The sequence below is a fragment of the Notechis scutatus genome, chromosome 2, assembly GCF_049901735.1.
Source record: "Notechis scutatus isolate UNSWTSFEM ecotype Mainland chromosome 2, rNotScu1.2, whole genome shotgun sequence".
NCBI lineage: Eukaryota > Metazoa > Chordata > Lepidosauria > Squamata > Elapidae > Notechis > Notechis scutatus.
The window spans coordinates 73,888,467-74,176,824 of record NC_142010.1 but is presented as its reverse complement, the minus strand read 5'-3'; the positions used below and the strand labels follow the sequence as shown (position 1 = coordinate 74,176,824).

Here is a 288,358-nt window from a genome sequence, read left to right as displayed (position 1 = left end):
GCTCACCAAAATTTTCTCCGGGCCCACCAGTGGTCCCTGGCCCATCAGTTGGTGACCGCTGCTATATAGCTCATGCATGAAGCAATCTACTTTATGATTGGTTGCTGTGTGTGGAGGGGGAGTTTCCCCTTTTCCCACCTTTTCCTTCTATGTGTTCTGTATGCTGTTCTAATTTACCTCATATTGTTCATATGTCCCTTGTGTTCTTTCTTTCTGAATAATAGATATATTTAAAAGACAATAATATGTAAAAGACAATAATTTTGTGTCAGTGTCTCTGATTTCATTTCCACCTGTTGAACAATTCCTTGATAACTTGAATGATCTATTCTGTTTAGGTTCACACAATTGTGCCATTTCTTTGTATCCTTCTCTTATATTTTATCCTTTTCCCCTTCATTCTTTGTTCCCATTTCCTGTTAGGCAATGCTACCAGCATTTTCTCTTCTGATTTTTCTTTGACTTTAAAAAAAAAGTTCTGATACTGTACATTTCTTCAGACATCTAAGTGGCCCGATCTGGAGATACCCAAAGGTTGTCTAGAAAATTAAGATGCAAAATGTTATCCATGGCTTCTTTTTGTGAAGTAATCAAACTTGTTTAAAAGTTAAAAGGAAACTGAGAGAACGATGATAGGAAGGGGGAGGATAACAAACGGGATTGGGGGGGAAGCAAGGAGAAAATGTTTTTTGTTCACATGAATCCATTCATTCATCAAAGCCTTGTTTATTTATTATAAAATCCAGTAAAATTAGTACGCTAGAATCTCAATAGTACTTTTTTATCCAAAAGGCAACTGGGCTGTTTTTTTCCTTGAGAAAGAAGAAGAAAACATTTTGCTTCTCATCCAAGAAGCTTCATCAGGTTTGGCAGCTAAATCCATCCTACTGCCCAGAGATGGTATTCAGCAGGTTCTGACCAGTTCTGGAGAACCAGTAGCAGAAATTTTGAGTAGTTCAGAGAACCAGCAAATACCACCTCTGACTAGAGATTTTACAGTATCCTTCCCCTGCCACGCCCACTAAGCCACGCCCACAGAACCGGTAGTAAAAAAAATTTGAATCCCACCACTGCTCCTGCCATAAGAACTGATGAAACTTCTTGGATGAGAAGTGAAACATTTTCTTCTTCCTCAAGGAAAAAACAGTCCAGTTGCCTTTTGAAGAAAAAAAGCACTTTTCAAATACCTATGGCCTGGATGATTGAGAATCTCCACAGGCAGTATGCTAGCATGTTATCTTCCATTTATATTACAGAACCAAAGTGAGGCATGCTAGAATGTTCACTGACCAAGCTAATGAATCAGGGATGATATTTTCTTTCCTCCCAGCTCCTGTTCTCATACAAGAAGAACCTAGATGAATGATTGCCAGAGGATTGGAGTTCATGAACTAAAAACGGAAGCTCTTTGGCAAATGCCAACGGTGAGGAGATGAAGTATGATTGAATGAGCATCTGGAAACCTGAACTATAAACAAAAGCATTCAGAACTCAGCTAGATATTTTAAATCTGATTTATGAATAGGAACATGTGGGGGAGAAGAATGCAGCACAATTCAGTTAGGGATTATGAATGAATGACTAACTGAATGAATTGAACTGAATTGAATTGTGAATTCCAGTTCAATTGGAGTAGAAATCATATAGCAAGGCTGTGCGGCCTCTGGAGAAATTTGGAACAAACACTTTTCTCTAGGAACGGAGCAACATGAAATATTTCTGGACATCTGAATGATCGGGGAAAGGGGACAAATTAGGAAAAAATTTTTTTTTAATAAATTTGTTTATTCAAAGTTTCAAGAATTTAAAAAAGAGAAACAAGTTCTCACATTTTGCAGCATTATCATAGCAGTGTACATGTCCTTTAGTAACAATTAAATTCATTTACCACAAATATATCTGTAGCTAGTTTCCTAAATCCTAACTTATATTATTATTAAATTACAATATTTATTTGTCTACATTACTTTACATATATACACATATGTCATATATCTTGTTCTTCTTTGGAGTTTCTTTGGTCATTTTCACAAAACATCTTTACTTCCTTTTTTTTAACCATTTATACCAGCGGTCGACAACTGGTGGGCCGCGGGCCACTGGTGGTCCGTGAGAAAATTTTGGTGGTCCACAGAGAAATGTCACCCCCAGAGCACCTCCCAAAGCAATTAATCCAGGCTGTGCAGGAACACAAGGCTGCGCTGCCCACATGGCCTGTGGGAACCCCGCCCACTCATTCCTTACCTTGCAAACTTGCCTGCTAAGTTGCTTTTTTTCCTTTTTCCTGACCATCAGCTGTTCTGCTGTGCTGGGAAGTTTAGACTAGCTAAAAAGCAGGAAATCATTGGATTTCTTGCTTTCTAGCTAATCTTTAGATCTTCAGCTCTGCTTTTAAGCAGAGTCAAACTCCCTTAGGACTGAAGGTTCTATTATTCAGTTACAGACTCAGATAGCCAATGGCAGAAACACAGATCTCTCTAAGTGAATCTGTGAGTCTGTGAGCAACTCAATCTGCCTGCCTGCCTTGCCTGATTTTGGGGAAAAGTTGCTCTTTTTTAAATAAATAATTCAATATTTACATACATGGTATGTTGTGAGTTAATTTTGTGAGTTTTCTTGCTAGCAAATTTTATGGATTTGCTTGCAAGCAAATTTTATGTGACAGCCAATCTCGCAGATCTCTGAATGAATCTGTGATTCTGTGAGCAACTCGATCCGCCTGCCTACTTTGCCTGATTTTGGGTAAAAGTTGCTCTTTTTTTATAAACAATTCAATATTTATAATATTTACATACAAACCATGCCCAACCAGTCACATGACCACCAAGCCACACCCACAAATTAGGCCATGCCCACAGAACCAGTTGTTAAGAAATTTGAATCCTACCCCTGGCTCTGTGTGTTTGTGTGTGGTATGTGAGAGACCGAGAGGGATGGAGGGAGGGATGGAGGGAGGGAGGTTAGATCAGATCTCTCTCTCTCTCTCTCTCTCTCTCTCTCTCTCCCATCAATGTCAGCCAGCAAGCCACCGTCAGTCAAAATTCATATTAGTGGTCCCCGGGATTTAAAATTATGAGTTTGGTGGTCCCTGAGGTCCAAAAGGTTGGTGACCCCTGATTTATACCATACATTCCATATCATTAAAAATCTTCTTCTTCCCTGTTTTTTAATAACATAGTTAATCTAATCATTTCTGCACATTGATGTATTTTATTAATTACTGTCAGATCTGTGGATATCGTGGTCGATTTCCAGTTTTGAGAAAGAGAAATTCTTGCAGTTGTTATAATATGTAGTATTAGATGTTGGTGTTTCTTATCACATGTCGGTTCTAACATTCCTAGCAGAAAGATCTCTGGTTTAAATTTGATATTTTGTTGTGTTAGCTCTTCAAGCCATGCTTGAATTTTGAGCCAATACTATTGTGCTTGGGGACATGTCCACCACATGTGAAAATAAGTTCCCTGACTATGGTTACACTTCCAACATTTGGCTGACAAATTAGGGAACTAGGGAATTAGGGAACATTCTACCTAGTCTTGCTAGAGGGAGGTGCCACCGATAGAACATTTTTTAAATATTTGTAGGAGACTGACAACATTAGTTTATAATTAATTTGCCATATTTGTTCCCATTGGTCTAGATCTATACTATGGCCAAATTTTTTGTCCCATGTTATATTCTCTTTGACTGTCTCCTCTTTCATTTTAAATTCCAATAAGTAATTATACATTTTAGCAATCATCTTTTTTTTTACCTCCTTGTAATATTTTATCTAATTCCTGAACTGTATTGTAAAATCCAGATTGTTCCTTATCTTTTTTGTATCTTGTTTGAATTTGAATGTAAGGCCACCATCCTATTTCAATACTTTGTAGTTTTAATTGAATCTGTGTTTTTAGCTCACCTTCATCAGTTATAAGTTCTTTGTATTTTATTGTTTTATTCAAATCCATGGCATTGGGATATATTAGTGCCTCCGTTGGATATAGCCAGAGAGGTATTTTCACATAGTGATTTCTTTTTATTTTTTCCCATAAATGTAGCAAGGCATTTCTTATCCAATGTCTTTGAAAATAATTATGACACCTGTTTTTTCCATCCCAAAGGAACGCGTGCCAGCCAAGCTGTAAATCAAAGCCTTCTATCGTCAGTATTCTTTTGTCTGCCAGGTTAACCCAATCTTTAATCCAAGTACTGACTGCAGCCTGTAGTATAATTCAAAGTCTAGGAGGGCCAGTCCTCCCTTACTTCTACTATCCTGCATTAATTTGTATTTTATTCTGGCTTTTTTCTTTTATTAAGGTCTTCGAAGAATTTTTTCCCTAGTTAAATTAGGAAAATTTCTAAAGGGAAAAAATATTTCTTTAGAACACAAATATGCCCAAATATTGGTTTTAATGTTAGTCTTATCAAGACAATAAATCAATAGGTAATCCTCACTTACCAACTACAATTGGGGTTGGCAACTCCATCACTAAGCAATGGAATCATTAAACAGAAAATTATATGGCAATAATAGACTTCCAATGTCACTTCCCCTTTGGTTGTTCAGCTACTGCAGTTGTTAAATAAAACATACATGATAGTGACTTGTGACTTTACTTCTTCATTCCCCATTAACTCTCCTTCTCATAGCCAGTTGAGCAAGCAAATAGTGATCACATGACTGCAGGACACTGCAGTGATTGTAAATACACACTGCTTGGTGATTATTGTGACTGCAGGACAATCATAAACGTGAGGATTAGTCACAAAGCTAATTAGCCACAAAGCTTACATCATCATAACTTGAACCAGTTACTAAAGAAGGCAGCTGGTCAATGAGGACTAGTGATCCCAAAGGTGCTTTTTCAAGAGGCAACTGGACTTTCTGTTTTTTCTTTGAAGACGTTTTGTTTCTCATCCAAGAAGCTTCTTGGCTGTGAAGCGAAACATCTTCAAAGAAAAAAACAGAAATTCCATTCTTGAAAAGCACCTTTGGGATGATCTGGATGACTGAGAATCTCCATAGAGATTTAGCTATGAGGACTAGTGATGTTTTGTGTGAATGGGACATTTTGTTACTGTACAATGGTTGCCCTATCTAATAATTATTAATAATAATAATAATAATAATAATAATAATAATAATAATAATAATAATAATAATAATAATGTTCAAATATTTTACTATGAACAAACCTAAACAGGCACTGTATACATGTGCCCCCAAGTCAGCCTTTTCTCTTGGAGACTGCCTGGCCTATTCCCTGCAGTTTTCTAAGCTATGTTTAGGAACCATGTTGGCACAGTGATTAGAATGCAGCAGTTCAGGATAACTCTGCCCACAGCCAGGAGTTTGATCCTACCAGCTCAAGGTTCGTTCAGCCTTCCATCCTTCCAAGGTCAGTAAAATGAGGAGCCAGATTGTTGGGGCAATATGCTGCCTTTGTAAACCACTCAGAGAGTGCCGTAGAGCACTATGGAGTGTTACATATGTCTAATTGCTATTGCTAAGTTTTTGAGAAGTTGTTTGCTATTGGCTCATTCCTAGGGCTGGGACAGATTGACTGGCCCAAGGTCACATAGCTGACTTCATGCCTAAGGTGGGAATAGAATTCAAACTTCTGCATTTCTAGGTTAGTGCCTTAACTACAACATCAAACTGGTCTACTTCACATCTTTTTCCTCTCCAGCTGGTTGGGACTAAGGCCAGTGTATCACAAGGTTGCTGAGATTTTTGGGTATGGAGCATAGGAAGGTGCTTAAGCAAGACTTCTTTTTCAAAAGGCTGTATAACTCTTTGCTACATTTAATTTTTCTGATTTGATCTCCTGAAAAGGTAATACCTAGGGCTCTGTGGGTGGGGTGGTACCCACTAGAAGTTGATGATGGAAGAGAAAACTTCAATCCCGTTAGTCCTGTTTTTTTGTATAGTTCTAAATTTTTAATTTGCATGGTTTTAATATATTACTGTTCTATTTGTCTTTTTATAACGTGCAATCTGCCCAGAATCATTTTATAGGGGAGATGGACAACAACAAAAAATAAGTTATATTGGTATGAGTAAAGATAAATATTAATCTAATTCCTACATTAAAAATTTAGAACATGATAATTTTAAACTTTGAACATTCCACGTAGCAATGTTGTCCTATTCTAGAATAGCCTGTGTCAAGTCCATGTTTCTATGTTATTGTGTGTTTGACAGCTTACCAGGTTATTATCTAGTTCTGCTGTGCTATAACCAAATCACACAGTGCTTTTTTTTTACCTGCAAAGGTAAATTTTTGCATTGGCATGAACTCTTGCCTTACCCTCCTCCTGCCTCTTGGGCTGACATACTGTAGCAGTGTTTCATGGATTCTTAAAAGAGAAAGGTGGCTTGGCAGCTCCAAAGATTCCCCTCAGAGCAATCATTCAGATTTTTTTCTCCCACACAGAGCCAAATTAACTGCAAGCCAAGTGCTGATTTCCCTTTAAAACAGCTGGGATTGACCAAGGGTATATTTATCCTGCAAATCCTTGCAACTATTCCTGTGTGTACAGTAACTGAGGAGTTGGCAGCTAAAGTGAAATGAGCATCATTAAGATCATTCTCCTTACTTTCTTTTCTGAGGAGCCAAGGATGCTGTTGTTTTTTTTCCTTTTGTGTTGTAGATTGGAGGGGAGGATTAAGGGGAGGAGCGAACCCACTAGCAATTCATTTTTTCCTCTCTTTTCAATAGGGTGAGGACTTGACAGAAATTTTGTTCTGCCAGTGCCATCTCTCCCTCACCCTATCAGCCCTACACAATCAATCTGCAGCATCTTGTCTATAGTTCCTCTCTGTTTACATATATATTTTCTTGCTTCTTCCACTCCAGTCATTTTGCAGCTCCCTGCACTCACAATTACAGCTTGGGGGGAAAATACCTGGCTGAAAAAAAATGGGAGAACAGCCTGGTTACCATCACAGTTAGCAACCACCTTTCAAATGCCACAGAGGAAGGGTTGCTTGGCAGTTTCAAGCTCCCTTTTCTCAGCAACTGCTTGCTCTTATTTTGCAGAAATCAGATTTTATACAACATGTTGGAGAAATGGGAGGAGGTTGCAATTGATTTCCTTTCCTTTCTAGGGTTGAAGTGGGGGCTGGGGGAAGGGGGAAATGCAGAGGAGTTTTTTGTTGCTCAGGATTGGCCAGCTGAGAGCCAATTTGGTGTGATGGTTAAGGCACCAGAATAAAAACTGGGAGATCATGAGTTCTGGTCCTACCCTATGCAGAAAAACTGGCTTGGTGACTTTGGGTTAGCCATTCTCCCTCAGCGCAGGTACACGCGCGCAGAGATCGCAATAAACGCAAACACCACACACACACACACACACACACACACACACACACACACACACACACACTGGCCAGCTAGAGAGAGCATTGTTTCACCACTATTCAGGTTATTCTTTGGGGCTGAAGATGATCAGAAGCAGCCTGGAGAAACTGGAAAAGGTGCTTTATATATGTATGAAAAAGGGACTCGTCCCAGCCTGCTTCCTAGTATAAATGACCTAATATCATAATTCTGTCTTTGGTAGATCTTCCTGGAATGGAATATGCAACATATATTGATTTTTTTTCCTGAAAGATAAGAAGGCAAAGAAATACAGAAAGCAATTCTATCTTTCAGAATTCTGAAAAATGCACACACATGTATAGTAAATCTACAGATGGCTCCCAGGCCTGTTTTATTGCACTGTACTACTTTCCTTTTATATATGTCTTCCCTAAAGACATTTGAATATATATTATAGTTTCTTACATATTGTCTTGCATTATGGAGTGGTAAAAAAACAAAACAAAAGACTTGTAAACCATGGAAACAAATTAATCTAGACTCATTTTTTTAACACTGGTAATCCACAGCATCTACACTTTGATATAATGTGCCTGGTTTTTCTTCTTTATAGTAATTCAGAATTCAGTAATTCAGAAGCAGTCAGAATGATGAAGACTGAGATACCTGGAAAATTCAATTTTCCATTCCTCCTGCAGAGCAATATTTCCTGCACATTCAGTGGCTATTTTCCCCACAATGACCTGCAATAGAGACATATTATTTGAATATATACTTAATATTTATAGGTCTCATACATATCCATATTGCTTGGCAAAGTTATATAGAACTGTTTTGATGCAATAAATACTTTCATTAAAAATAAATAAATGCTACTAATTCATATATACACTTTTCTCTTCTAGGGGCTCCTATGATGATATTGTCTTGGTCTATGAAGCCTTAAAATCATCAGATTACAAGGGGGACCTTTTAGGCCAGCCGAGATAGGGAAAATGGGGAAATGGGGAAAATGTCACAAAATATCACATGATGGCCACGTGACATGGCATGTATAACACCTGGTTTTTTAGACCATCAGGCCTAAACTTCCACTCAATATCTTTCATTAATGATTGTATGATGTCCATCTGAGCATATCCAGAGAAAGAGAAACTACCACCTTGAGGACCTGTGTCAAACTTCTCCCATTTTTAGAAATTGTTTTTTTTCCTAATATTCAGTTGGACTCTGCCTTCCCATAACTTCAAGTATTATTCTGTGCCTTGCCCTTTGGTTGATGAAGAATTAATTTTCACCTTCTTCTGTTTTAGGCCAATGACCACAATTTGTGTTTTCAGCTACACTTCTTCATTGGATTAAATGACCTATTTCTAACAACTAATAAGAGTTTAAGAAATATCACAATTTAACAAAGATGGAGAGATTTCATTTCTCAAAATAAATGGTTTGGCTGTTGTTCTCAACTTATGATCCCAATTAGCTAAGAATTTCTGTAGCTAAGCAAGGCATGTTGCTAAGTGAGTCATATCCAACTGTGTGATCTTTTTTGCCATGGTTGTTAAGAAGGTGACTGCAGTTGTTATGCAAATCATGTGGTTGTTAAGTGACTTTAGTTGTTGGAGGCCAACTGGGAAGGTTGCAAATGGCAATCATATGACCCTTGGATTCTGAAACATGCCAGTTTCCAAGTGCCTAACTTTTGATCATGTGACCATGGAGATGTTGCATCGGTCGCTAAGCATGCAGACCAGTTGTTAAGTCATTCTTTTCAGCATTTTTGTAACTCTGAATGGTTGTTAAACAAATGGTTGTAAGTTGACTACCTGTAATTAGGTAGTGGTGATGCAGTGGTTGGAATGCAATACTGCAGGCTAACTCACTGCTCATTCCAGGAGTTTGATTCTGAATGGTACAAGTTGACTCAGCCTTCCATTCTTCCAAGATGGGTAAAATGAGGACCCAGATTGTTGCGGACAATATGCTGACTCTGTAAACTGCTTAGAGAGTGCTATAAAGCACTATGAAGTAGTATATAAATCTAAATGCTATTGCTATTGCCAGTGAAGTATGGAAAATATTTATGAATTGTATCCAGATTTAACTTCAAAAAATCTCTAAAAAAATGTCTTTAAGCAAAAGCCTCCCATGAGAGATGCTCCATATGTAGCAACTGTGAATCATTTCAGCCATTGATATAGTCTTCATTTGTGGACTACATCCATACACAAAGAATATATGAAAGACATGCATATTAACCAAGCATACCTTATCAATTCTTATTCTACAGTGGCAAGGCAAATTGGAAATGTATTTGTTATTATAGGCAATTTTGTCCACAGATGTTTTCCTAAAAATGTTTGTAACATTGTCATTTTTATGCACTAATTCAACATAAGGTGGTATGTATGTACATCTGAGGTTAAATCCCAGTTTTAACCATTTCACTATTCCAGAATTACATTTGCAAATAAAATACAATGAAGGTTATTTCAACTATTCATAAAAGTTAGAAGTAATGCTTAGTAATGAACAATCAGGGCAATAGGAGAGTTTTGTATGGCAGTACGTGAAGAGACTCTAAGCAACATGAATAGCAAAGGAAGCTTCTGATGATCTGCCAGAGTTGTGTAGCCTTTATGCTTCTGCCTAAAGAGAACCCACAGTACACTTGTACGTGTAGGATGAATGCCAATTCACTTGTATGTATAGAGTCTGGTCAATGAAAGAATAATTTTAAAATGCCTCAAGCCAACAATAAATTATTATTTATTTGGCATCTAAATGAGAGGAGCCAATGCCACAGGGCATGTAGATCTTACATAATGTCATATGAGATGTGATATGTAAGATGTCTGTAACCTGGATGTGATAAACAAGCTACTGAGATTCTTGAAACCCACCAGTAATGAATTCTTCCCAATTATTTATGAGTGGATGAATGACATTGCCAAAAAAGAACATGAATGGATGTCCAGGAAAGGAACTCAGACCTCAATTAATGCTTATATCAATCCTTCCAGCTGAGGTCACAGTGTAAGAAAAGAGAACAGGATTCTGGAAGTGAACAAGAAGCTACAGATGGTGCTGCCAAGAGTGGAATGAGGTCTTTAAGTCTGGAGTACATTACCTACATGAAGGATTCCTGGCAAGAGATGAGTTGCCTCTCAGAAACACTGGGAAGGATTTGTTTGGCATGCGCCTCACCAATCTCTTCAGAGGGTGTTAAACTAAAGCAAAAGAAAGAGGTGATAAAAGCCCTGGATGAAATATACTGCTAAGGATTGTAAGAGTGCAGGGGAGAAAGGAAGAAGATTGAGATAAGATTCATGTTTATTGATAGATACAATAAATAAGTGAAGATTAGAATTTCCTCTGCCCAACTGTCATTGGTGGCTCTTTCTGGAACATAATGCCCTGGCAACAATGACCTGATCCTCACAACTTCATGGACCAACTTTTGCCACTTATTTTATGAGAGTTTGCCTTTTAAGATGATCTGAAAACTAGTTATCTTTAGAAGACAAGATGTAGGAGATGATCAGAATGAGCCTGAGGGAGGAGTCAAATGTACCATCAGTCTTGAATCCCTTTGATCCCAAGACATCTAAGTCCAGCCCACCTTAAATTCCTTTGACTTTTATCTATCTCCAATTTGCTTTGGCTATTAGTAGTTTAGATTCTTGTAGAAAGCTTAAGCTTGCAATAAACCTTTATATTCATTTGAATTGCCTGGATTTCTACACTTCCTTGGCCCTTGACACAATAACTTGCATACTGGCAGGTAAAAGCCACTAGTGACACCGAATACCATGGTAATGGGTATTGCATTGGTTGCCAGTGAACTTCCAAGTATAGTTCAAAGGGCGGATTCCAGTTTATAAAGTTTATGATTGCTTACCATCTACATGACAGACAACACCTATCCAGGAGAATACTGACGTCCAGTACATTCAGCCCATAGGACATCTGAAAATTTCCCAAATGATATTAAGGCAAAAAGGGTAAAAACACTTTTTTTCCTCATGTAACATTCCCTTCACACATTACTTCTGGAGATCAGAAGATAGTCAAGATTGAGCTCTTCAACAGTGCCTTTGATGTTTGAGTTGTGGTATTATTACTCTGATTCCATGTTTTGGGGAAATATTTTATCCTGTTTTATAGAATTAGATGCTTGTAAACCACCATGAGCCTGTTGGGGTTAGCAAGTTATAAATATTAAAAATTAATAAGCAAACACACAAATAAACTAGATTCAGAAATTGACTCCGAAATTGGCAGGAACAACAGAAAAATAAATAGCAAATTCCCCTTTCACAATTTCAAATGTTACACCTTCAATGCAGAAGAAAACAAGAAGCTGAAATTGTAACATAAGAGGGCAAGGATGAACTGATAGACAATACTGACATTTGGTGGGTTGACACACATGATTGGAACTTATCCCTGGAAAAGTACACATTTTTCACAAGAAAAGGAGGAAGTACTGCATTCTACATAAAGGAAGCATATGTCTGAAGAGAAATTTGTGAATCAGAACTTAGAAATCCTGTTCAGAATATTTGGCAGGAATAAAAACAGATTCAGATGATATCATTGTGGCAGAGTATTATTATGGATGTCTATTTCTTGAACAGGAAAAACATACAGATGAGTCTTATCTGTGTTAGATGATCAGAAACTTCCAAGGAGGCATTTGACAGGATCAATGTGAGGTTTCAGCTACTCCTAACATCAGCTCCATCTGTGTCAAGAGTCAGAGGTTTTCCACACTGGAGACTCATTGGGTAATTTTGCAGTTTATAATTCTCTGGATAGCCTGTTTTATCTGGTTGCACTGAGCATAAAATGATTGTAAAGCATAACCCAGGTCTAAATGCTTTGTATTTATGCTGTTATTATGGGACATGACAATTTTGGCAAAGTTCCTAAGCTCTCAGCACTTTAAATTGAACTTTTCAGCAATGTACATTTAATTTTAATTTAGTGTACGGTAATTTCTCATGACAACAATTGTGGATCAACAGCTGTGTAATGGATCTGCATAAATTATATGGCTAATATTCTTCATTTAACACAGTTCCTTCCATTGCCACCATCCACTCAGTATTTAACCTAAAACAGTTGTCGTAGGCACCCAAGTTTTTCCAGCATTGCAGTTGGTAGATATATAAATTCAATAGTTTTCTGTAGCCATTAATATTACAGTCCCAAGATAATAAATAAGAACGTTTGGTTTTGAAATACTTTGTAGGTATATAATTTCAAACTTAAAAGACACACATTTTAAATGAGTAAAATAGGCCATCCCAATTAAAGTCACCCTGAAAGGCAATAGGAATAGCTTCCAATTATGCTAGGTGGAACTGAGATGGAGAAAGAAAATAACTTCTCTGTGGAATTCCATAAAATTTACTTCTAGAGTTAGAACGATTACACAGAAGAGCAACCAATATGATAGCAATAGCACTTAGACTTAAATACTGACAGACAGTATTCATACTTTATAATTATGCAGTCATTCTCTTCTCTTTTGGCTAATTTAAACTACTATTGTTGCTTTTACTTCATTTCTTCCACATCCATTACTCCCAAGTGTCTCTTTATACTTTCAAATACATATAGTAGGAATAGGCTTTATTTGTACATGGTATGCTAAAAATAAATCCTTAAAAATGAGTACCCTTAAAATCTAAGTGTGTGGAAACTTGCCAATCATTTTCCTCTTTAGTCATGTAGCGATATGCTGAGGAACGTTGTGCCCATAAAAAAAAAATACAATTTTGTAATATGTTTTTTTAATTATTTCTTAGTAGTGATTTGTATTTTGTTTCTTCTGAGTGGAAATATACAGATTCCACACCAATTGAAAGCAATTAAAATTCAATGAAACTAAGTAGACAGTCAACTATTTTTGAATTTTACATGGGAAAGAACAATCAGTTTTAAAACTAACTGTACACATTTTGACAGGAAAATAATTATAAGTTGGTAAGCCTGAATACTAAAATGTGCTGTTAATATTATAGTGCCTCTCTTTCAGCTTAATAATACTAATAATATTATAATAATAATTTGTAAAACATCTCATTCCTAAACAGTTCTGGGTTGCTTACAAAAAAACCACTGTATTAAAAAAAATACAACAGAACAGAAAGTAAATACCAAACTAAAATAAAATAAAACAGAACAAGACCTCACTCTGCTCCCAAGGTCTGGGATGACACCTAAATCTTTAACAATTTCCTGAATGACAGAAGGGTGGGAGCCACATAATTCTCTGGGTCTTAATCATTCCTGATGGCAGGGATTGCAACAGAATAGGAAAATTTTTCTGGGCCCAAAAGGTAGAGCTCACAATGCACCCTCTCTGCTGCACCAAACCAGATGGGCAGAGATAACCAGTTCATTCGATACCCCAGCCCTATGGCATAAAGAGATTTAACAATGAAAACTAGCACCCCAAAGCCAATCAATGCATTTCACAAACCAGGGTGGGGGGTGTCATTCTACTTGCTGCCATTTTCTGCTTATGGCATTGTATTCTAGGCCAGCTGCACTTTTTGGATGTCTTCCAAAATGATCTTTAAGGGAGTCCGTGTGGAACACATTGCCATAAACCAATTGTGAAATGACTAAGATGTAGTGATGGGTTGAAGAACTCACCCAGTCCAGTAAAGGGTGCAACTGATGCACAAGGTGTGTCTGTGCAAAGGCTTCTTGGCCACAGCTTCCACCTGTTCAATGAATAAGTGCTGAGAATCTTAAATGGGAAAGTGCAACCCTACTGAGAATCATGATGGAATATCTCCAGATCCCCATGATGGAATATCTCCAGATCCTGGGACCCAAACAGACTGAGCCAATGCAGTCTTCTCAAGACTAATTTTAAATATTGTCCTTCCTTTCCTTAGCTACAGAGCTTCAAGGCATTGGGTCAGGACTTTAACCACATTGCTCATCCTGTCAGAGATCCAGGCGTACTGCTGAACATCATCCACCTATGGACTTATTGACATTAAAAATTGCGAATTGTGAATTAAAATACAATAAAACAAGCTTAAGAAAAGAAAAGTTTAACATCATTCCTATCAGGCAGTTGATGGTAATGGCTATGAATCAATATTTCAACTAAACAGGGTTAGGGTTAAATGCTTGTTATGGAACATTCTGGGGTCTCCTGAAGGTTTATAATATTTACAATAATAATAATATATTTTATGGTTTATGTTAGTGCCTCCAGGAAATGGAAACCAAGATTTTTTTTATTAGTGTTATGAATATAGCAGGAAAAAAAGTTCACAGGCATGTTTTGCACACTGGAATTTCCCTGGTTGTTCTTGAAAATCCATTAAGATTGATAACATTGTATATGATCTTTGTGTACAGTTTGTTGCTTAAAAAACGCTCACATACATTGGTTATCCCCACCAAACACATCTTGAATGTGGGAGGTGGAACACCATCTTGGCTTTATTTGAAACAGAATAACATTTGGAATTAAACTGTATTTTTTTAAAAAAAAATTAAAAACATTCTCAGAGATTCATTTATATGAATCCACATGCTTTATTTGATGCTTCCTATCTTCTGTAAAAACAAGAGAGAAATAGTTTGCAACAAAATCATAAGCTGTAACTGTGTCATGGCACTCTCAGGTTTTATCAATCTACTGTACACTACAAATGTTTAAATATTTAAAGGCAGCAAATCAAACAAATGAAGAGATATCCTTAGGCCGATATAAAATGACTACTGTATATTCTCAGGATGTTTCAGTCAATTAGTACTATATTTTAAAGTGCTTATTTTAAAAATGGATGTAGCACTGTTCATCTCTTCTGGGGGAAAAACAGACTAAAACAATAAAATTCTAAAATAATGAGTGTGAACAATAAAACACAATCAAAATGCCCAATACAAAACAACTGAATAATATCAGCAGCAGTCTGAATATAATATTCCTGAACAACAGGATATTGAAACTCAAGTCATTTTAAGTATTTTTCAAGCTTGGCAACTTGAAAATATGGCCTTGAAAAAATACATATCTTAAGCTTACCAAGTTTTAAAAACACTGGTTTGGAATAGTTAAAATTTAAATTAAGTTTAATTAAATTTCTTGGGAAATTAAAATGTCAGTATCAAATTAAAAGAGTCAGTATCAAGCATACCTTGCTGGGGAGATAATTTCTGAGGCAGGGACTACCACCAAAAAGTTCTGCTTCTGGTTCTGCTTAGTACACCTCAGTAAGGCTGCTGAAGATAATCATACTTTACTCAACAGAATGTGTGGGAAGAAGACTTGGAGGGGTTTCATAATTTAATGTCAGGATCTTCAGTTGGAGCAGTAAGCAATCTGAATACTAATGAAAAATGATCTATTCATAATGTCCAATCAGAAAACTTGCTGCAATATTTAGTACTAGCCAAAGTTTCTGGACTAGCTTAAAACGTATAATTGCTTGTCTCCAAAAATCAGGAGAATGGCAGCACCTATCAGAATTGACAAATTTGATTAAGAAGATTTTGTGAGTTTTAACTTATTGAAAAAAATAGTAGTAGCACTTAGACTTATATGCCGCTTCATAGTGCTTTACATGCCTCTATAAGTGGTTTACGGGGTCAGCAACAATCTGGGGCTTCATTTTACTGACCTTGGAAGGATGGAAGGTTGAGTCAACCTTGAGCCATTTGGAATCGAATTCCTGGAGTGAGCAATGAGGTAGCCTGCAGTACTGCATTCAAACTACTGCACCATTATTACCTAATTGCAGATAGTCCTCAACTTACAACCATTTGTTTAACAACCATTCAAAATTACAAAGTCACTGAAAAGAGTGACTTAACAAGTAGTATTCACATTTAGCGACCATTACAGCATCCCCATGGTCACATGATCAAAATTCAGGCCTGCAGTACTGCCTTCTCACCACTGCGCCACCATGGCTCAATTAACATCTGATGGTCTGAGATGGCTCTCTCAAATTCCTTCTGATTTTTGGCTACCATAGATTAACATGACTCTCCTCCAAACTCATTTCTATGAGAATCTGCCACTCCTGGATTACTTCAGCAAGGCCCACTACCCAAATAGAGCCATAATTTAGGTACCAGCCTAAATTGGTAAGCAGTGATTTAAAACACAAACAGGTTTTAAAGAGTCAAAACTATAGATAGATAGATAGATAGATGATAGATAGATAGATAGATAGATAGATAGATAGATAGATAGATAGATAGATAGATAATAGATAGATAGATAGATAGATAGATAGATAGATAGATAGATAGATAGATAGATGATAGATAGAATGTAAAGATTTAGAATTAGCTACATTGATGTAGGAGATGACCACACTGAACCCGAGGGAGGGATCAAGTGCATCATTAATCTCAAGTCCCTTCACATCCACAAGAGATCTAAGTACAGCCTACCTTGAGTTCTGTTGACTCTTATCTACTACCAATTCACTTTGACCATTACTAGTTTAGATTCATGTAGAGAGTACAACATACAATAAACCTGCACTCTTTGGAACCTTCCTTGGCTCCTGATTTTCTGCACTTGACAATTGGGGAATGAAGACATTGTATGAGGAGTGATATATTAGTGTCAAAAAATCAGTAGTGTGGTAATAACTACTCTGACTGACAAATACCTATTCTGACTGACATAGTTTTCATCAGTTGCAGCTTATAGCATCAGATGCAATCTAAGATTTCAAATTTTTGACAGGGAATTGCACATTTGCATGTTTTTCTCTATAACATCTACTTTGAATGTAAGAAACTAGCACACTAGAAAATGATCTTCTCAGAAATATTTCCCCATGTGTTAGTTTACAACTGTATAATCCTATATATACACACTGGTGATTTCCAGTTCAAATTAATCAGACTGATTCCCATGCATTTTTTTCCATCACAGAGTATCATGACACAGTCCTCTCTTTTATTCCAAGGATTAAAGCATTGCACTGCATGATTATTCTCAATAGGTAAAGCCATTTCTAATATGACAAGAAATTGCAAAAATGGTATTAATAAATAATTGAAGTGGAATCCAATACTCTCATTCCGATATTCATTGGTTTCTGCTAAAAGTATCTCCATAGGTTCAATAACTCTACATATTTATGTTCTAGCTACAGTCCAGACAAATTATTTATTAATTTTGTTGTTCGAAGTGGAATGACAATAAAGTAACCTAAACTAAACTAAATCATTATTAGTAGCTGAAATAGACTTATGTGGGAAAAGAAAAAGAAAAGAAAAACCCATGATCAGACTTTAAATGTCTAGAAATAGTATACAGAAATACTATTTGAAAGAAGAATCTCTACTGAATGAAAGAAAAGTTGAGCCCAAAATTATGGAACAAATCTGTAGCTCTTCTGGAAAAAAACATTCAGAAAGCTATTAAAATTATAAGAATAGTTAACTGGTTAAATTAGTTCAGCTTTGATTGAGTTTGCAAATTTCTATAAGACAGCCAGTGGTGACAGCACTCTTAGAAACATGTAGAAAGTTCTAATTTAAGCCTCATAAACATTATTTTGCTGCTTCAATTGGAGTAGCTAGTTTATAGGGAGAACAGTATTCTCCACCTATTTTTGTTCCTAAATCTTATTTTGGACATATATGTATGTTGTAATGAAAGAACATTTTCATGCATATTTTTACCTATAGTCTGAAATAATATTATTTGAATCGCATACACACATATGCATCTACCATTTATAGGACGAGGGTCAGGTCAGGATCATGTTTTAGAAATGTTTCTCGCTTCTCTTAACTTCTTTTTCTTTGTAAAACTAATTCTAACAGCTTGTTTGCCACAGATGCCAGCAAACCCTGCCAATTGATGTAAGATGGTAAATTCTGATCCTGCCTTAAAAAAAAACAGTTCAGAAAAGAAAAGAGATGTTCTAAAAACTATTCCAGTTCTAATGCAATTCTGATGGCTTCTATTATATTTTTAGCTTATCTCAATCATTTAGTGTGCCATTGTGTTACAATGAACTAATGCATTAATGGGGAAACAGAGTGTTTTAGAATTTTCACAAATACCACAACCACCACTTCCCCAAAATTCCCTACATTATATAAAGCAGTACTATATTCTACAAACCTAATTATAGTTTCCATAGTTCAGTATTGATTCTAGATGGAAGATGTTTATCAAGTAGACTTAGAAACATAGAAAACTGAAGGTAGAAAAAAGACCTAATGGTCCATCGAATCTGATTTTTGAGGGTTTTTTGTTTTCTTTTTAATTAATAAATTAATTTTAATAATTATTGTTATATTTTATTTATTTATTTATTTTTTCCAGGTGATAAGACATGTATTTATCCCAAGCATGTTTAAACTCAGTTACTAATGATTGACCCACTAACTCTGCTGGAAGTTGGTTCCAAACTTCCACTACTCTTTCGCTTTACTCTTTCTCTTACAAAAAATAAAAAATGGAATGCTCAGAAATTTGTACCCTTTGTACCTCAAAAAAATATTGTCCAGACAGTATTTCTATCAATATAAATATTTAATAAAAGTAGAAGCAACTGTAGGTGAATCAAGCACATCTTTAAAATGTACAGTTTTCCCCCACCCAACAAACACATAGAAATTCTGTATAAATTTCAGACCAATGTGGTGCTACTTTGAGAAGAAATCTTTGTTAGTGCTTATTTCTTAATACACCATTGCATATTAATTAAATAGTTTTTTTTAAAGGAGATTGTTAATATTGACCACTTATTAAAATCCCCATACATTTACTATTGCTCAACCAAAGTTATGACCCTCTTTGAAAATTAGGTCTTAAAAGAATTAGTTGAATAATTTGGTCAATAGATTAAAACACAATAGAAAATAGGTACAGGAAGGTAGTTTTTGCTTACCAACTACCTCATTTAACTATTGTTTGAAGTTGTGATAGTATAAAACAAAAACAAAACCAGTTTTGCAGCTACTCTTCACCTTTATGACCATCAAAGCATCCCAGAGTGATGCAACTGCTGTTTACATGCTACACTACCAAATTTCAATAGGGTTAATGGAGAATGTGGAAATAAAATTGCAGGTTTTTCTCCCTTAACAACTGTGGTAAGCAACTGAATAACTGAATGAAAAGTGAGGTTGTAAGCCCATCAGAGTCATGTGATTTTCTGAAGAAGCACACATGCAATCCGTAATTGGAAAACTCAAACTATTCCACTCCTTGAATTCTCCTAGTAATCACAAAATGAATTTTGGACAACTTAATTAATTTTGATTAGGTCAACTTTCCATTTCTGCCATTTTCAATTATTTTTGTTCAATTTCTATTTCAATGTCCTGTTTTACTAAAAAACATATCAGCATAAAAATATGGGCCTTATATGTACTTTTTCATGCAATCTGCTTCTGGAATTTTTGTCTGCATTTTTCTTCAATCCACTTTTTACACACAACTTCCTCTTATTATTTACTTATCATTATTTGTATCCATTACTTGTAAGATTCTAAGCAGCTTCTGTAAATAGCTTAGATCATTTTCCTACTAAAGATTTGTAGCATCTTGGAGGGGGCGGAGCTGGAGTCACGACGATACAGTGTGCAATCTTGAAGGTCTGAGATCTCCACCGATATCTTTGATCCTGGATGATCCAAACGGATCTAAACCATCCTGAAGAGACAGTGAATGTAAAGAGATCATCCTATCAATCCCAGGGATAGCGCAAAGTCCCTGGTAGATCCAGGAGAAGCTCTTTTTGCCAGTGGCAAAGAGGCAGCCATTAAAGCTGCTGAAGTTGGGACAGCTCCAAAATGGAAGAGAATGAAAAGAGAAAGTGTGCCGGTTTGGTGAGAATTTTTTCTTTACTTTAAGACATAAGACATAAGACATAAGAATTTATTTGTCATTACACTCGCAAGTGGGTGCAACGAAATGAGGTGCTCTTCCACAAGATTTAAAAGGATGCCCTAAGGAAAAGAAAGAATCTGTAAAATCTCAGAAAGAAGTGATTAAGCGGCGATTTTAAACAGGAAGTCAAATTAAGTGAAAGCAGAGGAAACTTTGTAACACTGCCAACTAGAGGCTTAGAAATGTTGTTGTTTTTTTTCTAGACCAGACAAAGCTGAGAAAGAATTGAGACTTCTTTTCAAGGACTTTGAGCCTGTTTGATAAGATAGAGGGAAGAGCATGGGAGAGTATTATTGCAGGTGCTCTTCTGGGTTTCTATCAGTAGCTGAAGTCTGGTGTTGAAGTTTACAGAAAAAAGACAATAAGACTCTAGAGAAGAGAGTTATAAAACTTAACAAAAGCCTTGGATAATTAATTGGTGCAGTGTGTTCTTTTTCTCTTTTTTAAGCTGGGCTATTCTTTACTTTAACAAAACCCCCTCCTTATCAGCTTATTATTTGTGATAGTCATTTGGATCTTTGTCCTTTTGGAACTTGATTTTGTCTTTCTTTTTGCTTTTGGAGCCTAATTTCTACTTTTGCATCTTATTTTAAAGGACAAGTCTTAGTATTAATTTTTTCTTTTTCTTTTTAAGGGAGTAGTCTTTTTTCTTTTTTCTCTCTCCCTCTCCTGCATTTTGATTTATCTTCCATATTGGTTTTTCTTTTGTGGCTTCTTTTTTTGTATACCTTTTCATGCCTGTGACTTTTTAATTGGATTAAGGTGTTGAAGAACCTGAAGAACTTCATTTTTTCTTTTTCTCTTCTTTAGTTTTTACTCCTTTTTTCTGCCACCTACAAGATTTAACATTTTTTCCTTTTTCTGTTTATGGTTTTTTTCTTCCTTTTTGGGATTTTTTCTGCTATTTAACCAATTGATTGGATTAAGGTGTACAAGAATCTGAAGAAACTTTTCTTTTATCTTGCTTCTTCTTTTTTCACTATTTTTATTTGGAATTACAATTGGTTATTACACGTGTGGATTAAGGTCTATAAAAACCTGAGGATTTTGAATTGTCTGAAATGAGCAGGAAACTAACAGCGGCTGGTTCTTCAATTCCTACTTCTTCCTCTTCACCATCTGGAGGACAACACTCAATACAGACGATGTTACAAGAAAAAGAACAGGAAAAGGTGACACTGCAGATGATAATGCAAGGAATTCAAAACATACAAGCAAGAACAGAGAATATTGAAGAGAACAGAAAAAAACTGATGAAAAGGTGGAGAATATTCACCAAATGATGATGAAGTATGATGAGAGAATCCAAAAAATTGAAGAAGATAAACAAAGAGATAAGAAGATTGGAGATATTGACAACAGATTAACTGTGGTTGAACAAGATAAAAGTGAGATGCTGAGTTGGGAGATGGACAGATCAGAATTTTATCTCAGATTCCAAAACATAGAGGAAGAAAAGAGACAAAACTTAGCTGAGATAATGATAGAAATCTTGGCTGAAGCTCTGGAAATAACTAAAGAAAAGATGATGGATAGAATAGATGAGGTCTTTCGAGTCTTCACAAGATACGCAATAAGAAATAGCCTACCAAGAGAAGTTCACATCAGATTTACAAAGAAAGCCATTAAAATGCAAATATTGCAGGTGGCAAGAGAGAAAACATTGAAATATAAAGATAAGGAGATTGTGGTCCTGAAACAAGTACCTAGAAGAATGAGAGAGATGAGAAGAGAATACTGATTCCTGATTAAAATTCTACTTTAAAAAGAGGTGGATTATAGATGGTTGATTCCAGAAGGTTTAATGTTCACATGGCAGGAACAGAGACACAGAATTGATTCAATTGAGAAAGCAGAATTATTTTACACAGAATACTTTGGAGGGAAAGAGGAGACAGAAAAAGAAATGTCATTAATTGAATTCCAAGAGGACTGCCAAACAGCGATTGAAAAAGAAGAAGGTGCAGTAGGTGGAAAGGTGGAAGCTAAAGAACAACGAGAACCAAGATCTACAAGAGCTGCAAAACCTACTTATAAAGTATAATCATGGAAGAAAAAAAATTGATTACAATTAATATAAATGGACTTAATTCAACTGTTAAAAGAAGGAAAACCTTCCATAAATTAGAGAAATTAAAATTTGATATAATCTGCCTACAAGAAGTACATATTAAAAAGTAATATGAACAACTGTTGATACAGCCAAAGCTAGGGAAAATATTTACTTCTTTGACACAATGCAAGAAAAAAGGAGTGGTTTTATATATCAAAGATATTATCCCAGCGAAATTGATCCATACAAATGATGATGGAAGACTCTTAATGGTGGAAATAATGGACAATAATATGAAAACACTCCTGATAGCAATCTATGCTCCGAATGAAAATCAAGAAGAATTTTATAGAAAATTACATATGAAAATAATTGAACTGGACTATGTTAATGTAGTTATGATGGGAGACTTTAATGGAATAGTAGACAATAAATTGGACTACACAACACAGAAAACAACAAAACAAAGCAGAAAGACTCTCCCTAAATCCTTTTATAAAATGATAGATGAAATAAACTTAAAAGATGCATGGAGAGAAAGAAATGCTAAGACTAAAAAACACACCTTCTATTCAAACAGACATTCATCATGGTCCAGAATAGATATGATATGGATGTCAACAGAATTGATCGCTAATCTCCAAGAAGTAAACATTGAAACAATTACTTGGGCAGATCATAACCCAATGACAATTAAATGGAAAGGACAAAGAAGAAGATCTAGATGGACGTTAAATAATAATGTATTAAAAGAAAAAGACTTTATACAGAGAATGGAGAAAGAACTGGCTTTTTTTCTTTAAAGAAAATAAAAAAGAAGACACATCAATGCAGAATGTATGGGATACAATGAAGGCATATGCCAGAGGCTTGATAATATACTATACAACGAAAAGAAATATTACAAAAAGACTAGCCTCTAAGACATTAAAGGACTTGAAAAAGAGTTACAGAAAATGCCACAGAAAAAGGACATTAAGTTAAAAATGGATATAACTAAACATAAAATGGGATTAATGGAAAAAGAAGAATTAGAACAGAAAATCAGAGGTGCGAAGCAGAACTATTTTGAAGATGCAAATAAACCAGGTAGATGGTTAGCATATAAACTGAGAAAAGAGAGAGAATCAAGGAAAATATTGCAATTAATAGATGATCAAGGCCAAGTTTGCTATGGAAGTAAAGAGAAGAAGAAAATCATATGAGATTACTATGGGAAACTATACACACAAGAGAATATTGATGATGAAAGAGTTAAACAGTACTTACAGAATGCTAACCTACCCCAGATACCTAAAGAGATTGAAATAATGTTAGAAAGCAATATAACGAAGATGGAGTTAACTGAAGCACTTAAGAAGCAAAATAATGGAAAGGCACCAGGCCCAGATGGACTTCCAAAGGAATTTTACAAGACATTACAAGAATCGTTGAATATTCCATTGTTAGAAGTCATGAATGAAGTTATGTTAAAGAAGAGAATACCTAAATCATGGTCAGAAGCTTATATTACACTTGTCCCAAAAGAGGATGCCGACCCATTACAAATTAAAAATTATAGACCTACTTCCCTACTAAACTCAGATTATAAAATCTTTGTTTCAATATTGGCAGAAAGACTCAAAAAATACTTAAATAACTTTATTCACCCCGATCAAAATGGATTTCTGCCAAAGAGACAAATTAAAGATAATATAAGAGTAATTTTGGACACTTTGGAATATTACGAGGCACACCCTGAAAAACAAATAGTTTTGATATTTTTAGATGCACAGAAGGCCTTTGACAATGTGAATTGGCAATTTATGTTATTACAGCTGGAACAGATGGGCTTTGGTAAAAAAAAAATTATCCATGCAATAGAAGCTATATATCATAAGCAAACGGCAAAGGTAATGATAGAGGGAGAATTGACGGATTCTACTGATATAAGAAAAGGGACAAGACAAGGGTGCCCACTGTCACCTTTGTTGTTTGTGTCAATTTTGGAAGTGCTAAATAGAAATATCAGAGAAGAAAAGGATATAAAAGGGATGAAAATTAAAAAAGAATTTAAATTGCAAGCATTCGCAGATCATCTGGTTTTCATTTTAGAAGACCCACTAGAAACAGCATCAAAATTGATAGAAAAGATAGAGGTATATGGGAAGGTGGCTGGTTTGAAAATAAATAAAGACAAAACAAAGATTTTGACAAAGAATATGCTATCAAGACAAAAGGAAGAATTGGTGGATGTTTTGAAAATTCAGGTCACAAATAAGATCAAATACTTGGGGATACATTTGACAGCAAAATGTAGCACACTTAAAGAGAATAATTATATTAAACTCAAGCAGCAGATAGTGTTAGATTTGGCGAAATGGGAAAACTTATATTTGTCATTAATAGGGAGAATATCAACAATCAAGATGAATATATCACCCAGAATTTTATATTTATTCCAAACAATTCCAAGTAGGCTTGGAAAAGATTATTTTGAAGATTTAAATAAAATTGTGTTGAAATATATATGGCAAGGTAAGAAAGCGAGAATAAAACTAAAACTTTTGCAAGATGCTGCAATAAGAGAAGGATTTGGTTTCCCTAATTGGGAATTGTACTACCAAGATACAAATTTGATGTGGGTCAAGGAATGGATAACATTAAGAAATACTAGACTGTTGACATTAGAAGGACATGGTCTGTTGTTGGGGTGGCATGCCTTCCTATGGTACAAAGGAACTAAAACACAGGGGTACTTTAGAAGACATTATATATGGGAGGCTCTGTGGTTAAATTGGGAGAAGACTAAAACGCAATGTTATTTGAAAATTCCAGTCTGGCTATCGATTATTGAAGCTTTTTCTTATCCTATAATATATAAAAAGGAACAGTTAGATATGGTGAAATATTGAATGAAAAGGGTGAACTTAAATCTATGCAAAAACTAGAGGAACAAGGTATAAAGATGAATTGGTTTTCATATGTGCAAATACAGTCTAGGTATGATAAAGATTCTAAAACAGAAGGTTTCTATGATAAATTGACTGATTTAGATAAGATTTTGACAGGTACTGATGAAAAGGTGATTTAAAAACTGTATGGATATTTATTAGAAATTAAGCTAGAAGAAGAACAAGTCAAATAAACAATGATTGCTTGAGGGGAAAATTTTGGATATGGGATTGATTTAGAGAAATGGCAAAAATTGTGGTCTCAAAATTATAAAGTGACAATGTCAACAGCAAGAAAATTTGTATAAGATGTTTTACAGGTGGCACTTCCCCCCAACAAGAATAGCAAGAATGTTCAAGAATAAATCTGAAAAATGTTGGAAATGTCATCAGATACCTGGCTCATATTACCATATGTGGTGGACATGTGCGGATGCTAAAAAATATTGGACTAAAACAAAATAAAGTAAATCAAGTATGGAATATTTTGTAAAACATGAATGAATCATAGTATAGTCAAATGATTAATTAACAATGATATTAATGTACTTAGTAATATTTGATTGACAATATGAGAACAAATACAATGAAATTGTAAGTGACGACTATGAAGTGGATGCACAAAACAATTTGTAAACTAACCGACACACTGTATGTATATATGTGGAAGATGGCTTGATGTTCTTATGTTGTTTTTGTCTATGTTTGTCCCCCCAAAATAATAAAACTTAAAAAAAAAAGATTTGTAGCATCTTTTAAAGTCATTTATCAATCACCGTGCTAAAACTACAGTAATGAAGAAAACCTTTACATCAGTTTAAAAATGGTTAGGTGATGCTATAAAATCGTTTTAAGTTACTAGAGGGGAAATGGCATTTATACCCATGTTCTTTTTTTAAAAAAAAAAAACAAATTTTATTAAATTTTCAAAGACAATACACAAACAAACAAAACATAAAAACATAAATTCAGAAATCTGCATTATTGAGTTTTAACAAAACAAATAAAACATCTTATTTTAATACAACATAGTTCCAGATTATTACATTTCCATACAGACACAATTTAATATGCATATTCATTTTATGTATTCAACTTCATATCTTATTACTCCTTTTCCAACTTCTCACTATGTCTCCCTTTACTTCTCTTAATTTTCTTTTATGGTTATCTCGTTTTCTTCTTATTCAATTGTATTTCTTTTACCTAGATTTCTATATCTTTTTATTCATTGTACTTATACTTTCATCTGTCTTGTTTACAATTTCATATGTTCTCTTCCAACATTCTTCCAAAATTTTATTAATTTTCAATAAACAAACATAGACAAACAAAACGCAAAACATGAAAACATAAAACTTCTTTTTGGAAAGCAGCTTAGCCCCGGGTTACATCTTTTTGTACAGACATATATCAAATTCATGCTCACCTTATATATCATTTCATATCTTATTTAACATTCTATATTTTTTATATGTCTTCTCCCCTCTTTTTACTCTCTTAATTCTATTTTATTTATTACATCTCAAATTAAATCATTATACTTTTATCTTTTGTCCATTCTTTTTCAATTATCTATTTATCTTTTCTCTTTAATACAAAATTTCTCCTGTAATCACTGGTTGAAGTGTGACGCTTTTGTATCTTTCCCCTAAATTTAACACTTAAAATAATATATAATTTCCATTCTGATTCTGCTTAGTACATTCTACGTACTACATTTTAAAATAAGAAGATAATAAGTTTATAATATAGTTAAAACAATGTTCCATAGCAAATTAAACTCTATCATTAAATCTTAGACATTTTACACATTCCCTTTAATATTTTATTAACTCATATAATATTCAAATTTTCTAACTCTATTTCAAATACAAATACTACAATACAATCTTATGTACTTTTGCAGAATCTCTTTTTTAATTGTATTTTACCCTTTGTCTCTGAAAAAAAACCTGTTTTTTAACATCTTGTTAAGCCTTTATAACTTCTCTTCCCTTTTTCGCTTCCTTTCTTGTCGAATCTAGCCTTTTTACCCCCCTATCTCTTAATCTCCGCCCTTTTAGTCTCCCCTCTCTGTTGTATTCCTCTTTTCTGTTGCTTTCTGACATTGTATCGATTTTTCACCTTATTTTTCCCTTTCTTGGTTGTTTTTTTAAATCTTGAATTCTCCATTGAATTCCATTTTCAATTCTTCAACAGATAATGCCATTGTAAGATTATTATTTTTTAAACAACCCAAATGTTTTTAGTCTTTCAAAAAATAGTTTCCAAAAGTCCCAAAGTCACCAAGCAATCCAAATCAACACAAACTGTTTCATTTAGCATTTTCTTCTTTTTATACTTTCGCTTCCTGGGGTAGAATTCAAATACAAAGTTCCAAAATGTATTTTTTAGAAGTCTTATTGCAGTTTATCTCTGATCTTATAAGCTCCAAGCAGTCTCCTCCAGCAAAGTCTTAATATAAATTCTTTACCTCTCCCTTCCCACTTATAGCAAAAAAAAAATTATTTTTTTAATTCCAATGTTCAGAAATCTTTAATGTCCCCTTGGCTTCAATTTTCAAATTTAATTACCTTCTGTTGCCAAAGTGGGTTTTTCCAATTTCGATCTGCTATCTCCGTAGGGAAGAAGAGTGAGAAAAAACAAACTTTCCCTTTTCACTTTCATCCGCCACTTTTTACGATCTTCTTAGGGAACAATGTATCTTTAAAGAAGTTGAATTTCCAGGGTATGTAGATGTCACTTGTTGTCCCGGTTCAGCCAAAAATTTTCACTTTCTCAACTTCCTCCTGCACATTCTTGTCCGGCTGAAAGCTTCTTTGTGGCAGCCATTGCTGACCGCCGCTCCACCACCTTTGGAAAAGGGAGTTAAGCCGGCTGAGGAGGGGTGCGATCCCCAGACCCCTGCCCGGATCTCCCTATCTTCAGTTACCTCTACGGGGTAACTATAGCCTCCAAATCCAACTGGATCAGGGGCACTCCAGCAGAGAGCGCAGCAGGAACTGCGCACGATCACGGATTCCTGCCGCCGCCAAAGCCTTGCAAACTGGAACTCCTTTATACCCATGTTCTGAGTGGCAAACAGGGTCACAAAACTCAGAAAGCTGCAATAAGATTTGGGCAGCAGCAGGAGGGGCATGAATGTGGCAGCTATGAAGTGCATTAGAAGATATTGCTTGAACTCCCACCTGAAGGTCCTGAGCACCAGCAGCAAGGATGCTGAGAGCTGTATAACAGGCAATGAAAAGCAATTGAGAGTGCTGGCAAATTCAAACAGTCCAAGGCACTGATAAATGTTGAAATGAGGAAGCACAGGTGATAGACTAGGTCTTCTTAGGATCTGTGTTTCCAGTAAGCACATGATCAGTTACATTTCATCAATTACAATTTAATCAGCTAATATTGCACAAGTAATAATCTCAAATTACAATACATCTATGTCTTTTGTGCACTCATCCATTTTGGTACAAACAGCTTAAGAAAATCTAGTTGATCACAATTTTTGTAATATTTCAAGTAAGGGAACTGTCTTCCATCCTCCTTGGTCTGTCACCATCACCATCTCAAATCTAGGATAATTGATTTTCAAAACCAAAGTATTTGAAAATAGTTGACCTTCATGTTGGTTCTCTGTTATTGTTTTGAATTTCTCTAATACAGAACATAATATAATTTATATAATTTATAATTAGATATTTTTAGTTATACATAAAATAATCTACAATAGTATCCTTCTGGAACAACTCTGGGGATTGGGAGTTGGGAGCATCTATCTATGTCTACCTTGCCCCTAGAGTTAGGAGACAAGTAGATTGCAGGTCCCATGTATTATGGAGGTACACCTAGTGGGACCAAAAAAACTGAGTCTTCTCTGTGGTGGCTCCTTCCAGCTGGAATAACATTCCCCGAGAGAAAAAATTGGCCTCCACAATAATTTTCCAGAATGACCTGACCAGGTGTAATTGTGTGGTCGCAAAAAATGTGTGGGTAGGTGGTTTGGTTTATGGGTTCTTATATTATGAAATTTTAATGTTTTAAGTTGCCTGGAGTCACCCTGGTTGGGTTGGGCAGCCATAGAACTTTATGTAATAATTAAATAATAAACACATTAGAAAGAGTTCATATCTTTATTGGCCAGGAAAATAGTGATATCTGACAGTTAAAACAGGAGATTAAAGATAAATAAACAGAGTGTGGGCCTGGCTTAGCCCACCTATCAATCAGTGATAACAATTTATTATGTTTGAAGCAAAACCCAGCTATATTAGGAAATACATGAAAGCAATGTGCACAGAGTCAGGGGTCACAGCGCTGGGAGCAAAGCCCTGCTTCTTAGTGTATGTGTGCTTCACTACACATATTAATTGGGCAGAGCTTAGATTGCATTGCCACAATTCTCATATTTTATAAAGCATCTTCTAATCCTTTGTTCTCAAATTACCTTTTTATGGTGCCTACAATTTATGCAGTATCACGTGGGGTGATATGATGCTGCTGCTAATGATATATTTCCTTATGTATAAATAGCTTCTGGTTTTGATAGCTTTTTTTCTTTCTTTCTGGGGCTCATGATTTTTAGAAGTTGAATGTATCATATCAACTTGTAAAACCGTGTTCCTTTTGGACTTTTTTTCTTTCAGTACTGTATTTTGGGCAAAAGCAAGTGCTCACATTTGGTTCATATTTGACTAGATGTGACTTCCTTTGGGAAAAAAATTGCAAATTCTATTTACTTGGACCAAATGTTCCTGATATGAATCAGAGATATACCATTTGCATTTTATTGATTTATTGACATATATGACATTCCTCCCTCATTCTCCCCACAACAAGATCCCTATGAGGTAGGTTGGGCTGAGACAGAGTGACTGCCCAAAGTCACCCAGCCAGCTTTTATGCCTAAGGAGGAACTAGAATTCACAGTCTCCTGGCTTCAGATGCTGGCTAGGCCAGCAACTTAACTAGTACATCAAACTGGCTCTCGATTCCCATTATTGTTTTTATTTTATCTCCATAATTTGGCATACAGCCCCACAGAGCCCCTACAATATTAGCACTGAACTGAAGAAAAGAAAATGCTTTAAAACCAGGGGAGATGGCAGGATTGAATTATATAGCCCCAACCCTTTGAATCCTCTCCCCAACCCTTTGAATCCTTTCCCCAACCTTACAGCTTTATAGAACCTAGGAATGTTTTTGGTCCCAAAGGTGATTGAATATCGGTGCCTCTTAGTGATAGACTGTCATTTACAAAAAGATTGCATTTGTTTATTTATTAAATTTATATTCTGCCTAGCTTTTGATAAGGTGACTCTGGGGGCTTACATATCATAAAAAGATAAATAGAAAAGCAATTAAAAATTTAAAACTATAAAAAATTAAAATTTAAAACTAAGGGGAAAAAACCAAGAAATAAGAAATGGATGGCATGTGGATCAAGTCTTCTTACCCACAATTATTCCAGCCAGGAAAAGAAGAAAGCAAGAGAAAGAAACTCAGAATAACGCCACCATAATTTTGTTAGATATAAGTGATAGTGCTGAAATAGTCTGGCAAGCTTTCAGGATTTTGTAACAATACCCTAAAAACAATAGAGAGCATTTTTGAAATATCAGCTGTGTATTTTTTGAACTGGCCATCCTAGAAGGGCTGACATTATAATAAAATTAGTACCAATTTTATACCTTTGTTTTATGAATATGATATTTGTATTTACACATCACACAAAATTATTCAGAACCTGGGCTGGTTATTAAAATCATTATAGAAATAAATATTCAAGTTAATATTTAAAATCAGCTAGTGTAGGGCACTGGGAGACTGCCATGCTATGTTTTATAACAGCTGTTTTAATCCAGACTGACTTGTTTTGCCTAAGCCTTAATTGTTTGGACCTTTGCATTAGATTTGTCAGCTACCCAGAGTCTATTGGCATAGGCAGCAGCAGCCACCACAAAGTCAACAAAAATAAAAACAATTAAATAAATAAATATTAAATATTATGTCTTGAAAATTGACATCTGGTAAGAATCTCGCTTGTGGGTCAATAGTCCCTGCCTCTGGTATTTCAAGTCTCAGCAATCACTCCATAAAAAATAAAAAAATAAAAAACTGGGTCCCATATGAAGAAAAAAAGAAATCTATAAAAGTAGGCCATGATTTCTTACCAACTTCTTTTTCAGAGCAGAGTCTTGCAGATGAAATGGTTTATTTTTTCAAACCGGCTCATCTCCTTTGACTATCTCTTTTCCAAGAGACAGAGAAAAACATTGGAATGTTGCTGTTGTCTTTCTCAAGACATGGATGCATTTACTTAGTACAGTGTAGAAAAGACATTTCAGAAATTGCATCTCTCTGGGAACTGTTTTCAAATACGTTTGTAGGTTTGGTACATCTGGTCCTAAACAATTTGATTACTCCCTAAGGCATAAGCAAAACTCCCATAGACTTCACATATTTTTAAAAAAGACTTTTAAACGCAGAGTTTTCACTATACATTGTCTATGTCAGGCTCAGATGACAAATTGGTTGGTCAATTCATGTCGCAAACAATGGATCAACATTCCAGTGATCTAAAAAAAAAGGCAGACCTGGTGCTTATGAGATAAATGCTAAAAAGAAAAAAGTTTGCAGCCTGCATTGTCATTTATACAAATAAAAGGAGTAATACTGTCGTTCAGGCCTTGACTCAACAAAACAGCAAGAAAGGAATAAATATCACCAAACAGAATTGTTCTATCTCAGAGAGTGGGCGCAATAACGGAGACGAGACATCGAATAGTGACTCCAACTCTTTATTTGTGACTTCAGGAAACAGAGCAAAGAGAATAGCAGCAGCAGCTTCCTTTTATAGAGCTGGCTGCTGTCAAAGGCCCAATGGTTTAAGTTTGATGCGCTTGGAGCGTCCAATCGCGCAGCCCGTTAACTAGCCAATCAGATCAGTCCAGAATGACCAATCACAACTCGCTGTTAACGGACCAATCAAATGTAGGATTACGAGCCTGCTTGTGGAACAACCAGTCAGGTTTGCAGGCTTACGAGCCTGCTAGTTCGGAACAAGAATGACATTTTAGACTTTGGAAATTGCCATTCCCATTGTATTTGATGCAGGTTTTAACTGAAAGGTTAAATAGATTAGAAAAAAAATAGACTTTCTGAATCTGAGCCGTAATGCTTATTATGAAAGAATATTATGACTGAAGTGTGCATTTTACTACATTTGTCAGCATATGTTTAGATGTGATGTATAAAAATAAAAATGTGGATATAGATACATACATACATGCATACATAAACTCTGAGAATTGTATTGCTAGAAAGTCCTCTAAAGTAGCTTTCCTCTGCCTGATAGCCTTTAGATACACTGGAATGCTATCTCTGCCTTAAGTATTGGGCATTTCAACTGGTACAAAATATGATGGTTGCTCTGTTAACCAATGCAAGGTAAAGGGATGATACAGTACCAGTCCTGAAAGCAGTGGTGGGATTCTTTTTTTTTTTTTACTACCGGTTCTGTAGGCGTGGCTTGGTATGTGTGGCAGGGGAAGGATACTGTAAAATCTCCAGTCAGAGGTGGGATTTGCCGGTTCTCCAAACGAATAAAAAATTTCCGCGACCTGTTCTCCAGAACTGGTCAGAACCTGCTGAATACCACCTCTGCCTGAAAGATATACATGAACTTCCAACTGCTCACCAATGACATCTTAAGTGTTGAGGTTGAGGTTTAAAGCATGAAATGGCTTAGAGTCTTACAGTCTGAAGAACTATCTGTGGGCCTTCTATTGTGTGGCTCCTAGACTATAGAATACACTTGCAACATGAGAAATTTGGCCCCAACTTTACAGTATTTCAGAAAATAACACCAAGATTTTCATTTGTACTGAATCCATTTTAATAATACTAATTTTAATTTTACACTGATTTTTCTCATATTCTTTTCAGTATAAGCTTTATAATGTGTATTGTTAACTGTTATAAGCCACTTAAAACATTATAGAGACAAAACAATGGGATGTACATCTAATAAATGAAAATGTACAGTATAAATTCTAATTCTAATATGAATGCAGACAATTTCAAAAAAATCTGGAAGATATTAGATCACAACAGGCTATTTAGTAAGAATTTTTTTAAAAAAATTAAATTGACGATTGCTTTCATTGTTAAATTCATGAGCTACATGGCCATGTTATTAAACACAGCCATCTGGCTTTTAAAATCCATTATTATTTCAAATAACTTTTGTAGGTATGGACAAATCATTAATTTGCATATCCTCTGATCCTTAACTTTCATAACACAGCAACTCAAACAAAAGCTTACGTTTAAAAAGAACATCCTTTTTTAATGCTCATTCATTCATTCCTTTCTTCTTAGCTGCAGCAGATGTGATGAGTTCATAGAGACATGAAAAAAAAAAAGATTGGGAAATCAGTACTGCGAATTGTGCTGAAACAAATACTTTTTACTAAAATGAGTTTAACACCCTAAAATTGTTCAATATGCATTCTTCTGCAAACTCAGTTCACTGTTTTTGAAATTATACAAGCACATGAACAAAAATGCATTTTCCCTGTTTTCAAACCATTTCAGAAAAGTTCATGACAAAAGCTATAAAATAAATTTTATATGCTGTAAACTTCTCTTTAATATACCATGCCATATCAGAGAAACATGTGCACAAACATATTAGGAAATCTCTTTCTAAAAGGTGTGACTATATCAGGAGAAAAAACAAACACAAATATGTCTGCATTAGATGAATTTCTCTAAAACGTGTGTGTGAATATTCATATGAATTATCTTTGGATTTTAAATTGAATTCAATTATCTGGAAATGAGGAATTGAGCAAAGCTAAAGTCTACCAGTTTCCCCATACATATAGCTACCCAGTTATGATATTGTGTGAGAGACAGACTATAAAAGAGAGAAGGTAGTATTTGTCTTCATCAATGTCAGTTCTTCCTTTGATCTTTGCAAAAACAAAAACAAAAGCCCACACATTCAGACTTTTCAGTGCTCTTTCTATGTGCAGATGTTTCAATGATCTAATTAATTTACTGTTACTTTAAGTATTTAAATGAAAATGAAAATTTTAAAACTGACTTTGCAGTACAGTACCGTGAATGATCTGTACTTCTATTTATATTTGGTACAATTCATGAATCTCAGCATGGGTGGTTCTGCTACCCCATCTGACCTCTCTACTGACACATCTCCATGCTCATGATATTTGTAAAATTGATTTGAAGTGTTACAGTAGACATAGAGAAAATTAAGGAAACCATAATACTTTTCCTGCCTCTGTGTAACTGAAGCCATGATCTCCAAGACAACAGAGATGGGACAGGTCAATGCATTAGCTTATTCAGTCTTTTCATTGTTGGTGGAGAAAATGAATTTTAAACTCTGTCTGTTCCAATCATGCACTTCTCTTTACTTTTGCTGGCATGACAAAGAAACACCTGATCTAAGCTTTATTCCCTTGTTTTTTTCCAGCTTCCTTTTCTTTCTGGTTTTTCTTTTTCTGTCTGGCTGTATTCCCTCTTACCTCCCCACCTTTGCCTTAAATGGGAAATGGAAAATAAGTAGCACAAACTTTTTAAAAAGCTTGAATGTGGATTTAAATAAAACACCTGAGGCATTTAATTAGGAATCTTAAATGAGAAAGTCACACCACTTGGGGTTTTCTTAAAGTTGCACCTCAATGCAACTTTAATGCAAATACCTCCATGCACCTAAAGTTGCGCCTCAATGCAAATAAAACCAACCAAGAAATCAATGTATAAACATACAGTATCTCCCTAAATCAGATGAAAACATTTTCTAGAATCTGGTGGACATAATAGAAATTTAGAATTTATTAGAGCCTTTATGCAGCTCCTTCACATAGAAACAAATTATTTCTTCTCAATTCTCTTCTCCAAACTACAGCTTTTTGAAGTAACTTCAGAAATAGGCTATCCGCAAGCTTTGGGAACCATTTTTTTTTTTTAAAATACTATACTAAATACTAAATCATCTGAAACCAAAAGACTGAAAAAATGAATCTATTTAAATAAAAGGCTGCTTGTGCATCAAGATCTTCCATTGATAGATTCCATTCTGTGGAGAAACATCTCATGTCTCTACAAAGAATTTCCAAGAATCCTTTGGAGACTTAATTAAAAATATGTGGGCATTTTAACATCCATATGTTAATTATTAAACAATGCACAATGGTGAGTTAGTAGTTCAGCATTAAAGCAAAGAATAAAGACAAGGAAGTGTGATGCCTCTTTGATTGTTTAATGTAATTATGGATAATTGCCTAAGCAGTGTTTATGGAAATGACAGAAGAGAGATCCTTCAGGACATGCATGCCTATTTGCTTTTGCATGCAGGCATTGCTATGTTACTGGCTGTGCTATGATTTGCAGAGAATGTTAGACAGACAGTATGATGCATTAGGAATACGAGCTGGAAATTAATGAAGCTGAAATCAAAGCAGTTGATGAGGAAGTGAGGAAAATGATTGCAATATTGTCCACCACCCAGAGTGGGATTTTTTTGGGGGCAACCATACAAATTTAGTAAATAAATAAACCTATGAAAAGACAACATGCAAATTATAGTATTTTGTTTGAATGTTGACTAAAGATGGAAAAAAATGGATAGATACATTTTATAATGTAAAGGATGAGAACTAATTTCTGGTCTTTTATAAGAAAAGAATGTTGGTCAACAAAAACAAAATGGAGTGTACAGTATGAAAATGATTTTCCCTACAGAAGTGAAAGCTGGATTTTCAGGAGAAGCATAACAATAAGTTAAATGCAGTGAGAAAGGGTTACTTAAAAACTATGTGTGGTAAAGCAAAATGAGAGAGAATCATGAATGAATGAGGGATGAAAGGACATGGATTAACAGAAAAATGAATAATCACTACAAAATAAATACCTTGAGTCTTTAGAGAGAAGGAATTTTGGAGAGCAAATAAATATGCTGGAAGAGTGAGTGTGCTAAGAGGAAATAAACATTTTTTTAAAAGTTATAGTGGGATGGAGTGTACAACATTCCCTAAAAAGAAAGATTGTGAAGTTTAAAGAGAAAAAGGTAATATATAATTTAAGGTATAGATCTGGTGAGCATGGAATTGCTTGGAAGAGCAGAAAGTTGTAGGGAGGTATAGTGTAAGTGTGAAGCAGATGCAGTTAAATTATCACTCCTTTTTTTATCCTCTGTCTTCAATTCTTTTTGTCTCTTACTCTACTACTTCTTACTCTTTCTGAACTTCAGTGAAACTGCTTACCTTGAAAGGGAATAGAATGAATGATATGTGTGTATGGTGAAAATTACAAGAGAATGAAAGGAAGTAAAATGCATTTTAAATTAAATTCCAAAAATAATATATGAATTAAAATTCTAGGTTTGCATGTCACCTAAAATATAAATCTATCCATGAAGGTTTTCTTTAGTTTCATTTCAGGTGGTTCTGTCCATTATAAGAAATAATCTTTGTAGGCTTAGGAAAAAAATTCAAAGGTGAATTAAAGCTTCTAAATTATGCTTCTTTCATTAAAAGTTAACATTCAGTATATTGTTAAAATGAAAACAAATGAATAAGAAATGAAGACAGGATTTTTGTATGTGCTTCCCTTGTTCAGTATGATAACCTTAACTTTAGCTTCTTATGGAGGAAAAGGGATTGGTGTTTCTGAATCCATTCTAATAAAATATTCATTACTTTGAATCCATGTTTAAAGTCTGCAGTCATAATCTAAAATGAATTAGTACACAACTTATTATTAAGTTTTCTCTGCCCAAAATAACTGTCTGCATCTCAAATCTACTAAATATTTGCTATCATGTTTATTTGCTTCTTTACATATTAATGTCTCCATTTATATAAAGTATTTATTATTTTTTACTATTTATTCAGTTCTCATAAAATCCAGAGACTATAGGAGGCAAGAACATTTCCTTCCTCCACCCCCTAGAATTTAAGAAGACTCCTTGAAGATCAATAATAGCAAAATCTTTTTATAGCAATGATTAATCTATTTCCAGTCACTGGTAGTCTTGCTTGCATTGAATCATAAGTCTGTCCCTTCTGCTTTTCTGAAATGAAAGAAACAAAATTACATTTAAAACGTATACCTTTTTTTCTAATATATGTATGTTTTCATGCATGTATTTCCCACTGCATAGTAAAAGTGCATAGACTTAAGTCCAAAAATCTGATCAATTTGCTTAAACAAAGTTGTTGAACTGAATTACTTAGTCCACTTTTCTGTATTTAAGACACTATTCTATTCTAAGGAGGAACTGGGAGTTTATAAATATAAAGGCATCATATATCCAAACACATATATTTCATATAGTCATTGTTGGGAATAGTCACTACTGATATGCTTCTTCTCTTGGAGCCTTAAAAACTACTTAAACCAGGATCATCTTTCACACTGTGATAACAAATTTTATAAAGTAATTCTAAGACATTGACTGAGATGGGGGGGGGAATAGAAATTGAATGAATGAATGAATTATATAGAACGCAAAGAAATACCAATGTTAGATTATAAATATGAGATTTGGATTTTATTGCGTCTCTCTCTATCCGATGTCTTTATGGTAAAGGGCTTATTTATTTATTTATTTATTTATTTATTTATTTATTTATTTAAATTTAAATATTTCCCAACTCCCAACAAGACTGGGCAGTTCAGAAATAAAAACATTGAAAACCAAGGAAACAAGACTGAAGACTAAACTAAATAGAAACAACCACCACAATAAAAATGAACCCACGTAGTCCAAAGGGATGGGGACTTCATTCCCTCTTACCAAAAGCCTGGGGGAAGAGCCAAATCTTCAAGGGCCCTTGAACCATCAGGTGGGTATGGGAGGATATCATCCAGAACCTTCATTCCAGAGGGCACGCTTCTATAGAAAAGATGTACTTTCTGAATTCTTAATAGATGTCTTTTTTATTTTTATTCAAAGGAACCCATAGTATGCCAACCTTACCAGACTGAATAGCTGGGCAGGTACTATGGGAGGCAGATATTACCTCAAATAACCAAGCCATCTGTCAGATTATAATTATTAAATAATAATGATTACACTGTTGCCCTTTTGGGGGGTTATTAATTAATGCTAACTCTAAACAGAGAAGAAGTGTGGTTCTAGCTGTACCTCTGCATGAAATGTCCCCTCGTGTTTTATATATGGAGTATACATGGGTATCTGTGAAGGCCTTCAGTTGATTAAAATTTATTTTCTTCAGAGTCTACAACTTAAATTTAATTTTACTCAGTGAGGATATTGAACTTCTCTGGTGAATGCCAGACTTAAAGGAGGCCCACCAAGCTTGACATAATTAGTTAAGCATCATACTTTCAGTGTAATTTTTCTAAGTGTGTGTATATTTGCTTAAATCTAAAAGTGAATATGTATTACTGAAATTATCATGTGTGTAACCTTTAAATGGGTGGAATCATACATCATAGGGCAACATCTTTTGAAGCAAGGTTCTTCCAATGGGCAAACCTCTATGTAAAACCTCTAAAATGTTTCCTATGGCCAACTCCTGATGCTTACTATATTATACTATACTTTCAAGGCAGATAACTCTCTGAATATCACTTTGAATTTCTAAGAACTTTTCAAGTACATTAGAAGACTTGCCATTGTTGAAGGCATTGAGGAAAGTGTCACAGGTTGTTAGTTAGTCATGTAACTTATTTGAAATTGTGTACATATTCTCTTTTACTAAATCATCATTTTGACTGTCTATTTTCTTTAGATCCTCATGTTGACTGGGAAATTTGGAATGGTGTTATTCAATAGAGCTAAATTGGGCAAGGCTAGATTAGTGGAATTTAAAAAAAAACAACCTTGGCATTACTACCATGTTAATTGGTCAAATTGCCATAGCAACATTGGAGAAGGGACATATTAGCAACAGTAAGATAAACTAATTGAACTTATTTCACAGCTGGGGAGCATAAGAGTAGAATTTCATATTTAATTATGCTCCAAACATTAGCATTCAAATCAAGAAAATATTTTTGTAAAGCCTTTTATATAAGGAGAAACTCTTATAAAGAATCCTGAAATAGAACATATTAATGAGGAATTAACTTGAAAACTGTAACAAAACATTATTAATCAGTGATTGGGATCTGATTAATTTGCATATGTTGCTGAACTATAAATCCCAGCAGCCCTGGCAAATATAACTAATAATGAAAGAAGGTGTGAACTGTAATTCAGAATTTTGAGAATCTGAAGATCTCCAAGATATATACCTGGATGAAGATGATCATGCTACTTTCTTACTATAATAAAAAAGAGAAATAAGAACAATAAGTAGGTTTAGATTTTATTTAAACTGCCAGATTAGATTGTGAGTTCTCATCCTGTCCTAAACATGAAAGCTGGCTGCGTGAGTTTAGATCAATCACTCTCTCTCGCTGCCCTCAGCCTAATTTACCTCATAGATTTATTGTTGTGAGAAAAATAAGGGGGAAAAGAAGTATTATATCTGCTAACTGCCTAAATTGTTTATAAAAATAGTAAGGGGATATTGAATAAAATAAATATTAATGGGACACAAAAATGACTGGGGGGGTGTCTCAGAAACTGGGACACAGAACAGGACAACGGTATCACCCTCCTCCCCTATATCAATGCCATCACAGATAAAATCAGCAACATTCTCTACAAACACAATATCAGGACAGCCTTCAGCACTGACCAAAAAATAGCCAACATCCTAAGATACCCCAAAGACAAGATCCACCTAGAAAACCAAGGCGTTTATGAAATACCATGCAACAATTGCCCAGCCACATACATTGGCCAAACCAACAGGAGAATAAATGCACGCATCGCAGAACACAAGAACACAGTCAGAAAAGAAGAAAATACTTCCTCCCTTTTCCAGCACCTTAAAGCCACAGGACATGAAATTAATTTTGAGGGAACCAAATTAATCTCCAATACTGAACACTTCAACAAGAGAATAATCAGGGAAACCATCAAAATAGAGAAACACCCCCATAACATGAATAAACGGGAGAATACCTCCTGCCTACCAGGCATCTAGAAACTAGCCCTTATCAACAAACGAGTCCCAGCCACGAAAACCAACACTGGACCCAAAACAACACATGATACCACCACCAATCTCCTTCAGCAGACTCAAACCCAAACCCACCCCATAGACAAAAGGCAAACACCGTCCAGAAACCAGACCATGGCTGCATCACCAGCTGCCACACCTCCGACCCCCAAACCAAGCAAACTGACACACGCCATGAACACATATCCAGGCATCAAACTCGGAACCAAACCAAAACCCTGTCACATCACAGCCACCCACTCAGGATATCACATCACAGAACTCAGGAGGTTACACCACAAAACCTCAGGATGTTACAACACAGCCAACGACCCAGGAGATTACAGCACAAGACCCAGGATGTCACAACAATAGAACTCAGAAGGTCATCACACAGCCCATTACCCAGGTCATTACAACACAGGAGGCTGATAGACACACAGCCAATACCTTAGCCACACATGTTCTTACGAAAAAGCCAATCTGCAAACATCAACTCCATCAACCAATCAAGAAATGACAACACAGCCAACCTCCCCACCAGCATTTATAGAGAGATGGCAGCTCAGGTCATACTTTGCTCACACAAGCACGAAGCCGAAAGCACCAGCCTGAAGATGGCGAATGGGACCTTGTCAAACGTTGCCAAGATGCCCTCAATCTTACATGGGAAAAGACCTGAACACACCAAGACCTGCATAGATAGATAGATAGATAGATAGATAGATAGATAGATAGATAGATAGATAGATAGATAGATAGATAGATAGATAGATAGATAGATATTTGTAGATTTTCACGGGTACAGGTATGCAGGTCTTGGCGTGTTTGGGTCTTTTCCCATGTAAGATTGAGAGTATCTTGGTGACATTTAGACAAGGTCCCCAGGACATACCATCCACCAGAAGAAAACACACACCAACCGCTACTTAAATGCACAATCCCATCACCACCCTGCACAGCTCAACTCCGTAACCAAGACCCTCATCTCCAGAACCAAACGCCTAGCCGACAAAGACCACCTGAGAACAGAATTACACACCTCACCAACATATTAATTTCCAACAGATTCCAAAAAAACACAATTACCAACCTAATCCTAAGGGAGACACCCCCCCAGAAACCGAGACACGGAACAGGACAATGGTATCTCCCTCCTCCCCTACATCAAAGGCACCACAGATAAAATCAGCAAAATTCTCCACAAACACAATATCAGGACAGCCTTTGGCACTGACCAAAGAATTATATCTGCCCCACCCATCAGATCTGGCAGAAGGCGTATACTACAGATCCCATTGGTGAGGAATCTACATTTTGCAACTTCTTTCTCTGGGCCTATACAGATGATACATATAGCCAACATCCTAAGACAAGATCCAGCTAGAAAACCAAGGATTTTATAAAATACCATGCAACAATTGCCCAGCCACATACATTGGACAAACCAACAGGAGAATAAATGCATGCATCACGGAACACAAGAATGCAGTCAGAAAAGAAGAAAATACTTCCTTGACCTGGGTGATGTGATGTGTGATGACCTTCTGAGTTCTATTGTTGTGTCCTCCTGGGTCTTGTGCTGTAATCTCCTGGGTCATTGGCTGTGTTGTAACATCCTGAGGTTTTGTGGTGTCACCTCCTGAGTTCCATGATGTGATATCCTGAGCGATATCCTGATGTATCATTCTGGGTTTTGGTTTGGCTCCGAGTCATCACACATCCCATTACCCAGGTTGTTACAACACAGGAGGATGACAGACACACAGCCAGTACCTCAGCCAGGTTCTTATGAAAAAGCCAACCAATCTGCAAACATCAACTCCATCAACCAATCAAGAAATAACAACACAGCCAACCAGCCCACTTACAACAGAGCCAGCACACCACACCTCTCCACCAGTATTTATAGAGAGACGGCAGTTCCAATCAAGCTTTGCTCACACAAGCACAAAGCCGAAAGCACCAGCCTGAAGATGGTGAGTGGAACCTCGTCGATATGTTGCCGAGATACTCTCAATCTTACATGGGAAAAGACCTGAACACACCAAGACCTGTATACCTGTACCCGTGAAAATCTACGAATAGATAGATGATAGATAGATAGATAGATAGATAGATAGATAGATAGATAGATAGATAGATAGATAGATAGATAGATAGATAGTATTTAGGTTTGTTCGGGTATTTTCCCACATATTAATAGTTGTGCTTTTAAAGTTATAGCAATGTTTTGAGGGAGCACCAGAAAATTAAGAGGAGTGGAGCAGCCTCATTACTTTGTATCATCTGTATAGGCCCAGAGAAAGAAGTTGCAAAATGTAGATTCCTCATCAATGGGACCTGTAGTATATGCCTTCTGCCAGATCTGATGGGTGGGGCAGATATAATTGTGGAGAGGCATTCCCTCAAATAATCTGGCCCCATACCATGTACTGCTTTAAAGTCAAAACCAGCATTTTGAATCAGACCCAGAAACAGATAACCAATACATCTCCAATGGATGTGTTGTCTAATGTGTTGTCTAACGTGTTGTCCTAGAAACACACATGACGACCCACACCACTGCATTTTGCACCAGATGAAATTTCTGTTCTGTTCAGAATCAATCCCATGAAGAAATCATTACATTCGTCCACAGACTAGGAAATGAGTGACCATGAGCAGAGTCCCCTGATGTACAGGAAAAGGTACAACTGGTACATAATATGTTGTGTAAAGGCCCTCCTAGCCATGACTGTCATGTATCCTTTGAGAGGAGTTGTAAGGTCAGGAGGGACCTTACATCAGGTCTGGCAATCCCTCAAAACCTGGTTATATCATGAGACCTAGAATCCCCAGGGAACCAATGAGCTATTGAGATGGTTCCATAGTTATTAATTTCTGCTCTTGAATCCTAGCCTATATATGTAAAAATAGCACATTCAAAATTATCAAGCACCACAGATGGTATTGTCCTAGAACTGGCAGGGCCCAAAGCCACTCAGTCTTGCTATGGTTCAGCTGAAGCCTGTTGTTCTCCATCTAGACCCTGACAATGTCCAGGCACAAGACATCCATGGCATCTCATAATTGACAAGGGGCAGAGATGTATAATTAGGTATCATCAGAGTATTGAGGATACCTTACTCCATGGCTACAGATGAGCTCAACTAGTGACCTCATGTAAATATTGAATAGGAATAGAGAGACCATCAAACCCTGCAGCACCCAACATAGTAGGGACCCAAGATGGGATCTCCCCCCACCAAAACACCACCTCCTAGAACTGACCCCAGAGAATGAAGGCAAACCAGTACAATACAGTGCTGCTCACCTCCAGTCTTTTGAGTTGATCCAAAAGGATACCATGGAAACTGCATTTTAACTAGCTTATCTCAGTTACTTATTTTACTCATAGGAATTAATCCTATACAAATCAATTCAAATTTGAATGAATATAGAAAATCAGATCAGTTTCATTCAGATTTCTTAGTCAAAATGTTGAACTGAGTCTGATTTGGATCACTGAATTAATTAAAAAATGGAATTACATATGAACCAAAGCTTAATGGATTAACTCCCTTCAGAGGCATCCAATGCAATTTGATATTCCAAATTAATTATATTCCTTAATTCAGAAAGTCAATTTGATTCAGGCTGATTAAATTGCCTTCAGATAGAATATTTGCATATTCTTAACAAGAATAAGGATAACTGTATTAAATGCATAATGGTTTTGTGAGTTTTTTTGGTTTGTTTTATTTTAAACTGCTTTGAGTACTTACAGTATATAACAGTGCAAAATAAAGTTGACAATAATTTAATAATAACTACTTTAATTGTCTTCCATGAGTCATCATTTACCTTTTTCTTCAAACATTTTTCATCTAATTTTAAGACAAATTATCAGGTCAGGTCAGGTCTCTGCAAAACTATCTGTAGACCACCGCAGCCCAGTTCCTATTCTTTCCTCTTGGTGCACAAAATTTTTTACAAAGGATTTGTGTCTTAAGTATTTTTGAGTAGACATTACAAATTAATATCTTTTGTGTTTGTATTATTAGATTGTACTTTTTGTTAAATACATTTCATTTCTTTACCTTGCTGCAAAGTTCTCATATTATTACTTTTAACTTTATTTAATATTAGATGGTGCATTGCTTCAGATTCAAAGGCAAAAAATCCTTGAAGTGTATGGGGCCGAACATGTAACACCTATCTACAGCTCCTTAAATCAAATGTATCTCTTCCAGACTGCAAAACATAGCCGCATAATCTGAGAAAAGATAGAATAAATTTAAGGCAGGGCTGTCAAACTCCCAGCCCATGGGCCAGATGCATCATGCACTGGCCACGCCCATGCCCAGTTTAGTGAAGGAGAAAAAAGTCCCGATATGTCACATGATGCTGCCATGATGACATGAGTTTGACACCCCTGCTTTAAAGAATGGGAGACAAATGCTATGTGAGCACCACTGCACATTCCAAAGCATCTTTTCACCTGTGAATTTGAAGTATTGCCCATTTAATATACAGAGTTTATTGAAGTCGCTTTATATGGGGAGGGAAAACTTGTATCTCGGAGCTTTCTGCCTTAATTGTGAGGAAGGATGTAAGAGGAAAGAATATCCTTAAAGGATCAGTGTCTCAATCTTAGCAGTATTTAGCATAAAGACTGTTCAAAAGCTACATATAGAAGTATGCCTAATCTTCTCCAGATTTAGAGTCCAAAATCCAATATTAATGCCATAGTTTTGTCCCTGTTTTTTGAGACAGTAGTATGGACTAATTTCTTGTTCTACAAAAGTGAGTTGGAAGCAGATACAACTGGTTGTTATGTTTAAAGTTAGCCTACTTCCCATTCTGTTTCTTAATTTCTTACAATTTTCTTGCTTGCTGTATTTGTGGTAGTTCTTACAAAGGGACAGGGTGGTATCAAAATCTTGCAATAGGCGAAAGGAAAGAAAATAGATATCCACAGGTCTGCAAGAAATCCTGTCAACTTCCAAAAGATGATGATGTATATCTGAGTGTGCTTATGTATGTGTGTGGTATAAAATAAAATATTTTCTGTCCTTTGAAGTTTATTCCTTCAAAATCACCCCAATCTCTGAAAAATACCTAAAGAATATTCTTATCTAGTTAGCATTGGTAACCTCTTACATATGTTAAACTTCATAATTCTCATGATAAGCAGCAGGACTTTTCAACATATTGCAATTATATATTCACCAATGCACCTACAGCACCCCTAACTGCCCATTGCAGTACAAAATTCATCATTACTACTTTTAAAACTTTTTTAAAAAATACAAAATTGAAATACAGAAAAATAATATACAAAAAGAAATGAAAAAAATAGTAATATCAAAAACATTAATTTCACTACTTCTATTACAGTTATTATTTTTAAAATTGAATGATCTACCTTATGGGACATTTGCTACATATTAGAGATCAGATCACCAAAATCATACTAAATCTGAAAGCTTCTGAAAATTTCAAGTGATTTTTTTTTAGAAGGTGTACAGCCATTGTATTACATTATGAATTAGAACCTGGCTCCTTTCAAGGTTGATCCTGAAGTACAGAGTTCATTCAAAGAAATAAATTTGCACTGTTTTGGGTCATTGGGTAAAGTGTTAACATTGTCTCCCCAAATCAGAAACTAAGAATTGAGGGGGGAAATCATATAGAATCAATTTTGCTGTGTGAGCCATTATTTAGCTTGCTGTAGAAGGGATGTGAAGAATAGTTATTTAGATAGGACTTCATTCCAAGATGTAAAAAGGAAACTTCCTGACTCAAATATCAGCTTTTATACATTTTATACAAAATTTAGTGATTTGTTGCAAAAGGAATTTCAGAGGCAGTAATTGCAGGCTGAAATTTATCATGGCAGAATATTAAGATACGGGGGTATGAAATATATAAAAATAATGAGGTTGGAGTGGAAAAAACAAGACCCAAAAATCACTGGTTACTTTTTAATATGTAAATCCTTCCTATTGTTCAAGGAAAATTGCTCAGAACCATTTAGTGATTTAAATTCAACTATTTAAAACCTGCAGATTAAAATCAGCCCATTGAGACTTTAAACAAAGAAACAAGAAAAGATGGAGCAAAAAAAAAAAAAGTCTTTTTCTCTGATCACCTAATCTTGATTATTCCTAATGTCATAAAATCTGTACAGTCTGTGCTTTAACAGGTTTTTTACTGTGTGAAGATTCAAAATATTAAATGAATAAAACAGATATTACAATCTTAGATATCCAAATCCAAATTGTTCAACACCAATCTTTATGCTGATTGAAGTTTAGATGGTACCAGTATCAAAGAGGGTTATCAAATGTCCTGAAAGTTGCTTTTGTTAAATAGCAATGATCATTTTACCTGTTATCTTCACCCCACCAAGACCACCCACCATGGTAGTCACATACTGTATCTACTTGATGTAATAGTCAATTATTGTTATATAAATAACAGTAGTCAATTATTGTTATATAAATAACAATAGTCAATTATTGTTATATAAATAACAATACCTGAAAAGTTATCCAATTGTTCCTAAGAGTTCCTAAGAGTAAACAGATCATGTAACTTTTAAAACAAACCAATGATAAATTTAGAGTTTGACTCCAACACTTCCATGTTTTTTTTTAAATGTATGGGGGCAGTGGTGGGCTGCAACCAGTTTAACAACCAGTTTGGTGAGTGTGCGCCCACGCACAGCATTCAAACACCACCCATTTTAAGCTTTAAAACTTATCTTCCATGTGAGCGCTGGTGAGTAAAACAGCTGAGGTACAGCAATCCACAGTGCCACGGGAATCAGCTGAGCTAAAAATGGAAATATAGGACAGGAAAGGGCAGGGTCAAGTGGGCGGGGCCAACTGCTTATTGGAACTACCGATTCACTAGAACGCCCACTACTATGTATGGGCATAAACTGTCTTCTTGGAAAGCACTGTCCTCATAATGAAAACTAGGGAAAAAAGGAAGAAAAAGACTGATGTTGAATCCAGCCAAAATGGTCTTAATGTCACATTATTTTATCATACTGTTAGCATACATGTTTGTGTCATACTTTTATGATATAAACCACAAGGAATCATTAAGAATTGTCATGGTATAAAAATAAAATAAATGCAGTCAGTTTCCATTCAAGTTAGCGGGAAACTTTTCTGAAAATGTATGTTTTTGGTCAAAAATCTGTGTGCAGATGGTATTACCATAGTGGTAAAACAACATAATTTATTTATCATATTTATATGGCTCCCTATCTGATAAGCAAGTGACTCTGGGTAGTATACAATGAAGCAATTTATTTGTCCAATATATTTCTCCCATATTTATGTATATGCATTTGTATAAGTATAGTATTATATTTATCCAATGTAAAAAATAATAATGAGGAGGGAGAGAGAGAGAAATGCTTCTGATTACTTGTCTTCATACTTATTATTAATCAAGATATCATTTTAAAGTGGCTTTAAAAAAAAACACCTCTCTTCCTCTGGCTTTCTGTATGATACAGTTTGAGCAGACAGCTCCAGGACTGTTCCCTTCCCATAACCTTTTTATTTTTATTATTATAATTCCCTTCAAAACCTAATATATCTAATTTTAACAAAGGGCAATGGCAATGTTTATGGTTCAAACTGGAAATCTGTATTGACAATTATCTAGTTCTTCTGTGGGCCTGTCAGTTTCCTGAGGTGACCACATAGGAAACATGGCAAGACAATCTAATTCTATTTTATTGTAGTTCTACATTAACAGAATCTTGCCAGTCTGAATGTACAGATCTCCATTGTCTCTTTTTATCACCTGACAAGTAGGACAGATCCTTTCTCTTTTTCTGCCTGTTACTCAGTTGCAGGCTTCCCCTTCTTTTATCTGATTGTTCTGAAGAAAAGCATCTCTTCCCCACATTTTCCAAGATCATTCTCGTATTCCATTATAGGGTCTGAGAACCAGGAGATAAAGGGATCCACTATCATGTTCACAGTCACAGAGACTTTCAAGAAACTGAATTTATAAGCTCAATTCTAATTGCTTTTGGAAATTGCTTATTTACTACTCCAAAACTGTTAGAAATCTTCAGAGCAACTTTGAAAAGCCACCTGACAATTGTACTTTTATTCATGAACACAACAACAAAATGATTTTAAAAATTGGAAATAAACAGCAAAAAAGCTAAATAAGATTTTGATCTAACAAGTTGTAAATTAAGCATCTAGACAACTTTAAATATTGATACTTTTATTATAAGAGTTTGGAAATCATTAAATAAAATAAACTGCATTTCATGGCAATCAAAACTATCTTAAGTCAAAACAGAAATTACAAATTTTATGATTTTAGAAATTAGACACTTAGAGAGGATGAAAGATTGCAGTTAGAAAAAGAAAAGGGAAGTGTAAATGCATTTGGATTTTGGTCAGTATGGAGATTTATAAAATGACACAAAGCACTACAATGTCAGAAATATTTCAAGAGATTTTCAAAGAACAGGGCTAGACAATTGTGACTACAATACCAGAAATCTCAGCAATGATGTCTGATTCTGTGGATCGACTTTGTCCAAAATATATTAAATCTTATGCAGAAATATTAGAACCAGGCATATTCAATAATAAAATAGAGGAAGCAGTTAGACTGAAATGACAAATGATAAACCTAGAGAATGACTCTAAACCTAGAGAATGACTCTAAACCTAGAGAATGACTCTTTTTCTTTTGGATATACAAATGAAGCTGATCAAAGCTTTGAAAATCAAAGTGTAAATATAAAAGATGTGGATTATAAGATAGAGAAGGTAGTTAAAGTGGAATTATAAATAACAAGCATTAAGAATGAGTCTGATAAGAACTTTTTACTGGATATACAAAAGAAGCTGATCAAAGATTTGAAAATCATAGTGGAAATACAAATGAAGAACCAAGATAATGACCTGGATAATAACTTTTAAATGGATTTACAAAAACAGGTTTCAAATCCTATGACAACATTTGAATGAATTAAAGATCAAGATTGTTAGAAGTAAAAGGAAGGAATATAGAATTGGTTCGTTTGATCAAGGTTAAATAAGGCATGTTTTTATAAAGTTCTGGTAACTCTTTACAGACTTTCTGCTGGCATTAGCACTAAAAATTGATGATTTGTGGATTTGCATATAGATAAGGTTTGGGTTATGGAAAGAAGAGGAATGTATTTGTAACCTTATAAGTATTATAAAATTTGTTTTTACTTGTGCTGAAGATTTGAAGTCACTTCTTGATATGTTTTCTTATTCTTACTTTCTTTTTTCTTTCTTTACACTTTTTCTTCTTTCTATTTCTTTTTCTTACTTTAGTTTGTATTTATTTTTACAGCTATAATTAAAACATTTAATAAATAAATAGAACTAATAATCATAGTCATGCTTCTTCTCTGACTACTTTGAAGGGACAAATCACTCATGCAAGTTTGACGGCTACATGGAATCAAGCTAAATATTTAACATGTGATGCTGAGCCCAAATATTGTTTCCATAGTCCTATATAAATAGATACTTTATAATAGCATGAACAATAAAGAAACCTTACAGTCTTATAAAAATTATTGTAAACATGATTTATATTTTAAATTAAAAAATATACCTCTCAACTAAATAATTTATTATTATTGTTTTTTAAATAACTCATTTTTCCAGAAAACATTTCTCATGCCAGGTTACTGGTAAAAATGTTAAAAACAGAAAATCGAACTTAGAGCAAAAAAGTAAAACAAAGCAACAACAACAAAGATATGCAACAATTGTTCATAGTACACATATAAAATCTATAGATACCATGGTCCTGAAGATGTATCCTGAAGAGAAGACTTTGTTTAGGTCACAGAGGAAGAACTTGTGTTCACTCACCACTCACTTGCTATTTATTTTGGCTTAAAATCAAAGCAGGACTTCAAAACCACTTTGAAATGTCCAAGGTTTCTACAGTATATTTTCCCATTGTGATTTCTCAAAATTTTTGACAGAATCGGGGGCTTCCAGTTTGAGCTTCTTCAGCGACAGACCAAAACCTAGTCTCTGTGAGGCTTCGATCCGTGCTCGCCGCTGGAGCGCCCGTAGAGGTGGTGAAGAGGGGGAAGACTGCCTGCAGGGTTGAGGAGAGCTGCATCTCTCCTCCCCAGATGGCCATTACTCCCTTTCCTGAAGGCGGTTGCAGCGGTGGTCAGAAATGGCAACCCACAAAGAAGAACTTGACCGGAAAAGAATGTGCAGGAGGAAGATAAGAAGAGAAAGTTTGGGTTGACCAGATCAAACAGCAAAAGCAACAAATAAGGTACCCTGGAATTGAAACTATTAAAAAACAATAACATTGTTCCCTAAGAAGATTTTTAAGCTGCGAAGGAGGGAGAAAAGGGAAAAGAGTTGGTTTTCTCCTTTTCCTATACTGACAGCTAAGAGGCTTAAGCAAGAAATTGGAAAAAAAATCCACTTTGACATCAATAGGCATTTAATGCTGAAAATAAAAAGTCAAAGGGATAATAAAGATTTCTGGATGATTAAAAGCTTTTGAAAACAGGAAAGGAGAGATAAAGAATAAAAGGGCAGGATCTTCCGGTTTGTTGGCTTCGCTAGCGGCAGGGATTTGTGATACTGCGTGATCCCTGCGGCGCTAGCCGTTTTGGTGCCTCCGATCCGGACGGGTTTGGAGGCTAAGGCTGCCCTGCAGGGGCGGCTGAAGATAGGGGGATCTGGAGAGGGGTTTGGGTGTGTTGCAGACCCCTCCCCGGCCGGCAAAAACCCTTTTTCTCAAGATGCAGCAGGCGGTCCATAATGGCCGCCACAAAGAAGTCGGCAGCTGGGTAAGAATGTGCAGGAGGAAGAGGAGAAAGGTTTTTTTAAGTGAAAGTTTTCTTGGCTGACCCAGGACTTTAAGACATATTTAACATCCTGAAAATTATGGCTTTCTGAATGATACTTTCCAGAAGAGAACTATAAGCGGCAATTTTGAGGTGCTGAAAGGAAAGTTTACTCTCCTTCCCTATGGAATCAACAAATGGATATTGAGAAACCTGTCTTTTTATAGAAAGTTAAAACTTGCTTTCTGTGATAAGTGGGAAGGGAGAGGACAATATATATATATATATATATATTAATTAATATATATATATATTAAGATCTTGTTGGAGGAGATGCCTTAAGGATTTGAAGACTGAAATTTATTGCAATAAGGCTTTAAAATACAGATTTGGTCTTTTTTTATTGATATTACCCCAGGAAGAGAAAGTGAGAACTTTGTTTTGGCTTGGACTGAGTGATGACTTTGGGATTTTGGGATTGTTCTAACTTTTGAAACATCTTGGTTGTTGTAAGAAGAAAGAGGAAAAAAGAAAAGAAAAGATTTATAATGGCTTTTTCCGTTGAGGAACTGAGAAAAGAATATGAACAAACAAAAAGAGATGGCAAGGACGCTGTAAAGGAAGCTTTTCTCTTTTTAGAAATGGCACTTGCTATCTATCAACAAACACAACAACAGATGGAGGCAGAAGAAGAAGAAGAAGAAGAAGAAGAAGAAGAAGAAGAAGAAGAAGAAGAAGAAGAAGAAGAAGAAGAAGAAGAAGAAGAAGAAGAAGAAGAAGAAGAAGAAGAAGAAGAAGAAGAAGAAGCCATCTTTAATGAATCTCAAAATTTAATTAAGAAAGAAAGGAGAAAGAGAGGAAGGAAAATGAAGGACTTAAGATTTTAAAAAACACCCAAGAAAGAGAAAAATAAGATGCAAAATCAATATAATGTTAGAAAACAAAAGAAAAAAGGAACACAACAGAGAAGGGAAGCTAACAAGGCAGAGGCTAGGAGAAGTGGGGGTAGAAAGGCCTGGTGGGAGAAGAAAGAAAGGGAAAAGGTGGAGAAAAGCCACAAAGCTTTGAAACCAGATGGGAAAAGAGGAATTTTTTTTAGGGACAAAGGGTAATGTATAGTTTGTTTTAAAAAGATTCTGCAAGGTACATAAGATGGTACTGTAGCATTTGTATTAGAAATAGAAAATTAGAATGGTTTAAGAGTTAATAAGAGATTAAAATATTGAAATGTTTAGTAATGTATTTAATCATTTTGGATTTATTATTTTTCTTTTTAAAAATTAGTAGATAGAATGTACCAAGCAGAATCAGATTGGGTATTAGGTGTTATTTTAAATGTTAATTTAGGGGGATGATAAAAAGGCATCATACTCTGATTAGTGATTTCAGGAGAAACTCTTTTTTCTTTTTACTATAGGGAATGAGACAAATGGATAATAAAGTATGGACAAAAGATACAAATATAATGAGTTAAATTAAAATGAATTAAATAAGATAGAATTAAGAAGAGTGAAATGTGTGGAGAAGCTAATTTAGAAGATATAGTAAATAAAATAGGTAATGGCATGTAAGATGAGCATGAATATAATTGAAGTCCATGTAGAGAGAGGTTTCCGGGGCCAAGTTACTTTCCTAAAAGATCTTTTATATTTTTGTGTTTTGTGTGTTTATGTATGTGGGAGAATTAATAAAACCTTGCAGGAATATAGAATGAGAATAATGGTAATCAAGTCAGAGAGAAATAGATGATAATTATAAATTGGATAAATATAGAGAAAAATAATAATAGTGAAATTGGATAAGAGTAAAGAGTAATAAAGAGAAATTGGATAAGAGATATTTGTAAATGGTTTAAAATAGAATTATATTGTATAAAATAATGTTTTATTTGACTTGTAAAATTTATAATGGAAAGAGGTTCATGTATTTAATGGTTAGTGATGGTTTGTTTGTCTTTAAAATTAATAAAATTTGTTTTAAAAAAAAAAAGAATAAAAGGGCAGGATCTGGAAGGGAGGAGACTGCCTGGAATTAAAAAAGAACTTACAGCAAAATCTCAACAAGACTTCCAAAAGATGCATTCTAACTGAATTATCACAACAAAAACCCCAGGAAGAGAAAGTTGAAAAAGAAATAAGATATAACTCGGGACTATCTGGATTACTTGTTAATTTCTGGATTCTTGGTTATTGTTTTAAATGAGTAAAATCAATCGGGTAGTTGTTTATAACTGTTTAAAATGGTTCCACTTTTAGAAGAACTGAAAATGGAACTTAAAAAGTACAAAGAAGATGCACAAGAAGGGAGAGGTTCTTTTGGCTTCATATTTCAGTTTTTAGAAATGGAGATTTGGAATTATGAGAAACAACAAGAAATGCCTACAGAACAAGAAGATTGCGACAAAGAAGAAGCCATCTTTAGTGAACAAGTAATCTTAGATGGGGGGAAAAAAAGGAAAGGGGGGAAAGAGAATGGAAAGTTTAAGATTGGGAAAAACAACTCCAAAAAAAAAAAAAATAGAGTGAAAAATAAGTATAAAATCAGAAAGCAACAGAAGAGGGAAATGCAGAAGAGAGAATTAGAACTAGAGAGACAAGGGGGTAAAAAGGGGAGGGAGAAGATGAGAGGGAAGAAAGAAAGAAAAAGAAGTTATAAAGGACAGAAGCAAAATATAGAGAAACAGGGCCTATTTAGAGATAATGGGTGAAAACTTAATGGAAAAAGGGATTCTGCAAAGGTACATAAGATAGTATGGTTGTATTAGAAACAGAAATAATTTTAGAAAATATGAAACAATGTATGATTAAAATGTCCGATAAAATTGCTATCGTAATTCAGTGGAATGCTTGTCAATAAATAAATGTAACAAAAGGTATATTTAATGATTTATAAAACATATGTGAAGAGAAATAAGGGAAAAATTAATTATGGAGATTATATGTGTTTTTAAAGAAGTATGATATTTAATTGAAAAGAAGTGTTAAAGATGTTAAGATTTTAATGATTATTAATGATAGAGCTGAATTGGAATGGAATGAGGGTTTATAATTACATATATTTACAATCTTTCTTTTTTTTAAAGAATATAGTGTGTATTATAAGAACGTACCAAGCAGAATTCGATTAGAAGTTATGTATTATGTATTATATTGAAGGTCATAAACTTAAGGTATATATTGACCTTAACTCTTATTTAAGAGTTGAATGGATGTAATTAAAAGATATATAGGTGTCATACTCCAATTAGTAACTACAGGAGAAAATTTGTTTAATGAGAAAAGATAATATGAAATTGAAACAGAACAGACAAAAATATAAATATAAAGATTTGAATTGAGATGAGATAATCAAAATTAAATTGAGAAAATTAAAAGAGGGGAAAAACTATATAGAAAATGTAAAATAGTATAAGATATGGAATAGAATACAAAAAGGAACATGGAATTGAGTTTTGTGTCTGTATAAAGAAGTTCAACCCGACACCATGCTATTTTAAAAAAAGATGTTTTACTTGTATTTTGTATGTGTGAAAATCCAAATAAAACTTTATTTTAAAAAAATTATTTTTTTTGACAGAATCAGATAAAAATTTATGGCTTAGAAGTTCTCCCCAAATGGACCAGGTCTGACAAATTTCAAATAAATTGTTGAGATTTGGAAAAAAGAAGTCTTTTTAAAAAATGGGATTTTTTTTAACAGAGTTCCTGTCAGGCACAAGAAGCCAGGAACCAAGATTGTTCAAATGAACACAAGTTTACTCTTGCTCTCTACAAGAATCTGAACTACTAATTGGCCAAGGCAAACTGAAGGTAGATAAGAGTCAATGGAATTCAAGGAGGACTTCGATCTCTTGTGGGCATGAAAAGGCTTGAGACTGATGATGTGCTTGACCTCTCCCTCAGGTTGAGCATGGTCACCTACAGTTGCTTACATGTTACTTGTTATATAGCAAAGTTTGATGAAGTTTGCAAGGCATTGCTTTTCCATTCTGGAGTAAAGAAACCAGCTAATTTCAGAAAAATAAGTGCAGTGGAGGTTTGTTGTCCATGATATTTGAGAATGTAAAAAAGGGGATTTACTACTTCTAGCCACAAAGGCACATTGTGCTTTTAACCTGCAAAGGTTTAAATGAATAAAGTACACAGATATTTGATGAACAGAAATGTGTAAAATTTGAGAAAAGCATTCTGTTTCTTTCCACTTTCTTCCCACTTTACACTTACATGGCAACTGAAACAGTAGATAAAGTATAATGTTTTATGGGTGAAGTGGCAACATTCTGATATTTAGCAATACAACTATTTCCTGAGGTGGTATTTAATACTGTCAGCCATACAAGCTAAAAGGAATTTATTTAAATATGGAATATTTCTAATCATCAAAGAAAACTATCTCCATAGGTTATACTTGGAAAAGGTTACACCTGGAGAAATGTCACAGCAGGTTTTATTAACTTGGCATCCTCTAGATAGGTTACATCTCTGGAGTTGGTGGAATCCACAGGAGGCGGTGAGGAGGCAAACGAAGAAACAAATATGATGATGTAACTCTAGCCCTTACAATAATAAGATAATGCAGGCAAATATATAATGGATAAAACTTGTGTTGTGTTGTCATAGTGTACCCTTTGTCATACTGAGAAAATGTCAGCTTGCTGCTGGGTTCCCCCAATGGGAAACATTGGAGGAAATCGTTTAGCAAATCAGATACCATCTCTACTGAATAATATCCTATTATGGTTTTCAGCACCCTACGTGATTGCAGTTGTTGACTTGATTATATCAGAGAACAGAATAAAACAGAATAACAGAGTTGGAAGGGACTCTGGAGGTCTTCTAGTCCAACCCCTATTCAAGCAAGACACCCTAGACCATTTCAGACAAATGGCTGTCCAGTCTCTTCTTCTTTTTTTTTTTAAACAAGTTTTATTAAAAATTTCAACAACAAACAAATCATTACATATTTAAATCTTTTCCTGTCTTTCTACAAAAATTTCCCCAATATTCTCATAAAACACAAACAAACACAAACAAACATAAAAAAATCTTTTAGTAAAGTACCTTGGCCCCAGTTACCTCTCTTTGCATGGGCAGCGCATATCACTCTTCACAATTTTATCTTATTTAATCCATCTTAATTAAATCATTAAATTTATATCTTTTGCCCATTCATTATCCCTCTATCTCTTCTTATAATAAAAAGAATTTCTCCTGAAATCACCAATCAGAGTATGATGCCTTTCTATCCTCCCCCTAAGTTAGTAAAATTAACATTCAACATAACAAATACCCAATTCGGTTCTGCTTGGTACATTCTATCCACCAAAATTGTTTAAATACATTGTATCCTCCTTTCCTTCAATATTTTATTACATTTTAAAAATCAATCATTATTAAAAACTTCAACATTTTAATTTCTTATTAAATCTTAAACCATTCTAATTTACTATTTCAAATATAAATGTTACAATACCATCTTCTGTACCTAGCAGAATCTTTCTTACAGAAGTTTATATTTCATCCTTTGTCCCTAAAAAAATTCCTCTTCTCCCCCATCCAATTTTAAAACTTTGAGGCTTTTCTCCGCCTTTCCCCTTTCTTTTCTTCCCCCACCAAGTCTTCCTACCCCCCTTCTTCTTCTAACCTCTGCCTTGCTGGGATCCCTTCTCTGTTGTGTTCCCTTTTTCTCTTGTTTGCTATCATTATATTTACTTTGCATCATATTTTTCTCTTTCTCAAATGTTTTTTTAGATCTTAAGTCCTTCATTTTCCTTGCTCTCTTCCTTCCTTCTTCCTTAGATAAGTTTTGGGATTCAATAAAGATGGCGTCTTCGTCTTTTCCTTGTTGTTGTTCTTCTGGAACAACTTCTGTTTCCATCTGTTCCATTGTCTGTTGGTAATTAACCAGCGCCATTTCTAGAAATAGAAAAGCTTTTTCCATACCATCTTTGCAGGCTGCTTTTGTTTGCTCATATTCATCCCTCAGGTCTTCAAAAGGGAAAGCCATTATAAATAAATCTTTTCTTTTCTTTATTCCTCTTTCTTCTTACACCAACCAAATATTCCGAGAGAAAGGTAAAACAATCCCAAAATCCACAATCCTCAATAAATCCAAGCAAGCCAAAATTCCCCCTTCCTCTTCCAGGGGTGGTATCAAACAAATACAAAAAGAGTCCAAATCTATATTTTAAAGCCTTATTAAAATTATATTTCTGTCCTCAAGTCTTCAAGGCATCTCCTCCAACAAGATCCAAATTTATATATTTTCTTTATCCTCTCCCTTCCGGCTTAATTCCGTCGGGAGGGAGAGTAAACTTTCCTTTCAGCACCTCAAAATAGCCGCTTTTTTTCTCTTGTGGAAAAAATCATCAAAAAACCATCTTTTCCAGGAATTAAATTAGATAAATCTCAAAGCCCTGGGTCGACCAAGAAGAACTTTCACTTTCAATAACTTTCTCTTCTTCCTCCTGCGCATACTTGCCCGGCTGCCGACTTCTTTGTGGCGCCATTACGGACCGCCGCTGCACCGTCCTGGTAAAAGGGGTTCTGCCGGCCAGGGAGGGGTCTGCAACACCCCAGACCCTTCCTCCGGATCCCCCTTACCTTCAGCTACCCCTGCAGGGCAGCCTTGCTCCGCACCCGTCAAGGTCGGAGCCCCAAAACGGCTAGCGTGGCAGGGATCGTGCAGCTTCGCGAATCCCTACCGCTCGCGAACCCAACAAACCGGAAACTCGCTGTCCAGTCTCTTCTTAAAAGCCTCCTGTGATGGAGCACCCACAACTTCTGAAGGCAAGCTGTTCCACTGGTTAATTGTTTTGTTTAGAATTTTCTCTGTAGTTCTAGGTTGCTTCTCTCCTTAATTAATTTCCATCCATTGTTTCTTATCTTGTCTTCTGGTGCTTTCAAAAATAGGTAGATCTCCTCTTCTTTGTGGCAACCCCCAAATATTGTAACACCAAATATTGTAACACTGCTATCATGTCACCCTAGTTTTTCTTTTCCCTAGACAAGACATACCCAATTCCTGTATCTGTTCTTCATATTTTCTTTTAGCTTCCAGCCCTCTAATCATATTTGTTGCTGTTTTCTGCATTCTTTCCAGAGCCTCAACATCTTTTTTATAATATGGTGACCAAAACTGGATGCAATATTCTAAGTGTGGTCTTACTAAGACTTTATAAAGCAGTAATAGTAGTACACATGATCTTGATTCTATCCATCTGTTAATGCAACCCAGGGTTGCATTGGGTTTTGGGGGTTTTTTCAGGGGGGGGGTGCTGCTGCACACTGCTGGCTCATATTTAAGTAATTGTCCACTGGGACTCCAAGATCCCTCTCACAGTTACCTTTTCTTGTGTGTGTTCTATTCATATTCTGTTCTTCTTTTTCTGGGCTTTCACAGTATTTGGCTGTGAATTCTTGCATAGGTTTTACTTTAAAAATATGGTGACTTCTTTGGTTCAGTTATGGTTCCCCTGGACCTGATTTCATTAAGGCCCGGATGAAGACAACTTGATTCTGTTAAACCAAAATAATGTAAAGGAGCTAGAAGAAGCACAGTAAGGTTTCTGAAAACCCACATCCTGAAATCTAGCCTCCCTAAATTTAATAGGGTATATGTAAACTAAATTTGTGTAGGCATATGTGGTTACACGTGTGCATATGTCAGTCCTTAGAGGTAGTCTAGGTGAGAAGCACCAAACTAACACTACCTTTACTGTAAGGTCTAAAAGTACACCTCTCCCCACTTTGGTATTACAGTCCAGGAAACAAGGGAGAGTCTTTCTGACATGTTTGCCATACTCCATTGCTTCTGTGGGTTAAGTTGCCTCGTATTTGACAAGTTACCTAATCTGTTGCTGCTGCTCCTTTTTCTATCTCCCAAGGACATTCTCACAGATCTTTACACACCATCAATGTGCTTTTGAAGCAAGCTCAGCTCCTGGAATCTATAAGGGACATCCAGACAATTTTCTTGGCAACATTATGAAATTGGCTCGCCATTTGCTGCCCTCTGTTATGGGATTTCAACTACCCAGTCCAGCCTCCATTCCTGGCATTACCAAGTGGTTTCTCGCACAGGTACTACTCAACCCTAACCATGTTTGGCTTCTGAGCAAGATTGTCTAGGACTTCCACCTCTACATGCACATGCACACATGCATACACACAAAGTGCCCAAAACAACTCATGTATAAGTCTAAGTAAGAATTTTGTTGCTGGAGGCCCAATAATGTCACTTATGAATATCCATGAGTAAAAACAGAATAATGACTCCACAAACAATGACCTGATTAGAACAGAATCCAACCCCCCAATTTAGTTTAACTTCTGCTATCCAACTTCCTTTGAATTCCCTCTGAGATTAACAGCACTAGCCAGCCGCTGGTCACAGCCAATTATCTAAGACAATATGCTCCTGTGGAGAAGAACACATTAAGAGACCCATGTGTTTGCAATGCAACATTGAATCCACATTAATTTACTGCTTTTCATTTCCAAGAAATAACCTTTTAAGTTCATAGTACCTACTTTGCATCTCAATTTCCCTATCAATCAAACAAACATAACAATTTGAGGAAAGTATTTTAAACTCCTTTGTTGTTAAGATGTATTTGATTTAACGCTAAAATTTCCTGAACTAAGCTATTTGAGGGTTGGGTTAACTTTCTATATAATTAAAGCTAAACCAGGAATTGAAGAACAATTGAAACTTAAATCCTTGAATGGAAGAAAACAGCATGTCTAAATAATGTACAGTTCTGATTAGGAAGATTGATCAATTTAATTGCTTATTACATGTACTGTTGTACTATCTGCTTATTTATCTTACATTTCCTGCAAGCCACCACTAAGTTTCAGACCATTGAGGAGTACCCAAAGAATCTCTTTAATGTGTAAATATTTCAATATAGTGACCTAGAACTTAACCTAATTTATTTCCTGCAGTAATCGTGTTCTTCAGAAAGAGAGAGAGAGAGGGAGAGAGAGAGAGAGAGATTTCTTAATCTTTTCAAGTCTGGGACTACAGAGAAGTGATTGGAGGAAAGTCAGGTGAAGCAGGTTTTACATATTGTGAGTTCTTATGACCCAGTTAAACTCCTTATCCTGTCAGGGACATAAAATGTAAAGTGTAGCTTGCCAAATGGCATTCTCATTTATGCATATTAAGTGGGATCATTGGGATAGGCATTCAATTGTCATCCACAACATCCTGTGAAAGTCTTTACTGAAACAATCCTGTGTAAGATTTTAAATCTTACAGTATTCTTCAAAAAATTTTTTCCATCTTCTGCAAATCTTTATCATAGAACTAAAGCCCATATTGTACAGAGCCAGTGTATTTAGGTAACATTTTGAATATCCAAAGTGCCATCTGCTTCCTAAATAAGGTTTACCTTTATTTGTGTATATGGGTACACAGGTATATAGGTATGACACATACACACCTGTTTATTGAACAGGAAAATCTCCAGATTCAGTTAAAACCTGGGTTGGCAATTCAGTGTTAATAAAGTGAGGAAGCATGATTTTTGCACAGGATTTTTGTCTCTACTTACTATTTTTTTTCAGACTGTTCTTTTTTGATGTGGGGGGTTATTTTCTTAAATTATTCTGAATTGCCTCCCTTCTGTTCAATGCACACAAACACATGTACCAATGTGAATTTATAATAGTGATGAGCTTTGAGGCTAATAGGCCATGGTCTAATTATCCTAACATTTCTCCCGCAATTCTGACTCTCACGTTCAGAGGCAAAGCAATCTGCTACATAGCACATTTCTTGGCAGCTCACAGTCAACTGAGCAGGAACTGAAGTAATCTATAATTGGACCACGTCACTGGAGTTCTGATTGGTTCTTTGCCTAGATGAATTTCTTTTTTGTTTTTTTGTTGTTTTTTTTAATTAAAATTTTATTGGTTTTTAAAACAAACATAAACAAACAAAACATAAAAACATCAGGCCATCTTCCATATATGTACATACAGTGTGCCGGTTGGTTTACAAATTGTTTTGTGCTTCCATTTCGTAGTCTTCAATTACAATTACATTGTATATGATCTCATATTTTCAATCCAATATTAAATACATTGGTATCATTATTAATCAATCATTTGACTATACTTTTATTCATTCATGCTTTAGGAAATAATCATATTTTACTTAATTTGTTTTGTGACAATTCATATTATCATCCCAAATCTATCCTAAAATCATTTTGTAGATATAACAAGGAAAGAATACATCTTTATATATTTAGTATTTTCTAAAAGTCTACATATTTCGTTATTATACTTTATTGTCTAATCATTGATAGAATAGATCCCAAACTTTATAAAATTGTTTATCATCCTGTTCTCTAATTTCAAATGTCAATCTGCTCATTTCAGCACATTCCAATATTTTCTTAATGATTTCCTCCTGTGATGGTGTTTTCTCATTTTTCCAGTTTTTGGCAAATACAATCCTAGCCGCTGTTAATGCATTTACAATCAGATATTTCAAGTCTTTACTATATATTTCAGGTAAAATTCCCAATAAAAATATCTGTGGTTTCAAGTCTATATGTTTTTTTGTCATTTTTTCCAACCACATGTGGATTTTAGTCCAGTATTTTTTAGCATCCGCACAAGTCCACCACATATGGTAATATGAGCCAGGTGTCTGATGACATTTCCAACATTTTTCGGATTTATTCTTGAACATTCTTGCTATTCTTGTCGGGGGAAATGCCACCTTTAAAACATCTTATACAAATTTTCTTTATATGCTGCTGACATTGTCATTTTATAATTTTGAGACCACAATTTTTGTCATTTCTCTCGATCAATCCCATATCCAAAATTCTTCCCTCAAGCAATCATAGTTTCTTTAACATGTTCTTCTTCTAGCTTAATTTCTAATAAATATCCATACAATTTTTAAATCACTTTTTCATCAGTACCTGTCAAAATCTTATCTAAATCAGTCAGTTTATCATAGAAACCTTCTGTTTTAGAATCTTTATCATACCTTGAATGTATTTGCACATATGAAAACCAATTCATCTTTACACCTTGTTCCTCTAGTTTTTGTATAGATTTAAGGGTGAACTTAAATCATTTCATTCAATATTTCACCATATCTAACTGTTTGTTCCTTTTTGTATATTAAAGGATAAGAAAAAGCTTCAATAGTCGATAGCCAGACTGGAATTTTCAAATAACATTGTCTTTTCATCTTCTCCCAGTTTAACCACAGAGACTCCCGTATATAATGTCTTCTAAAATACCCCCATTTTTTAGTTCCTTTATACCATAAAAAAGCATGCCACCCCAACAACAGATCACGTCCTTCTAATGTCAACAATCTAGTATTTCTTAATGTTATCCATTCCTTAACCCACATCAAATTTGTAGCTTGGTAATACAACTCCCAATTAGACAAACCAAATCCTCCTCTTATTCTAGCATCTTGCAAAAGTTTTAACTTTATTCTCGCTTTCTTACCTTGCCATATATATTTCAACACAATTTTATTTAAATCTTCAAAATAGTCTTTTCCAAGCCTAATTGGAATTGTTTGAAACAAATATAAAATTCTGGGTAATATATTCATCTTGATTGTTGATATTCTCCCTATTAATGACAGTTGTAAATTTTCCCATTTCGCCAAATCTAGCACTATCTGCTGTTTAAGTTTGATATAATTATTCTCTTTTAGTGTACTGCATCTTGCTGTCAAGTATATCCCCAAGTACTTGATCTTATTTGTGACCTGAATTTTCAATAGGTCTGCCAGTTCTTCATTTTGTTTTGATAGCATATTCTTTGTCAAGATCTTTGTGTTATCTTTATTTATTTTCAAACCAGCCACCTTTCCATATGTCTCTATCTTTTCTATCAATTTTGATGCTGTTTCTAGTGGGTCTTCTAAGATAAAAACCAGATCATCTGCAAATGCTTGCAACTTAAATTCTAGATGAATTTCTAATTGGTTGGTTATTTGAAGAAGTTCCATTCAGGATTGGTCTGCTTTTGAAACACTCTACTCTGCTTATTGTTCTTTCAGGTGAGATTGCTGAAGATTTTAAATAGTGTTGCATATGTGTCAATTATCAATTACAAGATTCCAGTCCCATTTGCTAGTACAAAGTTAGGACACTATATAATTAAGCCATGGCCTATTAGCCTTGAATCTGGTTGCTTTTGAGTTTAATGTTGATCATGAAAGCCTGCATCGATATAATGAATTTTTAATCCTTTACTATTTTTAGCTAACATGTAAGGGTTTAAGTATTTTTTAAGTATTATTAAACTAATGGCTACTTTGTGATTTAGACTATCTATTATCGTACCATGCCTACTTTTATGATTCTCAGCTCATCATCTGAAGATTGCTAATATTAGATACATTCAATGTATCCAGTTCAGATATAGTGGCTTGGGTTGCTCATAAGGCCAGATCTAGTGTTAAAGACTGAAGCATTCTTTGCAGACATGTGGGAATGTAACCTAATTATGAAGCCAATTTTACAACTATAAGTGAAATTAGATCTATTTTCAGGAAATACATGATAGGGCTAAGCAAAGCCTACTTTGTACAAGAAGAAGAGTCAAATAATTTATGCTCTGTGATCTTCTGCTTAGGAAGAAAAGCAGAAGGAAGTGATCTCAGATTAACAACTTCCCACAGAAAGAGAAGGCATAGGGATAAAGAGAGGGCAGTGTAACATTTTTAACTGTTTAAGCCCTATTGCCCTCTTGTGGTCAGTAGTCATGAACTGTTAAAGAACCAATGGCATTAGATCTGGACCTCCAAAACATAGCAGAGCAAGAAACACACACCTATACCCAATTCCTTCCTCTTAGCTGCACGTAAATATAAAATTATAAAACTACTAATCCTGGGGCTGTATCATGGCTTGGCACTATGAGAATAGCTTTCTCTAACTGATATCAGTGTGTTGTTAACTGCTAGCATTTCCTAGCACAGGAATGCTGAAAGTGCAAACATACAATTCCCAGTTGCAAGTAAATATGGAAAATAGAAAGCTAGATTGCCATTATACATAGCAAAATTAGGGGGTCTGCGTCTGTATATAAAGCAGCTATACATTCTGTAAAGAGGTCAGTGACCATCAACTATATGTAATAGCTTCTGTTCTTGAGTTATTAATAATGATATAACACTAATTCTGATATCTAGAAGCTTCATCCAGATTCATGCCTGCCTTGGAGGACCTTAACAATCAGGGATCAAGATATACATTGAAATAATGAGGAAAAGCTAAAATAATAAGGAGGCAGACTCATCTTTTTTGCTGTGAGAATGATCTTCCTTTAAGCCCAAACCATGAAATGTATCTCATTAATGAATGAAGTCATCTAGGGCTGAAACTCTCATTGATTGGTTCCTCTTAAGAAGGCTTTCTAAGGACCACATTTTGCTTTGTGAATTACATCAGTGCCTTGCAGCCATTCAATACAGTTGTGTTTATTCAATATATTAACATTGTATGAATGACATCGCTTTAACTGTACTCCATGTAAGGATGGCAAATACCATCCTTACTGAGATGGCACCATCATTCAGCTCTTAGAAATTCCTAATTTATTCTTCCTATACATGCACCCAAATAAAATCATATCCAATATATCCCTTGACATATCCCCTGCCAATGGCCCTTAAAGCAGAATCACTATATATGCTATCTTGAATCCCATACAAAATGTAGATTATAAATCTAACAAATAAATCAAATTTAGCTTAAATATATGCTTGTCCCATATATTAAATAATTTTTCCTCAGTATTGTTTTTAAAGTTAAATTAAATTAATTTAATTCCAAAGAGCTCTGCATCACTCAGTGCTTTTAAGAGCTACAATGGTGCCAGTTCTGTGCAATTCTATTCCAGACATGTCATTCATAGTAAATCATCCATATATCTTTTATAACAGACTGTAAAGAAAAAATATATAAGCATCACTACAGGGGAATTCAATCAAGATATTCCAATTGTTGACTTTCCATAGGTACATTATTAGAGAGCTTCACAGCTCATGGGGTGGGGAGTACCCCATTGCAGGAACATAGCCTCCTTGTGTTTCCCTGGATATACATATGCAGCATTCTATGTATAAAAAAATATACACATACAGACAATTCATACACACACACATGCATATATATGGGGAGGGGGGGAATCCACATTGCAGAGTCACAATGAAATAAAATCATGAAAAAGGAGGTTTACGTCTGTGGTTGCCTCTGCTGAATTCCAAAAACAGAGAAGCTGTATGTGTGAGGCTTCAAAGCAAATTAGTCTTTCAGCATGCAAGGGAGACAGCTCTGACCTTTTATTGGGCTGGAAAGAAATGTGGTTAATATCATTATGAGGGTCATCTCTTATAACACAAATACATAAGGGGGAAAAAACCCCACAACTTTTCCCAACTACCCTTGGACCATGATGAAAGGTCTTGTAATGAAATTTTCTTTTCCCTAAAGTTGCAATTACAAATAAGGGTTTGTATTTTGACAGTGAAGTTTTCTTTGGACCATAGAAAGCAGCACTGGCAACGTTGAATGTGTAAATGCCTGCAGCACCTAACAGGTGTGGTTGTGATCATGATCTTCCATGGTGTTTTGAGAAGAGTTGGATCAAACTGAGAAGATTGTGTGGTAGACACAAATGATAGAAAATAGCCTTTTCTCTTCCACTGCAAAGACGTCCATTCCTATCATTTGCTATTTGTTTATGCTTTCAGAAAAGTCAGTGGTGGGAGAGTAATGGTGATAAGTGAAGAAGAGAAGGCAGGTTGGGCAGGGAAAGGAAAAGAGAAATAAATTTATTTATTTTATTTTATTTGGTTTGTCAATTGCTTACAAGATAATAGGTATAAGTAAAACCATAGTAATGAATACATGGATACATATAAGAAAAATAAAAGAAACAATAGGACAGGGACAGTAGGCACGTTGGTGCGCTTATGCACGGCCCCTACAGGCCTCTTAGGAAAGGGGTGAGGTCAATAGTAAACAGTCTAAGGATAAAGTTTTTGGGGTTTGGGGAAGAAACCACAGAGTCAGGTAGAGTATTCCAGACATTGACCACTCTTTTGCTGAATTCGTATTTCCTGCAATCAAGCTTGGTGCGATTAATCTTGAATTTGTATCTATTGTTTGCTCTTGTATTGTATTGTATTGCATTTCCTCTTCCAATTGTTACCACAGTGACATTCAATAATTGCAGCCTTTGGGAAGCAGGCTTCACTACTGTTCTGTATTCTGTACAGTGGTGGATTTGTAAGCTGTACAGATGCAGATAGATAAACTCAACAAGACGTCCATAACAAAGTACATTTATTGGTTCACCAAGTATCCTCATAACTCACATTTGCGACAAAGTTCTTCTTTAACGACCAATCCTTTGTATATCTGCCTTGTAGGTAAAAAGATGATTATCTTCTATCCTTTCTCCCTCATTTTGTAGCGGTAGAAATAGAACAGTTACCACGAGTCCGTGAGTTCAGCCAAGAGTGAGGAAAACTCCCTCAACCCTTTGAGGGTCAATTTAGTGACCAATCAGGATTATAGATGTGATCATGTGATATGGACTACATTTCCCAGGATACCTTAACTACTTTTCCCAAGATGCATTCCCTTAAGGGGACAGCTCACAACTGCTACCTAACTATCCAAATCCCATTAACTCTAAACTGTCTGGACAACACAACTACAGAAATTGGTGGAAAATGGACACAGAGAGAAGAGGCCCAACTTTGCTTAGATGGGAGTGACCTGTTTCTAGTAATAAATAGTCAATCAAATAACTTCAGTTATGGCCAATTTACCTCAGCCAACTCGCTACAACCAACTCACTTCAGTCAAATCACTATGGGACAATTTGCGATGGCCAAGTTGCCACGGAACAACTTTCCTTTTATGTGTTCTGTTTCTTCTTTTTTCCCCTATTGCCTTTTCTCTTTATCTTTTTTATTCTGTCTTTTCCCTTTTACACTTGCTATCTTTTTCTTTGAATGTACTTATTATTATATATAAAATCTGTTAATAAAAGCCATTAGAAAAAGAAAAAGAAAGAAAGCATCACCATTTTTGTGCCTCCATGCATCAAGAAGCTCTAGATTGTTCTTCATGTCCAATATTTTTTTGGGGGGAGGGAGTAATTTACCTTGTATTGTTTAAATATCTTTCTCGGAGTTTCTGTCCTTTTGTAGACAAATTGCTCTGTGAGATTTTAATTTGCTTTTTCGCATGATATTAATATACCATTCTTGGAGTGTCTGCTTTTCTAGGCGTTAACCAGGTTATTTTTTTTTAATGAATTCCTTCTTTTATTCTGATTCAGTTTTATTGTGTTAGGAGCTCCATAAGAGACTCTTTACTTTGCAGGATCAAATCTGGTAGGTCTCTACTTTCCCTAATGTAATCATTCAGCCTAAGTTTTTCTTCCACAGTTTGTTTCATTTTTAATTATCCTCTATTTTTTTCTATGTGAAAGCTATAAATAACATTTTTGAAGGGAAGTGCATGGTATACGGTTATTCGTTTTCTTGTTTTTTAATCAAACTGTCCAATTCAACTTGGTTCAATTCTGCTCAGCTATGCTTACAGTATATCTAATTATAGGGACTGCCCAGGTGCTTGTTGTTTGAACACTATCTCTGCCATTTTATTTAGTTTTTTTTAAAAGGCTTTTTGAGTTTGAACTAGTAGCCTTATAAACTCCATTAAATCAGAAGATTCCATGAATGTTTAAGCATTTGCATCTTTCTTCAAGTGCCAGACATTTAATGGAATTTTAGTCAACCTTCTCCTTTTATTTTGGCATCCTTTAATTGCCTTTTTAGTACATATCTCTAGGCCAGATTTCACTGTAATGTCTTCACTAAATATAAGGACAATGTCCAACAAGATTCACTTTCAGCTTTTAAGGTAAAGGTTCCCCTTGCACATACGTGCTAGTCATTTCTGGCTCTAGGGGGCAGCGCTCATCTCCGTTACAAAGCCAAAGAACCAGCACTGTCCAAAGACGTCTCTGTGATCATGTGGCCGGCATGACTAAACACCGAAGGTACATGGAATGCTGTTACCTTGCCACCAAAGTGGTCCCTATTTTTCTACTTGCATTTTTACATGCTTTTGAGCTGCTAGGTTGGCAGATGCTGGGATAAGTAATGGGAGCTCACTCCATTATGCGGTGCTAGGGATTTGAACCGCTGAACTACCGACCTTTCTGATTGACAAGCTTAGTGTCTTAGCCACTGAGCCACCACATCCCCTTTTAGCTTTTGGTTTATTTTATAATTTTAAATCATTCAAATAAAGCAAATGGTTTATTTTCAGGTTTTGTTTTTTGGATTCTATATAGATAATTATTTTGTTCAGAATACAGGTGAGTGGAATCATTGCCAACACAAAGAGTAATGGTGACGGTGACATCTTTGGAAATATGCCTTGTTTTATTTTTAGTTTTCCCAAGTTCTCCATTTACTACAAGGAATGCCACATTGTCACGGTGATTGGGCTTGCATTGTTCAGAGATACTAAGAATTGTGTTGGCAGGGGCTTATAACTCTTAGAAGGGTCATGCCATGTTTTCACAAGAAGATCTCAACTGAGAATCTAGGCTAAGCACATTCCACAGCCCATTTTCAGTGCTAAAAACCAGAAAGCAATTTTCTATGCCAAATTTCCAAGACAATAAGAGCCCCATATGATACGGATGCTAGGAAACTGGTGATAAGTAGATTAAAGGACCCAGATACCTGTATTAGACAGCCACAGCAGAAAATGCAAACCAGCTGAAAGGTGAACAGATATGAAAAATTTGGGCAAAGCTAGAAAACAAATAGTTTATGGAGGGTTACTATTAACCTAAATGGGATTTCAAAGGTAGATGTTGGAAACACAACTCTCAAACCCCAGTATTACTAAACAGAGGCTAATGGATTGGTGTTGTGTTATTCTGGAAAGCGTAGTTTTCTTTGACACTGAGCTGGAAGCTATTGACTGCAAACAATAACTGTGTGTTGTCAAAACATGCTGAAATTACAGATAATTTGAATATTAGACAACTAACAGTGAATAAAATGGTGGAAACTTTAAAAGAATGTAATTCTGATCTACACAGATATCAAAATTTGGAAAATAGAAGCACTACAGCTAAACAATTGCAAATTGTTTAGGGACTGCGAAAATCAAATGTCAAATGGAAGAATCAGAAAGAATATGATTATCAAGCAAATAAAAGATTTGCATGACCTTAACACAACATGACAATCAAAACAATTCCAACAGAATTTACTAAAGAAACAAAGCAACTTATGTACTCTACTGCTAATGTTGTAACAATAGAACTTGGACTTAAAATAAGAAAACTACACAGATTTAGAAGGCTAGTGTGGAATGTTTGCTTAGTACAGGATAACAACAGCAACAGCTATGGATATATCTAAGTAATAAAGTTCTATAACAAATGAAAAAAATAAACAAACCATATCATTATAAAGAAGCACATTATTGGGTTCAAGACCATTACAGAAATTTCAGAAGAAGCAATGGATGATGGTAGTGACACAGAAAATTTGACAAAATGAAAGCATTTTGGTTTAAACAAAACACCATGTTTAGAATTAAACAATAACATCTACAAATTCTGATAAGGAAAAAAATGTTGAATATTTAAAAAATGTGTGTGCAAAGAATGGAATAAAAAAAGCCCAATGGGTGAATAAAAAAGACTTTAATGGACAGCAAATCAAAGAGGAGGGCTAACAAAATATGGTTTGAATCCAAGCCAGAAAGATTAAATTTGCAGTGCCCTGGAAAAGAATGAATGACGTGGCTTTCGACTCAAATGATTTGGATTATTCCTGGAATGAGGCCCACCAGAATTTCAGGCTTCGCCCCACTCTGTCTTGCTTTCTGGCATGATCTGAATTGTGAGAAGGAAAGATTTTTTTTTTAAAGTCCTATAAAATTTGGATTAGAATATGAAGTGACTTTTGCAATCTTTTGGCAGAACTGAAAGATGTTACCCTCTGATGTGATAATTCTTTGTAAGTTCAGAAAATAGAACGTACATCTAAGGGTTGGGATTGACTGTCACCTAATGTTCTGCCGCCACTCCTTGTGAGAGTAAGAGCTATTTTTAAAATACCTTTCATACATTTCCTATCCATACTGTATTGATAATGGGGGCAGATCTGACAGCTAGTATAGGGAAAAAATGAAACTAGGAATAAGAATGAAGTTGAGCATCAAAAGAGGTAACTACCTCCTTAGTATCATCTTTGGGCAGATTCTAATCTGTATGTAGCAGAGGGAAGGTCATTAGAACCTCAGTTTTGGATGCCTTAAATTTAGAGGAACTCTCTACACCAGGGGTTCCAAACTCGCAATGACACGTCATCAGGTGATGTATCACAACTTTTTCCCCCTTCACTAAACTGAGGGTGGGAGTGGCAGGCGCATGATGCATCTGGCCCGCGAACTTCGAGTTTGACACCCCTGCTCTATATGAATTCAAAAGAATATTGGGAACAAAAAAAAAACAAAAACAACACCATCAAGGGGAAGTAAAGCTTGCATTCTTCCCATACTTGGAAGAATAATGTCCAAAGAAGGCTATGCAGTAACATTGTTAGATTGCACACAAGAACTCATATGATGTATTTCCTAGGATGTTGTATCTTGGACTAAGGGAACCCTTGCCTAAATCCCTTCTTGGTTATCTCTGACTGGGTGACTATGGGCCACTCAGAATATCTTAGTCTCACAGGCTTATTATGAAGATAACTTAGACAGTACATACATTGCAATCACAGGCAATGATCTCAATGTCTTGATAGCTGAATTATTGATCTACTCATGAAATGTCTAATATAAAAATGCTTCCCTCAGTCTGTATACTGTATACATGACAATAATCTTAATATAGGGTGGGAAAAAGAAACTTAAAACTACATGTGTGACATAATTTTATGTTCAAATTTGAGGGTAAAAAATAAACGACTTTAACGTAGGGCCAGAAAATGTTAGATGTTTCCATTTTAGGTTTTATTTTATGTATTCATTTGTAAGCTTTTATGTTCCCCTCACTTGCTTTTCCACTGATTGCTTGAAATTTTGCTGGAATTAACACTTAGCCACAAGAACTGATCTATTTTCTATATCAATAAACATAGAATACCATACTATATTACTTCTTGCTGCTGCTGCTGCTGCTGTAATATTAGAACTTGGACATGCTACTGAGCAGAAGAAGAAGGAAAGAGTTGAAGGGCAGCCCAGGGGGAAGGCAAGGACACAATCAAATGCAAACTGTACCCATCCCAATAGATCCTCAGCAATGCATAAAAATCAGGATACAGAGAATTATTATATTCTACTCCTTAAAGTGAATGAGTTGCTCTAGATTTTTGACAGGCAGAAAACTGGAATGCTTATGTGTACATAGTCTGTCTAGGTAAATATTTGTCGCACAAAACACTGGCAACTACTAGAATCAAAAGCCTACTGTATATACCACATACACTGTTGTTACAAGTAGAGTTTAAGTCCATATATGGCCAACCCAAGAAGTCCCATTCCTGATACTGTTCCCATAATACCACTATTCCTCTCCGCCTCACCCTATATCTAGCAACTATCTAACTCTACCACCCTAGTTTTGTAGTTTTGTAGGTGCAGAAGTTCCCTATAGACATTCATGCTGTGCCATGTAGAAAATGTTGCTCTTATGCAAGTAATGGAGGGATGTGAGGAGTTGAGCTTCTTATATGGAGAATTAAAACATGTTTGTTATGCTGTATGTTAAATGGTATATGATAAAATGATTTTGTGATGTAACTTTTGAAATCAATCCACAATATTCTGACTGTCTTTTGGTCTGATTCTAATCAACTATGGCACAGATTTTAAAGTACATAGGCAAGGATTTAAACAGGAAAGCTCTATTTATGTGTATGCAAGTGCTGCAAACTCTCATGTCTTCTAGTCTTTCACCAAGTCATATTGCTCAATAGGTATTAGCAGAAGCTTACCTTAGGAATGTATGGGAAGTGTCATTTATCAGGCTTGGCAACCTTTAGGAAACCCCAGATATGTTACATAGTTTATTTTAAATATGGTTTGTGCTAAAATCTACATTTATTGATTACTGTCATAACATGATTAGAGGCTGCTGAAGTCTTATCATCCAATTTACTTTCCTAAGCTATGTAGGTCATCAAATACACCCAGTCCTTTCTTTTGTCTCAAAGATGCTTTTTTCAAGAGGCAACTGGACTTTCTGGTTGGTTTGTTTGCTTGCTTGTTTGTTTGTTTGTTTGTTTTTGAAGATCTTTCACTTCTCATCCAAGAAGCTTCTTCAGCTCTGACTCTGAAGAAGCTTCTTGGATGAGAAGCGAAACGTCTTCAAAGAAAACCCAGAAAGTCCAGTTGCCTCTTGGAAAAAAAGCACCTTTGGGACAACCATGCCCTGGATGACTGAGAATCTTCATAGGCAGTTCTTTCTTTTGCACAATCCTTCATTTTACAGGCAACAGGCTTGATCCTATGGTTTGCTATTCAAAATGTAGAAAACAAAGCAAGGCAGATGCAGTGTTTTTTTCTCTTCTGAGAGGTTTTGTTACATGGTGTTGGCCTACTTTATTGAAATACGGAATAATGAAATAACACAGGACACTGCCTAAGGACCTTATCATACCAATGCATGAAAAAAAAAAATGAGAGGACGCATCTAGAATCTGTATCATAAAAATCCCAGACTAATCTGAAACTGTGTTATGACACTAAACATTAAGATTTGCTGCCCAAATACACTGGTAGTAGATGAAGAAAAGGAAACATTCCTGTTCCTGAAGGTATCAAAGGAAGCATTTCTCATCATAACATATTCTAGCTCTCTGTTTTTCAAGGGTACAAGGTCTTCCTAATAATGGTTGTATTTCCATGAAATATTATTGCCAAGGAGGCTGGCAATTTCATAACCCTCCTTATACATACATTTACAAGTTATTTTTTTTTAAGAATGGCAACCTTCAAACACTCAGTGGTTTATTACCAGTGTCTCTCAACTTCAGTAACTTTAAGATGTGTGGATTTCAGCTTTCAGAATTCCCCAGCCAGCATAGTTGGGAGTTGAAGTCCACACATCTTAAAAGTTGCTGAAAGAGAGAAACAGTGGTTTACACATATAAACCCATTCACAGCACAGCGGTAAAAACAAAAAGCCATAAAAACAGCTTTAATTTCAAATTAAAATGGACCCAATAAGAATTACTGACTTGATGGCACTGTATTATTTAATTCATTATTGGTTTAATTTAATTCATTAAAAGTACATAAGAAGTCCATTGTAACCAGCTTCTGAAAAACCAGCAGTTTCCATTTCCCCTAGAAGATTTATTCTCCAAAAAGAGGTGGGGAAGGAGGGGTCCAACGGAAGAGTATCTTCACCTCAGCCCACTTCCCCTTCTTTTAAAAGCCAATGTGGTCCCCATTTTATCATCTCAGATGAAAAGCAGTCATTAGGATAGAAGGAACAGGTGATGTTCCTTGCAAAACTCTAGTTTAGTTGTGCTTGACACCGTAAACCAAATGAAGGCACCCCACTTCTTCTGATCTTCTTGAACTATTATTAGAAGCAATGAAAGGTGGTTTGATTTTACAAAATCAGTCAACACGAAGTCCAAAAACATGTTTCAAATGGATTTCATCACTTGGGAAACCTGACAGCAGGATGGAGAGAAGGGCACCCACCAAAGGAACGGCCAGCTAAGCTGCCACTTGGATCATCTCCTAGAAAGGGTGCTGCAAAGAGAGACCTTACCCCTTTCTGGGATACAGGAGCTCCCAAAATACCAGTAATAAATTACTGCAATTGAACTGTGCCCTCCTCCTTCAGAGCAAATTTGCATTTTACAGAATAAATGCCTGAAATGTTTCACAATCCCAAAAAGAAAGAAAAAAAGAGGGGGAGAGAAAGAGAGGTATGGTAAGAAAATCTTTCATGTGTAATGCAGTCTGTACCTTTGAGCCAATCTCGGAAGAATAACTCTCACCTCCTCCACATCAATAGCACCAACACCTTCCTTCCCTCTCTCCCACATACCTGCCTCATTCCTCAGACTAGCTGGCTTATCCTCCTAGCTAGCCTTTGGGTTCCCATCAGCTGGGAGCCTTTCTCATCAGGTCCCAAACTAACAAAGATAATGAAGGGGTCAGAGACCTCCAAATGTGGAGAGAAAAAGAGAAATTGGGGTAGAGGAAGAAGAGACCAAACTCAGACAGAAGGGGAAGGGAAAGGAAAGGGTTGCATTCTCTCCTTCAGCATCTCTTTCTGACTTCTTTGAACAATGAATGTCCCACCGCCCCCTCATTCCTCTCAGAACAATTTGTGCCTGTCGTACCTCCGCGCCCGCCTTGTCTTAATCAAGTGGGCCTTTTATGGGCAACACCAGGAGTCCCAAGAGATAGCCCTGCTCCTGGAGCGAAGTGCAGGTGGAGTTGGCCACTTAGGAACCAGCAGCAGGTGGGAGGTGGGTGGGTGAAGGGGAGTCTTATAGTCTCTCCAGGACCTCTCCAAAGACTCCAGTTTGCGCTGGCGGGTGTACTGACTGTCAGACTGTTCCTTCAAAGGGGGGATCCTAAGGAAGAAGGCTGCAATAAAAAAAAAATACATGCAGGGGAGACTCTGGTCTCTCTGCTGGCGAGGTAGAACAAGGGGAGGGAAAGGAGCTTGATGGAAAAGAGAGTATTCTGTGTGTGAGCGAGAGTGTAGCTGTGTGTGCATGCCTCTGCGGGAGGGAGGCAGGGAGGGAGGGAGGGGGGGAAGGGGACTGTGGATGAAGAAAGGATTTCTCTCTCTCAGAGCTCAGTTAAACCTGCTGTCACTTGGTGTTAAGGGAGCAACCGAAGCATTCGATTCCCAGAGAAAGAGTGGCACAGCAACATAGGAGGGTAAAGAGGGAACCAAAGAGAGGGGGGGAAAAAGAGAGAAGAAAAAGAAGGAAGCAAGCAAGCAAGGAAGCAAGGAAGAAACCAGAAAGGGGGAAATACCAAAAATCTATGCTTGGACCTGGGCTTCTCTCTCGCCAATGCAAAAGGGAATATGCAGCACATTTTTGCCTTCTTCTGCACCAGTTTCCTAGGGGCAGCGTTGGGGGTCAATTTCCCCAGCAACATCCAGATCGGTGAGTGTGAAAAACGACGGCATCTTGGTGGCATCTTCCCGCGGGGAAGCGATGTTGCTGCGTGTACGAGAATGGGAGGGAGAGCGAGATACAACCCACCCCTCGACTTCGCTCGCGAGGGGGCCTCTGCGTGGACTATAACCGCGCTCAGGGGGGTGAGGAGACCCCCATACTGGACTTTGGGGGGGGGAGGGTACCTGCCTTTCAAGTGCTTCTAAAAGCATCCCCTCTTTTTGTTCCCTCTCTCTCTCTCTCTCTCTCTCACACACACACACACACACTCATTCTCTCCTGCATGTGGGACTCGGTACTTCAAGAATCGGGTACACTTCGCAATCTCTTCTCCCGCTCGGGGTGGGGGTGGGGAGGCGGAGGTTTTTCGGGGTCCGTAGAGGGGGTGAACCGCCGACGGACGTCGAGTTTGGCGTTGCTCTTTGTTATGGCTGCTAAACAAAAGCGGGGCAACGTCGCCAGGAAGCTGTTGCGGCGACCTGCAGTCGCTTTCCCTCGCCTGCCCACTCGAGATCTCGTCCCCTCCCTCGGACAAAATCCGGCGCCGGGCTGGCTTCTCTGCCTCGCGCCTTTGCCCCAGAGCTTTTATGGCAGTTTTCCCTCCATTCCCCAGGATGGAAAGTGGGGGGGGGGGGGGTATCGCGCCTCCCACGTTGCTTTCGCGTCTGGCTAAGAAACAAAAGGTGAAGCTGAAAAATGAGCAGGCTTCCTTGGCAACAACGCCGAAGTGGGCTTCGGGTTGATCTATTTATTTCGCCGGGCTCACACAATCCGGTTTCTTTGCACGCTGCTGAGTCTGTCCGGCCACCCTCTCTGGTATCCCCTCTTTCCTCCCCGCCCCTGGTGGACTTGGTGCACTTGATGCTTCGGACTTCTTAGCTTCAATTCCACCTGCGGTTCCCGCTACCGGTCGCCGTTTTTCGGTCGTTTGGTTTTAATTCGAGCCAACCATTCACGCTGGGCCATCTAACAGAGTCGAGTCCAACAGATTACAAAACAGTGCGTTCCCGAAGACAATTGGCCGAACCGAAATATTTGGGCTAATGGAATAATTGCTTGGACCCATTGGGACACTTCATAATTGCTTACAGCCCGAATCTCTTGTTCCTATGAGCAAGGATTCAATGAACAGCAGGCCTCTGGAGACCAGGGACTTGGGTGGTCTTCTTGTGACTTCCTTAGGATAAATAATATCCCATATATATAGGAGAACATGACAATTGGGGGCTCTCTTAAACTTGGCCGTTCTCTTCTCATTGTCCAAAAACAGGAGTTGCTCGAATGATGGCAAGATATGTCCTTTGTTTATTCTTTTAGTTTAGCAACAACCTGTTGAAGAAACATCTGCTCAGCGTGGGCAAATCCACGCTTGGTTGAGGGGAGGGAATTGGCTCAGTTTCCACGTTTAGAGTATTGCTAAATCCCGGTTTTCTGCAGCTTCGATCTTCGTTTATAAACCTAATTGGGGGGGATCTCGTATCTTTGGGGTTATGTAATAATCGGATGAAATGGAACATTGTACCAAAAGCTTCTACCAAAATTCTACCGTTCATCTTCAAGACTCCCTGAGGCTTGGATATGGACTTAATATGGACTTAATATGGATATGGACTTAATAACATTTGACTTAATGTTATTAAGTCAAATGGATATGGACTTAACAACATTTAAAAAGGACCTTTTGAAATTGAGGACAAGTAGATTGATTATGCCTAATTAAACCCCCTCCTCCCAATGGTTTTGGGGGACTCCATTCTATGATTTTTATTGTTTGTTTGTTCTTTGGCTACAAGAGATTAACATGGCTTCCTTTTTGCCAAAGTGTTTGGAGAAATTTTGGCCACTGTCTTTTGATACCCATTAAGTGTAACCGCTGCAGTTGTAGAATACCTTTGTCACTTAATGTTCGATTTCTGACTTAATGTCCATTTCTTTATTTTTTTCCCCTTCTTTTTTTACCTTAGGGGGATTATTTCCTACTCAACAATCCCAGGAACATGCAGCCTTTATGTTTGCATTATCTCAGTTCACAGAGCCCCCCAAGCTGGCTCCACAGATTGATATTGTGAATATTAGTGACAGTTTTGAAATGACCTACACCTGTAAGTAAAGGCCAACCTTTTGCTCTCTTGACTGCTTTTGCACCTATCTGTCTGCTTATGTTTGCATTAAAACCTCCTAGCAAGGATTTTTTTTAACGATAGGTCCTTTTTTCCTTCCCTTTTTAAAAATCATTTCAAAAATTATGTTTTTTTATTCTTACAACTGGTTTTCATCAATTCTCCCTTACAATGTAATTTACAGCTATTGATTTGTAATTGTCTAAATATATGTGAAAATGACAAGAGGTGCAATTATGTAAGTATTATTTATAGGTATACCATATTTTAAAAATACCCAACAGTCACCTAAGAACATAAAAGCCACCAATGGAAGTTTGATGATAGGTCTGAACTGAAGCAGACATACTTCGATCTTGAGCAGTTTAAATATTCCTGAGACCAAAAATGACTATTAAAGCTATTTTGAATCAATGTAGGGAAGATTTTTTTTAGTGTATCAGTAAAATGGAAATCAGTGTTATTTAGATTTTGTTTATTATATATTTTTTATCCCGTCTTTATTTATAAGTAACTGAAGGTGGCGAATATATATATATATAACACTACTTCCTCCTCCTGTTTTGCCCTCAAGAAGAGGGGCTGGCCCAAAGTCATCCATTTGCATAAAGCTAGACTAGAACTCAACAGTGTCCTGATTTCTAGGCCAGCACTTTAATCACTACACTTTACTGACTGTTATGTGTTATATGTTGTCAGTCAGGACAATCAAAATCTAAAATCTCTACTACTTGGGTTTAAAGGCTGTGTGATTGTGGTATGTTGACTACCTTGAGTTGCTTATAAAGTAATAAAAGTTGGATAAAAAATATAATTTATTAGATAATCTAATAATATTGTTTTGCTCAGAAAAACGGATTGATATGATAGTATAAGGATTCTTTGAATTATTTCTCTGTTCTGTGTTGCATGAATCAGAGACTCAAATTTTAATTGAAGAGGTCATTTTCATCTTATTTTGGAGCTCACCTGTTGATCCTTTCAATGGTCTAAAATCAAATGTCCTCAGTATTTTTTTTTTAATGAGGCTTAGACTGTTGAATTAATAATCCCTAGCCTCTCATCTTTCAGTGGTTATATATTTCTTTGTATGAGTCTTTTGTTAATAAGGAACAATGTTTGCTTATGCAGATGAAAGAAATTTATTTGCAACTTCTTGTGTGTTGTTGTTACAGTTATTTTCAAGTGGTGGATTTAGATCATATTTAAAATAGAGAGTAAAATAGAAAAAAAGACTGTGACATGAAGGTGAGAAATGAACCAGAACTGTTGACCTTGCTCTAACACATTAGTTTAATGGATAAAAAAAATTAAGGGAGTGATTTATCATATAAGGAAAGTCAAATGAATGCCATGAAAACTAGATGTATTTTAATGGGACAATGTTGATGGAATAGCTGGTAAAAGATTGAAGCATTAAACACCAATATATTTGTATATGTTGTTAGACAAGTGTCTCAGAATAAATGAGACAGCTTTATATTTATTCAATTGTTTAATTTCTGGATTTAATTAATATTGATATGTTTGGGTTCACGTGTATTATCAGTTATAGGGGGTGGGATTAATATATAATCAGTTGTAGGGGTTGGGGTTAATGTATAATTAATAAATTTGGCTTAATGTTTCAGGTCCCTAGTTGAGGCTAGATTATCAATAGAGAACTGAGATTGTGTCCCAGTGGTAAACTGTAAGCAAACTATTTTCTTCTCTCTCAATCTTAAAGAAACAATAACTCTGACCAGCTTTATATTAGAGCTCAGTTTTATGTAGAACATTTTGTCCTAGATGACCCATGAAAGGTAGTCCGCACCACCCCGTGGCACTGACTCTCATTTTTCCCTCTTAAATTAAAAGCTTCCATCATTTTGTTCTCTGTGGGTTATCAGCAATTGTTGTTTTTCACAAACATGAAGACTACAGTTTGGCTTTACCAATTCAGCTTGAAAACCATATCAGGGTAGGTCTTCATTGGCCTGATACTCGTATAGATCCATGTCCTATAAGCATTGACAACAATAGGGAATATATTGTAATTCCTTTTAAGCAGTGTTTATACAAACTCTATTTTCTTTGGATAAATGTTTCATTTCAGAATGTAACTGTGAAAGAAAGGTGAAAGAAAGCATTGTCGTCATGGAAATGTTTCACGTGTCTTGATTCGAGAGTTGTTGTTGGTTCTGTTGCTATTATTTTTTTGGTTGTTGCTCTTGTGGGCATTATTTATCACCGGATGTTTTTATAATGGTGGTTTTGTCTAGTCATAAAGTGTTTGAGTCTTTTATCGAAAATTGAAATGGAATTGAGCTTAAGGGCAAGCATGAGCCTGGGATTCTATATTTGTGGATTATTAAGATTGCTTATGGGGCTGCCCTACCAGCGTTTGCAAAAGACACTCACAATAATGGTGTGGGAAGAGAGTTATTAACCTTTTATCCACTTGTCATTTCTCCTGCAAATCCAAAATATATTATTTTCCAAGCTCACAAGTCTAGGAGAACAGTTGTGGAGGACAACCTTACTTGAGCATTTGCAGAAGACATTCATCTGGAATAAGAGGATCATGCATCTGTCTATTCAATTCTGGCTTCCACAAAGTCCTCCTTGGACCTGCAGTTGTGGGATTCAGATCACCCATTTTGGAGGATAACCTTTGAAAGTAATTATGCTGCAATCTTATGCAAAGATTTGGTCTTGCACAAATCATGAATCCTTTCATGATGTTAGCTGCTAAAGCACATAAAGTTGTAAATAAGGACTGGAGAATTTAAAGTTGTCACGGTGACCTACAGTCTAAAATAAAAAGAGTTTTCTAGTCTTTCCAAAGTGCAATGAAGCTAAGTTATAGTGTGCCTTATGAAAGGATTTGAATGTGTGAGCTTTATGCCGAAATGTAGTTATTTTGTGTGGAATAGTACAGTAAAAAAAGAGAAAACTCTGTATACCTATAGCGGTGGGTTAATCTGCAATATATCGTATTCACATGTCGAGACCTATTATATCTCAAGTTCTTTCAATGTATTTTGCTTAAAAATGGAGTATTATTAATTATTTTGATAAAAACAACCAGTCTTAATTTTTGGTTGATCTGTGCCACCTAATACAATAAACACAACTAATTCCAAACTGGAGAGGATCATGTTAGGTATTTCTTACCAGCTAGTGATAATGATGAGGACCTTGTCAAGGGAAAAAAGTGTCAGCATCACAAACACACTAATCGAGGTTCCTAACAGCTTAGCACTGAATACTTTTTACTAGATGGAAGAATCTTCCACTCATATCTTTTCCCTATATTTAGAATGTAAAGAAGTGGATAGATTTTGGTATATTCCAACCAAATTCAACCGATTTTTCACCATCGCTGTTAAAACTGTTTGTGTGTGTGTATAAACAAACAAACATGGATTGCTCAGTAATAGCAGACAGAATTGGGAATGACATATAGCAGAACAATTGTGTGTAGGCAGAACCAGAAATAGTGATAGATTATTGCACTGTTGCCATGCCACCATTGTTAGCGAAATAAAGCAATAACAGTAAGTGCGTATAAATCGTAGCTATTTATGCAATAACACTGACTATTACTTCATAGTAAATGAGCCTGGCATCCATTATAATTGATTGCAGGCATTTATCTCTCTTTTATTTTGAAAGAAGATGATTACAAGTCATATGCTATTCTGTGGCTGAAATAGCTAGTGTTTTCAGATATTACAGATTTATCCCACAAAAATATAACTTCCAGCAGTATAGTATGTACAGGAAGGAAGACATGCAAGTTACAGTAAGATTTATTTGACGGGAAAATAGATGAGAGAATCATTTTTGTTTTTTTAAGTCTAGAAATACTAGGAACTCGGCATGGGAAATTACATTGCACAGTTTCCCAGTCTTTACATAGAAGATGCCTAAGCAAATAAATATAGCAGTCATAATAGAAGGGCCACTATCCGAAATGATAAATGAAATGGATTATGGGAAAAGCTTCTTATATGAAAAATGGGACTGAGCAAAAATGTAGGGACAAAATGAGTTAGGACTACTTTGCAAGTTGCAAGAATATCAAACATTAATTTTGTCTATAAGCTACACATGAAGTATGGGATCTAGCCATTCATTCCGGTAATGCTGTCCCATTGATTATCAAACTTAATCATCTGGATCTGTGCATAAGATCAGCCTTGTTGGAACAAGCCTTTATGGGGAAAAAGACTCAACTGGGCATTTTTTCCAAGCAGTCCAAGACAGTGACACAGATTGGCTGACTTGCTGGCTCTTAATGAACAATGAGGAAGAAGAGAAATGGCAATGTATAAATTGGGATTCAAAATGGAAGTGTTCCATACTGCAGCATTTTGTTAGAATTTCCATCGGGAAGCGTGGGTTTGCAAGCAATTTTCTGCATTGGGCAGGATTTGCATTGTAAGTATGGATGCCATCCTGTGCATGAAGTTGTCCTGTAAATGTTATACAATACAGTATTGCACAGTATGGTTCGTTCACGATACTATGTAACAATATTTAATATCTTTGTGCATTCATTACTTAGCATTTTTCTGCTTTTTAGTATTTTAGGATCTCTAGTCTACCCAAAGAATATCACTTTTCAAATCAGAGTAATTGTAATAGAAGTAGTAATAGTAATAGCATGATTAATTAAGCTTTCTTACTATGGAACAATTCCAGTGATGGAGAAACATACATTTGTGAGTGTAGCTCTTCTCACAAGATACAAAGTTCTATGTCGCTACTGTAGAGTACTGTAGCAATGAATGAAATGTACTCCCAAATACTTTGTGTGCAAATTAGAGATCAATACTCTTTGTATGTATATACTGAATTCTTCAGAGCAACTGCAATCATTTCTCAGAAATATGCTTATAAAATTCCGACCATTTTTGATGTCCTATAACTGCAGGTGTTCTAGAAGACTATAAAAGCATGTGAAAAAAAAGGCATTTCTGTTATTGTTCCCTGAACAGTTTCTTTTATCAGTTAGTTAATTATTTATTCAGCAATATACTGCAGTTTGCCAATGTTTTTTGGAAGTAAAGGGGGAAAAAATAAGATAGAAATACTTGGAGAAACTTTTGTAGAGACTAAAACCAAGAAGTAATATTATAACTCTCTGTATTTTCTGTATTTCAGAGCATGATAGATTTGAATCATCACTTTTTCAAGAGATGAAAACTAAAGAAATAGATTAGTCTATTTTAAAAAAAACAAAATGGCAAAAAACAAAAAAACAAAAAAACAAAAACAGCGGGAGCTTGTTCATTATACATTCATTCATTCATGAAGCTCTCCTTCATATCACGTGTCCTGAAAGACCTAGGATCTACTGATTTCACCTGATAGCTGAGTTTGATTGTCATTATAATAATATTGCTGTTGCAAGGAATAATTAACTCAGTTTTATGACCAAGCAATTATGCTGAAGCAGTGCTTGATGGGGCCTGTAATTGGAGCACTATAAGACACATAACAGGGTAATATTTTGGACTCTTTAGTTGCTTCCTTTTCTCACTGAAAAGGTTTGCTGGCATGCTTGGCCTGAAATGCAAGAAATAATAAATCAGACTTGGGTTAAAACTTAAACAATAATCAATTCTGTAATCCAATTGCAAACTTTGGGGGTGCAAAAAGACGTCGCTTTCCCTTTATTACAACTGGCAGATATTTCCTTTCTCTCACAGGCATTCCCAATGTTTCGTACTAGAAGACCGAATAGTCAAGTTTTGCTTTTGTTTTGACCAATCTATAAACCTGAGAAATAATTAGCAACAATTAAAAACATTTTATAGGATCATGGCTAGAACCAAGTTACACTTATTTTTTAATGATTTTTTTAATAATTTTTAATGATTTTTTTATTAAAGCATTTCACAAAGAATTTAAAAAACTACACAAACAGAAAAAAGGGTAAAACTAAAAGTGAAGAAGCACAAAAAGCAAGAAAAATTTAAAAAATCTGAAGCAACAACTTTTGATCTTTTCAGCAGTTATAAACAGCAATTACCATCTTCACTCTTTCAAATTGAATATTAAAGTTTCCGTATTCCTATAAACCATTTTAATCAATAATTTGATAAAATCAATCATTCACATTTATCCATTTTCAGCAAGCAATCTACAAAGGGTTTCTAGACTTTTATAAAAGTAGTTCCCTCTTTAATCAAACAAGTCAATTTAGTGATTTCTGCAGATTTAGAGATCTTCACAATCCGTTCCTCCATTAATGATGTTTCTGTAGTCTTCCATCTTTGTGCTTATAATAACCTCACTGCAGTTACCATACTGAGTAACAATTATTAAGTAAAGATGAATCGATTTCAATCATTTAGCATCTACTTAAAAATAAATTAATCTACAGTCACAGAAATCTGTGAATCAGGCAGGTTTAGGTAAATGGAGGTATATGTGTGTGTGTGGTATTCAGCTTTGTTTGGGTATTTTCCTACATCATTATAGTTATGCTTTTAAAGTTGTAGCGATGTTTCGGCAGAATCTTATCTGCCATCATCAAGCTTGTGTATTGTGTTCGTCTGGGAGTCAGGCTTTCATCAGAATCAGGATGAAGAAAAAACCATTCTGGCACAGCAGTAGGCTAGCACCAAATTTAAAACAGAAACGGCTGTGAAAGCCTGACTCCCAGACGAACACAATACATAAGCCTGATGATGGCAGATGAGATTCTGCTGAAACATCGCTACAACTTTAAAAGCACAATTATAATGATGTGGGAAAATACCCGAACAAAGCTGAATACCACACACACACACACACACACACACACATGGTAAGTGTTATTTCTAAATATATGCTTAATCCAGGAATTTGTGATGAGTATCTGAACCAAGAATGCAACTAAGTTCTCACACAATAATCCAGTCTGATTTTCTTTCCATTAATTTTTCCCCAGCAGCCTAAGGTAGGGTATGCTAGCTTTTAAACTATTGTCAGATCAGATCTACTGAAAACCATCTAGAAATGTCCTTGGTTTTTGGTCACCTGTATGCTAATCTCCAATATTTACTACATTTGGTTTGGGGTGGAGAAGTATTGTCTAGATGCTGAATGGTTGTGCTTTATGTTATGTTCTAGACTGGCTTAGCTGCTTGTTTAGTTGGCGATTGTAACTTCCAACATGGAATTCTGTGGCATTTCTCTATCAATAATAGTAAAAGTAGTAGTAGAAGCAGTTGGAGAGGAGGAGGAAGAGGAGAAATGGTTAAGTTTGGTACTAGGCTGAGATCTTTTTCTGTAGAATACATCAGCCCCTTGCTTGGGCTCCAAAGCTGTCATGTAACTGCAAGAAGTAATCTGCATGCATATTAATATTTTCAATTGCAGTTCTAAATGTATTGCAATTAAATAATTATTATGTGTCAGATGAAAAAAGCTCTGTTGATAAGGTGTATATTGGTCGCTATTTCTCCGAATGAAACTGTTGTCATTTATTCCACAGGTAATCAATTAAAATGCAGTTTTGTAATTAAACTTCTCTTAATTCAGTCATACAATACTATGCAAATTTTGTGTGTTCTGTTTGTTTATCCCAGGAGTGCCATAAAAGCAACTGAGGTGCATGTTCCTAATGTTGGGTTGTTGCAAACGGTTAGGCTGTTAAAAGCCATTGAATGTGAGGCACTTGGAGTGTGCAGGATTGCAGCCACAGTTATCTAAGCAGCACAGACAGTCATGTAATCAGAACAATGACTGTTCACCCAAAGGCTACCAGTGGAGAAATTCATCCGCTACTGCACGATGAGGACCTGTTTATTTGGGTTTACAATATTAATATCTCAATTTAGATAATAATTTTATTGCTCCAATAATAGCAGAGTAGCAGATGACAGCACTAACCAGAGTTTGCTAGGCATGAAAGAAGCAGGTTTGGATAGGACAGAACTTGGTTGGGAGACCAGGGCTGTAAGCTAGCCTGAGAAGTTGAAAAACATGCTAGAAGAAAGCATTGACAAATCTCCTGTCTTGCTGCCAAGAAAAGTACATGGATGTATCGAGCTCCAATAGAATGAGATTTCTTACTTTTCAAACTTTTACAAAGCTGTTTTTAGACAGTGCTATGAGCTGCAAAAGGACTTTCTGTTAGGTTCTAAATCGAGTGAGTACTACAAGTGCCACATCCTGTGTGAAAGCTCTACCATCTGCCTTGGAAGAAGGCTCTGTTCTTTCCTTCCAAACATCCAGCCAGGAGATGCATTTTCTTAGGAGGAAAAAAAAAAAAGACACTGCGCAGTTTGGGAGGTTTTGCTTTCAGATCTGATTTCTGGACATGTTTCAAGCAGAATAGAGCTGGAAAGGACCCTGGAGGTCTTCTAGTCCAATCTCTTGCTAAGCAGGAAACCCTATACCATTTGAAACAAGTGGCTGGTCCAGTCTCTTCTTGAAAGCCTCCAGTGATGGAGCACCTACAACTTCTGAAGACAAAATTGTTCCACTGATTAATTGTTTTTACTGTTGGGAAGTTTCTACTTAATTCCAGGTTGCTTCTGTCCTTGATTAGTTTCCATCCATTGTTTCTTGTCCTGCCCTCTGGTGCTTTGGAGAATAATTTGATCTCCTCTTCTTTGTGGCAGCTCCTCAACTACTGGAATACTGCTATCATGTCACCTCTACTCCTTCTTTCCTCTAGACTAGCCTTACCAGTTCCTGCAACCATTCTTCATACGTTTTAGTCTCCAGGTTTTTAATCATCTCATTTGCTCTTCTCTGCAATTTTTCTAAAATCTCAACATCTATTTTGTTATGTGGTGATCATGATTGGACACAGTATTCCAGGTGTGGTCTTACTAAGGTTTTATAACAAAGAGGTCCTGCCATAGAAAAGTAGGGATTGATGCAAACAAAAGAAATCCTATACATATCACTAAAATTAACATTCCCTGGCAGCTACGATATATGTGTATCACCATCAACCAGATGTTTTTTTCTTTACAACTGTACACATCTGCCTTAACATGGCAAACCACTTAGCAAAGTCACATTACTCTTCGAAGAACAATGGAGGTGGAACATTCAAAAGTTCCATTCAGCTGATAGTGTAGATCAGAGGTGTCAAACTCAGGGTCCGCGGGCCAGATGCGTCATGCAGTGGCCACACCCATCCCCAGTTTAGCAAAGGGGAAAAAGTCATGATACATCACGTGATGATTATGTGATGATGATGCAAGTTTGACACCCCGGTGTAGATGAAGAAGACCACGGGCCAAGTGTGCCACACTTTGTTGAAGAGAAGTGGGACACTGCTTTGCTTTGATCAAAATATTAACAAAGTTCTGCAGAACTCCCAAGGTACATTCTGTTAAAATAATTAAAGTGAGGCTAGAAATGCCCATCCATGAGAACTCATATCTCATATCAACTATAAGACTCCCCATGCTGTAAAAGAAAAGCTGATCTTCTGCTTGAACATGACACTTTCTCCTCTGCCTCCTCTATTTCTCAAAATAGTTCAGTCCCAAATTATCCCATCAGCGCTTTGTTCTGACACCGGAATCTGGGTACAGCTGTGGACATATCAAGATGCTGCTAAGGACAGAAAAAGAGGACATTGTGGCATCAGATTGCCTGAGGCGATTAAATTGAGTTGAAACGGATTTTCATGATAGTATTCCAGCATCTTCTAAGCACCACCCAGTTAAAAGGAGAAACAAAGCCTTGAGCTCCAAACGAGCGTCCCTTGTTTGAGGTTGCTTCAATTTTCTCCATCTTTAAAATATTACTGGCAATCGTTTTCAAATGCAAGATATTTTTTTCTTCCTAATTTGTCCCAGTATGCATTTTATCCTGACTCATTGAAAACAATTCTGCTCCTCATAACCCAGATTGGTTGCAGGAGAAAAGGAACTGGGGTATAAATTCAATTAATCCAAATAAAGATTGATTTCTTGGCAGAAATGATGGTCAGGGGAAAAGTGAGGAAGCAATATACATACAGATTATCTGGACTGTGTTTTTGGTTCTTCCTTTTGGGTGACTGAATAAATAGGACCGAAGACATGCTAAGATTATGTATGCCCAGTGGCAGAGATCCTTAAATGAGTGGTGACAGTCCAGTTAATAAGTGAAGTCTTGGCATTGTAATAAGAGACTGTTACATAGTCTCTATGCAATAGAGAACAGGGAATAATAGGGAATATTTGCCAGGATCTGAACACATTGCACAGAAATGGAGTTAAACTGGTTTTTGGTATGCTTTGAGTCTTTTGGTCTTTCATTATCTTTTCTGTGTAAGACCTGTTAAAACCAAAAAGAAAAAAAAGATATCAAACTTTGTCAAGAGGTTATTAAAGATTGGGTCATTTCTGTTACATCATTGTAGGCTTTGTGTAGCCTCAGCAGGTGGCAGCACATCACTGACCTAACCTGGACCTGAAAAATTAAGCAGGGCTTCTCACTGGATAGGAGATTACAAGGAATCCTAAATCTGAAGTTAGACTTGAAGACATAAACACCTCTCAGAAAAAAAGCCATGGCAATCTGGTTCCGTATTGTGGCCAAGAAAACCAGACAGGCGTGTCCATGGAGTAATCATGAATCAAGCTTAGAACGAAGAAAGCAAAGATATATATATACATATAATCCTAGGACAGCCAGAGAAGTTAGTTTGGTTATTTTCCCCTTTTGGCAGAGAACCAGCCATCAACCACATTTCAGAAGTTATCTGCCAACAGCAATCAGTTTAGAACATAGCTGGGAAAACTGTGATCCTTCAGCCACCCATCATCTTTAAAAGTTGACCATAACATAGTGAGTTTGAAAGTACTGGAAGTTCAGTTTAATTTGGTAGGAAACACAGTCCTTGCAAGATCATTCTGTCTTATGTCTTAGCAACCAGTTGCTGAAGAGAAAGGAAGGAAAAACAAAGGGGAGATCAAAAAGAAAAAAGGAAGGAAGGAGGAAAGGAAGGAAGGAAGGAAGAACGGAAAGAAAGAAAGAAAGAAAGAAAGAAAGAAAGAAAGAAAGAAAGAAAGAAAGAAAGAAAGAAAGAAAGAAAGAAAGAAAAAGACACCAAAAGGCCAAGGGAAGGGAGCACAGCAAGAAAAAAGCACTTTGAATGCTAATCAACCCTCATTTCCCCCCCAAATGAAATACATGCCTGGAAAGCAAAATATAGTATAATAACTGAGGAAGAACAAGGGTTTGGGGTAACAAAGAATGCTGTCCTTTTTGTAATAAGACCCTTTCTCATATAGAATAGAATAGAATAGAATAGAATTCTGTATTGGCCAAGTATGATTGCACACACAAGGAATTTGTTTTGGTGCATATGCTCTCAGTATATTGTATGTAGTGATACAATAGTTTTGCTTAAATTTCCACTTACAGAATTAAAATTGTTTCCCCATTTATGTGAACGCCATTGCTAAATGAGGTTCGCTTTTCTCTTTCATTCTTAGTGATGCATTCTTTAACTCAATAACACAGTAGTTCAGTCAGTGCCAGTTATGAATGGTTGCTGCCTGGCATACTCTAGGCTATATAATTCGATGAATAAATTTAACACAATTTGAGCAAATAAAATGTCTGTAATGCAAAGAATGACTACTCAACCAATCAACTTCAGAAATAATAAAAAGGAAGAAAGTAATGCTTTCTAATCCATGGTAGTAGTAAGTAGTAATTTATTGTATTATAAACATTATTGTCCTGAAAGGAAAAGTTTTGGTGTGTAGTAAATGTGGATTCAAGCTTAAGTCATCCAAGAGGTGCTTTTTCAAGAGGCAACTGGACTTTCTGGTTTTTCCTTGAAGATGTTTTGCTTCTCATGCAAGAAGCTTCTTCAGCTCTGCTTCTTGGATGAGAAGCGAAATGTTTTCAAAGAAAAACCAGAAAGTCCAGTTGCCTCTTTAAAAAGCACCTTTGGGACAACCATGACCTGGATGATTGAGAAGATTTAGTCTTGCAAATACCAGTTATGGTCTAAAAGTGTTAAGTTCCAATAATTCTTGAAGTAGCTGTTATATTGCAAGACCAAACATGACATGTTCATTGTCATGTTCCTGATTATATAATTGAGTATTATTATTGTCTTATAAGTTAGTCAAATGGGTCTTTGAATTGTCACCAACCTTCCCTCCCAGCTCCCTCGCTCTCTTCTTTTTACCTTTATGTTGATGTGTTTACCTTTATGTGTTGTTGATGGTTGTCATACCTTTCTTGCTACTGTGCTGATGCTACAACAAGAGGTGCAAGCAAAAGTGGAAAATGGGAGGAAAAGCAGGGAAGAGGTGTGCGATGGATCCTAATTCTATTACCTTCAAATCTAAATCAGAGTGAAAATTGTATTATGGTGAGCATTACAAATCCTCCATATTTCAAGGAGTAGGAATTTCAATCCACAATGTCAAACCATTTCTGCCATTCTTTAGCTGTAATTCAGCATTGACATATCAGATTCATAAATTAATCATGCTCCTGTCTGTTCAAAAGGTAGTTCAATTGAGTTCAGTGGGTCTTACCCCCAGGACGATTCCAATTTACTCAAGCAAATTTAAATTTAAATGGTATTGTATGTGTGAATATTTTATTATAAAGAAAGAAGCACTATACAAGGACTAAACCTGAGATTTGTGGTGGGGTTGTGTCTGAAGGGAGATATAAAAATTCAGTCAACAATTGACAACTATCATGATGAAGAAAATAATTTCATTAGAGAAGTGAAAAGCTATCACTTTTTGTCCAGACCCAACTAATCTGTATTAATAAAAACAACACAGGGTAAATGGTTCAGCCATGTGTAATCACAAATATCTATAGGCACAAATAATGTCAGATTGGATTGCTTGTCATACGCTCCTCAGGATGCTGCATACATTTATACAAATTTCAGTTTTTCAGGCAGAGGCAGCTTCATTGAAGATAGACTGCCCTAAATGCTGAACTGAACATAATTTGCTGAAAGGCAGAATATCCATTTAAAAAAAAAATCCAAGCAATTGTCACAAATGGAAATACAGAAAAAAAAGTAGAGTTATGCTTTGTGAAAAAAAAAAAAGATGTCTAGTGTTTATAAAATTTTGTAAGTTATTTATGTGTATGTTGTACATATATTGTATGTGTTTATGTATTTATATGTCTGATATGTCTTTGTTTATGAATGTAATGTATCTTTATTGACTCTCAGCTACTCACACTTTTCCATTTAAATATATCAATGGGTTACGATAAATAACAATTAACATATTTACATAACATAACATATTATACAATATAAATATTTATATTAAATTATTAATGGTTATAAATAAGCTTTTAATCAAGTGATTATTAATACAATACCATGTAGTTAAAGGGACATTATAACAGTTCTTAAACTTATATAAACAAAATTTTAAGATAACAATGTCTAGGATTACTCTTCCTGTGCTTTGATTTTTTTCAGCCTTCCAATATCCAAGGGATACAATTTATTGGTGCATAGTTTATGCACAATTATCCACTTACCAATCTTTATATAAAAATCTAATTTTATAGTAAGCTTTATTATTAAATAAAGGTTCGTTCTTCATACCAGCACAAAGGAGCAATATTGCAAAAATGAGTTGTGTATAACAAATATGAGAAATTCTTACATTCTTGTCTTTATACATTAATAAAGACAATAATTAATAAACATTATTGAGCATATTTTTAAACTCCGCTGATCATAGGGGCGGACAGCATCCTTACCCTTTCTCAGGGTATTTCACTCAGCACAGGAAAGCTTTCTGTGTCATTTGAGCCAGGGGTGAGCTTCAAAAATTTTAGCAAGGGGTTCTCTACCCGGTTGCTGGGTGGGTGTGGCCATGGTGGGCGTGGCCTAGTTGGCCTCCTGCACCAAGGTGGGGGGGGGTGTTTTTGCCCTCCCTGGGCTCCGGAGGCTTTCCTCGAGCCTCCAGGAGGGTGAAAACTGCCTCCCTGGGCTCCGGAGGCTCTCTGGAAGCCAGAAACAGGTCCATTTCCAGCCTTCCTGAACTTCCGGGATGCCCATTTTTTACCCTCCCTGAGCTTCCGCATGCGCCCTGCACTTACCTGCATCTAAAACAGGCTGCATGGGGACTCCTGGGAGGGGCGGGGTGGGCGGTGCAAGGCCAGCCAGGAGTAGGATTTGGGGGTTCTTCAAACTGTGCAGAATCTTAGCTAGGGGCTCTCCTGAACCCCTGCAAACCCCCAGCAGCCCACCCCTGATTTGAGCACTGTTTGAGCATAGAATAATAGGGCTAGAAGGGACTTGGTGGTCTTCCAGTCCAACCCCCTGCTTGAGGCAGCTGTCCTTATACTATCCTGGATATATGGTTGTCCAATTTTTTCTTGAAAACCTCCACCAATGGCACACCCACAATTCCAGGAGGCAAGCAAGGTATAGTTGTGCAGCTTTCAGTTTAATTTTGAGGTTTACTTCTTGCTTTTTCTTTAGCTTTGCTCCTATGTTTATCTGTTCTATGGGCTTCTCGGTCTCAAAGTTTCAATTCCTAATTCATATCAACCTTAGCATGTACAAGTGAAACCAGGGGTGGGATTCAAATTTTTCACAACCAGTTCTGTGGCCATGGCTTAGTTGGTGGGCATGGCTTGGTGGTCATGTGACTGGGTGGACATGGCTTGGTGGTCATGTTATTGGCTGGGTGTGGCCAACTCAATATCACTTACATCAAGGCACGCATCTCCTCGCTTGGCCTCTCATGACAACAGTCGTAAGTGTGAAAAATGGTCATAAGTCACTTTTTTCAGTGCCATTGTAACTTTGAATGGTCACTCCACACAAGCAAAGTACCAGCAAAAGAGGGGAATAAAACTCCAGAGATGTTCCTGAGACAGGAAGTCTAGTCCTGCCAAGAATGTAATAAGGGTTAATGGAGAGGCAGATTCTGTAAGCAACACCAGAATGTTTCCTTCCTGCCTTCCTTACAGGATCAGGCCAGTAATTTCTTCTAACAACCGGTTCTCCAAACTGCTTAGAATGTTAACAACAGGTTCTAGCGAATAGGTGCAAACTGGTAGAGTCCCATCCCTGGGTGAAACTTGAAAAATTAGAATATTGTGCAAAAGTTCATTTATTTCAGTAATGCAACTTAAAAGGTCACCTAATATACAAGATAGACTCATTACATGCAAATATTGTAGATTTGGGGTTTTCATGAGCTGTAAGCCATAATCATCACAATTATGACAAATCACGGCTTGAACTATCTTGCTTTGCATGTAATGAATCTATCTCATATATTAGTTTCACCTTTTAAGTTGCGTTACTGAAATAAATGAACTTTTGCATGATATTCTAATTTTTCGAGTTTCACCTCTACATAGATACTCTACATGTCCTGCTCCTCCTTGAAAAGGAGAACACTATGAAGAAGATGAAAGTGTGTAGGTTTGGAGGTGACTCCATTAGCACCTGTGAAATCTTCAAATATAAGATGAGTTTGTAGGGTGTAACAGCAAAGTCGAATCTTCCAGATAAATGATTATTGTGAATGATTATTATTAGAAAAAATAGACGTATTGCCTTGAACCTTTACTTGTAAAAAGTCTTGAGTCATCAGCCTCTCCAGTGTTGGAATTTTTGACCTCATGATTCTTTTGCTAACTCTAGCAAATGTTTCCATATCTATAAGGCTGTAGTTTGGGGTAATACAATATTATCTTACCGTTACACTTGATTAGCCATTCATTAATTCTAGGGCTGAGATGAAGATAAGTAAATTCACAGCTTGAACATGACATAATAAACTCTAAGGAAAATCCATTATCCTGAGCAATTATGTAATGTGACTTCTGACTTTGGCAAAAGGACAAATGCTGGATTTTTTTTCTTTTGCAAGATGCTTGGGAAGCTAAATTCTAGGTGACTGGATATATCATTATATCTATTCAGATGTAGGTCAATTCTCTGTAGATGTAAAGCAGTGTTCTACATTGTGGTTTAGAGAGGGGGAGGGAGGGAGAGAAAGAGAGAGAGAGAGTGAGAGGAAGCCCTTTAAAATGTATATTAAAACAAGGTCTGTAATATACATAGCATAAATGTACAATACTTGACATTAAGAAAACACAGATAAATACTAATGTTTTGAATGAATTTATCCAGTCTGGGTCATCCCCTATTTTCTTAATGATTCTTCTGAAATATTGGCAAAATGGATTGCCTAGTAATCTTGCACCAAAACAGAAACAGATTATTTAAATGAGAGTTTAGTGAACATGAAAGATAATGGTTATTTTCCTCAAATAAGGATACCTGAAAGAGAGGTATACAGAGCTCAATCTCCTCTATACAGAAAATTCACAACTACAGCATATATGAAATATGGCATTTCAGCCCCTTTTTCAAAAATTCCCAATCTTCTAACATAGTGTTTCTCAACCTTGGTAATCTTTAAGACGTGTGAACTTCAACTCCTAGAATTCCTGGGCAGTAAGGGGAAGTGAGGATGGATGTGGAATTCTGGGAGTTGAAATGGACGGATCTTAAAGTTGCCAAGTTGAGAAACACTGATTTAACATCTGCTGCCTCTGTAGAGTGTAGATTTCACAAATAGAACACATCATTGATTCTTTAGTCTATATACTGTACTAGTATTATTGAAGCAAACACTCTCCCAAGATAGTTCAAACAGAAAACTAAATTATCATTTGTTATTATTCATTTATACACTGACTCTGTCTAATAATTGAAGCTCACTGGACAGATAACAACATTACTAAACGAACATATACACAAAGAAAAATAATAAAATGCCTTCAACACAGAAATGGTATTGTAAAACATAATATATACAGCTTAGAAATCATTTTTAATGACTGCAAAATAAAATCGATCTTAGACATTATCTGATCCAGCATAAAAAAGTCTATGAAATCATTTGTCCTAGTATTAGACTGTAGGTATGTTAATTATTACAGACATTTCAAACTGATTATATGCACGATAGAAAGTAAACAATATACAGCACAGTGTGATGAGAACAAACTACAAGGTCCAATTTCGCTGGGATGAGCTGAAAATAAGAAGCAGGTTTTGCCTGCTGGGAATTCAGGAGAAAAATCTGATATAGAGAAAGTGATTAATGTTGTTAATGAACCCCTTAAAAGGAGCAATATATGTAAAACTGCAATCAGGATCTTGAAAGAATGAGAAAAAAATTACTCCAGGCTGTTAATCCCACGATTGAATTTAGCACTACAGATAGTCCTCATTTAGCAACCCCAAATTACTAAAGACTGGCAATTCAGTCATTAAGCAAAGCAATTGCTAAGTGAAACTGCCACTGTGCTTATGACTTATTTCAGCTTCCTTTTGTTTTGCAGGCTTGCAAAGGTCATAAAGGATTGGTGATAACAGTTACATTTTCATCACCATCTGAATTGCAAACAGTCACTGAACAAGGCAGTTGCTAAAAAAGCACTATCTGTAAATGGTTGATCCATGGTTAAATTTAACCCAAAAATAAATTGAAGTTCTAAGGGATATGCATGCCTAATATAAATATGTAAATATAAATATTGCATGTTTAATATATAAAGATATAAATGTTTGTCTGATGTCTATCTAATATATTCTCTGTGTTTGTGTGTATATGCAAATCCAAGGGACATATGTGCCTAACATAAATATATGTTTAGTAAGAAATATTCTGTACTCTAAGAATTCTGTACTTTGTGCAGAAGTTTAATGAGTCATTCTTTCCAGTAAAAATTTCATCTAGGTGTGGCTTCTATTTGCAACAAATAAACTGTTCTGAGTTTCTTCTGTCTCAGAACCGATTCCCTCAGAGATCTCTCAAGTAGGATCCCTCCCTCAGCAATGATGGGATTCACTTTAAACATAGCCTGCAGCCAAATCTTCAGAGAGAGTGAGGCAGTAATCCAATAAGGAAAATATCCAAATTTGAATCCGCAGTTCTACATATATAGGAAGAAGATCACACAGGTACAAAAATAAATAAAGAATGGTAAGCTTTTCAACTTACAGAGGGTGTTTTCCTCTGAGATAACATTGTTTTGTAAAACTGTCTGAGCAGACTCCTCAACCATGAAGTGAAACATATCTCCAAAGCACTGTATGTATTTAAACAAATACACAAACTTTTCCTTTTCCTTTGTAAAATGCTGGTGGCAACAGCTGTCTCTGCAGAAGTCTTATTTAGCCTGTTTTTCTCACTCTCTTCCTAGCACTTAATTCTTTTTGCCAACCTAGCTCATGTGAATCCAGTCTATTTTTCTTCCACTTGGCTCTTCAAATCTCCATCTTCCATCCACCTGTAATCTGGTGATTTCCTCACTGATGAAATTTGCCACTCTATCTATCTTTGTGCTGGCTGAGTTACCAACTACCAACTTTAATCCTTTATTGCTTAACTGAACTACAGCTTCTGGGTTACACAGGCTTGGGTACCAATGCTATATAATATAGTGGTAGAACTTGTTCATACAGAAAATTCCTTGGATTAATTGTTGCTCTTTTTAGGTAAAGAGATTTTATAGAGCAAGGATTAGAAGAATCCCTCTTGAGATTTTCAAAAGGTATTCTGTATGGTTTTGAACTAAATCAGGGGTCCCCAACCACCGGGCCGCTGGACCGGTACCGGGCCGTGGAGCACCTCTACCGGGCCGCAAAGAAAAAAATTTAAAAAATGGCGGCTTTCTTCGCCTTCTCGGTGAATGCTGCTGGGATCGGGATCAAGGACACAAATGAAAGAAGGGGAGGGAGGAAGCAACCGAAGCCTGTCCTGCTCTCTGGCTCAGCTCTCTCAGTCGCTTTCTCGCCCTCCACCAGCCCAGGAAGAAACTGCTTCAAAGAAGCCGGGGGTGGTGGCTTTTCCTGTCGCCGCAGCTTCCGGCGCCCGTTACCCGCCGCCGCTGCTGGCATGTTCAATCCACAGTGCTCCTGTTCTGCCTGCCTGCCTGTCTGGTTGTTTGGGAGCAGCTTCGGCTGAGAATAATAACTATTCGCTCTTTTTATCAGCCGAAGCTGCTCAAACGAAGAAGGCAGGCAGGCAGGCAGGTAGAACGGAGCACTGTGGATTGAACCGCGAGCGGGCGGGCGGGCGGGGTGGGGGGTGAACGGGCGCTTTCGGGGAAGCTGTGGCGACAGGAAAAGCCACCCCACCCCCACCCCCGGCTTCTTTGAAGCAGTTTCTTCCTGGGCTGCTGTAGGAGCGATAGAGTGACTGAGAGGAACGAGGCAGACACCTGAGGGAGGGAGGAGGGAGACACCTGAGGGATGGGGCTGAGGGAGGCAGGGCCGAGGCGCTCCCTGAACTTGGAGTTTGCTGGCAGACGTTTTATTACCCGACTAGGTAACAACTAGTCAGGTAATGAAACGTCTGCAAGCAAACTACCAAACTCGGATTCTCTCCCCCCCGGTCCTTGAAAAATGTTTCTGCTTGAAACCGGTCCCTGGTACAAAAAGGTTGGGGACCACTGAACTAAATGACCAACTGACTGTATGATTTCACATTGAAATAACATTGTTCTAAGCTGCACAGCAGTTGAGTTGACCTCAGCTAGACTTAATTGGGCTTAGTATGATATCCAAGCCCAGATTAATGGCTAAAGCATAGCTAAATTACAATTAATTACAATTTTACCTCTATTTTCCTTTTAATTTAACTTAAATATGATATTGTATGTTTAAGACCTGCATTGGCGCAGTGGTTAAAATGCAGTACTGCAAACTACTTCTGCTGATCACCGGCTGCCAGCAGTTTGGCAGTTCAGGTCTCACCAGGCTCAAGGTTGACGCAGCCTCCCATCCTTCCGAGGTGGGTAAAATGAGGACCCAGATTGTTGGGGGTAATATGCTGACTCTGTAAACCACTTAGAGAGGGCTGTGAACACTATGAAGCGGTATATAAGTCTAAGTGCTATTGCTATCTCTGTTATTTCCTGATTCCAATTTCTGGTCATAGGAATAGAACTTCTTGGCATAGAGCAAAATTAACCCACAACATCTCACAGTCTTCTATGAGTAAAATAGGGACAACAGAGTGGGATGGCTCAGTCTTCCTCTACGTAATGCAGGATAGCTGCAACTCTGATCGAGCCACCATGACCACGGACCACCATGACAAATCAAACAAAAACAAACTTTTAGAAAGTTTTGAATAGTTGGTAGTATTATGCACAGTTATGCACGAAGTCCCTCTGACCATATTGCTTGAACAACCAAAGAATCAGATGGTACAGGGAGGCTCTTGATGCAACCACACAAGAACCTTCATGAGAATGTTTTTGCACAGCCCATATGGCCAACTATCAGAAATGTATCAGAGGTGTTGATTAAATGGGTAGGAGGACCTGAGTATTGTGGCTAACTATAACTTGGAATGACATCTGCTGAAATACCCATGAGTAAACTTTTACCTATGGTTTATGCTAAAACAGTGAATTATGCTAAACCAAGCAATAACTATGGAGTTTTCTATATGTCACTCTGCAGTGTAAGAGAAAAAAATCCCACAAAGCAGTCAAAAATTTGATAGGGGCACGTTTAAAAGGAAAGTCAGAATTTAATTTTAGAAGGAAACAATGCCTTTTGAATCTGCCAACTTAGATTGTCACTATTTTATTAGTAATATTTGAAAAGTTTACACAAAATCTTAGCATATTTGGCTCTCATGTAATGAAATAATTCTTCTGATGAATTAGCTTTTATCATGAGTCTCTGGAGAGGAAACTGAATATTATTGATGTGTCTTTTTAAGCATATTCTTAAATGACAGCCGGTATTGTAAGGAAATGTTCCCAATATCCCATGGTGTTAAGTGTAATTTCCTGAATTCAATGACCACTATGAATAACAATCTTTATTTTTCCCTTTTCACTCCTGCAGTGCTGATGAGATACATTTTTATTAGGAAATGGCAATCTCTAAAGAATTATATAGGCTTGCTTTATCCTAATAAGAATTCATTTAGGAACCTAAGAAACTGTTATATATTATATCATATATTATATTATCAGGTAGACCACAGGTATCTACAGCATTTTAGGCATATCTCTTATAAATTTATCCTTGAATTGGAGATCTCTTAAAATTCTACAAATCTCTGCAGTAGCATATTGACATGGGAATTCTAGATGATGAAGACTATTTATCTAGAAGGCATTTAGATTGAAGAAGTCTGTAGTAACCTTTAATGCACATTTAAGAAAGTTAAAGTATGCACATTTAAATATGCACATTTAAGAAAGTTCCATAGATGTTCCATACATACTTAACAAAGAATATTGCATTTTCCCTCAACTTCTTTTATAATGCTACCCCACTTTCTATATTCCTACCTTCCAAATTTAAGATGAAATCTAAGATTATATTAGTGTAAAACAATAGATCTGTTAATCTTCTTCCTAGTACCAGAAAACCAAAATTTTTGTTACCATGCAACATTCTTCCTAATCTGAGACAATTCTCCCTGAAATTGTGTGTGCTGCTGTCGTAAAGAATTAAAATATATGATGTCATTCTCATTCTCTCTCTCCCTCTCTCCCTTCCTCTGTGTGTGTGTGTGTGTGTGTGTGTGTGTGTGTGTGTGTGTGTTTGCACACAATATAATGTAGGCTGTGAATGTTTTATGTATCTACATGGAAAATTATTCTAGAGTTATCTTCCTAATTGGGAGGAAACCATTTTAAGGATTTATTGATATGGACTTCACTTTCTGTAAAATACACGGTTTGTTGCAGCAGAAAACAGTTCCTTCAAAGGAGTGAATTTATGTTTATTTCATAGCCTAATCAGTCTGGCTTTCTATGCAATGGATGTTCTGTTGCAGTAATAAATTTTGTGATTGTGTGTATTGAACAACAACTATAGCAGTTATCTTATGATGGTACCTACTTGTTTTTTTAAAAAAATATTGCATATAGCTAAATGGATATTCAGAGACGAAAATGCAATGACTGGCATATAATTTATGTCTGTCATGTTTATTTGTTTGTTTGTTTATGCCTTTGAGTCAGTGTTGACTCCTGATGATTGCCTGCCCTAGTCCTTGCAGCAGGGGTGGGATTCTACCAGTTCATACCTATTCGCTAGAACTGGTTGTTAACATTCTAAGCAGTTCGGAGAACCAGTTGTTAGAAGAAATTACTGGCCTAATCCTGTAAGGAAGGCAGGAAGGAAACATTCTGGTGTTGCTTACAGAAACTGCCTCTCCGTTAACCCTTATTACATTCTTGGCAGGACTAGACTTCCTGTCTCAGGAACGTCTCTGGAGTTTTTCCCCGCTCCTTTGCTGGTACTCTGCTTGTGTGGAGTGACCATTCAAAGTTACAATGGTACTGAAAAAAATGACTTATGACCATTTATCACACTTATGACTGTAGCAGCATCCCCACAGTCATGAGAGGCCAGGTGAGGAGATGCGTGCCTCGATGTGAGTGATAATTGAGTTGGCCATGCCCACCAACCAAGCCACGCCACCAGTTGTTAAAAAATTTGAATCCCACCCCTGCTTGCAGGGGTTTGGCAAGTTTTTTTCAAAAGTGGTTTGCCATTGTCTACTTTCCTAAAGCTGAGAGAAAGTGAGTGGTCCAAGGTCATCCAGCTGGTTTTGTACCTAAGGTGGGACTAGAACTCTCAGTCTCCTGGTTTCTAACCTGGTGCCTTAACCACTACACCAAACTGGCTTTCTCTTATTTATATATACAATTCTTTATCCAATCCTTTCTGTCTATTATAAACTGTGGCCTACCATGCTTTTTTAAAATCTCAAGCTATACAACATGAACATTTAAAAAAAAATTAAAAACAGCATAATGAAAGATTAAAATCAGGTCATAAAACCATCAAAGAATGTAGGGGCTGAAGAGACCTTGGAAAATCATCCATTGCAACTCCTCAGTTAAAAATGCTGTACAACATCCCATTAGATGGCAATACTGTACAATCTTTGTTTAAACATCTCCAGCAGAAAAAAAACTCCACCGCTGCCTGAAACTATGTGTTCAAGTGTAACAAAACTCTTATTGCTAGGATTTTTTTTTTACTGATATCCAAATATGCTATGCCAACGTAACTGTGAGTTCATCTCTCCTCCTTGCCCTTTTAACCTGAGTTCAAGTTTGACCAGTCAAACAGCAGTAATTCTTGGGACCAAATATTGCTTGTAAATTCTAGTTCATTCGGCAAGTAAAATCTCTTTAAAAATGAAGAGAACAATGTTATAAATGTTGCCAGTTTTGTAGGATTTATTGTGTATCAGCTGGCTTCTGCTAACCAACCAAGGAAATTGCCAGTGGTTCTCACCCATGAGCCAATGCCTGTCCCTATTATGCTAATGTGCTCTGCACAGTTTGCCATCCTATCAAGGTCAGTGATGAAGAATATTGCTCACAAGAGTCACCCAGCTTGTTAACTAGCTTTGTCAACCTTCTTGTAACACCATGAAATTCAATGATGAAAGCAAAGCTGCATTACTATATTAAGGGAAAATAATATATGGTTGTTCTAAGGCCTGCTCAAAACAGGCCTTACTTTGCCAATGGGCCCTGACAAATCTGGAATTCATCCAAAAGCAACAACGGGGAGTTTTAGTCTTGAACCTCTCATCACAAAACTCAAATTAAATGTCATCTTCAAATCTCTACTCTCCATTCAATGCACACAATTCATTGATAAATACAGTACACATAAATGTAAACAGAATCAGTTTAATTCAGTTATCCTTTTGGGATAGCCCATACACATTAAGACATGCATGCCCCATTATTTCCCACTCATTTTGAGGATTGATTTGCTTATTGATACTGTGGTCCATAATTCCATAATTAATGTTCTAGGAATTTTTTCATTGCACTGTGAATTAAATAAAACAGTAACAGATATATTATAGATATTTAAAGATTTCATTATATTCAAAAGGACAAAAACTATCTCTCACACCTTCTAAAATACCACAAGAATAAATAAGGTCAGCAAAATACCTATGTTTATGAATGTGAATGATAGCCGATCATGGATGAGATTAACTTCTCATACACAGTTTTGTTGTGGATGATTTTTGAGATTTCTTTATCCCAAGCTATAATCAGTCTCCTTTGTTGCCTTGAAAACATATATTATTGAGGATGGAAATCCATATATGTGTAGGAATGCAAATTTAGGATAAAATATCCTGCTTCTTAGTTTAGTGAAAAGCACATCATACTTCATAGAAAAAAAATAGTTTGAGAATGGAAAAGATTGTTATTAAAAAAAACCTAAAATGCATCATACAGTAACACCATTGCTCTAATTTTCTTTATACTTTCTTTCTTTCTTTCTTTTTTATTTATAAATATTTTATTAAACAAAATTATACAAATACAATCAAACTAAACATTTCACTTATTGCAACGTAGGCAAAATGGTGTTCACTCAATCTGACATCTCTCAAGCTGTTGTAGGATAATCATTTACAGTTACTACATTAATACACACACACACACATATAACACAAATTTTCATCTAGTTTTATATTACAAACATAATTACACATAGTATTACCAATTTCCATCATACCTTTTCATTTGACTTTACTTTATTCCTTTCATGTCTATCTTCCAACCAATTATACCAAAAATTCCAGATCTCGTAGTACTCTGACTCCTCTTTGTTTTTGAGTTCCCTTGACAACCTGTCCATTTCTGCACATTCCAAAATATTTTTAATTATCATAAAGTCGGGGGGAGTATTTTTGCATTTCCAGTTTTGGGCAAAGGCAAGCCTTACTGCTGTTAATATGTGGAGTATAATATATAATAATTTTTTACTATTTTTTTGTTTTAATATTCCTAATAAAAATATCCCTGGTTTCCATTCAATTTTAATTTTTGTAATTTCTTCAAGCCAATTTCTAATTTTCTATCAATATTTTTTTGCTTTGGGGCAGGTCCACCACTTATGGTAGTAGGTTCCCTGCTTGTGGCCACATTTCCAGCAGCTTGCCGAATTATTAGGAAACATTTTTGCAAGTCTCGCTGGTGGTAAATGGTAAATCTTTCTTCTTCTTTCATAAAGGTTTTCTGTTCCACTATATAGGGCTTTATGTAGCCTCTTTAGAACATATGAAGTACATGTTTATTTATTTATTTATTTGATTTGTCAATTGTTTACAAGATAATAAGTACAAGTGTATACATAGTTGTGAATATATGAAATGGGTACATATAAGAAAAATAAAAGAATAAGAGAAACAATAGGACAGGGACGGTAGGCACGTTGGTGCGCTTATGCACGCCCCTACAGACCTCTTAGGAAAGGGGTGAGGTCAATAGTAGACAGTCTAAGGTTAAAGTTTTTGGGGTTTGGGGAAGAGACTAAAGAGTCGGGTAGAGTATTCCAGACATTGACCACTCTATTGCTGAAGTCGTATTTCCTGCAATCAAGTTTGGTGCGGTTTACTTTGAGTTTGTATCTGTTGTGTGCTCTTGTGTTGTTATGGTTAAAGCTGAAGTATTCATTGACAGGTAGGACATTGCAATGTATGATTTTATATACCATGCTTAAGTCGGACCGAAGACGGCGAATTCGAGGTTTTCTAGTTTTAGAATTTCGAGTCTGGTGGCGTAAGGTATTCTATAACGGGTAGAAGAGTGGAGAACTCTTCTTGTGAAATACTTCTGGACTTTCTCAATTGTGTTAATATCACATACGTGATAAGGATTCCAGACTGATGAACTGTATTCGAGTATTGGTCTAGCAAATGTTTTGTATGCTCTGGTTAGTAGTGAGATATTACCAGAGAAAAAGCAACGTAGGATTAGGTTAACAACTCTTAATGCCTTTTTGGCTATGTAGTTGCAGTGAGCTCTAGCACTTAGATCATTAGAGGTGAGTATTCCCAGGTCCTTTACAGAGCTTGGGTCATCAACAAGATCTTGACTATTCAGTTTGAATTTTATTTTCTGATTTTTTACCAATATGTAAGACAGAGCATTTATTTGTTGAGATTTGGAGTTGCCATATGTTAGACCATTCAGATACATAGTCTAGATCTTTTGAAGGGTAGTAGTATTGTCTGTGGTATTGAACAGCTTTACATCATCAGCGAAGAGAACGCAATTGCTCTTGATATGATCACAAAGGTCGTTTATGTAGATTATGAAGAGAGTTGGTCCTAGAACACTGCCTTGGGGAACACCACTATTGACAGGTACTGGATTTGATAGGGCGTTCCCAATTTTGACCATTTGTTGTCTGTTTGACAGGAATGCTTCTATCCAGTTATTCAGTTGTCCAGAGATACCATAAGATTTTATTTTTAGGAGTAGTTTGTCGTGTACCACTGAATCAAAGGCTTTGCAGAAGTCTATGTAGATTGCGTCTATTGCTTTGCCCTGGTCGAGTTGAGTAGTCCATATGTTTTTGCAGTGTAAGAGTTGCAGATTACAGGATAGTTTTTTCTGAAACCAAATTGTTTATTGGAGAGTAGGTTGTTTGTCTCTAAATGGAGGATGATGGATTGGTTAATAATTGATTCCATGACTTTACAGGTGACGCAGCATAAGGAGATTGGTCTGTAATTTTCAACTAGGCTTGGGTCTCCCTTTTTGAAGATGGGAATGACTGTGGCTTGTAACCATAGGTTGGGCAAGGAGCTGGTTCTGAAAGATCTTTCAAAGATTATGCTTAGAGGTTTGGCTATGGCAGCGGATAGTTTTCTTAAGAAGTAGGCACATATTCCATCCGGTCCAATAGATAGAGATGGTTTTAGGTTGCGTAGTGCTTTTTCAACGTTGTCTACTGTAAAATCGATATGTATTAGATCATTATTGTTGTCTGTGGTACGGCTAGGAAACATTGGGCATGATCCATTACTGTTTACAAACACTGAGCCGAAGAATGTGTTAAAGATGTTGGCTTTAATGGTGTCGTCGCTGCAGTCTTTACCATCAGGTCCTATCAAGGGAGGGATGGACCTTGAGTCTTTTAGTTTGTTGTTTACAAAATTGTAAAAAGCACGGGTGGAATTGGTGCTTAGAAGGTTTTCCTCTTGTTTAATGTGGTAATTGGTGCATTCGGTCTTTATCTGGTGGCATAAATTTTTATATCGGTTTTTGAAATTAGCAACGTGACCAGATTTGTTTTTCCGCCAGAGTGATCTCTTTTTGGATTGAAGTTTCCTTATTGATATGGGTAATCTGCTTTTTGTTTTTTATTGGAGTTGTTGTTGGAACATATAGTTTGATGACTCTTTTGACTTCAAGTAAAAATATGTTGTAATGATCTTCAACAGTATTGCATCCAGTGAATAGAGATTGCCAATCGAGGGATGAGAGATCGTTATCTATAAGATCATAATTGCCTTTTTGAAGTTACAACTAGGGATGACATCGTTGTGGTGATTTTTGCGTGGACGTATGTTGAGGCAAAAGTCAATCATATTGTGATCACTACTGGAAAAGGGTTCTTTGGTTTGTATTCGGTAAATTAAATTCAAACTATTGCAGAAGATGAGATCGAGGCAGTTGTTCAGTCTAGTGTTGTTGGTTACTAGTTGTTCAAGACCTAGATTTGTAATAGCATTGAAGAAGGTTGTGTGTATGATTTCAGTTGTACAATTATTTAGGGTCCAGTCAATATGAGGTAGATTGAAATCTCCAAGAAAGATAAAAGGGTATGGGCAGGATGTAGCCCATGTTAGTAGTGTATTTAGCTTGTTTATATGTTCGATGTCATAATCAGGTGCTCTGTAACATAGTAAGAATCGAATTGTGATATTTAAGGATAGTTCACAGATGATGGTTTCAGGAAGGCAAGCTCCTGGGTAACTTGGATATTTTTTAGATGTAAGGATTTTTATAGAATATAGCAACACCACCTCCTTGACGATTTTCACGATCTGATCGGTAAACATGATAGTCTCTTACTGTGGTAATGGAGTCGGGGAGAGATGCATTGAGCCATGTTTCACAGACAAATATAATGTCGAAGTTAGCCATATTTAAGAGGATGAGAAATTCAGGTATTTTATTCACGAGGCTTCTTGCATTGAGTAGTTTGCATTTAAGTCCGGCAGCAGTTGGGATTGAGGTAGTTGGGGCGTGCGTGCCTAGTCTTGGGTGATGGTGGGTGGTGGGTAGTTTTGGGTGATGGTGGGTGGTGGTAGGTGGTTGAGGTAGGGTAGTGGTTGAGGGTAAAAGTTGGGTATTGGGTTGCGTGTCTTACTTTTGATGCAGTCAGCATGGTAGTCAATGTACAGGTCCTTCTCTCCATTGTCTAGACGGGTTTTGAGTTCGATGCGGAGTGCACGGGAGCGGGCACGTTGCTGTATGGTTAAGTCAGGGCGGCAACGGAGGTTTTTGTGGTTGGTGTTGGTTTTGGCGAGTGAGTTTATAGTGTAAATGAGTTTACGTTTGCTTGATTCATTTTTGCAAATGATCCTGCACAAGCGATGGGGCCACAGAGCCGTCTCTATTTTTAAGCTCTCGGTCAATGCGGAAATGTCAAGTATTTCATCGCCGGAGATGGTTGATGCTTGGTAATCTCTGATGATGTTTCGGACAGTTGTGATGTCATCATTGACAATGCTGTCTTCTAGTCCAAATAAGATGGCGTTTGGACGTTTCCGTTCACGCTCAACAGCTTCTCTGATGAGGATTGGGATATCAATATTTGTCTGGGTTGCGTTTATTTGTGGATTGGGTTTGGATTGGATTGTGGTTGTTGGGTGGAGATGTGGTTTGTGGCTATTTGATGTTCAGGTTTTTGTGTTGTGTCTTTTTTTTTCAAGGTTGGTTATTCTTTCTTTTACGGCGTCCCAGGGATGCTAATATGGTGTTGAGGGATGTTTTAATGGTTTCGATGGTTGAGGATGTTTCAATGGTTTCAATGTTTGGGGATGTTTTGATGGTTTCGGCGGTATCATCTCTTTTAGACAGATCTAGTTTGGATATGCATAATTTGCATAAATATGGAAACTCATTGGATGATTCTAGGTATCGAATCATTTGCTCAGGTAATCCCAAGCAGTCATGGTGGGTGTATTTTTACACAGAGAACATTTGATGGAGTATTTATTATCTATTAGATTTTTGCAGCATTTAAGGCATGTGCAGGAGTCTTGAGGTTCATTGGTGCAGGAGTCTTGTAGTTCATTGGTGGGGATTGTCTTCTCATTGAGTTGTGGTTTGAGGTAGGATTTTCTTTTTGGCATGGTAATATTGGTAAAATAGTACGTTGATTGAATTAATTAAATGAACAATTTAGGGTAATCTATATAGTCAATATTACATCAAACAATATCAAACAATCTATTGTAGTAATCTCTCAAATCAGATAGTATTTCTAAGCAACAATCAGCCTGGTCAATTAATTACTCTAATCACTAGTCAATTATTTACATTAATCATTACTCACACTGTTCATTTAAATCCACTAAATCAAAGATTTTGCTATTCAATTAAATTGCATGGATTTTGGTCTTTTAAACTAGTCTGTAATCATACTATTTGTACTAAACACTCTAATCACACTAATCAGTTAAAAAACAATAAATCAATTAAACCATTAATAAAATATTTTATAGAAATTGATAATCTAATCGTTGGTATATGTGATGAGGTAGAAAAGTTGTAAGTTTTGAGGTGATGAGGTAGTATTAGGAGTCTTCTTTGTCTGAGGGCTCGTCCCTAGTTAAAATGGCGTACCCCTCCACTCTTATTTAAGGGCTTTTAGATCGTGAGGAAGGGATTACTGTCCTCGGAGCTCTTCAATTTCTTCAAGGGATGGAGAACGTGGCTACCGAATCGCCCTTTCTCTAGATTCACACGGGGACTTAGAACCAGAAGGAAACCTCTCCGGAGCGACCCACAACAGGAGACCGAATGGGAGAGAAAGTTGGAGCGCTCTCACCCAGCGATCTTCCCGGCCGGCGCTTCTTGGGTTTTCTTCCTTCTCTCACCAGTCCCCGGGAGCTCACGGCAGTTGCAGCGGCGGACACAAGAGTCGGAGGCGGCAGCTTTAGTGAGGACCGGAGCGAAGCGGCAGCAGCGGCAGCGGGCGTCAGCGGCAACAGCGGCAGCGCGTCTCCTCCGTCTTTTTCCTCCCTCGCTGCCCGTCGTCATCTCCAACTGATTCCAACTATGGATTAAATGTAATAGTACTGAACTATTGAGCACTGCAGGAAAGTTGTTTTCTTGATTTGATATATGATTCCTAAAATGATGAAATCACTTTCCCTCTCCCTCCCTCTCTCCCTCCCTTCCTCCCTCTCTCTCTCTCTGTATTGTCCTGTATTTTTACTTATTTATTTACTTTATATATGGCCTTTATTATTTTATAAATAATTCAAAGTGGTGAACATACCTAATATTCCTTCCTCCTATTTTCCCACATAGCAATCCTGTAATGAGTTGAACTGAGAGAGAATGATTGGCTTGAATCACCCAGCTGACTTTCACGCCTAAGCTAATTCCTAGACCAACACTTTAACCTCCACTATACAGTAATTTAGGTGATGGGGAGAGACACAGTACTGTAGGTTTCAACAGGATATCGATGAACTTGCAGAACTAGAGAGAACTTTGTACCATACTGTCTTATAGATATTGAACAAACTTTTGTTCCAAGATAATATGCGACAGAACCCAGGAGAAACCTGGTATAGTTGTGCAATTTGTTCAATATTTAAGACATCAAAGATTAATATACGAATGGAAAAGGAACGACGCCTTAATCTGGTATTCAAATGTAGCACATAAGGGATGCAATTCTTTCTACTATCACTTTTATCTTCTTGCATAATATCTCAGTAAGCCCCATAGTTCTTTTTAGAAGAGTCCTTAGATATCATAAGTGAAAAAAAAGGAATCAAGCGTGATTTCCAGGTTTATTTTGCATTGTCTTGGGTCACTGTCAATGGATGTGCATTCTTGATTTCACTTTTGTGGTATCAGAATAGTTTTTCCTTTCTCCTTGTCTCTGTCATTCACAGCCACACATCCATGAATACTGACTATCACTGTCACATACATCTGTCTAAGTTTTTAAATGAATGATTATATCAAATGAGTACCCAATAATAGATCTTTCATTGGCATGTGGTGACTAAAATTTGGCTAGCTTGTCACTCATCGATCAAATTGGGAGGCTTTTTTCTTTCTTTTTTTTTTCAAGAGAGTTTATTTTTGTCTAATTATGAAAATGACGAACAGCTGTGAGATCTTCAACTTGCAAATCATAGAATGGGAGCTCAATAACTCTACACACCATTTGTTTATTAGCAGGTGGCAGATAATCTCCACACAGATTTTTGCTAAAGGAATGGAATTGCAAACAATTTGCTCTAAGATCCGGCTCTAAGATCTGTCAAAGTAGAGTAGATAGAGAATTGTTTTAGTACCAGTTGACCTTTTCTTAAACCAAACTTAACACATATGCACAGGTCCATAATGCCAGCCAAAAAGCTTAGTCAGAAATTGCTTCTTATGAAACACAGGACAATTGCAATTCTAAAAAAAATGAAACAAACCTCAACAATAACATTGTCGTGTGAGAGATGTTGGAAGGAAAGTAGGGAATAATCATAATGAAGAGCTTAGACATTCACCAAAACAGCATCTATAGAGCCATTGCTAATTTTCTTTTAATAACTTAATTTATAAGCTGCAATCACAATATTTTAGCCAATATTGTTTATGAAAAGAACTGACATATTCCTTCTGAACGAGGGGAGGCAAATCTGATAAGGAGAACATGGACCTGCAATAAGTCCTATATCTGAATGGACAGATCTGAGCATGCACTTGGGGTAACAATAGTTCTCATTACACGTCTCCAGAACTCCAAATCATGTATTTTCAAAACTGAAAGAAAAAAATAGACTTTTTTGAATAGTTTGTGACCCTTTGCAGCATGGTGGAACATATCATATTTCCTGTGTCAGGAAATAATAAATGTGATAGCATTGCATGCAATTATAATGCTTCTATGTTTTCTGATAGATTTTTAACATGCATTTATAAACATTAAGGCTCAATACCTCAAGTTATGTACTAATTGTATGTTTTCTGACATTATGTAAAACAATAATAAATGTTCTGGCCTCAGAACTGTCTTGTTAGATATTCAGATACACCCAAATCTCTTTCTATTACAAAGAAAAGAATAAACCAACAAGAAAAGAAGATGCCCTCATTGCCTTTATTTTCATTTTCTGATCTCAATGCCTTGATTCCTGTCAAGAGCCAGGGCAGCCAGTGGATTCCACATTTACACTCATTTAATTTGGAAGTCTTGAAGCAGAGGGAGAATGTAACAACAAAAGCCCATGAAAGCATAAAGGTGAACCATAAATAATTTTTACAGCCCTTTACAAAGATTCTGACATTGTGTTGTTTTAGAACTGCAGTCAAGTGCAAATAGCGAAGGCATGCCAAAAGAAGAAAGACATTTGGTACTTGCATGAAACTCACATTTGGAAAGAGAGAAGAGGACTGGAATGAAACCTGCACTTAGTCACTGTCTGTTGAATCCAATGTTCTGGACAGATGCTGTATCATAGACAGAGAAAAATCTCTTTGGCTGGTTAGAGAGAGATTCAATCAGTGAAGAAAGGTCAATTTGCAGATGCCAAGGATTTATGTGAGTTTGGAGAAAACTGAAAATGTGGTCTGAGCAACTCATTTCAAAGATCTGGAGATGAAAATAAATACATGCAGCATGAGTTGCCTATAATGAATCTAGACTCAGCAAGAGAGGCAAAGGCACAGATTGTGGTCTGGCTTGGGAAACAGCAGGGATGCTATCATCAGAAGGCATGGGCAAAAGATGTTCAGTATTGCACTGTGCAAGAAGCATCATACCACTCCTTCTCATTATTCTGGACTAGTCTGGTCCTACCACCTAGGGAACTGCAAAAACCAAACTTTCATGAATCATGATAAAGGATGTGTGCAGTCAAATACAACTCTGGATCTATTATTGTTTGCAAAAATCTGTGCCAAAGGAAAGAGGACAACAGAGGTTGCTTTGTTGTTTTTAAAGATGGTTTAACCATAATCTGCTCCATTGAGTTCATCTGAGAAAGTCTGTAGCCATTCTCAGTTGAAAAAGAGATAAATGCACACCCTTGGAGAAGAGGGTTATTGTTTTAATGCTGCAGGAAAAACCTTTTTAATGAACAGGGCTCTAATTTTCCAGTGCATGCTCTAAAAATATTTCTTGCTGTTGAAATGAGTTAGGTAAGCATATTTTCTTTTTTTAAAAGATAAAACCAAACTTGAAAAGTTGGACAATTAATCATGAATGATTTTTGCTATTTTCAATTTAAATTAATTAGACAAAGATTCTGGTATATAAGCTCATAGTATGTAATTAGTAAAGCTAACTTGCCTGGTTCTCCCAGTGAAGCTTAACCACTGGTGAGGGGGCTCCTATTGACCAATTGGTTACAAAGTCATCATTAAATGCCTTTTCATCTGAGTCCTGCTAGGAAGATTCCAAGGTGTGCCTGTTTTATCCATAATCTGCCCTTGTACTCTAAATTAAAGTCAGGGGAGGGTATACTTGTGGTTTGTGGGCTGTATACGGATCTGAGAAGCAGCTTTATTTCTTTTTCAACCAGTTCATTTAAACAAAATAAATATAAACTTTCTTTTATCAACTTCATCTCAGTGTGACTCTGGCAACAGCCGTATTTTTGGCTGCCAGGATTAGACATAGAAAGAAGCTATTGGCTAAATTCTTTGTTTCCCTTGAAATGTCAAAATGTATTCTGTTTTCTTTGTTGTTGTTGTTTGTTGTTTGTTGTTGTTAGGTTTGTTCTTGGGTCTTTTGACTACAATAGACTTTCATTCAAAACTTCCATTCATTCATCTAATGAATACGTATGCAATATTAAATGCAATATTAAAAAGTAGTGGAAAAACAAATCCATAGGAAAATAAAAATCTGCCTTATTCCATTGTGTACCACTGGCTCAACTAGCTCAGTTGTGTCCATATTGATAGGCATGAAACCTGTACAAATTGGTTTATTTCTTTTGAGGAAGACTTTGTAGCATGGGGATAGTCAACGCCAGTCTTTGAAGAAAAAATAGTAACATGAGAGGTGTCTTGTAGGACCAGTGCTGCTGGAGAAGGCCCTCTCATACTTCCCCACAGTGCTAACCAAAATATTTCCACCTGCAATATTTAGTGTGTGTCAAACCTACCAAGTTGGAGGTTCTTTATTTTACACCAAGAAGGCTGTAGACTGGACAGTTTCACTGCATGTTACAAGAACACCCAGAATTTGTACTGAACGCACCCAACTAGAAAATAGCCAGCACTACTAGAAATGTTTGAGAGAAGCTGCAAAGCAGAGAAAGATGAACTCACATTGATGCTTCATTCATAGAAGCAAATTGTGCCATGTTGATCCAAAACAGCTTCAAGGGGCTCCTTTTCTTATGACTTCAGCCAAGTGTCTCTTTAGAGATTTGTATAGCCATGATAGACAACAATTCTTCATTTTTTTTCACAGAATTATTCCATAGCTCTACTTAAATAAGGGAATGAACCCAAAATCTTTTACATGAAATATATATATTCTACATCCTCCTGAATGATATTAATACAATGAAGCTCTTTTATGCGCGATTTCCAAGATATTAAGCAAGTTGCAGAAGATCTACTAAATCTCTCATTGTGACATTTACTTGGGCAAAATGGTGCATCATAGGGCAACAATTTTTGAACTAAATTATCTTGAATAGGCTAACTTACAGAATGCATCCAAAATCCAGGACCCATGAATTCCAAGAGACTGATATGAAGGAAAGTTGTGACTGCTTCAGTGTTGCTGGCTGCTGCTGTGGTTCTGCTGCAGACCCATGATCTTCATTTTCAGTGTTCTCTGCAAGTTTTCTAGCCAATCTCTCACTCCCCCACCCAGCAACAGCCATTTACAAGGAAGGAAAGCAAGCAAGCAAACAAGGAAGGTTGGTTGGTTGGTTTCTGATGCTCCCTGGCAGACTCCACAAGGAAACTCAATGGGGAAGCTGGCAGGAAGTCAAAAGTCTCTCTTGCTCCTATCACTTTTTTGTCATCCTTGGTCATTCTGTTTTTTTGTGTAAGTAAGGAAATACCTTTGAAACAATAGAGTACCAGTTGTCGAGTTAGTATATAATAGCAATAGCACTTAGACTTATATATTGTGCTTTACAGTCCTCTCTAAGCGGTTTTACAGAGTCAACAATCTGGGTCCTCATTTTACTGACTTCGGAAGGATGGAAGGTTAAGTCAATCTTGAGCCTGGTGGGGTTTGAACTGCCAAATTACAGGCAGTTAGCAGAAGTAGCCTGCAGTATTGCACTCTAACCACTGTGCCACCATGGCTCATAAAATGGATTATATGACTTTGTTGGGGGAATATCCCTGTAAGTACTGAGAGCAGAACTATTACTGAGAAAGTTCCATTTTGAAGTTTTCTGTTATGATATGTACAGAACAACCATTGAGTAACAAGAATATGCACATGGAAACATTTATGAGAATAGTTATAAATAATTATTCAGCCACGCACAGATACACTAAATTGAGTTAGAGTTTACTTTAAGAAATAGCACAGTTCAATAAACAGTCCAGGTCATATACGTTTAACAGTCCAAAGAATATCCAATTACAAAGTCTTCTTACTGGTTGCCTTTGTCATTTACAGTAAACAAAGATATCAAAATATAAGCACAGCATTAATACAACAGAAAACCTTACATAGCAACAGAATGTCAGAGAGACAGAATGTCAGAGAGACAGAATGTCAGAGAGAGCAAGCTATGATCTCTAGCTCCCTCTTATGGTAATTTGCAATATAATCAACCAATTGGAATATAGTATAAATCAATACAGTGATTTTGTCTTAAAGCTACAAGCATACATTGTTGGTTTATATACTGCCAGCCCAGCTAATTGGTGTACAGATTCCTAACATTTTCCCTTAGGTGATTTAATTGAATTAAAGGAATTGAGGGAGGTTGCAAACCGCAGGAAACATGACCAAACAATAAAAGACAGGGCACATCACTTGTTCACCTTATAATTACATAAGGAGTTGAATTGAAATGGCCCTTTTCCTTGAAAGTAATGATAAAAAATCATTTGTTTGGGTTTTATCAAACTGAGTAGTAGAGAACAACATGCAGGCTAATTTCTCTGCCCTGAACTAATGGTCATTAATAACACTGCAAAGTCTTCCAGTACATGGTTCACATCTGGTACATTCTGAGGCAAATGCAGGGTGTTTGGGAGACTGTTCCATAAAATAGGAGTTGCCACTCAGAAGACCTATTAATGGCCTTCACCTCAAGAGCCTCATGACGAGAGAACCTACAACAGACCGTCTCTAGATAATCATATAGGATGGGCAGATACAACTTTAGTGAGGCACCATCTGATGTATTTCAGCAAATGAGGACAGTGTTATCTATTGTTGACTCTCGTTGAGACCTGAATTGGTTTCACCGACCTAGGACAGCAGGAAGTTATGAGTAACTGAATGTTTTTGGACTACAACTTTTTACCCTCTCACCATTCACCCTGTAGGCTGGGGCTGGTGGAAATGGAAATGCAAGAACATTTGAGAAGACTGCATGTTACTCATCTTTCTTCTAAAGTCCTGTCTACATTACAAATATTAATTATACAGTCCAATTTATCAGAGACAGATAAGTCTACTCCTTGGAATTTTATTGCTCTTATTATTGCAGACTAATATGACTTAAATCTAATAGGATTTCTGTACACAACTTTGCTATGAAATTAATTAAGTATATGTAATCCTTGAGTTACATTGGTAATTGGTACCAGAATTTTTATCCCTAAACAATGTGGTCATAAAGCACAAGGTCACATTGCTTAGTGATGGCAATACGAGCATTATGAATGAAGGCAAATATAGGTGTCCCGGGATAATGTTGCAGGATTCAATCTTGGTCAGTCCCTGGGACCTATTGATCCCGAAATACCAGCATTCCCCATTGCTGTTTTTAACCAAATTCCATCAGTCATTACCTAAGGACCCATTCCAAGCCAAACCATTCCAAACCTGATTCTTCCCAGCCCCCAACCTCAGTTGTCCCAAGGTAAGGGACTGCCTCTTCTGTTTAACTCTCCCCAACTACCCATCCTCCCATCTCTGCTCCTTTGACTGCTCTATAACCTACTATGCAGGATGAAAGAAGTTTAGTTTAATTTACTTTACTTTATTGTCATTGCACCTCGTACAACGAAATCAAACACCATCTTCAGTGCATATCATGACCATGAACATAAACACAAACACACATCCTTCACCCTTCACACATTGAACCGGAAACCCCTGACACCACACCAACACTGCACTATCCAGCAGAATTCAAAAGAGCTACTGCCCTGGGATAGAAGCTGTTTTTCAGCCTTGTTTTTATTATTCTGTACCATCTGCCAGATGGTAATAGTTCAAAAAAAGGGTTTCCAGGATGAGATGGATCTTTGAGAATGTTTTGAACTTTCTTAAGGCAGCGGGAGTTATAAAGCTCTTCCAAAGTGGGGAGAGGGCAACCAATGATCTTCTGGGCAATGACATTAACCCCTGGAGTGCTTTCCTATCTGCCACTGTGCAATTGGCAAACCATACAGAGGTGCAGTATGTTAAAATGCTCTCTATGATGCAGCGGTAGAAGGTCACAGCAGTTTCTCATTCAGTTGTTGTTTTCTGAGAAGCCTCAGGTAGTATAAGCCCCAGAACACTATTCTGCAGATCAGGGGCTTTATGGCATGTCATAGCTCTGGGACTTAAGAAGCACCTGAGCCACAGCCCAGCAAAAACCTCAGTACAGGTTCTGTTTGCCATTTGTAGAAGAAATTTCCCATATAATTAATTCAGAGATTAATAACTCTCCATTCTACTAGATTGACGTGGGAGTGATTTAATTGCTTATTTGAGTCTTCATCTTTATCCTACAACATGACTCTGGGGACCTGGCCATATGCCTTGGTAGCTTGATTGACAGGCAGCTTAACTGCCCTTGTACTGATCCACATGTGAGAATTACAAGGAAATAAGATGTTGAGAAATGCTGAGTTGGGCAAACTGTTTCCTCAGAAGTTGATCCAATTAACACTTGTTATTCCATCTGTTAAGTTCAAAAGATCTTTCGAAGACAAATTTGTAGTTGGATATAAGTACACAAAATACCTCAAAGGTTGGCATACATACTAAGCCTGACCTCATTCTCTTTGCATCACCTCAAGCTGTTTTGGACCTGTGCTGCAGAATAAGGAGTCTTTCCAGCCTTTGCAGGCAGGAATAATCAAGAACACAGAAGATAGACTCAAGATCCAAATGGATTTCAACAGACTGGAACACTGCACCCTAACTAGCAAAATGAAAAACAGCATAGAAAAAAAGTTTTACACTTAGGCAAGAAAAGCCAAATGTACAGGTATAGATTAGGTGAAAACTTGTTCAATAGCAGTAATTGTGAGAGGGATTTTGGAATCCTAGTGAACAATCACTTAAATATGAGCCAGCTGCAGTGGTGGGCTTCAAAAAAATTTACTGCCAGTTCTGTAGATGTGGCTTGGTGGGCATGGCAGGTGAAGGATACTGTAAAATCTCCATTCCCTTCCCACTCCTGGGGGAAGGTTACTGCAAATCCCCATTCCCTCCCACTCCTGGTGGAAGGTAATTGCAAAGTCCCATTCCGTCTCCACCCCACTAACCTGCTTTCCAACTCTGTTCTCCTGTGCAGGGCAACAAAAGAAATCCCAGCTGATCAGCTGGGACTCAGAAGACAGAGAATAGGAGGTGGGGCCAGTCAGAGGTGGCAATTGCCGGTTTTCCAAACTACTCAAAATTTCTGCTACTGGTTCTCTGAACTACTCAAAATTTCTGCTATCGGTGCTCCAGAACTGGTCAGAACCTGCTGAATACCACCTCTGAGCTAGCCATGTGTGGTAGCAGCCAAAAAAGACAATAGAGGGATAGAATCAAGATCACGTGAAGTATTAATATGGCTTTATAAAGCCTCAGTAAGACTACACTTAGAATAGTACATCCACTTTTGGTGATCATATTATAAAAAAAGATGTAGAGACTCTGGAAAGAGCAGAAAAGAGCAACAAAGATAATTAGGGGGCTGGAGGCTAAAACAAATGAAGAACTGTTGCAGGAATTGGATTTGTCTTGTCTAGTGAAAAGAAGGACTAGACGTGACATGATAGAACTACTCCAAAAGAGTCAACCTATTTTCCAAAGTACCAGAAGGCAAGAAAAGAAGCAGTGGATGGAAACTAATCAAGAAGAGAAGCAACCTAGAACTAAGGAGAAATTTCCTGATAGTTAGAACAATTAAACAGTGGAATGGCTTCCTTTTGGAAGATGTGGGTGCTCCTTCACTGGAAACCTTTAAGAGTCTGGACAGCCACTTATCTGGAATGGTATAGGTCTCCTGATTGAACAGGGGGTTGGACTAGAACACGGGCATCAAACTCGCAGCGTTACATTGCCATCATGTGATGTTTCATGGTGTTTTCCCATTCACAGAGCTGGGGGTGGGCGTGGCCTGCACATGACACATCCAGCCTGCGAACCGCCAGTTTGACATCCCTGGACTAGAACACCTTCAAGGTTTTATTTATTTATTTATTTATTTATTTATTTATTTATTTATTTATTTATTTGATTTGTCAATCACTTACAAAATAATAGGTATAAGTATAAACATGAGTAAGAATACAGAAAATAGGTACGTTTAAATCGGGACAATAGGACAGGGACGGGAGGCATGATAGTACACTTATCCAACTCTTGTTATTCTGTTATTCCCCAATATTGTTCAGCATGCTTACAAGTTGGACAAGGTTCACTCACACTCTAGCACTTAACTTGAAAGAGTGAGTATGTGCCAATGATGTTTCAGACTGCCATCTTCATCATGCACTCCAAGGGTTCCCATATCGATGATGATGCTACCGTTACCCAATTCTGTGAGAAAAAGGTTTTTGTCTATCTTCTCTTGCAGCACTCATCCTGGTCTTTTCTAATGCAAGCTCTTTGAAAGAAAGTTGGTCTCACAAAAAAGTAAATTGAAGTAGTTGGTCTCACAAAAAAGTAAATTGAAGTAGTAGTAGAATGTGGATAGTGTTGTCCACATTTACACAGAAAGAACAAGACCACATTAGTTTGTAAAACAGTTCATAAAAGGCAAACTTCACTTGAACTTTTGTCAAAGCATTGTAAAGTCCTATTGGCTCAACATATTTTACTTTCCTGCTTCAATTCAGATGGTTTAGCCAAATGTTTTGTGAAGATATTCAGATATTTTGTGGCTAAAATCTAGAAACATTAAAGCAGTGTTTCTCAGCTTGAAGAAGGGTGGACTTCAACTCCCTGAATTTCCCAGCCAGCTTTGCTAAATCAACCAAAACATCTTGAAAACATGTCATGCATCTATTAAGCATGCAAACAACTACAGTGTGAGCCAGCAATTCATTGGCAGTTTGCAAAAAAAAAAAAAGCTCTGAGCAAAAGCAGACTTTTAATTTACTACACGTATACTTTTAGTCTACTACATTACAAAGGGAAGTCAACAAAAATGGCACAGTGGAAATTACAGCATGATGTGGAACGTTTTTGATAAACCCATTTGAGTGGCCTTATCATTTATCTCTTTCAACTAGGTTAGCATGTTAGCCATAGTATCTTTGAGATACGGTTAGTGAATATAAACAATTCAGTTTCTTGGGCCACTAGTTCCTGTCTGAAAACTCTCCCTGTCATCTCTCAGAGTCAACTTAGCTTACTGTGAAAGTTATCTTGTAAGGGCACTTTCAAGTTCATGTATTTGGAGGGACATCTTACAAGGGTGGTGTTATCGAGGGGTATCTTTAAATGATTAGTGGACTGGAGGCTAAAACATATGAAGAAGAGTTGCAGGAATGGGTATGTCTATCTTTTCATTAAACTTGTTACTAGACTCTATTTTAATGAAAAGAAGGACTAGGGATGACATGATAGCAGTGTTCCAATATCTCAGGGGCTGCCACAAGGATTACAGGGTGAAACTATCCTGCAAAGCACTAGAAGGCAAGACAAGAAGCAAGGGATGGAAAGTAATCAAAGAGAAAAGCAAGTTAGAAATAAGGAGAAATTTCCTGACAGTTAGAACAATTAATCAATGGAACAGCTTGTCTCCTGAAATTTTGGGTGCTCCAACCCTAGAAGTTTTTAAGAAGAGATTGGACAACCACTTGCCTGAAATTGTATAGGGTTTCCTACCTGAGTAGTGGGGTTGGACTAGAAAATCTTCAAAGTCGCTTCCAACTCTGTTATTATTTTATTCTAGTAGTACATTACCAACTACCAACTAGTAGTACATTACCAACATTAAGCTTCATTTCATTCATTGTGGTTTGTTAGGCAACATTCAAGTCTCCTTCTGGAGTTAGAATGTAAGGAGTAGAGTGGCATAAGCATGCCAACCAGGGGTGGGATTCAAATTTTTAACAACCGGTTCTGTGGGCGTGGCTTAGATGGTGGGTGTGGCTTAGTGGTCATGTGACTGGGTGGACATGGCTTGGTGGTCATGTTATTGGCTGGGTGTGGCCAACTCAATATCACTTACATCAAGGCACGCATCTCCTCGCTTGGCCTCTCATGACAACAGTCGTAAGTGTGAAAAATGGTCATAAGTCACTTTTTTCAGTCCCATTGTAACTTTGAATGGTCACTCCACACAAGCAAAGTACCAGCAAAGGAGGGGAAAAAAAACTCCAAAGACCTTCCTAAAACAGGAAGTCTAGTCCTGCCAAGAATGTAATAAGGGTTAACGGAGAGGCAGTTTCTGTAAGCAACACCAGAATGTTTCTTTCCTGCCTTCCTTACAGGATTAGGCCAGTAATTTCTTCTAACAACCGGTTCTCTGAACTGCTTAGAATGTTAACAACTGGTTCTAGCGAATAGGTGGGAACTGGTAGAATCCCACCCCTGATGCCAACACTTGCTTAACCTTGAAATAAAGCTGTCCACATTCTCAAAATCTGAGAAGAAACCTTGTTCATCTGACAAGCACTTAAACCAAGATGGTCTCCCTAATTCTGGAGTCCAAAATGAGGTGTCAACTTTATCTGCCATGAATATTGAAAATTGCTCACAGCAAGCCTCCAAATGTTCTGGCTCCCCTTAATGGAGAAGAAGCCAAACAGATGGAAAAGCATCACTGCACAGATGCACTGGAGGCTGAGAATTCTGCTCTCTTCATAGCTCCTATTGCTGTGGGATAGCATTGTAAATGGGCTTGAAAAAGGGCCCCATTCTTCTCTCTTCCTGGATAATAAGGCTATCAGTTGAGGGTAATGATGGACTTTGTAATACTTGCAATATAGGCTTTGTAGTACTTTTTCACTGGCTAACTGAAATGGGTTTTTTTGCAGTTTAATTTGCCTTATTTCACTGCTTCTCTCTTTTAAATTATTGTTGTTAATTGAAACTTAGCCTTCAATGAGAATGTAAAAAGCTTTTCTTTTAAAAACCAGAACTGACTGAAGTGCTTGATAATACTGTAGATAAAACAATTTCATTTTCAGCTAATGAACAAAGCAAGTATTTGAGTCCAGGTGTGTGTGTGTATGTTTGTGTGTGTGTACACATACACACATATATCTTACCCATGCCCATGACATTTTTCCCTTGCAAAAGTTTCTTTTATTTTTATTCAGAACACAATGCTCTTTTCTATGGTTATGCTGACATATTATGGATAGTAATAGCACTTTGACTTATATACTGCTTTACAACCCTCTAAGCGGTTTACAGGGTCAGCATATTGCCCCCAACTATCCGGGTCCTCATTTTACCAATCTTGGAAGGATGGAAGGCTGAGTCAACTTTGAGCGTGATGTGACTCGAACTGCTGGTAATCAGCAATCAGCAGAATTAGCCTGAAGTACTATATTCTAACAGCTGTGCCACTACTGCTCCTACGCTTCATCCTTATGATGTAACTGGACAGATTATTTTTCTTAAACTAATCAACTCTTAGTTTGAAATTTCTTTGATGCGCAAACTATAAAGGTGAATGTAAGCTTTTATTTGAGGTTCTCTCTCCCTCTCTCTGATAAAAAGGCAATCCTTTTTATCTTAAAACATATGTACCTTGAAGGTGAAACTTATGGCTAATTATTAATACACTTAAAAGACAGAGAAACAAGGCAAATTAAAATACAAGAAAACCCATTTAGTTAACCAGTGCAACACTATCTACAGCCCCAATTGCAAGTATTACAAAAGTCCATCCTACATGGCCCTCACAATGGAATACTCAATTTTGGGAACTGTCCTGAAGGCATTTGGAGGTTCATAGTTCTCTTCCCACACATAGCTTTGATGGTTATGCTAATCTATAATCCAACATATTTACTTGTTGATCTCTTTGCTCATCTATGAAGCTAGACAAACAGCAATTGGGATATAAATCACTATTTATAATCTTAAAGGTTTTGGTTTTACTTCATTCCAACTTGGGAACTGAAGCATGAAGTATGAAAAGGGAAGCATAAGGTGTGTGTGGCTTCTTGGTTTATCGTGGGTTTGTCCTTATGCTACTGACCAGGCCTTGAAGGAACACAAGGAAACAGCAGCCTTAACAAATGGAAGGAAAACAAACCTGAACAGTTTCCTTGTCAGACAGCTAATTTTACCTTGTTTCTGGTAAACAAACAATTTCATTTTATTGTTTGTTTTTCAGTATGCCTAAAAATGGGAAATGCATAAGATTACTCAACTTCAGAAGGCTCTGCAACATTTTGGATTCAGGGGCAAAAAGGTGCTTTAGAAGCTCCCAGGCACTCATGTTGTACCTCGATCTCTTGAGCAGCTTCCTCTTTCTGGATTCACACCTGCACCACTACAAGGAGAGAAGATGCATTTGGTTTCAAGCAAGCATTTTCTTTTTTTTTTCCTAAACAAATTTTATTAATTTCAAAGACAAACAAATCATCATCAACCATTACATACTTGCACCTTTTTCCCTTATAAATTTTACAAGTCAAATAAAACCTTATTTTATACAATATAATTCTATTTTAAACCATTTCCATATGAGCATACAAATACCTCTTATCCAATTTCTCTTTACTTCTCTTTACTCTTATTCAATTTCACTACTATTATTTCATCTATTTCTTTCTGACTTGGTTACCATTATTCTCATTCTGTATTTCTACAAGGTTTTATTGATTCTCCCAAAAACATAAACACACAACACGCAAACATATAAAAAATCTTTTAGGAAAGTAACTTGGCTCCAGGCACCTCTCTCTACATGGACTTCAATTATATTCATGCTCATCTTACATATCATTACCTATTTTATTTATCATTCTATATCTTCTATATAAACTTCTGCACACATTTCACTCTTCTTAATTCTATCTTATTTAATCCATCTTAATTTAAATCATTGTATTTGTATCTTTTGCCCATTCTTTATTATCCCTCTATCTCATTCCTTATAATAAAAAAAAAAAAAGAATTTCTCCTGAAATCACTAATCAGAGTATGATGCCTTTCTATCCTCCCCTAAATTAATTAAATTAACATTTAAAATAACACCTAATACCCAATCTGATTCTGCTTGGTACATTCTATCTACTAATTTTTTAATAATAATAAAAACAAAATAATAAATCCAAAATGATTAAATACATAGTTAAATAATAAATCTAAATGTTAAATCTTATAGCATTCCCATTGCCTTTCCCAAAAACAAATGCTACTATAATAGTTTTATAATAACATCAATGCCATAGTCATATTAAACTCTTTAATTAAAACTCAATATTCTAAACATTCCCTTTAATATTTTATTAAATTTTAAAATCAATCATTATTAAACATTTCAACATTTTAATCTCTTATTAACTCTTAAACCATTCTAATTTTCTATTTCTAATACAAATGCTACAATACCATCTTATGTACCTTGCAAAATCTTTTTTAAAGAAATTGTACTTTACCCTTTGTCCCTAAAAAAATTCCTCTTTTCCCATCTAATTTCAAAACTTTGTGGCTTTTCTCCGCCTTTTCCCTTTCTTTCTTCCCCCACCAGACCTTCCTACCCCCTTCTTCTAGCCTCTGCCTTGCTGGCATCCCTTCTCTGTTGTGTTCCCTTTTTCTTTTGTTTACTATCATTATATTTATTTTGCACCTTATTTTTCTCTTTCTTGAATGTTTTTTTAAATCTTAAGTCCTTCATTTTCCTTCCTTTCTTCCTTCCTTCTTTCTTAGTTAAATTTTGAAATTCATTAAAGATGGCTTCTTCGTCTTCTTCTTCTTCTTGTTCTTCTGCCTCCATCTGTTGTATTGTTTGTTGATAGTTAAGCAGCGCCATTTCTAAAAAAAGGAAGGCTTCTTTCATACCATCTTTACTGTCTGTTTTTGTTTCCTCATATTCTTCCCTCAGTTCCTCAACAAAAACGCCATTATAAATCTTTTCTTTTCTTTTCTTTTTCCCCCTCTTTCTTCTTACACCAACCAAGATATTTTTTTAAAAAAAAAATAGAACAATCCCAAAGTCCTCAATCAATCCAAGCCAAGACAAAGTTCTCCCTTTCTCTTCCTGGGGTAGTATCAATCAAAAAAAAGAAAATCCAAATCTGTATTTAAAAGCCTTATTGGAATTATATTTCAGTCTTCAAATCCTTAAGGCATCTCCTCCAACAAAATCTTAACATTTGAATATATTTTTTGTCCTCTCCCTTCCGACTTATCACATAAAGCTAGTTTTACCTGGAAAAAAACAGGTTTCTCAATGTCCACTTATTAATTCCGTCGGGAGGAGAATAAACTTTCCTTTCAGCACCTCAAAATTGCCGCTTATCTTCTCTTGTGGAAAGAATCATTCAAAAAGCCATAATTTCCAGGAATTGTATTAAATGTATCTTAGAGTCCTGGGTCAGCCAAGAAAACTTTCACTCTCAAAGGCTTTCTCCTCTTCCTCCTGCGCATTCTTACCCAGCTGCCGGCTTCTTTGTGGCGGCCATTGCGGACCGCCGCTGCACCGTCTTGGGAAAAGGGGGTTCTGCCGGCCGGGGAGGGGTCTGCAACACCCCCAAACCCCTCTCCGGATCCCCTATCTTCAGCTACCCCTGCAGGGTAGCCTAGCTCGAACCCGTCCGGATCGGAGCACCAAAAGCGGCTAGCGCAGCAGGGATCGCGCAGAGTCGCAAATCCCTGCCGCTCGCATGCCGACAAACCGGAAGTCTCAAGCAAGCATTTTCAAATGTGTGGTCCATGATCTCCTAAAATAGGAAGCATTCAAGCAAGTTGTGTTCTCTTTCCAGTGCTGAGGAGATGCCCCTTTGTTTTTTTCCTTAGTACCAACTAGGCTGGAATGAGAGCTGCAGGATTGTTCCTCCTGCTTTCCCAACAGCCATATCTCTGCAGTCTCACCACTCACTTCTTGTTTGCCTTCAATCCTTCAGGACCCCAGAACTTGAGATGCCAGTTTCAGGCCTTGGTTGTATTTAGACAATATTCTGAGCATGTCATGTGTTTCCAATGCATTGTGTTCATTTCCCATCTCAAATTTTATTTATTTTTTTATTATTTTATTTGGTTTGTCAATTGCTTACAAGATAATAGGGATAAGTAAAAAACATAGTTATGAATACATGGATACATATAAGAAAAATAAAACAATAGGACAGGGACGGTAGGCACGTTAGTGCACTTATGCACACCCCCTATAAAATAAAATCTCCAGAGAGATGGAAGATTGGCTGCACCACGGGCTCCAGTGTTCTCTGGGGTTTTGGGCTCTGCAGATGCTACTCTGCCTCCCACCTACCTTTCAAGCCTTTTGGCTGCCTCAGATTTGTTCATCATTCCAGGGTGTCATGACCCACAAATTGAGAAAAATACAGAGACATTATGTACTTATGCCTGAACTTCTCCTTATATTTATCTCACTGTAATTGGCAAACAATCTGAACTTCATGTTTTATCAAATTATTTAAAGGACAATTTATATTATCTTTAAGAATTTTGATGTTGTTCTTATTCACCCATCTCAGAGTAATCCTCTACTTTTTTATATTTTCTTCTTCAGCACATGATGAATGGTGTATTCATTCCATTCCATAGTATCTTGCCTAGGTTGTTTCCCACATGAATGTTAAATCAAGGAGTAAATTTGTAAAAACTGTAATTTCTTTATAAAAGATTTACTAACTTATTTTACATAAAAAGACAGCCTGAAAACTATTATTCCCAGATATTTGGGGCCTGTCTATCTTTCATAAAAGAAAAAAAGGAAACCTAAATATAAAAATCAAAATTTGGAGAATGAAAAATCAATAACTTCCAAAAAGCTTGCCTTCAGTCCTGTTGCAAATTATTGTATGCATTATTTGTAATGGCCTATTCCTCTGGGAATCATAAACTTCATTAACTAGATTACTGTGGGGTTGGAAGAGCTGAAAAGAGAGGACAGGCATGAGTGACAAACTTCCAGCATGCGTTGACAGAAGGGACAGTGATTTTCTCTACTTGAGTGGTATCACTTTGATGATCCATGAAGAATTTGTGAGCATTATTTTTTGGAGCATGAACTTTGGTGAGACTAAGCAGAAGATTTCATCCAACTACTCTGTTATCACTGCAAAAACTATAGTTCTTGATCAGATCGCTCAAGGTTTCCAGAGAAAATTCACAAGGTATTTAATTTCTTCTTTTTCTTTTTTCTTTTGCCTTAAGCAGACAATTGTTAACCTAGAAATACCTTTAAGGAATGCTAGGAAAAACTGTTGTAGCATCTTAAAGATTAATAGTACTGCACTATAAGCCTATGTTAATTACATTCCTATTGCTTCGATAAAATGGGCTCCAATCTATGAAAGCTGATAAGAAGAAAGGTATGTATCTTTTTAAGGGGATTGTTGCAATATTCCTATCAGAAGAGTTACAGGAATCATAAAACATGTATCTAATCAAATAAGATTTTATGTTGTACTTCTCATTTAATGAAGGCCAAAAAAAATAAACTGGAAAAAGTTAAGAATTTTCTTGAAACATAACCACATTAAACATTGTTATAATTACTTTATTGAAATGTACAATAAAACTAAGCAGAAAACAAACTTTTATTGATGGTACATAAAGTTATTTCTTAATTAGCCTTTCACCTCTTGGTTCAACAATTAAATAGAATAGAATAGAATTCTTTATTGGCCAAGTGTGATTGGACACAAAAGGAATTTGTCTTGGTGCAAATACACTCAGTATACATAAAAGAATGATACATTCGTCAAGAGTCAAGAATCATAAGGTACAACATTTAATGATAGTCATAGCAATCAAATTTTACTAGGATAGTCAATATAAATCGTAAGGATACTAGCGACAAAGTTACAGTCATACAAGTGGGAGGGGATGGGTGATAAGGAGTGATGAGAAGATTAACAGTAATAGTAGTGCAGACTTTGTAATAGTTGATTAAATAGCAATAACAACAGCAATAAGGCTTATATACAGGTTCACTGTGTTTTTACAACCATCTCTAGGTGGTTTACAGAATCAGCATATTGCCACCAACAATCTGGGTCCTCATTTTACCCATCTCAGAAGGATGGAAGGCTGAGTCAACCTTGAGCCTGGTGAGATTCGATCTACCAAATTGCAGGCAGCTGGCAGTCAGCAGAAGTAGCCTGCAGTACTGCATTCTAAGCACTGCACCACCATGGCTCTTGTGGAATGTGGAAGTTTCTAGACAGTTATTAATCAATCTTCTACCATTTTCTCATAAAGCTTTGGTTTTCAGATCCAAGATAGCAATTTATAAAGAAGTAGTCTAAGACTTCTAGTTTGATTGATTGATTTGTTTATTCATTTATTTAAAACATTTATATAGCCACCCATCTTATAACCAACTCTGGTTGGCTCCTATTCAAAAGTTAAAACACACAAACCATATTAAAACTGTAAAAATAAACACATTAAAACATTAAAAACCAACAAAAACCTGTCACCAACTCAAACTTCTGGAGTTACTAACTTATCTCAATGTTTGGGGGAAAGCCAAGTCTTCAAAGGTTTATTGAAGGCTAGCTAGGATGGCAGAGACCTGAACAATTTCAAGGGAAAGGATGTTCCAAAGGGCAGGAGATGCTAAGGTGAAGAGATTCCCATCATATGAAAATTTTTAGGGAAAGGGACTAGAAATGTGTCCACCCTATCTGACTTGGTAGGATGATAGATGTTTGCCTTAGGGGAAGGCAGTCCCACAGACTTTACATTTTCTTAATATTATCTGTGTATAGTAGAATTCATGTGGAAAATGAATATTATCTCCCATAATATGGAAAACCCATATTATTGGGGGGCGGGGAGATCCTATCATAAATATTGCCTTACCATGATTGGCCTAGGAGTTTACAAATCTAGGATACCAACATTCCTGTCTTAAATTAAATCCAGTTTTAATAGATAAATACATATTGAATATAAACTTCTGTTTTTGTCTAACATAAGGGCTTCCAATTGAACTCCTAGTATTTTCTGAGTCTGATCATACTTACTATTGTCAATCAGGAAGCATTTATACAATCGTATTTGATGAATAGTATATGATGAAACATATGTGGGTTAGAGATGGGTTTCTAATTCATTATAGTGGAGTTTTCTGCTTTGTCTGCCACACATCTTCCCCCATGATTACATGACTTCCAAAATTCACTGTAATTTTCACACTGCATGTCTCTGTACTTGAAAAATTAGATATTTTATTTTTTGACTGTTGTGATTGTGGGATGCTTGTGCCTCCCCTTCATTCTCCCAAAATCCTGTGACAAAAATGAACTCTTGTGCAAATATGCCCCCTTACTGCTACAGTGGATATTATGTGCAATGATTAGTTATAGCGATGAATGAACAATCATATTCTTATCACAGTGTGCATCCCATTTAGAATAATCTATGCTGTGAAAAATATTTGTAATTATGGGCTTTCCAGTTCTGGTAGATATACCTGTTTTGCACCAGAATTTACATATCCAGCTATTGAGAATATAAAGATGACAGAACAGGACATTGCAAAAGATTCAACAAACCCTTGAGATATTATAACTTGGAGAATTAGAATGAAATGGCTTCCATTGTGCTAATTAGAAGGGTGTACTGTGAGAATGTGAAATACTCATACCAGTACAGCGAGCACTGTCAAGGCCCAATAGTATTACAGTTCTAAGATTTTCACTGTTTTGCATTCAGAGAGGGTATCATTTCTACAGTGTGATAATAAATTGCCTAGGTTTAGCCCTTCATGTAAAATGGGGACATCTGTAAAAGCACTGTTCCTTTTGACAAATATATTAAATCAACCTGTAAAATAAATAGTGTCTTACATAGCTGCAAGTGGGAAAAGTATGATATCTCTGCAAGATGTCATAGCAATACAAGTTGCTTAGTTGAGAAACTGCATCTGAACTGAAAGCTTGGGGGAGAAATGGGTAGATAATCAACATGGGACTAAGAAAGCCAATCAGATGCTGTATTCAAAGTCCCAAATACTCAGGGTGGGATTGAAGAAATGTAGCAGTTGTTGAACGATAAGCTATCTTGCCTCCAGGTCTTTTCTGTTCTCTAGTATAAATCTACCATGGATTGACTTAAAATTAATTCAAGAAGATGAAATTCTTGTAAAAGCAAAAAAATCCATTGTTATCCTTTTACTTCCTCCATTCAACATACTCTTAATCTTTCAGAAGAAGAAATTTTATTAACCTTTGTGTTTCTTAGAAAGCATTTATGGATTGCAAAAGGATAAAGGCGAAAAAAGACAACGTCCTCTGAGTATTTTCTGGGTTAGCAGAACAAAATTTCTGCTACAAAGCTATGTTTTGAAACATAATGTTATGGTATTTATTACTTTGATTTAATCTAATTTGTGCTTTGCCAGTTAAAAACCACCACCTGCAGACAGCGTGAATGATCACTTAACTTTTCAGAAAAGCTAAATTCTCCATTTTTTAAACCTTTATTGAAACTCAGAAAACTATATAATGGCATCCTTTTCTTAGAGGAAGGCAACTGTTAGATATAGTCCCATAATACTGGGTTATAGCAAGCCATGGCTTGCCAGAATAGAGTTTGACCACCTGGTAAGAACATTAACAGAAGCCTGTTTAGAGTCTGCCCTTCTTGGGAGCTACATGGAGTATGAATCAGGCAACGGGCCTTCTTGGGGGTAGCCCCATTCCCTGGAAATCTTATAACTGGAAGCATAGATTGCTTTTTGAAAGCAGGTTAAGATGTAACAGATGCAGCTGTTTTTTGGCCCTTGGTGTTTGCACAGCCATCATGTAGATCAGGGGTGGGATTCAAATTTTTTAACAACCAGTTCTATGGGCATGGCTTAGTTGGTGGATGTGGCTTGATGGTCATGTGACTGGGTGGGTGTGGCCAACTCGACATCACTTACATCAGGGGGTTCTTCTCCTTGCCTTCTCATGACAGTGGGGATGCTGAAACAGTTGTAAGTTTGAAAAACTGTCATAAGTCACTTTTTTCAGTGCTATTGTAACTTTGAATGGTCACTAAATGAACTGTTGTAAGTCAAGGATTACCTGTACAAAAATACAAAAAGCTTCTTTGCTTGAAAAAAGCTGCCCTAAATACCAATCATTAGATTAAAAATATCTGCAAGCTGGAGTTATTGATCAGGCAGGGTGCCAGAGCACCTTAAGGAATTAAAATAGTTAAAATGCAATGATAAGTAACAGCAGCCAAATCTTGCTCATAAAGTGAAACCCTTTAGCAGAGAGGTCATTTAAGCTCTCCAGAAAGAGCACACCCAGGAAAAGCAATCCTTAGATCCATTTGTACCACTTAAAGATACCAGCTGGTCTCACTCACCTCACAAGATATCTTAAGGAAATCATCCAGATTTAAGGAAAGGTCCCATGCCCCCCAGAAAGGCAGTAAAAAAATCAGTGCCAAGCTTGCATCCTGCCTCTTAGAAGTACACCCCAAAAGGACAGTGCCAGATACCACTACAGCAGTGAAGGAAGACCCCCTCCCCAGATAGAAAAAGAAACCATGAAGCAGGAAAAAATTACACAAAACAAATAATTAAATCACAACAGTAGCTGTTGCTTGTTAAACCAATTACCAGAACAAATAGACACAGGAACTAGCCAGATTTCTCAAACCAGTTTCTTTTCAGAAACAGAGACTGATCTTTTTCCTTCCAAACAAAGCTGAATTGGGAAAACTATCCCATCAATAAACACAGGATTAAACATCACCAAGCACAGAATTAAATTTCACCAAAAAACAGTTTTAGACCAAAACTCAGAAAGGGTATGTAAACTCACGTTTGAATGTCAATCTTTCTAGCTAGCTAAGAAGTATTTCCTGGGGAGTATTTCCTCCCAACAGCAGTGTAAAAAGCTTAAAACAACTTTTCCCCTTTAAGAAAGTATCAAGAAAAAAAAAACCCTCCTTCGGAGACAGTAAGTCTAGGCATACTGCCAAGAATGTAATAAGGGTGGGAAAAAAAACAAAGGAGATTGCTTCTAGCTATGAGTTCTCCAAACTGCTTAGAAGGTTAACAAGCGATTCTATAGAACTGGTCAGAACCGGTAGAATCCCACCCCTGATGTAGATGGTAATTGTATTTTGGAATATTCCACCAGATTCTATATGGAATTAATGAGACCTCTAAATGTGGTGAATAAACAAGCAGATGCATTTAGTCAACATTTCAAAATTGTAATCATTAATAATTTTACAAATGAGCTCTTTAATCATGTAAAATATATATTTAGTGTTTACTCCTGGCAGCTACTCATACAAATCCCTGCAGTTTTTTGTTTTTTTTTAAAACAAGTTTTATTAATTTTCAAAACACACAAGTCATCATTATCCATTACATATTTAAACCTTTTTCCATTATAAATTTAACAAGTCAGATGAACTATAATTCTGTTTTAAACCATTTCCATATAAACATACAAAAACCTCTTATCCATTTTCTCTTTATTTCTCTTTACTCTTATTCCATTTTATTATTATTATTTCATCTATTTCTTTCTGACTTAGTTACCATTATTCTCATTCTATATTTCTGCAAGGTTTCATTAATTCTCCCCCCCCAAAAAAAGACATATATACACAACACACAAAACATAAAAAAAATCTTTTTGGAAAGTAACTTGGACCCAGGTATCTCTTTCTTCATGGACTTCAACTGTATTCATGCTCATATTACATATCATTACTTATTTTATTTACCATTCTAAGTCTTCTATATTAACTTCTCCCCATATTTCACTCTTTTTAATTCTATCTTAATTAATCATCTTAATTTGAGTCATTATATTTGTATCTTTTGTCCATTCTTTATTATACCTTTGTCTCATTCCTTATAAAAAAAAAAGAAATTTCTCCTGAAATCACTAATCAGAGTATGATGCCTTTCTATCTCCCCACTAAATTAATCAAGTTAATCTTTTTTTTTTTTTGGTATGTTGTATGAAATGGTTTAAAATAGAATTATAATTTATCTGACTTGTTAAATTGACAATGAAAAAAGGTTTAAACATGTAATGAATAATGATAATTTGTGTGTTTTAAAAATTAATAAAACTTGTTTAAAAAAATTAATTAATTAATTAATTAATTAATCAAGTTAATCTTTAAAATAACACCCAATACCCAATCCGATTTTGCTTGGTACATTCTAACTGAATAATACATCCAGAATAATTAAATACATAGTTAAACAATAAATCTAAATATTAAAAACAAATACTATAATAAAATTTTTATAATAACATCAATACCATAATCTTATTAAACTCTTTAATTAAAGCTCAATATTCTAAATCTCCCCTCATATTATTAAATTTTAAAACCAATCATTATTAACATTTCAACATTTTAATCTCTTATCAACTCTTAAGCCATTTAAGTTTTCTATTTCTAATACAATACTACAATATCATCTTATGTATCTTGCAAAATCTCTTTGCAAAAATTATACTTATCCTTTATCCCTAAAAAAGATTCCTTTTTTTCCCATTTAATTTCAAAACTTTGTAGCTTTTCTCCACCTTTTCCCTTTCTTTCTTCTCCCAACAAACCTTTCTACCCCCCCTTCTTCTAGCCTCTGCCTTACTGGCTTCCCTTCTCTGTCGTTTTCCTCTTCCCTTTTGTTTACCATCATTATATTGATTTTGCATCTTATTTTTCCCTTTCTTAAATGTTTTTTTAAATCTTAAGTCCTTTATTTCTCTTCCTTTCCCTCTTCCTTCCCTCTTGGTCGAGTTCTGAGATTTATTAAAGATGGCTTCCTCTCCTTCTTCTTCTTCTGCTGTCTTCATCTGTTGCAATGTTTGTTGATAGTTAATGAGCGCCATTTCCAAAAAAAGGCAGGCTTCTTTCAAACCAGCTTTACCATTTTTTTTTTGCTTGCTCATAGTCCCTTCTCAGTTCTTCAATAGAAGGAGCCATTATAAATCTTTTCTTTTCTTTTCTCTTACAACAACCAAAATATTCCAAAGGAAAAATAAAACAATCCCAAAGTTATCAATCAGTCCAAACCAAGACAGAGTTCCCACTCTCTCCTCCTAGGGTAGTATCAATCAGAAAAAAAGAAAGTCCAAATCTATTTCTTAAAATCTTATTGCAATATATTTTAGTCTTTCAATCCTTAAGGCATCTCCTCCAACAAAGTCTTAGCATACAAATATTTTTTTTAGTCCTCTCTTTTCCCACTCATCGCTTAGAGCCAGTTTTCACCTAAAAAAAAATAGGTTTCTTAATATTCACTTTTTATTCCGTAGAAAAAGAGGGTAAGCTATCCTTTCAGCACCATCAAACTGCCGCTTTTTTCCTCTTCTCGAAGGTATCATTCAGAAAGTCATACTTTTCAGGAATTTTGTTAAATATGTCTTAGAGTCCTAGGAACCAAGAAAAACTTTCTCCTTTCAAGCACTTTCTCCACTTCCTCCTGCGCATTCTTACCCGGCTGCCAGCTTCTTTGTGGCGGCCATTACGGACCGCCGCTGCACCGTCCTGGGAAGAGGGGGTTCTGCCGGCCGGGGAGGGGGTCTGCAACACCCCCAAACCCCTCTCCAGATCCCCCCTACCTTCAGCTGCCCCTGCAGGGCAGCCTAGCTCCGTACCCGTCCAGATCGGAGCCCCAAAAACGGCTAGCGCGGCAGGGATCGCGCAGCTTCGCAAATCCCTGCTGCTCGCGAAGCCGACAAACCGGAAGTCCCACAAATCCCTGCAGTTTTATTGGCAAGATTTCAGAAGTGGTTTCCCATTACTTCTTCCCTAGGACTGAGCAAATGACTGACCCAAGGACATCACGTTTGGTTTGTACCTAAGGTAGAACTAGAACACATGGATTCTTTTCTACCCAGGTGCCAGAACCACTACACCAAACTGGCTTTCAGGTAATATTAAGGGTTTCATAATATCATAACTTTATAAACAGGCCAGCAGGAAATAAAAAAGTTATTTATTTAATCTTAAAATCGTTATCCCAAAGGTGCTTTTTCAAGAGGCAACTGGATTTTTTTGTTTTTCTTTGAAGACATCCAAGAAGCTTCTTCAGCTCTGACTGGATGGTGGGGAATGGAAGAATTTATATTCCTTGCAGACAGCTGGTCAACTGCATTCTTTTAGAGTGTCTGCAAGGAATATAAATCCTTCCATTCCCCACCATCCAGTCAGAGCTGAAGAAGCTTCTTGTATAAAAAGTGAACTGTTTTTAAAAAACAAACAAGCAAGAAAGTCCAGTTGTCTCCTGAAAATGCAGCTTTAGAACAACCATGACCTGGATGACTGGCAATCTCCATAGATAATTAAAATCCTTACATATGATGACATAATACATTGAGGCATTGTTTTTACAAAAAAAAAAAACCCATACAACATAACTACAGCTGTACCAAACAGGTAATCATTCTTTGAATAAGAGTGCTCTGCACTCTGCCAATTTTTACAATATCCATATGTATGTATGTATGTATGTATGTATGTATGTATGTATGTATGTTATTCAGCTTTGTTCGGGTATTTTCCCATGTCATTATAGTTGTGCTTTTAAAGTTGTAGCGACGTTTCGGCAGAATCTCATCTGCCATCATCAGGCTTCTGTATAGTGTTTGTCTGTGAGTCAGACTTTCACAGCCTTTTCTGTTTTAAATTTGGTGCTAGCCTACTGCTGTGCCAGAATGTTTTTTTCTTCATCCTGATTGGTTGGGACTCCCAAGACAAAAAAAATGAGATTTCGTCGAAACGTCGCCAAAATACTTCCAATTTTACGCGGGAGAAAACCCAAATAACCAAAGATCCACATACAAATACCTGCGAAAACCTCAGAAAACAAATATATGTATATATATATATATACACACACATACATATGTAGGTCTAGGTGTGTTCGGGTCTTTTCCCGTGTAAGATTAAGAGTATCTTGGTGACGTTTCGGTGAGGTCCCACTCACCATCCTCAGGCTGGTGCTTTCGGCTTCGTGCCAGTGCAAGCAGTGTGTGATCAGAGCTGCCGTCTCTCTATAAATACTGGTGGGGGGGGCTGGTGTGCTGGGCTGGTTGGCTGTGCTGCTGCCTCTTGATTGGTTGATGGAGTTGATGTTGGTATAATGGGCTGTGTGATGGCCTCGTGAGTTTTTTTGTGGAGATATACTGGATCTTGTGCTGTAATCTCCTGGGTCGTTTGTTTTGTAGTGATCTTTTTTCCATTAGCCTCTCGTGTTTTAACGGCTTGGGTAATGGGTTGTGTGATGGGCTTGCAAGTTCTTTTGATGTGGTATCCTGGGTCCTGCGTTGTAATCTCCTGGGTCGTTCATGTTTTGATCTCTTTTCCATTAGCCTCCTGTGTAGTAATGGCTTGGGCAATGGGTTGTATGATGACCTTGTGAGATTTATTGCTGTGGTATCCTTGGTCTTGCGCTGTGATATCCTGGGTCATTTGCTGTGTTGCAACTTCTTGAGTTCTTGTGGTGTAATTTCCTGAGTTTTCTGATGTGATGTCCTGAGCGGGTGGCTGTGATGTAGCATTCTGGGTTTTAGTCTGGCTTCGAGTTTGGGGTCTGGGTCTGTGTTCTTGGGGTGTGTCAGCTTGTTTGGTTTTGGGGTCAGGGGCTGCGACAGCTGGCGAGGTTTTCTGGATGGTGGTTGTCCTTTGTTTATAGGATGGGCTTGGTCCTGGGCCTGATGAGGGGGATTGGCGGTGGTGTCCTGTGTTGTTTCGGGTCTGGTGTTGGTTTTCATGGCTGGGACTCGTTTGTTGGTGAGGGCTAGCTTCCAGATGTCTGGTAGGCGGGAGGTATCATCCTGTCTATTCATGTTATGGGGGTGTTTCTCTATCTCGATGGCTTCCCTGATTATTCTCTTGCTGGAGTGTTCAGTGTTGGATATTAATTTGGTTCCTTCGAAATTAATTTCATGTCCTGTAGCTTTAGGGTGCTGGAAGAGGGAGGAAGTATTTTCTTCTCTTCTGACTGCGTTTTTGTGTTCTGCGATGCGTGCATTTATTCTCCTGTTGGTTTGTCCAATGTATGTGGCTGGGCAATTGTTGCATGGTATTTCATAAACTCCTTGGTTTTCTAGCTGGATCTTGTCTTTGGGGTTTCTTAGGATGTTGGCTATTTTTTGGTCAGTGCCGAAGGCTGTCCTGCTATTGTGTTTGTGGAGAATTTTGCTGATTTTGTCTGTGGTGTCTTTGATGTAGGGGAGGAGTGCGATACCATTGTCTTGTTCTGTGTCTTGGTTTTTTTTGGGTATCTCTTTTCGGATTAGATTGGTGATAGTGTTTCTTTGGAATCCATTGGAAATTAATACCTTAGTGACAGTGCGTAGTTCTGTTCTCAGGTGGTCTTTGTCAGCTAGGCGTTTGGTTCTGGAGATGAGGGTCTTGGCTACGGAGTTGATCTGTGCAGGGTGGTGATGGGATTGTGCATTTAGGTAGTGGCTGGTGTGTGTTTTTTTCCAGTAGATGGTGTGTCCTAGGGAGCCATTGGGTTTTTTGTAAATTAAGACGTCCAGGAAGGGAAGTTGGTTGTTGGTTTCTGTTTCCATGGTGAATTGTATTTTGGGGTGTAGGTTGTTAAGATGTGTGAGGAAGTTGTCCAGTTTTTCTTTCCCATGTGGCCAAATTATGAAAGTGTCATCTACATATCTGAGCCAGAGTTTGGATTTGGGTTTGGATTTGTCTAGAGCGTTGGTTTCAAAGTGTTCCATGTATAGGTTAGCGATGACAGGTGAGAGGGGTGATCCCATGTACTCCTTCTATCTGTTTGTATCTTTGTCCATTGTGGATGAAGTATGTGAAAAAACCACCAAATCCAAAATAAAAGCGTCTCCCATCAGTGAAGAGATCCAACAGAGAATCATCCCCAGAGAAAAATCATCCAGATGCCCTAAGCTCTATGGCTTCCCCAAGATACACAAAGAAGGAATATCACTGAGACCCATAGGCTCACCTCTACAGAATCTTGCCAAATTTCTCACCAAACAACTCCAGCCCTACACAGAATCCATCACCTCACACATACAAAACTCCTTCCACTTCATAGAAACAATAAAGAAACAAAACCTACAACCCAGCGACCTACTCATGAGCTTCGATGTCATATCCCTCTTCACCCAAGTACCCATCAAAGAAGCCTTGACAGCCATCCAAAACAAATACAACCCCCCAAACACATCCTAGATCTGACCAACCACTGCCAACACATACTTCATCCACAAGCCAGCCAAACACCTGGGCACAAACAGACTCCCCCTGATACCTCCAGCTCAAACACATCCCAACCAGGCACCCAGATGAAACCTAGCTTCCTGATAAATGATAGCCGTCCGTTTACTCAGATACAGTTAGGAAGAGCATCAGCAATGCAGAAAATATTCCAATCAATCAAACGGCTGCTTGTTGCATAAAAACGAACACAGCTTACTTTTATAAACCAGCCGTCAAAAGTAGGATTGTGTGATGCTTTCTGGTTTAAAAAAAGTCAAACAGGGAGTTAATACTTTAAAGAGTTTCAGGGCCATGTCTCTCCTGCAAGCAGGTGATGTGCAGAGATGGGAATAATTGAAATGGAGGAAGGGTGGAATTTAGACAGCACTCTGGATGATAATATGTGCTCAGCAGAGAGTTATAATGAGGGCGGGGTGACAGCAGAAAGTGTCAGCTGGGTTTTTATTTCATGATAATGAGCTGTGATTTGAGGCAACTTCCTTCTCAGCCTCAGCCCAGTATATAAGGTGCCCAGTTCACTTCCAAATGGTGTGGCACCATGCCTTACCCTAAAATTTAGGTGTCCCAAACTATAGTGACTCCTGTCAACATCAGCACCTTTTACCTTGAGGTAAGATGGGTGAACTATAAATTTTACAAATAAATAAATAAATAGATAGGCTATTTTCTTTTTAGAGAACCTAGCTTTATATGTCTGAGATGAGTATGTTTGACTGCTCTGTACTAATTCTGTGTGTTTTAGTTCAAACATTTCAACCTTTAAAAACTGAAATCTTTCTAGGCTAGGAAAGCATGATAATAAAAGACTAATAAAACCAACAACTACCAGTGATAAAAAGGATCTCTCTCCTCTCTACACAATCAAAGGAAGGCTTGTGATCATAAATTGGTCTCTTTTTAAAGATGGGTGGGAAGGGAGAACTTAAAATGGCAATCAGGTGTAAGGCCATTCCAGGCAAGGTTACATTTGTATTAATTAAAACAGTCCTCAGAAGAAAACTAGCAATGCTTTAAGATCTTAGGAGTTTAGAGCTGTTTTTTCCAAGTAATTTGGTCCTGTTTGATATGTTAAAGAGTAAAACAAGGAGACTGAATTGGGCTTAGAAAACTGTGACAAACTGTGCAGGACAGGTACTGTATCTTCTAATACAGGTGTGTCACACTTGCGCCGTCATGACATCACGTGGCATATTGGGACTTTCCCCCCCTTTGTTAAACCCAGGGATGGGATGCTACTGGTTCTGCCCAGCTCTATAGAACTGGTAGCTCTGAAGAGCAGCAGACACAGAACCGGTTCTCTGCTGCACTTTGGCCCACACGCCCACCCAGGCTCTTACTTGACCTTTATTTTTTGCTTTTTCAACCTCAGCTGCTTTGCGCAGCACAGCTGTGGTTGAAAAAGCAGGAAAAAAGTGCTTTTTCAAATGCTGCACACCTGCGCGCAGCGCTTATCAACTGTCCAGGCAGCCCAGCTTTAGGTATATTACATGTGCGCGAACCAAACCAGTAGTAACACTGGTTGAATCCCACCCCTGGTTAAACCAGGCGTGGTTTAATAGAACTTGCTCTCACCAACATGGAGATCTTGTACCAGCTAACATTTCCAAACCATTTTCAAAAGAGCCCCATGAAACAAGCCAGCACGGCAGTCAAGGTAACCACAGTAAGGCAAGGCTTCTCTCTGCATCTTGCAAGGGTCTTCAAACTTGGCAAGTTTAAAATTTGTGGACTTCAACTCCCAGGATTCCTGAGCTAACATGACTAGAGGAGGAATTCTGGGAGTTGAAGTCCACAAGTCTTAAAGCCGTAAAGTTTGAAGACCCCTGTAAATGTAGAGGCATCTGAGCTTGCCAAGTATTGAAGAAGATATTTGATCTTTAAGATTGTATAATATTGGCATAACCAACCAGCAGTTGGTTTCCCTGATTATACCTGTCTTTTCCATATTAAGTTGACTAAAGCAGCCTCTGAACTAGTTATTAACAGGCAGGATAGACTCATCCATTTTTATGTCTTCATTTGGAGGCAGATTTCTAGTGGTGTGGTGGCCTAGAGGTGGGGCTCTCACCTCACAATCAGGAGGCTGTGAGTTTGATCTAAGTAGAGGCAGATATTTCTCTCTTTGGGCACACTGAGAATATATTTGCTGAACAAAACTCCACATTGGTGACAGGAAGGGCATCCAGTCATTAACACACTCTGCTAGCTCCATTCAGTTGCCGAGACTCCACTCCTCCATCCCATAAGAGATTATGGGATCATTAAAAGAAGAAGATGATGATGATGATGATTTGGACAGATTTCTCATGCATTAAATTGCTGGGCTATTTTTTTTAAATTCAAAATTCATAGAAAAATTTATCGGACCATACCTAAGTCGTGGTAATAAATTATAAAAGGACGAAGAGAAGTCTCTTCTATCTTTTTTGGCTAGTCATCTCAAATACACATCTGCTACAACACAAATCCAAACACTAAGCTTAGTTCTAGTTGATTTCATACAACAAGGTTGGCAAAGATTTAGGCACAAGGTTTTCAAGAAGTTTGTCTGACTCCCAAGTTTGCATGACCTGGAAGGTATATGGAGCAACATGGCAAGTTGATGTACTAATTATGTTCATCTCTGTTTTATGTATTTTAAAACAAAATTGACATTTAGCAGCATAAGAGATCCATAGCATGCAAAGAAATGAGATAGATATAGATAACCAGTGAAGTATCTCAGATCAATAATAATTTATAAATTATAAATTATGAATAAATTATAATTATAACAATTATAAATTGTTAATAATGCCTAAGTATGAAAGCCTTAGATGTCAGGGTCGAAACGGATTTTTTTATAGAGATAAAAAGATGACACAAACTGTACAATTGTCTGACTTCCTTCTGGTATCACAATTAAGTTTCCCTGTGGAAGCTGGCAGGGAGCATCAGAAATATCCATTCCATTCCCTTTCTGTCAGAAATTCCATCACTGCTGCGAGGAAGCCAGGGCATGTGAGGCTGGCTTAGAAATTGCCATGGAACATTGAAAATGAAGATCATGTGACCACAGTAGCAGTAAAGTAGCATTGAAACAGCCACAACTTCTCCCAGTTTAGCATCATGGATTGCCAAGATGTGGAAATATCATGCAAATTAGCCAGAGGTGGTATTCAGCAGGTTCTGGAGAACTGGTAGTGAAAATTTTGAGTAGCTCAGAGAACTGGCAAATACCACCTCTGACTGGAGATTTTATAGTACCCTTCCCCTGCCACGCCCACCAAGCCACACCCACAGAAGCGGTAGCAAAAGAAATTGAATCCCATCACTGAAATTAGCCCATTTGAGGTACTTTGGTTCAAAAAAAAATATTTATCTATGATGCACTGTCTTGCCCAGTCATGACGACAAGTGTTTTAGTAGTATATGGATATAATGTGTGATACTTTATTGGCTCAAGATTATCACTGGTTGGGAATGAGAGATTATGATCTTCAGAGGGTTCAAAACACATAGGAAAATAAGCTTCATTAGGGCTCCACAGGGGAATTTTCTCTGTCAAACAACCTTCAATTTTGGTGCTGGTAGATACATGTGAAATTTTGAGATGTTTTATAAGGAATCTCACAAAATAACTGTCAGACTACATGCATTCTACCACAAAGTACCTATTTGCAAGAATCATTTTGACAAAGAAAAAATGACTACCATGAAGAGGATCAGCTATTACGTGATCACAACTGCTATTTTCATTTTATTTCTTCTCCCTGGTTTGAAGGGCATTTGCATCCAATGGAGATGATGGTTACTGCAATCATTGATGTTGTTGTAAGTGTTTGCTTGTTCAGAACAAAAGGAAAAAGTAAAGAATGTGCTAATAGAAAGGGAGAGACTTGAAGTTTCTTCGTCAAAATGATTCTTGCAAATAGGTACTTTGTGGTAGAATGCATGTAGTCTGGCAGTTATTTTGTGAGATTCCTTATAAAACATCTCAAAATTTCACATGTATCTATCAGCACCAAAATTGAAGGTTGTTTGACAGAGAAAATTATTTTAGCCTATAAAATGTTGATAAAAGAGGTTTGGTCCCTAATCAAGAGAAGGATGACATCAGTTCATCAAATCCATAAGTCTAAGTCATAAAACTTCAAGGTTTCCAATGCTTTGAACAGAGAATGTTTTTTTTTTAAGGCAGTCGTTGCAAATCAAGAGAAATAGGGTAATTCCAGGAGGCACATTTATAATTAAAATTACACCACTGTGACCACAGCATTTACCATTAGGAACAAGCTTAGCTGCAGAGGACTGCATGAATTCACTTTTGGCCTAAGATGTAGAAGTGTAGTGGAAAATTACTTCCCCTTGTCAAGCATCTAAAGTTCCTATATATGGCAGTGACTCCATATTTCTTTTGAGAACTGGAAATTCAAGCAGAAATTTTTGCTTAATGTTTACATCTTACAGCATATGCAGACCTTTTCTTCTCAGTTTCCTATATTCCATCAGCAGAAATTGCTGATTCAGAATTGGATTCACTTTTAATCAATTCATTGATGCAAACATTCAAATCAAATAATGGAATTGGTTCAGTTCAGGTCCCTGAACAGATTTAGAAAAGGGCATTTTTCTGTTTGGAAGACTCAATAATTTGGAAGCATTCAATGTGACGAGTCAACTTTCTTGTTCAATTCAGTGATTTAATGAAATCACTCTGTTTTTAATTTCTACATCAAAAAATTTCCATATCTCTAGTATGCATGCTCAAATTATTGGTCTCAGATGATATATTAAGTTAAGCTAGCAATCAACCCCAGGACTTAATCATTTTTTGCACTTTAATAATTTGATAAATATCTAACTTTGCAAATCATCCCGGGATCAGTTATATCTGTTTTATACTTGGCTCAATTATTTTACCGACATAATGTTCTTTGTATAGTTTTTGTTTGCTTGTTTTATTTCATGTTCTTTGTAATCATTTTTAAACACCTTATCTTGATGAGGCTTTGTTTATATTCCTCAAATAACCATTCCATCAAATTTATTTGTTCCTCAAGTGAAAATTCTGGATTGATTTGTTCGACAATCCCTTTGGTTGTTTTCTTGACTGTAATTCTCTTGTGCTATATTTCATGAAATGCTATATTTTGGTAGATTAATAACGGTTTCATTTTCAAACAGAATCATCTGGTGAGTAATACTTCAGTACATTGTATTATTCTTTGGCAATTCCACAGTTACGATAAGTTGTCAGAAAAAAATGACTGTTGCTTGTTGTACGTCTAGTGCCCTGCATTTATCAGCCAAGAACCAGAAGGATTTTAAATGCTAATCCTTGTTCCTTTGGTGATACACAGCATGTGTCACCTTGGACAAGATGCTTGGTATCTGAATTCATCAAGGCCATTCATCTGAAAAGATTCCCAGAGATTCTGGAACTAGAAATTCACTGACCGGAAGATTAGACCTTGGCTGAGAACTCTGTGGACATCAATAACAGAAAAGGGGGGCATTCATCATTGCACTAACATGAGAATTTAAAGTAGATGTTTATTAAATCCACATCTGATATCAAATCAGGATCTGCAGGTATCACGGAGGAAAGAAGGTGGAGGAATGGGAAAATAGTGCTGGGAAGAAATTTAATTTAGATATATGTACAATAATACCCAGAGGGAATATTAACACCCATTAGAAAACTGAGGACACGAATTCATAGGATGATAATGAAAAGCTGTTTGTGGAGAGTTATGGGGATTAAAATTAGTGATAAAATGATTTAGAGAAAAGGTTATGCAAGATTAAAATATTGTATAAATCAAAACATAACTTGAAAGATGAGAAATGGGATTAAAACCTATTTCAGACCTGAGTTTCATATCTGAACTTTTATTTTGCCTACGCAGATGTGTATGTCCTAACACACTCGTGTTTTCAAAATTACATAATGTAACTGTTTGGAAAATCAATTTCAGTTTTGTTTCAGATGAATTCATTCAATTTTCAGACAAATCCAAACCATTGTTTGATTACTTTGACTACATAAAAAATTAAACCTTTGAAACTGATTAGTTGGCCTTTGGAAAATTTCTTGCAAACTCATTTGATGATTTATTACCCATCATGACTAGAATCAGCAGTCCATCTGCATTTAAAAGACAAAGGCCACTATTTTGAAGATAACAAAGTCCACATTTTGGACAGAGAGAACCGCTGGTTTGAAAGAGGGGTCAAAAAGATCATCTATGTCAAAATTGAACAGCCTTCTCTCAACAGAGAGGGAGCGATACAATATTATCTATTTCCAATCTACAACATAGTTCTTTCAACAGTTCCAAGAAGGCTCCACACCCTTTTGCACCACTCAGCTGACCCTGATGACACAGATAAACGTCCAGGTGGCCTTAATTACTCACTAAAAGAATGCAAATGACCAGCTGTCTGCAATGAGTATAAATCCTTGCATTCCCCACCATCCAGTCAGAGCTGAACAAGCTTTTTGGATGAGAAGTGAAACCTCTTCAAAGAAAAACCAGACAGTCCAGTGGCCTCTGTTTAAACATCTATGAAGATAGTTTGCTAAGCGAAATGAGCAATTACTGAAGACAAAATGAAATTCTTTTACTCCCTTGTATTACAGGCAAGGAACATGTCTGACTCTCAAGATGACGAAGAGAGACCCCTGACATAAACTGTAATTTTTAAACTCTGTGAATGTTGAACATGTTTCTGGAGGTGCTTAATTCTTCCATTTAAAACAAAATTGGGTTCTTGACAACAATGAGAACTTGTACAAGTAGTCTTTGACTTAACAACAGTTCATTTAGTGACTGTTTGAAGTTATAACAGCAATGAGAGAAATGGCTTATCACCATTTCATGATCCCAATGCTCATATGATCAAAATTTTGAACCTTGGCAACTGACTCATATTTATGATGGTTGTCCTGGGGTCATGTGATCACATTTGTGACCTTCTGACAAGCAGAATCAATGGGGAAACCTTAACAATTGTGTTACTAACTTAACAACTACAATGCTTCACTTAATAAATGTGGCAGGAAAGGTGATAAAATGGGGCAAAACTAAGTGAACAAATATCTCACTTAGTGACAGAAACTTTGGGCTCAATTGTGGTCATAGGTTGAGGGCCATCTTGCGGCAGATATTTAGACATCAACCATTAGTGTGGTTTAAAATGTATCTACACAAAAGGAGAAACTCATGGAACCAGTTCAGATTTATAGAAACCTCCACTTCAGAAGGTGCTACATATAAGAGCCATTCATTGCATGAAATACTTTTGTAGTCTATTTTGTGGACAATTATTTCCCCATAATATATGCATCTATTGTACACATATAAATTAATAAGGCTGCTACGGTCAAGTACAAAATATAAATTAAGTTTCCTTTTTGCAGCCATAAAGGAGATACATTTGAAAATGTCATAAAATGACCTTCCCAAATCAAAGAGTTATTAGAAAAGCCAATAAAAGCTATGGAATTAGTGCTGTGCATGAACTGCTATTTTTCCCCTTCTAGTTCTCCTTCAGTTTCATGGAAGACAATATTCTTCTGAAATTTCCTCTAATGAAGAGAATTGCATGACATTCTCATAGGTGGAAGAGGTTGCTTTTATTTAGTGATGGTCAACATATGGATAATTGTCTTTTTCCTGCTACGGTCATCTCTCCAAGAGTTTGTGATCTCCCTAATTTTCCACACTTCAATTTAATTTCCAGAGAAGAAAAAAATCATTCCATGATGCATTTTTTTTTTAGATTGGAAAACGTTAATAGCCAGGTAGATTTCAGGGAATTGAAAGATAGTTAACAAGAAAACAACTTTTCTTTTGTGTTACATCTGAACAAGTATCTTAGGCTGAGAAGGTTGAGTATTGATTCAACACTACTTTAAGAGGGTTTCATTTTTTTTTTTCTGTTGAACAACTCTGGCAGTAGAAGTATCTAACTTTTTGTTCTTGAATCCTAATGCAAGCTACATATCTAGTCTTGCTACTTAGCATAGGTTGCTCCTGGTCAGAACTTTGATTGTCAAACAATTTGTAACTCCAGGCTCTCATTGGATTAGTGTATAAATGGAAACAGATGACTTTTGTAACACCAGTAGTGGACTGTCTAAGCCATTAAATCTGGCACAATCATTTTGTGGAGGGTTCTTTCTCTCCTGGGGCAGTTTATATTGCATTATTCATGGATGCTATTTCCATGGTAAACTCTTGTATTGTAATGATTACAGATCTCTCTTCGTTTACCTGTGCCTTATTTCCAATGCAAAACTCAGCCTTGGCATTTTAAATTCTTTAAGGAGAAAATCTTTCTGTAGCTACAAGAGAATCCACGATGCCAAAACACATTACTCTGATGAACAATCAACCCATTTTTAGTTTCAATGGCACATTGTGATGTACTTTGTTGCAATTATATACAGGGCAGATTATATACACAGAGTATAGTACTGGGAGACAAACAGTTCCATTTTTTTATCCGCTGCTAACCGCCAAGGGAAAAGAACACAATAGCTTTTAGAGCGCATGTTTTTTTCCTTCCCAATTCAGAGTAACACCGAATCATTGGGAATGGTGTGAGTTCAGAGCCCAAAAGCCCAGAAACACCCTACATTCAATGGCAAACTTTAAAAAGAGAGAGAGAGATTGTGCTTATTTCCTCCCTTGGTTCTTTTTTGAGAAGCCAACATATTGAGCATGGGATAGAAGTAGATTATTTACTTAATGGATGAGAGGGTGTATTCTCAGGTTGTAGCTGATTGTTTTAATTTTTATGATCTAGCTTGGATTGTAATGAAACATTTGTTCCTTCATTAAGCATAGATACTGCCCTCATCTCTCAGCAGTATTGCCTGGTAGGGAAGGAGAGAAAAGGATAGGATAGGATAGGATAGGATAGGATAGGATAAGGATAAGGATAGGATAAGGATAGGATAAGATAGGATAGGATAGGATAAGATAGGATAAGGATAGGATAAGGATAGGATAAGGATAGGATAGGGTAGGGCAGGGCAGGGCAGAGAAAGAGAAAGAGAAAATGCACTGGATGGGAAATGAGAAAAAGAGCACAGGGCCATGGGGATTAGGGTTAAGAACATTATAAGCCTTCTTTCATTGAGGTATGCAAACAGAGACAGGACAACCATCTGCCAGGAATGCTTTAACTTGAAATCTTACAACAGGCGTCCCCAAGCTTGGCAACTTTAAGACTTGTGGACTTCATTCTGGGAGTTGAAATCCACAACTATTAAAGTTGTCAAGTTTGGGGACCTCTATCTTACAAGGTCCAGGATGTCTGCACTAGTCCCTTCCCACACGATAGAAATGAACTAGAAAGGGAAGGTGAACCTGAGACCGAATCTTAAGTTATCCTTTCTTACCCCAAACAAACCTAACCATGTCCTAAAAGGAAAAAAAAATCTAGAAATAATGTAGCAAAGGGTTCCAGAAGTCAAGATGTAGACTTGACAGCAATATATAGGCCAAAGAATCTTTCAATGGACAATGTAGAATTGTCCATTGTACTTTGAATAAACATTGTCAGTTGCCATGATCCTCTGGTGATGTATGTATTGCACTCCAATAAAACAATTTTTATGTATGTATTGGTTATGTATTGCACTCCAATAAAACAATTTTATTAAGCATTAAGTCTCTGTGCCATAATACAATCATATAGCACACAATAGCCTTAAATATTTATCATCTGTATGGGAAAATATTAAGCATTCCTTTCTGCTATTTGTACAGCATTAATGGATATTTTATATCGATAGTAACAGGCCACAGGCTTAAAATGTGTTGTAAGCTAGCTACATTTGCAAGTGAAAACATGAAAATAAATAATGGTCTGGGGCTTAGGTTCTCATATCTTTTAGGCATTGCAAACCCTGTCTCTTTCAATGATGCTTAGAAACTAAAGAACAACTGCTTGTGCTAATGTATGCAAAGATGGAGTCCCCAGAGTGCCAAATAATAACAAACTTATGGCATGGTTAAAATAATCACATTTTGTAGTAATAACAATTGAGTGAAGGAATGCTAATATACAGTGTGCAAGGATTTTTATTTCACATTAGAGTTATTTGTTATTTAAGTATGTGTGTGCACACAAGTATGTTTCGCTTTGTATATGAGTGTGCGCACGTGCATGTGTAAAATGTACACAGTATTTAAAATGCTTTTCATTATTGCTTTTATTTTGAGCAGTTCTCCATCCATCCTTTGCTATAGTTTAGCAATAAACTATTGATTTTTTTAAAAAAAAATGTATTTCTTAACTTACTTTTTGTAGAGAAATTGGTCTACAACATTCTAGTATTTCTGCTTCAAAAAACTCTTCTAGACAAAACATAGGTAGATGTCAATTCATTCTTGTGTAGATGAGAAAGACGAAATTCAAAGTATGCAATTATTCAAAGTAGGAAAGAACGGTTTACTTTTTGATAATTCAGATGTTTAGCATTTGATTGAAAAATACCTTGCCTATCTTGTATAAATTCTGTCCGTTCAGAAAAAGAGTTGCAATAAATAATTTAAGTTGAAATTGTCTTGCTTTGAAGACAGTCATTACTTTTTGAAGATATTAACTACTTGCTGATACATCTCCTTGCTTATTATACTCATTTTCCATTTCCCACATATTCCCCTCTTAATGATTATCTCAGCCAAAAGTTCTATCCATCATCTGTGGTTTCCTAAATGGTCCTCCTGCCTTTCTTTTTCTTTCCTAATTGGAACAGTTTGTGACTGTAGTTAGTTATTTAGTTTTTAATAAATTCCTAATCTTAGTGCAGTTGTTTTGGCCTTAGGATTTCTGTCCATGGCCAAAGGACCAAGAACAACACAAGAAATTATTTCTGAGTAGTTATTTTATTGTTTACCTAGAAATAGAATTTGCCAGACTAAAGTAATTATCTGCCATAACTACCAGTGTAGATCAGGGGTGGGATTCTACCAGTTTGCACCTATTCTCTAGAACCGGTTGTTAACATTCTAAGCAGTTCGGAGAACCGATTGTTAGAAGAAATTACTTGGCCTAATCCTGTAAGGAAGGCAGGAAGGAAATATTCTGGTGTTGCTTACAGAAACTGCCTCTCCGTTAACCCTTATTACATTCTTGGCAGGACTAGACTTCCTGTCTCCGGAACTTCTCTGGAGTTTTTTTCCCCTCCTTTGCTGATACTTTGCTTGTGTGGAATGACCATTCAAAGTTACAATGGCACTGAAAAAAGTGACTTATGACCATTTTTCACACTTATGACTGTTGCAGCATCTCCACAGTCATGAGAGGCCAGGCGAGGAGATGCGTGCCTCACTGTGAGAGATATTGAGTTGGCCACACCCAGCCAATAACATGACCACCAAGCCATGTCCACCCAGTCACATGACCATCAAGCCACGCCTACCACCTAAGCCATGCCCACAGAACTGGTTTTAAAAATTTTGAATCCCACCCCTGGTATAGATATACTCTATGAATTGCTGGGGAGATTCCAACTTGCTCTCTTCCTGCCTAACAAATATCCTAAGCTTTGCTTGGGAAAGAGCCTTTCTCTCCTGTGATTTCAGGCTACATTGCATCACACTAAATAGTATTTCTCTAAAGTTGTTGGAATTGGCTCTCCTGAAATGTAGGAGTTGAATGCTTGAAGTTATAGTCAGGTTGGTTTTCTAACAGATGTCTGAAAACTTAAAATCTCCCATTATTACTATGCCTCTTTTGCTAGAAAGTTCTGCAATCCAATCCAGGATATTATCTAGGATTTTTTTTCCTGCTTTTTTGCCTTCCACAGTTGTCCTCGTTGCTTTCTCTTCTTACAGGATAGCTGAGTGTTTTGGCTTTTTTCCCATCTGAAGACTTACAATTCTTTCCCCAGGAGTCTGGACAGGAATTATATTAAGAAGTAGTTTCCAAAACCACATTTTTTTTTTATGTCTTCCTTTTCTGAATCAGAAGGCTTCTATCCCAATATGCCAATGTGTGGAAATGAGTGGACCCCATGCATATGACTTGAAAGTTATTTTGCTTTTTGAACCATTCCTGGTAGAAAAGAATTTGTTGTATGGAAAGGGGCAGAGGAAAAAAATGGGTACAAGTCTTGTGTTTATTTTTTATCATGTAACTGAGGATATGATGATGATGTTGTTGATGATGATGATGCAACAGAGAGAATATCAACCTCTGAAAAAGATGCAAATATATAGGCCCTTTGGATGGTTGTTTCAATTCATCATGACTTTAGGCCTTAGCCAATTAAAATAAAAATGAATGCCAAGAATATAATAGGCATGTCCCTTGATCCCAAGACTTCCTGCACTGTAGCAGCTTTTAGTGCCTTTCATAGCTTCCCTTAGGAATTTCAGGGAAGGGAAAGAAAAAATTCAAATGTTGCCATACAACTCCCCTGCTGTAAAAGTTTAAAGAAAATGTCCTTTCTCTTTGTTTTGATGATTAATTGTAAGTGCTATGAAGTTTACACTCCCATTCACATCAAGGCTGATTGTTGTATCAGCATTTGGAAAATGGGTCACAACGAGGAGGAGGACAACCAGCACTTTCAAAATTATTATAGGCTTCATAGTTTTCATTAGAAAGTTTCAGCTGCTGAGCCTGTAAGATTCTCAGCATTTTGTTAAGTAAGCATCTAACCTTGTTGGCTCCAGAGAAAATATTGAAGATAGATCAGGAATGGAAACTAAGCAATTTTTTTTAAATAAAATACCTTAAAAATCTTGTCAGAATAATTCAAGTAACTTCTTCACATTCTACTTTTCACCATGTAGCTAATTCACTCAGTGATAAAGTCATTGGCATTGCTGATGTCCTGAAAACCCCATTCAGCTATTTTGATGTCTTTTTAGCTTGTGTCATTGTCTTAAAGATGCCATAGGCACATGTACGACACTGAATTTCCGAGGGTAGAATTCATCCATACTTCCACTAATCTTTTTTGATGGAAAAATCATTTCTTCATCTCATTGCAATAGCCATGGTAGCTATTTTCTTTCTGTTTTAATCACCAGATCTTCTCTTCTTCTCCATATAGCCTGCAGGTTTCTTATTAATTGATGAATTGTTTTTTGAAAGCATCAAACTAAATTTTAAATAAAGCTTTAAAAACAATAATCTCAATATGTGCATTCAGACAAGAATTATTAATTGCATCAAGTGGAAAACTTTCTGGTAGACTGTATGTCTGTAAGATTTCTTCTGCATATAACCCAAATTAAAATTCAGATTTGGAGATGTATCTGAGCAGAACTAGAGGAAAAAATCTCCTGAAGTCCTGCCACAATTTCCACTAACTGTAGCAAGTCTTGATTCATGTTGGTGGACTCTCTCTCTATCTATATATATGTGTCCCCCAAGATCTTACTGAATTACAACTCCCAACATACTCCAATGTTGACTCTGAATGTTCTGGAATTATACTGTAGTTCAGTAACATATGAAAGGTCAGAAGTTACTTACCTGTTTAGAAATATAGAAATATGATTCCTAAGGGTATTTGTACTTAAAATTTGGTCTAATTTCTTGATAAATTTGCAAGCTCTGCACAATTCATAAATGTGTAAAATTCATCCCCGACCTGGAAGTAAAACTAAACCATGCAGATTCTTTGCATCAACCTGCGAACTGAATGCTGTGAACCAGTGCTCTCTATGCAATTAGCCAGCCTTTATTGGCCTAGGGAGCAGCCAGTTTAAGCTGAAAGTTACAAGCAGTAGCTCGAAATTAGTTCATTGAGTCTGCAAGCGGATAAAATTCAGCAGGGCTTTGAGGAATCCCACTGATATTTGGAACTCATTTTAGCTGTGTCAGTATCTTTGTGGATGCTGTGCTTTCCATGTCTGTAGTTGTGAACTTCTTAGGTAATTCCTCCCCTTTGGAATGGTTTCCTCCAACAAAACAAAACCAAAACATTCTACATAAATAAATGTTCTTCCCCTTGGTACTGGACACTTCAGTCATGTTACTTTAATCACACTTGCTATATTTACAGTACATAAGTTTATTCTCTATGTGTGTGTGTTCTTATATACCACTTATATTTGTGATATATAATATATGAAAGGTAGGATTGTTGTAGGGTCCAATCTGAGCTGATCACCGGGACCAAACGTTTATTCTTCCAAACTTTTGGGTTCATGCTGGAGCCCATCCTCAGGGAAATATTTTAAATAAATATATTTTAAATAAACCAGACTCCCACACACATAAAAACTGCATTGCTGGTATATACATTTAATAAATAAATGCTTAAAATTATCTAAGCATTTATTTAACATGAAATCTCAACAGGCCGAGAGATAGCTTTCGTACTGAAAATGTTATACGCCATGTGCATCTTTAGCAACCATGACCTGAAAATGGTTTGCCTTGCACTCCACAGCTGAAAAAGCTATTGCAGCTCAATAACATTAACTCTACCTTCTCAGCTGATCTGTACATAAATTCGTTGTACTCCTCTAAAAGTTTGCCCCACCATTGTGTTTCTTGACACTTTAGGAATTGAACTTTATACATCCTAGAGCTCCAGGTGAAGCCTATCATTCTTTCAGTACTAGAGACAGAATGTGCTGTATCGATAGACTAAATGCTAAATTGAAATAAATATGTCACAATTAGTTCCTGTAATCCTGTAATCCCTGTAATCCCAGAACAATGAAAAATTATGCATTTATTTACAACATGAAATTTAGAGTTGCCCCCCCCTTCTCTTCCCATTAAACCCATGACAGAAGCATTCAACAAATGCAGTCAAAACAAATTTGTTGAAGCAATGTTTTTCACTGGATGCTATAGGGTCCCAAATTATACAAAATTGTCTGTGATTGACTGAATTCCACTGTTCCAGGAAAATGAAAAAGTACCTCTTCACTTTTTACCATCTTTCAAAGATGGAGTAACCTTTCCTCTGTGGCTTGTGAGTTTTGTTTTTTGTCATCAGATTATTTTGTGCTTTGTTTCAATAAATATCCATTGTCTTAAGCTCTTTATTCAGCTAGAATGGGGAACACGTAGCCCTCAATATGTGTTGTGGTCCATCGGCAGCCTGCAGAGATGGCAGCAGAATTGGACAGTGGGGAGGAACATGGGCCAGTCCAGGAGTCTGGGGAGGACTTGAATGAGGGTCCTGCATTCGATACAGAGATGGGGCCATCTGGGAGTTATATGCTGACTCCGGAGCCTCCAGAATCTGACAGCAGCGAGGCAGAGACTACGGAGCCTGTTCCCAGTGCACACATGCACAGAGCTGCCAGAAGGCAAGAACAGTTAAGATAAAAGGGGCAACTTGGGAGTAAGGCTTGGAGATGATTGGCCCCTCCCATCAGACATAAAGGAGGAGCAAAGGGACAGGAACCTTTGCAGGAAGCAACTTTGTTCGTACTGGTTGGTTTGAAACCTGAAGCTCTATGTTGAATTTGTGTTCCGTTTGGCCTTGTATAACTAACTGGAAATTTAGTCGTTGGCAACATTTCAAGGAAGATAAAGGTGCATGCTTATCAGACTTATCCTGAAGGACTTTGGCAGACATCCATGGGACTATTTACAAACTGTTTGAAACTCATTACGGGCTGTGAATGTCTAAAATTCACAGCTGTTGAAATACAGAAAAAAAGGTTTTGGGACTAATGTGTGTTTGTTAGTATCTCAGTAAGTCTTGGTCAGAACAATATGATGCTTGACTAGTTCCCAGAAACCTTAATCATGGCTAATGGTATATTATTACTAAGAGCCATAGTTCATCATCATGTAAAATACTAGGTCAATGTTTTCTTTTCCAAGACACAAGCAAAAAGGAATAATTTATCAAAGGTTGAGATTTTTCCTCCTTAATTTGTCCCCACATGATCAAACTCTTATTTGGTTCAGGAACTGGTACAGATAGTATTTTTGTGAGATAGAAAACAGCATGGAGAAAACATTTCCTCCTTAATCTCTATTGGATGAATCCTGATTGGGATATGATTGCTTAATCATAGATTCTAAAATAAACTAGAATTGTTTGTTCATATAACACTCTACAGTACATCAAAATCAAATATTGTGGTTTTTCATGATGTCTGAAAGAAGCCTAGTTTAATGACGTTTTAATTCTATTGAAATCAACAGGTTAAGTTAACCTGAGTACCATTAATTTCAAAAATAGTAAATAAGGACTTAAAATATGTGATTCGACTAAATTAATTCCAACTACTGCTAAGGATGATAGAATTATAAAGTTATGTTTGATTGACCACAGTTTCCATATCTCTGACATCAGTTATGGTTAATTTAAACTGCATTTAACTTTGTATGTTGATATCTGCCTGGAATTCTTTAAGTTGGATTGTTACATCATGCAAGGGGTTGGGCCTTTGGATTAAATGCCCTCTATTTATGAATCTGCAATTTTAGAACTTAAAAATGAAACATCTGGGTCAAGATAAAGTTGGTGTCTTCACAATACTTCTTCAATATATATGGCAACAAATAACAAACTAATCTAGTGTTTTTCAACTTCAACAACTTTAAGAGATGAACTTCAATTCCCAGAATTCCTTAGCTTGTTTGATGGCTGGGGAATTCGGGCAGTTGAAGTCCACATGCCTTAAATTCCTGAACTTGAGAAAGACTGAGGACAGAAAAAAAAAATAAAAACTGCAATACCAAAAATTATAGAGATGGATGCTTTCAAAAATATGCTGAGTTTTCAAAGCTTCAGCTCTCATGCTCATGTTTTTAAAAAGGATGGTTGCTTAGCAGAACCCTGGGGGAAAGAGAGGCTTTGACAATCTTGCTTCCCTCCTGTATTATTCTAAGACAAAGGTCTTCTAACTTGACAGCTTTAAGACATGGACTTCAACTCCCAAAATTCCTCCTCCAGTCATATTAGCTCAGGAATTCTGGAAGTTGAAGTCCACAAGTCTTAAACTTACCAAGTTTGAAGACCCTTGTTCTAAGACGATGTCTACATCCAACCAAAGAATGGGTCATCAGTATTTTCACTTGTCATGCAAAGGTCACTGGGAGAGGAAACAAACAATGCTGCCTCCCCCTTCCTGGTGATTGTCACATAAAGCACTATATGATATTTATATTTGTGAAATGTGGACTATTTATAAGAGATATGAAATGTTTATTTGAATGGGATAAATTACTATTTGGGCTAGTTTTTTGGAATATTTGGGATTTTAAATGGGGAAAAATTGCATATTGGAGGTTGTCTTTTGTAAAGGCAAAATGGTCTCTTTGTTAAAAGATTCATTTTCTCTGTGCATATTAGGATATTGTGGTGATCATGTGACTTTTAAATGGGATTTTTTTTTTTAGAGCAAGAAGTTGAGATGTGGAACACTGAGTTTTATATATGTCAATTATGACCTATAGAGCTGTGTTTGGACATTTTGCTAATAATTGGATTTGAGATGACATAACTGATTTCATTTGCCTATTGTTAAGGGATGGATTTTAGGATGAAGAGTTTTATATTTGTAAACTATGAAGAGGTGACAAAATCGTGAAATTGTTTACAATAGTCATGATGTCATAGTGGGTATTCACTTTCCATGGAGGAGGGAATCTGCGTGTGTGTGTGTGTGTGTGTGCGTGTGTGTGTGTTTTTTGTTTTTTAGTTTGTACTATTTTTATTGCTCTTTTCAGAAAGTTTAATAAAAGTATTATCAAACATCATAACAGCCTGTAAGAAGTGATCATGTGGCAAGCCTGAAAAGGAAATAGAACAGAGATGTCAAACTTGCATCGTCACGGCATTGTCACATGACATATCACGACTTTTCCCTCTTCACTAAACCAGGTGTGGGTGTGGCCAGTGCATGACATATCCAGCCCGCAGGTTGCAAGTTTGACAGCCCTAAAATAGAAGAACTAGAGGTAGATGCAGGAGCTCAAGTGGATTTGTCCTGGGGTTAAAAGTTTTCTACCTGAGCTGTGAGTTGCTATTGCAACTCTAGCTTTTACTAACCATTGCTCAATTAAATGTTGATAGGAAGGACAAGGCCATGTCTTCTGTGAGGGGTCTGTAAATATTTTCACAGCCTTCTTTTTGACTCATGCAGTATACAGGTGCTCGACTGAAGGCAGGTTGGTAGTAATTGTTTTTTCTGCAGTTCTAATTATCCTCTGAAGTCTGTGTCTGTCATGTTGGGTTGCAGAACCAAACCAGTTATAGAGGTGCAGATGACAGACTCAGTAATTCCTCTGTAGAACTGTATCATCAGCTCCTTGGGCAGTTTACATCTGAGGTTTACAGAATGTCTTTGGCCGATCATGATCTCTCAGCCTAATGTACTCCACAAGACTATGAGGAGAATACAATGGAGAAATGGGAAGTTTTCATCCCACAAATTCAGATTAACAATTTAGTAACATTTGTTTAATAATCCTCAGTTTAATCATGATTGCTTCCTAAAGCTGATTTAAAAAGCAATGTGTTTATGTCATACAGTATATATCTCCATGATCATCTTATTGCAGCAGAAGCAACTGTTTTGTATTGTTCTTTCTGGTTGTCAAAATGAATTATGGATTATTTGCATTATTGGCAAAACAGTCTTCCATGGAAGTCACAGTTGTGTCACAGTAGAGAGGAGTAACACTTTTTGCTTTACAGAACAGATCCATCTGTAATTGTAGAATAGTGTGTTTCCTTGAGTAGGAACTTAGACAATGAACTACACATATGGATTTCTGGGGAAAGACCCTAGGAGTCTTCTCTTGCACTATCCTCAGCTTCAGTTGTGTCTTCTTCAGCTACTGTCCCTGATTTAAATGATACCTATAATAGTATTATTTGCACTAATTCTTTGGATCTGAGGAAAACCCAAAACAGAAGATTTTTCACGTGTAAGGCAATCATCTTATTCAAGCATTCATTCACACAAAATTAAGGAAAGAAAAGATCAGTGCAGGTAGTCCTCAACTTACGATCAATCATTCAGTGAACATTTGAAAGTATGCAGTACCTACCCAGGAGTTACTTACTGTAGTGGTCACATGATTTAGCAAATGGCCTGCATTTACAGCTGTTTGCAGTGTTCCACACTCACATGGCTGCATTTTACTGTATTTACTTCTGGTTTTCAGCAAAACTGACCCAAAGTAAACCATCGGTTCATTTTACAATTGCTTAATGAGTGCTGCAGAAAAGGTCATAATATCATGAGTGATCTGGTTTATAACCATCATGACTTGCAACTATGATGGACAAGGCTCCATTACAACCATAAGTCATAGATTACCTGTAATAAGCCAGAATTGTTGAAAAGGTAAAATATTTAGAATTTTGGCTGAAAGGGTGGCTGAATTTTGCAAATATATAAAAATCACTTTTCAGCACAGGATATGAATATGTAGGAACAACAAGAGCTGAACAATCATGTTTATCCCTCATAGGCTACATGCAGTAATTTTATGTGTAATACAAGGAGACTCCTGGGAGTTGCAAATTGAATTTTTAAAGAAATGAGTCTTTATATTAGTAACCTTCAAGCCCTTTTGTCACTTTATTGAAGCTGTTGAAGCCTCAGCTGTTCCTAACTGCTGAAAACTGAGATAGCTTCCTGCAGTTTCAAAATAGAAAACAAATGAAAAGTAAATTGTAAATCCTAACAGATATATACTATACTTTTATTTTTTTTAAAAAGGATCCCTTCAAAAACTTCCCACTGAAGCACAGTGATTCATAGTGACCCTCAACCAGTCTGTGATTCTCAGACATCAGAAAAATGTAAGTGCAGCCTTAGGCCACCAAAAATTGCACATTGTGTCCTACAGACATATTTGTTTTTCCACTTGATGATTGGAATCTTCTTTACATATCATTGGTCCTACAACTGCCATATTTTCTGAACTCTCAGCAGTTTTCCTATCATTTGCCCCTTGTGATGCCAGGACAAACATTGGTACTTTTTGAGTGTTATAGACTTAAAGCATTTATGTTGCTCTTCTCCCAGAAAGACTCAAATGAGCAGCTCACAAATCAATATAAGTTTATGGACTGAAGTCATGATTTTTCAGAATGCAGCTGGAATCTCCTGACTTCTTACCTTGCAGTAGATGATGGGTGTCCAACCTTGCCAAATTTGACCTGGGGACTTTAGCTCCCAGAATTCTCCAGCCAGCCATGCTGGCTTGGGAATTCTGGGAGTTGAAGTCCAAAGGTCTTCAAGTTGCCATGGTTGGACACCCCTGTAGTAGATCATTCCCAGAGGGCCCGTGTAACAACCATCATTCTCAAGACAGTTGATTCTGTTGGAAGTACTCCAGCGATTTATCATTTGGAAATCAACTGGACTGATTTCTTCCTTAGTGGGCATAGCATCATTGTAGAATATCAGCTCCTGGATGGGACAAATTCCTTCATGAGGTCACCTCTTGGAAATCAACTAAATATGGAGAGCCAGACAGCCTGCAAAGCATGATGCGATGACTGCAGAATGAAATGTAGGATATTTTACACATACCTTGGACACTTTGTAACTGAATAAGTGCAAGAACAGAGAGAATTTTCACTGTCTCTTTGTTTTGAAAATCATTTCTCATGCAAAGTGTCTTACGTTATATTATATGATACTGGTAGGGAAATCAATGCTTCTGCCTGACCTTAGGTATTAAAGACCATGGGTCTGCTAAGAATATTCCTATTCTTTTCTCACAAGCTCACATTTTAAGGAACTACCCAATATGACATTTCACTTGCAGAGTAATGTACCCCTTCTTCTAATACCAGGACAGAGGATTTGTCTTCTACTGGGCTAAAAACAAAGGTGTACACAAAAAGAATATCTATACAAAAGTCCATTGGCCTACTGGCTTTCCAAGACCATCCAGTTAATGGGTAAGTGAAGCTGAGGGATTTCTATCTGATGTCCTGCCCTAGAAAACATAATCCTGTTTTTCTTACTCACAAAGACAGACAACATTTAATGGAAATATTGGAAGTGAAACAAAGATGGGAACAACTAATCTTCAAGCTTTAAGGTAGCAAAAAGGCTGGTTTAGTAAAATTAAACAATAAGATCAGATTACTAAAGTGAGTGACAAGGAGAAAGATGAGAGAAAGAGAGAGATGGGTGGGGAGAGAGATGGGGTATTCTCTGGAGTAGAGGTTAAACAATCTTAGTCAAGAAAGAGGATATCCTGTACAATGATTATGTAAAAAGCCAATATTTGTTTGCAGTACAAAGTCTGGGCCCAGAGCTCTTGAATTTCCTTCCAATCTTGACAATATACCGGGATTTTATGGAATTTTGGTGGAACCAATCCCAGAGGTGGACCCTGATGGATTTCAGAGGGACTTGGGCATTGTTCCTGCTGCGTGGTCCATTTGAAGTCTTGGTTGTCATTTCACACCTATTTGATCTCTCCCATCTTGCAGATCACAGCACTCTCTATGATTTATAGAGTTAAGGGTGTTTAAACAAGAGAAGAGATGTGTATAGTTTCATTGGTGTTCTACAGAGAACAGACTTGACCTGACATAGATTAGGACTTGCTATTAAGGCCTTGCTTGTAGTAGTAAGGGCAGTGAAGCATTGGTACTTTTCCACCCTTACTGCATCTGTAGATAGTCACCCTGTGGCCTTTCTTCAAGTGACATATGCTTCTTGGTTCAGAGAACTCAGAGAGCAAAGTGCAATCAAATAACCCCAGGTTGGGGTACGGGAGTCAACAACCTTTGCAACTTCAGATCCAGGTCATAAGTCCCCTTTATCAGTCCATTCTAACTTCCCGATTGTAAAGTAAGGACTACATTTATATTGTCTTTAACTTTGTTCAGTGGTGGGATTCAAATATTTTTACTACCGGTTCTATGGGTATGGCTTGGTGGGCATGGCAGGGGAAGGATACTGTAAAATCTCCAGTCAGAGGTGGTATTTGCCAGTTCTCTAAATTACTAAAAATTTTTGCTACTGGTTCTCCAGAACTGGTCAGAACCTGCTGAATACTGACTTTGTTGTATATCACCCAGATTCACTTAATTGTAAGGGTCACAGTCATATCATTGTGATGAATGAATGAATGAATGAATGAATGAATGAATGAATGAATGAACATATGAATTGTTAAATAGCTAAATCAACCAACAGCTGAAGGAATAACTCCAATCTTCTAGTTTTTCATATGAAAGCTTTTTTCTGTTTCCCCAACATTTTGCCTTAAAACACAAATACACATACATACACACATTGATCTTCCCAATGTCCTTTTTGAACATAAGTAATATATCCAGTTATGTTTGCATCTTTCTAACATACATCTTTTTGTCATTCATTACTGGTACAAGGAGGGAAGAAATTGTACATTTTCCCAAATTTACTTATTTTTATCATTTTAATGTTGCAGACTGTATTGCAGAATTCAGAACAGCAATCCATTTGCACATGAATGTTTTCACTTTCATTAAACTTTGCCATTTAAATAGAATGAATGTTATGCCTTTAGCCAACATTTAATAGGATTCTTTGCACATTATTTGATTACAATTGTTATTGTAGTAAAGGGGGGAAAAGACATACATTGACCTTTACTGTCTGTGTATTTTTGAAGAGACAAAATATCAACAGACAAGTATGGAATCCTGATTCTTCTCAATATTTAAGAACCTCCTTCCTTGTTAGTATTCAAAAATGTATTCCTTCCTTATAACTAAATTAACTGTTTGCTTTGGGCTATAGCCAGTTCTGTCTGAAAAAGTGCTGCACAAATTGAAGTAAAGGATTTATATACTTACTGCAAATCGAGACAGGAAGGATGTTATTTTATTTCTGTGTGCTATCTTAAAATGACATCAAACAATGCATAGGTGCTGGGCACCTTGAGATAGGGTTAAATTATCATGAATTGATAGCAATATTGATGATATTGTTTTCTTAAACTGAGCCTGAATGGTGATCTCATGGCTTCAATTCAGAAAAGAAATACTACCTTGACTTCATATAGCCATTTTTGGCCTGTGGTAGTGAAGGCACCAGTAGTTTCTATGAAAGAGATAGAGATAAATCTGGATGCCTGCAACCGGCATGACAGTGCGGCCCATTAAATATCTTTTATGGGCATCACATCATCCCCTGCAGTTGTTGCCATGCCAGTTAGAGCACAAATTGTACTGACTGAGGTTGTCACTGACAGCCTGTGAATCATGAAATAAAATGCATGGGTGAGGTAGGTATACGCAGTCATGAAATCTATGGATGGACACACTCCTGGCTGGATTTCTTCATAATAGAATTTCAGAAAACCCCCACCTTGTCTGCTACTGACTTGATACTATGTATAGGCAAATAGGCAGCTCAAAACAAGCTGATTATTCTCAAACAGGAACAATTGGACAATTGAGAAGCCTTTAACTTTAATAGAGCACCTCAAACATCAGTTATTAAAATGATAATACTATATAGTATTATTGGATGTATTTTTAATATATGCAGTAAATAAGCCAGGAGAGATTTCTGTTGAAATAGGTGTACATTCCTAACCTTTCTGTGTATAAAAATAAATTGAGAACCACTAAGCAAATTTTAAAAAACAACACTTGTAGTGATTTCTTCCTTACATTTGATGGTTTTAATTTATTTATATACTTCTCATAAAGCAACTACCGTAATAAATGAAAGAAGCCATATGGGATTTATTTTTTCAATGGTTAGATAAAAAGACATGTAAAGAAATAGACTAGTAAGCCTTACAATAAAAATTAATAGATTAATATAGAATACAATATAAAATATATAACCATTGGATGAATGTATAAGATTAAATCATAATGAAAATTAGAATATCTCTTATAAAATGATGGAAAAATAGTCGAATGAATGTTTAATAATTGATATTATATAAGCACAAGCTAGATCGATAAGGTGAGAATTTATATAACTTGTGAGTAATGGTAAAAAAAAGGATAGCATAAAAGATTGTAACCAACTGACACACTGTATGTATATAATTGAAAGATGGTTTTATGTTTTTATGTTTTGTTTGTATGTTTGTTGTAAAAAAAAACAACTTTGTTTTTTAAAAATAAATAAATAAATGAAAGAAATAACTTGCTGCTTGCCTACTATTAATCCAATCTTTAATTGGCAGATACTAGAGTGCTTTCTTTTCATTTTTACAAAGATTATTTTTATATAATCAATATTTGTCATAAGTGATATTCAGAAAGAGAAAAATGCATTAACCAACAATCCCTAAATTATATATTTAAAATATGGGATATCACTTTGATCAAGTTATAGGATTATCTAAAATTTTACTTTTTTAAAAAAAGAAAAAAGAAAAATCCTTAAATTTGCACTGCCTAGTACATCTATTGTTCATCAGTCTGTTAAAACATCAGGACTGCTGTTAATCAAGGTCTACTGTCCATATGGATACATTATTCTCATCCCTTGAAAATCATAGCCTAGAAGAGAACAAATATAGTAGATCAAGAGAATGACTAAAAAGTGAAGTTTTCTATCTCATCTCTGGAATGAAATCCATTAAGTGATTCAGGTGTATGGCTGTCTCTCAAGTTTAAAGACAAGTCAGCACATATCCACGATAGTCTTTCTATCTTTGCCAAGGGTTTTTGAGGTCATGTGAACAAAATGACTATCTCATAAATTTAATTATACATACCACCTGGTGTTACTCTCTATATTATTTATTCATTTGCTAAGCTTTCATCCTGATTTTCAGAGAATGATTCTTCCAATCTATTAAGACAGGCCTGGCTTTCAGGTACCAGATGAAAAGGATAAAATACCCAAGAGGGAAAGCTGAGGAAAGGAAAAAAATGAGAGGTGAGATATTAGTTTTTAAAGTTCAGAGTGAAAAGGCAAGCAACACAATGTCACCAACATACAAAAAAGTCAGGGATGACCTTCCTTTCCTAAAGTTCTTATTGTCTTCCAATTTGTAGTTCTTGACCAACTGGTATAAATAAAATTATGCTGGCAAATTCATCAGGGTCAAATGTAATGACTTGATCCCAAAACTACTCCAGACCTGACCCTTTCTGGCAGGGAAAGGTGAAGCCAGAATCAACCTCTCATTTGACAATGCAAAGGTATCAATAGGTCTTCTTTTTCTATGATGCAGAGGTAGCTTGGTTCCCTTAATTGATCCATGCCAAAAATCACAGCCTAAATATTAGAAAAATGTCCTTTTGAATTCCCTGTTCTGTATGCATAGGAAGGCTCTTGTGTAGAACAGTGGCCCCCAACCTTTTTTGTGCCACGGCCCGGTACCAGCATCACAAAATGATCCGCGGCCTGGTACCAGAATCAGCACGCATGACAAGGCGAGCCGAGCGACCAGCCAGCCAGCCATCCCCCGCTTCTCCCCGCCACCTTCAACTCCTCCTTTGTACCTTTGTCGATGGGCTTCGCTTCGGGACGGCTTCGGGATGGTCGCTTGGCTCGCCTTGCCTTGGGTGCTGAAAGAATCCTCGTGCCTTAGTTTCATTTGAAGCCCCCCCCCCTTCGATGAAACTAAGGCGCGAGGATTCCTTCAGGACCCAAACGCCGCTTTCCAACCGGAAAAGCTCACCCGGAAGCACTTTCTCGTCAAACAAGATGACGGCGCCCAGCAAACCGACGACCCAGTAGGAAATGTTCCACGGACCGGTACCGGTCTGCGGCCCGGTGGTTGGGGACCTCTGGTGTAGAAGATTACAACCTCTACATTAGCACTTCTACAGTAGCACTTATTGCATGACCTTTGTAGATGTCATATGCTAAATAATAAATAACATAAAATTAGCACTTCTTAAATTTAAATAATTTGCAACTGTTCCTGCAACTCTTTATTTTTCTTCTTACAACATACATGCACACTCTATAGTGCTCAATCTTACTTAGAAGAGAAATCTTTTTTGTTCTTCATTCTACATTCATCCTCAGTAACTAGTGTTGGCCCTTCCTCATCTTGGTCCAAGCTCTTCTGACTTTTTAAGCCTTTAAAAAGCTCTTCTGAAGACCTTGTGAAGAATGTTTTTTTTTTCTCCAAATCTAGGAAGATGGCATCACTTCAAAATCCTAGATTCCCTAGTCCCTACTCAAAGGCTTCATTCATCCTCCTTTATTCCAATCTCTCCTTGAATTTCCTGTAGAAATAATTTATGTTAGCTACTAGGAAATCTGCCATGAATTGACTCTCCCATCTTTATGGGTGGATTTTTCAGGAGAATGTGTAACCCCATTCCATATGAACTGCAGATCCAACCAGCAAAGGGGTTGCAAATGAACCTAGAAACCATCTTATATGATGAGATGAGTTCAGTGGTGTTTGAAATCAGTGTTGGCTATCATGCTGTGAATCTATTATTCACGCCGATTCTTCTGTTGCCCTTGGTTTCAGTAATGTTAAGGCTTTACTGGATTTCTATTTTAGAACTGTCTTGACAACTCTGAGGTCTAGAGATGTATTCCTTTTCAGAAAAAAGGGGAAGGAATGCGAATAATCTCAAATTATTTCTAAAGCGTAATTCCAAAAATTGGCATAATAGGTAAATCCCTAGGACAACATTAAACTATGATTACCAGAACAATTGTTTCTGCAGATATGATAACATAGGTGTCAGTGCATTTTAATAAAGAAGAATGCAACCATTTCCTTATAGTTTTGATTCTGGTTTAACATTGTACAAAAATCTGCTTTGCAAATTGTTAGAGGTTTATTTCACTGCAACAAGAGTCTTGTACCAATAAAGGAGAGTATTTGTAGGTCAGGGTTGAACTGAGGGGTCTTTGATGTTCTCTGAGCTTGGTTGTTTTCTTGCACATGTATTATTACCCAAACTAGATAACATCATCAGTGCTTCATCAAAGTCTTCTATATTTCTACCTAGTTCTTGGGGTGCTTGAAAATGTCTTTTGAATTTTTCTTGTTCGGTATTTTAAAACAATTTTGTTCTTAAAGGTGGAAGAAAATGGTGTTTGGTTTTTTTCTATTACATCTTTTTTCCTCACTCTGGAACCTACCTGGCTGTCTGTACCTCTGGAATTTAAAAAAAAAAAAAATCAATGGCAAGGGTTCCCTCTGGAGGTCATTTCTGAAATTCTCTTATGAACAGCAGAGCCTGTAGCAAACCACAATGAAACCGTCCTGAAAATGGCACATGCATTATGAAATCATTGCACAAATATCCCCATCGTATTTTTGCTTTTGACATTTGACACAAGTTAGGATGTGTACACATTACATGTTTATTGGCATTTGTCCCTTTGCCACACACATACCCCCAGAAAGACTGTAGTGGAGAAATGTTTGTGTAAGAGAAATGGGTCAATCCACACATATTTCTTGATCACCTTGTTAAATTACTAAACACAAGAGTTTTACAATCTGTGAAAAAATCATCAATAATCTTTTCTTTGAGAGAAATGTTGAGAGCCACAATCTTCTTTATCATATTGAATAAGGACTGGAAGGCAGAGGAAAGGAAAGGAGAATTTCCTGTAGAGCAGTAATCCATCGGAATAGCCTAATCCAAATTAAATATTAACACCTTAATGTACAGACCAGAAAATCCCTCTGATTGTTTATTTATTTATGCCTTCAAACCAGTGTTGCCCTCTGACAACTACTTAGACTAGTCCCTACAGGGTGGAGTTTTTTTTTTTTTTTTTTTGTCTTTTTCAGTTTTTCAGAAGAGATTTGCCATTTTGTCCTCCTTCCTAGGGCTGAGACAGAATGACTGGCCTAAGGTCACCCAGCTGACTTTATGCACAAGGCAGGTTTAGAACTCATTCCCTCACGCCTCAACCACTACACTGAACTGTCCCTCCCTGAATTAATTGGTGAATCCTAGATAATAATTATATAATGAATGTCTAATAGAGTGTGGATAATCTGAATTTCCTGATACTGGTCTTCTAGTCCAGAGCAGTTTGTAGCATTTAATATATAAGATGGACTTCAGCTCTGTACACACGCGCACTGGGAACAGGCTCCCCTGGGTCCTCTGCTTCGCTGCTGCCAGACTTCAAAGGCAGCCCCCCACTCGCAGATGGTCCAGGGCCCATCCCTGCATTGGATTCAGGACCCTAGTCCAAGTCCTCTCCAGGCTCCCTGACTGGTCCCCTTTCTTCCTCACTGTCCGACTTAGCTGCTGTGTGCACTGGCTGCCGGTGAAGAAGATTGGTGAAGAAGATGGCGGCGCCCAACTAGGAAGGTGAGGCTCTCTCTCCTGGAGCACTATCACCCTATAAAGCCACCGCCTGCACCAGAAATCACCTTCAAAGCTACCACCTGCGCCAGAAACCGTGAGTAAACTGGAGCCCACCCCAAAAATAAAAATAAAAAACGCTGGATTCCGAAGCCCTGGAGCCCTTATCAAGCCAGCGGAGCTCCTGCTAGCAGGAGCGCTGAATTCAAAAACGTAACAACACTGAATTCCAGAGCCCTCCCCAGAGAAGCAGAGCTCCTTCCCTCGATCCCTATTAAGCACACCGGTGGAACTCAAGCGAGCTGGAGCCAGTGGAGCACAAACAACGCACCTTCATTTAAATCCCACACACAGCTAATCGGAGAATCTTCCACGCCAGACAACGTGTCCCATTTCAAATCCCCAGACAAGTTTCCCGGAGCCAGTAGATAGCTGGCAGGGACAAACAAAGAGGGAGGAGAGAGAGACAAAGACTTGAGGAGAAGCGGAAAGAGATAAGAGCCTGGACGAGCTGTAATTTATGAGTGTGTGATTCGGACACTTACAGAGAGACTGATTTTGAACCATTCAATGAGCTGTGACTGGTGGGCAGTGTGATTTTAAGCTGCAGAGAAAGAGACGGAACTGACAGAGGGTGTGATTCTGAACGGCTGTTAATTATGGAGAACTGAGGTCCATTAAATCACCAAAAATCAATCACTTTGAAGCCATTTCAAACAATAAGAAACCACATGCCTTCCACATCTACCTCACCAAGATCAATCCTAGTAGAAAATCACTCCAATTTCTGCAGTGGAATTTTCCTTGGAAAGTCGAACTCTAAGAAGGAAAATAGCTGCGATTAACTCTGGCATTACTACCAGATTTAGTTGGAAGTAAATGACAAATCGGATAAGTAAACCCAAGCCACGTGACTGTATTTTCTCCTACTACTCAATTTGAACAGCTTAGGAAAGTTTTTCACTGTTTCAAAAACCCTTTGAGCATCGTATTACAGTCTTGTTTACAGAGTAATAGCAATCTACTATTACAAAGAGCAACAATTTCCTCTCAGTCAACAACAGCATTAACCCTTTCCTTGCAGACTCTTAATACTAGCTCATTACTTTAATCAAACACTGATTAACTCAATACCTCAAAACTTACAACTTTTCTACCTCATCACCTATATCTACGGTTAGATAATCAATTTCTATAAAATATTTTATTAATGGTTCAATTGATTTATGGTCCTAATTGATTAGTGTGACTAGAGTGTTTAGTGCAAATAGTGTTATTACTGACTAGTTGAAAAGATCAATATGCATGTAATTTTAATTGAATAGTAAAATCAATGATTTAGTGAATTTAAATGAACAGTGTGATTAATGATTAGTGTAATTAATTGATTAGTGTTTAGAATATTTAATTGATTAGGCTGATTGTTGCCCAGAAATACTATCTGACTAGAGAGATTACTGCAATTGATGATTGATTGGTGTGATATTGTTCCATTAATTAATTTAATCAACGTACCATCTTAACAAACCTACCATGACAAGAAAAAAATCCTATGCCAAAGCACTACCTACAGAGAACATAATCCCCACCAATGATCCACAAGACTCCTGCACATGCCTTAAATGCTACAAAAATCTAAAGGATAATGAAAACTCCATCAAATGTTCTCTGTGTAAGAAATACACTCATCATGACAGCTTGGGATTAACCGAGCAATTTATTCAATACCTGGAATCATCCAATGAGTTTCCATATTACTGCAATTCATGCAAAACCCAAACTGGATCTGTTGGAAAGAATTGATACCATTGAAACCATAGTAGCATCCCTGGACGCATGCAAACCCAAACTGGATCTGTTGGAAAGAATTGATACCATTGAAACCATAGTAGCATCCCTGGACGCCATAAAAGAAAGAATATCCAACCTTGAAAAAAAGAAACAACGCAAAAACTTGAACTTCCAATAGCTACAAACCACATCTCTACCCAACAACCACAACCCAATCCAAAACCCAATCCACAAATAAACACAACCCAGACAAATATTGATATCCCAATCCTCATCAGAGAAGCTGTTGAGCGTGAACGGAAACGTCCAAACGCCATCTTATTTGGTCTAGAGGTCACCAATAACAATGATGACATCACAACTGTCCGAAACATCATCAGGGATTATCAAGCATCAACCATCTCCGCTGATGAAATACTTGACATTTCACGCATTGGCCGAGAGCTCAATAACAGTGACGGCTCTGTAGCCCCACGCCTGTGCAGAGTTATTTGCAAAAATGAAACAAGCAAACGTAAATTCATTTATACTATAAACTCACTCGCCAAAACCAACACCAACCATAAGAACCTCCGTTGCCGCCCTGACCTAACCATACAGCAACGTGCCCACTCCCGTGTACTCCGCATTGAACTCAAAAACCGTCTAGACAATGGAGAGAAGGACCTGTACATTGACTACCATGCTGACTGTATCAAAAGTAAGCCACGCAACCCAATACTCAGCTTTTACCCTCAACCACAACCCTACCTCAACCGATCCACCATCACCCAAGACTAGGCACGCACACCCCCAACTACCTCAATTCCAACTACTGCCGGCCTTAAATGCAAACTACTCAATGCAAGAAGCCTCGTGAATAAAATACCTGAATTTCTCATCCTCCTAAATATGGCTAACTTTGACATTATATTTGTCTGTGAAACATGGCTCAATGCATCTCTCCTCGACTCCATTACCACAGTAAGAGACTATCATGTTTACCGATCAGATCGTGAAAATCGTCGAGGAGGTGGTGTTGCTATCTTCTATAAAAAATCCTTACATCTAAAAAATATCCAAGTTACCCAGGAGCTTGCTCTTCCTGAGACCATCATCTGTGAACTATCCTTAAATATCACAATTCGATTCTTACTATGTTACAGAGCACCTGATTATGACATCGAACATGTAAACAAGCTAAATACATTACTAACATGGGCTGCATCCTGCCCATACCCTTTTATCTTTCTTGGTGATTTCAATCTACCTCATATTGACTGGACCCTAAATGATTGTACAACTGAAATCATACACACAACCTTCTACAATGCTACTACAAATCTGGGACTGGAACAACTAGTAACCAACAACACTAGACTAAACAACTGCCTCGATCTCATCTTCTGCAATAGTTTGAATTTAATTTACGGAATACAAACTAAAGAACCCTTTTCAGTAGCGACCACAATATGATTGACTTTTGTCTCAACATACGCCCACACAAAAATCACCACAATGATGTAATTCCCAATTGTAACTTCAAAAAGGCAACTATGATCTTATACACAACGATCTCTCATCCCTTGATTGGCAATCTCTATTCACTGGATGCAATACTGTTGAAGACCATTACAACATATTTTTACTTGAAGTCAAAAGAGTCATCAAACTATATGTACCAACAACAACTCCCAAAACAAAACAAAAAAGCAAATTACCCATATCAATAAGGAAACTTCAATCCAAAAAGAGATCACTCTGGCGGAAAAACAAATCTGGTCACGTTGCCAATTTCAAAAACCGATACAAAAATTTATGCCACCAGATAAAGACCGAATGCACCAATTATCACATTAAACAAGAGGAAAACCTTCTAAGCACCAATTCCACCCGTGCTTTTTACAATTTTGTAAACAACAAACTAAAAGACTCAAGGTCCATCCCTCCCTTGATAGGACCTGATGGTAAAGACTGCAACGACGACACCATTAAAGCCAACATCTTTAACACATTCTTCGGCTCAGTATTTGTAAACAGCAATGGATCATGCCCAGTATTTCCTAGCCGTACCACAGATAACAACAATGATCTAATACATATCGATTTCACAGAAGACAATGTTGAAAAAGCACTACGCAATCTAAAACCATCTCTATCTATTGGACCGGATGGAATATGTGCCTACTTCTTAAGAAAGCTATCCACTGCCATAGCCAAACCTCTAAGCATAATCTTTGAAAAATCTTTCAGAACCAGCTCCTTGCCTAACCTATGGTCACAAGCCACAGTCATCCCCATCTTCAAAAGGGAGACCCAAGCCTAGTTGAAAATTACAGGCCAATCTCCTTATGCTGCGTCACCTGTAAAGTCATGGAATCAATTATTAACCAATCCATCATCCTTCACTTAGAGACAAATAACCTACTCTCCAATAAACAATTTGGTTTCAGAAAAAACTATCCTGTAATCTGCAACTCTTACACTGCAAAAACATATGGACGACACAACTCGACCAGGGCAAAGCAATAGACGCAATCTACATAGACTTCTGTAAAGCCTTTGATTCAGTGGTACACGACAAACTACTCCTAAAAATAAAATCCTATGGTATCTCTGGACAACTGAATAACTGGATAGAAGCATTCCTGTCAAACAGACAACAAATGGTCAAAATCGGGAGCGTACTATCAAATCCAGTACCTGTCAATAGTGGTGTTCCCCAAGGCAGTGTTCTAGGACCAACTCTCTTCATACTCTACATAAACGACCTCTGTGATCATATTAAGAGCAATTGCGTTCTCTTCGCTGATGATGTAAAGCTGTTCAATACCACAGACAATACTGCTACCCTACAAAAAGATCTTGACTATGTATCAGAGTGGTCAAACAAATGGCAACTTCAAATCTCAACAAATAAATGCTCTGTCTTACATATTGGCAAAAAAAATCAGAAAATAAAATACAAGCTGAATAGTCAAGATCTTGTTGATGACTCAAGCTCTGTAAAGGACCTTGGAATACTCACCTCTAATGATCTAAGTGCTAGAGCCCACTGCAACTACATAGCCAAAAAGGCATTAAGAGTTGTTAACCTAATCCTACGTAGCTTTTTCTCTGGTAATATCACACTACTAACCAGAGCATACAAAACATTTGCTAGACCAATACTCGAATACAGTTCATCAGTCTGGAACCCACACTACGTATCTGATATTAGCACAATTGAGAAAGTCCAGAAATATTTCACAAGAAGAGTTCTCCACTCCTCTACTCGTTGTAGAATACCTTATGCCACCAGACTTGAAATTCTAGAACTTGAAAACCTTGAATTACGCCGTCTTCGGTCTGACTTAAGCATGGTATATAAAATCATACATTGCAATGTCCTACCTGTCAATGAATACTTCAGCTTCAACCATAACAACACAAGAGCACACAATAGATACAAACTCAAAGTAAACCGCACCAAACTTGATTGCAGGAAATACGACTTCAGCAATAGAGTGGTCAATGTCTGGAATACTCTACCCGACTCTGTAGTTTCTTCCCCAAACCCCAAAAACTTTAACCTTAGACTGTCTACTATTGACCTCACCCCTTTCCTAAGAGGTCTGTAGGGGGCGTGCATAAGCGCACCAACGTGCCTACCGTCCCTGTCCTATTGTTTCTCTTATTCTTTTATTTTTCTTATATGTACCCATTTCATGTATTCACAACTATGTATACATTTATACTTATTATCTTGTAAACAATTGGCAAATCAAATCAAATAAATAAATACTGTTGAGGTTTAGTTTCCAGCAACCTCAGTCACCCTAGCCAAAGATTATGATCCTGGGAGCTGCCATTCAGCAAAACCTGAAAGGCCACAGGAGGTCTTCTGGACTAGTTACTGTGATGTTGGAAGTTAATTGACTAAATTTTCAAACCTGACTTTTATGGTTAAATTCTTCTACCAATGATGAGAAGCACAATATTAAGGAGGGAAAAGAGAAAGTTAATGTTTTATACAAAAATATGCATGAAAAAAATTTCAATGATAGGTACATCATGTGTGCCAGCATAGCAATAGCACTTAGACTTATATACTGCTTCAGTGTTTACAGCATTGTCTAAGCAGTTTACAGAATCAGCATATTGCTCCCAACAATCTGGGCCCTCATTTTATCAATCTTGGAAGGATGGAAGGCTGAGTCAACTTTGAGCCGGTCAGAATCAAACTCCTGGCAATAGTCAGAGTTAGCCTGCAGTGCTGCATTCTGACAACTGTGCCTCTACGGTGTATGAGAAATCCCAGTATGAAACAATGTATCAGATAGCCAAGCAAAGATAAAGCTTACTCATATATCCAAAATTTAATTAAGGGGCATACTTAATGCCCAGAACAACTTTTATGATAGAGTTTCATTTGATATAAAACCACATTAATTATCTCAATGTTGGCTGAATGTCTTCAATAAAACACTTTTCCCCTTGAGATCTGGCATACCCCCATCGACTTACCCTTCCATAAACTGGCAAAGAGCCTAGCTTTTCCTTCAGATGCCAGGATTGTAATCTTTGAGCCCAGGGATTGAAAGGATAAATAGGAATAGTTAGGTAACTGAGATTTTTTTTCTTGATTTTTTTCCTCACTCTTTTCTTTTTGAATTGATTTTATTGGTTATGTTTTTATTATTATTTTAGCTGCCTAGAGTTGTTTACTACAAGATGGGCGGCCATATAAATCTTATAAATAATTTCCATTCATATTTTCATTCGTTATCAGTTAAAAATTGTAAATAAGAAGGAGTGGCACAGTGGTTCAGCTGTTAAGAGGCTGAGCTTGTTGCTGGAAAGCTGGCAGCCCAGGTTCAAGTCCCACATGACAGGTGTGCTCCCATTCTCACCCCAGCTTCTGCCAACCTAGCATTTTGAAAGCATGCAAATGTGAGTAGATAAATAGGTACCACTTCAGTGGGAGGAAAACAGCAAATCATGACATCATGCTGTCCACATGACCACATAAATGCTGGCTTAATGGCCTTGAAATGGACATAAGCACCCTATCCATTATAGTCAGCAATGCTAGGCAGGGATTCAAAATTTTGTACTACCTAGCATCAGAGGTGGTATTCAGCAGATTCTGTGAGCATGGCTTGGTGGGCGTGGCAGGGCAAGGATACCGTAAAATCTCCAGTCAGAGGTGATATTTGCTAGTTGTCTGAACTACTCAAAATTTCCACTACCAGTTCTCCAGAACTGGTCAGAACCTGCTGAATATTACCTCTGATGCTAGGGGAGTAAAATCCACAGGGACTGTAAGTAAGAAAACAGACACATATAAATGTATATTTTATCATTTTCACCAGTTTGTATCATGAAATACCAAGTAAACCAAATTAACTTGCTAACTAGTTCAACCTGTAGGATATTTGTCTTTTGCTAAATATTGCTATTTTCATTAAACCTAAGGAAATCACTAAAATAATGAAGAAATCAACCAAATGTTTTGTTATGTATTAGGTTAGCAATTTTTAGCATTAACGTCTGTTTATTGAGTCATAAAAATATTATCTTGTTCAAAATTTTATATTTTTTAAAAAATATCATTAAAACTTCTGGAAGGAACTTATTCTACCAGAATTCTAAACACTATAACTTTTGAGTTTGAATTACCACAACTCCTTCTCCTCCTCCCAACTCTTACTCAACATACATATACATGCACAGCTTGTTATTTTACTCTCCCCCCCCAAAAAAAAGGAACAATGAAAAGATTTTGAAGTTCAAAGCTAACAAAGTCCATATTCTGAATTGCAATCCTTGCCACAGTGGGAAATATAAGCTAATCCGTTCTGGGAAAGAATCCATGGATGCTCACAGACAGCTGCAAAACTCAGATTTCTTTTCTTTTTTATCTTTTCTGCTTGAAATATAAATAAAGCAAGGACACATTAATGAGACCATGGGGCTAAGAAAATGATAGAAATTCACTACAATCTCTTCTCAGTCTCTGCTACTAAAACAAAGTAGTAGTTGGTAAAGAAACATTTGATTTCATTCTCTCTGTGTACAGAAATTTAGATGTACAGTGGAGACGTGACAGTCAGTCCATAGGCTAATGGCCGAATCAAAGGGTGCTCTGGAAATTCATGCAGTGTCTTCCTAAAGCAGCCTCAAAAAACAGTGAAAGTTTCCTGTCAGTCTCTAGTGAGCAAGAGGAGATTTTTTTAATGTCATTATTTCAAAGATTTCCTGTGATGCTCTAGTTTTAGAGATAGCTTCCTATTCAAAAATAAGCAAGAGCTGCACACTTAATAATTCAGCTAAGGGAAAAACAATTAGAATTTGGGGAATGGAAGGCTACACCAGTGGTGCTATTCTACCAGTTTGGCATGGTTCTGGCATACCGGTAGTGCCAAAGATCAGCGGAGACCGAACTGGTTCTCTCTGATGAACTGCTGTTGGGCCTACCCGCCTGCCCCGGATCCCATCCTGACCTTTATTCCCTGATTTTGAAGCACAGCTGTTTTGCATGGCACAGCAGATTGCTGCGCATCAGCTGTTGAAGCTACAGGGGAGAGTGCAGGATTATAGGAGGTGAATAGGAAAGCTTCTGCACATGTGCAAAGTGCACATTTGGCACGTGCATGCAAAGTGTGCGCATGCGTACAAAGCGCATCCACCAAGCCATGCCCACTGAACCGGTGGTAAACCACTTTGCAACTCACCACTGGGCTACACGTGCTTCATTAGAAGCGAGGGTTGATAGAAATTGTACTCCTGCTGCTTACCTCACCCCAGAATAAGATTATTTTAAAATTTGGGCAAGAAGAAAGGAGAGGATGGATGTTAGACTTCACCATCCTTCTGCATCTATGGACCCACTGAGCAATAAGACTAATAGATGTAGAGACAGTTGAAAGAGGAATTCTCAACTTTTATTGCATTTTCCTCTCCGAAAATACCTAGCTTGCATGTTTCTAAGTAACATGCCTCCCAATTGGTTATATTGATATTCCCTGGACTTTCATCTCTTTCTTCTTTTTTTCAATTCAACCCTCATTTTCTTTTGATTCTGACCTGTGGTGCAGATTCTTCCTTTGTTGTAGATTGACTTAAATAAGATAGGCTTTCCTGTCACCATGTTTTTCTCTCAATAAAGCTTATATTTATTTCCTTTCATTCCAGGACTAGCCTCAATAATAGTTTCTTATAAAACTTACACTCTTACTGTTAGAATGTCTCTCTCCGTGCATTCTTTTCCACTATATAAATCTACCTGCTCTCCAACAAAAGATGCTTCTGAGTACAGGAAAAATTTACAGTCTTGCTCATGGCAGGCTGTGCCTGTTTTATCTTGAGAAACTATGGCTCATAATAAGTCTTTTTTTCACTCTAACCCAGTCCTAGCTTTTGAGGAACAAAGGCATTTGTTTCTCAGTGTATCTCTCAGGGGCTCTTCACTTGACTGAATTTCTGTACTCTTGGCCCTGCCCTTTGATTCTTGAAGTATATTAGTTGTAAAATGCCTCACCATGTCTTGCTCTCCGCTTAACTCAGGAGCTTGCTTTGTGAATAACTTTGGGTTCTCTATGAAATTACTTTTCTGACCTGGGCTTATCCTGACCCAAGCAGAGCATTTAGGTGTTATTCAAGAAACATGTGAAGATAAATTAGAATCTGGATTTATCACGTGCTTTATAACATGGACATGACAATTGTGGAAGGCAGGACCCTAATTAAGGCAGTCTAAGTAACCATCACTGTGCCGCAAATCTGTTTTCAGTGAAGCCAAAATGGCATGTTCATGATGACATCTGATGCAAATATGTAAGCATTTGTGTGGTGATACATTCAGCAAATGTCATCCCCTGTGATCCCTACAGATCTCCATGACTGCTTTCTTATTGACAAAATAGTACATTGCTCCCCTCCCCCCAATGTTAGTAGAATTTTAGTAGTGTATTCAGGTAAAGCATTTTGTTTTCATTTACTCTATTTTGCATTGCTTCAAAAGAATTTAGATGAGTTTGGAACTCATCTAGGAATTGAAGTTCTTTCCCTCTAATTTTCTCCTTTACTACTCCTCCCATTAAGATCTGAGAGGATATGTCTGATAGAGGGAAGCTAGGAATTCCAAGATGTTCAACTAAGGCTGGGTATTTGAAGCAAAATCAATTTCCATAACAACTCTTAAGAAAAGAGCTTGAGTATAATTACCAGGAATCAAACTCTACTCAAGAATACTTGAAAATAGAAGGGCAAGAATATGCAAATTTGTAAGTAACAGGTATCTTACTTGCAGATTTGTGTAGGTAAACATAAAGGAACACGTGTACATCCTTGCCCTTCTATTTTACAACAGCAAGCAAATAACTATGCTACAATTTAATGAGATCCCATTATATTGTCCTGATTTTTTCTTTGAAGAGGTCAAAAAGAAAAGCACTTAGTAGCTCTTCAGAAAGGTTAGCACGAACTGTTTCCCACTGATTCTCCTCCTCTGCTCATTTATTCTTTCTCAGGTATTTACCAAAGAAATGTTGCCTTTGTGCACCTCACCAAGGAACCTTTTTGCCACACACCAGTTCCAATTATAACATCCATTGTACAGTGAAAGTTCACATGTCAAAAATGAGAATAAAAAGTTCATTTAGAGCAAAAATAAAACCCTGTTCCACTACTACCATTAATAATTACATATAACCTTATGATGGATGGAAGGTATGCCCTTTCCTTGTGTACTCATAGCCTGAAAATGTGTCTCAGATTTAAGCTTTCCATTTAAATACCCAAATTTCTCTTCCTGAATATCTTTTTTTTTCTTTTTTCACTTTTTGTCCACTGTGTAAGAAGGAATTTAAAGTAAAACCTAGGTTAATGAAAAACCTGTGTTTACTCTGCTTTTAATTAAAAGACTAAATATAATAGATTTTGATGAAACTAACTTCAAGTTTATTGATGTGCTAAGGTGGTGGCCTTGTTTAATTAATATTTAGGACTTTTTGAATGAGTATGGTGGAGGAGATGAAAAAAGAGAACTCCAAGTTCCAAGAAGTAAAGAGATATATGGGCTAGAAAATTAGAAACTCTTGGAACTCAAATGGATATTCACTTTTTAAAATTTTTATTTATTTATTAATTTTGATTTGTCAATCGCTTACAAGGTAATAGGTCTAAGTATATACATAGCTATGAATACATGAAATGGGTACATATAAGAAAAATAAAAGAAACAATAGGACAAGGATGGTAGGCACGTTGGTGCGCTTATTTGGGACAAAGATACATTTCTAAAAATATTTCTATTGTAAATACACATTCCATTTTTCTGTTCAACATAATTGTTTCCATTGATGTCTGCTATTGCTCTTATAATTTGTGATGAAAGGTGTACCTACAGATGCAGAGCAGGAGGATTTGACCAACTAAGACCTTTCCCAGAGGAAGACCTGAATCAATAGACTTCACAGTTCTGAATTGGAGGTGGAAGGGGGAAAGAGTTTCAAAATAATCACACCCTAGAAACTTGGTATATCACTAAATGTCTCTAGAGGAAAATATTTGATATTGAGCCAGAAAAAATATCTACTTTAATCAATGGACTTCCTTAATTTTATATAGACAATTTTCCAGCCATATCTAGCTATGCCTGAGATTAATTTGAGGACATATGTCCCCAAAACATTATTAGTAAACATTTTATCATTAAAATATCATGGACTTTCAAATATGAGGGCAGGATTTCTCTGCAACAAAAGTTCCTACAAAGGCAAACACACACACACACACACACACATGCACACACGCATGAAAGAGAAAGAGAGAGAGAGAGAAAGAGAGTCTTACTTCAAGCCAAAGCAAGAGAACATTTACTTGCTAGTCCACCTTTGAGACATAGATTCAGTAGAATATATCAAGAAGTATCAGCCTTTTACAATAATGCAGATTATTTTCTTGAGTGTTAAACCAAGTTTTCTTGTTCTTTTGAATCAGATGTGATTGAAAGAAGCAACTGCAAATTGTACTTTTTGTGCAACAAAAACCTTGTTTTCATATTACTATTGTATATTACTCAAAATATCAATGGCAAAATTCAATTAACCTTGCCATCATTCACATAACGTGTTAAAGAAATATAAGATAGATTTCATTTGTATTTATTTAGGCTATACTTTGATTCACTTGATTTCACTTTTAATTATTTTGAGCATCCTTAAAATGTTTGCATGCTTCCCTTCAAATTCGTGCTTCCCCATAGCAGTTTACAGACAGGTAAAACTAAACAATTATATTACATAATAAAACTCATAACATTAGAAACGACAAAACTTTAAAATAAGGTCAGAGCTTACCAGATACATTCAGAAGTTCACAAGCTTCAGAAGGAAATCAGTTATGTCCCACTCTAACTCCCCAAGTCCTGGTATTTAAAATAAGATGCCTAGAATCAATACACTTACTCAATTCCAGTTTGGTGAAGTGGTTAAGATGCCAGCCCAGAACCCAGGAGAGTGTGAGTCTAGTCCAACCTTAGGCACAAAGCCAGTTGGATGACCTTGGGCCAGTCATACCCTCTCAGCCCTAGGAAGCAGGCAATGGCAAACCACTTACAAAACTCTTGCCAGGAAAATTGCAGGGACTAGTCAGACATTGCCAGGAGGCAACACTGATATTGAAAAAAAAAAACAAACCCAGAAGTATGTCAATAAGGTAATAAACAATTTGTGGCAATCTCTACATTCAAGGGCAACCAATTTCAGAGTTTACTTTGTGGGATGAGCCTCTTCCTTTTATTGGTCTAGAGTTCTCCTCACAAATAATTTCAATGAAAGTCCAGAATTCTAACCTTTATTTTCCCAATCATCAGGCTTCTGTATAGTGTTCATCTGTGAGTCATATTTTATATTTATATATTTATATATTTATATATTTATATATTTATATATTTATATATTTATATATATATATATATATATATATATATATATATATATATATATATATATATATATAATCATTATAGTTTCCAAATCAAATATTGAACTTTTCTTAAAACATGGCTGACTTTCTGACTCTTTGAATAGTTTCTAAATTATTATATTCTAAATTATTATCATCATCTTATCACCTGCTTATATTCTCTATAAGATATCGCATGAGGATTTGACAGGAAAAAAATCTCTATAGAATATTTCTGTAAATCTCTGCCATTATCCTGTTCCCTTGAGCAGTTCAATTCCATTTCTGAAAAATGAAAGCAGTATCCCCAGAGACCCTGAGTGCATGTTTTTAAGATTTTCAAACGTAATCTGAGACTTTGTCTGTATGAACAGCAGATGAAGTGGCTGTGTATCTCTATTATGTGTATCTCTATATTTTATCTGGAAATTGCCTAACTCATCTCTCTTTCTTGAGCCCCTTTGATATCCTAAATTTCCCATCTTCTACAGATTGTTTTCTTATGTATGCTATTCCTGTCTGTGATGAACTCACCATAATTTCCTGCAATCTGAAATAAGCAACAGTTGTACTCTACTAGTTGGCCTAAAGTAGGCCCTAGATACATTTATAAGATAGGCAGAACAAAGATTAAAAAAAAGATTCCCATTCTTCTATAGCCAAAACTCTCTGCAGCCTCCAGCTTTTCAATGACCTTTTAAATATTGCTGCAAGGGAAAAATATATGTTCCCTAACCCACTCCTGTGTAAACCCAGATTCTTCTTCATCCCTTTCCTAAGTAAGTGCATTTCTCTTCCGAAATAGATTTGCTGATTGCCTAGAAGATGTTTCAGTGGAGAATCTGCAAGGTTTGTCACTCCTGTACACTGCCATTACAAAGACAGCTGATGCACTTAAAGTTATGAAGCCCAGAGTAAGCAAATCTAAAATGTTTAATCTATTATTAATCAGACAGTTGCTGAAATGATAGGGCTCTGGGGGACTTGAGAAAAAGCATCAATATTTAATAGGCTCGTTAGCAAATGTTTCTCTCTCATTTTTCTATTTATCTTTAAGCAGGAACATGAAGGATGTTTATGTTTTATGTCATTACATAAGGAGGCAATGTCATGTTCAGGGATAGGAAGATTCAGTACAAGATTCTGAATATTAATCACAGAAATCAAATGCTGCACTATGAATTGCATTTTCATTGGCTTGTAACCAAATATAAAAGGTTTTCCAAAAGCCCTGGACTACATACAATATAGTATTTGTAAGTGTAGAGGAATTGCAGATCAGTGATTTGATCTATGGCTAATAAATACTATCATAGAAGCCTGTACAAATGGGAGCTCATGCACTTAGCTGTTGGTTGCCACGCAGTCCAAGATTTCCATCCTGAAGTTTGCCAGTTGAAAATGAAAATGTCCATTCCGGATTCCTCTGCAAGACAGAGGTCACTAGGGTGTACTGTGCACTCTTGTTTGAATGACAAAATGTACATGTACCTTTGGGTTGAAAACACACTATCAACTTACTTCATGTCAGATTCCATGGCACTGTACAGCATGAGAAAGGAAAAAAAATCAGCTTTTTCCTTTCAGTTCCAGATTGCTGTTTTCAGCTCCAATATCTAATGATAGTGCTGAATTTGGGAAAATATCAATTTATTTATTTTTCTTATATGTATCCATGTATTCATAACTATGTTTTTACTTATACCTATTATCTTGTAAGCAATTGACAAAAATAAATAAATAAATAATAAATAAATAAATTCCAATTCATGTTATATCTCCAAGGGAAAAAAAAGTCTACAAACCTAACTTAGGAAAGCAAATGTAGTAACCGGCTGAGTCCCATCTTCCCAGTTATAAGAAGTATGCACAAGGATAGGATTTATTCTCATACTAACATCTAGCTGTGGGCCCTGATCCATCTGATTACTGAATCCAACTCCCCAAAATGGAATTCAAGATGTAAACAAAGAATATTTAAACCGTAATATTTTTTACTGTATTTCAGTCTATGGAGATTCTCAGTCATCCAGGTCATGGTTGTCCCAAAGGTGCTTTTTCAAGAAGCAATTGGACTTTCTTGGGTTTTCTTCTTTTGCTCTTTTGCTTCTCATCCAAGAAGCTGAAGAAGCTTCTTGGATAAAAATTGAAATGTCTTCAGAAAGGAAAAAAGTAAAACAAGAATTGCCTTTTGAAATATCCTAATATTATCCATTTTGAGTTGCTGCTAGAAGACCTATACTGTACAGGTGAATCAGTAACATGTTCCTAATTCCCCTGGGAGAAAAAAAAAATGAGGCAGGGAAACTTATTTAGAAGGATGAAAATGAGGAATGATATAATTTGGGATGTAAAATATGGGAAATGCATGGAGCAGAAATTACGGAAAATATTTGCTCTTTCATAGAAATCTGAGGAACAAATTAGATGAATATTTGCAAAATAAGTGTGGTACCCCTTTTTTATTTCCTTCCTGCTTGAAAACAAATACGCTAAGGCAAAATAGATTGTCCAATTAAATAATATTATATGAACATCTGTCTGAGAGCAAGCCTCACTGAGCTCTATGGGGCATACCTCTGAGTAGAGATGCACTGGGTAACACAGTATCTATCTCCTCTCCCTGTGGCTTTCAATTTGTTTCGCTTAGCTTGTAAATCTTTTCTGAAAAGCTGGGGAATGGCCTTAAAGCGAAGAACTATTGTTTACTGATTGCATTTGCCTGCTTCCACTCTCATTCGCTGGACTCCAAGACCCAAGAATGCCTTCAGCTCTCCTTAGATAATAAACTAGTTTCTGACCCTTGAGCGCAGAAGTCTATTGTTTGCCAATTGAGTCATCTGCTGATGCTGAATCCCTGAAGGCCTTCTGATGATGTTGTTTTGGCCTGGCTGATGTTCTTTATTCTCTTAGTCATCTATTCCCAGTTTTTCACCACTGTGAAAGGCTATCATTATCCTTTGAACCTATGGAAAAAACTCTTCCATACCTCACCACAGATAAAAAGAGACATGATTATGAGACACAGCTAACTATGCAGAAGCAATGTAAGACTATAGCAGGCATTTGTGTAAAACAAGTGTGATTAAAATTGCTTTAGTTCTTCCTAGGAAATGAGAGTTTTAGTCTGGACCATGGTTTTTTGATACTATCTAGTAATTGACATCAGTTCCCAGAGTTCTATATCAGTCTCATCCAGTTTTTGGGAGTCAGGCCATCAACATCCAAAGCATGTGATGCCATTTGCAGTCATGTTCATGGCCACTCTCGTTATATCCATATTGAAAGTACATTACTTGAGTTGATAACCCATGAAGCTTTTCCTAATGTCCTGTAACTCTCTCCCACTCTCCTTGGTACTCAAGACTGGATTTGGGGCTTGACTAAGCAGAACTGATCTCACAGAGAGGACTGCTATATTTTGTCCTATATTAAGGATGTGATTGTTGTTGTGAAGGGAAGCTGAATGTACCTGAGAAAAGAGAAAAATGTAATTTGGATATATTGCAGTCGCTGAAACAGCAAGTGTGTGTGTGTGTGTGTGTGTGCATGCACGCGCGCGCGTGCGTACACACACATTTGCCTCTATGCAGGTGTGTGAGACTATAAGAGGCATTGTGACCAATATCTCTGAGACAGAAACATTATTGTACCTGCAAGAGTCAATAAAATATTACTTTCCTATAATATTGCAAGAGGGATTAGAACATTTTTAATTTGAGGAGGAAGTTTGGTTTGCATAAAGAAAGATGAAAGAATCATTGGACGAGGAATCACAGAGTGAGAAGGTTTGTTGTGGCATACAAAAGAAGTAACAGCTTTACAGACTCCTTACACAGCAGAGTTTTAGGGGTCTGCACATTGGAGATATATCACATTTCATTTATCTATATCCAACATATCTAACAGGCTTCTCAGGTAATGATCCTCTACTTTTCCTAAAAGTGTAATATGTCTCTTCATAGTTATGGTGGCATCAGCATTACTCTAGATCAGGGGTGTCAGGGTTTGACAGGGGTGTCAAACTTGATTTCATTAAGGGCCACATTAGGGTTGTGTCTGACCTTGGGGGGCTGGGATGGGTGTGACCAGGGTGGGTGTGGCCAGCATGACATCACCAGTGTCAGGGGCGCTTGTGGTGGCCAAGCGCTCTGCCAGCGAAAACGGGCTCCTGAGTTCCATTTTTGGTTGTGATAACCTCCTGCAACTCTCTACCAGCAAAAATGGAGCTTGGGTGACAGAGCACGTGTGAAATTTGCAAGTTCCATTTTTGCAGAGGCACCATGGGCCAGTCCTTTGCTATTTCCAGGATGGCCCCAAGGGCCAGATCTAAGCACCCCATGGGCTGGATGTGGCCCCCGGGCCTTGAGTTTGACACCCCTGCTCTAGATAATTATGTAATTATATTGCAAGAAAGGCCAGCATCCTCCTCCATTCACTTTGACCTCCAAAATGTCTTGAAAACTAGGAAGGAATTCTCATAAAGATTTCTCCTCCTTTGTCTTCTACCTCCTCTTGTGAAGCTGGAGTAATTTATCCGTGATGATGTTACCTAGATCCTTTGAGATTAGAGGATTTGATGATGGAGAAAATATTTTCCTAGAAAATAGGAAAGAAAGAGAAAATAAGAAGAAATATATTTTGACTTTTAAACTGCCCTTACTCTAAGTTTGTTACTCTCTCGTTAATTTTTTTTTTTTTGTTCCTTCTGTATAATTCACAAGAGTTGGGAGATAAAGTCATTCTCTACTATAAAAATATTTTATTTCTTTTCATTTGAGAAACTTACATTTGTATCCTATTAATTCAGATCAAGTTCAGTTGGTGGTTATGAGTTATAAAAATGAATGGAGGGTCTTATTAGGATCACAGTGGGCCCCTTTTGCATTCTTGCTATGTATAAACTACCATTTTTAAAAGTTCATATAAGTACAAGTCATGGAGATTCACATATAGGTTACATGTTTATACTTTATAATGTTTAGAGTGTTCAGGTACAAACAGCCATGGTCCTTAAAACAACTTTGTCACAACTATTATCCTGATATTGCAGATATGAAACTAGACCCATAGTTGTCCCCTTTAACATAAATTCACAAATGTCAAGTCAATGTGCAGTGTTTGTTTTGTATTGCACAGCAGTGATGAGGAAAATGTTGTAGGCAGATGATCATTTTAGTGTCACTGGTGAAGGCATCAATTAATACTGTGTATGAGAAGGCAATGGTAAACCACTCCTGTATTTTACCAAGAAAACCACATGGATACATAATATGAAGTGATTGATAATATAATGTCAAATGATGGGACCTTCAGGTCAGATGGTACCAGATGCTATTGAGCTAAGGAGCTTAGGAGTATTAATGGCATTTATGACATGGTTAATTTAAAGTCTTCAGGTCATCTAGCTGATGATAATGCCACACAGGAAAAGAAAATCTGAAACTTCAACAATAGAATAGAAGGAACTTGGAGTGTAAGAAGCATGAACATGGGAAAGCTCTACACAATGAAAGTTGAAATGAATCAATTATACATTGACATCTCAGGCATTGGCAAATTGAAATGAACTGGAATTGTACACTTACAGTTAGATCATACTGTTTTACTACTCAGGACATGTTGCTTTCACAGCCAGGAAGGATACAACAAGGCAGTACATGGGTACAATGTTGACAGTGACCAAATAATATCAATTAACCTTCTCAGACAACCCTTTAATATGTAGATTATCCAAAATTTGGATAATCACTGCAACCACAGGTGAAATTTAAAAGAAAGTTTATTGATAGGGAACAACAACAAATAGATAACATTTTATTAGGATCTGAAGAGAAATTTATAACAAAAATGTATAATTATTTACTCAGATTCAATAGGGAATTGGAAGTAGTTAAATGATCTATGATAGCCTGGGCAAGAAATTTTGGTTACAGTATTCAATTAGAGGAATGGGAAAAACTGTGGAATAAAAACTATAAATTAGTAATGTCTGCTGCCTATAAGGAAAACCTTTATAAATGATTTACTGTTGGCATCTAGCACCGGCAAGATTGGCAAAAATAAACCCAAACATGAGTCCAGAAATATAAGCACAAACAGAGTACCTTCTTTCATATAGGGTGGTCATGCCCCGAAGCAATAAAATACTGGAAAAAATAAGGAACTGGTTACAGAAAATCATTGGTCTCCAAACTGAGATCAAACTTGAAATGTTTCTATTAGGAATAATTAGAGGAGATTTTTAATAAAGCAACAAAATATATCATAGTACATATACTGACTGCAGCAAGAGCTAGAAATAGTACCCCCTCCAAAAGTATGATAATAAAGAAAGTGATGGATTGTGCAGAGATGGTAAAACTTACATTGGAACTGCAAGATAGAGAAGATGCAGAATATTATACGGTCTGGGATAAGTGCTATAATTGGTTAGACAGTAGAAATAAAAATAATGTATTTATGTATGTTGACCTAAATAGAAATGCCGATATCACAGTGTGGCAAAGACTGTATATGAGTTTTTAAATGTAGAAAAGTACAATAAAAATTATTTTGAAACAAAAAGAAAATTAAAAGGAAGTTGTTTCATGATATGGTCAATTCAATCTTGAGTTGGCAAATCATACAAGCAAGATATGCAGCATGTGGTTGTGCCAAAACTGGAAATACTAAGGAGGAAGTTAGTTGGATTGTATAGCCTAGGAAACTGAAATGAGACAGACAATGACTTATCAATCCAATTACTTCTTCATGGTTAACATGTCTTCTAACAATCAAAACAATGCCTCAAAAGGGTAGACAGACATCTCCAGAGGGAGTACACTGAAATCAAATTGGGTATATTCATGGTGAAAGGAGATAGAAAAGCACTGTTGTAACCCAGAGGCTGACAGTTGAACAGATTACAATCTGTCCATATGGAAGCCATCCAGTTTCCTCATGTGATCTTCAGCACACATCCACTATTTTCAAGGAGAACATCAAGAACCAATACGGAGTTCTGAAGGTACTTTGATAGGTAACCAGATGGACTGTGGAATGAAATTAAAGAAATTAATTAATTCTTGCATCTCTTTCCCTCATCCCCAAAGTTCATCCTTACATTTCATTACAGATGCTGGCTCCAATTAACCTTAAATCCCAATTTAACCTACACAGCATGATAGCAAACATAGATACCTTGGTAATAGTGCATATACTGACCTGTTACCTGAAAATTAAGGCAGCAAAATTAGAACAAATATCTTTGCTTAATCATTTCAATATATTCCACATATTCCATACCTCCTTTTGCATATCTGCAGTTTTATTTCAGTGTAGAGAAAACTACAATTTAATAATAGTGTTGGGTATGTTGCTGAGAAGCATGATTTTCTTTACATTATGGTACATGGTACCTCTACTGTTCTATTGTGTAATGCTATGCTTCTGCTTGTGTAATTCAGAATTCCTCTTCTCTGATAAAACTTTGCAGGAAAGAAGGCTGATTTGTCTGCTGATGGCTACCAGGCAAGCAGCAGAAAAGAGAGATCATTAGGATACATTATGCATTGCCTTGATATCCATATCTTTTTTATTGTTACAATTCTTAATGGTTGCTGATTTAGATAAGATACAGCTTCTATTTTTGCAAAAGCCTTCAATATTTTATTGGAGACTTATTTTAATTGAATGTGCCTATTTCATCTTCTTGCAGCACAAAAGAGGAGATTTGCACTAGACCAGTAGGTGTTAAAGGACTGCTTCTCAGAATAGGAAAAATGGGAACAAATTATTATTCAACTTCATTCAGTGATTTTCACTTTGTTCTTTCACACAGGTGCAGCTTTAAATTGGAAGGGCTTTTCTTTCCAGGGCTAAAAAAATATTTCAAATCCTAATCAACAGGCATATCAGTGTCAGTATGTGAACAACAAGTTTAAGTAGAAATTGACAAGTTTAATTTGAAAGATCATTCCTTTTGTACTTTTAACTTCCTTTTAAAGTATTCTAAAGTGTCTATGGATAATCTATTGGTGGCCAACGACTGTCGGTTGTCATTAGGAGGGGTTCTGAGAACTGCAGAGTGAAGGTTATCACATCACACTTACAGATGGACTGAAATTGGAACGTGTTAGAAGAATTTTCTTGTTATTTTTAAAAACAGTTCTATGCTTTTTTATTATTATTATGCTATACTGTGCAGTACAGTTCCCGTGATCTTCTGTTCTCAAAATGGCAGGAAAACATGCAGTCAGCATTCAGTAATCACTGTCAGATGAGACTTTGAGGGCAACAAAGAGGAAATATACAAGATGCATCTGGCCTTTGGAGCAAGGACAGTGTGTTTTTCTAAAATATTTATGTTTTAATATGCACATTAGGTCCATTAACTCTGACACACAAATCTTCAGAAGCATGCACTGCCTGAAAACAAGTTCAGCATGTGCTATCCAGGACCCTTAGAAAGCACCCATCAAAGATCAGGTTAAGCCTTTTCAAGTTGTTTCATGTGGATCTTTTAAGTGTTGGAATATAACCCACCATGCCAATAAAAAAACCCAATACCAAACCACAACCTAAAAAGCAAAAAAATCCCCACCAATGAAAAATCCCCACAAGACTCCTGCACATGCTTTATATGCTTAGAAACTCTAAAGGTTAATGAAAATTCCATCAAATGTTCTCTATGTGAAAAATACACTCATCATGACTGCCTGGAATTACCCAAGCAAATTATTCAATTCCTAGAAACATCCAATCATGCATTTCCATATTTTTGCCCAACATGTAAACACAAACTGGACAAACATATAGCCCTGTTTGAAAGAGTTGACTCCATAGAAACACAAACATCATCCCTTAACACCATAGTAGCATCCCTGGACACTTTAAATGAAAGATTAACTAACCTTGAAAAAAAGACACAACACAAAAACCTGAACATCCAATATTTACAAACCAACAACCGCAACCTAATCTACATACCAATAACAACTCCCCAAACCAGGAAAAACATATTACCCATAACAATAAGGAAGCATCAGTCCAAAAAGAGATCACTTTGGTGAAAAAACAAATCTGGTCACGTTGCCAACTTCAAAAGCCGATACAAAAATTTATGCCACCAGATAAAAACTGAATGCACTGGTTATCAAATTAAACAAAAGGAAAACCTTCTACGAACAAATTCCACCCACGCTTTCTACAATTTTGTAAACAACAAACTGAAAGACTCAAGATACATCCCACCCCTGAAAGGACTTAATGGCAAAGACTGCAACGACGACACCATCAAAGCCAACCTCTTTAACACATTCTTTGGCTCAGTATTTGTAAACAGCAATGGATCAAGCCCAGTACTTCCTAGTCGAACCACAGACAACTACAATGATCTAATACACATCGATTTTACAGAAGACATTGTTGAAAAAGCACTACACAATCTAAAACCATCCCTATCTATTGAACCAGATGGAATATGTGCCTACTTCTTTAAAAAGCTATCCACTGCCATAGCCGAACCTCTAAGCATAATCTTTGAAAAATCTTTCAGGAACAGCTCCTTGCCTAACCTATGGTCGCAAGCCACGGTCATCCCCATTTTCAAAAAGGAAGACCACAGCCTAGCTGAAAATTACAGACCAATCTCCTTATGCTGTGTCACCTGTAAAGTCATGGAATCAATTATTAACCAATCCTCCACTAAGAGACAAACAACCTACTCTCTAATAAACAATTTGGTTTCAGAAAAAAACCTATCCTGTAATCTGCAACTCTTACACTGCAAAAACATATGGACTACACAACTTGATCAGGGCAAAGCAATAGATGCAATCTACATAGATTTCTGTAAAGCCTTTGATTCAGTAGTACACGACAAACTACTACTAAAACTAAAATCTTATGGTATCTCTGGACACCTACATAACTGGATAGAAGCATTCCTGTCAAACAGACAACAAATGGTCAAAATTGGGAGCGTCCTATCAAATTCTGTACCTGTCAACAGTGGTGTCCCCCAAGGCAGTGTTTTAGGACCAACTCTCTTCACACTCTTCATGAATGACCTCTGTGATCATAATAAGAGCAACTGTGTTCTCTTAGCTGATGATGTAAAGCTATTCAACACCACAGACAATACTGCTACCCTCCAAAAAGACTGACTCTATGTATCAGAATGGTCAATCAAATGGCAACTTGAAATCTCAACAAATAAATGCTCTGTCTTACATATTAGCAAAATAATCAGAAAATAAAATGCAAGCTGAATAGTCAAGACCTTGTTGATGATCCAAACTCTGTCAAGGACCTTGGAGTACTCATCTCAAATGATCTAAGTGCTACAGTCCACTGTAACTACATAGCCAAAAAGGCATTAAGAGTTGTTAACCTAATCCTACATAGCTTCTTCTTTGGTAATGTCACACTACTAACTAGAGCATACAAAACATTTGCTAGACCTATACTTGAATACAGCTCATCATGTATCTGATATTAACACAATTGAGAAAGTCCAGAAATATTTCACAAGAAGAGTTCTTCACTCCTCTACTCATTGCAGAATACCTTATGCCACCAGACTTGAAATTCTAGACCTAGAAAACCTAGAACTACGCCGCCTTTGGTCTGATCTAAATATAGTATATAAAATCATACATAGCAATGTCCTACCTGAAAATGAATACTTCAGCATCAACCATAACAATACAAGAACACACAATAGATGCAAACTCAAGGTTAACCACACTAAGGTTAACCACACTCGAACCCCAAAAACTTTAATCTTAGACTGTCTACTATTGACCTTATCCCCTTCCTAAAAGGCCTGTAGGGGGCATGCATAAGTGCACCATCCCTGTCCTATTGTTTCTTTTTTTTTATTTTTCTTATATGTATCCATTTCATGTATTCAAAACTATGTTTATACTTATACCTGTTATCTTGTAAGCGATTGACAAATAAATAAATAAACAAACAAATAAATGAGATTTCTATATGCAGAGTTACTGTTACCGAGTGAGAGCAGGAGAATGAAATGGAAAAGAGAGACAGGGCTTTTTTTGCAGGGGGGGTGTGTGTCAAAGCTTTACTGCCTTGGAATGACTTCCCCAAAATGTTACACCAGACCACGTCCTGGCCTTGTGCTGTTCTCTAAACAAATATTTTATTTCACTGGCTCCTGACTTTTCTAATGCCACGGTTTGAAGATTTGCAAAATTGTACCTGCACATATGTAGGCAATGTAGTGCTGTTCCAGTTATTTTTAACTGATGCTTTTCCTTTTATTACTAATAGCAAATGGGAGTGCAGAGAGAGGGAGAGGGAGGGGGAGGGAGGGAGGGGGAGAGAGAGAGATCCCATAGATAATCTTACGTATCTTACATATTCTTCCTGGGTACCTGAGCCTTTATATATTTTCTGAATTTACACATGATTTTAAAATGTTGATGTCACAGTTTTGTAGATAGAGCACAATCAAAATACACATTTCATAGGTCTCATTTTTTTTATTGTGCTTACAAGCCCAGATCACTCAGAACTGTTACAGTTACATTAACAGCAATCATTTTATATGTAGAAACTCATTGAAAATGCATGAAAAACACTACAGTGCAATATTTTAGTAAAAGTGAATGGAGGATGGAGAAATCTTTCTATGCAAACAATAAATGACTTTTTAACTCCACACATGCACAAGTATTCCAAAGCTTTCAATCAAAACCATTTTTAATTGAGCTTCCAAATCACTGTTGACTCCTGATGAGTGCCTGAACAAGTCTCTGCAGTTTTCTTGGCAAGATTTCAGAATCGGGTTGCCATTACCTGTTTCCTATGGCTGAGGGAAAGTGACTAGCCTGAGGTCACTCAGCTGCCTTTATATTTAGATCAGGACTATAATTTATAGTTCCCAGCAGTGGTGGGATTCAAATCTTTTTACTACCGGTTCTGTGGGCGTACCCTGTGGGCATGGCAGGGAAAGGATACTGCAAAATCCCATTCCCTCCCCACCCCACTAACCTGCTTTTCAGCTAGGTTCTCCTGTGCAGGGCAATGAAAGAAGACCCAGCCAATCAGCTGGGACTCGGGAGGCAGAGAATAGATGGGGGTGGGGCCAGTCAGAGGTAGTATTTGCCAGTTCTCCAAACTACTCAAAATTTCAGCTACCTGTTCTCCAGAACTGGTCAGAACCTGCTGAATACCACCTCTGATTCCCACTTTGTAGCCTGGTACCTTAACTACTATAGTCTCTCAATCAGAAGCATTAAGGAAAAATATCTAGCTTCACTTGGCTACTTTGCTTTGATGTGCCTAGAACAGGAGTGTCAAACTTGATTTCATTGAGGGCCACAACAAGGTTGTGTTTGTCCTTGGGGGACCAGAGGGTGTGGCTAGGATGAGTGTGGCCAGCTTGACATCAGTCATCAAGGCTCAATTTTCGGCTGTGATGGCCTCCTGCAGCTCTCTGCCAGTGAAAATGGAGCTTGTGGCCTGCCTGGGCTTCACTTTTTTCACTGGCAGAGGGTTGCAGGAGGTCATCACGGCCGCAAACAGAGCCTGGGAGGGGCCACACATGGCATTCCCAACCTCTTTTTTAACTAGCAGAGGCATCGTGAGCCGGTCCTTTGCTGTTTCCAGGGGAGGCATATCTAAGGACCTCGAGAGCCAGATCCAGCCTGCAGGCTTTGAGTTTGACACCTCTGGTCTAGAAGATAATTGAAGACCGAGGAGCACCCAATTACATGTGGAATGGTGGAAGTGAAGTACTGTTTTGCCAATCCACATTGAAGGAGCACTTCACTAAAACCTTGATGGAAGGAAAGCACTTTTCTGAAAACTTACAGGCCAATGCAGAGCCCTTCGAGTTCTTGTTAGAAAGCTTAAAAAGCTAGCAGCTAACCATTATTGCCTAGCTGAATATTCAAAGCGAAACTTAGTATCATTGATATGTCTATTCAGAAATAAGATTTACCAACTTCACATGTGTGAACATAGGACATAACTAGCCTTAATCTTTTTTACTATACTGAAATCAAATTAAACACATGCTGAAACACACTGCACTCATAAAAATGCACAAAAATGCTTCCATATTCACCCATTCTCTGTTTAAACACCTTCCAGCAAAGGAAAATGCCATTTTGTAAGACAAACTTTTCTCCTCTCTAGCTATTATTATCCTTAATACATTTCTCAGAATGTTAAACCAAATCTACTTAGTATATTTCTTGTCATCTTGTTCTAAACTAGATTGCTTATGTATGATAGTATGTGAAGACTTTACACACACACACACACACACACACACACACACACACACACACACACACACACACAATATATATATATATATATATATATATATATATATATATATATATATATATATATGGATCTTTGTTGTTCGGTTTCTCCTGCGTAAGATAAGTATCTATATGAAGTCTCATTCATCATCTTCAGGCTTCTGTCTTCAGCTCTGTGCTTCTCTATATATATATTCTTAAGTTTTCGCGGGTACTTACATGTATGGTATTCAGCTTTGTTCGGGTATTTTCCCATGTCATTGTAGTTGTGCTTTTAAAGTTGTAGCAACGTTTCAGCAGAATCTCATCTGTCATCATCAGGCTTCTGTATTGTGTTCGTCTGTGAGTCAGGCTTTCACAGCCGTTTCTGTTTTAAATTTGGGGCTAGCCTACAATTTGGGGAAGCCTGCACTCACAAACAAAACAATCTCTACACCACAAGCCAGGCAAACACCTGTGCACAAACAGATCCCCCCCTGATACCTCCAGCTCAAACACACTCCAACCAGGCACCCAGATGAAACCTAGCTTCCTAACTAATGATAGCCGTCCATTTACCCGGAGCCAAGCTGCACTAAAGGCCTCCAATAAAGTAACACAATGTTGCCAGCCAATCAAGATACAAAAAGACCCAAAAAACAGACAGAAGATATTAGAAACACCAATCAAGCAGAACACAGCAAACTCCAAGACCAATAAACACAGACCAAGACTCCCAACCAATCAGGATGAAGAAAAAACCATTCTGGCACAGCAGTAGGCCAGCCCCAAATTTAAAACAGAAACGGCTGTGAAAGTCTGACACACAGACGAACACAATACAGAAGCCTGATGATGGCAGATGAGATTCTGCCGAAACGTTGCTCCAACTTTAAAAGCACAACTATAATGACGTGGGAAAATACCAGAACAAAAATGTAATCTTATGCATACCTAGAAATCCACAAAACTCCAAATGTGCTGTATCTGTATTTGTATGTTCCCCACCGCCTCTCCTCTTTAACACACAATTGAACAATTAAGATAACTATTGCAAGTAGAAAGGAAATGGGTGCTGATAGGGTGTTAGTCTCATGTTGGATAAAATGATTGAGAATGCCATGAATAACCAAAAAATCCAAAATAAATAAGTTATTAAACAAATCACGCTACAGTTCTCATTTATGGCACAAAGGATCAGGTTCAAATTATCATATTTGAGGCATATTATGAGAAAACCCAATTCTCTTGAGAAAACCATAACGCTAAAGCTGGAAAAAAAGAGAATAAGAGGAGGAAAAGCAGCAAAAAGTGGATGGACTTGATTACAGTGGCAGTGTGTATACCATTGGAAGACTTGAAAGCTAGATTGGAGAAAGCCTATTTATATAGTCACCAACTTGATGACAAATAATCCATTATTCAATTAATTAGATTGCATTATATTATATTAAATTATATTACATATTTCTTTGGCACAGTATTCACAATTAATTATTACTAAAATAGACTTTGGACTTCATTTTAAAATATAATCCGGGAATAGTTGTTTCTGTTATGCTGATTTACTTGTGATTTCTTAATTAATATATGCACACACATTATATCTATCCCAGTTGATTAGATACAATTGGCTATACAGAATACCCTTCAATACCAAAAATATTTCCTCCACAAAAAGTAATTCGTGGACAAAAGTTTTTTCATACTACTATTTGTTGCTGAATTAGGGCCACAGCATCTGACACATTTTTATGCTTGATTTATAACACAACTAAAAAATGAATACACACAAACCTTTAAAATGCTGCATTCCCTTTTGCTTTACACTCCTTGGGATATGCGGTGATAGATCTGTAAATAAGAGCAATGAATCATTTTTGGAAGCTTCTATAGCAAGTTAAAAGTCTGCTTTCTGAATTGATCCTGCCAGGAAAACAGCTATGTGAAACACAGCTTTCTGACTTTGTTTTTACTGATTTTTTTGGGGGGGGACAGAACAGGCTGGAAACAAAGTTCAGGTAGTGAAGTATAAGACAGAAAAACTAATACGTTCTTGCTTTTGAAAATAAATTTCACATTAACCTTTATTAAAATTTGGTAAATGTTTTGTGCCATAAACATAGGTATTTCTGGTGTTATTGAGTCCACTTCTGGGTACCATAGTTCAAAACGCACAGTGCTTGGAGAAAGGTTAGAAAATGGCTATCAAGTTAGTGAAGAGAGGTCTGAGAGCCAACCTGTTTGAGAAATGGTAAATGGATCTTGGGGGTATTTTGGCTACAGAGGAGAGATAGCTGTCTTCAACTAGCTGAAGGACTGTTTCATAGCACTCAGTCTTTATTTCCCCAGAGGGCAAGATCAGAACTAGTGGATTAAAATTATAAATAAGTAGGTTCAAGCTAGTAAGTAAGAATTTCCTGACTAAATGAGCTGTCGCCCAATGAAACAGGCTGCCACACGAAGTGGTAAGTTCTCCTTCACTGGAAGTCCTCAAGAGAAGTTTGGATGGTCTTCTGTCAGAGATGCTCTGAGTGCGAAGTTGATTTCTGATTTATTCCACCCTGTAATTGTATGCATTTCAATATGCCAAGCAACAATTGAAATTTTCCCTAGAAATAGTTTCCGTAAAGCTATTTTGGCAAGCTTTTAAAGTTTAAAGTACCTCCACTAAAAAGAAATGAAATGTGTTTCATTATTGGCAAGTTGTAATTCTGAAAATGTGGTACAAGACTTTTTTTTGAGGGATAGCAGGATAGTAAGTTGGAATATAGCTTGATTTGAGCTTGACTTCTGATGACAACAATACAGAAGTACCTTGCTATTGCCTTTTTCTTGTTGTTGCCAGTTTTTCAATAGAATCTACTTGCTTTGGAAATTCCGGATAGACTTTATTTATTATTGTTATTTATTCGTCTAATTTATATAGCATCCCATCTCACCAAAAGTGACTTAAATGGCATACAACAAGCTAAAACAATGATTTCCATATACTAACTGGACCTCGCCTTGCTTAACTTCCCCAAATCAACCAACTTTGGCTGATTGAAGTTTTCTTCAAATTAAATTTAGCAGGACTCAGATAGCAGCCCTTTTCTATCATGACCCTGGCCCTGTCATTTGGAATAATCTTCTTCTTGCTAAGAAGCCTTAGCCCTGAACCTGCTGCCCTTTCATGACTCCACTCAGAGTTCACCTTGAACCAGGAGATCGGAAGTAAATAAATTTAACTTAATAATATGAGTATGGTAGGTGGATAAAAAAGCCAACAGCAGTTAAATAAGATATGGCTGAGTGTATGATAAACCACAATAGCAATAGCACTTAGAGTTATATAACACTTCTCAGTGCTTTACAGCCCTCTAAGCGGTTTACAGAGTCAGCATATTGCCCCCAACAATCTGGGTCCTCATTTTACCCACCTTGGAAGGATGGAAGGCTGAGTCAATAATTCACCATCGATCAATTGCAAAATGCAGCTTCACTCAGAACAGCTTATATCCTGCAAAGATACCTATAACATCATCAAAACATCAACATCTTCCTATCCCAGGTTCTTGAAAAGGACTTGATAAGTGGATAAAAATGCTAAGTCCAGTCTGAACATCTGACTGACTGTGCAATGAATCATAGTGAGTGCTTAACACCTAGTTGTTTTATTTGTGTGGTTGTTTAAGGATGTTGCTCTTGGTGGACATGTTTGTTTTCATTATGTATGATTTATTTTGTTTGGGTTTTTGTTTTTAAACTTGGCAAGGGGGGGGGGGGGCGGCCTATTAATTGAATTAAATGAAATAAAAAGCAAACTAATAAATGTCTTGGGTTTGTCCATTGCTTTTAAAAGTTAAAATAACACAACATAAAAGAGTACTTAGTGTTCATTCAGTTCTTGTGTATCAACAACCTGCATTTTAAAACGTCATTTTCAATGAGTTGAAAGTGGGTTTTTGAAATGTTTAACCTAATGTTTATTTTAAAGGCTGCTAAAAGGTAAATTATTAATTACCTTCTTCCATCACTTTCCTTTTGCATAGCAGGCATAAATCCATGTGAACAGAGAATGACTAATGTATGTTGGAACATTGTTGTCTGGTCCTAGTACAATTGTCAACTGTTCCAAGACAAAATGAAATGTGAAGTCCAGGTATAAGGACAGCTTGATGCCTTCTAGGTATTTTGGACTGCAAATCACAAATTTTCTGTTGACTGAAGCTGAAATGTAACCCTTTTGTTTCCCTACCTTTGTGTTTTAAGGGACAGTGGGAATGAATCTTTTACTGATGTAAGTTTTTGTGTTGATAAGCAGGAAAGGGGGGAATTAAAACCATTGCTGTGGGTGCGTGGGTGTATGGTAGGTGTTAAAAACTCAGCCCTTTGTTTCTTCAAGATGTCAATCCTAAATTTCATATAATAAACATTTCTGAGTGGGTGATGGATATGCACACACAGATCTACAAGATTACAATTTGAAGCCTATGAATCATAATGAAATTGGACCTTAAAATAATAGGTTTGGCTTCATAGCAGTCTAAAGCAGACTCTGCCTTGATAAGGCCAGAACTGGCAGGTCCATGCTGAGTCCGCTTTTAGTTCAACATAACTCAAATGGGTTTGCTTTCATGATCTGTCAAGGGTGGGAAGAAATGCTTAATGCTGCTTCTCTGGCTGGTTTCTGACAGCATCTCAGTATAAAATACAAAAGGTTCCTAAAGAGAAGGAAGGAAGAAATATCTTCCTCTAAACCACAAACAGCTCCCAATGTTGATTATACAAAAGCTTTCAATCAGCTTGTCTCGGCACATCAAAGCTTTTCCTGCCCATGACCCGTAACAAGTTTAGAAACAACCCATTTACAAAGTCCTCATCAAAAAAGGAACCTTGCCTTGGAGAGAATCCCAGGCTTTCATGTCTTGTGATGTGTCGCAATTGGTTTTATACAGAAATCCAGCATATATTATCAGGGCCCTCAAGACAAATTCTGTTTAATTATAGGGTGTCTTGTCTTGATTGAGAGACTGTTGCTATGGGGGTCTTCTCTTTGTTTAATAGGATAGTTCTGCCTGGCAATCAAAACTTATGCCACTAATTAATATGCATGTTTGTTATGTTTATTGGCTGAATAAACAATAGTTTCCAAGACAACTGTCAAAAATGTTCATGTGGTGGTTTGTGGCCCTGGCTAGTAGTCTATCTCTTTTTATGTGTATGATTTGGTGCTATCACAACTACTATGTTTTTTAAGTACCCTTTTACCTGGGGTCAACACCATTCCAGATTGACTTCATGCTGCAAAAATATGAATTACTGTTTACCTGTGTACACACTTGTGTATATACATGCACACGTGTTATACACACACACACACACACACACACACACACACAAACATTTTTTCCAAGTCTTGCTGGATTTGGGGGGGAGCGATAAGGAGCAAGATTATAGAAGTACATACAAAATTCCAAATGAGAGTTTCTATCCCAATACTTTTTTTAAACTGACTGAGTCAAAATGGTAGAGTATTTGCTCTTCAGTGTATGAAATGTATTTACTTTGCTTATTTAAAAGACTTGCCATATTGGAACAATTATCATGGTGATATATAACATAGTAAAAACAATGGAAACTCCTAAACAAAAATCAGTAACAACTCTATAAATGTATACATCACCAGGATTCTTATTCTATAGGCCAAAGAGAATGAAGAGTTAAATGAAAGCAAAATATCAAAAAGACTTGACTAGATATGTGGCTATGAGTCTAAGAATTCTGGCCTAATTTAAAAAGTTGGCAAGAAGATTTTGAATATTATTAATGAATATGGAAATCTGATGTATTCTGGCGAATATCTGTTCTGCATATGGTTGGTTGGTTGGTTGATTTAGACAGAGCCCAACTCCAGACTGACTACTATTCAGTTAAAAACAAAAAATAAAACAGCTAATATCCCATTATTTTTTACATATCAATTGGTATGTAAATTTTTGTTATGAAATGCCATGTGCTCATTAGCAATTTTGGCCTTGTATTAATTGATATACATATAGATGGGCAGTTTTCTGAAATTAAACAATCATTTATTTATTGACAAAGATGATAGGCTGGAAGCTGATAAATATACTTGAATATGATAGATGTCCTTTTTAAAAAAAAGTCTTATTTGATGAACAGATTGTCTACTACTGTTCCGTTTATCCAGAGTGAATTTGACATTGTGTATGTGTCTTAGAAATGTGCTAGTTTAGCAGCTGAGGAAACACAACGTTATGGAACTGATGAAAATAATCTCTTTTAAAACAACTGTGAAAAGGTACAAACTCTGTCTGCATACTGATGAAGAACATGCAGATGAATATGCAGGGTGACCATTAAAAGAAAAAAGATGAATTTTGAAACTATATTAAACGGCTTTAGAAACAAAATATGCAAGATAAGATGGACTAGATCGTCTTACATTTTGCTGCTTGATTTGATTTAGCTTGGCATCTAGACGTTACGCCATGGGATAAGTCAGGGAAGGGCAAACTGTGGTTTAAGACAAGCATATTTTTCTCAGATAGTTATGCTACCATTGGTGAAATTAATCAGTATTATGGAGGACATCACCTAAGTATGTTTTATCACATGTAGAATTCCTTGACCTCAGCTCATCCTTATTCATCAGTGCGACCATTGCAAATTTCTGTTTTACTCTATGTTTTAAATTATTAGTAGTGCCTATGATAGAGAGCCTTTTGATGAACTATAGTTCTCCATGTACATCTCTGTTGACCCTGGCCATGCTTTAAAGCAGGGGTCCTCAAACTTGGCAACTTTAAGACTTGTGGACTTCAACTTTGCTGGCTGAGGAATTCTGGGAGTTGAAGTCCACAAGTCTTAAAGTTGCCAAGTTTGAGGACCCCTGCTTTAAAGCATGTTGGAGTTTCTTGGTCCTGGCCAGCATGATACTGAAGAATTATTGGTAAATGTCTGGGAAAACAGAGGGTGAACTTTGATTATATAAAGGTAGAAAATCACCCACAGCCTTGATCAGAAAAGAGATGCAGTGGCATGGTAGCTGTGGTGTTTTATCCTGTCCATGTTTATTTCTTTCCCAGTCATATTCCGAGATGAAAGGTTAATCCTCATAGCTAATAGATTGTGGTGTGCATGTATGCATGCACATATATATGTTTGCTTCCTGCTCTAACAAAGAAGAAAGAATTCAGCAAATTGCCTCTATTGAGGCACCACCAGTGACTCCAGCCTCTAGATCATAAAAAAAACACCCAATTTAAATGTATGGTGCATTGGCCCATAACTGCATTGAGGCTACAAAGACATCAGTCATACTTAGTTAAGTGTTATCAAGCTATGCCTGACACCTGGTGACTGCACAGGAAAAAAATGCTTGCGATCTTAAACCCGCCTCTAGTAATATTTAGCAGCTCTTTGAAGGAAAGTCCTCTAATCTCTTTGATATCATCTATCCATTTTCTCTCTTGTCTTCCCTTTTCCCTCAATTTTGCAAAACATAGTGAATTTTTTTAGTGAATCACCCATTTATATCACACCCCCAAAGTATATGAGTTTCTGCTTGTCTTTTTTTTTAATTTCCAGAGAGCAATTAGTCTTTTTTTTTTGATCCAGTGTTGATTGCTTCTTCTTGAAGAACCCTTTTAATAATCATTTCCAAAATGATAATTAGAAGGGATATATTGTTCTATCTTGTTATTTCTCAGTTGACAACTGGAAAGATACTATTCTGCTCTTCGTTGCCATAGAAATATTCTTATTCTTCTTGAATTTAACTAAGTTTGTTCTTGCCTTCCTTCCTAGGATTAATGTCCTCTTTATTTCTCCAGAATTCTATTGTCTATGTTTGATTCTGAGGGGGGTGGGGTGTAAAAAAAGTCTTCACCCTCTCATACAGCTTTTTTAAATGGAGTTCTGTGGATCTTGGAGAGTTTGCAAGAAATTGTGATTGAACAAAACCAGATATCTTTTTTCTTAACTTCACGTATCATTCAACACTGGCATTTACAGTGGTGGGATGCTTTACACTCCATAATTCAGATACCAGCTTGCCTCTTTGCTATTGTTGTAAATCTTGTAAAATGTGGATTGCGTAAATTAGAAGTGATTTACATTGTGAAGTTTTCTTTTTTTTATTTATTTTTATGCAGGGGTTCCCTGAAAATTATTTTAAGGATTCCTTCCAGGTCAAAAGTTCAGAAACGGCTGTTCTAGTGGATGAGCTAGGGAAAATTCATTCCCTTTCTCAAACATAACATTAGCCTGTTTTTTTTTTTCACACTTCATCTTTCCTTTTGATCCTTTCATAATGAGCACTTCTAAATAACCTTTACTTGTGGCTAAGAAGTGGTATCACCTGCATTTCTCTGATAATTAGTATTTTATCTCTGATTTTTATTTCAGCTGTCTTCCATTAAAATTTTGTATTCTTACATTTGTATATAAATTAAGCATATAAGGAGATAATATGCACAGACATTCATTTTTTTATGCTTTTACAAACTGATTTCTTAGTAATTTCTCATCTTCAGAAGACTAAGTTGTTCTGGCACACCTATTATTCTCAATGTGTTCTATATTCTGTCCCAATCTATTACCTGAAGTCCCAAACTATGGTCCTGAAATCACATACAACCTTCTGGTTATTTCCTATGGCCTAAAATAACCTTTTATAGGAATTTCCAGCTAGGTTAGAACCTTCATGCTTATAGATTTACAGCTTGGCAATAGGAAATGCTCCAGGAAGAAGAATGGCAAGCACATGGGGGTTTCTTATACTGCTTGCTTTACTTTTGTTGTCTTGTGGGAACTCTTTCCTATTTTCATGGTTAACTCCAGGGTAGAATTGCTTCTGAGGCTATTGATCAGGGCAACATGGAGGTGCCCCTTGGCCATATAAAACAGATTGGAACTACACAAGGGAAGAAACAGCTAAGGAGAAAGGCTGTCTCACTTTGAGGGTCTATCTGCCAGGTGAGGAATGGGAAGAGCAGTGAGGAAACTAATAAGTTTTCTCTCGTGGAGATGGAAATGGGGAAAGATAGGTAGGTAGGTAGGTAGGTAGGTAGGTAGGTAGGTAGATAGATAGATAGATAGATAGATAGATAGATAGATAGATAGATAGACAGATAGACAGACAGACAGACAGACAGACAGACAGATAGATAGACAGACAGATAAGGGAGAGAGATGATGATGGTGGTGATGGTGATGGTGATGATGATAACTTTTTTTAATAGTAGGTACTTCTGATGTGATACCATTTCTGGTTAGGAGCAGCTTGGAGGCCAGTCTTGGCCAAGGGCATGACTCAGGAGCTGGGACTGTCTGAGTTGATGAAAAATAGCTGCCATCAAAGAGCCAAGTGAAATAATTGGCCACTATGTTTTTTTTAAGTAGTTCTATTTTGTACTTAAGGTTTTGAATAAATCTCTTTCCACAGCAGTATGCAAAAAAGCTTCAAAATTATTCCTTAGGCAGCATTCCCAATAACTTGAATTTGAAACCCCTGATATACCCAATGATTTTGCTGTGGTCCATAAACCATGGTAAATCACCTGAGATTCTCTTGCTCTCCTTATTCATCCTCTGTTATCTTAGTACCTCATGTGAAACGTACCTGTTCTTCAGTCATCTCTCTTTCCGTGTAGCTTCCTCTGTAACTTTATGAATTTATGCAAAACCGATTGTGTAATTAAATAAAGCAACAATTTGTTAATTTGCACATTCTCTTGGATCTTTGTTCTTCAATATAGGAATGTAGTCTGGACTATAGGCCTCATAAAAGACAATTTGGCATAGTGGTTAAGACACTGGAAAATGAAAGACTGGAAGTTCTAGTCCCACCTTAAATACATAGTCCTTGGACCAATTTATTTCTTTCTTTCTTTCTTTCTTTCTTTCTTTCTTTCTTTCTTTCTTTCTTTCTTTCTTTCTTTCTTTCTTTCTTTCTTTCTTTCTTTCTTTCTTTCTTTCTCTCTCTCTCTCTCTCTCTCTCTCTCTCTCTCTCTCTCTCTCTCCCTCCCCCCCCTCTGTCCTAGGAAGGAAGCAATAGCAAACCATTTCTGAAATCTTGCCAAGAATCTTGCCCTACTTCAGGTAGTTATCAGGCATCAACACCAACTTAAAAGCACCCCAAAACATCCTTGCTTCATATTTGTGGACACATAGCTATGAGCACTTTAATTTCATTTTCTGCATCTTTAAACAGTGGGAAATTTTTTTTACCTCTATCTATGGTGCTTTCCTATTTGCTTGATTCCTGAATATATTCTCTCTCTGCAAATGTTTCTTTTCTTCAGTAATCATTTTTATAAATGGTTCCAGCATAGCATTTCAGTTTTCCTTTATAAACTCTTTTGCCTATATGAGATCATTCCTGTGATCACTCTTGAGTATTCCAATTTAGCTGTAATCTCTCTGATCATCTGAAAAACATATCTCATGTTCTTGTTATGTGTCCCCAATTATTAATGTTCTTGATAGAGAGTACCTTCTTGCCTTTTCTGGCTTGATGGAAGACTACATATCATTGTTATATGTCATTCCTACCTCCCAAGCTTTCATCTTCTTCTTTCTTTGGCTGGTATAATTGTTCTGAAAGCCAGTCAAATCTCTTCTTCTTTGAATTTTTGGAATTTTTCTGTTTTTAGTTTATCCCATAGTTCATCAGGTTCTTTTTCAAATAAATGAAAAATTCATTTCTTACACTAATATTCTGACTTTCTCTCTCTCCTTTCATTTTCTAAGTTTATCTTGTATATAATTCATGATCTCCTCTTGTATCTAAATGTATTCTGGCTGTATTTCTCCATCTTTTGGTAGCTGCTGTTGGTTTTTCTATTTGATTGTGATACTGTGCATCTATTGATGTCCGTATTTCAAGTCTAGGTTAGGTTATTTGAAGTAGGTTTTGCCAACAAAGACTTTCTTTCACAAAAGGCCCTATCCAAATATTATTGCATTTCCAGGCTGCTCAGTTTTTTTAACATAGGCATTCTGGTCACTCATTAGCATATAATACTTAAATAACATCTATGTTCACTGGATAAGAAGTCATTCTCCTTGATATAATCTAGTATGTACTTTATTGTCATCAATAACATTTGGTTGATCTCTTTTTGAATGACACTGCTGCTACTTCATTCTTTTATATGTTCTCATTCTACATTTACATTATATTTCTCACATAAACATTTCAGTTAACTTGACCCTTTCCTAAACTATCTCACACAATATATTGCATTTCATTTTTAATAATTTCACATTTGCTTTCATTTGAGCTTTTCATATTCCAAATTCATACTCATTGTTTTTCATTCAAACTTGGGGTAATGTTTCAGTCATATCTATACTTGTTTCTTGGTGACACCACATATTGCATCATCTTCTTTCCGGTTTGATTTTGGAATTCCTTCTCAAGTGATTGGCTTCCCTCCGATACTCTTAGTTTCAGTTTTCCTGTTTTGACATTAGCAGCAAGACTGAACCTAGCAGGAGCTCACACTCACACCACTGTTGTTCTTACAGGTAGCTAAATTACTGAGTCTTTTCACCATGTTGTACAGTCCTCTGGGAGAGATTCCAACCATTGCAGGAGTTATAATTACCACCAGTGATAACTGCCTTCAGTAATTTGATATCAGCAGTCCTTTAATGAAATGAATCATGACCTTTTCAGACAGCTCAGAGCAAGACAGATTGTTGTAGAATCTTTCAGACAGGGAGTCCTTTATCTTCTCCTTTACCCCAATACCTTTTCCAAATACATTCAGTCTGTTCTTATCTAGGGAAGGGATGCTTTAGTTTCCAATCACTTAGGAGATGGGAAATCAGGAGACATTCTTCATAGTGGCCCCACTGCTTCGAATCCTTGCCCCTTCAGTGTGCCTAAGCTCCTTTCAGCCTTCTGCAAGAGGGTGAAAGGGTACTTTTTAAATGGGTTTATGATTCTAAGGTTGGATTCTTGTTTGGGGTTGGCATTTTCTTGGGGATAGCTGTTAAAGGAGTCTAGTGCTTTCATATTGTGGAATGTTGTTCCATGGTGTATTATATGAGTGTTGGGATTGAGATTATAAATAAGTCAATTTCACAGATAAATCAATATAACATTTTCAATTAACATAATCATATCTAATTTTATATAATTCTATCACAGTTCAGTGCATTCCAGCATAATGAAGTAGGTGCTCGTTAAGATTAGTTTATCAATAGAAAGAATGAAATGATGAAATGAGCTAATAACTTTGGTTATAAGTTTATAGCACAAGTCATCATTTGATGAGTTTTAATAATCTCTATGTAGAACCTGACAACGTTATCTGTTATAGTAGGGATAGTATCTGAAACAGCAGGAAGGTGTAGAATGTACTCTGGGTATTTTTGTAATAAGTAAGATGATGGGGCTAGGACAACTATCTCTCTAATACAGAGACAAAAATGCTTTGCTGTTTCCGTGTATCCATGGAAATGTTCTATCCAGAAAGAGAATTTTCCTGTATTGGTCTTCAAGAACAGCTGAGGGAAGGGCATAATATTTTGCCAAAATAAAGGTCTTCTAGTGGTTTCATACTTCAGTTTAGTTAAGCATGTCATAGGGGAAGGAGAGGATCTTTTGGATTTACTGGCAATAAAGTTTGGGGGACAGGCTAGATCCAATTTGCCTCTGTGTCTTCTACACACTAATGACTACTTTGGTCTGATCATATCCCATGCTGAGTAGAAGACCTGGAGAGAAGCCCAAGGATCACATTTCAGTTGCCACTGCCATTTTACATGTAGACTGAAACTCATCTGTTAATGGGGTAAGGTCAAGGGGAAAAATATAGTCTGAGCTAATAATTAAATATGGTCACCCACACTCTAACCTCACTTACATAAGGTCTTGTTCTAGAGTCATGGTGATATTAAAGACTCATTTTGGATTTGAATGGCTGACCTTAGAAATTTGGATCAAACAAGTTCTAATAGTGAAAAATTGAAGAAAAGTTTTGCTATTGGTTTAGCTTCAAATAACTTTAGTGCTGAATGTATATTGTTACCATCTCCTGCCTTAAGGAATTTAAGGATAACAGATGAGCTCCTCTGTGCAACTTAAGCTTGATTTAGAGTTGCCTGCAACTGTGCACGGGCATCGCCACATAGCTATACTGTGAAGGGCTTGATGGGTAAGTGTAGGTTGCAGGTGACTACAGATGGGCTGACAAGCACACACCCAAATTCCAACCACACACTCTATAGAGGCGTGTATCCTGCATGCTAATTGGTTGATCCAATGTTCTGTTCTGTGCTTTGCTGTTTAAGTGCCCCTTAGCCAGAACCTTAACATTTGCAGAATTGTAAATGAAACACCTATGCAACTGTCCCCAAATGACAGATGCATACATTCCCTGACATGCAGTGACTAAGAAGGCTTTCGTCTACAGGGGTTTCCTATAGTTGGCAAAATGAAGGACCTTTTCCAGGTATTTTAATAGGATAATTAATCTCAATTTTGTCCAGGAATAGCTCTTGGCTTTTTTGACAAATGCCATGATATAGATTTTCTAATAATTGAGTTCTAGCTGGTCCTATATTTATCAGTTTCTGCAGTACAAATCCTACTTTTTGTCTACTTCTATATGGCCATTTTAATTCAAACTTGGTCCAGATTGTCAGCATCTAATAAGACTAAATAGAATATGTGACCTGCAACATCCCCCCACTTCTTTTTATTTTTGTTAAACATCAGCATGAGTATAATATTTCACAAGTGCTCAGATCAGAAACCACATTAACATTATCCCCTGTGTTCTAATTAGCTTATCAAGGTCTTCACTGGTAACATAAATTTATTTGTAATGTCCAACAAATTTTGGGCCTCTGAAGGATTTCTTCACTAGCCTAAAATTGTTGCTAAGTAAGCTTCAAAAATGAACAAACAAAAAATAGTTTTCTTGATTCTTAAGAAATACATTTACTCTGATAGCTGAAAATACAAAGGATCTGCAAACTCTAGAAATAAAGGTCAAAAAGCACAGTGAGAAAATTGGGACTAAAATTAAATATAAAGTAGACTAAACAAAGGACAACAGGCAGAACAGCCTTGGAATTGACAATAAAGATATCAAAGTGATGGATAGGTTCTGCCTTTTAGGATTGACTGCCACCAGTAAAGGAACAAACAGTTGTGCTGACTGCATGGTAGTACTTGGCAGAGCAGTGATGAAGGCCTTGGAAAAGATATTCAAATCAGTGATGTATCTACACATATAAAGATCAGAATTGTGCAGGCCACAATGTTCTCTGCAACCCCCTATGAAAGCAAAAGTTGGGCATTAAAAAAAGCAGGGGAGGAAGAGTATTTTCACCTTTGAATTTTGGTGTTGGAGAAAACACCTGAGAATCAAGACAGCCAAGGGAAAAAATGAAATGGATTAATTAACAAACTGAGCCAAAGTTATTGTAAACAATAACTTCTGTGGTCCTTGAGAAATACATTTGGACAATTTCTTTATTAGAAGCAAGCAAAATGCTGCAAAAGAAATATGTTCAGGTTTTACCATCACATGAAGGTCTCAGCACATAAATAGCAGTGAGCAACTGATCTGGTCTCTATTTGAGCTGCCAATCACCACATGCACAAGTGAGTTGTATATAGTGGAAGCCTTCCTGCACATGCAAACACTTCTGTTTGAAGAGCCTTTGTATTTGTACAATGAATCCCCACCTCAGACAATTGTGTGGCATATGGATTTTAGTGCCTTGGTATGGCTGCAGAGGTTCTGGCATGAACCTGCAAAAGGAAAGAGAAAAGAGGAGAGGATGGTCAATTTTAGGCTTGAACTGTACTATCATGAAGGTTGATGAGCTCACTTGGCTGATAGTGAAAGCATTACCATTGGTCCAGCCTTGTACAGGATGTAGGTGTTAAGGACTAGAACTCTGAGAAGAGGAAGACTCATCTTTTCAAATAATGGGGGAGGCCCAAAATTGTAGAGAGCAAAGGAGATGAGAAAAAAAACAAGGGGAGAAATGAGAAAACTACAAAGACTGGTATCGAAAGGAAAGGCTGGAAAGGAAAGTTTCTGAATATGAAGGCCCATTGGTTCCTAGGTCAGAGGAGAAGAAGAAGAGTCCATGGGTGGCTTCTCTGGAGGAAGAAAAGCAATGTCCCAGAGAGAGTGTCTTCACCCTCCAAGTCTTAGCCTCTGTCTTGGTGAGTGAAGAATCTGTCTTTCAGGGACTTTGCTAGTTCATCAGGAGACCCAGCATAATAAGTTAAAAAATGGGTGAAGAAACAAAAACAACTCGAAATACCTCCAAAATTTGAGGTCAACAAGGAGAACAGGGAATGACTTATTTATTCAGTCTGTCAGTCAGTCAGTCAGTCAGTCAGTTAGTTTAGTCAGCTAGCAAATTTATGCTGCTGGCCATCTCACAAATATAACTCACAACAGTTAACATTTCAGGATGAAAAAGTTATGATTCCCATCATACCTTCCTGTGCCACAGTTCTGAAAATGCAACAGGTTGACTGAATCTCAATTCTACTTCCTGCTTAGAAGACAGAAGCTAAAAGGCTGAGATCAGTTCTTCTTAAGTAGTCATGGTAACGGAAGGTTACCTGCTTCCTGAAGTTGTTGAATAGGTCAGATACAACTTTACATTTTATATGTAACTGGCAACCTACAAAGTTGTAGGTTATTTAAAGATCACAACAAAATTGTACAGGATTATAGTATGAATCAGCAAGGTCTACCATTGCAAAAATCATATTCCCAAAGGTTTCATTATTTTTTTAAAGCTGCTTTTCTAGTTCAGAGTTAACCCAAGGGAAAACTGCAACAAGTAAGTTCCACATCCAAAATTAAAAACCCACAATACTCTTTTGTGGCATAAATTGTTACAGGGGTATATCTAAAAAGACAGAATTGAAAATAGCAGCACTTACAACAGATTGTCAACAATGCGGACCTGTGACATTTTTCCTGTACCACACATTCACAGAAAGGTGGTGAAGATAAATGCAGGAATTTTTGCCTCCAGAGAGTACAGTTCAGGAAATACTTTTTACATCAGTGAGATTTTTATCACCAAGATTTATTTTAGACACAGTAGTCTTCAAATGGCAAAAGCCATCGTGATCCAAGTTCTGTCCCTTTTGTATGTACAATGTGTCATTGCACACCCACACATGTGTAATAAGGGCGGAGGCTGTGTTGTAACATTGCAGTGCTGCTTTCAAGAGTTGAACAAAAGCACCAAGTTTTATAAGTGCCTTGACTCATCGAATTTAATCTTGATATCTATGTTCTGTGGAAGTCCAGTTCATTTCAAAGCAGTATGGGAAGTTGCAGGGCCTTTTAAAATATAACAAATAGATCTACAGGACCAATAGTTTTTTTTTCAGCTGTTCAAAAGGTTCATGGAACAATGAATCCCACACAGAGAAGTGAAAATAGTGTAGCAGATGCAAGAGAATACACTCAGGGAGTTGGCACATTATTTATTTTATCTCCAGAGCCATAAATAATCTCAAAATGCTTCTGTGAACATTTCCCAGTATTCTGCATTTTGAGGCAAAGAAAAGCCAAAGAAAAGGCATACCATCTTCAAAACATAAAGCATATGAACACTTTGCACCTAATTTCCAATCAAATGAACATGGCTTTTTTCTGAGTCAGTTTGTGTATTTAATTCACATATAATCCCCCTAGTTCAGGAAAGAACATTGCTCAAGAAAAAAAACCTAAGAATTGGGACTTAGTGACTTTCTGGATTCAACCCCTGCTTTGATCTCAATAAATTAAATTGCTAAAGTATTCTATTTCTGGTTTATCACTTCAAATCCCAAGATGGACAGCATATAAATTTAATGTATAATTTTTTAAAAAATGTTAGTTTGACATATATTGAATGATAAGATCAGTCTATTCATCAGTCATTGAATTTGAACTACAAAAATCTGTAGAACTAAAAGCGTAGAAGGCTCTCCAATTTTCCTTATGTATTCAATTTAAGATGAAATTATTCCCCCCCCAAAAAAAACCAATTACTTCATCAATTTCCTCAGTGATACATACTTTTTTCCACATGAGTCTTAAGCCAAAGGATGCATCAACAAATTTGGAGATGCATACAATCCAATTCATAAGTGTTCCAATCTAAATATTAGAGCAGGAAAACTTAATTAAGTGACTCACTAAAAAAAGATGCAGAGCAAATTAATTTTCAACACCTCCCCATTCCCCTTCTCTCCCATGACTTGTGAAATAAAGATACAGAAGCAATAATTGTTGCAGTCACATGCATTATTTGTAAACTGTTTATTTATTTATTCAATTTCTATGGTCACTCAACTCATTTAAATTAACTCTGGCCAACTCAGAGCAGGAAAATAGAGCAAAACATTGATTAGGGATTATTACTGTTTTAACCATGGTATGATGGGTTTTATGTTGTAGGTTTTGCATTACTGTCTTGTGAGATGGGGAGTCATATAAATTAAGAAGTATATGAATGAATGAGAAAAAAATGATAAATGAAAATTATACAAAGTTACAGGATAGCTTTAAAGAAAAAGCCTACATACCATCTGGAATGGCTGCTTGCAAATGTTATATATCTGATTGTGTCCAAAATTAATTTAGACTCCTTGGAGTCAAACTCCGATGGGGGGCATGACAAAAGCATCGATTTAAACTCATATCTGAAAAAGAATTAAGTCTATAAAATGAGAAAAATTGACTTTATTCTCAATATAATAATAAAACTTCCAAAGTTAACCAAGTTTCCTTGTTTGTGCTAGGTTTTCCCCCCACAAAAGTGGTTAAAGAAACTATTGGAACAAAAGAAATTATGTTCAGTGGGCTAAAGGAAATCTGTATGTTAATAGCTAAAGAGTTCAGCTCTTCACAGTTATGCTTTGTATATGAAAGCAATCTAAGATACAGAACAATTTTTCTAGCTTTGAGGGAATCAGTTTTAAAATGTCACCATCTACTTATTCTAATTTACGCATTCCTGCATTTTGAAACATTAGACTGGAATGGAAAAAAAGAAATCAAATGCATTACTTAGCTGAAATCACCTCGCTTCACCTTCTAAATCAGTTATAGTTGGAATTTTTTTTCTCTCAGTCTGGCGAAAAAGAACCATTTCATAACAGTTATTTAAGAGAGATAAAACTGTTGGCTTGAAAAGTGGACATTTGACAAGATAAATAGCAACTTTTTCACATTGATTCTCAACTGATTCTAGATAGGCTTATAAAGTTTTAGATCATCTAGAACACAAGTGTCAAACTCAAGGCCCAGGTCCTGGGTCCAGCCCATGGAGTACCTTGAAAACAGCAAAGGACCAGCCCGCAATGCTTCTGCCAGCTAGAACAGAGCTCTATTTTCACTGGCAGAGTGTTGCAGGAGGCTGTGTCAGCTGAAAACGGAGCTTGGGAGCCCATTTTAGCTGGCAGAGCACTCAGGCCACCATAGGCACACCCACCCAAGCCCCTGGAGGTTAAACACAACCCTGATGCAGCCCCTGATCTAGAAGCATCTGCTAAGGAGCGAGCAAACTGGCAGGATAATATTAATACTAATGATGATTAAGTTAATCCAGTTTGGATTCCACTAATCCATATTCAAATTTTCACTATCACAGTTAATTGTATTTGATTGGACCCACACACAAATACAATTCACAAATTCCAGCTTTTACTATGAGTCATCCCCGTTGGCCATGCATACTGAAAACTCCAGCACAGTTATCAAACATATTTCAAACTCACCAGTTTAAGCACAGTTCATGTTACTAAATTTCTATAATCTGGTGTAAAATTTACATTTTAAATTACCATTCAGATAAATCAGAAATACAAGGATCAAAAGATTTAGAAGGAAGCAAGGTAGGCAGGCAAGCACTTTATATCCAGTAGAGTTACTTAAAAGTTTTTGCTATGTTTGTACCCAGAAGAGTTGCTTTTCTCTTCTATCTAGTTACTGCTTTAAATGAAACATAAAGTCAATACTTAGTGCTTAATTGGCATCTAATTAAATTGTATAATGTTCACACAACGTGGTCCATTGAACAAATGGAAAGTAGTCCCAAGCCTCCTTTTTCTGTTGTCCACAGGATTATTATTACTGACAGTTAATGTGAATTTCAAACTAATTATGGGACTATAACAGGTATAAAGTTGTTGCCTTCTGAAGGCAGGATCTAATTTAAGTAATTGAGGTTATTGTGAGAAGGGGAAGAAAGATGACTGCAGTAGTTTTCAAAGTACATTATTAAGAATGTCATACAGAAAGCAAGAAATATCTCTACTCCTCCCTCAAGTTACCTAACCACAGATGGTCTTTTCTTCAAATATTCTGACTTGCCTCAACCATCTAAACAGACTAGAACTGTGAGTTCTTGGCTGCTAGAATCTGTTTCAAGGGCTGGGATTAACAATTATCTGAGTACAGCGTAGGAGGAGAACTGATGCCTGTTCATGACTGATACAAAGTACTGAAGATGACAGAAAGATTGAGAGGAAAAGAATGTGGCATCTGTAATCAGAGGCATCTGTAATCAATGTGTTTCAAAGCCATAATCTGCTTTATGAGGTAGATAGATCACAAGATGGTAATGAGGTTATCAAAGAAGAGGGATTGTTTTCTTTGTTTTTCCAAAAATATTACTTGAGACAATGATGCAAAGAAAGAAAAACTATAGCAAAAACATTGGGGCTAAAATTTCACCATATAGTATTTTGTTTTTCTTATTACAATGTAAGAAAAATTCTGGTCATATAAAATTTCATTTCCCTGGCAGATAACACTTAGGCCATCTTTAATGGCAGCAGAGAGAGGCAATTTGCTTTTCTCATATATTTTTTTAATTTAAAATCATTTTCTTAAATTTACATTATGACTCCCTTACTATTGCTCTCAACAATAACAAAAAAAATGAGCTAAAACTTGGCAAATGAAGGCACTTTTAGAAAGATCACAATGCTTACCAACTATTGTTGGAAGGCATTTATTCTGATTACCATACTGAAATAACAGATTGTAAAGTTCAAGTTGTAATTCTCAGTCCTGCTGTGCATTTTTTGCTTAATACTGTCATATTCAGTTTCATTTTGGATTCAAAGCTATGTTTTCCCCACCCCACCCCACCCCAGAAATCTAATAATTTCTGTACATTGAGACTTTAGACATATTCTTTCTTCTCTTCAGATGTCCTTGGTTTAGGGCGAGGCATGGAAGATTCATTTGTCAGAATAGAGAAAATATCTCTCAGTGTGCATGATTATTGTGTGTGCATGATGTGGGGAACTTAAAGTGTTCCACATATCCTCTCAGTGTGCATATTCATTTATTTGGGCTAATAGAAATGTGAGAAGTGCTTGCTTCAGATTTCTTATAACTCCAATATTCTGGTATGCGCTGTGTCCGAGAAAATATGTATTATTTATCTGGAGATCTAATATTATTCTGTGTTAAATGAAACACTAAAAGTTTTTGGTGGTCTTTTATTATATTTTATTTTGATTAAGCCTCTTAACCAAAACTCATAGAACTCCAGAAAATTTATTGTAGTACTTCATCTAGCACTTACCGTATTACTAACTGAGGCAGAGATGAGCAAGCTTTTCATCCTTTGAGCACCATTGAAAAACCTTATTAATTGTCTGGGTGACCTGACCCAAATTGCTATAGTCTTATAAGACTGCCAAAGACTTCCACTGAAATTCTGCACAAATTTACAAAACTACTAAAATTGCACATTTTACATAAATATTTTGTCTTATTTGGGGAGATCAAAGGGTGTTGGAATCTACAATACACTATGTTGCTCATTTCAAAGTGCTGTATTGTATTTTAATTCAAATTAAGGTTTATTTATTTAAAAAGAGATTTCAGATTGAAAGCATTGGAAAAGAGTACTTGGAGCAGTTCCTCACCATAGCTCAACAACGTATTCAGGCAACTTTCACTTGATTTTTGTTTTTTATTAGACAATACTTTTATATTTCTCCAGATGGCATTTCTTGGCATTGCTGTGTTTGTAGTGACAGAGCTGCCCTACCAAGTAGAATGTTAATCAGAAGACATAAAATCAGACTGATGTAGTAAATTGAGGAGTTAGTAATAAAAAGTACAGGATGTTCTTTTACATCATCTCATGTTGTTTGCTCATAAACTTCTATTTCCCTATAGAAGTTGATAAGCTATACTTCCCAGCAATCCCACCCAGTACAGTGAATGAAAAATCTGGGAATATTAATTCTGCAAAATCTACAGAGCCAATATTTTTGCATAATCTAAAATTATTCTTTGCTCTTGTACTTCGAGGCACTCAGAGAAGATCTTTTACAACATTTGCAGTTGTTATCTTATCCCTTTGCTAAAAGACAAGAAAATATCACGGGCTAGACAGCAAAAACTAGAATTACTTCAGAGAAGAACAAAAACAGTGAAAAACTCAGGTTTTTTTTAAAGATTCCTTTTGAGGGTTCTGCAGTTATAAAGTCATATTCATCTATATTAAAACCGAAGGCTGGCCTTAAGATGAAAGCACAGTCACTCTTAAGAACGATCACCTTAGAATTTGATTTATCGGAATGTACCATTAAACACGAATGAAGTTAAACTTGTTTGACAATATGCATGCCTGAGGTTTATACAGTATTTCAAAATATGCTGCTGTCCCTATCATGCATTTTCTTCTGGAAATTTGTACATAGCTTTCAAGTAGTCCCATGATCCCGTGCAAAACTTCTCCAGAGGAGCTGTTTGACAAAGATCAAGCCCTTTTGCCTACTAGCAACAGAATTATTGAAATCAGTGAAAAGAAAACTAGAATTAATGAACATTTTTTAGCATTTGATTTTATTTATGCAGAAATGTCATTGCTTAATATTTTTGTTAAATCTAGAGTCATTATGATGATCTAGCTACCCCAATCTTTTTCACTGCAGGAATAACATGATCAACTGTGTCACAAGTGAAAGCTTGCCACATGTGATCATTTGTTATCAAATCTTTCACAATTTTTTAAGTTTCTGTGCTAACCCCCCCTTTCAGGGTTTATTTTTTTATTTCTAAGAAAGAATACATTTTATATTTTATATACAGTTGCCCAGACAGCTTAAACCAATAAAACAGCAGCAAAAACAACCAAAGCATTGAAATAAAGTAATCAGAAGTAATTAAATATGACAGAGACTCAACTGCATAATTAGTTATCAGAAGCAATCAATTAATTAATATTAATTTCTGCAAAAAAAAGTTAAAAAGCAACTTCTAAAAGATTAAAAAATTAATACTAGGTTCCAGAATTTTACACAATATGATAAAGACCAATCAGCCATACCAAAAATTAGGAATTCTACATACCGGTAGCTATATTTAGAGGTGTGAGGATGACATATCTGAATTATAATTTAAACAAATAAAACCTGTTTTAGTGATTAAAATTATTTTCACTTATACATTTTATGCATCTTTCCTAATATGTGTATTCAGTTCAGCTGCACATCTGCATGTACAGCTCAACTTGGCCTATACAGTATAATTTGTCTTGAAATTTCAAAGATAAAATCTTTAATAAGCATGTGACATTTTCTAAATATGAATTCTCATGTGATATAATACTCTTACAAGATTTGGTTCCAAATATAAGCCATAATTTTCCCTTTTTGTCCCTACTGTTAGATAATCTAAATTGCTTGTCTCTCCAGAAATCACTGCTGACCTTGAGAGCAACAATTTGCATGTTACTAGATTCCCCATATCCATGTACTTTAAAGGAACAAATCCAAATTACATCTTCACCTTATTATGGAACCTAGGGTTACTGTTTCATATCTTAGCGTTAACTCTCACATTTGCTAGAAAAGAGTCTCAAGAGAGAAAAGTGATGAGGCTGAAAATGTCCCCCAAAGCATTAATTAGTATTTCCAAATCTCCCTTTTTCATACAAGCTTAAAAATGCCATAGCAGAATAAAACCTCAGGGATTTCTATCACATCATTTGTTCACTGTTTTTTTTTTCTTCTGAAGAGGCAGACCATGTTTTGTGGAGGATAGGCCTACTAGTACTTTAGGATGCTTCTTGCAAGCTTTTGTGAGGAAATCAAAGTGTGTGAGAGGCAATGGGGAATACTACTGCATCCAGAAACAACCTTTTATTTCATCCAGCAGAGTTTTCCTTATCTTCTTAAGAAAAAGTTACCTCAAACATGCTAAATATTCTAGATACCTGTCCCAAAGGTGCTTTTCAAAGGCAGCTGATCTTTGTTGTATTTTTTCTCCATTGAAAATATTTCCCTTCTTATCTAAGAAACTTTTTCAGTTTTGGCAAGAACTGGAGAAGCTTTTTGGATGAGAAATGAAATGTATTCAAGGGGGAAAACAATCAAGAAAATCCAGTTGCCTTTTGAAAGGCACCATGACCTGAATGATTGAGAATCTCCATAGGCATACTAGATACTTGAATGGGCAAAAGGTAGGTCACTTAAAAGCAGTTTTATTTGAATTGTCACATCAAGAAGAATTTTTGAAACGTCAACATGCTTTTGAAATATTACTTGCCTTTAATTTGGATAAGTTCCTTTTTAGTTCTAATTTAGATTTTATATTGTAGATTGAAATTAAAAAAAATGTTTGCTTAGAACCATACAATTCATTTCAGTGGCTTTATTATCTTGAAAAAATATTTAATGCATTTTCCTAGACCCGCATGGAAATAACTGTACAACATATGATGATATATCACAAAACTCCTCCGGTATCCTTTCTTCCTTTGCTTGCGTGTGTGGGCTTAGATAAACTTAATCCTATCATTTTTAAAGCCTCAATTCCCTTGGAAGATATTTGAAAAAGTGCCAGTCAAGACGATATCTTGTCATGACGACAATGTGTCATCAAACTCAGAGAAAATGAATGGGACATTCCATCTTTGAGGCTTTCTTCAGTTTCAGTTATTTGAATTATATGATTATTTGCAAATGAATAAACTCATAATAAAATGTAACTGTACCTAATTCCTTTCAGAGAATTTCTGACTTTTTTTTTCTTCTTTTTCTCTCCACAGTCTGCTCTCAGTTCTCCAAGGGGGTCTATGCTATCTTTGGCTTCTACGAGAGGAGGACTGTCAACATGCTCACGTCCTTCTGTGGGGCACTACATGTCTGCTTTGTAACACCCAGCTTCCCTGTTGACACATCCAATCAATTTGTTATTCAGCTGCGCCCTGAACTTCAGGATGCCCTCATCAATGTCATTGAATATTACAAGTGCCAGAAGTTTATGTACATTTATGATGCTGACCGGGGTAAGTCTGACTGAGCTGTGGGACAAATGAAGAATTGATTGGGATAGAGAGATTAAGTTCTTATAAAATGTAGGAAATAAGAGGATACTGCAAATCTAATTTGTGCCACATAATGCATTAAGTTACATTAAATAAATCACCATATCATAGTGGATTTGCCCAGCTGCCAACATATACAAAATGGGAACAATAATGCTGATCTAATATACCATTTGATATTGTTCTGACCTAGGCTTCCCCAACAGCAGGAAGCCGACTCCTCATCCTGATAAACCCCTTTTATTTAATTTACAATGAATTACTTCTCCAACAAAGTCTTGGCCAACAGTCTTTCAAAATAGTTCTCAATTACACCGCAATACTTGGCAAGCATGCCGGAATGAACTAATTGCCTCCTGCAAAGTCCCACTTCCCTTTCACTCCTCTTTTATACTCTAGGGGAGAGGCCATTCACCGTCCACCTGTGGCTTTATTCCCAAGTCAGCCCTTGTTCCTCAGCTGTTCCCTTCTACTGGCAACTCTGCGCATGTGCACACTGGGAACAGGCTCTAGCTGTTCTTCTGCCTCACTGATGTCCAAATCTGAAGGTAGCTGATAACTGTCAAACGGCCCTGGCTCTATCTCTGCCTCCAACACAGAGAACTCATCAGAGCCTTCCTCAGACTCCAGGACTGGCCCATGTTCCTCCTCAACCTCCTTGCTGTCCAAATCTGCTGCCAGCTCTGCTGGCCACTATCAGGCCACAACAGACATTATGTGAACATGTATTGTAAACATATCATTTAGATGTTCAATATTAAAATGCTGTCTCTTACCTTCGATTTATTGATTGGGATCATGAAATTTATATAGAAATGAAGCATTTCTGAAAGCTATTATTTCATTGACTATCATGGCAATGAGAAAGATAAAACAGCCATTCTTATGAATTGATATGATCTGATCTTACCTTATCTCAGGTTTGTCAGTGCTGCAAAAGGTGTTGGATACAGCTGCAGAGAAGAACTGGCAGGTAACAGCAGTCAACGTTATGACAACAACAGAAGAGGACTACAAGTCGCTCTTCCAAAATTTGGAGAAAAAGAAGGAACGAGTCGTGGTTGTTGACTGTGAATCAGAACGACTAAATGCTATCTTAGGCAAGGTAGGTTTTGAATTGTACACAAATAAGGCAAGATGGTCTCCAGTCCCAGATTAAAAACAATTATGGCACTTATAGTAGAATCAGGCTAGGTCCCCTTTTAGTTAAAATCTGAGGCCTACAAGATAGCTCAAATTATTGCTTGTCAGATCTGGTTGCTGAAACCAAAATACTCAAGAGACTTACTTCTTTCTTCCATTTAGACTGTCCTTTCAAAGGTGTATCATGAAACCTAGTTTTTTTTTATGCCAAAAGCACTTGTGTGGGCTGGGCAGTGGGAACTTCACATTAAGATTAGTATCTATGGATACAGAATCAAGAGCAGTAGAGCATGCTTCCATTTTGCTTATGGTGCTAGGATATGCTTTTGGAAATGTTGGAAATGTTGCCTTGTCTCTCTTTGTCTTCTTCCTGATAAGGATAAGGATACTACATTTGAAAAACTCTGGATAGTAATGAGCAATTTTAAAGAATAGCAAAGTAATTCATTATTCTAAGAGGCTTTGTAGGTTTTTGCTCTTAGAGCCTAATATAATAAGGATCTTTTGGGAATACAGTATTTGTTTATGTATTGTTTACTGAAGCCGCAATGTAATAGAAATAGTCTCTTGCCTCTTAAAAATATTAATATCCAAACCTAATCTAATCTAATTTAATCTAATCCAATCTAACAATATATCAAGACCAAAATACAGTTGCAGACACACCATTTTAGAATGAAGGGCTAAGGCTTTATGAAGCAAAACAAGGAAAACTAAAATATTATTTGGAAATTATGTCTAGATTTGATCTTTATTATTGGCAACGAAATACCATAAATGTGGCAACAAGTCCTATTTTAAAAGAGATTTAATTCATTTTAATAAGTGCTGCAAAGTGAAGATGCTCTTGTTGCTGCGGTTATTTTAAAAATACAAAACTATGGGATTTTTTAACTATATTAAAGTGATTAGAGGTAGATTTGAATCTGGGTCCCCCAGCTATAGTCTAGCATATTTGATGCTACACTGGACTAAACTTCTGGGATACACAATAAAATCATATGTACACATGGCACACTACTGCACTTATGATATACTGTATATTGCACAAGTGGTTTCAGAAATAATTGCCCATGTAGAAATGTGGCTGGCATAGCCCAGAAAGCATGCAGAAGTACAGATGTATCTGGCTGAAATAAATGGAAGTGTTTTGAAAACCCCTGTAGCTATTGTAGGCCAGCTCTGAGATATTAAATACTGTCCATGACAAAACAGCTGCTGCACTGTAACTCTGGGGTTAGAGTTTTGATCAAATTAATCACACTTTTCCCCTGTTCCTCCTCCCATCTGTTTATTCATATTCATGTGTTGTGTTACATCTGAAACCTGAGTTGTGAATCACAAATGGCAGGGGAACAGCTCTTTCATTTAGAGGCATTCAGTAGGGCAGTCACAAAGGATTCAGAGTTGTTCATATAGACTGTACTGCTGAAATGCAGTAGTGAAAAGGAAAAGGGTAGGCCTTGTCTTTCACAGCTCTAATGAAGACGTTTGCTTTCTGTCTCTGTGGAAGACTATGAAAATAAGATATAAATGTATTAGAAATATATACATACTTGAATAATATTTGCCTTAGACAAGTATACTGTATATAGAATTTTAACTGATTTTTTTATCATATTACATCATGTTTTTCTTTGTCATACTTATTTCACTTTTTGTTTAAATTCTTATATGTTTCTTCTTATCCTCCTGCTGCTGTTGCCCTCCTCCTTGGCAATGTATGACCATCACTATTATTAGGTTTTTCTTTTTTTATTAATTATAAAGATGGATGGATGGATGGATGGATGGATGGATGGATGGATGGACGGACGCACGCTACAGTGAGAGGCTAGATGAAAAACTTTCTCATGTGCTCCAGTCCTCTAAATATTCACGTCCTGACAGCTGCATTTTGCAGCCTTTTTCTTGATTAATTCAAATACTACAACTCAAAAGCAGACATGTATACAAGCACAAGATTGGATTTGCAAGTATAGAAATGCCTCCTTTCATTTCCTTTTTGGGGAGAAGCCATCAGAAACCAGAAGTTAACTGAGGAATGCATTTTCTTTTTCTTAGTAGAAATGCAAGAAGCTTCATGTCCTAGAAAGGAATTGTTCATGGAATAACAGACTGATCTGCAGCACTTCCAGACATATTTGCTTCAGTCATTGTTTAGTTATCTTACCCAAGAGATCCGTATAGTAGGAAAGGTGGTGGAGGGGCCTTACTTATTTGTATCTGCTCTGATAATGCTAATAGAGGTACAAGGATATTAGTATAGGAGTCAGGCAGCTTTTAAGGAGTACTCAAGAGCATTCCAGCTGGAAAACAAGTGAGCCAACTAAGGTAGAAACAAGTGTCCAATAACAACTAATCCATTTGGTGATAATTGTAATGCCGAGGAATTTTATGACATTGTGTAGCATTCGCCAGTTCTCACCTGGGAAATTGATATTTAATTGAAAAACCAAGAAAGAAAAGGGAGGAAAGTGTGGAATTGAATTTGTATTTGTATTGGGTTTTATTTATAGTTGGAATTCTAATAAAAGAAATGGAGAGAGAGTGGAAACTGGCTCAAATAGTTTATGACTGCTTTCCATCTTGCCATTCAAAAATAGATAATACTGTTACAACTCTTCCGATCAATGTAAATCAGAAATATATGGAACAGAACGAATTGACCAAGGCAATGATATTGATTTCACTAAGGCAATAATCTACCAAGAAACATGGGAGTATTGGAAGCCATTAAATGGTTTACATTGACAAATTATCCGCATTTATATCCAGATTATAGTGAAGTGAGAATGATTAATGGTTCCTTAGGCAATGGTTAATGTTCCTTAGATAGCAAAATCATATATTAAAGTACAGATCTACAGTCATTGTTTTGCACAACTTCAGTTGGAGTGCTCTCAATATTATATAACACAAGAAGATCAATTGTAGCCATGACCACTGCACAGGAATATTTATTTAAATGTCCCTTACTTCAGTTTCAATCATTTTCATTGTATTTTTAGAAAAATGAGAACAATTATATGATTTCTGGATGCTGCAACTAGACCATACTAAAAAGAAAATGCCTGTTGCATATAAGGCACAACAAGAATCAGTGCCTTTCTGCTTACTTCTATGTTTAGGATAAGTGATTTGTATCTTCCTGCCATTCTGTAGGAGATATAGACTAGAGGTTATAAAGGATACTTCTCAAGATTTCCATTGTGTTCATCATAGCATAAATAGCTCCAGTTGTTTAGACTTTGATAAAGTGGCTTTGTATATGTGACAGAAGTTATGGAGTGAACCACAGTCACGATTTTCAAAACCGATTGGTCATATTTTAATGCATAAAGTTCATAAACAATTTGTCATTTTCTTAAAACATTTAATTGTAGATTCCAGAATGAAATTTCTAAGTTCAGAATTATATACTTTCACAAAAACAATTTAAAAAATACCAGGACACATCTGTACATTGTGTGTGAGCTCCCAGAGATCTTATTATTTATTCTGTTAAAAGCAGAATGATGGCTTAATTAATGGTGAACCTATGATGCACATGTTAAAGGTAACATGCCATAACGTTTTGAGTGACAGGCCAGATTTCACAACATCTGACAACTATTTTTGAAAGCACATCACATTCTTATGTGATTTGTGAAGAGGCCATGTGAGAATGAGTTGTGCTCTTCTGCAGCTTGCAGAGCCAAAATCGCAGGAGAATGGAGCATGATTTTGCAGTTTTCAGAGTCTGCAGAAGTGCTCCGAAGCTACTTCAAGAATGAAGAAGTTGTGTGCCTGGAGTTGGCTCAAAGTGTCAGTATTTAAATAATAATAATAATAATAATAATAATAATAATAATAATAATAATAATAATAATAATAATAATAACAACAACAACAACAACAACAACAACAACAACAACAACAACAACAACAACAACAACAACATTTTTGAGGGAGCGAGGAGGGTAGCATGCCAGCAAATTCAAATTAGGCATTTTTCCAAATTTTTTACACACTGAACCCAAAAGGTTCACCAAGCCCAAATGTTTCATTGCTGGCTTAGCCCAACCTTCCCTAACCTGGATACATTCTGGATATGTGAACTTTAATTCCTTGAACTCTTGACAAAGGTGGCTGACATTTTTGGAATTTGAAAGCTACATTTCAACAGGGATCCAGATTGGAAAAGGCTGGAGTGGTTGATAGAAGATGGTCTGATCATTACAAAAGTTCTCACAGTTTGAGTTAGTTCCAGATTTAATCAAATTTTGGAGAACTTTTAACATTAATGATGGCTTAGAAATACTTGTAAATAAAATATCTTCTTTTCCATTGGATTTATTAAAATCAGCTGGGGTATTATATTACACAATATGTTCAATTTCAATGCATCTTGTCTCAGTGTGATCTAAATTTCAATCCAATCCAGTTACTTCTTTCAGTGCATAGTTCTAGTTTTGCTTGTTTTTTTCAAATAATAGGATAAAGATTTGCATTTCTTGTATCTATGAGCCCATGTAGCTCCAGGAATTTGCAGTGGTCATTCTCAGGGCTTTTTCTCAGCTGCTGAATTGTAGTGCTCTCCATCCATACTTGAGTTGACAAAAATCTATATTGGCATGAAATTGCTGTCCCTATTGCTAATTCCTATTATGTCTCTGTTGCCTATATTTCAAATCATCACAGTCCCCGGATTTCTGACCAAAGAAATGAGTGACATGGATTACACACACCTTGGAATAAAGAGGAAAATACTCTTTTAATCCCTTAAGAGCTAAGAACAAATTTTGACTGTCTCATTCATGGATTGAGATGTGATAACGCTGTAGCCAGAGCCAACAGCAGGAAAACATGGTGTTGTCATGTCATGCTTGGCTGTCACTAGGTACAAGTAGGAAAAGGCTCAAAATGAAATAAACAAGTTCTCCTTTGGGTATTGCAGCAAAGCAAAGGAACAATTCATTCTGTATTTTGTTTGCTTTAGTTTTGCCAAATGTGAATATGCATCTGGGCAACATCTTCATCTTCATAAAGTTTGCCTGATGATCACAATTAATTGGCTCGTGAGACAAAGAGTACATGTTAATGCTTATGACCTATTTGAAGGTATCCCGTGTTTGCATTTTCCTTTAAGGATGAGAATATTTTTATTTTTCAATCTCTCTTGCAAGTTATTATCATGTGGTAGTATGCAGATCACAAATTGTATTTGAATGTAGGAGTTAGAATATAACTCCTGTATTCTTTAAGCAGCTATTATATTCTTTAAGCAGCATCAATTCTAGTGAAACATTTCTTACTTCCTCCACAAACAAGGTAAAATTATTAAAGAGGCATTTCTTAATTTGCCAGTAAATTGTTTTTATGTTTTATTTTTTCAATAACAGATAATCAAGCTTGAAAAAAACGGGATAGGATACCACTATATTCTTGCAACTTTGGTAAGGTGGATCTCACTTACTTTTTACCTATAATGTGTATGTTTTGATCAATTCCTCTTTACTGGTTGTAAAAAATGCTGCATACCTAGGAATAGTTTTCATCATATTGTGATGGTATGTGGTGGTATTCTAATAAATTATTTGAAGTAATTAGTAACATAAACTATCCCAGTACAAGGAGGAGGAAAATAAGTTCTTTCTGCGCCTATCTCTTTATTCTCATAATTTCAGTTTATGCTTTAATATCTCTAGCAATGAATCTGCATGACATCATCTTAATTCTGTTCATAGCTTTTGTTAAGTTGTTTGAGTCAAATGCTGATGAAGATTCTCAGTCATCCAGGTGCACCACTCTGGAAGTTGACTTATTTTCTTGTTGATTTGAGATATTTTGCTGCCCATCCAAGCAGTTTCTTCAGACTGAACAAGATTATTTGGGGAATCTGAGTGGGCACAGCGTTGTTGGAGTGTGTCAACTCCTAAAATTATAAGGGGTATTCCCACACCAACCTCAGGGTTTCTTCCCACAAATGTGTGACAGTATGTCTATGAAGATTCTCAGTCATTCAAGTGGAATTGTCTGGAAGATGAGTCATGGCAGCTAAAGTTATTTTCTTGTAGGTTTGAGATGTTTGTGTAAACTTTTTTCCTATGGTGAAAAAAAAGTAATTTTAGACTTCTTTTATGGAGGATTCTCTTTGGAGATAAATAAGTTAAAATATGGGATTAAATGTTACTTTTATTGTAACATTTAATCTGCAATTAAGGGATGATGATGAAGAAGATTATGATGATATACTCATCCATTTGTTCTGAAGTGTAAGATTTTTAAAAATGTATTTTAAGAAGGAAAAATAATGTTGCATTACACAGACCCAATTGAAATATAAATCTAAATAATTATCAACATACTGGTGATACGTCACTCTAAACTGTCAGATGACCTCTCCCAGCATCTTCAGTTAAATGTTAAACAGGAAAAAAGAGAGACCCGAGGCCTGTGTACCCACAAAGTAATATGTATTTTTTTTAATTTTTTAAAAACAATACACAAACAAACAAAACATAGGATGTAGTAACATAAAATATCTTTTCTAAAAGAAACAAATAAAACATCTTATTTAAAAAGAAAATAATTCCAAATTATCACATTTCTATACAAACACAATTTAATATGTATATTTATCTTATCTGATCAACTTCATATCTTTTCCCAACTTCTCTTTATTGCTCCCTTTCCTTCTATTTAATTGTATTTCTTTTGCCTTGAATTATATATATTCATTGCATATAATTTCATTAGTTCTCTTCAACATCCTTGCAAACATAGACAAACATTACACAAAACATAAATACATAAAACTTCTTTTTGGAAAGCGGCTTACCCCGGGTTAAATCTTTTTGTACAGACATAAATCAAATTCGTACTCACTTAATATACTATTTCATATCTTATTTAACATTCTATATTTTCTATATATTTTCTCTCTCCTATTCACTCTTTTAATTCTATTTTATTTATTTCATCTCAATTTAAATAATTATACTTGCATCTTTTGTCCGTTCTCTTTCCATCATCTATTTATCCTTTCTTTCTAATACAATATTTCTCCTGTAAACACTGATTGAAGTATGACAACTTTTTATTTTTCCCCTAAATTTAACACTTAAAATAATACATATTTTCCATACTGATTCTGCTTCATAAGTAATATGTATTATTGAGGGCCCCAACTGAGAAAAGTATACCTAATTTGGCCTTCATGTTTGTGAGCAATAGGCTAAGTAGAGAAGTATTGCAAAATGAGAATGGATTACATTTTATTAGAGATGAATGTTTTTGTTTTCAGGCCCCCAAAACTGAAAGAAACTTAATTTGTACCCCAAATCTTTTTAATTTTACAGGTTTAATATTAAAAAATATTACAAAAATCAAGAGCAAATTATAAATGTGCATAAACATGAATCAGAAATCTTTAAGCAGTCAGATAAATGTTTGTTGTCAAAAAATGTTTGCAATTGGGGATCTTTCCTGGATTTCTCATGAGGCCTGTAGTCAGAGGTGGGCTGCACTTTCATTGATAAGGGGTTCGCTGGTTGTGAGCGTGCACTTTAGGTCTGAAACACAGCTTCAAACAGGCAGCTAATCAACTCAGGCAGGTCCGGTGAGTATAGCAGAACAGCGTGGAATTCATCTGGGAAGCCTGGGCAGGGAAAAGTTAGTTATTTAGAGAAAGGCATAGCACAAGAGTTGGTGGGCGGGCCCAGCCAGAGATCACAGCTAGGGGTTCGCCCAAACCTCGCCAACCATCCAGCAGCCTACCACTGTCTCTAGTCATTTTCTAAGGTTTGTTTATTCTGTACCTGTCAACAGTGGTGTCCCCCAAGGCAGTGTTCTAGGACCAACTCTTTTCATACTCTACATAAATGACCTCTATGATCATATCAAGAGCAACTGCATTCTCTTCGCTGATGATGTAAAGATATTCAATAACACAGACAATACTGCTACCCTTCAAAAAGACCTTGACTATGTATCAGAATGGTCAAACATATGGCAACTTCAACTCTCAACAAATAAATGCTCTTTCTTACATATTGGCAAAAAAAATCAGAAAATAAAATACAGGCTGAATAGTCAAGACCTTGTTGATGATCCAAACTCTGTCAAGGATCTTGGAGTACTCATCTCTAATGACCTAAGTGCTCGAGCCCACTGTAACTACATAGCCAAAAAGGCGTTAAGAGTTGTTAATCTAATCTTACGTAGCTTTTTCTCTGGTAATATTACACTACTAACTAGAGCATACAAAACATTTGCTAGACCAATACTCGAATACAGCTCATCAGTCTGGAACCCACATTACGTATATGATATTAACACAGTTGAGAAAGTCCAGAAATATTTCACAAGAAGAGTTCTCCACTCCTCTACTCGTTGCAGAATACCTTATGCCACCAGACTTGAAATTCTGGACCTAGAAAACCTAGAACTACGCCACCTTCGGTCCGATCTAAGTATAGTATATAAAATCATACATTGCAATATCCTACCTGTCAATGAATACTTCAACTTCAACCATAACAACACAAGAGCAAACAATAGATACAAACTCAAGGTTAATCGCACCAAACTTGATTGCAGGAAATACGACTTCAACAACAGAGTGGTCAATGTCTGGAATGCTCTACCTGACTCTGTGGTTTCTTCCCAAACCCCAAAAACTTTAACCTTAGACTGACTACTATTGACTTCACCCCTTTCCTAAGAGGTCTGTAGGGGGAGTGCATAAGTGCACCAACGTGCCTACCGTCCCTGTCCTATTGTTTCTTTTTTTATTTTTCTTATATGTATCCATGTATTCATTACTATGGTTTTACTTATACCTATTATCTTGTAAGCAATTGACAAAAATATAAATAAATAAATAAATAAATAAAATCTATATGTCAGAGGCACATGGTTTCCACATGTCTGTAGTTTCAAACTCATTTAATTTAGGCCACCACACAGCTATAAACTGGTCATAATTACTTTCACTCTCAGCTAAACTGCTTTGCATTCAGTCAGTGCACCAAAAGGGAAGTGTTCCATGTCCCATTAGAAATCTCAAGAGTCCCCTCAGCAAAAGAACAGATTGCGACTTCAGTCAAGTATAGCATTCTATAGTTGCCTTCTGAGTCAGTGGTAAACATTTGATTTTTCATCAAGCAGATTAAGCGAGAATGGACTTTGGTTTGTGTTTCTTTATGCCTGAAGAAAACTAGGATAGCCTTTTAAGCCATGTACAAACCACACAGACAAGCTGCTTTATGGGGACAGATAGATTTAGAAGAAAAGAGGCAGAAAGGAGCCAGGACATGTGCGTTCTCTATGCTCTTCAGTCTCATCTGAGTCACTTAATAAATACAGACAAAGCTGCAGGAGAGGTTGCCTTACGAAGTACATTATTGCTGGTATAAGCCATTCATAAGAAATGTGTGCAGAGAACCTCCTCACTGACTAATCAAAACAAGATGTAAAGCTGCCACGAAAGATTCAGCTAAAATGACATCTGAAATGCATTGGACCAGTTTGAGTACAACCTACAAAAATAAGCTCTTAGGGAGCCCAAATAGCCTTGAAATATAAATAGCTAAGTTAGCATCCACACACTCTTCAGCAGTCACTTGATGTTGCCTAAATAAGAAAGTTAAAGTAAGTGAAAATGGAAAGTTGTTCAGATGAATGTTGGTGGAGATTCTTTGTCACCCAGGTCATACTGTGTTTCCCTGAAAAGAAGACCTATCCTGAAAATAAGACCGAGCATGTTTTTGCACATGTGCCCAATATCAGCTCAACTCCAAAAATAAGCCCTACATAAGTGTCTGCACATCTAGCTGCTGCTTATTCCATCTGGTTGCTTGCAGTGCCACTGACATGAGGTGAGGTGGGAGAGTGGAGTTGCCCCATGTGCACACTAGCTTACCTCAGGGCCCCACAGCCAGGCCTTCCACGCCCCAACAACTGCCTTGCCACACAGCAATGGCTCCAACAGCCCCATCCAGCAAGACCTCACGTGGCCACTTCTTCCATCAATGGCATGGCACCAGATAGGAAGCTGAGTGATATGTTAGTGTCCTGGTCAGAATGCAAGGCAGGTGTCAGGGCATGGATGGCAGGGCTTCAAGGGCCCTGAGGTAAGCCAGTGCGGGGCACATAGGGCAGCTCTCCCATACCTTGTCTCGTGATCATGGCACTGGCACATCGGTTGGCCTCCTGCTCCAGTGTCACACTGGTGTTGGAAGAAGTGGGCCAGTGGCCATGTGGGATCTTGCGGGACAGGGTTGCTGGAGCCGCCACCATGGTGTGAGGCATCTGTCAGGGCATGGATGACCTGGCTGGGGGTGGGCATGAGTGCGAGGCATGTGGGGCAGCTCAAAAAAAATAAGAACATGACCACCCCCGAAAATAAGTCCCAGTGCTTATTTCAGAGCCCAAAAGAAAATAAGACTGGGTCTTATTTTGGGGAAAATATGGTAGTTGTATCAGTGGTGCTTTTTTTTAAAGGCAGCTGGACTGTTTTGGAAGAAGAGGAAAAGATGGTGGAGGGATGGAAGGATAGGTACGGATAGTTGAGGCTGGATGATGGGGGATGATAGAATGGATGGGGTGGAAGGATTGTATTTTTGCAGTTATCTGGTTGTTAGTTCTCTCGCTTTAGGTTGGAAGGAAGGATAGGTGGAATATAAAACATTTCAAATGAAATTTTTAGAAGAGATCCAAGGAGTTTTAAAAACACTAATGATATTCTATTCTATTCCCACTCTAAATGCCTAAGTAAAGGTCAATATTGAAAACTTTAATAAGAACTGGATAAAGTTGGTTAGGTGGGATCAAGTGATGATTCTCAAGCCAGCCAGAATAGATGTCTCTGACTTTTAAAGCTGGGGAAAAAGAAGGGGCAAGAAAAGACTTGGAATTTTCAAACCAGGATTCATAAATATATAGAGGCAGAACACTGCATGTGTGACTTCTTTCTTGTCTGCAGTGTGGTGGTCTCTCATGAAAAGAAGACACAACGCAAGGCTATCTCGGGATGAGAGCTCAGAGCAAACCCTGAAACCCTCTTTTATTAGAAGCAATCTTTGTTAACGTAGCAATTTTTGATAACGTCCTATCACAAACGCATTACATCACACAAAATGCACTGATCATTCGCATAAGCATACAAAGCTGCAAAGTTTAAGTTTGCTACAGTTCTGGTTAAGAAATGGCAACAATTTGTCCTTGCTCCTTGCTTCGTGTTCCAGCCAACCACCGGAAGGCTCCGTTGTCCTAGCACGTACACAAAGAACAAAGAATAATTCCCACATCTCCCCTGTTTTTCCTTTTTAAGAGACAGGGAGTGTTTTAGTCCCAATAACAGTCTTTGTCAGGCGCGTAGGCAAGAGTGCTGTGCATGCTGATGTTATCCACAGCGTTCGTGACTTCTTCAACCATCACAAACATCTTGTCCTCGTCTGGGTCGTCACAGGTTGGCTCTCCTATCTCATCTTCGGATGGCAGTGGTTCATATGTGTTAGTTATTTGTTGATTCCAGAGAGCCATTACCTGCGCAGTGGCTTTTTTCTCAGCCAAGAGGGATAAACTGTTAGAAATAGTGCATACAAAGATGGGTAATACACAAGGCAATACAACACATCCCGCAGCAATCATACCAATGAGCGCTACAATAGCTTGCAAACCAGGCAATTTTGGGAACCAGGATAATATTTTGAGGGCCTCTTACTTGAGCAGAGTCAATAGGTGGGGTGTACCAGTAGTTGTAAACAGTGGTGGCCCCCACGTTAGTCCCAGACACCTTTTGAAAGATATATTTCTTTTCCTGTAGATAAGATCTCTGCCAGCTGTGTGAGCTGCAGGTAACTCCTGCAGCGTCGTTAGGACCTTGACCTTTGCTGATGGCAAGGCAAGCATCAAAGCATACTGAGGTGTTGGTACCCCCCTCCCCTGAGTGACATTATGGGTTATGTACCCATTTTTTGTTTGACTGGTTGAGAACATTCCTGCAAGATCAGAACTGGAGCCACCTTTGTATGCATAGACATATAGGGATGCTGTAACGGGTCCCACTGCCTTAGGCTCATAGCACTGAATGCCTTCGGCAGTGTAACATCGCGCATATTGAGTGTTGTTATGCAGACAAGGGGAGACCGTCGTGGAGTTGCACTCAGGCTTCAAAGTATGATAGATCAGGGTGGATTGGGTTTTCGTTCCGCTGCGAGTAGTTTTGATGCAGGCGTCGCAGGAGATGGGGTGGCTGTCATATCGGCAGGAACGATGTGGAAGCCCAGGAAGCAAATGATGAATGCAGCCGGCAGCTTCATGATGCTGATGTAGGCAAGGCTGGTTTGGGTAGAAAAGGCCTCACTTGTCGTCCGGGGACCCAGGTGGTGGCGTTGTTGTAGGAAACAGCAGCGTATCCTTGTCCCCAGGTTATAAGTTCAGCAGGCCCGTGCCATGTGGGATCTGGCAACTGTCGAAAGTAGACTGGAGGTCTAGGAGCATCCTTGGATGGAGAGCAAAAGTGTCGAGAGGCGGCAGAAGAAGCAGGTGTGCCAGACTCATTCAGGAAATTCAGTGTAAATAAGCACAAGTTAAGCTTGTTTTGCAGCGTGGGTAGCCCTGGGGTGAGTTTCCCCATCGAGTTTTGAACTTTGTCAAGAGCATTCTTTAGGGTCAGATTGTTTCTTTCTACTATGGCCTGCCCTTGAGAATTATATGGAATGCCAAATTTGTGCAAAATGCCCCATTGTTTACAAAAGGTAGCAAAGTTGGTACTAGTATAGGCGGGGCCATTATCAGTTTTTAATTCCGAGGGCTTTCCCAGGAATGCAAATGACCGGATGCAGTGGTTAAAGACATGTTTTGTGGTCTCTCCTCTTTGCGGGGAGGCCATGATGAACCCTGAGTATGTGTCCACTGAAACATGGATATATTCCCATGGTGGAAAAGGCGCATACTGGGTTACATCCATTTGCCAAATTTGGCAGGCTTTTAAGCCTCTGGGATTTACTCCCATTGGCAGGGCAGGGGCTTGCTTGCTGCAAGTAGGGCATTGTTGAATAATTGCAGCAGCCTCTTGGGCGGTGATTTGGAATTCCTTCATAAGAGCCCTTTTATTTTGATGAAAATAGTTATGACTGTCCCAAGGGGTTAGGGGAGAAAGAGAGAAAGCAGATAGAATAGTAACAGAGGATGCGGCTGTTAATTGCTGCAATGCAAGCAATTTATTTGCTGGCAATGGCCATTGATCAACCCAAACAGGAACATCCGTGGTTAAGGTTAAGCGAAGGGGAAGAGGGTGAGTCATTCTAGCTGCAATTTAGCGCCAAATTGAGAGAGCAAGTCTCTCCCCCACAAATTCGTGTGAAGGGGGAGGATGACGGGCTTAATTTGTGCAGTCCCTGTGAGATTTTCAGAAGTCACAGGGAGCCAAAATTTACTGATGCGAGCCGTTTGAATCCCTCCTACACCTCTTAACGATGGGGAGGTCTCTGTTTCCCAGTCTGCAGGCCACTCGTCAGAGCGTATCACCGAGACGTCCGCACCAGAATCCAGAAGACCGGTGAAGCGGCGACCCTTGATTAAAGCCAAGAGTGTGGGCTTAGTTTCGGTGATAGATCTAGTGAGGGCAAGCACATCAGAGGGAAATTGCGGTACCATGATCATTTTTGCTACGACGTCACCCTTTTGTAACTTTGTTGGAAGAGTGGATAGCACAGAAAGGTTAATGGCTGAGAGTTTTGAGGAAGGATAAAGCAGATCGGGAACCACAGAGATTCCTTTGAGGAGGGCATGAGGGTGAGATTGTATAAGAGCAGTTTTATCGGAGGAGAAGGAGGCAGAAGGAGGAAGCTGTGCACCGACAGAGAGTGGTAGATGGGGAAAGGATATGAGCACATCTTCTGCCACTGATAATTCATACACAGTGGATGGTATATGGGCAGTCTTGGGAGAGGGGCTAGCTGCCGCCCCTCTACTCGCTTCCCGAGGGTTCAGTTTTTGATCAACATTGATTAGCCCAAGGATAGCCTTTTTACATTTCGGGCAGACTGTTTTTGGTCGAGCATCTCTACTGGCGGAGGGCTTTACTGCCCCCTCCTCCGGGGCTCGACATTGTGATTTAAAGTGGCCGGGCTTCCCACAATTGTAACAATTACCAGATGGCTTATTACCTCTGGTGATAGCTGCAGCCATCATTTCAGAAGTGTATTGGTGTGTTCCCACCACCCTGCAGGCTTGTAGGACTAGAGTCATCTGGAGAATTAATCAAGGGAGTAAGCAAGGTTTTACAGTCTGCATTAGCATTCTCATATGCCAATTTAAGAAGAATTTCTTGCCTCATTTGTATTTAAGAAGAATTTCTCGCCTCATTTGTAATTTGCCTTTGTAGGGCCATTTGGAGGCGTTCAATAAAATCGTCATATGTTTCATTGGAATTTTGTAGAATTTTTGCAAAAGATTGTGCGGAGGTATGAGGGTTATCCAAGCGAGAGAGAGCAAGCAGAGCGGCTTGTGCAGAAAGGTTAAGAGCATTAATAGGGCTATTATATTGAGCTGTGGGAGCAGCAAAGGCACCCTCTCCTGCCAGTTCATTTACGGTAAAATTCGGATTTTGAGCTGCCAATAGGCAACAATGATGGAGAAACTCCGATCGCCATACAACAAATTGAGTCCCTGTTAGAGTCATATGAAAAAGGCTATGCCAATCAGCTGGGATCATTATATGGGCGTTAGCCATCATTGTAAATAATCCCATCGTAAATGGAGCCTGAATACCATACATTTGTACAGCTTGTTTGATATCCTTGATTAATTTAACAGGGATGGGTTCCCAGTGTGGGACGTTTTGTCCCTGCGCGTTCTGCGTATAAACTAACGGGAACGCCGATGGGCAGTCGGAGTGATCTAACTCGCCAGTTCTAACTCCCGCAGTGATGGTGGCATGAACCGCGCCCATAGGAGGGGGTAAGGCAGGAGAGGAAGGCACAGAAGGGAGAGCAAGAGAAGAAGAAGAGGGATTGGGTGAGGGGGGGTCAGGAGAAGGGGGGAGGTTTACCGACCTCATTTGCCTCCGGGGGGGCAGTCGGTTTAAGAGACACAGGCGCCACAGCGGGGGGCAAGAGTTGTACAGCAGGATTCACATAGGAGGGGGTCCAGAAAGGGGGCCAAGTAGGGGTTGCTCTAGAGAGGAGAGAGCCTCAAAAACCACCCTCCAAGCAATTAATATAGACGAAGGGGCCCTAGGACTTGCGTGAAGGTATTTTCCAATCTCCTTCCATACTGTAGTTTTGATACTGCCTTTAGCCGGATAAGAAGGGCAGTGTTGCCAAATGTATTCTAGGAGTTCCTCAATAGAGGTTTTTGTGAGGGGGGCATGAAGGGAGCCTCCCTTTTTAAAGGTAAAAAAAATTTGTTTGGTCAATTCTCTGATTTCCTGAATGTGAGCTGCCTGCTCCTTAGAGAATCTACCACCCATACTCATGAGGGATCCGTTGTCGCCAGCGATTCAAGCGGATGGGGTGAACCAAGTCTATTCCAGACGATGAGAATGGGTGTGCCAAAGACGTATCGCTTTTGAGTGGATCACGTCAGGGTCACCAGTTGTGGTGGTCTCTCATGAAAAGAAGACACAACGCAAGGCTGTCTCGGGATGAGAGCTCAGAGCAAACCCTGAAACCCTCTTTTATTTTTGTTAACGTCCTATCACAAACGCATTACATCACACAAAATGCACTGATCATTCGCATAAGCATACAAAGCTGCAAAGTTTAAGTTTACTACAGTTCTGGTTAAGAAATGGCAACAATTTGTCCTTGCTCCTTGCTTCGTGTTCCAGCCAACCACCAGAAGGCTCCGTTGTCCTAGCACGTACACAAAGAACAAAGAATAATTCCCACACTGCAGTAAAACAGTCAATCTAGCATGTGAAACTTCTCTCGATAATTGGTTATTATGGGCTTGACTTTCCAGAGAGCTATGTATGGTATCTCAAGCCTGACAGCTTCAACTAAGAATTTTTCTTCAATTCAAGGGATTTTCTAGGATCCTTCCAAAACATTCTTCTATTCCTTCTATTCTGTTTCCTAAAATGCACTTATTATGAAATATATAATGATGCTTACATTTTGCCATCTTTACTGCAGTTATTTGTGAAATAACAACAGGGAAAGGGAAAAAAACAGAATCTGAAAATACATGCCACTAGGTAGCATCCATATTTTTCCCTGAAGCGTTTTGACAGCTCCCAAATGCAGGACACATGTTGATGACTGACTTTGCAAGATAGTCCCACCATAACCCTTCTTTCTCTTCTCCTGTTACTTTGCACTGCAACGTAAAATATAAGAACGTCACTTATTGTTATCCTATTAATTAATCAAAACAGAAGCACTGTTTTTCCTCAATCAACCCTAAAATTATCTTAAATTTTGCAAAATAAAAATAAACACAGAATTACCCTACTTTTCAGTAATATGGTTGTCTGCTAGGGGAGAACTAGCATGGCTTCCAAAAATAATTACCCTAACTACTTTCCATTACCATGTACCTCTTTCTACTTTGATGTGTAGTTTGAGTGCATTGGCTATTGCATTTCTCTATTGTTCTTTGATGACACGATACTTATCAACTGTTCAGTATTTATGGCCTCTCTTATATGCCTAGGTGCACATTGAGGTGCAATCATATTTTGCTATGACTACCTGAAGCATCATAGGCTGAATTTCTTGTGAATAAGGAATTACTCTACATCAGGCATTCTTCCCAATTAGAAGGCTCTGCAGATAGCCTGATTTTTAGACAAAACCCTGAAACATAGTTTTAAAAACCCTCACATTCAGTAAACTAGTAACCAGGACCATATTTAATTACAAACTACCTCATAGAACTCTAGTTCTACCATAGGTGATGCTTGAGTATAGATTAGACCTGGCCTTTGTCCAGTATGGACTGACTTTCCATTAGATTTCTGGTTCCTGATCTGATTCAGCTTACAATTACCATATTTACTTGGTTGCCTGCAAGAGTACAGGTAGTCCATGCTTAATGACCATTCATTTAGTGACCATTTAAAGTTACAATGTCACTGAAAAAAATTACAACCAAGACTCACATGACCATCTCAGTGTCTCTGCAGTCACATGATTGTGATTTGGGCAACTCTCTTGCATATACAATAGGCATGGCATCCTGCAGTCATGCCATTGCCACATGTGACTTTCCCAGTTGGCTTCTGACAAGCAAAATCAGTGAGGAAGCTGGCAGGAGATTGCAAATTATAGACATGTGATGTCTTGCTTAACAGCCACAGCAAAAAAGATCATGGGTCCAGATATGTGATGCTTCACTTAAGGACATATTTTCCAGTCCCTATTATGGTCAAAAATTGAGAAACCAAAAGAATGAACAAGAAAATAAAGGGTTGTAAGTTGTCTGCTGCAAAGCATGGATACATTTGAGTTTAATTTTAAGGCTAGCTGTTTCTTGGGAGAAGTTGTTTGTCCAGTAAACTGAGCCATTGTTTGATTTAATATCTAAGTGAGATTTTTGTCCTTTCCAGTTCAATTGCCCTTCTCCATGCCTGATTCCAATTAGCTGCAATCTGCACCTATAAATCTATACTAATTGCAACTTCTATGCATAATTAAGATTATATGTTTTGTATGCATTAGAAGATTATCTGCATTTGTATAAACGTCTGCTCACAGAAGACTTTCCTTTTTTTAAAAAATGGCTGGATTATCTATTTTATGTATCTATCTTTCTATTCTAGCAGAGGTAAAAATGTTTGTGATTTATTTTCAGTTCTCGGCTTATTTTGAATGTACATAAGAACAGCTCTAACCTGTTTTATGAAAATTTTGAAGATTTTTTTTTTATTCTTGTGCCAGTGATGTGGAGCACATTTTTTTCTCTACTAAGGGAATAAGCTGTGGCTAAAATAATAACACTTTCAAATTGCTTACAAAACTGTTGTGGATGATTTGCACCTACAGCTTCATCTTTTTCTATTCCCAACTGCTCCTAGAAAATTTTTCATTGGAGAGTTTCTATCAGACACCAAATGCATTATCTGTAGATAAAAAATATTGCTAAATTAAATACAGTAGATGGAAAATATTTGTGTCTTGGCTTGAAAACCTATACTGGTTTTTTATTCAGAATGCTAGTATTTCAAAGTCCATCTTCCCATATGAATCTAGCCATCCAGTTTGATAAAATGCAGCTCTGGATACTTTTACAATGATAAGATTGTTTCTATAATGAAACTATGAAATGCGGTCCCAATAACTATATTTGAGGTGCCAGCTCAATTCTTTTTTGTACTCTAGAGCAGGACTGATCAATGTGTAGACAATAAGCATTGCTGAATTCACATTCACTTTCCCAGTTGAGACTTCTAAGAGATGTAATACAGTTACCTTTCAAGTATTAGAGCCCTGTTCTAAAGCAGCCTTCATCGGTTTGGTGATCAGCAAATGCGTTGGGCTGCTGTATTCTCTAGCCAACTAATGCGAAATCTATATGACACATGTTAAAGGTGATACATGATGATGTTTTGGGTGACATGTCAGTGTTCACTGACACCTGACAACAACTATTGTCCAAAGCATGTCCCTGAAATCAATTTGTTTTACTTGCATTTCATGCTTAGATCATTTCTTTATATAATACATGGAACCACACAGTTGGACTGTATTTCTTTTAAAAGTAAGTATATAAATAATTGTTTCCCTTTTGTCTGGGGCAGTGGTAGGATTCAATTTTTTTTACGACTGGTTCTGTGGGCATGGCTTGGTGGGACTGGCAGGGGAAGGATACTGTCAAATCTCCAGTCAGAAGTGGTATTTGCCGGTTCTCCGAACTACTCAAAAATTCCACTACCGGTTCTCCAGAACTGGTCACAACCTTCTGAATACCACCTCTGGTCTGGGGGTAGTAGGGGAAAGACTTGTGTTTATTGGGGCCTTTCCTGCCGTTTTGCAATACAGGTAGTCCTCTATTTATAACCACAATTGAGCCCAAAATTTATGTTGCTAAGTGAGACATTTGTTAAGTGCGTTTTGCCCCATTCTATGACCTTCCTTGCCCCAGTTGTTAAGTGAATCACTGTGCTTGTTCAATTAGTAACACGGTTGTTAAGTGAATCTGACTTATCAGAAGGTTGCAAAAGGGGATCACATGATCTCAAAATACTGCAACCATCATAAATATGAACCAGTTTCCAAACATCCAAATTTTGATCATGTACCATGAAGATGCTGGTTGTAAGTGTGAAAAAAGGTCATGAGCAGGGTGGGATTCTACCAGTTCTGTCTGGTTCTATAGAACCCCTTGTTAACTTTCTAAGCAGTTCGGAGAACCGGTAGTTAGAAGCAATCTCCTTTTGTTTTTGTTTTCACCCTTATTACATTCTTGCCAGTATGCCTAGACTTCCTGTCTCCAGAGCTTGTGAGTCTTGGCTTTCTTAAAGATGAAGGGTTGTTTTAATATTTTTACACTGCTGTTGGAAGGAAATACTTCCCTGGACAATCACAGGGGTGGAATTCATTTTTTTTAACAACCGGGTCTGTGGGCATGGCTTAGTTGGTGGGGGTGGTTTGGTGGTCGTGTGATTGGGTGGGCATGGCCAACTCGACATCACTCATGTCATTCTCCTCGCCTGGCCTCTCATGACAGTGGGGATGCTGCAATGGTCATAAGTGTGGGAAATGGTTGTAAATCATTTTTTTCAGTGCCATTGTAACTTTGAATGGTCACCAAATGAACTGTTGTAAGTCAAGGATTACCTGTACAAAAATACAAAAAGCTTCTTTGCTTGCAAAAAGCTGCCCTAAATACCAATCATTAGATTAAAAATACCTGCAAGCCAGACTTACAAATCAGGAAGGGTTCCAGAGCACCTTGAGGAATGAAAATATTTAAAATGCAGTGATAACTATCAAGCAGCCAACTCTTGCTCATAAAGTGAAACCCTTTAGCAGAGAGGTCATTTAAGCCATCCAGAAAAGGCACACCCAGGAAAAGCAATCCTTAGATCCATTTGTATCACTTTAAAATACCAGTTGGTCTCACTCACCTCACAAGATATCCTAAAGAAATCACCCAGATTTAAGGAAAGGTCCCATGCCCCCCAGAAAGGCAGTAAAAAAATCAGTGCCAAGCTTGCATCCTGCCTCTTTGAAGTATACCCCAAAAGGACAGTGCCAGATAGTATTAAAGCAGTGAAGGAAGAGCCTCTCCCCAAATAGAAAAAGAAACCATGAGGCAGGAAAAAATTCAAACACAATACAAATAATTAAATCACAACAGTAGCTGTTGCTTGTTAAACTAATTACCAGAACAAATAGACACAGGAACTAGCCAGATTTCTCAATCCAGTTTCTTTTCAGGAACAGAGATTAATCTTTTTCCTTCCAAATAAGGTTGAATACGGAAAACTATCCCATCAATAAACACAGGCTTAAACTTCACCAAGCACAGAATTAACCTTCACCAAAAACCAGTTTTAGACCAAAACTCAGAAAGATTATGGAATCTCATGTTTGAATGTCAATCCTTCTAGCTAGCAAAAAAGCCTTGCTGAATGTCACTCATCTTGGTTCCCTATAACTAAAAGCTTTGCTTCATTATTCAATTATTTCTGTAAAGTGCTGATTGTCCAGGGAAGTATTTCCTCCCAACAGCAGTGTAAAAATCTTAAAACAACCCTTCCCCTTTAAGAAAGCCAAGCCTCTGAAGCTCGGGAGACAGGAAGTCTAGGCTGTCTGCCAAGAATGTAATAAGGGTGGAAAAAAACAAAGTTCTCTAAACTGCTTAGAAAGTTAACAAGGGGTTCTATAGAACCCCACCCCTGGACAATCAGCACTTTTTAGTGACCATTCAAAGTTACAGTGGCACTGAAAAATGTGACTTATGACCATTTTTTACACTTATGACCATTACAGCATCCCCGCTATCATGAGAGGCGAGGCGAGGAGAAGCGCACCTTGACATGAGTGATGTTGAGTTGGCCATGCCCACCCAGTCACATGACCACCAAGCCACCCCCACCAACTAAGCCACGCCCACAGATCCAGTTGTTAAAAAAAACTGAATCCCACCCCTGGTCATAAGTCACTTGTTTCAGTGCCGTTGTAACTTTGAATGGTCACTAAATGAACTCTTGTAAGTCGAGAACTATCTGTAGAGGAATTCTTGGGAGGAGTATCAAGTACTGCAGATGGATAAGTGGAATTGTTAATAAGAACCCAATGTATCCTGGGAGGACCATTTTAGGAATTCTGAAATAAGCATCCAACTGTATATATAGTTTGATTTTTCAGGTGTTAAAGTTCTCCTTCAGTAAAGAAATATGCTATAGTGACCAGGAAGAGATTGAAAGACCAAATTTCCAACTATTTAGATAACATTGTTGACTAAATTTTGGGAATGCTACATGCATAGATGCCAATATAATTTTTCTAGAGGTCCTTCAGTTACAAAAAGGGACACATACCACACATTTAGTGATAAAATATATGCAGAAAACTGATCCTGAATCACAAATTGATCAGCTTAAAGACCTTTAGAGAAGAGTCATTAATCAAGGAACAGCCGAGGTTCTACACATTAATACCCTTTGGGTCATTACATGGTACATTTTCAATAAACATCTACAAATGGTAATGTAAATTAATGTGTTGGCATTCTGTTGAAATGTTCTGCTTAAATAAATCATGACCCAATCATTTGTAAAGCCAGGCATGCACCAGTAAAAAGCTCAGCTAAGCATGACATACCAAAGCAGTATTAACTCACTCTTTGGTTATAGGTTAGGAATTCTTTCTCAAATAGGGTATGGAACCAGAGCTAAATAAAAAAGCAGATACTCCAAACTAAGAAAAAAAAATCTACTTTCCAATATGAAAATGGGGTGTGTGGAGTGTTCTTGCCCATGTTCCACTGAAAATAGCACGTCAAGATTTAAATTGTTGCTTTTCCTAGAAAAATTCAAAGGTGACATAGTGACCAGGAAAGGATTGAGAGATCTAACTTCATCTATTTAGCTGAGAAAAATTGAGGTCTGTGATGCTCCATGCCATTTTCACTTAATGTAAGCTGCACAACACTCTTCGTATTTTAGTAAGCATAACTCAGTGGAATATATAAAGGTCAGAAGACACCCTGAGATTTTCAAGAAATAAAAACCTTCAAGGTTCTTTCCCATAGTGACTCATACATAAATAATAGTGACATTTTGGGTTTTCCACAGGACAGTTCCCTGAACTCCACAGAGAACTAAATACATATTGCACAACTAGTCTAAGAGAGATTAAGTTTTCTGACAATTAAATAAGAATTTTAAGAGACTGCATTATAACTATATTAAGAATGCATGCAAATACCAGTAGTTCAAGAAAATTGCAAATGTTCTTTAATCCGTTTTTTCCTTACACCTGGATAAAACCTGTTTTGGCGAATATAGCTTTGATCATCAGAACCTATCTTAGCCCAAATATAATTTTATTATTTTATTTATTAATCTAAGAATGATAAATGGTAAAAGAAGCTGAGCTTAACAGTGCAAGTTTCTTGTTTAGAAATCCTGATGAAGTCTGAAAATAGAGCCAGTAAACTCATTCCACACACTGGAAGGAAGGAAGGATTAGTTGAACAATATTATTTTGTTTACATTGTTCAGAAGCCAGACCTCCCCTTCAGTGGTGGGATTCAAATTTTTTTACTACTGGTTCTGTGGGCATGGCTTGGTGGGTGTGGCGGGGGAAGGATACAATCTCCAGTCAGAGGTGGCATTTTCCAGTTCTCTGAATTACTCAAAATTTCCGCTACTGGTTCTCCAGAATTGGTCAGAACCTGCTGAATAACCACCTCTGCTCCCCTTCCAATAACACAATGTTTTTGGAAACTCCACAGTGATCCATTCCTCCTCCAGATAACAACCTGATTTCTCCAGGGTGGTATAGCAATTTTCTAATTCTTTTAACCAAAATTGATTTGTCTAACTGTATATTCATTCCATATTCATGTGAAATTTTACTCCATTAATGATTGTGAAAGCAGGTGAGTTGCACCTTTGAGTTGTTGTTGACTCCTGGCTATGGACTAGTCCCTACAGTTTTCTTGGGAAGATTTTGGAAGTGGTTTGCCACTGCCTGCTTCCTAGGGCTGAAAGTCCCAAGGTCACCCGGCTGGCTTCATGCCTAAAGTGGGTCTAGAATTTGTGGTCTCCCACTTTCTAGCCTGGTGCTTCAGCACTACACCAAAGTATTAGTTCTGTATGATTGTAAAGAGTGAAGATAATTGCACATTCATGAAAGTTTTATACTAAATGGCAGGAATATGAAAGGTGACATATGAAAATCATGGGTCAAGATAATTAAATATAATTATATTTAACAGTAAGATATTAATCTGGGTTTTTAAATATATATTTTTTTTATTTTTGGATATATGTCAATATCATTATATGAACAGTGAGACATTTGGGTATCATTCATTTAAATACAAAAAATAATGGTAATATTAATAATATTTGTTGCATTAATCATACTTATGTAATTATGGTGTTCTTATACATATTTGTATTAATGTTTATCACAATATTATTTAAACGTATATAGTGATACCATCTTTCAACATCTAATCTTTATATCTAGCTATTACTTTTAGTATATTATATAAAAATATGTATAATAATATTCCCCCTTGATCTTGTTTCTACCTCTATTCTAGTTCTCAATAAAGCCAATCTTATATTAAACAACATTCCCTTTCTAACTATCATCTTTAGTCCCCTTTAGTATTTCAATTCTTACTCGTTTTTTGACTTGCCTCCCAAACTCCTCCCTTGGGTCTTTGTCTCTGTCTACATCTTTCCTATTTAACCCAAATATTTCTTCCATCTCTACTATCTTTTGCTGCCGTACCTCTAGAGGATCTGCCCAAGTCCCTATCTTCTCTTCAAAAAATCTTTCTTTTTATCCAATCTCATTTTTTTATTTCTTAATATATATTTTCCCTGATTTGATTCATAAGTATTGTCTTCTCCTTCTTCTCTTCTTGGTTTATTTGTTGATTTATCTGTTCTATCTTTTCCTCTGGTCTTTCTATTGCCTCAGAAAGCCAGCTTAGAGGCATTGATCCTCTGTTATAGTTATTTGTGTACCACAGTTAGTCAATTAGTTCCATTTAGGTAAATCCAGGAAGATTTCCAAATATCTCCTTAAGTCCACTCTGTAAGTTCAGTCATAGATCCTGGCATTTAAAAGTTGCTTTCTTTAGATGTCGTCCATAATCTCACAGTTAAACCTCCAATAGCCATGAAGTAAACAAATATAGAACAGTAGATAGCACAGCAGTCCTCCAGGGGTTATTTATTTCCACTTTTTTTTCCTTTGTCTTATCAGTACTTTCCCAAGGTTGTAGGAGGTTAGTATATATTCCATACATCAGTAGATGGCACCTTCAGCTTAAATTTCAACATTGCACAAAATCTGACAAATATTTATTTCAGTTTTTTTGCAAATAGTCAATATTCAGACAAATAATTCCAGCATTTAAAATGCCTTACCAAAATATTGCCAATAAAGTTTAAGAATCCAATCTTTCTATATTTTAAAGATTTTATGTTCTTCCTTTAGTTCCTTTTCTTTTGGGTCTATAATTTTTCTTTCTGTAATTATTCCCTGCTTTGACAAGCATTTCAAAGAGTTTCTTTTCCATGATTTATTTTCTTTGGGGTTAGGTTCTAGGTAAAAAAAGAATCACCTCACCCAGTTTCAATCACCATTCATCTACAACGCTCCAGCACATTTTTTGTTTCTTCGGTTGCCTCAGCTTCAGGGCAGCCATAGTAGCTACCTCTCCTCTTCATCATTGGATGGGAGGGAATCCCTGGGTCCAGCTGGAGAGCTGCCACTCTCCACAACTGCAGGGTGCCCCTCTGTTCTTCATCATCACTGACTTTAGCCCCTTAGGGGGCCTCCAACAAGAAGGATTCGGCATGAGTTCACAGAGCCCCGCTCCTTGTGTCCGATCTCAAACTAGAAGTTAAGATATCAATCTGTTGAATGAACATGAAGAACAGCTCTGAAGATGCATTATAGTTAGGACATCACTTGGGCTAGAGTTAGCCATGTCATTTTTTTTCTCTTAATTTTAAAAGCCTCCAAGGTATGTAAACCATAGTCTAGTGAAAAGTCTGGCAAACCACTAAATCCACTCCAATCAGTTAGATCAGAGTTTCTCAACCTTGTCTACTTTAAGATGTGTGGACTTGAACTTCTAGAATTCCCAGCATGGCTGGCTGGGGAATTAAGGGAGTTGGAATCCGCACATTTAAAGTTGCTAAGATTGAAAAACACTGCCTTTGATGTTGAATGACTGCACCTCTTATCTAAAAGAATTCTGCTTCAACTCTTTTCCCCCAAATTTCTCTACCACTTTAGAAGTTTACCACTTTTCCATTTTAGAATTTAAATAAAATGAAGGCTCTATTGGAGCATTTTGGAACTAGGAATAATCCCATTTCAACTATTCCAAATAAAGCTCAGTCCTACTGAAGTCAGCTAAATAATGCCTACCTCCATTTTAAGAAATTTGGATATGCAACACAGCTGAACTTTTGAACTTACAGCACTTCTACTTGGAATAGCATTTATACAAACAAGAATCTTGATTGTATTATCACTTTTTACATTTATTTTATAAGCCCTTTTCAACAAAACCTTTTCTTTGAGATTCAAAAATAAGACAGAGATGTACTTGTGTTTATCTGTGGCAACATAAAAAAGATTTTTTTTCTTGTTTACCTTTGAACTGTCACTTTTAAAAACAAGATGGTTCATTTTTTCTCTCTTTTGTCCTATTTTATATTCCATTCTTTTGTCACCTTTAGCTTTGAGCTAGCTTGACATCAACTGTTTCTTCACACTTTGAAGTATTTCCTCATTCATTTACATTTCTTTCTTTTTCTTACTCATTTACATTATATAAACAGAAAGTGTTAACAATGCTGTCTTTTACTGCCTAACCAGCTTCTTGTCTGAATTTTAGGTGGTTTTTTTTGTAAGTTTGTATAAAGAAATGTGTGACATTGTTTGTGACTTTCTCAGAAAGATTCTAGGTTTATTATATTTATAATTAGAAATTAAGGAATAATGATTAGGTAAAGATGACTAGGTCATAAGAATATTAAGCAAAAGCACAAGAGTTCTGACACATAAGAAACTGAATTCTTAATTTCCCCGATAGCCATGTAGCTACCTGCTCCCTTTTTCCTCTCAAATAACAAAAATGTGTTTATTAATTTCAACTTTGTTAAGTGTATTCCTGGCTGTGTAAATCTTGGATAGAACAAAAAGGGAGAAGGAATATGTTTCCCTGCAAAGAAGTTACAATTTCATATTATTTTATAATTAATATTATGAACCTTTTATGTGTACAAAGATGAAATTATTGAGTTCAAAGTGCTTACTTGAAGTGCTCAGTAAGTTTGCATAATATTAATAGCTATTGTTTCTTAATACAGCAATTCTAAATGTTTATAAAAAGTAAATCCCACTGAACACTGTAAAACATGGGTGTCAAACTCACAGCATCACGCTGATGTCACGTGATGTATCACAACATTTTTCCCTTTTGTGGAGCTGGGGTGGGAGTGGCCTGTGCATGACGCATCCAGTCTGCGGGCTGCCAGTTTGATACTCTGCTGTAAAACTTCTTATAAAGCTGCCCTGTTTCTTGTTAGACTTCAGCTAGTCTCATAGTTCTGCCTTTTACACAAAATTTGAGTAGGCAAAGGTAAACTAAATTTATTATTTATGTATCTATATCTATCTATCTATCTATCTATCTATCTATCTATCTATCTATCTATCATCTAGCTAGCTAGCTAGCTAGTTTATATAGATGCCAATTTCCCCCAAAAGGAATTTTGGTTGGTACAAAATAAATCAATAAATCAAACAGCCAAAATGCTTTCACTTTATGTAAAAAGCAATATCCTTTTGAATATCTCTTAACTCCAAGAGATACTTTTTAAGTATCAGTTATGCACTGTGGGATCTAACAATTAAGTACAATCTGCCAATTGTGGGATCTAACAATCTAGCATTAAATATCCAACAATGCATGGTTTTCATGAGCTGTAAGCCATACTCATCACAATTATGACACATCATGTCTTGAACAATCTTGCTTTGCATGTAATGAGTCTATCTCATATATTAGGTTCACCTTTTACATTGCATTCCTGAAATAAATGAACTTTTGCACGATATTCTAATTTTTTGAGTTTCACCTGTATTCTACAGGAAAGTCTGTTGGAATAAGACTTGGGTAGAATATTGCCTTTCTTCTAAATGCCCTCATTACTGTTATGATACTGACTTGAAGGAGATATTTTGTATGCTGCTCAGAAAATCAAATTTAATGAAAATATTGGCTCACTCTAACATTTTTACTCATTGAAATCTTACAATGCATCCCCGACAAATGGAGACTAGCGTGATCAGGAATTCTTTATATTCCATCCAGCCATGCCTGGATAATAACTATCACAGAATTAATTTATACAATAATTTCATTGTATAAAAGTATGGAGAAGGATAACAAGGTTATGCTCATGTTTCAAATTTCTTTTTCAAAATCCAAAAGGAATTGTCTGTGTTGATTGTCAGTCAGTACCAAGAGATCTTGGTTTAGCCTAATGAATAAGCATTAGTTATCTAAGATTGCCCTTGTCCCCAAGGATCCACTATACATTTGGAATGGTTTCATTGGAGCATAAATAACTTTAGTTTATGTTTTATTTCTTGCATAGAAATAGCTTTTATTGGTCTTGCTTGTTGTTTTTTTTCATTTTCTCCTTATTTGATTAATATAACAACAAATCTGAGATCTTCCAACTATACCAGCAGTTATTAGGATTTAACAACTTTACAGTGGCATATAGCTGATAAAATATTTATTTTGTTACATTCACATTAATTCATTCATTTTGCTGCAGATAGAAAGCATTTCCATCACTCAGTAGTATGAAATAGAAAAGAATTGGAGGAAAGCAAGAGAGCCAAAACAGAAGCCATAAGACAAAATATGGATGGATCAAAAGATGGGAAAATATGTATAGTGATAACCAGCAACATTTCAGTATTGTTCAGTGGCTAAAAATAAAATTATAATAATTTGATCATGCTACCAAGAACTATATTACATGGAGGCATATCAAGATCATTTTTTACTTTTGACAAAATAGGATGAGGAAAATATTTGAGAAGCCAGAATGACAAATAAATTAGTAAGCCTTGTTAGGTTTAGATACAGGTGATCTGATGTGATGTCAGTAGATAAAGCCAACCTCCCCAAATTGTTTAACTTTGTTGGAAACAAGATAACTGCATCACCCTTTCTAATATTCAAAAACTGAATGGATTAAAAGTTTATTTCTACCTCAACATGCACAATAACATTCATTCATTCATTCATTCATTCATTCATTCTGTCAACTGAGTCTGACCATAAAATTGCAAACAGGACTTTGGTGCATATATAGTACAAACCCCAAAACAGGAGAAAACAGCAAAAATCTGACATTCAATCCCTATTAAATATTAGATGATACTTTTCCAGGAGACACAGTAAATCTTCCATTATAAGCTCTTGAATAAGCCAGAGCTTCATGGTCCTCTGGAAAGTTAACATGATCCTCCACAAAACCTGAGGGCAATGGAGGCGGAGGTTAAAGATGCAAAGCACAACTTTCTTTGAGAAGGGGATAATTGGGGTGACTCAGGAAGTAAAAGCTAAGTATTGCAGCTAATAGCTTTTTCTTGAGTTTGCTTCAGACTTTTGCCTAATGATAGACCAGCCATGGTGAAAGCAGTACAGAATAATTATCATACAAAGCTAGCTAAATCTCCTAGGAACAGGGTTAGGGAACTTTCTCTACAAACTTCTTAGAAAGTTCCCAGAAGCCATTGACAATTTCTGGGAGTTTTAGTGGATGAGAACTGCTTGGGTTCTATGGATTCCCTTTGGTCTCGTTATTCTTCATTCTTTCTTCAAAAGATTAATCAGATCAATATTTTTGGCTGGAGAGAATCAGATATATATCCAATATTACAGGAAAAAACTATCCTGTAATCTGCAACTCTTACACTGCAAAAACATATGGACGACACATAACTCGACCAGGGCAAAACAATAGACGCAATCTACATAGACTTCTGTAAAGCCTTTGATTCAGTGGTACACGACAAACTACTCCTAAAAATAAAATCCTATGGTATCTCTGGACAACTGAATAACTGGATAGAAGCATTCCTGTCAAACAGACAACAAATGGTCAAAATCGAACGCCCTATCAAATCCAGTACCTGTCAATAGTGGTGTTCCCCAAGGCAGTGTTCTAGGACCAACTCTCTCATACTCTACATAAACGACCTCTGTGATCATATTAAGAGCAATTGCGTTCTCTCGCTGATGATGTAAAGCTGTTCAATACCACAGACAATACTGCTACCCTACAAAAAGATCTTGACTATGTATCCGAATGGTCAAACAAATGGCAACTTCAAATCTCAACAAATAAATGCTCTGTCTTACATATTGGCAAAAAAATCAGAAAATAAAATACAAGCTGAATAGTCAAGATCTTGTTGATGACCCAAGCTCTGTAAAGGACCTTGGAATACTCACCTCTAATGATCTAAGTGCTAGAGCACACTGCAACTACATAGCCAAAAAGGCATTAAGAGTTGTTAACCTAATCCTACGTAGCTTTTTCTCTGGTAATATCACACTACTAACCAGAGCATACAAAACATTTGCTAGACCAATACTTGAATACAGTTCATCAGTCTGGAATCCACACTACGTATCTGATATTAGCACAATTGAGAAAGTCCAGAAATATTTCACAAGAAGAGTTCTCCACTCCTCTACTCGCTGTAGAATACCTTATGCCACCAGACTTGAAATTCTAGAACTAGAAAACCTTGAATTACGCCGTCTTCGGTCTGACTTAAGCATGGTATACAAAATCATACATTGCAATGTCCTACCTGTCAATGAATACTTCAGCTTCAACCATAACAACACAAGAGCACACAATAGATACAAACTCAAAGTAAACCGCACCAAACTTGATTGCAGGAAATACGACTTCAGCAATAGAGTGGTCAATGTCTGGAATACTCTACCCGACTCTGTAGTTTCTTCCCCAAACCCCAAAAACTTTAACCTTAGACTGTCTACTATTGACCTCACCCTTTCTAAGAGGTCTGTAGGGCGTGCATAAGCGCACCAACGTGCCTACCGTCCCTGTCCTATTGTTTCTCCTATTCTTTTATTTTTCTTATATGTAACCATTTCATGTATTCACAACTATGTATACATTTATACTTATTATCTTGTAAACAATTGGCAAATCAAATAAATAAATAAATAAATAAATAAATATTATGGTGAGTAAGGAAACATGCTACAGGTAATTAAGGAGTGCTGGAAAAAAATCTGGCACTATGGAAGAGATCTCTCTTCTTTACACGAAAGAATGAAAAATGTGTAATTTGATGCCAGGCCTTGGGGGACTGGGAGGTGTGAAATGGAGGAGAAAAAGCTAGTGATATTAAGGATAAGAGCTGAGGGAATTATTCTGCCTTAAGAAAAACAATGTAAACGTGCTGATATTTTATAGTGTGTTGTGCAGGAACAGTTATAAAGACTGTCAGAACAATAATAGGATTCTACTAGGAGTTATTCAAAGTGAAAACAAGAGCATAGGTCTGTTAATTAAGTCCAGAGTTGAGACTCCAATTTGGGCAATGGGAGCAGCGCCTCCCAGTTTATTCATAACCAGACCAGTGGGCAAAGGTAAGATACAGCCACAGGGAGCAGATACAGAGAAATGTTTCATTGATTTTTACCTACCAGTGTAGCTACAGAGGTAAACAGATGCTTCACAAGAATGGAAATCTCTTTTGTATTATCTTAAATATAGCATACTCCAAGGTGATCCATATCTGAGTGATGATGTTGGGGAGTTTTTGCAAGGGAGAGAAGATTCAGTGATTGGGCTGTCCAATATTAAACTTCCATTTCATCAGGGACTTTGATAAACAATTGTTAGCAGTAGACCTGTAAAGCCTTTGATTCAGTGGCACATGACAAACTACTCCTAAAACTAAATCTTACGGTATCTCTGGACACCTGCATAACTGGATAGAAGCATTCCTGTCAAACAGACAACAAATGGTCAAAATTGGGAGCGTCCTATCAAATTCTGTACCTGTCAACAGTGGTGTCCCCCAAGGCAGTGTTTTAGGACCAACTCTCTTCATACTCTACATAAATGACCTCTGTGATCATATTAAGAGCAACTGTGTTCTCTTCGCTGATGATGTAAAGCTATTCAACACCACAGACAATACTGCTACCCTTCAAAAAGACCTTGACTATGTATCAGAATGGTCAAACATATGGCAACTTCAAATCTCAACAAATAAATGCTCTTTCTTACATATTGGCAAAAAAAAATCAGAAAATAAAATACAAGCTAAATAGTCAAGACCTTGTTGATGATCCAAACTCTGCCAAGTACCTTGGAGTTCTCATCTCTAATGATCTAAGTGCTAGAGCCCACTGTAACTACATAGCCAAAAAGGCATTAAGAGTTGTTAACCTAATCTTATGTAGCTTTTTCTCTGGTAATATTACACTACTAACTAGAGCATACAAAGCATTTGCTAGACCAATACTCGAATACAGCTCATCAGTCTGGAACCCACATTACGTATCTGATATTAACACAGTTGAGAAAGTCCAGAAATATTTCACAAAAAGAATATCTTATGCCACCAGACTTGAAATTCTAGACCTAGAAAATCTAGAACTACGCCGCCTTCAGTCCGATCTAAGTATAGTATATAAAATCATACATTGCAATGTCCTACCTGTCAATAAATACTTCAGCTTCAACCATAACAACACAACAGCAAACAATAGATACAAACTCAAGGTTAATAGCACCAAACCTGATTGCAGGAAATACAACTTCAGCAACAGAGTGGTCAGTGTCTGGAATACTCTACCCGACTCTGTGGTTTCTTCCCCAAACCCCAAAAACTTTAACCTTAGACTGTCTACTATTGACCTCACCCCTTTCCTAAGAGGTCTGTAGGGGGTGTGCATAAGCGCACCAATGTGCCTACCGTCCCTGTCCTATTGTTTCTTTTATTTTTCTTATATGTATCCATGTATTCATTACTATGTTTTTACTTATACCTATTATCTTGTAAGCAATTGACAAACCAAATAAAATAAATAAATAGATCAATCCACAGATGCTTCTGCATAGAACCTGCATTTTCTGTGCTATCTGATCTCAGCCCTAGCAAGGAGATGATAGCAAGCTTTTCCCAAAAAGACCATATTGAGAAAATTGCGGGGATTAATCTAGACACTTGCCAGAATCAAAAATTGACTTTGAGGAACTCTAAAATAACTGATCCAAGCTTCATTCATAGTATCCTGCAAACACAATGACTGTGGTTTTCTAACACAATATCAAAAGAAAGCAGGTGGGTAAGTTTGTTTCCCTATGCCACAATAATTGTAAGCAGAAAAAATATTTTGGGTTTTAAAAAATGCTTAGCATACAAACTTCATATGCTCAACCCAAGATTATTGGGTCATAATAAGATCTAGTCATAATAAGATCTAGTCATAATACACTTTTGTAAAATTTATCATTGTTTTTATTTTATTTTAACCCTGTTCACCACTCAGTCACTTGTTGAGGAATGAATGAATGAATGAAGTTGGTATTCTAAATTCAACAGATTATTATAAGAAAAATCATTTGTTTACCCACAATATATGTGCTATATTTTGATCCTATTTACAACATGGGTTATGTTTGCAGTGTAGCTGCAAATTGCCTAATAGTAAAATACTTATTTTCAATTTCATCACAAAAATGTCAAGACACAGGCAGGAGTGTTTAAACCAAGAGAAGGTGCTTCTGTTCTATAGGTACATCTTGCTTGACTGCCTTCAAGTGTCTTAGATATCAGCTTGATCTGGAGATGCCAGAAATTGAACCATGAGCTTATTTACAGAAAATATGTGTTCTGCCTCTAGATAAAATCCACAGCTTAACATTATTGTATTCCCATAACATGAGTAAGGGCAAATAATCCAGTATGGACAATTGCTAGCATCTGTTTTATCCTATAATACCACTTGTTATTATTTGATTTTTCATTTGCAACTGCACTCCAAAAGACTATTATTGCCAATGCCTATCTCTTCTTCAAAAACATTAATTTACAAAGTGTAGAAATATTGTACAAACCAGGAATAATGCTGTCCATCATTTTCATCATTTTGATACCAGTACTGATTATTTGATGTGGAGGATTTTTGAGATAAAAGTATATGAACTGAGAGGTCCTTGCTGCTCTCTGTGCTTGGCTGTTTTCTTGCAGACATTTCATTATCCAAACTACAAACTATTACCTAGTTTGTCCAATGAAATGTCTGCAAGAAAACAAGCAAGCTGAGAGAGCACCAAGGACCCTTCATTTCAACCCTGAGCTATTAGTATATGACCTGCAGAGTTCAGTTCATTTTAGCACATGTGGAAAGACCTTTATACTTAAGCATTTCAGTGTGGTTTTTAAAAAAAAGGCCAACCATAAAATAGTATTTTGCAAATTACAGATGTTATGGAGCTGCACTTCACTTACCTTTCATGAGGAAAAACAACATTGATATTGGATTGATATTGAAAATGCAGTGAGAAGATTGGCTGCATAGCTTGCTATAATGGAATATAATAGTTTCTCTGTGGCTTACTGATTTGAGAACCTTTTCAAACTGAAAGCAGCATCAAAATTATCACTTACATTCAATTAATGCTTTTAGCATTTTGTATCCAGGCCTACAATTAATATTATCAACAGAACAATACTCTGAAAAGATGATATGATATAGGCTAGAACCACCTTGTATTTTTCTAAAAAAAGGTATTAACTTCAATTCTGAAAATTAATTAGTATGAAAACTAAAATGTTTATGCACTATATACCTATTATACTAAAATGTTACTCCATAAAATATTACTATTATTTGTTAGATAATATATGTTATGTTAATGTTATGTATTATACAGTATTATATTATATCATAATATATGTTATTTTTCTGAAAATTGGTAATTTGTTAGCTCAAATTACTCAAACGCTATAAATATATTAAAGGCTTCTGCCAACTGCATGGCAACAATAGAACCGTTGTACCAACTCTGCTGTAGAAATAGTTCTTACATATTATTGACTGTATTGCAGAGAGAGGGGTAAAATAAGAGAAACCAGGCTGTCTTTTCCACATGGTTTTGAGACACTACATAGAAGGATCCAACAGAAACAGTTTTTTTAAAATTCTGAACTGTTCTAGATCACTGTTAGAAGTAATTTCTGTTGATTCTGTTAAATATGCATGATGCTACATTTACATGGATCACGTCATATGCAAAGTGGAGTCTGATGTCAGACTCCACTTATTGGTTTCAGCCACTGGCATGAATATTGGAGCCCCGTCAATGGCTGAAGTGTTGGACAGTGTCGGCTATAAAAAGCCAGCGCTAGCCGCATTTGTTGCTTTTTTTATTCCGGTTGTAAATAAAGAGTTCCTTGCTATCCTGGGTCCACTCCTTCCTCATCCGCCCAACTCAACAGATTCCCCAGTAATAAGAAATGCAAGATTTCCCAGTAAGGAACAAATAGACCCCCAAAAAATGTAATATGGGTATAATCTTACATTTCTTATTCCTAATTTAAATGCTAAGTACAGCAAGATTCCAAAGAAACTGCAATCAATTCAAAATACAGTTATTTGCCACAAAAACAATTTTAATTTGGCCAAGAATAGATAATTCATTCTTGATCATTTATCATCCAGTAGTAATACTTTACATCATTGAATAGCGAGAAAACTATTGCTCTATTTTCCAGCATTTATTCTGCTTCTTAATTCTTCATTTTTAGATATACTGGTATATTACAAATTCAAGGGACCTTTACTATACATCATTTTATATCTATCTATCTATCTATCTATCTATCTATCTATCTATCTATCTATCTATCTATCTATCTATGAAATCCATGAAATTCATCTGAACTACTTATAAGAAATAAATATAAGTTTCATCATAGCATTTCTATCTCTCCCACATAGTGTGAATATTGGTTTAGCTTAAAAGATATCATTTGAATCAGCTCATTTCAGTGAAATGGTGCAAGGACACATACCTCATCTAATCTGGCATTATTAGGCTGAAGGTACATGTGAGAAGAATAATGGTAGTGAGCAATAGAAAAGAAGAGCAAAATAAAGGAGAAAATCAGATGATAACGTGAAATGAGAAAAGGAAAAAGAAGAAGAAACCATCAGGTTTTAAAACACACAAACTATGACAGAAGCAAAAGGAAAATCTATTCCCAATATCCAACACAGAAGAACAGCAGCAATTTAAGGGATTGGCATTTACTGTAGGGTTTTCTGCATTGCAACTTTCAGCTTGTCTCCCACATGTGAGTTGGCTGGAGTTGAAGCCTACTTAAGAAACCTGTTTTCAAATTGGACTGTAAGCAGGAGTGGGATACGACAGAGTTAACTACTGGTTCTGGATTTACGAGGTTCGGTGATTTACGATGTGTTTCCCTGCACGCTGCGAGTACGCGCCTGTAAATCGTCATCAGCACACTGCATGCAGAGAAGCAGCCTCTTTTCCTGCTTTTTTAACTGCAGCTGTGCATCGTTTGGCAGCTGAAGCTGAAAAATCAGGAAATAAAGATCAGGTAAGAGCCTGGGTGGGTGGGTAGGCAAAAACATCAGCAGACATAGAACTGGTTCTATGTCTGCTGCTCTTCAGAGCTACCGGTTCTACAGAGGTGGACAGAACCAGTAGAAACCCACCCCTGACTGTAAGGCAGAATTAGCAAAAATGGCAAAAACGGACCTGTTTGTTTAAGTATAAAACAATAAGTACTTTTATAAAAGACAAAATCTTTTTAAGGAGTTTTGTTGTTATTGAAAATGGGGGGGGGGGAGTAAAATGGTGATTCTTGGATTTGCTGATTGAAAAAAGGATTGAATATGAGTCAGAAGAGATCTTTGTAATATAATCTTAAAGAAGGAGAAGGAATGATAAGCTTGTTTGTAGTTACTACCCAAAAAATTGGAAGTCACTTCTTCAATTATCTTTTTCTTTTAAAAAATGTAGCTGAATTACTTTTTGCAGTCCTTCCTTTATCTTTCTTCTAACTTCTTTGTAAATTTCTTTATCTTTTCATTATATAAAATGAGAGTCCCCTCGTATAGGAGATGAGAAAAAATATGAGACAGAAACCATGGACAAAAGTTGTTTTGCAACCAGTAAGGAATACAGATAGACATACACAATAGTCTAGCATCATTGTGTCATGCAAGGTACACAGAAAAGTATGGATCTCAGACAAGTTCATTATATTCCAAGAATTTGATCCTGTGTCTCACTTTGAACAGTGACAATTATAAACACAGTCATGATCAATAGCATTGTGTCATGATTTATAAAGACATACTATTTGTGGATCAAAAGTCATTCAACAGTGTAATAAAGATTACAACCCCAGGAGGATATATATACTGTATATGTTACAAAATAACAGTTGTAGTGAGTATACAGATAAGACAATGCAACAATAAAGGAAAAGGCAGCTGCATACATTGACTGCTACAAACTAAGCAGCCAAGCAAAAGTAGAGTCACACTGTGCATAGGAAGCTCACAGAAGAATACATTTCCCCCTTAACAGGAAAGCAAACACTGATTGCTTTCCTTTCTGTGGACAGGTGATTTCATAACTGGGGGGTGGGGGAATGAACAGTTTTATGGTGTCTTCTTCAGGGGTGGTATTGTACTGGTTCGGCCTGGTTCAGCCGAACCGATAGCTCGGAGGATCATCTGTGAGCGAACTAGTTTACTCCAACGATCAGCTGCTGGGCCAGTGGTGGGATTCAGTTGTTTTTACTACTGGTTCTGTGGGCATGGATTGGTGGGCATGGCAGGGGAAGGATGTTGAGGTAATTCCCTGTTAGGAGAATGAGCGCATACAGGGAGACGTATTGAGAAGTGTTAGAATAATACACACACAGCACACAGATACACTGTACAGTAAATGTACAGTTTTACTTTCGATAAAGGTTTAAGCAAAGTTCAAAATAAGCAGCCCAAAGTCATTCACATGTAAGGCAGTCAGTGTTCAATTCAGGGATAATCCAATAACAAAGTCCAGTGTCAAAAACAGTTTAGTAACAGACTTACATCAAATCCATGAATATCAGTCAATTAGGAAAAATGGAGGAACGGCAATACTCTCCAACAGAAGGAAAAAGAGACTCACTGAGACTTCTTCTGAGACTAAGACTAAGACTAAAACTAAACAACCCAGGTTTCTGGCTCCATCTTATGGCCATTTAAGAAACCACACCCAATTACACTTTTATTATTCTCTTAAAGAGACAGTATTAAAATGTCTATCCTGGTTTATATATTGTCCAACCCAAATAGCTGTTAGGTGACTTACATTCCTAACAAAGGATACTGTAAAATCTCCAGTCAGAGGTGGTATTTGCCAGTTCTCAGAACTACTCCAAATCTCTGCTGTCAGTTTTCCAGAACTGGTCAGAACCTGCTGAATACCACCTCTGTGCTGGGCCTACATGCCTGCCCTGGCTCTATTCTGACCTTTATTTCCTGGTTTTGAAGTTCAGCTGCTTTGTGTGTCAGCTGTTTAACACACGGAGAGTCGGGATTGCAAGAGAAGGTCAGTAACAAGCCCACTGCATGCACACAAAGCGTGTATTTGGTGCATGCGTGAGCAAAGTGCACACACCAAGTGACGCCCACAGAACCGGTGGTAAAAAAAATTAAACCCCACCACGGGTCTTCTTCCTGTCACATGGACTGCAATTTGAAACCTAGCAGGATTCTTGTCAATTTTATCCATTCTCAAAACTATTCCATTTTCTGTTCTTCTTTTAAACCTACTTGGGGAGGGGGGGGAATAGGGAGGCTTATAGTCACTTAGGTTAGAAGGAAAAATTTGACAGAACCCTTACCGATTTCATCCAATTTTTTTTTAAGCAGAGGAATCCCTAGCATATAATTACCAAACCTGGTTTTCAAAAAATGGTCCAGTTTTTCATGGCTGGCAAACTCAGTACAAAGCAGCAGCAGCCGCCAAGTGACATGACAGCATCTGTGTAGGTTGGAATGAAGCCCATCAGGTGGATTGGCAGATGGTATACACTGAAGATGGTGCCCTTTCCCAGAAGTAGGCAGCCTAACCATGCAGATGCAGAAGCAGAAAATATGGAGCATTCTTATACATTCTCCAGTTCAGGACTTACTTGTTCAGGGCAGTTCAAATGACATAGTGCAAAGACAAAGTGTATGTAGAAGCTCCCTGGCATCTTTCCTGGTATTTTGAAGGACATCATGTAGCTGATCTTGAAAAAATCTCCGTATGAGACAGATTACTTGAGCAATGTGCCTTTTAGAATACAATGTACGGAACTGAAATGGAATAGATAAGCCGACTGCCTCATTGGGCAAAACTGGTGGAATAGATTCCTGTCTTACAGTGCTCATGTTCACAGATTAGATTTGTGGGTCCTGGAGAAAACCGCCGAGGTTCAAGTAGACATTGTAGGAGCCCAGCCTAATTAATTGAGGCAAACACTAAAATTCCTTTTTATGACCCTGTAGCCCCTTAACTCGGGGTAGAGTTGGGATGAGCATTTGCTGGCCGAATGCTCTTCCTGATGCCTACATGGAGTTTGCAGCAGATTTATTTTTTCTTTGAGCCTTAGAAGAGAAACAACTGCTACTACCTAGGGTTGAAATCTCAACCTTCGAAGTGGGAGGCAAGCATCTTCATCATTAGACCACCACACCACTAATTGAGGCAAATACTAATGGATAGAAATATAATAAGTGACATTGTTTAGTTTAGTTTATTTTCTACTTTGCTAAACATTTTCATGGACTGCTGTCTAGGGAAAAGAAATGCCCTTGGAGCCTGTTTTTGCAGTAATATTTTTCCATCAATTAAAAAAAAAATATTAGTTTTAGTCTAATTTGATTTTTCTTCTATTGAAACTATTCTATTATCCATTTATCTTTAACTTTTAGTGTCAGTAACTTACAGTTAAATTGTTTCATAATTATTGAAAGAGCACAGAAATAGATTACAATATTTCAAATGGAAAGATAGATTTCTAACTATGTATATTTTAAATGTATCTTTCCAACCTCACTTATTCGGCATTGCCCAGGGAATCTGGCTCTGCTCTGTTCTGCTGAGTTAATGCTACCAGATTATATTAACTGCTTGCTTTTTGTTTTTAAATTTAATGGCCCACTTTTGAAGCTGTAGGGGAGTTTTAATGCTAATGGGAATATATTTGCAATTGCTATTGCTTAGTTTTGCCACCTAGCTGGTTTTATGACCAGTTTATTTTTTATTTTTTTAAAGCTAGCTTGCATGCTAGCCAATGGGCAGTTTCACATTTTTTTAATTTCAATTTATAGCCCATTCTATCCCTTGGGTTCCAGTTGATTAGGAATCATATTAGCAAAAAATGGAAAAAAAATCCTTACCTTTAAGGCAAACAATTAATAGACCTAGCAAGAAAAAAAAAGAGGTCAAACAAAACAAATCAGAAAACACTTAATCATGCTATTTATAAATAGACTCTCCTAGAATTTAAGAAGCCGTCCTTTTACACTCACTCTTCTTTGTACCTGTTATTTGCTATTTTTCTCCTGTACACAACAGTGAATTCTCACTCACATCTTGGGAAAAAGGATGGGAGTAGTTCAGTTTCTAATCTAGGCTAGGTAATAATAATGTAAAAATAATTCTATTCAAATTTAACACATCAGAATGACCTGCATGCTCCTCAACATATTTGATTTGCATATAAGTTAGCAAACCTGCTAGAAAATCATAATTAATCTCGTACATTCTCCTTATATCTAAGCTGGGCATAGTTTAGGGTTTCACTCATGGTTTATAAATAAGTCATAATATAGAAGCTGTCAAAACTTAACTGCTTTTCTAACATTTTTGGGTTGGCATTGACGATAGTTTACTAACTTCTGGCTTGATTTTTCACTTGTATAAATAGAAGTATGATTCCTGTCAAATACAGTTGGCTTGTGTATAAAACTAAAAGTATGACCTGCCAAATTTGCATAGCTTAGGGCTAAACTAGACATGACTTTAAATGAATGCCTTTAACCATTCACATTGTTGCAAAAGGGGTTGAGATGAAAACTGGAGCACCATTAACACATTTATTCCTCCTCTGAAACCTCATTGGTGCTGACGGGCATTTTATCCTAATGATACCTTTGAGAAGTGATTGTCTTCAACACCACAGCAGGAAAAGGAGCAACTTTAGATTTCTCACCTATTTATTATTATCTGCTATCTATTTACTTCCTCAAGGCTGTTCTCTAAACGCCTTATTCTCCCAATGGATGCTGCATTCTAAAAGCAAAAACACACTCTAATATCAAATCTAGATTAACTATAAATTGAAAGGTAAAACACATCTATTGGGTACTTGGGAATTCTGGGAATTGAAGTCTACAGGTCTTAAAGTTGCCAGATTTTAAGAAAATAAAATACAGAAAATAAAATACTGTCAACAATGGTGTCCCCCAAGGCAGTGTTCTAGGACCAACTCTTTTCATACTCTATATAAATGACCTCTGTGATCATAATAAGAGCAACTGTGTTCTCTTCGCTGATGATGTAAAGCTATTCAACACCACAGACATTACTGCTACCCTTCAAAAAGACCTTGACTATGTATCAGAATGGTCAAACAAATGGCAACTTCAAATCTCAACAAATAAATGCTCTGTTCTACATATTGGCAAAAAAAATCAGAAAATAAAATACACGCTGAATAGTCAAGACCTTGTTGATGATCCAAACTCTGTCAAGGACCTTGGAGTACTTGTCTCTAATGATCTAAGTGCTAGAGCTCACTGTAACTACATAGCCAAAAAGGCATTAAGAGTTGTTAACCTAATCTTACATAGCTTGTTCTCTGGGAATATTACACTACTAACTAGAGCATACAAAACATTTGCTAGACCAACACTCGAATACAGTTCATCAGTCTGGAACCCACATTACGTATATGATATTAACACAGTTGAGAAAGTCCAGAAATATTTCACAAGAAGAGTTCTCCACTCCTCTACTCATTGCAGAATACCTTATGCCACCAGACTCGAAATTCTAGACCTAGAAAATCTAGAACTACGCCGCCTTCAGTCCAATCTAAGTATAGTATATAAAATCATACGTTGCAATGTCCTACCTGTGAATGAATACTTCAGCTTCAACTATAACAATACAAGAGCAAACAATAGATATAAACTCAAGGTTAATTGCACCAAACTTGATTGCAGGAAATACGACTTCAGCAACAGAGTAGTCAATGTCTGGAATACTCTACCTGACTCTGTGGTTTCTTCCCCAAACCCCAAAAACGTTAACCTTAGACTTTCTACTATTGACCTCACCATTTCCTAAGAGGTTTGTAGAGGGCATGCATAAGTGCACCAACGTGCCTACCATCCCTGTCCTATTGTTTCTTTTATTTATTTTTATTTTTGTTATATGTATCCATGTATTCATAACTATGTTTTTACTTATACCTATTATCTTGTAAGGAGTTGACAAACCCAATAAATAAATAAACTCTGCAGCCTTTCCAATTGAATGATGTCATGAATGGCTTTTATCATGGCTCTATAGCAATGTAGCTTGTGGTGCCATCTGAGGTTCCTTCCTTCCAACATTATTTTTTCATTCTAGGACAATTATCTATCGAACTCTGAATCTATTATAATCTATCCCCCACCTCCCCCAAAAGGAAAAATAAAATTGCACAAACAAAGCAGTATTCTAGGAGGGGAGCTAAAAGCTCAGTGTTGCAATAGTTCCAGTTCTATATGGACCACAAGTTTGGGGAAGCAGTGGGGTGTTTTTCTGTGGCCCTTAACTAGGGAATGTTTCCATGCCTTTTCTCTTTCTGTGGACTGAGATATCTTTTACATGATGATTTTCCAGTCTGCAGCTCTTTCTCTTGTCTCCCAAGGTCATTTCCACACCACTCCCATACACACATATTGTGCCACTTCCTTGAAACATATCTGAAGACTTAGTCTAAAATAGTGTGGCTAGATTGATATCAGGACCAATTGTAATGAACAAAATTTTCTGCTTCTGGAAACAATTCCATGAGTCATTTTTATATTTCCAAAAGCAAGTTCAAGGTGCTGATATTTACCTTTACAGTCTTACAATATTTATGATCTGAATATTTGAAATAAAACTTTCTATTACGGCAATGCAAACCATTTAGAAAGTTGGCTTGTGAAATGCCTTGTGAAATCCACCGTTCAGATCATCAAAGCAGTTGGATCATGTTGAAGCCTTCTTTTAATGTTCTTGGGTGTACAGAAAACCAGGAAATGATGTCCAACATACACACAAGTTCAGAAAAATTGAGAAAGTGCCTTGAAGAGATGCAGCTGCCTCAAGACTATAAAGGGGGAAATTTCTAAACAGTTCAGTTGAGCACACTTTTAATATGTGACTTACTAGATATGTTGGGATGACAGTATAACTGCTACAATCCTGATTTGCATGACCAAATCTGATTGGGCATTTTAGGTGGGTTAAAGTTTCAGTTCTACCAGAGACCACTGTTTGGGGAAAGTAAGCTTAATCTGTACCTCCACATATGATTTTATACAAATTTTGTTTCATGATCTATAACTTGAAGAAATATGTCCATTTTTATCAGTTGACTGAGGGCATAAGAGTTTAGTTCAGATGCATATTCCTGTGTAATATTCCTTTGGAACAGTAGATTGTCTATTGAATAATTCCCAGCAATACTTTTTTTTCATTATTCAAGCAGCTGTAAGGAAAATGTGTTCTGACTAATGGGCCTGTTTTCCTTCTCATGTTGAAATTCAAGTCACCATTTCACTTTTTACTTTTTCTTTGGCAGTAAAGGCTTGAAACATATTCAACTCTACCCTGGTTGAAGGATAGGATAGATTGGATTTGAGTTCTGTTCAAAACAATATAAATAATTCAGAGTGTCCCAAAACTGCGTGCAGCTCCATTAGCTCATGAATCATCAGAAATGTGAATATCTTTGGGTCTAAATGCCTGGTTCCCTCTTCTCTCCTCTTGCCAATTTACTTCTGAAGCTAATTACTAAAACCAGGCTTGCTACTCCTCAGGGATGAAAACTGCTGTTGTCACTCTGTCTTGGCTCCATTGGCTTTTACACTTGGAATACACTCAAATCCTTGTGGAATGTGGCAGGATAAAAATGTACTATATCGAACAGATGCCTCTACACAGTGAGCCATGTCTCATTTGCTCTATTATTCCTACTTCTCCACAACCAGTTTTGTTCCACTGCATCACTTCAAAAGTTGAAAAACCCAAAGCACTAGCTTTAGAATTAGTGATATGCAGATTGGCCTAAATCAAATTTAAATCTATTTAATATTTTTTATTTGTTTGTTTGTTTGTTTGGAAATTTTATATTGCCGTCTAGTCGCTCATGATGACTCAAGGCAGCTTACAGGAAATAAAAACACAATATAAATGAAATAAAAATGATAAAAAAAATTAAAATAGTAAAATAATCCCTAACCCCTTCCACCCCACCCCAGTAGCTACACCCACTCATATCATCCAATTAATGGGCTGCATCCCACACTGGATTCCCCAGGCCAACTGGCAGAACCACATCTTCACAGCCTTCCAAAAGAGTATCAGAATGGAGGCCACTTTATTTTCCAGAGGGATGATGCTCTAAAGGGAGGGAGCCACCATGGAGAAGGCCCTTCTTCTGGGTCCTGCAAGATATACCTCCTTAGTGGATGGGGACTCACAGCGTTCCTTGCTTCCCTGTTCTAGTGGGTCAGGTGGATGTGACCAGCAAGAAATGGTCCCTTAGATAACCTGGTCTCAAGCCATAAAGGGCTTTAAAGGTGACAACCAGCACCTTGAATTGCATCCAGAAGCAAATCAGCAACCAATGCAGCTCCTGCAGGAAAGGATACTGAGGTCTGCACAAAACCACGTATGCAACTGCATTTTGCACTAACTGGAGCTTCTGGATGCTTTTCAAGGATAGCCCCAGGTACAGCACATTGCAATAGTCATGATGGGAGGTGATAAGGGCATGAGCGACTGTGAGTAGAATTGTTGGTCCAGGAAAGGGCATAACTGGTGCACAACCCACAATTCAGCAAATACTTTCCTGGCCACAACTACTTTTCACAGAAGTCACAAGTCCAGGAGAACCCCCAGATTACACTCTGGTACTGTTTGGGACAGTGACACCACATCCAAGACCAAAGGTGGCAATTTTCCATGGACCAAAGAACCCCAGACCCAGAACCACTCGGCCTTGTCAGCGTTCAGTTTCATCCCATTGTTCCAGGCACTGCGAGAGGGAGGTCACAGTATCACTTTACTCACCATAGACTGAGATATACAGCTGAGTATCATCAGCATATTGATGATGTCTTAGCCCATGGTGATGGTTGATCTCAACCAATGGCTTCATTTAAATGTTGAATAGGAGCAGAGACTAACAAGCCCTGCGGGACTATGCAAAGCAGTGGCATCTCTTGTCTCCTACGGTATTAACACCAACTGAGAGCAGCCACAAGAAAGGAAGTGAATCAGGATAGCACAAAGCTCCCCACTCCCAATCCCTGAAGTTACTCCAGAAGAATACCATGGTTGATAGTATCAAAAGCTGGTGAGACGTGAAGCAAAATTGACCTGCTCTCCCATGTTGTAATTGCTTATGTAACTATCCCAATTTATATATCCTCCCTTATACACCTTGGTGAGTATTTTTCTTAGTTTATTTTTTTTCCCAAATATCTAGGAAAGTTATACTATTGTCAACTAAAAAGTTGTCAACTTTTTAGCTGCCAGAAAAGGGGAGTGGGGGAAAATAAGGCATTCCTTAAATGCCTAGATAATCACCCCTGGTAGCTCAAAGTTGTCGGAGCATAAGAAGGCTATTGGAGAGCATGATGGATGACTCTTGGAGATGGATGTGTCCCATTGGAGAAGTCACATCTAGGGGGGAGGGGAAGACCAGGATCAAGGGGGAAATGTATAATGTAATTTAGTATCAGCTGCATCCAGCTAACGCCAACATGGCCACTCCTAATAAATCAATTAACTTTTCTCTGAGATGTGGCTACAGACTTTTGATTTGAATGAGGGTGGATTTGTTGGAGCCCTGGCAACTATATTGTAGAAGATTCTGTTTGGGCAAATCACATTATTTTTGCTTGCACAAAGAACAATGGATTTTTTTTTTATATTTCTACTTATATTTATAATTAGAGAAATAGGCATTTTCCTCATCCATGTCATTTTCATAGCTCTCATTCTCTTATTTGCTTCTCACCCTTTTCTTTATTAGTCTGCAATTATTTGAAAACTCCTTTGGAAAGTTATGTATTTAAAATGTGTTAAATTATTTTTAAATTCCACTATAGTTCTCTGAAAAAAACATTGTAAAAATTATTAATGATCAAAGAATTTTTCATAGTACTTGAGGTGTAGAACAACTTTTGGTCTGGGATATTTGGATTATTGCATTTTTCATCAGTATTGGTAAAAATTGTGTTATAAAAGTTTACTGCTTCTGTTAATATGCATTCGTTCATCACTTTTGTTATTGCTGTTGCTTTTTTTTTTTGTCCTCCTTAGGGCTTTATGGATATTGACCTGGGGAAATTCAAAGAAAGTGGAGCAAATGTGACCGGATTCCAGTTGGTGAATTACACAGACACCATCCCAGCCAGGATCATGCAACAGTGGAAGAACAATGATGCCAGGGAACAACCTCGGGTGGACTGGAAGAGGCCAAAGGCAAGTGGTACTGAAAACCATTTGTTTGAGGAGGTGTTAATGCCATTTCTTGTTCCTTGTGTCAGACTAAGGGTTTAGGGCTTTCTTTTTCCATAGCAAATTACAGCGGAATTGATTTCAGTGAAGTTAAATTATAGAAAATGCTGTTTTCTTTTGCTAAACAAGAGGGGACTTTCAAAATGAAGAATTCTCCTTTTGAAACACACAAATACCCATACACACACATGAATTGGTATGGTAATGTGGTAGTAAGGTTTAAGTAAGATTTAACTAGGAGCAGGTTTAAGCAGGTCCTTCCTTAGAAACAGAAACCAGTGGGTGATGTTGGGCTGGTCACTGTCTCTTGGAGTTAAACTGGGAAATAAAAAAAACTCTATTTCCCAACTGGTTCTGGACCAACATTGTAGATTATGGTTTCTAAACTTCCGTGGAGATGCTGTTACCCTAGAGTGGACTCACTTAGGCAGATAATAATATACATAGGCATATACATACACAACCAACGGTTAGTTATACATTCAGCCAGGTTTTTAAAAATTATTATTACTTATTATTGTTGTCATTGTTGTTGACTGGATTTGATATTTTTATCCACCCATCGAGTCCTTTCCAAGGACCTGTGATAGGCAGATGTTAATGTTTGACAGTGTTGAAATTATAGTCACAAGATGTAAGCTGTTCCAAGTAAAGCTGCCTTTTGCAATTGATTGGTGTAGTGTTCAAGTGGTGTTCCATATGTTTTTTCATTTCACCCAAGGAACTTGTCACTATCTATTAATATAATTATTCATATTATATTATAATATAAATTTATCATATTTGTGTTTATATTATGTCTAAGTAAAATGATGTAGAATACGTATTTCAATCTGTAGGACCTCAAAATGTATACAAATGAAATCAATAAATAATTTGTTATTAAACTTACTGTATGTGCTGCCCCTCTCACCAAAGGCAAGAACAAGCAAAATACAAAAGGACACAGCAATGAGTTCCCCTTTAATAATGGCTTAACACTGCATGAACACTAGCATGTCCATAACTATCCCCGCTTAGTTTCTCCAGATGTGCTTAACTTACAGAATTTCCAGACAGAATGCCCATATACTGTTGGGAATATCATACCCTTGGAAAATTCTGACAGTCAAAGTGCGAGACATCTATGGGAAATTAACGAAACATTATCTGCAACTGTTTCTCTAACATTCAGTGTTAGTGCTCAGAGAGGGAATATATCCTAGTTCTTTTGGGTTGTTCGGAAGCAATATTGCGTGTAAGTAGGATTTCAGTCTTGAAGTAACTTCCATGTATTAATTAGCATTGGGATAACTAAAGGAAATTTAATGCCTTGTTCTTCTGTCTGGGGGACTCTATAGCAAATTATTTAATTAATGGGGTGCTGAATTATTGCTTTGCACTGAATTGAATAAATATATGGTGCTGTGGAATCTTTTGAACAAATAATTTTTAAAACAGAGTGCATCCTCCGAACTTTGTGTAGATGTGATAGAAAGATACATACTCTGTTGCTTACCTTCTCATAGATCCTTCATTGTGAAAAAACTAAGTTCTTTTTCTCACCTTACTGGGAGAATATTTTAAAGATTGGTAAGTTGTATAGTAGACTGAATATAGTAGGGAAAGAGGGAGAGGGAGAGTGGGGGATTTTTGAATCTTTCATATTAAGGCAAACTGTTTTTGTTTTTTGTTTTTTAAGATAACCTGCACACCCAGCAACTCACTTTGTCATGATGCAAATCTTGAACACTGTTAAAGACAGAGTCCAAGGCTTTAACTTCCTATGTATAATTTTCTAAAGCCTGCAGCAGCTAGTCCTACAAATATTATAATGCACTGGATCCAGACTTATCCTGTACCCACTTTAATTAGACCCACTGAAATCAAGTTGCCATAATTATTCTGGATATCATACATTTTCATCAAACAAAAATGACTCTCAAGGTAGAACAGATTAATTAAAACATGGCTGAAAGCAAAATTAGCATAATAAGTAGGTTGTGCTTTGGAGTGTACAGTAGTGCAAACTACTTAAAGCAGCTGCAGCTTTTCCCAGGAAATTATAATTGCCATCAATATTATTAAGCATAAAAATGTAGCTACAGAACAGCATGCAAGTCATCATTTGGCTACATCTAGCAAAACTCTATGTGGCTTCTCATGGCTTGTCAATTCCAGCCAAATTGGTATTTTAGCTCAGATCCCAAGAAACAATATGATATAGTGGGTAAGGTGCTGGATTTTGAGCTGGGAGGCTCTAATCTTCTAGACATAGAAGTCAGCTAGATTGCCTTGGGCCAGGCATTCCCTCTCAGCCCAAATCAGTGTCAGGCTTCTGTGATAAGCTGGTTGAAAATTAAAACTCCTTCTTGCCTCTGTGCAGTGACAGCTTTACTTTGAGAACTGCAGCAAGCCATGCAAAAGAAAAAGTTCCTACAAGTTCTAGGATAAAGGCTATGAATAGCAATCACAACTTCAGTTCAAAAACCTACAAAATAATGCTGCTCTTTATTTTTGAAGCACCCAGTATTACTTAACGTAATTATTTTTGTGACACATTAAGTTGACATTGATATTAACCAAATAGCAGTTTGGGGTGGCTGAAGAAATAGAAGATTTCCTGGTTCCTGTTTTGGGAGACGGAACAAGCATTTCCCAAATCAAGCCTAATAGCCAACATGCTTATTTTAATCTATTTTCTAGTACACATCTGCTCTTACATATGATGGGGTTCGGGTAATGGCCGAAGCTTTTCAGAGTCTCAGAAAACAACGGATCGATATTTCCCGTCGTGGGAATGCTGGGGATTGCCTGGCAAATCCAGCTGTTCCTTGGGGACAAGGGATTGACATCCAGAGAGCTCTACAACAGGTTAGAAAATTAAGATAAACTTTAACCCTGGGCAGATTATAACATTGTTACAATATCTGAATTGCTATTCATTATTCATTATTTCATGGGTTGTAAATCTGTATCCTGTTGTACTATAAACAAGGATGATCACTGAATATTTATACTGAAATTGCATTTCTAAAGTAGTCTTGAAAGATCATCGTATTTAGGAAAGAAAATCTGACTGTGAATATTTGGGAGGAGGGGAATGCATTTTCTTTCTAAGTTTCGATCCTGAACTTATCAAGCTTGAATTAAAATGTTTCAGCAATCTAAAATGGGATTCCAGTAAGATAATTCATTATGCTTTCTTATTTTTATAAGTGGATGCTTGCTGTGTCAAAGATGCAGAAATACCATTACATAATTCTTTCTTGATTATACTGTATCAGATGGATGATGAGCAGCATGCTTGAATGCTTCTTGTAGATAAAAGCTAGGTTTGTTAGAAATAAGTTAAGTCAACTGCCTTGTCCCTTAATTTACTATTTTCTGTTGTACAAGAAAAGAAATCCTATTAAGATTTTGCACTGAAACAGAGTTACAGAGTTATATTGCATAAAATATATGCAATCCATTCAGTACTAGTATTAAAAGAAGTGGGAGTTTAGAAAATATGTACAAGTCACCCTATTGGAGGCACTTAACATTTCAGTGATAAAATGTTCAAATTCTGAAAATGTTGTGAGAAAAGAAATGTCTGTGGGCAAAACTGCATAGTTAGGTTTGCTCTTCTTGGCAGCGGACCAACAATTTCTGGAGGGAGGGAGGAATGGGTGACATTGTCATCTCACCTCCAGCCTACTGCAAACACAGTCTTTCCTTGTGTTTTGTTGTTTTTAATTTGAAAGTAGTTTTTTTTTTTTAATTGAGACTGGCAACTCCATAACTAAGCAAAGTATTTATTAATCAAAACATTATATGAATGCCCCATTTAGCGACAGCAGTTCCCACACAAAAACTAAGTTAGATATCACATGTCTATGATTTGTGATTGATTGATTTATTTTTATTTTTATTTTGTCAATTGCTTACAAGATAATAGGTATAAGTAAAAACATAGTTATGAATACATGGATACATATAAGAAAAATAAAAAAATATAAAAGAAACAATAGGACAGGGATGGTAGGCACGTTGGTGCGCTTATGCACGCCTTCTACAGACCTCTTAGGAAGCGCACCAATGTGCGCTTATGCACGCCTTCTACAGACCTCTTAGGAAGGGGGTGAGGTCAATAGTAGAAAGTCTAAGGTTAAAGTTTTTGGGGTTTGGAGAAGAAACCACAGAATCAGGTAGAATATTCCAGACATTGACCACTCTGTTGCTGAAGTTGTATTTCCTGCAATCAGGTTTAGTGCTATTAACCTTCAGTTTGTATCTATTGTTTGCTGTTGTGTTGTTATGGTTGAAGCTGAAGTATTCATTGACAGGTAGGACATTGCAATGTATGATTTTTTATACTATACTTAGATCGGACCGAAGGCGGCATAGTTCTAAATTTTCTAGGTCTAGAATTTCGAGTCTGGCGGCATAAGGTATTCTGCAACGAGTAGAGGAGTGGAGAACTCTTCTTGTGAAATATTTCTGGACTTTCTCAACTGTGCTAATATCAGATGTGTAATGTGGGTTCCAGACTGATGAGCTGTATTCGAGTATTGGTCTAGCAAATGTTTTGTATGTTCTAGTTAGTAGTGTGATATTACCAGAGAAAAAGCTACATAGGATTAGGTTAACAACTCTTAATGCCTTTTTGGCTATGTAGTTACAGTGGGCTCTAGCACTTAGATCATTAGAGATGAGTATTCCAAGGTCCTTTACAGAGCTTGGATAATCAACAAGGTCTTGACTATTCAGCTTGTATTTTATTTTCTGATTTTTTTTTTTTGCCAATATGTAGGATAGAGCATTTATTTGTTGAGATTTGAAGTTGCCATTTGTTTGACCATTCTGATACATAGTCAAGGTCTTTTTAAGGGTAGCAGTATTGTCTGTGGTGTTGAATAGCTTTACATCATCAGCGAAGAGAACACAGTTGCTCTTAATATGATCCAGAGGTCATTTATGTAGAGTATGAAGAGTATGTAGAGTATGAAGAGAGTTGGTCCTAAAACACTGCCTTGGGGGACACCACTGTTGACAGAATTTGATAGGACGCTCCCAATTTTGACCATTTGTTGTCTGTTTGACAGGAATGCTTCTATCCAGTTATGCAGGTGTCCAGAGATACCGTAAGATTTAGTTTTAGGAGTAGTTTGTCATGTACCACTGAATCAAAGGCTTTACAGAAGTCTATGTCTTTTGCTTTGCCCTGATCGAGTTGTGTAGTCCATATGTTTTTGCAGTGTAAGAGTTGCAGATTACATGATAGTTTTTTCCTGAAACCAAATTGTTTATTAGACAGTAGGTTGTTTGTCTCTAAGTGGAGGATTGGTTAATAATTGATTCCATGACTTTACAGGTGACACAGCATAAAGAGATTGGTCTGTAATTTTCAACTAGGCTGGGGTCTCCCTTTTTGAAGATAGGGATGACCGTGGCTTGTGACCATAGTTTTGGCAAGGAGCTGGTCCTGAAAGATTTTTCAAAGATTATGCTAAGAGGTTCAGCTATGGCAGTGGTAGCTTTTTTAAGAAGTAGGCACATATTCCATTCGGTCCAATAGATAGAGATGGTTTTAGATTGTGTAGTGCTTTTTCAACATTGTATTCTGTAAAATTGACATGCATTCGATCATTGTAGTTTTCTGTGGTTCAACTAGGAAATACTGGGCATGATCCATTGCTGTTTACAAATACTGAGCCAAAGAATGTGTTAAAGAGGTTGGCTTTAATAGTGTCGTCATTGCAGTCTTTACCATTAGGTCCTTTCAGGGGTGGGATGTATCTTGAGTCTTTTAGTTTGTTGTTTACAAAATTGTAGAAAGCACGAGTGGAATTGGTGCGTACGTTTTCTTCTTGTTTAATGTGATAATTGGTGCATTCAGTTTTTATCTGGTGGCATAAATTTTTGTATCGGCTTTTGAAGTTGGCAACGTGACCAGATTTGTTTTTCTGCCAAAGTGATTTCTTTTTGGATTGAAGCTTCCTTATTGTTTTGGGTAATTTATTTTTTCTGGTTTTGGGAGTTGTTAATGGTACATATAGTTTGATGACTCTTTTGACTTCAAGTAAAAATATGTTGTAATGGTCTTCTACAGTATTGCATCCAGAGAATAGAAATTGCCAATCAAGGGATGAGAGATCGTTATTTATAAGATCATAGTTGCCTTTTTTTGAAGTTATAATTGGGGATTCCGTCGTTGTGATGATTTTTGTGCGGACGTATGTTGAGACAAAAGTCAATCATGTTGTGGTCACTGTTGGAAAAGGGTTCTTTAATTTGTATTTCCTGCCAGTTTCCCAGTTTACTTTGTTTGTCGTAAGCCAGATGGATCAGAAATGGTGATCACAGAACACTGCAACCATCAAAAATATGCAATAGTTGCAAATAGTGATCATGTGATTTCTGGGATGTGGTGATGGTCTTAAGTGCAAGGATTGGTTGTAAATTAATTTTTTCAACACCATTGTAACTTTGAATAGTTGCTAAACAAATGACTATAAAGTCAGGTCTAGGTGTAATTTATAAATTCTTTATAGTTTAGATGATGAGGATGATGATTTTGTTAGTAAGACAATCTAAGATAATATCAAGTCCAGATATGTGAGAAAAATTCTCCATTAATTACCTTTTCCAAGCCAGAGGCTAAATTCCATCTATTGTCTTTTGCAGTCCCACATTTAGTATAAGATCATCTTAGCCTTTTGGCAAACTGTTAGCAAGTGTACTTTGCTTGTTCTTTATCCCCAACTGTGTTAACTGGAACAGTGTAATGAATGCAGTCTTGATTCCCAGAAAGGAGGGAGTGCATTCCAGAGGAGCAAGAGACAAAACAGTTTAGGTAGTTTGTGTGAGAGAAAGAGGGTGAAGAGAGCTCCTCCTAATAGTTCTTAGAGTGTATGTGTTATATGATGCAAGTAGTCTGCTTTAGTTTGGCAAGATTTCTGTCTATAGGTGAGGAACCATAAAGGTGTCTGCTTAGAAGAATCGCAGTGTGTCTTTCCTGGGTTTGGGAACCTTGACAAAAAGTCTGAGCTGGAAAGTTGAAATTACTGTCACCCAAATGAGCTTATGTCCTCAGTGCAGATGAATTGAAAAGAAAACATCTGAAGATAACTCTTGATATGTATTGATGCATATATCATTTGATCTGATTTAAGAAATTTGGAAAGCTATTTGGGACAAGAATTTTGTATCAGTTGTCATCTTTTACCTGTTCCTCCTCTTTTTATAGGTGCGCTTTGAAGGACTGACAGGGACTGTCCAGTTTAACGAGAAAGGACATCGAACTAATTACACCCTTCATGTTATTGAAATGAAACATGATGGGATCAGAAAGGTAAAGCTGGTTAGGTTGGGAATGGAACTTGTTTCTGAAAACATTGATTCCCTGGTGCAACTTTCATCATGAGCTAAAACATTTGTGTAAATAAGGCATAAAATGGATTTATCTCTGACACTTATTTTGTAGTATAGGATTTGAAGCCTTTTTTTTCATGAATTTTTGTAGAAGTAAATTTGGGGTCTCTTCAACTTTTAGAAAGCATAATATGAAGATTATTCACAGAGTAGTTTCTTTTCTTCTCTAAAACCTCATGGAATCACATATCATGAAGTATCAGGAAATTTAGGTGAGAGAAAAAGGCGCTTTGTGAAGAGTCGAATCAAATCAAATTTTATTATTGCAATGAGAGATTAACGTACTTTGTGAAGGGTGCTTTTATAAGCAAATCTGTCTTTTTTAACATTAAATAAAGTTGAAAAAAATGTCTGAGCCTCTATCAACATTTTAAGTAATCCCTACCCAACTTCACTCTGGTAGGTATTTCTACAGATTAATCTTTAATCCTTAGGAAAAGATTCTGGAATGAAAACTAAAAAATAGAACATAGTGGATTTTAAGATTTGCCCATCTCTATTACTTTTTTTAATTGATAACTATGTCCTATTTAGTGTTGTGGTATATTTTAATTCTGTAAACCCCAAATTCATCTGTCTATATTATTTTAATATTAAATATGAATTTAAATATAAGATTTTCTCTCAAAATATTTAAAAAAGTAAATGTATTAATCACTTAAGGACTGTGACTTGACATCCAGAAAATTGAAATGTGATAACTGAACATTTGTCAAAAAAATGCAAATCAGTACTTTTCATACAGGTATTAACAATAGATTAATTCCCAGATGATTTCCTATTGCCAGTAAAACTCATCTACTCTCTGAATTAAAAAGCTACAGTGTCATTGTAAAATTTTAAAGATAATTTGTGCATGCTGATATGCAAAAAGGAGAAGGTGAAAAATATGAATATCAGATCTATCTCAAAAAATATTAATAATATAAAAGATTCATATATGCTTTCATTAGTCTAATGTTATACATCTAAATACGTGCACAAAGTACTTATGTCTTACACTTTTCTTTTATCTTCAAGACGTCTGGACAAAATCAATAATGCCACAAATTTTGAAATGTAAATAAATTTCAGTGTTTGAAAGATAGTGGATTTATTTTGTACAATGTTTACTGTAAAGTTTCCTCACAAATATGGAATCTCAGTATATAGAACATTGAGTTTTGCCAAAGATGTACTATATTCTATTGATCATTTCTAGATTGGTTATTGGAACGAAGATGAAAAATTTGTTCCAACCATCACAGATCAGCAAGGTTCAAATGAAACAACAACTCTGCAGAACAGGACCTATATTGTCACAACTATTCTTGTAAGTATTCTGACACTGAGACTTTTATCTCATTAAACCCCATCCTAATTTTGTGTTTTACTTCATTTAGAATTGTGTACAATTTCAAAAGCAAAATATTTAAAGCAAGAGCATTTTAAGGCTTGCCACATAGTTGAAATTATCAAGTTTTATATGATGGAAATGAAATTGAATAATTCATCAGATATCAATTTAGTACAATGTCTCTCAACCTTGGCAGCTTGAAGATATGTGGACTTCAATTCCCAGAATTCCCCAGCCAGCATGGAAGTCAAAGTGATTTACTGTTTAAGATACTGTACTAGAACTGAGGAAATCTAGATTCAAGTCCACCTTTTCAAGAAAAATTACTTGATGGCTTTGAATCCAACTTCTCTCTCTTGACACTTCCCTTGATACTTGTGGGAATAATGACAAAGTTTCCCCATCAAACTCCTGAGACAAAAATTAGGATATAGAGCTAATAAATAAATGAATTCCAATAATAAGCTGTTGAAAAAAATAGACAATGTATACACTGCATCTTTTCTTACCGTTGCAATGTGTTTCATTAATATGTTTGATACCTTTATTTTTTATTTTATTTTTACTGCCTTACTCATGTATTTTTAATAAAGAAAACTGACCCTGAGAAGATGCTGCAACTTTGATGTGGAGAAATTTTTAAAAATATATTTAAAAAGTCCCTAAACTTAGAGAACAAATTTAATTTGTAATAATAAATTCCCCAATTTAACATTTTCAAGAAGCTGGATAAACATCTGACAGAAGTAAAAGGAAATGTAGTCAGCCTTAAAAGCTTGGAAAATCTATCATGCTATTCTGTAATTATTTGGGATTCCTCGTAAACATTCCATAAACAGATGTTTTATACATCTGATTGGCTAGAAATTCAACTCTTTGCAAATATTCACATATTTAAGTAATATGACATTTGGATAAGATGGCTATGGATATTTCTGACAGCAGCTGTTGTGATTCCTGAGGCTGAAAATAAATGTGATGTGATTAAAGCTGGACATGAGACTTCTGTTTCAGTTAGATTTGGGTGTTAACATATAAATTAGGTTATTATTTTCTGAAAAAAATCTGTGACTTCCCTGAATGACATTTTATATCTACAAATATGTCCAGTATTGACGTTTTAGGGTAAAATAAGAAATGCCTCTTTTCGGAGGTTTTCCATATGGAAGCAGGTTAAGAAAGCATGTAGTTTAGAACTCATTTTCTGTTTCTCCTTTAATTGTATAATCTAGAGAGTACCTAAAATAATTTTCCTTCAATACTAGGAAATAAATTTGTCCTCCATCTTTTGTATGCTGATGATGTAGTTATTATTTTTACAAGTTTAAGGTGTAATCTCCAAGTGCTTAATATCAAGGGATATTAAAGAAAACCTGGCCATCTACTCTAAAAAAAGGAATTTGTTTAATAAAAAGGCATGCAAATTATCATAAGTGAGTGATTAAAAGTGATTAAAAGTAAACTTACTTTTTCATTTATAATTGTAAGAAACAAATTAAAGATAACTTGAGCTGGCAGTAATCAAGGTATAGAGACTTCATTTCTGTTGCCCTATCAATATCTTTCCATATCCATGTAGTCATTACATAGTTCAAAAGAATGTAGGCATTAAAATTAAACAGTTTGTGAATAAATATATATTAATATAAAATACAACAAATCTATTATATTTTGAATCCAAAACAGTTCAGTTAACTAAAGGTGTACTTATTACAAAAAGATACAGATGGTACCTATTCACTAAGTAAAGATGACCACAAGTACTAATATTAATGAAAAGGCATGCATACTGTATAATTCAAAATTTGGAAAATTCCAAAGTCCCATCTTTAATTGATAGTTGCATCTTTTTCAAAGGCATCTTCAGAATTGAAGCACCTCATAGAAATTTATAGCATATTGAGTTTTTGAAAATGTTTTCCAGATAAGGATCTATGCAAAAAAATAAAATCTTGAGAATTCTGTTCACTTTTAGTGTTGATCCTAGCCTAAAAATTTAATTTTAATAACTCCCATCTGCCAAATATATATTCTTTATATATCTTACTTGTATTTAGTGTTACAGTTTGAGAAATGTTTGGAGTAAGAATATCTAAATAATTGATAAACTCAGTATCTATATAAAAATGATAATCACTTAATGCATGAATAAACTAAATTTTATCTACAGAAATCATTTCCAATTTGCATTGGTTAATAGAATATCCTACAATTTCAGTAAACGCATTAATCAAATTCAGCAAAGCTAGAATTAAATTACTGTACAAAACTCAGAGATAAACAATAAGATATCATCAGCAGAGAATACCAATTGGTATTCTAATTAACTATACAAAAATCACAGAGAGCATAATTTTGTCTAATAGTACAAGCTAGGAGTTCTAAACTAAGATCCAAAGGAAAAGTGGAGATCTGTCTAGTAATTTTAGAGGATTTAAACGTTTTAAAAATGCCATTTATCATCATTTTATTGAGGGTCACATGAAGACTCTGAACTCGTTTTATAATTTACTATAAGCAATTCACATGGATGCACAAGAATTTAATGTAGTGATTAAGGCACCAGCTACAAACCAGGAGACTATGAGTTCTAGTCCTGCCTTAGGCACAAAGTCACTTTCAACAATAGGAAAAAGGCAATGGAAAACCATTTCCAAAAAACCTTGCCAAGAAAACTGCAGGGACCCCAGGAGTCAACAGTGACTTGAAGGCACACATATGCACACACAGAGAGAGACACACATAGACACAACCAGACATATACACATGTACTACAAAATTGCAATGTTGTCTTTATTTTTATTTAAATCCACCAAATTTTTCAATTTTTTTATTTGAAATGTGTCTAGTTTTAATAATGCCTGCTTCATTGTTTTGAATATATTATTTCTTGAATTTTAGATTAATTAATAAATTGGATTGATAATCAACACATAACATATGATTGTTAGCAGGTCATGGTGTAATGGTAATGAACCCTTCATTAAATGAAGATGATTACCTTCCATTCTCAAAGATACTATTAAATTAAAATATGTTTTATTAATGGACCTATCAATTAAAAGTCATAGACCAGTGCTTTCTCGGAAAACTTTTAAGGTTTCCCTTCCACTAGCTGGGGAATTCTGGAAATTGGAGTCCACACATAAAGTTGCTGAAATCAAGAAACACTATTTTAGATGACTTGCCAGTTTTTGCTTTGTTGCTTTCCATTGCTATGTTTTCTATTGCTTACAGCTGTTGCTGTAAGATGACTGGGGATTTAACTCTTATCCGTTAACAAATAAATATACTTATAAATTGTTTAGTCTTCAAATAATTTTCCATAGCCTGCTAAACTCTTTGATTAATTAATATTTAATTTTATTTTGCTTTGTTGTTTCTTATGCTTGTTGAGAGAATTGGACTATTGGTTTAAGTGACAATTATTGAAGTAATAATATGACTGAGCTTTGTAAACCAATTGCTTTTGCATGATAGTGCACCCATGGAATCTTCTTTGTGGAATTCATTGATGATGGTATTGGTAATAGTGGAAATGGTGGAGCTCCAGACAGCAGCTGTCCCCCCCTCCCCCCCAAAGCTATTCATAAATCCTTCTGAGAACATACCACTTTTGTCATAATAATTTTAAACAGGACCATCAATGTGCTTAGGCACAGTCTAAATTTCAGATACTTTCCTCAAAACTATTTATTATTTATCTACTTATTTATTTCCATTTTGTATATAGGTTAAATAAATGGACCAGCCATTTTAAAGTTTTATTTTAAATAAATCTATCCATTCTAAAGGAGTATGCATGCTCTTTCTCCATTACTAGAAATAATATTCTATTCTGTCTTATTGTCTTATCTACACTGTCTTTGGTATGTATTCCAAAGCTTCCTATCTTTTCTATCCCTCTATAGAAAAATGACAGCTTGATCAGCAAATCTAAGATAGAAGCCTTCAGCATAATTCTGGCTTGTCATACTCATATATTCGTATAGGATCACAGATCCTCATGAAGCAATTCTCTGTACTATCTCCCATGTAATGTCAAAATCTTCTCTCCAATTTTAAGAGGAAAACAAAAAGGGTGCATAAACATTTTAACTGGGGAAAGTATAATGTCAATCTCTCATGTGACCTAAAAGGATGTATTCATTTGCCTGCCTGCAGGCTGATACAAATGATATATCTCTTTTTCGTCTGTTACATAAAAATTGAGCATCATGGTTTATGATTAGGCTACCTTTTGCTCATCAGCTTGAATGACAAGTACTGAGATGTGCATGCCACTATTTATGTCTATGGAGATTCTCAGTCATCCAGGTCATGCTTGTCCCAAAGGTGCTTTTTTTCCAAGAGGCCTCTTGAAAAACAGCACCCTTGGGACAGGCCACCATTTAAGGATTCCAACACGTTAAAACTCATTGTAGGACTGGAAACTACAGTAAGTTCTACAGAAAGAGATTGGGAATTTGAGAGTCTCAACGTCAAGAAAATATCAAGCTCAAGATTGGAATATAATATCAGGTTTCAAGTACTTGAACAAGTTCTTGACTTTATCTCCATTATCCCAAAGTGTACAAATGGAGTAATATTTAAAATTAAAAGGGAGCTTATTAATGTTGAATGTATCCTGGCAGTATTCCTAGAGCACTTCAGCAGTGGCAACATTTAACTTGTGTGTTGATGCGCTTCGCATCATACACAAAGATTTTAATATTATGCAGAACAGTTTTCATTGCCAAAACATTGAAACATTGATCATGTAACTTCCTCTGTTTCTCTCAGGAAGCTCCATATGTGATGCAAAAGAAGAGCAGTGAACCATTAGAAGGAAATTTGAGATATGAGGGATATTGCGTAGAATTAGCTGCTGAAATTGCAAAACATGTTGGCTATAACTACAGCTTGCAGGTTGTTTCTGATGGAAAATACGGCGCTCGAGATTCTGAAAGTAAAATGTGGAATGGCATGGTTGGAGAGCTAGTCTATGGAGTAAGTTTCTAGTTCTGAGTCAATGATTATATAATATTATTGTATTATAAAAGATGGTGATGTCAGAGCATCTTTAAAGGTATTGTTACTATAATTCAACACAGGTGGCCATTTGCTTTCAATTGCTACTGTTATTTGAGATTATTCTTTAAATAAGAGCAAGAAAAATATGAAAAACTGCTTTAAACATTGTGAATGATACCATATAGTTGACAGCAAGTCATTTGAGTTCAACAATTTACAGTTAACTATATCTCCATCTTAAAATAAATGGGAAGGTGTCACTCTACCACGATCTTTCTAATCTCCTGATATTTTTTAAGAGGGCAGGAATAGATATTAAGGAATTGAAATATCATAGATCCTGTACTGGGACATCAATTAAAGGATCATATCAACAGCTTTAATAGGACACAATAAATAACAATTATTTACCCAAAAGGAAATAGTGAAACCATACCTGGATGATTCTTGTTTAGCATTTATAAAGTAATATAAATCCAAGCATGTCTTTAAGGCAGTGAATGCAGGAAAGAATATGAGATAAATCAAATTGAGACATCAAAAACTTGTAAATTGTATTTTCAAGATTTTCAAATGGTTTGTATACATAAAAACCAAAAACCAATTTCCCCCCCAGTAATATTATAGCATCTTAAATATGTATAATGCTGTGCTTCTTCCCTAATCCAAGCCTTGCTGTCAAAAACGTCATGTATTCTTATTATAGTATTTTGCAGATATTCAGAATGTTCTAACACTGACTTCCTTTCTTTTTAGAGAGCTGATGTGGCTGTTGCACCCTTAACTATAACTCTAGTGCGAGAAGAAGTTATAGACTTTTCCAAACCTTTTATGAGCCTGGGCATATCTATCATGATTAAAAAGCCTCAAAAATCCAAACCTGGAGTATTTTCCTTCCTGGATCCTTTAGCCTATGAGATCTGGATGTGCATAGTTTTTGCCTATATTGGTGTCAGCGTTGTCCTCTTTCTGGTTAGCCGCTTCAGCCCATATGAGTGGCATAATGAGGAGGTTGAGGAAGGCCGTGACCAACCAGCTAATGACCAGACCAATGAATTTGGGATATTTAACAGCCTGTGGTTCTCCTTGGGAGCTTTTATGCAACAAGGATGTGATATATCTCCAAGGTTAGTAATTTCTGTTAAATATGCATTCTTTGGTGATGAGATTGCTTCTTCAGATGCTGGGAAATAGTTTTCTTCCATCATGTTTTCCAACCTTAGTATAACATCTGTAATTAACCTGCCTGATTGAAGTGGTTGAAATGATTGGCCTGGTTAAGTTAAACCTTTGTTGAAAATAATAGCATTTTGGTCAAACAGATTCTTTTATCATTTCAAACTTTCTTAATTTCTTTTATCATTTCAAACTTTCTTAATTGTTGCTGTAATATTTTCTGTTATATCCAAATCAATCCCTTTCAGAGTTTGCTTCCTGTCTTTTATATTTTTGAAATATTCAAGACAATATATAGAAGGGGATAGCAGGCACCTGTTAACAATCCCTGGAATCCTACTTTCATAGGCACCCACATCAACTTACACCATATCAATATTACATCCTGACATATATTTCAGCTCTTTTATTCATAATTAAATGTTGATTTCCCTTTTTGTATTGATGTTGATTTCCCTGTTTGTATTCGTGAATTCCACCTTCATTCAGATGTTACATCCTTCTCCTTTTTCTTACTTTCACAGGCATACAACATAGATAGTTTTCCTTCCGGCATTGTATTCATTAATTATCATTTACCACATTTTGATTACAGCTAAGATCTCAGATAGTCTTTGACATATCTGCTTCTGACTGTAACATCAGAGCTGTTGTTGAAGAATCTACAAACCTGAAGTACAAATTTCAGGCATGGCACATCTATGTCTTTGTCAAGTCATATCTTTGAAATGCAAGCCATTTAAATTTTATTTATTGAAATGTATTTATGTATTTACTTACTTATTACATTTAGAAACCATCCATCTCTCTCCCAGAGCTACTTTGAGCAGTGTGCAAATAGACATAATGAATGCTCAACCACTGATATCATAAAAAATGCAGCCCTATTACATGTGAATCAGCATTAACCAACAGCAGTCTGAGGCTATGGCACTCAACAAGGTTAATATCCTTGTTGAGGATCTCATTAAAACGAGATTGGACAGCCATTTGTCTGAAATGGAATAGGATCCCCCTGAGCAAGGGGTTGGACTAGAAGACCTCCAAGGTCCCTTCCAACTCTGTTATTCTGTATTTTCATCCAGGAGTGAGGTCTGAAGTGGAGAATTATATCAATCTACAGATTTTCCTTTTCCTACAATGTGAAGCCCACCACTCCTGTCATACTCCCCCTGGCCTGTGTCACCATGGAGATCCATATCCCCATGCCATATTCATCTTCCATGATTCCCACACCCAACTTCTGTATTCTACTTGAAGCAAAAGGGAAAAAAGAAAAAGTATAATAATAATGAACACTTCCTATGCTGTAGCAGTTTACTAACGCTATCACTCACCACAATACAATAATAATCATCTACACACACCTGCTAATTGATTCTATACCCATTCAGACAAACCAGCCTATGGTTAAGGCACCAGGCTGGAAACCAAGAGACTGTGAGTTCTACTCCCACCTTAGCCATGAAAACTAGCTGGCTAACCTTTGTTTGCTGTTAAATTAGTAATTAGTTGTTAAGGGAATCAGACTTCCCTTGTCAGGCCCTGACTTTGCTTGTCAGAAGGTTGCAAAAGTTGATCACATGATCATATAACTTCAGGACACTGCAACCATCATAAATATGGGTCAGTTGCCAAGATCTGAATTTTGTTCACATTACCATGGGGATGCTACAATGGTCATAAGTGTGAAAAATGGTTATAAGTCACTTTTTTCAGTGCTGTTGTAACTTTGAACAGTCATTCAATGAATGGTTAAAGACTACTTGTATACTGTATATATGTGTGTGCATATACGTATCAGTATACAGTATATATTCAACTCAAAGCAGCAAACATATTTGATATTCCTGTCTCTTATTTTCCCCACAATAACAACACTCTGAGGTGAGTGGGCTGAGAAGTCACCCAGTCAGCTTTTAAAAGCTGATTTTTATTATTTACCTAGAACTATGATAAATGGAAAAAAAACTGAAGATCCTAAATTAGAAATAAATCTTCTGAACATAAAAGAGCTTACCTTTGAGTAAAAATATGCAATCAATTATTTATTTTGATTTTTTTAACGTGCTCCATTTTTAAGATCATCTTAATAATAATATTAAACTTTAGTTCACTTTAAAACTTTAATTAATGTAAATGTAATTGATTAACTGGCAAAAGCATTTGTTGGTTAATACAAAAGAACAAATTGTAATTATAAATGGCTGAGTTTTGACAAACCCTTTGTTTTACCTCATTCTGCTTTGTTATTGTTATTGTAATAAAGACTCTAAAATAACTTATAAAATAGGCCCTTCCATTTAAATAGTTAATTTATTCCATAAAATTGAGTATACTTACCTACTCCAACAGGCTTTGTGCGATATGCACTTATATCTCACACTTTTTTAAAAAAAAAATTCCAAGAATTTATTGAGTTTTTTCTGTTATACAAGTTTAATTACATTGATTTATTAATTAACTAATCATCTGAGGGTCAAATTGAGGTTTTGTATCTGCACATTTAATTACATTTATTCACATAATTGAATTCAACTAATTTATTCACTTAGACTTCATTAATTCATTAATTGATCTTTAATCAGTGTTCCAATTCAAAATATGATAAAGATAATGAAAAATAAACCAAAAGTTTTGACTTCATGTGTTTCAATGATACTCACACTTCATTTTAGCCTAGCCCCGGCTGTAAGAATGTAGCTGAAATAAATTGACTTACCTGCAAACCTTTTGGTATGCTGAAAGCTGGATGCAAACCTTGTTTAAAGTGCTTTAGCCATGTCAAATGCTAAGCTAATGTTTTTAGAAGAGTTAATTTAGAAGACTTAATGCTAAGCTTCAGTCTAATACTAAGTTTTAAAACACAAAAGAAAAAAGTACATTCATTTTGCTTCTTGAGGTAATCCCAATCACCACATATTTTTCAGTTTTTCATCATTATTTTATTCAATCATTCATCACATTTATATAGCTTTCATTTTCACTTCTATTTCTTCATCACATTGCTTTCTGTTTTTCAAAGATGTTGAATGGATGGATTGAATGACTGAAAGTTATTTGATATCATCATAGATAAGGTTGTATCAGGAATTCACCAATCACTGACTGGAGGAACAGAAATTATTTATTCAATAATGGCTTACTCTAATCTGTTTTATGCTCTCAGTTTGCCTCACTTAAGAAAATATTTTTGAAGAACTTGGAAAAATCAGTTGTTAGTTGTGGGTTGTTTTTTATATTATTTTCATTAACCATCATTCTTCAAAACAATCTTTTTAATTATTGAATTAGTTTCAACCCATCTCAAGACCTAACACCTTAAATTAATTCTTCAGGTTTTCTTTTTTTACTAATATATTACCTACCACTAATTTGTTAGTATAACAATATATCTCAAAATTTTGTTCACTCCACTGCTAAAAAATCCCCAAAGTAATTTCTACCTTTAGTATTATATGAATGTGTATTTCACCTGGGTGACATATAAAGTAACCAAATGCAAGGGATTTGTGTCATTTCTTTCAGAAATGGGGAAGATTATACTTATCCTCTATATCATGCATCATTTTATGTACCACTCAAGAACCATATGAAAGTATTCCATAGCTAGATAAGGACATGAACATCTTTGTCATCTCTTAATGCAAAATGATGTGACAGAATGATATACTTTATGCTGAAGGTTATTATTGTTGGATTATTATTATTGTTTTGTTGGTAGCCAAGACAAAGGCAAATAATTCTGGAAAAATCTCAGATAAAGAATGATTTTGGCAAAATATGCAATGCCACATGTGCTGCTTTAACCAGATTTCTGATTCTCATGGCATCTATAGATAGATATAAAGATACACACAGCAGCTTCTTACATTTGAAACATTTGGTAGGCCTCGAGCAGAGTGTCTAAGGGAGAGTCGCAGTTCTAGAAATGAATGGATCCTTAACAAAATTCTGGGAAATCTTCATACCATCATTGCCTCTCCTCTTCTTTTTCCAACACCTTCTTTGTTTTCCCTCTTTCATAGCTAAAAATCAAATAAATTTAAATAGATCTTATTGCTGCTTCCTTAGTCCACATCATATGGCTTTCTTTTTTTTCCCTCCCCAAATCCCATTTTGGTTGTCTTCAACTTTCTTATTGAAGGGTGTATGTGTGTGCGTAAGGAACAGAAATGGAGTGATTGCTTGTTTGTATGTTTGTTTGTTTGTCCTGTGCCATCCATAGAGCCTACAGGCGACTTTGGCACCTTGCAAAGATTAAAAGCCAGTAAACATTAAAACAATAAATAACACTAATAATAGCAATAACAATATTTTAATGAAATAATGAAATGGGAGAGGTGAGGTAAGGTCTTCTCTTAGTCTGATAGTCACCTTGGAAATGATGTATCCCCTTTAAGACTCCAGGCCAATTGCCAGAACCAGGTCTTCAGGCCCTTTCAGAAGGTCAGAAGGATAGTTGCAGATATCACCTCGGGGGGTTTGATGTTCCAAAGAGCAGGAGCTACAGCAGAAAGAGCTCTTATTTTGGGCCCACGAGCCTACATTCCTTGATTGATGGGGTCCATGGCATGGCCTTCTATTACAGGTGGGATAGGCTCGTCTCATTGGGGTTTTTGTTGTTTAATTCCCTCAAACTCCAGTTCTTCTAACTTCACATTGGGAAATAAAGGTGCCTAACACGGTTGGTTGTTTCTTTAGTGGAACCTTTTTCTGTTTTTGTGTGATTTTCAAGAATTTTATAGCAAGTGCCGACTTTATGAAACTCTTGAATAGTAGAGATCCTGGACCTGAAACTTCTGGTCCAGTTTTAAATGCAGCCTTGGACATAATACTGCTTTCTTTATCAATTACTCTATAATTTCACAGAAATTCTAAGGATTAAAAAATAGTTCCTAGATACTTTTCACTAATTAGAGTCCTGCTATAATTATTTAGAATTTGTAGCATATGGCAATTTCTAAAGACTATTTGTTTAAGAAGTATAGATCTACTATAGATATATAGAAAAACTTTATCTCCAACTGAACTACTCCTAGGGTGTTTGTATCAGTGCACATAACTTTATTATTTTCTTAATCATATTCATATCAAGTCAAGTACCCTCTCCTCTTTTTTTGAATTCATCATGGATATTATTATTTACTCAATGAAAGATCCAATGCAATATCTTTCCAAAATTATTATTGAATAACAGTCCACCATGTGTTCCAGCATAGGGCAAAATGGACTCTCTATTTATACAGTAATGTCTTTTGTGAGTATAACCATTAAAATTTAATGTTTGGCAACAGACTCGTCTTTGTTGCCTTTGTTATCTCTCATTCAGCCAAATTGGAATGGGATTATTCAGTCCCTGGCATGATCTCAGAACTCACTCCATAAGAATTAGTCCATAAAAGGGAATGTGAATCTGGTCAATCACTTATCAAAATATTATCTCCCTTCCTGCCCACCTATTACTATAGTCCTCTTCCTCAGCCTCCTATTTTAAAAATACTAAATAGCCTTGATTGCACACTGGCAATCAATTTGACCTTACAAACCCTGGAAACTAAGAGCTAGGACAGTTTAATAACCATCCCTTGGAAATGGGCAGCCTGTAATTTAAAGGAAAACTATGGCTGTGGAGATTCAGTATACACTGAGAGAACTCCTCATGGAGTATGCGCACTTCTTCTCTTAGGGAAAACTCCACCACTGAGTTTTCAATGTATTGAAAATGTACATTGAGAGCATATGCACCAAAGACAAATTCCTTGTGTGTCCAATCACACTTGGCCAATAAAAAATCATATTCTATTCTATTCAGCCTCAATAAATGCCAGTGTTAGAATCTAAGTTAGATTTTTATTTTTTTATTTATTTATTTATTTGTCTTGGTGTTGTGTTAATAAAGAATAGGGAAATGGACAGGGGGGTGGCACGTGGGTTGCCCTGACTAGGAAAGGGTGAGGTGCAGGTCTAGTGGGGTGGGAGAAAGGTCGGGGGCGCGCTGTGAAGTGTATCTTTTTTGTGTGGTGTTGGGGGGGGGGGGGGGGGTTTGGGTGTTGGGTGGTGGTGGGGGGGGGTGGGCGGGTTTCTTTTGGTTTGTTTCTTTTGTGTGCTCTTGTGTTGTGCTAGTTCATTGACAGGTCAGGACATTGGTGGGATCCTTGAAAGGGAACTCAAAAAGAGAGACAGAGAGGAACTGAGAAGGTAGCATCAAACGACATTTCAAACAAGAAAACCCTGTGGAGGCAAGGAGTCAAGCTTGAATGAAAGAAAACTGGACTTTACTCATGTTCAGAGAAAAGAAAGCAGTACATATGGTAGAAGGCTTGGAGAAGAATATTAAACCACAATGAAGAAGCAGTAATAAAAAGAAGTGGAAATTTTGCCCAGTATTGTGGTTCTTTTCAGTACAGGCCTTTATGAAACTCAGGAGTAAATAGAAATACAATATTTAGTGATTCAATTTTTACCTCATCTTTATTATTATTTTTCTTACTAAGTAGCTCAAGTTGGCAAATATATAATGCAACTTCCTCGTCCTATTTTCTCAACAATAGCATCCCTGTGTGGCATAGATTTTTGTATCGGTTTTTGAAATTGTAGCATGGATTTGTTTTTCCATGAGTGATCTCTTTTTGGATTGAAGTTTCCTATTGATGGGATTATTTGGTGGGATCCTTGAAAGGAACTCAAAAGAGAGACAGAGAGGACGAGAGGTAGGGGGGGGGGGGGGGGGGGGGGGGGGGGGGGGGGGTGGGGGGGGGGGGGGGGGGGGGGAGGACAAAAAAAAGATTTTACAAAAAAAAACCCTGGGGGCAAGAGTCAAGCTGATGAAAGAACTGGCTTTCTCTGTTCAAAAAAAAGAGACATATGTAAAGCTGGGAATAAACCACAATGAAGAAGGAATAAAAAGCAGTGCAGCCTTTGTGGTTCTTTTCATTTGGTTTTTATGAAACTCAGGGGGGGAGAGGGGAGTTGGGGGTTTGTGTTTTTTTTTTTTTTTTTTTTTTTTTTTTTTTTTTTTTTTTTGTGTTTTTGGGTGGTTAAAAATATGTTTTTTTTTTTTTTTTTTTTTTTTACTAATAGCCTTTTTTTTTGTTTTTGGTGGGGCTGAAAGACTGACCAAGGTCACTCAACCACTTTATCACTCCTCTTGATAAAAAACATGCTGCCTCTGATGCTGGAATAATTTGAAAGCATCATAATTAAAAGCAGTGCTTGGTAACATTATATCATTAAGGAGTTTAATCCCTTCTGAAAATGGCCCGAGATGCCCTGTGTAGTGAGAAGATATGGCTTTACTTTGCTAAAATTGATGGCAGGTCATGAGGTAGCTGTCGTGTTATGAATTGTAGTCACTTTGTATAAATCAAATCAATACTATCTCTGTTATGTTGATGTTCTAACCAGGTTCATTATCCAGAGACACATTGGCAAATTGGGTAGCCACATACATTGAATAAAACATAAATATAAATGAATGAACTTATGTTGAAGGTTGCATAAAGAAAAGATTATATCCAGCCCTTGTGAATAGGTGCCACTGGCTGATGCAGATCCTCCAATCTATGTTGTTTCCTGACTCTGGCGCAGAGCTTTGCACTTATATGTACGGAGCTGCTCCACATAAATACGCAGTTTGATTTTGGAGGACACAGCAATCATAAAAAATGGTCTGAAGAAATGACTGAGAATGAAATATATACCCAGCTGAAGCTTGATATGGCTCACCCTGGATATACTATTTTTCCCTGTGACTGAACTACAAATTCTGATGTCTACCCGCTATGTCTGAATAAAAACACTATCCATCAGGCAGCAGATAGCATTCTGCATTTATATCTATCCTCCTCTTGTCAGCTTTTATGCCCTGGGCCATTGATTTCTCTCTACAAAGTTACTTGCATCTCTAAGAGAAGGCTTCCTTACATTGATGTCAAATCACTCAAATCGACATGATAAAGCAGGTCTCCTAGGCATTAGGATATTGATGAGTGAGATGTCTCCCAAGGTCCCTGCCTTACATAAAACATTGAAAAGTTTTTTTAAAAAAACAAACAAATAAATAGAAATGTGACAAAACAAAGTTTTATTTTGGTATTTCCAAATGTCTTTGGAATCTGAATAAATTCCATATGTGACTTTAGAAGAATAGAAGATGTTGTCACTCCAATAATTAGGACTCAACTCAGTTGTCTAGAAAAAAATGCCAAAAGTAAGTAGGAATATAGCAAGTATCACGGATGAAAAACAGTCTTTCTTGGACTCCTCTGTCTAGAATGGACTCGCCTATCTAGGAAAAAAAAATGCCAAAAGTAAGTAGGCATATAGGCGATATTGCAGATGGAAAACAGTCTTTCTTGCTTCCTAATTAAGAAGCATTTTCTAAATTGCTAAACTTTCAAAATTCTATATGTATCCACAAGGGTAAAGTAGCTACCGGGGAAGTCACTGAGGCAGGGTGTCAAACTTGCAGCCCACGGGCTGGATGCATCACGCAATGGCCATGCCCACTCCCAGTTTAGTGAAGGGGAAAAAAGTTGTGACACATGACAACAACAAGATGCTGCAAGTTTGACTTCCCTGCACTAAGGTATCCTTAAATCCATTCCCTGTTAATGTTTTTATCAGAAATAAAATTCCTTGATTTTTATCTGGTAGATGAACACACTGTTGGGTTGAATGACTCAAAGCACCATTCAGTCTATTTTTTTTTCTAGAGCTGTTATTTATTAATAAGATTTTATAATCTTTGCCCTGGGATAGAGGTAGAAAAAATATTTTTACTAGTTGGTTGTTGTTTTAAAAGATATCACGAGACACATAATTCGGGGGCTTTTAGATTTTAATTTTTACTCATCGATATTTACTCTTCCATGCAAATGCAAAAGTCTCTTTTTGCAGATGACATATAACAGCAAGCATTCCAAACATTCCTGTGAATTTAACTACAAGTCTTATCTTTCAACAGGTTGAATAGCATTGCAGGATTTTAGCCATTAAAATCCTGCAAGGCAGCTATCTGGACTTTATGAGCTCCCTCTTGTGTTAACTCGTGGAACTCTGCTTATTATTTTCACTATCGTTTTACTCTAGTCTCTCCATCAGATCTCCCCAAACAATGGTGTTTTATTTATCTTTTTATTTAATTAAGAATGTGGTTATTACACATGATTTCCAACTGCACCTAACATGGAATATGGGATGTACCTAAAGTGCAGTATAGAATATAAATAAGGTCATTTATTATCATTCAAAACTCAGAATCAAAGGAAGTTTTAGAACATAGTGACATTGTGTACAAACTTTACCTCTTTTCACAGTCAAGAAATTTTTGACTATATCCTTAGGCCTAGAATATTTAATCAAATGATATCTTTCTCCCCACACTTCGCTGCCCCCCGGCCATGTATTGAAGCTAAAGACTTTCTTAACTCTGAAGTTAGGGAGCCCAATATATCTGTGTCAGATAACAGATAATCAGAGTTGGAAGGGACCTTGTAGGTCATCTAGTCCAACCCTCTGCCCAAGCGGGAGACCCTACACCATTTCTGACAAATGGCAGTCCAATCTCTTCTTGAAAGTCTCAACTGATGGCACTCCCACAACTTCCGAGGGCAAGCTGTTCCATTGGTTGATTGTTCTCACTGTCAGAAAGTTTCTCCTTATTTCCAGGTTAAATCTCTCCTTGTTCAGTTTCCATCCTTGTCTGGCCTACAGGCGCTTTAGAAAATAGCTTGACCCCTTCCTCCCTGTGGCAGCCCCTCAAATATTGGAAGACTGCTATCATGTCTCCCCTGGTCTTTCTCTTTACTAGACTAGCCATGCCAGTTCCTGTAACCGTTCTTCATATGTTTTAATCTCCAGTCCCCTAATCATCCAAACTCAATCTTGACTTTCAGCAATTTCATAAATCCCTATGTAATTTTCCTGACAGAAACGTGAGATGGAACCGGATTGCCATTGTCTTTGTTCAGCATTTTCTTTTATTCCCTGGTCTCATTACAACCTTAGGATTTTCTGACTTGAATTTCTCATCTAAGAACCAACCAGATTTTGACTCAATTTAGCTTTTTCTTAGTCAACTAGAAGTTACCATCTCTTAGAGCAATCAAAACTTCTGGAGGGAAGAGGACAAACTTGCTTTATTTTATTTTTTTTAAAAGGGACCTTTATTTGAAATGTCTGATAGTCTGAGAGAGTTTGGAGCTGAAGGATGATCAAGAAGGGCAATATTATAAAATGTTGGGAGCTTTGTGGTCCTGAAACATATTTTTTTGAAAAAATGCTGGATAGTGCATTTTTAATGGATTGTGGTACTCACCCTGGAAGAAGATCAATCTTGCATTCTGTGGGAGGCAAAAAGCTGCAGGGTGAGTACAGCAGGAGAGAATAAGGATTTATTTGGATTTATGAAGCAAGCCAATATGACTATTTGGAGGTTACTCACCCACAGAATTGCAAGTCCTAAGTATTCAAACTACTGAAAAACAGCTATTTAACCTAACAGTATATTTATAAGGTGTTTGATTCCAGCCTCTGAAGATTTTAAGGTGTCACATCTGAGGCATCTTTATCTTTCTGAACAAAGCCATCTTTTTTTTATAAGTCCATTCTCAAACATTGGACACAATGCCTAACAAGATGTTCCACAAATCAGAGGTTTGAGAAGAGGTATATGTTTTCTTCATCTTTTCACTGATGTTCTAATGAAGGCAAAGGATTTCCACAAAAACCTAGGTTTCACTTGAGTACATTGTATATGTTTATTGGGTGCATGTAAGGGTGGGAGTAATCTCACTGCTTAAAACTATGACTTTTAGAGACAGTTTCCTTAAGTGGAGAAATAGCAAAACTACTCTTTTTTCCCCTAAATTATAACTGAATAGTTAAACCTTTCATAATTTACAGCTTTGCCTATATTCATCCAAATGAGAGTTTTGCCAATAATAAGATTAAGATTCTGGTTTCTGAATCTCAGTTATGATTACAGTTATGATTATTTTTATTTGATTTGTCAACTGCTTACAAGATAAAAGAGATAAAAGGAAACATAAATATAAATACAGGAAATAGGTACGAATAATTGGGAAAAATAGGACAGGGACAGTAGGCATGATTGTGCGCTTATGCACATTAAGTCTTTTCTTATTCATAAAGCTTACTATGCAATATGCTAGTCCTGATTCTGTGATATTAATACTTCCTGATCATAAATGTGATTTGCTACTTTTGGTTCCAAAGACTGTGTCCCTCTGAAAACCAATTGCTGGGGTTATGAAGTGAAGTATGTGTTTCTCTTCATGTCCATCTGGATTCTTCTTGGCATCCAGTTGGGAAAGAAGATGCAGGACTGGATTTTTTATTTAATTTCATATAACTTCATATACAATTAAGTTCATTGTAATGTATTAAAATTGACTAAAAACAAGGTATGGCTATCATAC

At 36.7% G+C, this 288,358-nt stretch overlaps 1 protein-coding gene and 1 pseudogene across 1 annotated transcript; one reads left to right on the top strand and one right to left on the bottom strand.

Moving 5' to 3' along the window:
• The first annotated feature begins 75,025 nt into the window (after nucleotides 1–75,025).
• On the top strand, nucleotides 75,026–276,932 carry GRIA1 (glutamate ionotropic receptor AMPA type subunit 1). Its single transcript, XM_087954175.1, has 11 exons — nucleotides 75,026–75,363; nucleotides 77,340–77,477; nucleotides 214,480–214,719; nucleotides 215,679–215,863; nucleotides 221,286–221,339; nucleotides 261,797–261,958; nucleotides 264,680–264,847; nucleotides 269,205–269,309; nucleotides 270,591–270,701; nucleotides 275,508–275,714; nucleotides 276,495–276,932. The coding sequence occupies exons 1-11, from the start codon at nucleotides 75,282–75,284 to the stop codon at nucleotides 276,930–276,932; spliced, it is 1,890 nt and encodes a 629-aa protein (XP_087810301.1). The 5' UTR covers nucleotides 75,026–75,281.
• LOC148132086 (endogenous retrovirus group K member 8 Gag polyprotein-like) lies at nucleotides 229,892–231,263 on the bottom strand (annotated as a pseudogene).
• Nucleotides 276,933–288,358: the final 11,426 nt, after the last annotated feature.

Excerpts from the sequence above, each read along its gene's own strand:
- GRIA1 (XM_087954175.1), top strand. The coding sequence starts at position 75,282 with ATGCAGCACATTTTTGCCTTCTTCTGCACCAGTTTCCTAGGGGCAGCG. Across the intron at positions 214,720-215,678 it reads CATTTATGATGCTGACCGGG|GTTTGTCAGTGCTGCAAAAG; the intron begins GTAAGTCTGACT and ends ACCTTATCTCAG. Across the intron at positions 264,848-269,204 it reads TCCAGAGAGCTCTACAACAG|GTGCGCTTTGAAGGACTGAC; the intron begins GTTAGAAAATTA and ends CTCTTTTTATAG.